This window comes from Lissotriton vulgaris, unplaced genomic scaffold, assembly GCF_964263255.1.
Source record: "Lissotriton vulgaris unplaced genomic scaffold, aLisVul1.2 SCAFFOLD_328, whole genome shotgun sequence".
Taxonomy (NCBI): domain Eukaryota; kingdom Metazoa; phylum Chordata; class Amphibia; order Caudata; family Salamandridae; genus Lissotriton; species Lissotriton vulgaris.
Genome location: NW_028243607.1, coordinates 2,051 through 268,660, shown reverse-complemented (window position 1 = coordinate 268,660; position 266,610 = coordinate 2,051). Strand labels below are relative to the sequence as shown.

Below are 266,610 nucleotides of genomic sequence, written 5' to 3'. Positions count from 1 at the left end.
TTGTAGAGAAGTGAGGGAAGGTTTCACATAATGATGTGGCTTCTGTTTCTAGGATAATGTTTCCCTTTGTAGGAAAATGAAGTTGATGACTCATCAAGGCTATGTCAGAATTTACTTCCCTTAGTAGGTAAAACAACTGTCTTATTTATTTTTTGGTCGGGCGGTAAGGTCATGATCGGTGAGCAGTAATTTCAAGGTCCCTAGAGGGGGGCGCCACCCAGAATGGATGGGAGCGCCCGGGAGGAGGCGGCCATTGGCCCCTTCCACGGGGAGGCGGCACCCACTAAGGATGGGTCGCCTAGGGGGAGACGGCCATAGGCCCCTCCCAGGGGGAAGCGGCTAGATGCCTCCTACGAATTTCCCGGGGGCCGGATATCCGCGACGGCGGATAGAGAGTGTGGGGATGGGGGTGGGAGTCCACGCTGTCCTTCCTACAGATACCTCACACGGGAACTCGGACGACCTTTAAAAATGGCGTAGAGTGAAAAGGGGGCCCCCACGACAAGGGAAGTTACAGTTGGCAATGAGGGTAAAGTCCTCTGCGCATGCGCCACTCACACCGTGAGGGTGGGATTTTGGTAGTAGGGATCTGACACCGGTTAAGACCTTGCCGTTGGCCCTTAATGCTACGATGTACAATTTTAATTTAGAATGTATGCATTTACAGGATGCTAGACTCGGCTAGGAAACCTTTGTATTAGAGATCTGTTAAGGTTAGCCAAAGAACATGTCTTCATCGAAATGTAATAAATGTAAAATTGTACATAATTCATGAAACTTTTATTTAATGTTTTAAATTTTGTTTCATATTTTAATAAATACGGCCGGGGGGGTAACTCCCCCCCCGCCTTCCAAAAGCTCAAACCTGTGTCTGTCTACTCCCATTGGGAATTGGTGTTGGGAGGGGGTGGCGGGCATCCCGGCCGTATGGGTTTGTGTGTGTGTGGGGGGGTTGTGTGTGTGTAGAGTTGTGTGTGTGGGGGTTGTGTGTTTGTGGGGGTTGTTTGTAGGGGGGGTTGTGTGTGTCGGAGGGTGTGTCAGGGGTTGTGTGGTGTGGGGTTGTGTGTGTGGGGTTGTGGTTGTGTGTGTGGGGTTGTGTGTGTGGAGTTGTGTAATTGTGTGGGGTTGTGGTTGTGTGTGTGTGTGGGGTTGTGGTTGTGTGTGCGTGGGGTGTGGGGTTGTGGTTGTGTGTGTGGGGGGGTTGTGGGTTGTGTGTGGGGGGTTGTGTGGTGTGTGGTTGTGTGTGTGGGGGGGCTGTGGTTGTGTGTGTGGGGGGTTGTGGTTGTGTGTGTGGGGGGTTGTGTGTGTGTGGGGTTGGGGGTGTGTGTGTGGGGTTGTGTGTGGGGTTGTTATGTGTTGGGTTCTGTGTGGGTGGGGGGTTGTGTGTGTGTGGGGGGGTTGTGTGTGTAGGGGTTGTATGTGGGGTTGTGTGTGGGGGGGGTTATGTGTGTGGGAGGTTTTGTGTGCGTGGGCTCGTGTATCTGTGGGGTTGTGGTTGTGTGTGTGGTGTCGTGGTTGTGTGTGTGTGGGGCTGTGTGTGTGTGTTTGTGTGGGGTTGCGTGTGTGTTTGGGGTTGTGTGGGGTGGTTGTGTGTGTGGGGGGCTGTGTGTGGGGTTGTGTGTGTGGGGTTGTGTGTGTGGGGGGATGTGGTTGTGTGTGTGTGGGGTTGTGGTTGTGTGTGTGGGGGGGTTGTGTCTGCGGGTTGTATGGTTGTGTGTGTGTGGGGTTGTGTGGGGTTGTGTGTGTGGGGGTTGTGTGTGTGTGGGGGTTGTGTGTGGGGGGTTGTGTGTGTGTGGATGTTTGTGTGACATTAATACTAAAAGCATCTCAAAATAAAGGAACACAAACCTAGAGTTTGTGGAAAGATAAAGCACATTGTAAGTCAAACTGGCGCAGAGGGCTATAAAAAAAAGTGCTAATTAAAAAAAAATAACGTTGCTCTACCTCTACTATATCATAAAGGCTTATTCTCCCGGTTTTAAAATGTTAGCGGAGGCGCAGCTATCTAATGAAGAATTTGTGTGGATCCAAAAGGCTAAAAATAACTGAGCTTGGGGTGGGGATCGATGCTAAAGAAATGACTGGTGATGAGAAGAGTCGAGCCATTGAAACAGCAAGTGTGGCAGGCTTAGGAATGTTCAAATTAATTCTTGAGTGGCCTGTAAGGACAGGCAGAGCCAGAGTGCGACAGCTGATCACGCACAGCTGAGTGGAATAGCAACAGAAGTCAAATGATGGTTGAAGACGGGGGCACGTGGAGGCAGAGCATCAGCTTCAAGCAGACCTCGCTCTGACCCAGAAGCAGACTGTACTATGCGAGACTGTGACTTGAAGACAATAAGTTGATTTAAAAACTGCTTCGACAATTGACATAACATGGGATATTTGCAAAGTGCTGTGCAGCGGAAGAGGTTATTTGTGAAGCCCAAACAACAATTAAGGCGTTTGCAAGAAAAGGAATAAAGTGAACTGGCCTAAGGTGGTAAGGGCAGTATTTTTACGTAGACGGTCACTGATGTGTTCTCACTTTCGCGGCCGCTTTGATGTTCACAGTGGCCGCGTGGCTCACTGAGAACATCAAAGCGGCCGCAAAACACAGGCGGACAAATGGTGCGCGCGCCTGGTGCACTGTAACCAACAATCAGCCTGGTTTGGGAGCACTTTAAAAGCCCCAATAAATATCTCGCAGAGCATCGCTTACGCGATAGCTCAGCGAGACCTAATTAGTACCAGCATGAGTATCAGCATCTATTCTGCCACTCTTTGCAACACCTAGAAAGTGCTTTTGGCATAGCAAGGGGTAAAAAAGTACAAATGCCAATTTAGTACAACACCCGGGCCCGCTATATGTTTGTAGAGGTCACAAAGAAAGATTAGCTTTGATTTTGCAAATTTCAGAGCACCTCTGCCTTGCCCAGCTAAGAGTCTCGACAAGCCGATGCTCAGAAAAGGAATGGTGAGCAGACGGTCTTTCACAAAATGGCTGCCAGGCCCGCACGAGGACGCCATTGACAATTTGGCGCTGTGTTTTTATAGTAAACTCTGCAGATTCAGCTGCTTATAAGTGGTTGGTTCCCATTCTGATGCTGAGTAATTAATTGAGGTGCAGGAGCATGAGACGATCTGCCCACATTTTATAGTTTGTGAATTTGCTGTCCTGAGCTTTGAAATGAAAATCTTTCGGCTGCTACTATACGTCTACGTGTGTGGGGGAAGGGTGGGCAGTACAGGCCGAGGCGTTGCAGATATAATCCTTCACTGTGCTTTTCGAAATTGGTCCTGTGACTGCATAGCCCCCAGTTCGTTATTTGACTGATAAATGGCCCTCTCCGTGTTCGCTCACCCCAGGGGACTGACAGGAGAATAATGGGCTCTGTGAGGGTAATACCTACACAGGCCCGGCTATTCAGTCCCACACCTCACTGTGTACAAGCCCGATAATAGCAGTCAGCATTGCAAGACAGAGATAAGTGAACTAGCGAGGGGGCAGAAAAAAACAGAGAGATGGAAGAGATGAGAATGAAAGGGCGAGAAGAAGAGAGTGGATGTTAGAGAGAGATGGAGAAAGGGGAACCAAGGTAGGAAGAAGGAAGCAAGGAAGGAAGGGTCAGAGGGAGGGGAGAGTGGATGGATGGATTAAGGAATTAAAAGAGAGGGTGAGGACTGATAGAGAGAGGGAGACACACACAGGGACTGACAGAAGCATGATGTGGAGTGAGAGAGTGGGCAGAAAGAAGAAAGACAAGGATTGAGAGAGATGGACGGACACAAAGTAAGGATGAGAGACAGATGGACACCTTAATCAGGATGAGGTTTATCAGTGATGAACAGATAAAAACATGGTGATTATTGACAAAGATAGACACACGTAAGATGGCTGAGGATTGAGAGAGAGGGTCAATAGGAGAATGGTGAGGACTGAGCAATATGGATAGAAAAAAGAATGGTGAGGAGCGGGAGATGGACAGGCAGACATAAACATGGTAAACATGGAGGGAGATGTGGACATGTATACACATGGTAAGCATGGAGGGAGAGGTGGTCATGAATACACATGGCAAGCATGGAGGGAGAGGATGTGGACAGACAAAAACATGGTAACCATGGAGGGAGAGGAGGACATACATACGTGTTGTAAACATGGAGGGAGAAGTGGACATGCATACGCATGGTAAGCTTGGAGGGAGAGGTGGACATACATACACATGGTAAGCATGGAGGGTGAGGTGGACATACATAAACATGGAAAGCATGGAGGAAGAGGTGGACACACATACACATGGTAAGCTTGGAGGGAGAGGTGGACATACATACACATGGTAAGCACAGAGGGAGTGGATGTGAATGTAAATAAACATGGTAAGCACGGAGGGAGAGGTGGGCTCACATAACTAGCATTGATATAGACAGACATAAACATAACACGCATGGAGGGAGAGGATGTAGACATACATAAACATGGTAGGTACACGCGGAGGGAGAGGATGTAGACATAAACATGGTAAGCCTGCAGGAATCTGGACAATCAATTTGTGCGAGGACTAAGAGAGACAGGGTGAGGCTGAACAGACAGAAGCGTGGTTAGAGAAAAGGAAGCATAGCAGCAAGTTAGCAGAGCTGGATAAAAAGAATTCTGCATGAGGGACAGAAGTGAGTAGGGTATGGAATGCAGGAGTTGGGGCGATGCAGTGGGGAAGAGGGACAGGAAGAGAGAAGACAAGGTTTGGAGATGGGAATAGAGAAATGCTAGAAGAGCACTGAAAAGGATAGAAATAACAAGCTCTCTGCATTGCGTGGCGGGGGGCGGAGAGCGGTATCCTTTGAAGTCTGATGCGGGGGGCAGGGGAGCGGATTCCTTTGAAGTCTGATGCCGAGGCTCAGATAAATGGTGTGCGATGTGCACGCGCCTGGCTCACATGCACTGTAGGCAATCCGCCTTTGGGTGCACTTTTGAAAGCCCTTACTTTAGATCTCGCAAAGCATCCCTAAAGAGATGGCTTAGGCGAGACCTAAAAATAAAGGCCCCAGAGCCCGCGGTTCCATGTCGGGCTCTGGGACTTGTGCAGCAGTTTTCTTTTTTAAATAGAAGCCGCCAGAGTCTGCTGCGGGGCCGAACGCGGGCTCTGAGTGGGGGCGTGTGGCAGGGTCCATTGTGCTGTGGTAGGCCCCAAAGACCCATGAGATGCGGGCGGGCTCTGGGGCTTTGTGAGGCATGGGTCTCGAGACCCCAGAGGTGTGCAGTATTGCCCACAGAGCCCGCCTACCAAATGCACTGCTCGGTGGGTTGGGGCGGTTGGAGGCATTCCTTGGACCCCAAGTGGGTCTGATGCAGGCGTCATGGCCGCCGTGAGAGTCCTCTCTGTGCTGGAAGGGTACGCCCCTCCGTTATATCATCTCGGGGACACCCCTAACATTACGGAGGGGTGGGCCCGGCCCTCGCAAACACGGGTAGGCAGTTCCCTGCAGGGATTCCTCCACTGTGTCTGTGCGGAGGGGTTTACAGCCCCAAGGGCCACCAATAAAAAAAAAGTATTAAAATGTATTTACAGCCACAGGATCATTTAGCTTTGTTATTAACAGGGGGTAACCCAATTGGAGTCAAAGGACCTGGGTATCAAGTATTATAGACAAAAAATGGTCCTAGACATTGAATCAACACATACAGTGTAAAAATATATCAAATATTCTTTTTACTTCTGATCACCATCCGATTGAATCCGTTATGGTTGATACAAGTCAAAACACAACAAATATATTAGCCCGAAATATTAATTGATGCAAGAAAAACACTCTTAGAGCAAACCACTGTGTCTCACCAAGGTCCGAGAGACTCTCTTATTTAATATATACTTAGAAAAATGACAAATATACTTCCACAACGTAAAAAATACAGTTATTTACACAAGGGGTTCACTGTCAAGTGACGTGCACAGAAAAGAGTGATAGCAAGTGCTCGTGTAGGTAGAGTGACCAAGAAGGTCTATTAGAGGATATAGGTTGATATATAGTAAGGTTTTTTTAAACTGAGACTAAGGTTTAGTCCTTAGTGTGAAACATGGGTGAGCCTGCCCTTGATGTTTAAGTCGCAAAAAATGCAACTCTTTCTTGCTGGCACGTGATTGAATAGTCCTCTGCGTTCTAATTAGCACAAGGGAAAAGGGGCGTTGGAAGAATACAGGTACAGGCTCAGGGGAGAATAAAGGTTGTCGACGTTTCGACCCAAAAGCAAACAGGGTGGCTGATTTCCTCAGGGACTGGTCTTCAGCAGGACGGGAAGAGGGTGGGGACTCAATATGGACGGAAACAAAGCAACCCCAAAGTCAGTGGGCACCCTTCACTGGTGTGCCACTTGTGCGACATCAATCAGCACCCAAAAGCTAAGGCATAACTCAAGCTGTTCCAATGTGCTTGTCAGCACCACAATATGTTCCACGTGAAAAATCCAAAGAATTGATTTAAGACGTAACTTAATTAGCCTCAAGAGACCACGAGTCGTCAGCCTGGCTCCGTCCGCACACGCTGCAACTGAAGCCATGACTCTCGAAAGAGGTCTACGGCGCCTGTAAGGTACATCATAAAGACAGTCCAGAACACCCTGCCTGCTGCAAATTGTGTGAGTAGGCGTGTACGCCAGGACAAACTCTTTTCTTACTATACAAACATCCAGCAGAGAACAGGCACAGACATGAAATGTCAAATCAATCCCCCCTCCAAATTGATGAATTAACCTACAGGAATGTCTATTCAGCACAGGGAGGGGGACAACAACGGCAGAGTGTTTACAACCCCAGACAATGTAATGCAGGACTTGTGTAAAAGCGGTGATGCGTATCTGAACCCTCTCCAGACCTCAAAAGGGAAGCGCATCTCAAACAACCAGCACTTAACCGCATCGATGCTGATGACGGAACCGCTCCGTCATCAGCCGCGGTGACGCTGTGCTGATGATGGAGCGGTTCCGTCATGGCCCGCCTGACGCGCCTGCGCGCCGCGGATCCCGCGCCTGCGCTGGGCGTTCTTCTGAGCGGGGGGGGCCATGATGGAACCGCTCCGTCATCAGCACAGCTCACCCGAGGCTGGTGACGGAGCGGTTCCGTCACCAGCGTGTGAGCGCCGCGCGGCCCCCCCGCCCCCTTAGCGCTGCGGCGGAATAGCCGCCGCAGCGAAGGGGTTAAGAAGTGTGTGGTCCCTGAGTCCCAAACAGCTCCTTTAAACCTCAAGAAAAAGAATCCGGTATTCCCAGATCCCAAACAGCCCCTTTAATCCCTGAGAAGAAGAAACCTGTACACCATTAGATCTCATTAAAAAACACTGTTACGCCGGGGAATGAGCCCGCTACCCCCTGATCTCTAAGGGGCCCGTTATTGAGACGGTGGGTGCAGAAGATCTGTTGCAGCCCCAAATCCCTAAAGTGAATCGCCACTCAAGAAAATATCTTAAGTAGAAGCGTGGGGTCACAGCGCTACAAGTAGAAGCAGTAGAAGGGCCCTTATTCAAACCCATTACACCTCAGGACCCTTGCAACACCCTGAAGACCTCTATAGTTTCAAATAAACTAGTGGGGCAGGTAGAGGTGCTCACCCTAGACCAACCCCCAAAGACGGCTATAACCATTCCTGACCGGATTAGGGACTCAATGTTTGAAAATGCTCAACCCTTAGGAGCCCATTATACCGGCAGCTGCGGGGCTCTCATTTAGCTGCCAGGGTTGGTAGACATCCTTGATAGAACCACAGAAGCAGTGCACGAGAGGCCTTCTAAAACGCACAGTGGTGATTTGCACACACCTGTTAGACATTCACACTACCACAGCACCGACAATTCCTTCACCGCTAGGACCCTTCATTATTTTGACCCCCATTTACACTCCCTGTGTCCTATGTCCCCTAGCAGCCCTCCAGGAGTATACGACCCAACCAGCCCCGCGTCCAGTGTAACCCCCACATCACCCCCAACCCCTCCAGGACTGTACGACCCAACCAGCCCTGCATCTAGTGTAATCCCCACATCACCCCCAACAATATACGTCGATAACAGTACGGTCGGGGTTGACTGTGCAAATCAGAGTTTGGAGGCCGTATTTAATGGGGATCCGTCCATGGACGCCCCAGGGTGTTCGCACTGGGACCCTGTTTCTATGAACCCCAAGGATCCTTCATTACAGAATGTTGTTCTGGCAGCCAGTGTGAGAGGGGGCCCTCGGTTGTTACAGGCTGTTATACAGCCAAGCAGGGTGTTCTTCCCTAACCAGCCGCAATATGATTCTGTAAACCCAAAAGAGGTACTAGGGGATCATGTGAAAGATATACGGCTGGCAGTCAGAAAGCTAAAACGTCAAGCGTCCGCCGCAACCTTAAAATTGGGGATGGATGGTAGCGTTCACTGGGTCAAGATGGAGGCCCAGCAGAAGATACTGCAATTGGTTGATCGTTGTAAAAGTGTGATCCTCCAAATGTGTCAAGCAGCGGTGTCAGACATATGGTGTATACCGGCGTGACTAGTCCCTAATAAAGAACCACCATGCTCCTGGTATTAATAATAGTACACACAAATCCAAATATAGCAGTAAGGTCCACACAGTACTCACAAAGTCCCTGTGCTTCTTACGCCTGCTCATGCGTAAAAAGTACACAGAACCCCTCAAACACAGACATACAGTTTCACAATCAGCACCTGAAACACATAAATCAGAACCAGGCACCCACCAATACACAAGTTCAGGAGAGAACAACCCGAGGGTAGGGCATTTGAAGGGTTCAGGGGGTAGAGCGGCGATACTCCAGCACCTGGAATACACAGAAGGGCCACGGGGTAGGTCTGTAGCAGACGCCTTCATGGGTACGTCACACACATGCACCAACCATACTGTTCTGATAGGCTGTGGTAGGATACCTAGAAAACCATGGGCCCCTAAAAACCAAAAGTGGGTTAATAGTGCTAAGCAGCGCAGGCTGTTAATAAGTAAACTAAAGAAAGCCCTAATATGCTCTAAACGTTGACTTACAAGACCCACAGAGCCCGTGCTACGCCAGAATGCTCAAAATGATACACCAGCAAACTCCCCAACAAGTGAAATTCCTCAAGATGAGGATTCAGACGCCTTGTTTTTAGAGTGTGTTAGAAGCTACAGTCGTACTGTAGAGAGATTTAATGCTATAGAACACTACGAGGAGTTTAGGTGTGTTAACCTTAACCAGATAAGGTCCTCCGATCATGGGGTTTTAGCTACACACCAGGCTGTGCAAATTCTCATAGAAAGGTTGTTACGCGATGTGGGTCCCAATGATTTTTTCCAACTACTCTTCCAGGGGCAGAGTTTTGACAGTCTTTTGTTCAGCAAACAAAGGTCCTGCGATGTGTTTGACGACAGGGAATTTTTAGAAAACCTCTTGAGGCTTTTACAGAGTAAGGCTGAACTAGTCACCTATGGCACTTTCAGAGCCATAGCCCTCCTTGTACGTGGTCGTGAGGGGGGTGTTTCCAGGCTTTTAAAGAGCGTACTATACAGCAAGATAATTGGTAAGAAACAACACGGCTACTCAACTTTAACAATGGAGCAGCCAACTCATGTCTGGCGGCCAGCATCGTGGGGTTGTTGTTGATGGGTCGCCTCACCCCGATGCTGTCATTGTGTCTAGAGCGGCTGAAGCCCATGAGGTTCTTGAAATACCTCCAGACCTCAAGGTCGGCTTTGGCAACATCGGTCTTTTTGAGAACTATTTCTCTGCTACGGTGAATGTTCTTTATCACTACGGTTCTTGGAAGTACTTTACAATCGGGGAACGTGTGGAAAACATGACCATATATGCCCTTCACCACGAAAATCACTTTTACGGTATCTTGAACCTTAAAAGATTTCTGGGAGTCAAGTACGTGTGCACACATTGCATTGTCATGAGTGTGGTCGGTATGTGGGAGCAGCTCACAAGTGCAAAGGCATGAAATGCCCAAGGTGTCAGATGGTTTTTAGGGCAGGAACCAATCACTGTTGCTACATGGTTAAAGGCAGACCACAGACCAAAACGGAAGACTACATATTGTTTGACATAGAGTGCACACAAGAGACGGGGGTACACCAGCCTAATTACATTTATGCACACCATCTAACTTTCCACAACAACTGGGATTTTGAAGGACGCTCATGCATGGCTGAATTCCTTAACACATTCATTAAAAAAAAATTTGAAGGGTATACCATGCTGGCCCATAACTCTAAAACATACGACTCCTTCTTTATTCTGCAAACTATGATTCGTGAAAAGATACACGTAGAACTCATCACCCAGGGTCCCAAACTGATATTGCTAACGGTGGTCCAGTTACAAATAAGGTTCATGGACACCCTGAATTTCCTGTCCATGAAATTGAGCAAGCTGCCAAATGCCTTTTTTTTTTTTTTTTTTTAAAACCTTTATTATACCTTCACATCTTTACACAGCATGTCGCCTACAACCCCGAAGGGCCGGCCGCTAAACGTGAGTATCACATCAGAACGACAGCCTTAAGTAAATGCAGTGCACTTGTTGAAGAAGTCAGTTCAATAAGGGTTGCCAGAAGAGTGAATGAAGGACAGTAGCAAATGTTCCATACAGAGTAATTGAGGTTCTCATTTTCTGTTTTTGAAACAAACTAAAAGAACAACCAAACATCGGGAAATCACAGTGCGATCATTGACAACGTATATTGCTAAATAGACACGGGAGTATACCTGGGATAAGACAAAAGCCTTTTTCATCCTGGAGTGATATTAGGGCGTAAAGAAAATAACGCCTCCCCCAACCCCTCCTGAAGGACCCCACCCCACAGCCAACCACCCTCACTCCAACCCATCATCATCATCCGAGTCCATTGGGTCATCTTCTGGCAGTGGGTCGCAGATATCGCCCCGGTAGGTGTTCCATGGGGACCAGACCTTGTTCCACTTGCCAGGACAGGCCCGACTCAGGTACACCGCCCTTTCTGTAACCATCGTCCTGTCCATGTTTGCGCACCACTGTGATGTTGTCGGGAGGTCCGCCACCCCCCAACGCTGCGCAATGTCCCGCTTCGCCACCATCATTCCCAGTGTCACCCAAAGGCGGCCGTACCGGGACAAATCTGTTGGTTCCCATACATTGAGGAGGCACCATCGTGGCTCCGGCAGCACCGAGACCTCTAGCACCTGGGATACAGTACGCAGGACCTGACGCCAATAGTTGTGTATGCGTGGTCAATCCCAGAATGTATGGAAGAAGGTGCCCTCCTCCCCGCAGCCTCGCAAACAAAAGGGGTTTGAGGTTCGGTGTATGCGGTGTAGCAGTGTTCTAGTGTAGTATGTTCTGTGGAGGACTTTGAGCTGAACTAGCCTCATCCTGGCCGATATGCCCGCTTCCTTGGGGGAAGCCAGTGCCTCATTCCACTCATGCTCATCAAGCGCGCCTACCTCTTGCTCCCATCTTTCCTTGAGGGGCATCAGCGGGTCTGGAGAGTTATTGAGAAGCTTCCGGTATGTTAGGGAGGTTGCCTTCTTTACCATGTAGTCTGTCAGGAGGCGATCCTCCAGCGGGGAGGACTCAGGAAGAGTCGATCCAGCCGGGATGGCCGAGAGCAGGGCGTGGCGGATCTGGACATATCGGTATGTCTCTTGCGGTCCTAGGTCATAAATTTCTTTCAAACGGGCGAAGGTGATAACATCCCCTCGCTCCCACATGTCCCCCACCGTGGAAATTCCAATGGAATCCCATCGGGAGAACCCCTTACTGAATTGAAGATTGCCCAGAGCACGCGCGTCCCAGAGCGGAGTGAGCTTAGTGAGCGTGACTTTCCATCCCAGTGCAGCGGTGGCTGCATGCCAAGTGGCTACGGTGAGCCTAGTGGGGCCTACAAGCGGTTTCAGCTTCCTCCGATCATAAAGTGGGGCTAGTATGTTATTGGCGCCCAGCTGTGCCCTGTCCGCCTGGAATGCCGGGTCGGATTGCGGTGCATGTAGCCATTGGTTAATGGGCCTGAGTTGTGCTGCCCAATAATATAGATGCAAGTTCGGGAGTGCAATGCCACCCTCGTACCAGCTTCTGCAGAGTTTGGCTTGGGCTATGCGTGCAGGGCGATTGCCCCATAGTAATCCGGAGACCACCGCTGCGACCTTCCTGAAGTATCCCGTTGTCACCGGGAATGGAGTGTTATCCAGGATGTACAGGAAACGGGGTTGGGACTTCATTTTAAACAAAGCAGCTCTCCCCAGCATCGTTAACGGCAACCCCGCCCAGAAGCCCGCGTCTTGTTTGAGACGATCCAGTGGTGGCAAGAGGTTTAGTCTCTTGTATTCGGAAGGGTCCCTTGTGATGTGAATGTCTAAATATTTAAAGGAGGAACCGGCCAGCCGTAGAGGGCAGTCCGGCCCAAGTGTTGGGGGGTCCCCTGCCAGCACATACAACTCCGACTTGTTCCAGTTGATGGTGTAGCCTGAAACCTCGCCGTGGTCGTTACAGAGATGCAAAAGAGCTGGTACGCCATGCTCGGGGTCCGTTAGATACACCAGCATGTCGTCCGCATAAAGAGATATGCGGTCCTCCCATCCCTCCCTCCATTGGATCCCCTTGAGTAGGGGGGTAGTTCTGATGCGAATAGCCAGGGGTTCTAGGGAGAGTGCAAAGAGCAAGGGGGAAAGAGGGCAGCCCTGCCGGGTGCCACGGCCAAGTGGAAACGTACGGGATATGTGGCCGTTCGCCACCACGTGTGCCACTGGCGCTGTGTAAAGTAACTTTATCCACGAGATGAAGTTTGGGCCGAATCCCATGTGTGAGAGGACTTCAAAGAGGTAGGCCCACTCCACCAAGTCAAAAGCCATCTTTGCGTCCAGAGCCAGTATAGCTGCACTTTCGCCAATTCAATCCGCCCTCGCCAGCACCCCGTGTACCCTTCTAAGGTTGAGTGCGGTGTTTCTGTGGGGCATGAACTCTGACTGGTCCGGGTGGATAAGGTCGGACAGGTGTGGCATTAGGCGGTTGGCTAGGAGTTTTGCTAAGATTTTACTTTCCGCATTTAGCAGAGAGATAGGGCGGTAGGATGAGCACTCTTCTGGAGGTTTCCCGGCTTAGGGATAGCCACAATTGTGGCCGTCCGCTGATCCAGCGGGAGCATCCCTTTTTCACGACATTCCACATACATTTTAAGTAAATGCGGGCAAAGAGCGTCAGTGCGTGCTTGGAACCACTCAATTGGAATGCCATTCGGCCCAAGTGCCTTGCCGGTTCGGAGGGCCCCAATGGCTAACCGAAGTTCATCGGTGGTAAACGGTGCCTCCAGATCGGCTACGGCTTCTGGCTGCAGCGAGGGGATGTCTATACTGCTTAATGCACATTGGGCCGCAATCATGGTCACTTCTCGTTCGGGGGTATACACTTTTTCAAAGTGGGACGCCAACGCCTCCACCACTCGGTCGGGGTCAGTTAGCATCGTGCCATCGCCATTCTTCACCTGCTGAATCCCCCTGGAGCTACCCCCTCTTCTGTCAAGCCAGGCCAGCATCTTCCCTGCCTTGTCCCCCACATCGTATACCCGGTTCTGTGTGTCGGTGATATGCCCCTGTGTCGTGAGGCGTGCATGGTCTGTATACAGTTGCTGGTGAAGTGTAAGGGTGTGTGCCGTATCGTCCGTGGGGTCGGCTTCATGGGCATTAGTGGCTTCGCACAGTCGGAGCTCGAGGGCAGAGTGTTCAGCTGTCTGTTCCTTCCTATGTGTCGCTATAGAGCCTATCGCCTGTCCCCGTAGCACTGTTTTATAGGCCTCCCAGAGAATCTCAGCAGAGGCCGCTGTTGGCTCATTTTCTATGAAGTAGTGTTCTGTGGTCTTTTGAAGGGCCTTCCTGATCTTCGGGACTTTAAGGTAGGAGGCATGAATGGGGTATATGCGGCGACGGGACCGTGTCCGTGAGGTAACGGTGAGAGTCAGTGGTGAGTGGTCGGAAATGCCTCGAGGGTGTATATCTACCTCTTCTACGCGCTGTAGCCCATCCCCTAAAGCCAAGAAGTAATCTATGCGAGATAGACTGTTGTGAACTGTGGAATGGAACGTGTACTGCCGGACCATCGGGTGAACGTGGCGCCAAACATCTACCAGCCCCTAGGAATCGCCGAAACCGGGAGGGACCCCCCGGTAGGGCGGTCGCCGGAAACCTGTCGAGCTGCGGGTCTGCAGCTGCGTTGAAGTCCCCACCTATGAGCATGTCTCCCTCCGGGAGGGACAGCAAGAAGTCTCCCAGGGCCGGAAGCATCACCGAGTGTAGGGAAGGTGGGATGTATTCTGAAACCACTGTTAATGGGCGACCGTCCCACTGCCCTGCCACCGCCGCAAAGCATCCCTGAGTATCGGTTCTAGTACTAAGGGTAATGAAGTGGGAGGATTTTTTGATCAGTATGCCCGTGCCCCGTGAACCAGTAGAAAATTCGGAGTGGACCAGCATTCTGTACCCCCTTCTGTCCAAGGGCTTGGTAGCTCCACCCACCAAGTGGGTCTCCTGCATGAGTATTAGGTCTGGTTTATAGCGTTTTACCTCGGACAAAACAAGGCCGCGTTTTACCTTATCACCCAGGCCTCGCACATTCCAAGCAAGAAGCCGGAGAGTGGAGCCGCTCGTCTGCGTCAATGTGTATGTAACAAGGACCCCCTGAATTAACGAATTCTATAATTCCTAGGTCAGGGAAATATGCACAATTGAAAAGTAACAACCTAGGCAATTTGACAATAAAAAGTCACATATAGATCAAAAAAGATATGGAAGTGAACTACAGCTGGCTAAAACACAAGTTTTTATTAAACAGTTAACACAATTAAAAAAGTCATTTATATGACATCAAATAGCAGTTAAAAAATCACATTATATAATTGACAATTACACATTATTAATTAACAAACAATTAAAAAATGGGGGTAGGTGGCATGAAAATTCGGTCTCTACGCGCGTTTCGGCGGCCAGCGCCTTCTTCCTGGAGCAGCCACACAATATCTATAAGGTGAAGATGCATATAGAACATAGAATTATATCAATTCCAAATCACAAGTTAAAAATAAGTTTCTAAACATTTTTTTAGGAAACAAAAGAAAATTTAAGTTTCTAGCAGCTGTAGATTAATAAAAAGCAACTTAGTGATTTTCATTTGTCTTGTCATTTCCTTGCGAAATTTAGTCTGTCTATTAAGGACGGAAAGATATTTTTAAAAAATAGCGAAAGAGTAAATGCCAATGATGAGCATTTGTATAAAGATATTTTCTCTATGAGGTTACATCCATCATAGAAACAGTATGTGATGGTCTTCATTAGAGTTTCAATAGGTGATCAGAAAGCCCGGTATGGAAATGGGTTTTAAGTAACATTAATCAGATTTGCACCATAAATACGTGATCTTTTTTAATTTAGTCAATGGTATTTCAATGTCTCATGGCGAAAAAATAGTTTAGTGCAAGTAGGTCTGATACTTACTAATGGGTAGTTTTTAGCAAGGAGTTGTTTAAAAATAAATTTTCCTTTTCTTGGTAGAATTCTTTCGGTGTCAGATAAATTTAAACTGAGGATAAAGAGGATAATATCATAAATGTTTGATAATTATAGATAGCTACCAAAAGAAAGCGTGTATTTTGGCGTTGTTTTTACCTGATTGTTTTGATGATAGGTAGTTAAGCCCGCCAACCGGAACCCATTTATGATGGATATTGGATAAAATTCGTTCCTGGGTATTTCTGGATTTCTAATTTTTGTCATAGTAGGGAGAAGAAAAATAATGAAATGTATAGTGTTTTATTTTTATTTATTTATTTTCTACAAGAAGAAGTTATGTCTCATTGGTCGATCAGAATTATTTACAGTGCATAGGTTAGTAGTATTATTCTTACCTCCTGGACTATATCTAGTTCTTTTAAGATTTTGTCAATAGATTTCCAAATGGATGGCTGGTCTATTGTTGATGCATTTTTCGTACAAATCTGATAACCTAGAGCAGTACATGAAGATTATAATTAGGGATCGAATATATATTGTTTACATAGCGGTGATTACGTCCCTTCTATTGTTATAAATTGTCTTACCTAAAAAGAAGGATGCTTGTCTTTTTCAGGTTTCAGGCGTAAGGAGGTTGTTAGTCCTTAGGCGTGTGGAGAGTAGGGTTAAAAGATCTCCCTGCCTACGAATTAGAAAATAAAAATAAAAAAGGGGGAGAGTATGACTAGAAGGAAGATAGTAAAATTTACTATTGCTTCTTTCAAGTAGTCTATTTTTAGGGCTTGTGGTGGAAGTCATACCTGAAGATGGTCGGCAGGGCTCCCTATGTCCGGTGGCGGGATGAAACGTCTCGTTGAACGGCAAGCGCGGGAAAAAGTGATGGTCAGTTACCTGTTTCCCTGCGCTAGTATATATATTGACGTTGATTACTCTAGATTACTCGCACCTGTAGTTTCTTCGCCTTTCGTTTATCTAGGGCGCGAAAGTGCGGAGTTTTATTTCAGAAGAAGCGGAGTTTTGTAAACTCTTATTCGATTGGGTGTACACACAGTCGGCACTCGTGATTGGTTGTTCTATTGTGTGTAGAGCACGGCAATGTTTACATTTTAGTGAAATCCTAATGTGCGCTCCCATTCTGGGCGTCAACAATAGAGGGTCCGACATAGCCCATTGTACAAGATGTATACAAGATTTGCTAGTTATGTATCTAATTTGGAAAATATAATACATTTATAGAAAATAAAAAACAAATACGGTTTAAACAACTAGAGGGCGAAACTGGATAATTTAGTGTGAAATCGACGTTTCAATAGTATTAGAAAGTGACGTTAGAGCGGAACTGTTTTGCTTTGGAGGTAGTAGGTTTATTCACTGAAAGAGATAATTGTGAATATTTTATTTTTACACAGAGATATTTATTGAAACCATGGTAGTTAAATTAAATTATTTCTTTCTTAGTATTTATGATTTATAGTTTTAAACTAGACTTTATTCAAGTGTGGGCTATTATTTGGGGAGGACTAAGGTCGTTAATCTATATTGGAGATTCCTATAGGAGTGGTGAATACAGGATTTCATGTTTAACTCATGTATCTAAGTTAGCAAAACACTGTCTTTTACTCATGTAGACATATATGTGTATTGCTATATTTGGGGTTTTCCTTAAAGGATTGCATGTTCCCATACAGGATTTCATGTTTAACTCCTGTATCTAAGTTAGCAAAACACTGTCTTTTACTCATGTAGACATATATGTGTATTGCTATATTTGGGGTTTTCATTAAAGGATTGCGTGTTCCCACGGGATTTCGCTGTTTAGGCCTTGTCTGAAGGTGTTAAAGACAAAAATCCAGAAGACTTCTCGTTTCTTTCGGATAGATGTGCCTCCCTTTGTGTCTGGAACATGGATTTTCTCTAAAATCCTCCATTTAAACTCATCAGCACTGTGTCCTTTATCTAGGAAATGTTTAACCATTGGGCATACAGTTTTTCTAGTCCTTATCGCCGAACGGTATTCGTTTAGGCGTGTTTGAATTGCTCTAGAGGTCTCACCTACGTATCCTTGGAGACATGGACATTGTATGAAGTAAATTACGTTGTTTGTTTTACAATTCCACATTTCCTTTGCTTTGGTTCTATGGCCATTGTACTCGAATTCTTCACCTGACAAGATGCTGCTACATGAGTTGCATGATGAACATGGAAAGGTTCCTTTAAGGGGGTGGTTGGTCAGGATTGAACGTTGACTTAGGGCATCCTTTTTAGAATTCTTCGCGAAGCGAGAGTGAACAATGAATTCTTTTAGATTTTTATTTCTTTTATGGGCAAAAATAGGTTTCATCAGTTTCTGGTCATTTGTGCAGTTACTATTTAGTATATGCCAATTCGAGTTTATGACATGCCTTATTTTTTCATTTATTGTTGAATGCCTTGTTATGCAGACTATTTGGTCGTTGGGTTTAGTGGTTTTTGTTTTAAGAAGGCAGTCTCTATCGTAATATCGGGCCCGTTTATATGATTCTCTTATTAATCGGTGGGGGTAGCCTCTCTCAATAAATTTAGTTCTCATCACTGCTGCTTGTTTATCAAAGTCTTTAATATTTGTACAGTTACGTCTAACACGTAAGAACTGTGAGAAGGGGATGCTATTTTTCTGAGTCCGTGGATGGAAACTCTGATAGTGAAGTAAGGTGTTTCTTGCCGTAGGCTTTATGTGAAGGTCTACTTCTAAAGTTCCTTCATTGTCTATAATTTCTATATCTAGAAATTCGACTTTCTTGTTGCTAACATGGGAGGTGAAATTTAAGTTAGGATTAGCTCCATTTATCCATTGGATGAATTCATGGAGAGTTTCTCTCCCATCGGTCCAGATAAAAAAGATGTCATCAATGTATCTGGACCAATGGGAGATAGACTCATAGAAAGGGGCAACTTCATTATGGATAAATTCTTTCTCAAATGCTGCCATGAAGATGTTGGCTATGGAAGGGGCTACTGAAGCCCCCATGCTTACACCCTTGATCTGACGATATAAGTGGTTGCCAAATTCAAAAACATTCTCTGTCAGTACAATTTCTAGACACTCAAGTAGGAATTCTTTAGGGCATGGTATTTGGTGAAGGTCAATGAACCAACTGGTGGTTTTTAGTGCGTCGGTCAGGGGAATATTACTGTATAAAGACTCAACGTCCATTGTGACTAATAATTCATTATTTGAATTGAAGGAAATTCCTTCAATTTTTTGTATTATATGTCCTGTGTCACGAATGTAAGATTCTATTTTAGGGACAAAAGGGCGTAGGTAGTTATCCACATATTTGGAAAGTGGCTCGGTCGGTGTCCCTATTGTAGAAACTATCGGTCTATATGGGGGATTATTTGCATCCTTATGGATCTTTGGCAGACCATAGATGCAGGCAATTTTTCCTTGGTGGTGATTCAGGTAGTCATATTCTTTGGCATTGATTAGGCCATTTTCTTGAGCAGTTTTGGTTAGGGACAGAATTCTCTTCGATATATTAATTGTGGAGTGAAATTTAAGAGGGACATAGAAGGTAGGGTCATTTAACATTTTGAGCATATTGACTTCATATTCTGAAGTATCAACAATCACTATCCCTCCACCTTTGTCACACCCTTTAATGGTGAGGTCTTTGTTGTTGGAAAGGGATATTAGGGCCTGATGTTCTTCTTTCTCTAAGTTGTAAATGGGTTTGGGGATGAATCTGAGAGCTTGATCTAGTTTTTTAGGAGCACTAGTTCGAAGGTGGCTACTTCTGGCCCTAATTGTTCAAGGCCTGGACAAAAGGTGGATGGAAGACAAAGTGGTTTAATGGGGGAAATGTCATCGTCTATGGCAGGGTTTGAAGCAAAGAATTTTTTTAGACGAATTTTTCGAAAAAAGGAAATAATGTCACAGTGTAGTTCAAACAAATTGACTGTAGAGTGTGGGACATAAGATAATCCTTTAGATAACAAGTTTGTGCTATGTTTATCTAGCTCTAGTTTGGCTAAGTTAAAAATTGGAATTATATGCCCTGCTTCCAGTATTGTCTGCTTCTGGTTTCTCGCACAAATTGCGGTTCTTCCTGTTGATGGTGGTGTTGTGGTTGGTAATTGCCTCTCGGTTGGCCCTGGAAATGAACTCTGGGGCGTCCCCGGCGTCCCCCGCGGTTCCCTAAAAAAGGCTGTCTACGATTGCCTCTATTGGGTGTTTGGTTATAGAGTAAATCGGAATCATAGTAACCTTCATTGCTTTCATTTTCAGAATCAGAGGTTTCTGAAAAGGTGTTTACTCGTTGGTTCTGTTGTTGGTGTTCGTTATTTTCGGTGGTATAGTGATTCTGTTGATAGAAGTCAGGTCTTAAGTAGGGGTATGTATTTTCAATGGTGGCATATCTCTTGTCTTTCAACAACTTATCATTTTTTCTTTTTTCTAGATAGCTCGTAAATGATTCTATGTCTTTGTTACATTCCTCGATTTTGGCGAGGAATGTAACAAAGACATAGAATCATTTACGAGCTATCTAGAAAAAAGAAAAAATGATAAGTTGTTGAAAGACAAGAGGTGGAGAAACACTTGGGGGACACACATACCTATTTACTTTTGGATCACAATCCAACCGACCAATTTGCCAAGATCATAAATAACATTGTCAATAAAGCTTTTGATGACGGAATCATAAATGAAAGAACTAAGAAATTTCTGATCACTGAACACCCAAGGAGTCCGGCAATACATATGTTGCCTAAAATACATAAAGATTTGATTCAACCTCCCTTTCGACCCATCGTATCTACTGTTGGGAGCATTCACCAACCTATCGGCCAACTGTTGGATAGACACTTGCAGGCAAATGTAATGAGGATGAGAACATTCGTGAAGGACACGACCCATTTTTTGGAAAGGTTAGGCACAGTACCACTAGTAGAGAACGAAGAAGTTATACTATGTAGCATGGACGTCAGGTCCCTGTATACTTCTATTCCTCACCAGGATGGAATTGAGGCGATAGAACAGACATTGCTCAACACAGAAATGGATTCAGACTTTAAAGTGTTCCTTATGGAGCTCCTTCATTTCACTCTTTTTCACAGCTATTTTGAATGGCAAGGCAAATATTATTTGCAGTTGACCGGGACGGCCATGGGAAACTCGGCGGCTCCGGTCTACGCAAATCTATATATGGAATACTTCGAGAATAAATACATCCTTAATAGAGAACCATGGAAATCCAACGCCAGAATAATACTGAGGTATATAGACGACATGTTCGTGATCTGGTCCGGTTCTGAACCGGAATTAAGGAATGCCATTACTGAACTCAACTCACGTGATGAACGCATCCAATTTACTTCTGAGATGAATGCCAATAAAATCACGTTTCTTGATGTAGAAATACGTAGAAATGGGCCACTATTTGAAACTGACATTTACAGAAAACAGACTGACCGCAACAATTTGTTGCATTACAACAGCTTTCACAACAACCCTCTGAAAACGCACTTGCCCTACTCGCAAATGTTGCGAGTGAAACGGATTGTTTCTTCCCCAGTTACATTAGACATCAGAATCCATGAAATGGAAGAAAGATTTAAAAAAAGAGGATATCCCCAGAAAATATTGGATGAAGCAAAAGAGAGATGTGCTCAAAAAGATAGGAATATTTTGTTGATTCAAACTCCAAAGAAAGAGAACACAACAACTGTGGTGGTTTCTAAATATTCTACCAAGAGCAAAGTCTTCAAAAACATCATTACAAAACATTGGGCGATATTAGCCCAAGAAGTTGATTTCAATAATATATTCAACGAAACGCCTCTTTTTGCATACCAGAGAGGCACAAATCTGGGGAACATGATTAAATCTTGTACCAAGAATTCAGAGGAAGCTTTCAAGGGCACTCTGCCTTGCCATAACTGCAGTCACTGTAACAACATCATCAGAGGGAATGTAATCACGCATCCTAGCAAAGGCCACAAGATCAAGCTACGTGTTTCAGCAACATGTGATTCGGCGAATGTTATATACCTATTGAAATGTCCCTGTGGACAAGGTTACGTGGGCAAAACTGAGAGAAAGATGAAAGTGAGGCTGAACGAACACAAATCAAACATTCGGAATAAACAGACTAAATCCACTGTTGCAACCCATTTTTGTGAAGCTTCACATAATGTAAGCCAACTCAGATTTACCATTCTTGAAATTGTTCGAAAGTGTGAAGGTGTTGATAACCACAACAATATGCTACGTAGAGAAAACTTCTGGATTTTTAAACTGGAAACACTGAAACCGACCGGAATGAATGAAAGAACTGAATTTAAATGTCACCTTTAATGAGAGCTACATATCTTGTTACCAGCATGGACTCTGCATGTTGTCTCATAATTGCCTGCTTTGCTTTTCTAAGAGACTGATCATGTAGCATTAACATTAATATGATTTCGTTTATTAATTTTCAGTACTATCACAGCTACCTTAATATTGTATGACTCGCCCCTAATTTCAGATTACTGTCGATTTATGTATTTTTCCGATATTTCTGGTTTCTTCCTTGTTTCAACACATTTCATACACTTTTCCATCATGGCACCGCTTTTTTCTTGTTGTCTACACTCCCGTTTTCTATTTTCATAACTCACATCGGAACTTGGTCCTTTGTTTATGTTTCGGTTTTAGTTTTTACGCACCCATTAAATGAGGGCTTTTCGAACGAGCTAACACACCCTCCGTGAAGCGGCTCACGGGCACGCTATTTAAACTTCACCGGTAAGCGGCTTGAACAATACTATCTTTCCCTACGTTTTAAATCCCTTTGCTTTGTAGTTTTCGGGCACTTTACGAATCTCAACACCACGTTTTCTTGATTATCGGCTCTGCTGGAAGTTCGACCATGTTTGGTGGAGGGTAATTGGTAACATTCTTCCTCGTTTAAAAAAAATTTCCCGCATGGACACTTCGGATTACTTGGAGCATTTATTTGCCTGTGCACAATTTATTTTCCGTTCTCACACGTGTATTTTGGTGAAGGTTTTCCGTTTTATTTCATCCTTCATATCTTATCAGACTATATATACTATCTGTTTGACTCTTGGTTTGACTACACTTGGCTTGCACTATATTAGTTTGGGAATTACTGTTGTCATATAATTATGATCATGACCTAGGTCCCTGATACATCCCCATATCTGTTTGTTTGTAGATCCCAGTCCCTGATGAAGGCTAGCTTCTAGCCGAAATGCATTGGACATTATAATTTTGAAATTCACAAGGCTGGATCTTTGAATATGAATGTGATGATACAACTTTCATGAAAAAGAAAAAATAAATACCCAGATTTCTTCAAAGGATATGAACTTTTTTTGATTAATGTACGTAGAATCTGTATAGCCCAATGAATGGGTTTCATGCTGTGACCAGGGGACGTTGCTCATGTTGAGGGCCACGCTATCAGGTTGTTTAAAGAGTATCCTGAAGGAGGATACACCCTGGGGCACGCTACAACGTTGAAACTACAGTAAGACATGGTGTGCGAGCGAGAATAAATCTTTCTTATATACTAAATAGTAACTGCACAAATGACCAGAAACTGATGAAACCTATTTTTGCCCATAAAAGAAATAAAAATCTAAAAGAATTCATTGTTCACTCTCGCTTCGCGAAGAATTCTAAAAAGGATGCCCTAAGTCAACGTTCAATCCTGACCAACCACCCCCTTAAAGGAACCTTTCCATGTTCATCATGCAACTCATGTAGCAGCATCTTGTCAGGTGAAGAATTCGAGTACAATGGCCATAGAACCAAAGCAAAGGAAATGTGGAATTGTAAAACAAACAACGTAATTTACTTCATACAATGTCCATGTCTCCAAGGATACGTAGGTGAGACCTCTAGAGCAATTCAAACACGCCTAAACGAACACCGTTCGGCGATAAGGACTAGAAAAACTGTATGCCCAATGGTTAAACATTTCCTAGATAAAGGACACAGTGCTGATGAGTTTAAATGGAGGATTTGAGAGAAAATCCATGTTCCAGACACAAAGGGAGGCACATCTATCCAAAAGAAACGAGAAGTCTTCTGGATTTTTGTCTTTAACACCTTCAGACAAGGCCTAAACAGCGAAATCCCGTGGGAACACGCAATCCTTTAAGGAAAACCCCAAATATAGCAATACACATATATGTCTACATGAGTAAAAGACAGTGTTTTGCTAACTTAGATACATGAGTTAAACATGAAATCCTGTATGGGAACACGCAATCCTTTAAGGAAAACCCCAAATATAGCAATACACATATATGTCTACATGAGTAAAAGACAGTGTTTTGCTAACTTAGATACATGAGTTAAACATGAAATCCTGTATTCACCACTCCTATAGGAATCTCCAATATAGATTAACGACCTTAGTCCTCCCCAAATAATAGCCCACACTTGAATAAAGTCTAGTTTAAAACTATAAATCATAAATACTAAGAAAGAAATAATTTAATTTAACTACCATGGTTTCAATAAATATCTCTGTGTAAAAATAAAATATTCACAATTATCTCTTTCAGTGAATAAACCTACTAACTCCAAAGTAAAACAGTTCCGCTCTAACGTCACTTTCTAATACTATTGAAACGTCGATTTCACACTAAATTATCCAGTTTCGCCCTCTAGTTGTTTAAACCGTATTTGTTTTTTATTTTCTATAAATGTATTATATTTTCCAAATTAGATACATAACTAGCAAATCTTGTATACATCTTGTACAATGGGCTATGTCGGACCCTCTATTGTTGACGCCCAGAATGGGAGCGCACATTAGGATTTCACTAAAATGTAAACATTGCCGTGCTCTACACACAATAGAACAACCAATCACGAGTGCCGACTGTGTGTACACCCAATCGAATACGAGTTTACAAAACTCCGCTTCTTCTGAAATAAAACTCCGCACTTTCGCGCCCTAGATAAACGAAAGGCGAAGAAACTACAGGTGCGAGTAATCTAGAGTAATCAACGTCAATATATATACTAGCGCAGGGAAACAGGTAACTGACCATCACTTTTTCCCGCGCTTGCCGTTCAACGAGACGTTTCATCCCGCCACCGGACATAGGGAGCCCTGCCGACCATCTTCAGGTATGACTTCCACCACAAGCCCTAAAAATAGACTACTTGAAAGAAGCAATAGTAAATTTTACTATCTTCCTTCTAGTCATACTCTCCCCCTTTTTTATTTTTATTTTCTAATTCGTAGGCAGGGAGATCTTTTAACCCTACTCTCCACACGCCTAAGGACTAACAACCTCCTTACGCCTGAAACCTGAAAAAGACAAGCATCCTTCTTTTTAGGTAAGACAATTTATAACAATAGAAGGGACGTAATCACCGCTATGTAAACAATATATATTCGATCCCTAATTATAATCTTCATGTACTGCTCTAGGTTATCAGATTTGTACGAAAAATGCATCAACAATAGACCAGCCATCCATTTGGAAATCTATTGACAAAATCTTAAAAGAACTAGATATAGTCCAGGAGGTAAGAATAATACTACTAACCTATGCACTGTAAATAATTCTGATCGACCAATGAGACATAACTTCTTCTTGTAGAAAATAAATAAATAAAAATAAAACACTATACATTCCATTATTTTTCTTCTCCCTACTATGACAAAAATTAGAAATCCAGAAATACCCAGGAACAAATTTTATCCAATATCCATCATAAATGGGTTCCGGTTGGCGGGCTTAACTACCTATCATCAAAACAATCAGGTAAAAACAACGCCAAAATACACGCTTTCTTTTGATAGCTATCTATAATTATCAAACATTTATGATATTATCCTCTTTATCCTCAGTTTAAATTTATCTGACACCGAAAGAATTCTACCAAGAAAAGGAAAATTTATTTTTAAACAACTCCTTGCTAAAAACTACCCATTAGTAAGTATCAGACCTACTTGCACTAAACTATTTTTTCGCCATGAGACATTGAAATACCATTGACTAAATTAAAAAAGATCACGTATTTATGGTGCAAATCTGATTAATGTTACTTAAAACCCATTTCCATACCGGGCTTTCTGATCACCTATTGAAACTCTAATGAAGACCATCACATACTGTTTCTATGATGGATGTAACCTCATAGAGAAAATATCTTTATACAAATGCTCATCATTGGCATTTACTCTTTCGCTATTTTTTAAAAATATCTTTCCGTCCTTAATAGACAGACTAAATTTCGCAAGGAAATGACAAGACAAATGAAAATCACTAAGTTGCTTTTTATTAATCTACAGCTGCTAGAAACTTAAATTTTCTTTTGTTTCCTAAAAAAATGTTTAGAAACTTATTTTTAACTTGTGATTTGGAATTGATATAATTCTATGTTCTATATGCATCTTCACCTTATAGATATTGTGTGGCTGCTCCAGGAAGAAGGCGCTGGCCGCCGAAACGCGCGTAGAGACCGAATTTTCATGCCACCTACCCCCATTTTTTAATTGTTTGTTAATTAATAATGTGTAATTGTCAATTATATAATGTGATTTTTTAACTGCTATTTGATGTCATATAAATGACTTTTTTAATTGTGTTAACTGTTTAATAAAAACTTGTGTTTTAGCCAGCTGTAGTTCACTTCCATATCTTTTTTGATCTATATGTGACTTTTTATTGTCAAATTGCCTAGGTTGTTACTTTTCAATTGCCGCTCGTCTGCGTCCCATCCACCCTCACAGCATTGAGTTGTTCACCCGCCATCAATATTCACCAGGCACACATGATGTCTATAAAGAATCAATCGCACTTGCAATAGTACATTAACAGTCAAAGCGCATTGTAAAGTTCGAGATCGACTTTGTGAATTTCCCATGAAGAAGAACCTACCCCCCCCCCATCCCTTCCCACCCTGCCTCCCTGCTAAACGGACCTGCAACTGCCCGCCACCCCAACTCAGCAGAGCGCTTATCCCATTCCAAAAACAGAGTACTTGCACGTCGGGGGAGAGTGTCCCCCAAAGCAGGCGGTCCCTCTGCCGCCCTCGGGATGTCCAGGCCAGCGTCCATGAACGACGAGAACAGCCATCCTTATGGGAGAGAGCCAGAGTCCAACCAGTCCATCACGTGCGAGTTTCATTCGCCACCAGCTGCCCCAGATCGGTCCTGTGATGGCGACCCGCTCGCACTTCCCCTAGCTGAAGACTGTGAGCCTGGTCGGCCGTCGTCCTCAGGCCTGTTGCGTCGACGGTTAGAAGTGCGGTCCACCGTGCGCCATCCTTCCAGCCAGTCTCTCGCTGTCTCCGGAGAGTAAAAAAAACAGACCTTCTTGTCGGCCACCACTCTCAGCCGGGCCGGGAACAACATGGAATAAGGCAATTCCTGTTCGCGAAGCGTTTTCTTCACCTCCAAGAAAGTTCTCCTCCTGCGGGTGACCTCCACTGTATAATCTGGGAAGAAGGATATACGAGAGTTCTGAATATGAATAGGTGGTGCCACCCTGGCCGCTTGGAGAATAGTGTCTCGATCTCTAAAATTGAAAAGTCTTGCCAGGATGGGACGCGGGGCAGCCCCCGGCGTGGGTGTCCCGCCGGGCACCCGATGAGCACGCTCCACTGTAAAGAAGTTGGAGAGCCCCTTCGGGGCCAGTTGGGTCTTTATTAGGTCTTCTACGTACAAGTCCATGGCCCCTTTCGTCTCCGATTCCGGGACCCCCAAAATGCGGACGTTGTTGCGTCTGGAGCGTCCCTCGTGATCTTGCTTTTCAGGAGTTTATTGTCTGCTTGCAGTTTTTCCATAGCCACCTGCAGATCAGAGACATCCTCTATGAGTGATTTAGCCACTACTTCCACTTGTTTCACTCTTTCACCCATCTTTTGGAGGTCGGCTCGTATGAGGGTCACCTCGGTAGCAGTCGAGCCACTGTTGCCTGGACTTGTTCCAGAGCACGTAGGACATCATCCAGGGTAGCCTTTTTTGCCCCTTCACTGTCCGCACCCTTGCCTATGGACCTGCGCTGTTCAGGCTGAGTGGATGCCTGGTTGTCGTAGGCGAATTTTCCGAGTTTCGCCTGGGCGGCGGTTTGCCGTGGCCCTTTCCCCGCCATTTTGGCTCTACGGCTGGACACTTTCTGTGGTGAGGTGAGCAGATCGTCCGCAGCCGATCGTGCCGAGGTGTCCATTCAAGAGGTTCAGTTCGGGAACAGGCCAGTGGTCGCTGTCGATGTTATAGTGTCTCCGGCAGCAGCGGACCCGATTCAGCTTCGGCAGGCCAGAGCAAAATGGCGGTTATTGCGCAGTAAGTTTCAGGTCACAGCCGCGGCCGGTTGCCGTTGTAGGGTACTGCTTCGCAGCGCCACTGGATAGGTAAAGCAGAAGATCAAATGGTCGAAGGGGATCCGCCGGTTCGGTGGTTCGCTGGTGTCGAGCTCTGTCGTCAGCGGGCACTTCCTGTCGATCGTGCCGAGGAGGGTCTACTTCCGCTCGGCCAAGGGCTCGACTCGACACCGCGGCTGCAGTCGTGTCACTAGGCCCCTCGCCCGTGAAGGACTAAGTTGATTTTTCGTCCTGTTTCCGGGGTCGGAGAGCTCCCAAATTTCTCCTGCGGTTGCCGTTCGGTCGCCGCACCCAGGACACCCCTTCTGGGACGATTAGTGAACGGATAGGCATGCGGATTTTTGCGGGAAGTCGCCTTGCTACGGGAGCCTCTCTAGGTTGCTGCCGCCATCATCGGCTGCTAGCCACGCCCCTTCTCCGCACTTTTTTAACACCTGGGCAAACCAGAATTATGTGGGGTCCATGCCGCCTCCGGACAGCTATGGGGTTGAATATAGGATGCCTGCCGAGAAAGAGACCTTTCTACAATAATACTCTGAAAAACGTGAAAATGAGTTTAATTTTCAGAGTTGAAAGCTTATTGTCAAGCAGATGTAATGATCCTACGACAAGCATGCAACCTCTTCAGAGATGTTGTGGTGGAGATGACTAAGAAAGTCAGGGTCTTGAAACCCAAGACCCCTCAAATGAAAAAGACAGTCTAATACCTCAACCCCTTTTAAAACATCACTTTGGCTTCCATGTGTATGTCCATCTACACATGTTTTTAAGACTCGAAAGTATCGCTCTAGTTCCGCCAGACCACTATAACGGTAAACAGAAACTTTATTCAACCCCCTCCATCCAATGGCTCATGTACGTCTCTGAAAAGGAAGACATACATATTCAGCACGCCATACTGGGGGCTGAATACCGTCTGGGCCCTTATTACCTGGATGGGTATGCAGTGATTAACGGGGTTACGACTGCTTCTGAATACAACGGTTGTTTTTACCACGGTTGTCCTCAGTGTTACAAACCCCACGAGCGTGACAGACTGTTGAGTACCAAATTAGAACACTTACACAGACATACTCTGATGAAGGCCCAATATGTTGAAAATGTGGCTTCACTATGAGAACCCTATGGAAGCATGAGTGGCTAGATATGTTAACATCCGATGCGGAACTCTGCTCTTTCATTAAGAGGCATGATTTACCCGAGCCTCTCGAGCCCCGCAACGCCTTATTCGGGGGTCGTACAAATGCCATACAGCTGTACAGGGCCGTGGGTGATGGTGAAAAAATACACTACTACGATTTCACTAGTATGTACCCATTTGTGAACAAAATGAAGGTCTACCCCTTAGGGCACTCCACCATCATATATAGAGACTTTAAACCCCTTTCCGAATACTTTGGGCTAGTCAAATGCGAAATCTATCCTCCAAGTCAGCTTTACTTTCCAGTGTTACCATATAGATTCAATAGTAAGCTGATATTCCCCCTCTGTCGAACATGTGCAGTGTTTAAAAAAGGGGCCATTTGTATACACACTAAACAACAAAGGTTGCTCACTGGGACCTGGTGTAGAAGCTTCCTTAGAGAAAGGGTACAGGCTCAGGAGAGTACACAAAGTGTGGCATTTTAAGAGGACCACGCCCCGTCTCTTTGCCCCTATATTAATTTGTTACTCCTAGACAAACAGGAGGACTTAGGGTATCCCAAATGGTGTAGTAGTCAAGATGCAAAGCAGAAATACAACAATGACTACTGCACGCATGTGGGTATCCATTTACTTCCCCATTTGATAGTGGTCAACACTGCCCATTGACAGTTAGCCAAACTCTGCCTCAACTCCTTATGGGAAAAATTCACACAGCGTACAAACCTGTCAAACACTACCTTAATAACAGATCCTGACTAACTGTTTAAGTACCTTTTTTCCCCTTGTTACGAGGTGTCCAGCTGCGAGTTTATCGATGACGAGACCGCTGCTGTGTGTTGGAAATACACAAAAGAGTACCCCACAACCTGTAACAACATGAGCATCTTTATAGCGTGCTTCACGACCGCTCACGCCCGTCTAGAATGTTACAGGGTTATGAATACACTCCAGGATCGCTGTTTGTATCATGATACCGACTCTGTGATTTTTCTGAGTAAACCGGGGGATGAAGACCCTCCTCTTGGGGATTATCTAGAAATCTAACCAGTGAACTCAATAAGTATGAACATATAATAGAATTCACCTCCTCCTAGCCTAAGACCTACTCGTACCAAACAAACAACAACAAAGTGTGCATGAAGGCCAAAGGTATAACCAAAAATGTCAGCAACACCCGAAAAATCAATTTGGACAGCCTGAAGGATCTGGTGCACCAATACTCTGCATCGGACCACCGTGAAAATGATAAAACCATAATTGTGAATCAGCCCTGCATAGTCACAGAATGCAGCTGCCCGACTACTTATGAACCTCCCCTCCAGAGTATCAGCCAAACCAGCAATCAAGGCCCTACACTGGCTCCCAGTGCGCCAAAGGGTCGAGTTTAAGGCCCTGTGTACTGCACATAAATTGCTGAATGGCGTCGGCCCTGCAATCCTCTGTGACCTGGTCACTCCTTACAAGGCACCCAGATCCCTTCGATCTGAGAATGAGCGTCTGGCCAACATCCCCAGATACAGGAAGACACGGACCGGCGGCCGACGCTTCTCCGTGAAGGCATCCGCCGGGTGGAACTCTCTTCCCCGCACCCTGGGCTGGAACCGAGTTATCTGATTTTCAGAAAAAAACTGAAAACGTTCTTATTTCCAAAATAAAGTCCCCTCCTCCCTCTTTCCTCCCCCCTCTGTTTCCCACAAACATTATAGCGCGGGGATGCCTCCGGGTCACCAGGCGCTCTACAAATCATTAAATAAATAAATAAATAAATAGTCAGATCCAAAAAAAGTGGGAAATTACAACCCAACCCTTACATAAAACCTTATGCGTTGTTCTCGACAAAAGGGTCCTGACTGCTGACTATAAAACACTGCAATACGGCTATTAGACACATTAGAGAGGGCGCCACCACACTATGGATACCAGATTACAACATCTGTTCTCCTGCGGTAAAAGCTACTTTATAAAGAAGCTCTTAGAAAATGCGGCCAGTGTTTTATCCCAAACACCTAAAAACATTGTGTGGCTTTATTCTTGCTGGCAAGATCTTTATACCGACCTCTCCCATAGTTTCCTGCATATCAGATTTATAGAAGGCATCCCTGATAATCTCAACGACGATGAGCTGCTGCCACCGAACCGTGTAACATGGTAATTGTTAATGACCTTATGCGTGAAGGTGGGAATCATCCCGAGCTAGAGGGAGCTTTTACTCAATATTCCCATCATCGCAATCTAAGCATCTGCTACATTGTGCAGAACTTGTTTTACAAGGGTAAGAGCAGTCACTCTATAGCTCTCAATGCCTCATACTTTTTTTTTTAAAAAACCCCTGTGACAAACAACACATTTCCATCATAGCTAAACAGATGTACCTGGGAAATACCCACTTCTTCATTGAGGCCTTTAACGATGCTACAGCAAAACCCCACGGCTACCTGCTGGTCAACTTAACAAATAATACTCTAGAAGACTACTGATTGAGGTCTGATATTTTCCCCCTGATCTCCCGGTCGCTTACACATATAAGACCAAGTCTTGAGCCTATAAAAAGCTGCGCTGAAGACTTTTAGAGATATTTACAGTCCTGCCCCTTATAATACGAGGTGTTGACCATGTCTGACCACCTACGCCGCAATTTAGCTCTCCTGAAAATGCTGGTTACAACTAGTCCCCAACACAGCAAGGCCATCCTCTGTGATGCTTCTAACGATATAGTGGCAGCCATTTCAGATATAGCCCCAAACTCCCTAAAAGGTAAGATACCTATATCAGGGAGTCAGTTACAGGTACTGAAAAAGAAGCAGCATCTTATCAAGAAGCTCAATAATGAAAGGTCCTCACTCATTACCAAGAAGAAATTGGTGAAACAGTCTGGGGTTTTATAGGCTCTTTGTTGGGCATACCTATACCCATAGTTACAAGCCTCCTCTCTGGACAGTGATGGAGCATGCCTCAAAGATGTATTTAGTTCCAAGACAGCAGTTGGAACAGTTGGGCCCTTCTACGGACAATGCATGGGATATACGGCGAAATGAGACTCTGTGTATGGATGCTGAAACTAAAGACATTTTGAACCGGACCGATCTAAACCCTTATGACGAAGCTAACCTTAACACCGATACCCCTAAAAACTTTTTAAGTTACTACAAGCAGTGGAATACCGAGAAAAATAAGCTAACTCTATATCCCCCAGACTCTGAACAGCCACCCACACCAACGCCTGCTCCTCTGGGCCAGGGACAGACTGATTTGCATATAGCCAGGTTCTGAGCTGGGATGGGGCAGTGAGATAAATAACGGTGATGGATCAAGCCCTGATCTTTGGACTGGGTAAGAGTGGTCTGTTTAACTCAGACACTCTGTTCATCACCACCCCCTTTTCTAAATCGTTTTTGGCCACTATAGGTGTGGCAGGGTATACTCAGACATGAGTCCCTTTCTCACTGCTCCATCAGGATTCAAGCAAGCCGGGCCGAAGAAGGCTGAAATGCCAGAAACCGGTCCCCGGTAGCTTGTCTCCTTTCTGGTGAAGAATTGGCTTGGTAGTTTAGTCTGCCCTGTTCCCATGATGCACTGGGCCAGGGACAGACTGATTTGCATATAGCCAGGTTCTGAGCTGGGATGGGGCAGTGAGATAAATAACGGTGATGGATCAAGCCCTGATCTTTGGACTGGGTAAGAGTGGTCTGTTTAACTCAGACACTCTGTTCATCACCACCCCCTTTTCTAAATCGTTTTTGGCCACTATAGGTGTGGCAGGGTATACTCAGACATGAGTCCCTTTCTCACTGCTCCATCAGGATTCAAGCAAGCCGGGCCGAAGAAGGCTGAAATGCCAGAAACCGGTCCCCGGTAGCTTGTCTCCTTTCTGGTGAAGAATTGGCTTGGTAGTTTAGTCTGCCCTGTTCCCATGATGCACTGGGCCAGGGACAGACTGATTTGCATATAGCCAGGTTCTGAGCTGGGATGGGGCAGTGAGATAAATAACGGTGATGGATCAAGCCCTGATCTTTGGACTGGGTAAGAGTGGTCTGTTTAACTCAGACACTCTGTTCATCACCACCCCCTTTTCTAAATCGTTTGCTCCTCTGCCCCAGCAGCCACCGCCGGCCCGGCCCCGCCGAATATTGAGGCTAAGATTCTGGCAAAAGCACTTGCTAACAGGCTCCGGCCTCACATTATGGGGCTTGTCCACCTGGATCAAGCCGGGTTTATGCCCGGCAGTGCAAGGGCACACGTATCGGTGGCGGCGATTCAGGGCAATGGGGTCCAGGCGGCACTCCTCCTCGGGTACATAGACAGAGCCTTTGATTCCTTGAGCTGGACTTATCTATTTGCGCTTCTGCCTCTGCTCAACCTGGGGCCTCACTTTTTATCCTATGTGAGACTTTTGTATACGGATCTGACGGCGTCGGTCAGGGTGGCAGGGGCCATATCATCAAAATTTCCCATTGCACATGGTAAGCGCCAGGGGTGCCCCCTTTCCCCATATTTGTTTGCCCTGGCAATGGAGCCGCTGGCGGCTTGGGTGCGGCTGGATGCGCAGCAGCATGGCTTTGTGTGGGAGCATGGCCTGGCTGACAAGATTGCCCTCTATGCCGACGATGTCCCGTTCTTTCTCACGCGGCTTGATAGGTCGGGACTGCGCCTATTGGAAATTATGCAGATATTCGGCGAGACCTCGGGACTCTACCTAAACCCTAGCAAATCGGTCATCGGGGTACTAGGTGATGGTACAACTGTCGGGGAGTGGGCCTCCACGCTGCAACTGGCGGTGGAGGGTATTAAATATTTAGGGGTGTTCATCTCCGCGAGTCCCGTGCTCTCCTGGAAGCACAATTTGATGCCGGTTTGGGATAGAGTCCGCCTGGAGATGAAGGCGTGGTCCCCTTACTGTAGATCGTCCATCTTTAAGATGCCGAATGCCCATCTTTAAGATGCCGAATGCCCCTTACTATAGATCGGCCATCTTTAAGATGGTAGCCCTCCCTCGATTGCTCTATCAGCTGCAAAATCACCCTTACCCGATCTCACCCCAGTGGTTCCGACAAGTCAATTCAGCATTGGGACAATTTTTGTGGGCCGGAGGAATGGTGTGGGTAGCGCTGCGCACCTGTTTCCTATCCACCTATGAGGGGGGTCTGGCAACCTCCGATATATTGTCGTATTATCAAGCCTCTCAACTGTTAGTTCTAAATGAATGGTGGTATGGAGATGGGGGGATCCAGCATATGCTCTGGAGAGACATCTTATGGGATCCGCTATGCTGCATACGGTCCTTTATGCGCCGTGGCTGTAAAGGGGACTGCCCCCGGCCACCCGGGTGGCTTTTCAAGTATGGAGACAGGCTCTATGCTGTATGGGATGGTGGTATAGGCTGACGCAGGAGACCCCACTGTGGCGCAACGGCCGTCTACCCGCACTGGCGTCACTTCAAGGCTTTGGGGACTGGGATGCCATTGGCATCTCAACTTTGGGAGAGGTGATGTCAGGGACAACGCTCAAATCCTTCCAGGATTTGCGAGGGAAGTATGATATGCCCCAGTCCCAGTTTTTTAGATACCTACAGTTCCGCCATGCCATCAGGCCGAGTCTTGAGGGCCTGGATTCCCTACCGGAGTTTAGCCCACTGGAGGCCAAAGTTTTCATGGGGGACCTAGGGGACAAAAAGATCTCCCGCATCTATCGCACACTGGTAATACATTGCTCGACGACACTACAGAAGCTTCGGGAGTCATGGGAGCGGGATATAGGGGCGCTTAAAGAAGAGGATTGGAGGAAGGCACTGGAGGCCGCAAGAGGCGCAGCAATAGCGATCAGATTGCGATTGATCCAATTTAAATATCTACATAGGGTGTATTTTACAAGGGAGAGATTGTGGCGGGCTGGCCTCATTGCGTCCCCAGACTGTCTCAGGTGTGGTAAGGAGAAGGGGACATTGATACATACGGTCTGGAGCTGTGGGACACTGGTTGGATTTTGGGCTGGGGTGTGGAACTGTATGGCCGAGGTGTTGGTGTGGGAACTTCCTCGCACACCACATTTAGGATTACTACACGTCCTGGAAGGGGTGGGGGGTAACATATATAAGAGGTATGTGCTGCTGTTGGGCCTTACCCTCGCCAAAAGAGATATAGCCAAGGCGTGGCAGGACCTTCGCCCTCCCTCAGTGTCAGTGTGGAAGAAGGGACTTGATCAGCCAATCTTTGTGGCCCTAGGGTGTCCACGGAAACATTACAAGATATGGAAGCGGTGGGCAGAGTATCGGGGCCTCTGGCTGGAGCCCCTGATGGACAGGAAATTGGATCAAGAGATGGGATAGGCGGGTCAGGAGGAAGGAGTACACATGATTTTGGTTGGTGATTGTGTTGAAGAAACCGGGAGGAGATGTCGTGCGATCGGGGTGGGTGGGATCCGGGCAGGGGGTTTTGGGGGGGGGGGCTGGGGAGGGAGAGGGGAGGGGGGATGTTTGGTCAGTTTGATGAAACCTTGAATTCCAAAAAATGCTGTATAGATTGCCAAATTTGTGATGCTTTATATTGATGTGCAGTTAACTTTGATGTGCGAGGTGCTGCCTTTATTGTGCGATCCATCAATAAGCTATGTTTTCAACAAAAAAAAGATAGTCAAACAAAATCTGTCTGGCGTGGTTGATCTGTATGACGCTGTTGAATTCCGAGAATACGACCATGTTCACATTCACCGGCATTGGATTACTAAATTGTACTTCCGCTTTTAGATTTCTGTTTTTGACCAGGTTGTAGGATGTAGAGTCTTCCATGTCGGGAATCAGGTCGAATGCGTACAGCGTGTATCCGGCTCCATAGCCTTCTCTTGACACAACTACTCCGCAGTCCCGTAGGTGCTTTCCAGTTATTGAAACGGGCCTCTGATATTCCCTGATAAAATTGGAAGTTATAAAACTGGGAGTGTAGGGTTTTGCAGGAATCACAGCACCCTCGTGGACCAGAGCTGCGTAGTTGATGTTGTAGTGCTTAAAATTGAATAGATTTGAGACGTAGACGCCGCTAAAAGCTGTTTTGTCCACAAAACCGATGATTATAAGCTTGGGTAGTTGTCCCAGGAATAAATTCTGTTGCTGAGTTAATCGAGTACCAGCTGGGTACTGAATACCTTCAAAACTACTCTTTCCACCGCGCCCTTTGCGTTTGATATTTGCAAAGCGCCGGCGTGAGCTAATCTGATGCTCGGGGACACATTCACTCTCTTTACAAACAGACTTGCTGACAGTATGTCCAGCTCGTACTGGTCCACATCCCGGGTGATGAGACAGAATGAGTCCTTGTTGCGTGTGAGCTTGATCTTAAGATCAATTCCATTGATGAGCAGTTTATTTTGGAAGAAGAGGTGTGAATGTATGCGGCCCAGGAGGTCAAAGTGGCGACTACCTGCTGCAAACCTTGCTCTTTTTACAAAACCCTGATTTGCACCGTCCCGAGCAGTGTCGTCAAACTGCAAGTATGTGTCCTTGTAGAAGAGCCCCGCTGAAAGCTGCGTGTCAGGGGCATCGCTACTGTAATTGAAAATGCTCTCCAGGTAGGCTCTGTAGGCGTACATGTTATCGCTCTGTGTTATGAGAAGGTCGCTCAGGGTAATGTCCACCTGGTTAAACATGGTTGCGAGGAGGTTAGCGACCGTCACAACCTTAGCGGTTGCTGCTATATCGGTGCCATCCGCTTTTACGATTTTACACACAAGATGCAGCATCTTGTTGTTGAGATCCAAATACATATCCGTGAACCCTGATACAAAAAACTCTATAGGGGCCAGAGGTGTCAATGCGGCTAAAGGTGATACCTCCATGAAGAAGCCGTTTCTTTTCAATGCTTGTCTGCGTGGGCTTTAGAGTAAACCAGTTTACCTCTGATTTGGGGCACTCGCCTGATGCACAATGTACGAAGGCCATGCTTCAGGTTACGACGCTTTAAAAATATTGACTTTAGAGGCTGTTCTCTTCTTCTTCGAAGCTCTCTTCCTTCTTGGCATTTTTCCCTTCTGAGCGTGCTTTGAAGAAATCCTCCATTTTTTATAGGGGGCAGGCGGTCCTCTGCGTCTCGACGCTTCCTTTTTAACACTTGCGCTTGGCTTGTACACCAAACCTGTGCCTTTTTGCGGTTGTTTGTTCATGCGCTCAGCAACTGCGGAAGTAACAGAGCCAATCACATCCTGGGCACTGTTCGTAGCTGCCGCCTTAACATGCGGTTTTGCAATTTCATAGCCTCTCATAACCGGTGACCCTTGAAAGTACGGAAAGCCTCCATATCTGGCCCGGTTTCGGTAATAGTTCCTGTACATAGACGTGTCGCCATATGTTTTCACAACCACCTTGATGCCTGCTTAATAGCCTCTGTTGCGTCTTGGCATTAAATGAAGCTTAACAATAACTTTCCCGTATTTAAAGGACACCGGCACAGACTGATCTTCGAAGATCATAAGTGAAATAGTGTCAAAATGGTTTTTAGAAACTGCAATTTAACAAACCTGACTAGGTTTGTTAAATTGAATGTTGACCATCGTATTATTTTTGTCCTGTACATGGACCCATCTTAACAGCGACGAGTAACTATCGCTGATACTCTGGGCCTCTACAATATCGCTATACACATAGAACGTGTAGAACCCCCTGTTAATATCAGGGCACGTGTGATCATGTTCGACCTGACTTTTCACATGCTGTACTATGCCTAAAACTCTTCTTAATTTACCGGAGCAGTTAAACGTCGTATTTTGACTCGGGGTTTTAAGAAGCACCTTCCTTCTGATGTTATCTAGCGACAGATGAATATTAGAGTATGTTTTGATGCTGGTTATAGATTTGTTGGTGGCGTTGACAACACTTGAAACGTTTGGGTAGTAGCCGTATGGGATGCCCGCATGTATGCTCACAGGGTCCTGCTCGCGCTTTATGTAAAACTTGGCATCACTCGGTGTAAATGTATTCCAGGTTCTAGGGTATTGGATTTTGGTTAGGGCTACCTCCCAATCTCCTTTCAGATCCACAGGCTTAACCAATTTCATGGTGTAATTAGAAATCTGGTTTTGGGGAACATGTCCTTAGAAGCGTTGGACAGTAGGGTAATATAAAAGGGCGTTGTCTCTATCGTATCAGCTGCTTTTAGACGCTCCCTAGCTCACAGACCCTTCAGCAAGCTGGCCAACACCCAACTGTTAAATTTCTCCAGTCAGCCCCACCATTTGACATATGACTGGCTATTAACCCCTCTACCTTTCCTTTTCAGAATCTTTTTAACCCGATACACCCTTTGCGGATCGTTGGGTACCCTTTGTAAGTCTTCCTTGTAAAAGTCCCCCGACAACGCTTCCCCATCGTAGTCCTTTAACCTGTAAATTTACAGCCTTCTTTAAGCTCCGCACTTTCTACTATAAATATTTAAACGCAACAAGTCTGTTGGCAGCCTTTCATAAAGACCCCTTTCATTTTTGAAATCCTTACGTGATCACCTTTTTTAAAAATAGGCTTCTTCATCTTTGTAGCGAAATTACGACTGTACACCGTTCTCCAAACAGTTAAGGAATTACTAGGAGTTACCTCTTCGGGTGCTGTTTTGATGATCCTGTGATAACTGGCATTATATACAGCTAAAAAAGCCTGTAGAACATCCACCTATCTGTAGGTGTTGTAGACCGTAAAATACCTCCACATCTTAGACTTTAAAGTTCTGTTAAACAGCTCTACAACTGCCGCTTTCACCTCCGTGTGTGTTACAAAATGTCGAACACTGGTATGCTTTAATAATTTCTGGAATAAACAACACAAATGCCAGTACTGGACTTTGACTTAAAAAATGTACTTTTTCCGACCAATATGAATTAAAACATAACGGTCCGTTTTTTTATATAACGTCACTAGTTTATTTATTTATTTATTTGTTTCACTAGTCACTTCTCTTTTTACTTTTTTGTTTCTAATTTTTGTAGACAGGAAGAAGTTTTTTTTGCTCACGGACTTAGGGGTAATGAATGAGTGGAAGGTGAGTGACGGTCATTCTTTTAGCAGGAAATGCACCCTTGAGTCCAAAATGGATGTGAGGACGCATTTTGTTTTGCTGAAATTATATATATTATATATATATAAAGTGAAGTGCTGAATGCCTGATTTGTATTGTGCGCAATAACATGTAATTTCATGCATTTTCCCCATTATATCACATGATTATGCAAAAGCAAATTACATGAATTTCATACACTACTAGTGTTTTTACATTTAAACGGTTGTCCCTGATCTCCCCTCGGCGCTCAAGGGTTCTCTGCCAGCGCTCATCTGGCCTGCAGTGTGGGCTAAAACGAAAGCTGTGAGACGACACGGCCACCAAAGGAGCCATTGATTAACATGGAAATAATAGCAGGCAATGACTATCCCGCAGTATCTGTTCTTTAATGAGAACTATTGCTTCTTTCCTATTAAAAGCATTCAGCCCCAGCTGAGAAATGCTTCTACTTCCCTTTCAAATTGAGAAAGTGCAGCTACTCAGCATCTTATAGTACCCGCCCATCTACATCACTGTTAGCAGCAGGTAAAGCCCTTATGTCGACTCCTGTTCCTTCAGCAGCAGGAAAAAGACTTACTGCTCCGCTCCTGTTCTCTTTGCAGCTGGTAAAGTCTTACTGCCCTACTCCTGTTCTCCATACAGCAGGAAAAGTCTTACTGTTCCACTTCGCTTCTCCCTGCGGCAGGTAATGTCTCCTGTTCTTTCTGCGGCATGTGAAAATGTTTCGCAATCAGCGTGGTTCATTCCTGAGTGGGGGTAATGCGGCTATTGATAGCGTTCGGGCGGGCAAAATCTTTTACAATTTGAAAGAGTTCTTTGCTTCTGTTTCCAGCCTGTTCAATTTTGGTAGACCGGAAGAAGTTTTTTGTTCACAGACTCTGGCGTAATGAGCTTTTAACGCTAGTTTATAAGTAATTTTATTTGTGGAGTTAAAATCTTAAAGTCTTACTGCTCCACTTATGTTCTCTCTGCAGCAGGTAAAGTCTTACTGCTCTGCTCCTCTTCTATCTGAGTCAGGTAAAGTCTTACTGCTCTGCTCCTGTTCTATCTGAGTCAGGTAAAGTCTTACTGCTCTGCTCCTGTTCTATCTGAGTCAGGTAAAGTCTTACTGCTCTGCTCCTGTTCTATCTGAGTCAGGTAAAGTCTCACTGCTCCTCTTTTGTGTACTCTGCAGCAGGGCAAAAGTCTTTGGAGGCCCTACACACTTGGGTCGGGGGAGCTCAACTAACCTTTTGTGTCCTAACTTGGCTTTACCAGTGCTTGCTTTGCTAATGTTGTCTTCATACTCTGGAGGCAAAAATAGATTTTTCACGCTTAAATATGTGACATTTTATACCTTTTTCGTCTTCTTCTTTCTTTGCTTTAATTTTTGCATCTTTTAGTCTTTCTTTCTTTTGTTTATTTGCCATATTCGATGTGTTTCTCCAAGTGTAGCTGGCATAGATGCACCTACTTCTCCCCCACCCTTTCTCTCCCTACTTCTCACCCTGTTTTGGTCTCACTTCCTCTCCCCCCTCTTCATTGCTGTTCTGCCTCCATTGTGATTGTGCAACAATGCATATAGTTCACGTCTCTGTCCCTCTGTCTGTTGTGTCCATGTTTGTTGTTTCTGTTGAGACCATATTGTTGCACACTGAACCTACAGGCCTTTGATCACCAGCTTTCTTCCTCCATCACACGATGCTGCCTCTTTTGATTATAACTATTGGGCTTTCTTTGTTTGTCCACGTTCGTCTGCAGCGCTGGGATGCCATAGGTTAGCTATTGCGCTATATAAATGTCTTTTTCATTGAATTTCATATTCGGATCCCCTCTGGATCCCCTCCGGATCCCTTCTGGATCCCTGCCTCCTCCATATTGTTGTCAACAGATAAGATTGAAGGGCAGTGGATACAATCTTCCATCTTTATCATTGGTATATAATAATTTGTTTTTGTTGTAATCTGTAGCTAGGGGCCAGATGTATGACCATAGTAATTTGCGAGTCGTAATTACTATGTATAGCAGTGTCAGAGACACTGATTGCGATGGGGTCGCAAAATGCGAGGCTCATGAATATTAATGAGGCTGTCACAGTTTGCTACCCCATTGGAAATGGCTGGCCCTCCCAGGGATGGTGGCCTGCTGGGCTCAGCAGACCTCCATGTCTGGGACTGCTTTTAAATAAGGATTGCGAAAAACAAGGACCCCCTGGACACTGATACCAGTGAATTCCTAGGGCAGGGACAACAGTGTGTGAGTAAACACCCTAGGCAATCAATAACAGTGGCAACACAAGTAACATCAATTGACAGTAAAAACTAAAGGTAAACAAGAAAAATTAAAATGGTCAAGATTTTAATGTAAACAATTAAAAATCATACAAATACATAACATTTTCATAAACATATAAAGTGGACACAGTAATAAAAAACATACATTTCATTCCTAATAATACATCTGAAAATAGAACTCATTTAATTAATAAAAATCACACTGTGGCGAGTGTAATTCGACGCGTGTTTCGGTGTAAGGACGCCTTCTTCAGGAGCCACCCAAACGTGTTGATATTGTTATCAGGAGAATCTCAAAAACCCTATATGTTAGGGAGACGATCAAATTATTGGATGCTCAGCAAATATCTGGGTCATCACGTCATAGACATTCCTTCCAAAAAATCTTCAATGGGCTACAGGACGCTATGTAGATAGAGAGCCCGCACAAGTGGAAGGTGAGAACAGATAAAATCTCGGAGCCAGCTTAAGTAGAAACAGGCTTGTAAGTGATAAAAACGGCCCGTGATAGCGGGGAAATTTCTTTTTCAAGTGAAACGCCTGATGATCGGCAACTGAAGGACTGATGCCTTTCAGAATTCAATTTGAAAGGTGAGAATAGTAAGGAAAGGTCCGGGTATATTTGATGAACAAGCCGTCAGTCGATCGGCCACTCGAAGATTCACAAATAGTAAAAGCAGGATGGTGCCCTAGGAAGCACGGCGGGATAGCGTCCGGCGGGATAGCGTCCGTGTCCGCCGTGCAGTCCGAATGACAAAAAAATGGTCGCTATCACGGGCCGTTTGGGTGGCTCCTGAAGAAGGCGTCCTTACGCCGAAACGCGCGTCGAATTACACTCGCCACAGTGTGATTTTTATTAATTAAATGAGTTCTATTTTCAGATGTATTATTAGGAATGAAATGTATGTTTTTTATTACTGTGTCCACTTTATATGTTTATGAAAATGTTATGTATTTGTATGATTTTTAATTGTTTACATTAAAATCTTGACCATTTTAATTTTTCTTGTTTACCTTTAGTTTTTACTGTCAATTGATGTTACTTGTTTTGCCACTGTTATTGATTGCCTAGGGTGTTTACTCACACACTGCTTTTAAATAATGCAGACTTTTTTTTATAAAATGCAGCCCGTTTTCCCTAAAGGAAAACGGGATGCATTTAATCAAAAATGAAGACCACTGCCTACCCTTAAAAAAATATTTTCACCTGCATTTGCAAAGGAGAAGGGTCTCCTGGGAACCCCTTCCCATTTGCGACTGAATTACCACCTACTTAAAGTAGGTGGTAAATTGCGAGTGTTTTGTGACCGCAATTGTGGTCTCACAACATTCATACATGGCTTGTGAGTAGCTATTAGGAAGTGAACGCCTCTTCCTAATAGCGAGTCACAAAATCTATTTTGCGAGTAGCTAATTGATTAGTGAGTCACAAAATAGGTTTTGTAAAAGGGCCCAAGGTTTTTAGCATCCGCAAAGAGGCCTAAAATGCATTTGCGCACACTAAAAACTGTCGTACATCTGGCTCTTGGTGAATAGTTGTGCAATATAAGTTAATACAAGTCTGTTCAAGTGTTATGACTTGCAAACGCATTATATCGCTTTTGTGTCCATTTCCATTCAATTCCATTGGCATCTAGGTGCTAGGTTCACGGTGGCCCACGCAAGGTGACCCTCGAATAAAAATCCAGCAGGATATAACAGTACTGTCCAGGATTGATGGTTATCGAGGACCGCATTACAAATGTACTGTTTGTCTGAACATGCAGGGCTGTGAACAATTATTACAGCTCAATGATAAAACACTAAGTTAAGTCTAAAAAGTCACAACAAGTGACTAGTAAATTGGAGTTCAAGCAACACAAATTGAGCAAGAAACCCTGAAAAGAAAAGCTGTGTTTCGCATGGTGTTGTCCAGAGGCAGCTGTAGGTAAGCAGTCCCGACAGCCCTCTCAGACTCCCCTGGCATCAGCGACAGCGCGAGGTGTCTGTGATCAGGGCCGGACTGGCCGTTGCGGGCACCGGGCAATCCCCCGGTGCGCCGCAAGGGTGGGGGCCGTTTTTGTTACAGGGCCGTTTTTGCAATCGGCCCTGATGAGCCGCATTTTCAAATCTACCAGACTCACTCAAGAGCAGTTTATGTTGAGTAAAAGCGAATAATTACAGGCGCAGAGCATTACCTGGAGGCTAAAGATGCCTCGGCGCTGCAATACCATGACGATACAAGGAACCTATTTAACATCCTTTCTCTTGTATGGAAACACTGGCTTTGGCCACATGAGAAAGGTATTTCACCAGGAATTAAAACTCAAAACCAAATCCATGCCTACAGAAATTAGGTTTGCATTCCTTAACTTTGAACTCTGAAGAAACACACATAATTATCAAAAGCATGATGGATAAACGTGCAGTATTTGGAGAAGTCAACAAAACAAGGCTAAAAACCACGCTTCTCCCTGCTTTAAATGAGTGGAGTCTGGCAACACAGAAAGAAAACACTGTTTAAAAGCACGCTTTAAATAAATGCTCAAATCTTAACCATGTGCCAAAGGTACCCTCTCTCTTTGTAAAACAGAGTTCCTCCCCCATCCATAGCCCACACCTATCTCCCTGCCATCCAAAACTTGCCCTTAGATGCTTCTCAGAGATTTCTATCGGTGGCTCTCTTGGTTAATGTGACCCCACCAAGAGGCACAGAGCCACCCATGGGGGTGAGACCAGGCCCAGGTGCCCAATAAATACAGGACGTAAAGTTCCTTCAGCAGATGCAGCATTTCAACCAGGCACTGGTGAAAGGGAAGGTGTGATCAGTGACCTGATCACACGGAAATGCATCGCCGGCAGTGGTTAACGATACTTGGGTAGGCAATGCCAGACTTTAACAATGGACGTATATCAAAAGACTTGGGGCCATATGTAGGTAAAACTGTTTTTGCGATTCTCCGATTGCGATTTTTAGGGAATCGTAATTAGAGAATCTCAAAACGAAATGTAGGTAGGATTTGCAAAATTTTTTGCGAATCCTACATATTCCTTATTTGCGAATCGCAAATTGAGATTCACAAATAAGGAATTCCTTCACATTCATTCCTACGGTCTAGGAGGCCCATAGGAATGAATGGGAAGACATTCTAAATTTGTGATTCTAAATTAGAGAATCGCATATTGAGAATGTAATTTCAAGGTTGCAAGGGTGTCAATAGGACAACCTGTTGCACCCCTGAAATATGCATGTGTGCACATGTGGCAGGCATGTATGTGCGGCACATTGCACTTTGAAAAATGCAAAAAAGTGAATTTTTCACACCAATCGCAAATTACCACCAACCTGAAGTTGTGGTCATTTGCTATTCCTTATGCCTAAATCGCACAACTTGGGTGCTTCCTACATTGCATTTAAGGAATCGCAAATTGGGATTCCTTAAATGCATTCGCTAAATAAGCAATCGCAAATTTAGAGATTCCTTATTTTGCTAATGGGTTTTTGTATGCTACATTGCACACTGCCTAAATTGCGTTCGCAAACGCTGAAATTCTGCGGATTTCAGCATTTGCAATCGCAATTTTGTTTCTTACATATGGCCCTTAATGAAGCGTCACAGGGATCCCAAGACGGAAGATTGGCGCTGGGCCCCGAGGTTCGAGACATGAGTCAGTAACAGTCGTAGTGTGACTTGAGAGTGAGCCATCGTAATGCCGTTCTTAATTTGTTTGTCGACAATAATTTTCGTAGTTTGCAAAACCTTATGTTTGACCCAGGAGCGGAGCTCAGGGCTAAAAGCAATGCTTGGGAAACAATGTGTGCCAAGCCTTGTGTAAGAAATAACATTTCCAGCGTGATTAAAATAGAAAGCAGATGAAACACACCGGATAAGATGGTGAAAAATGTTGACAAACTAATTAAACCTCCAAACTGAAATGCCAGCACTTTACAAATAACAAGTACAGCGCAAGCACTCTGCAGGTAAAAATCTTTAAAAATCGTTCCAGAAAAGCAGATGGAAACAGCATCTTGGCCTTGGAAATACTATGCTACAGCCAATAGAAGCGGAGCAATTGTCAAGCATAGGAACCAATGAAAAGCAAGAAAAGCAAGGGGGCGGGATGTAAACCCATTATAAGATTTATATTAAATACTCTAGATTTCACAAGCACAGCGCAAGAGCTATTCAGGCAAAACCTAAAAATGCAGCAATACAGGTATTTTACAGGCTTTGAAGCATAAACGTAAAATAGCAAATGCAGACAGAAATTGTCTAAAAAGTATTTTAAAGCTGCGAATTCTTAAACAATTATTATAATCAATATATTTCAAAATACAAAGGATATTACAGACAATCATTTTTAAGTGACAGCTCCTGACACGTACATGCCCTGAGAAAAAGAAAACATGTGGCAGTTCTCTGCCTGCTCTGTGGCTGTAACATGATCCTGGAAGTTCCAGCGCACACAGAGAGGGGCAGACACACCCACTTCACAAAGAGAGAGAAATGAAACTTAAGTTTAGTTCCTGCTTTTTGATGATGGCGGCAGCAACTCAGGCAGCATCTCAACTCGGAAGCCTCCAGGAAGAGGCCACTTGTTCCATCTGTTTGGAATATTTTTCTGACCCAGTGACTATTGATTGTGGACACAACTTCTGCCGCTCCTGCATCACTCAGATCTGGGAGGGAATAGATGAAAATGTCCCCTGTCCACAGTGCAGAGATATATCTCCCGGGAAACACCTCAGACCGAACAGACAACTGGGAAACATGGTGGAAATTGCGAAACAACTTTATCTGCCCCCCGTGAGGCCCCAGGAGGAGAATCTGTGTGAGAAACATGAGGAGAAATTGAAGCTGTTCTGTGCAGAGGATCAGAGGATGATATGTTTGGTGTGCCGGGAGTCCAAGGAGCATAAAACACACTCCGCAAGTCCTGTAGAGGAGGCTGCAGAGGAGCACAAGGTATGTCTGTGGCATTTAGGGATCACAAGGTCACACCATGAGCCCCACTGAAAAATCTGCAAAGGATTACAAGGTGCGGTTGTGGGTGTTCTGAAACTACAAGTGAAGATCACAGGGTATGTCTGGATAAAGTCAGGGATCAGAAAGTAACTTTGTGAGCCCACAAAGAAGCAGCTAGAGACCATGAGCTATGTGTGTAAGTATTTAGAGGTTACAAGTCACTCTGTGTACCCCACAGAGTTGACAGCAGAAGAGAACAAGGTATGTGTGTGTGAGGGTGTTCAAGATTCCCAAGTGAATACAGTGCTGGAGTTTCTAGGTGTTCTGTGATCAAAGACACCCTGTGAGTCCCATATTGATTGTATTGTATTTGTATTATAAATGCATTTGTATAGCGCTTACTACCCCTGACGAGGCGTCGAAGCGCTTTTTTGGCAAGTAACACGCTACTCCGGGACCCATTGAGGATTAGTGTTGAATTAGTATAGTGAAACATGCAAGTACATTTCAAGTGGTGGGTATGTTAGTCAGTTATTTGGATTCAGAAGGATAGCAGAAAGATAGAAGAGGAAAGAAGGTTTGTATTTATATAGCGCTTCTACCCCCTGATGGGGTGTTGAAGCGCTTTTTTTGGCGAGTAGCATGCTACTCCGGAAACCCATAAAGGATTAGAGGTGAATTAGTTATGTGAAATATGAAAGTAATTTGAGTGGTGGATATTAGTCAGTTATTTTGTGTGAGGATAGCGGTATGATAGAAGGGAAAGAAAGGTTTGCATTCATATAGCACCTGATACCTCGGATGGGGTGTTGGAGCGCTTTTCTGGCGAGTAGCAGGCTACTCCGGAACCCATAAAGAATTAGTGTTGAAATTTGTATAGTGAAATATGAAGTAATTTGAGTGGTGGATATGTTGTCAGTAATTTGGATTGAGAAGGGTGAGGGAGGGGTAAAAAGGAAAAAAGGTTTGCATTTATATAGCGCTTGTAACATTGATGAGGTGTTGAAACGCTTTGTTGGCAAGTAGCACGTTACTCTAGAACCCATAAAGGATTAGTGGTGAATTAGTATTGTGGAATATGGAATTAGAGAAGTGAACATGCTAGTCTGTTATTTTGATTGGAAATGATAGTGGAGGGATAGAAGAGTGAAGGGTTTCTTTTTTAGGTCTTAGCAGTAGGAGGAGGCTTTTGGATGAGTAAAAAGGGTTTTTGGAGGGGAAGAGTCAGAGGGAAGAGTTTAGAAAGGTTTGTTTTGGAGGATCGGTATAGTTAAAGACGTGTCAGATGTTGCAAGGAGGGGTAGAGTAAGAGAGAATCAAGAAAGGGTTATTTTGGGGAACATTGTAGTGGTATGGGGTAGAAGATATATTGAGAGAAGTAAAGGATGAGAAATAGGGTAGTGCATTGGAAATGCTTTTTTGGGAGAAAAGTAACAGACACAGATCCAAGTACATGGAGATACATAGATGCCCTATCGAAGCAAGTACATGTAGGCCAAAGAAGATTTTTTTTCTTTTGTTTTTGTTTTTATAACAACATAATTATTGTACATGTTTATACAAAGCAATACACAAAGATAGGCACATATCTATAAAGAAAATAAATGCTTACATACAAAGGGACAAATACATAGGGGAAACATCCGTTACAACGCAGATGTTTCCCCGCGGTGCTGTTACGACGCGTCCCTTACAACGCAAGTCATTACCACGACTTGCGCTGGAGGGCGCTAGAAGATTAAAAATAGTAAATTTACTATTCCAACACCTTCCCTAGTGTCCACGGGGACTGGTGTTAGAATAGTAAATTATACTATTTGAAATCCGCGCCCCCAGCGCAAGTCGTGGTAACGGCTTGCGTTGTAAGGGACGCGGTGTAACAGCACGCGTTGTGACGGTACGCGTTGTACCGTCATACATCCATACATAGGGTTATGTTATGTTATTAGGGGTACTTTTATAGCGCACGGCTACTCCGAGGAGTGTCCCGGCGCTAAAGACCGTCACCGACCCAGAGTGGAAAGCAGAAAGTGGGGGGAGCTGAGAACAAAATGAAGAGAATCACTGCGCGAACAGCAGAGTCTTCAGATCCTTCCTGAAAGCCAGTAGGTTGGTGTTGGATCTGAGAGACAGCGGGAGAGCGTTCCATAACCGGGGGGCGAGATGTTTAAAAGACCGCCCCCCCCCCCGCAGCGCGCACGTCGGATCACCGGGTTAACAGCCCTGGCCTGGGTAGCAGATCGCAGAGATCTAGATGGTAAATAGAAACTGATGCGTTTCCGAAGATAACAAGGGCCAGTACCGTGAAGGGCTTTAAAGGCAATGGTCAGGGCCTTAAAGGTGATTCACTTCCTGATGGGCAACCAGTGAAGGGCTCTAAGAAGATCACTGGCCCTGGCTCTCCTGGTGAGTCCGAAAATGGCCCGGGCAGCAGAGTTTTGCACGACCTGGAGGCGCGCAAGGAGGAAGTCCGGAAGACCTAGGTATAGTATGTTAGAATAATCTATGCTCTAAAGAAAGAAGAGGCAAAAACTTCCTCAGCATATTCAGGATCGCAAAACACTTGCCGGCCAGACCAGCCACCTGAGTTTTAAAGGAGAGGCTGTTGTCAATCTGGGTGCCCAGATTTTTAGCAACCCCTGAGTCGCTGGCGGGAGGGAACATGGCAGGAGGCCACCACTCCTTCCATCTGGGAACCGCGGGGCAGCCGAAGAAAAGTACTACGGACTTATCGGAGTTGCACTTGAGGCAATTATGACTAAACCAGTCAAACACTGCCCCAAGACAACCCCGGATGGATGTCCCGTCAAAATCGCAGCCCTTGTCGCACGTGAACAGAAGTTGTGTGTTGTCCGCGTACGACACGATCTGGGCTCCACAGTCCTCCGCCAATGCCGCCAGAGGGGTCATATAGATGTTAAAAAGCGAAGGGCTCAAAATTGAGCCCTGTGGTACTCCGACCTCCAAAGGCGGCATTGCGGCAGAGTAAGTGGGGGCCCAGACCGTTTGCTGGCGGTTCGAGAGGAAAGACCTAAACCACCGGAACACCGTCCCCCTTAGACCAATCTCCCAGAGTCTAGAAAGGAGACGGTCATGGGGGACGGTGTCGAAGGCCGCAGAGAGGTCAAGCATGACCAACATGGCCTTGCCTCCTCTATCCAAGATTTCTTTAATGGCCTCGGTGACCTCGAGCAGCGCTGTTTCCTTGCTAAGATTGGAGCGAAAACCGGACTGTGACTTATGGAGTATATCATTCGTTTCAAGAAAGTGGGACAGGGTGGCATGAACATGCTTCTCAACCACTTTTGCGAGCGCTGGCAGGAGGGAAATTGGTCTGTAATTGGCGTGAGAGTCCGGATTCTGATTAGGTTTCTTAAGCAGTGGCAGAATAAGAGCCTGTTTCCATGGTTGGGGAACCTCACCAGTACTAAGGGAGAGATTGAGTATTGGGTTGATGAGATGGTTGAGGCTGGGAGCCATTGACACAAGGAATTTAGCCGGACAGGGGTTTAAAGGGGAGCCAGATTTCAATTTGGAAAGGAGGTCCAGGGAAGCCTGTAAGGTCAACGAAGGAAAGTTCCAGAGGGCGGGGCCGACAAAGTTTGAACAAGGGAGAGGAGGTTGCCATTTAGAGAAGGTAGGCGAGTCCACCTTTCCAAAGGAGGCCTGGATAGTCTGAATCTTGCTGGCAAAAAAGTCCGCAAGTTCAGAGATCCAGGACTCTGAGTGCATGGTACTGGGAGTACACCATGGAGGGGAGATGAAGTCCTTAACTATCCTGAAGATTTCTTTACAGGAACTGGAGGCCTCTTCAATCCTACTAGCCAGATAGGACTTTTTGCCAGCTGTGATGTCGCGATGGTAGTCTCTGACCATGGCCCTATAGGTTTCCTTCGAGCTGGCGTCGTAGTGCTTACGCCACACCCTTTTGCTTTTTTACATTGCTGTCGCTTGTCGGCTAATGCCGGTGAAAACCAAGGGGCGGAACCCTTAACTGAGACTGTCCTGTGGGGGTGAGGGGGGCTAAGACAGCTAGCCGTTGAGTCGGCCAGAGCTGGAGGAGCTCAATGTCTGATTCCAAAGTGCCCGTTAGCGGGCATGGGTGGGTGTCTAGAGCCTGCATTAGCATAACAGGGGAGACCCGGTGGAATGCTCTGGAGGGGCGTGCTTCACGCCACTGTCCTCTGTGGATGCCCTTCTCAGTACAGGGGATCTCAAAATCCGCTAAGAAGTGGTCTGTCCACAGAACAGGAGCTAGAGAGGCCGGAACTACAGGGACAGTAGAAAATATCTGGACCAACGTGTGACCCTTACAATGGGTGGGAGACCGAAGGTGGGGAATGATCCCTAAGGAAGAGGTAATATCTTTGAGCTTAATGCTGTCAGGGTCAGTCACACTGTCCATGTGGATGTTGAAGTCGCCTAAAAGCAGACAGTGTTTGGACCTGAGGCATAGTGTGGAAATAGCCGAATAGAGCTCTTCAAAGAACATGCCCAGGGGGCCCGGAGGCCTATCACCCCATACATGACTGATGGGGTGAGAAGAAGAGACAAAAGGCAAGAACCTCACACCCCTGAATATTGTCCGATTTATTTTTTTTTGTTTTTGTTTTTATAACAACATAATTATTGTACATGTTTATACAAAGCAATACACAAAGATAGGCACATATCTATAGAGAAAATAAATGCTTACATACAGAGGGACAAATACGTAGGGTGGGTATTAATGAATGGGAAAATGGGCAGCATTCCTGTTCCTGGTCCCGACCAGTCTCGAACAGGCTCAAATAGGCACTTACCCTTGTCTTCTCCACCCTTAACAGGCTCAAACAGGCACTCACCCTTGTTCTCTCCACCCTTAGCTTCGATGCCCGGGCTGAGAAGCCCTAAGCCTTGGCCGTTTATAGCCCTAGTAGTCAGGTGACCCCCGTCAGCCAATGGGAACCCTAGCCCTAACACTATCCAATCACAACACTAGCCCTAAAATCTAGAACCAATAGGAGACAAGGACCTTACAGTTAATCTTAGCCCTAGTCCAAGCACCCACTGGCACAGGAAGCCCTAGACCCTACTTCCAATAGGAAGCCTAACCCTACTCTTAGTCCCACACCTAGTCCAGCAACCAATCACGCTAGAAACCCTAATCGCTACTTCCAATTAAAGGCCTAACCCTAGCGCTAGTCCCACCCTAGTCCCAACAACCAATAACACAGGAAGCCCTAGTCCCTACTTCCAATAGAAATCCTAACCCTAGCCCTAGTCCCAACCCTACATTGATTGAATCACAGACCCAAAAACCAATCAGAACCCTCTAATACCCAACCAATAAGGAACTAACCCTAATCCAATAGAAACATCAGATACAACCACCAATCAGTGTACACATGTACCTAACAATATCAGACTATATAAGGTCCCAGCTACCTCAGACAAGGTTTGCTGGCCAGGGAGTTGGAAGCTGTTCCTCTATTCAGAAATCTCCTAGGAAACAGACCGGCTCAATCCAAACTGTGGACTTCTGCAGGTAAGGCCCCAACAAACTTGTCCTCTAACAACACTAATCGTATAAAACTTTACTCCCTCTCCAAGCCAAAAAACGAAGTGCACAGTCCCTATGAAACAGAGTTTAAACAGCTTACAGCAGATTACTGCTGTCCCAGAAGGAAGGGGGGCTGGTTTCACTGACTTACTAACACAAAATGGTCACTGGGGGTGCACTGCTTAACATACAGGTCTTAGCACAGAGCAAAGGAGACATTTGGAGGGAAAAACTGATAGTCACGGGGAATGAGAGTGAAAAACTACAGAGTTTGGACTGCAAATCCCACAATTCAACAGGTTAAATGGAAGCAGTCACAGGCAGGAAAATCCACAAGTTTAAACACAAAAATATGGGATAAATTATGCAATCACTGGCAGGTTAAAACTACAATATTAAACTGTAACAACCACAGGCAAAGTCAGTTAAAGAAATGTAATAAGAAAAAAATAAGATGATGCAATCACAGGTAGGGAAAATTGTTTTAAAACATTTTTAGGAAAGAGACAGCACTAGTCTGCCTACTTACCACTTCCTGGACTCTGCTCACTGCAATCTGGGCCACAGGTAGGCTGCACTTCACAAGATGGAGGAGAATGATTTGGGGTGCACCCAGCAAAGCCTTAAGGGGCCTGGGCAGGTGTGAGAGGGGGGGCTCAGATTTGCTTGGAGCTGTGGAAAACCAATAGCAGTCCTAGGTCTGCTGGCCTGGGTGTGGGGCTGGAACTGGGGAGCTGCTCTATTCACAGATCTCCTGGGAGACAGACATGCTCAATCCACTCTTTGGTAAGGCCGCAACAAACTTGTACTCTAGCAACACTATTTGTATAAAACTTTACTCCCTCTCCTGGCCAAAAAAAGAAGTGCACAGTCCCTATTAAACACAGTTTAAACAGCTTACAGCAGATTATTACTGTCTCAGGGGGAAGGTGGGAGCTGGTTTCACTGACTTGTTAACACAAAATGGTCACTGGGGGTGCGCTGCTTAACATACAGATCTTAGCACAGAACAAAGAAGACATTTGGAGGGAAAAACTGATAGTCCCTGGGAATGAGAGTGAACAACTAGAGAGTTTGGACTGCAAATCCCACAATTCAACAGGTTAAATGGAAGCAATCACAGGGAGGACAAGCCACAAGTTTAAACTCAAAAACATAAGATAAACTATGCAATCACTGGCAGGTTAAAACTACAATATTAAACTGTAACAACCACAGGCAAAGACAGTTAAATACATTTAATAAGAGAAAAATAAGATGAGGCAATCACAGGTAGGGAAAATCGTTTTTAAACTTTTTTAGGAAAGAGACAGCACTAGTCTACCTCCTTACCACTTCCTGGACTCTGCTCACCTCAATCTGGGGCACAGGTAGGATGCAACTCACAAGATGGAGGATAATGATTTGGGGTGCACCCAGATAGTTGTCCAAGAGCACACGGTAGGTGAGTGTGTAGTCAGAGTTCACTAAGGACACACAAGTCCCACAAAGGAATGCACAGTATTTACGTAGGATTTTAGGGATCAAAGGTTGTTTGAGTCTCATAGAAGGGGCTGGATACAAGGTCAAGGTATGTCTTTGGTTGTACAAGGTTCACAAAGACACAGTGTGATCCCCACTGATGAACCTGCGAAGAGCACGTGATGTGTTTGGGTGTTTTGGAACCACAATGGAAGACCACTAGGTATGTCTGTGAAAATTCAGAGATCACAAAGTCACTTGGTGAGCCACACCAAGGGGCAACTGGAGAGCCCAAGGTATATGTGTAAGTGTTCAGAGGTCAAAAGTCACCCTTTGTATAGGGTGAACAGAAGGCTCTGTGTCACTGGTATACAATTTTTCCATTCCTAGACGTTGCCTTTTGATATCATTTTGATCCAGTGTGTTGAAGTAATAGAGTCCAGTAAAATGACCCAAGACCACATCTCCCAGGATGCACTGATATGTAATATCAAAAGCCCAAAATGGAAAAGCTTTGTCCCTATGGCATGGCTGGTCACCCTACCTGTGTATGCCATTGAGGAGGTTGCAGAAGAGAACAGGGTATGTCTGTGGTTGCTCAGGGAATCAAAAGGCTCCGGAAATTACCCAGAGGAGGCTGCTGAAGAGCTTTAGGTATGTGTGTGGATGTTTACGGATCATAATGTACCCCTAGGCCCCAACCAGAAGTCTGTACAATAAGTGTATGTGGGTACTCAGGATTCGCAAGTGAAGACAATGTAAATTCCACAGAGGAAGAACCGGCAGAGGAGCACACAGTATGTGTGTAGATGGTGGCCTGGACACCTAGCCAGTTGCAGTCTGATCCAGTGACACCTGCAGCTACCCAGGTTTCCCCCTGGGGATTCCTGACCGGGATATCCAACTTACTGTTCTTCCCATCAACAGATGCCTGCCCACCCCAGGACCTACCTAATGGAGGCTGCAGCGCAACTAAGCAGTGGATGTGTGTAGCGGGCAGGCTGCTACAAGCCTGTCAGGACCCTTCTGCACCTGGACCATGCCCAGGGCCACAATGCCTAGCCCTCCCTCCACCCAAAGATACACCATCACCGAGCTCTACACCCTCGACCATGATCACTGCAACAAACACTGCCACAACGCCGACCCACGCTCTACGGTAGGACTTTTCACCTGCACTCATTGCCACTTCAACTGCCACTAAACACACACCAGCCCACCCACCAGCCCCACCACAACACACCTCAGACACCACTATGAGATTCATCCACTCAGGAGCTCTCACAGACCCATAACCACACCACATCTTCAACCTCAGAAACCAAAGGATCGGCCAGGAACTCACCACCCTACTCAACACCTCTATCACCTCCGCAACATTTCCTGATGCCTGGAAAACGCAGAAGTCTGAACACTACTCAAAAAATCCTGCGCCGACCCCAACAAACTCAAAAACTACAGGTCAATCTCCCTGCGCCCATTCCCAGCGAAGGTATTGGAAAAGATCCTCAACAATCAACTCATGACACACCTGGAGCAGAACCAGCTACTCAATGCCTCCCAATCAGGCTTCCGCATTGATCACAGCACCAAAATCACCTTAATTGCAGACACTGATGACATCGAACCCTCCTTGACAGAGGAGAAACCGTATCTTTGAACCTCCTTGACCTCTCGGCAGCCTTCAACACCACATCGGCATACAAGAGGAATCACTCAGCTGGATCAACTCCTTCCTCACCAGGAGAACCCAGAGGATCCACCTCCCACCTCTCACCTCTGTACCCAAGGCAATCACCTGCAGTGTCCTCCAGGGCTCATCCCTCAGCCCCACGCTCTTCAATGCATTTATGACCCGGGAAATGGCCTTTACTATGTGGGCTGAGCAACACGTGTTGTTTTCCCACAAGGGGAACCATGCATGCCTTAACCACGCATGTGCTTAGTTAAGACTGTGCGCAGTGTATATTCTGGAATGGGTGGGCACAGGAAGAGGAAGGATCAGGAAAGGACTGGTAAGTGGGCCTGGGGCCGGGTTTTGGATGGGTGAGGGTAGTTTTTAAGGCTCAGGGAGGATCGGGTAGAGTTTAGGGGCTCAGAGGGGTCAGAGTAGTATGTAGGGGTCAGGAGGGAGCCAGGTCGTTTTAGGGCTCAGGAGGGTCAGGTCGTTTTTACGGATAAGGGGGGAGGGGTTGGGTAGTTTTTCGGGCTCAGGGGGATTTTAGTTCGTGTGTAGGGCTCACAGGGGGTTGGAGTAGTTTTTCGGTCTCCGAGAATCCAAATGGTTTTATGGCTCAGGGCGGTGGGCTGGGGCGGTGATTTTTACCACACATATCCCTTTACCAGTCATGCCTTTACCACAAACTTCCATGGTATAGACATGTGTGGTAAAGGAATGCGTTGTTCAGACACATTCTTTGTTCAGGCACAGTTGTAGAGGCATGTGTGGTTTAGCCATGTGTGCCCCTGTCATACAACCATATGATCCCACTGGGCAACATCATCAGATCCCATGTTCTCAACATAATTTCCTATGCAGACAACACCCAACTCATCCTCTCACTCACAGACGACTCCACCACCACCTGAACCCACTTACACAGATGCTTAACAAATGTCGCTGACTGGATGAAGGACAACTGCCTGCAGCTGAACACAGACAAGATGGAAGTACTGATATTTGGCAACAGCAGCAACACATGGAACCACTCCTGGTGGCCCTCAGACATAGCACTCGCAACCACTCCCGCCGACCACACTAGAAACCTCTGAATCATCATTGCCAACAAGCTCACCATGAAATCACAGATCAACACCGATTCCTCCACCTGCTTCCTCACTCTGTGCATGCTACGTAAGATCTTCAAATGGCTACCCCTACACACGAGACACACTGTGATAGCAGCCCTCATTACCAGATGACAGGACTATGGCAATGCCCTCGATGTAGGAATCGCCGCACACTATCTACAGAGACTTCAAACCATACCGAACGGCTCAGCCAGACTCATCCTCGCCATTCCCCGAGTGACCCACATCCCACTGTGTAAAGCATTTGTGAACACATACAGTAATCCATTGACAACACTACAGATGGACACCACACCAGATTTTATATCAAAATAAGTATTCTTTATATAGACTTTACACAAGACCACAAACGACAAAAATCCACAATACTATACTTAAGATGGTAGTTTTAGCTTAGTTCAGTTCTTAAGATGCAACACTTTGCGTCAATGTACCTTACGATGCGTTGCGCTTCCACAACAAGCAATGTTGCAGCGATGGAAATGCGGCAAAGTTCCAGTGCAAAGAAATAAAGACGTGAAGATCTTCCATATGTGGCACGCTTGCCCGATGATGCGAGAAGTCTCGGTTCGATGCTTCAACTGCAGCGGTGACACCCTTGTTCAGCGATGCAACGGCAACAGCCTCGGCTGCGGCACTCTTCTCCGACGTTGCGAGAGGCTTCCGCACAATGCGACAACTACAGCGGCGACATCCAAGATGCAATGGCAGCAGCTCAGACGGCTGCGCGCTTCTCCGGGGGATGCGAGGAGCTTTTCTTGATGTGGTGCAATACGACACCTACAGCTCCGACATTCACGATACGACGGCAGCAGCAGCAATGGCGACACACTTCCTCTTCGTTGCAAGACGCTTCTCTCGATGCGGTGCAATACGACAGCTACAGCGCCGACATTATAGATGCAATGGCGACATGCTTCTTCTTTGTTGAGTCGCGCTTATAGCTCCTTGCGAAACGCAGTCCCTCAGAAGGCCCAAAACAGCAGCAGGCACCTCCAAAACAAACACTGGGGAGCTGGTGGTTGAAGTCTGTTGTCCCTGAGACTTCAGCAGAAGGCAAGCTCTGTTCCAAGCCCTTGTAGACCCTTCACATGTTGAAAATAAAGTACACAAAGTTCTTTCTCTTTTCTTTGGCAGTCAGGCAACTACTGCAGGCCAACCCCCTAAGCAGCACTTCAGCTTAGGGATAGTCTCTCCTCAGTTTCTTCAGGTTTCTATCCTCTCCTCTCCTTAGCAAAGGTTTCTTCTTGTAGCCCAAAAGTAAATTCTTGGGATCAGGTTCCCAATACTTATACCCTGAAATCTTTTGTCCTCTGAGGGCAGAGGGGCCTTTGCCCTGTCCAAACCAGTTCTGGAGCACTCTGTTTACATGACTCCTTCTTTCCTTTCACAGTGCATGGCAGAAACATCAGATTCACCACAGGGGGTGGGGTCAGCACTTTGGGGGGCAGTCACAGTCCTATTCAGTTCCCAGGTGCAACTCCTCCCTCCCATCTAGATGCAGATCTCGCTATTCACCACTGAGCGGACTCACCCTGTCTCCTGGAATACCCCAGCCCTGTCGCTCAAACTCCAGACAAGGAATACAAAACCTAGCAGAGGCAAGCTTGGAAGGTTAGACAAGAAAATACCTACTTTCTAAAAGTGGTATTTTCAAACACAGAATGTTAAAAGCAACTTTATTAAAATATGTATTTTATCATTATGAGTTCAGGCATACTAAACTTGAATTTCCACCATGTTCCCTGAGTCAGTTAGGATTATGAGATGTAATAATCTAGCTGCCCATTCTGGCCTATGGAGAACAGGTAGCCTTGCAATAGTGAAAAACGAAAAAGGCTGTAATTCAATATTCGGACATGCCACAAACACCAGGGCATGTCCTACCTTATACTTGCAATGCACCCTGCCCTCGGGCCTACCATAGGGTGACTGATATGAAGAAAAGGGAAGGTTTAGGGAGTGGCAAGTGGGTGCACTTGCCCAGTCAGCATGGCAGTACCAGACTGCCCGCAGGCTCTGCAATGGCAGACATGAGACACATTTTACAAGGCTGCTTCTGTGGGTGGCACAACCAGTGTTGCAAGCCCACTAGCAGCATTTGGAATTACAAGCCCTGGGCACACTCAGTGCACTGTACTAGGTCTGACAAGTAAACCAAATCAGCCAATCATGGAGTCACTAATCCATACATCAATTTACAATAGGAAGAGCATATGCACTGATCAGCAGTGGTCAAATGCCCAGAGTCATAAAACAGCCAACAACAGGTCAGAACAAATAGATGAGGAAGGCAAAAAGTTCAGGGACAACCCTGCAAAAAGGTCCAAGTCCAACAAAAACCAAGGAGCTGCCTACTTTAATCAGCGCCTGAACTTTAACCAACCATCGAGATGACTACTCTCCACCTCCATTCAATTGCCCGTACTCCCCGCATCTACTGAAGCAGAAATGGAGGATGCTCCTTCTTCCACATCGCAGGCTAGCAGCAAAGACCTGGACCAGCCTCCCCACGCACTTTCGGACCATTACCTCACTTCTGGAATTCCGAATGGCCCTCAAGACCTGAATGTTCAAATAACCTTCCGGGGCCTGCGGGTTCCTGGATACCCTATCGGGTGATTAACTGCATTTTATAAAACCTGATTGATTGATTGAGTTACCAAAAGTGAATTCACTTGTTAGGTCTTTAAAGGGTACAGTATATGTTTTGGGGTGTTAAGAAATCAAAATGTCCCCTGCAGATCCAATAGAGAAGGGTGCACAAGACCACATAGTATATATGTAGGTACTCAGTATTCACAAGTGAAGACATTCTGCAATTTCCACAGAAGAATACAAGGTATAGATATGTCAGCTTTGAGGGATCACAGGTTATGCACTATGATCGTCATAGAAAAGGTTGCAGAGCACACAAGATATGTCAATGGGTATTCACGGATCGCAATGAACCCTGTGGATCCTGCCCAAAATCACAAGGTAAGTTTGTGGGTGTGTATGGATGGTAAGTGAATACTCTGTGAGACCTTTATAAGAAACTGCAAAAGAGCATGAAGTGTGTCTGTCAGAGCACCAATATTATAGATTGTATACCTTGAGGTACACAGGACAGAAGAAATGTGCTTGGATGTTTTTGGATCTCATGTGGTACTCAAAGGGTTCAGTGTGAAGTACATGGTGTAGCACATGGAGTTACACAGTCCTCGGTGTCAGAAGATGATGCAGCAATGCATGGTGTAGAACACAGGCTCCCAAGGGAATCTGTGAAGATGACTCCCCTGCAGTGTAGGGTTCATCAGACACAAAGGGAAGTGCAGGGTTGAGGCGCAGCAGCCTTACATCTTCATGGGCACAGAGTGAAGATCTCCTGTAGCTTTGCATGAAATATGCAGCTTTGTGGACCCCTCACAGGATGAATAAACGTTGGGCATGGTTGTGATTACGGGCGCCTGGCCATGGTAAGCTCAGAGTCTCCGACTATATTACCTGAAATGGCTGAACACTGAACTTGGACTCTGGGTGATCAGGACAAGTCCTTTCATCATAGGCAGTCAGCCTCCTGGGTCCTTCAGCAGCAATAGAGTTACTACCCTGGTCCTAGGGGGTCTAGCACTGACCTGTAGGAGGGCGAAAGCTTCTTGTCTCTGATCTTCAGCTTCCTCTTCAGTGATGTGCGGAGCTCCTTAAAGTTAAAAGGGACAGTTTATATCCTATCCAATGATAGTTAGCCTCAATCCAACTGTCCAGTGAGATTCGTAGTTAGCCCAGACATGTGAACTTGCGAGTGAACAACAAACTATCGCTATTTCCTTCAGGATAAATATTCAAGCTAAACAGTTGTTTGTGGCCTTAAAAACATCCTAATGAAGGGTGGGGGTCATTGTTTAATTTGTAAAAGAAAGAGTGTTGGTGCCCAAAGCTCTGCTCAAAAGCCTGCGGACGGTGCAATCAAATGTCAGCATGCCGACTACCAATGCTGGTAGATCCACTTCACGCATCTTCCATCCACTATCCACTATCAGACACTCCCTGCACTTTTATCTTGTTTGTGCAGGTTCCTGCCTTCTCACTTTGCAAAGGTTTTTCTATCTGTCCCTTCTTTGCTGTTTCTGCTTTGTGGGCTGTTCATTTCTTGTGACACGTCTGATGGGGATGGTGAAGGGGTGTGGAGGACCAGTGTCACACCACAGACGGTTAACTAACCTTGAAGCCGGATACAGCGGTAGTGATGACTGAAGCTAAGTGACCTTTTCCTCGTTTCTGGCACCACCTGCGAGTATATATCTATAACACTCCACAGACTATCACAGCAGGGGAAAGGGAAAAAAAGGGATAAATGAATCAATAAAGTTGTTGCAGCAAGATCACTCATCAGCGTGCACCATGGAGTTGTGGGGCCCGATTCACAGAATAAACTTAAGACTAAATCCTAAACTTACTACTGTTTTGGAATTCACAGATTGCACTTACTACTTTTGGTATTCACAGAATGAACTTACTACTTTTGGCATTCACAGAATGCACTTACTACTTTTGGTATTCACAGAATGAACTTACTCATTTCGGTATTCACAGAAGTTAGGACTCCTAACTTCAGGACTCCTAAATGCATTCTGTGAATACCGAAAGTCCTAAAATTACGATTTTTCTCAATTTAGTAGTAGTAAAGTTAGGACTACAAACTTTAGGACGCCTAAATGCCTTCTGTGAATACCGAGACTTTCGGTATTCACAGAAGGCATTTATTCAATTCAATTCAATTCAATGAATTTATATAGCGCGCTACATACTCAGAGGGTCTCAAGGCGCTTGAGGAAGGGTGAGGAATTACTTGTCGACTATCCAGGTTTTAAGTTGCTTTCTGAATGCTAGGTGGTTCTGAGTGAGGCGAAGGTGAATGGGAAGTGAGTTCCAGGTTTTAGCCGCTAGGTAGGAGAAGGATCTTCCTTCCATGGTGGTTTTGTTGATGCGAGGTACAGAAGCAAGGGCTTGATTGGAAGAGCGTAGCTGGCGGGGGGGGGGGGGGTGTGTGTAGAAGGAGAGTCGTGTGTTGAGGCATTCGGGCCCAAGTTCGTAAAGTGCTCTGTGTGCGTGGGTTAGGAGGCGGAATGTTATCCTCTTATTGACGGGGAGCCAGTGGAGGTCTTTTAGGTGACCAGAAATGTGGTCTTTACGCGGGATGTCTAGTATGAGTCTGGCTGATGCGTTCTGGATGCGTTGGAGTCTTTTCTGAAGTTTTGCAGTGGTACTGGCGTATAGGGTGTTTCCGTAGTCCAGGCGGCTTGTAACCAGTGCGTGGGTGACGGTTTTTCTAGTTTCGGTGGGGATACAGCGAAATGTTTTTTTGAACATGCGGAGAATGTTGAAGCAAGACGATGAAACGGCGTTGACTTGTCTGGTCATCGAGAGTGAGGAGTCCAGAATGACGCCCAAGTTCCGTGCGTGGTCCGTCGGGGTGGGTGCTTTTCCAAGGGCCTCTGGCCACCAAGAGTCGTCCCAGGCGGAGGGGGAGGTACCTAAGATAAGGACTTCTGTTTTGTCTGAATTCAGTTTCAGACGGCTGTGCTTCATCCACTCGGCTACTTCTTTCATTCCTTCATGTAGATTGGTTTTGGCGATGTTAGGGTCTTTGGTGAATGAGAGGATCAGTTGAGTGTCATCAGCGTAGGAGATGATGTTGAGGTTGTGTTGGCGAGCGATGGCCGCGAGGGGGCTCATGTATACGTTGAAGTAAAGTCCTAACTTTACTACTACTAAATTGAGAAAAATCCTAATTTTAAGACTTTCGGTATTCACAGAAGGCATTTAGGAGTCCTTAAGTTAGGAGTCCTAACATCTGTGAATACCGAAATGAGTAAGTTCATTCTGTGAATACCAAAAGTAGTAAGTGCATTCTGTGAATGCCAAAAGTAGTAAGTTCATTCTGTGAATACCAAAAGTAGTAAGTGCAATCTGTGAATACCAAAACAGTAGTAAATTTAGGATTGAGTCTTAAGTTCATTCTGTGAATCGGGCCCGTAGTCTTCACTTCTGCAGATAAGACACAACACAACATACATGAGTGGAACCCTCACCCTCCCTCATGCATATATACAGATTATAACCTATATGCCAAACTTACAAGTAAATGCTGCCACAAGCGCTCCAAGGAAAAATGGCACAAAAGGCTAAAATAAAGAAACAATAAAGTCTTTTCTTCACCAAGAGTCAGAGATCAAGCATGAAGTGGTGGCCCAACCCTCCTCGTTAAGAAAAAATAAAGGAACCAAGGGTTAATGTACTTATCTCCAAGTAGAAATTCTGCAGTGGTATATGTCTTTCTCGAAGTGTATCCACACGACCAATGGCTCAGCAATGCCCGTTGTTAAGAATGCGTTCCGAACTGGTACTGAGCCTGACCAGAAACACTCCGTAGCCTCTCAACGGCTCACAAATTGTTCGGCAGTCATAGTCCTCTGGGAGCAGCTTCAATCAATCACGCTCCAGCGCGGGCAAGCTTCTGCCCTCTAGAGCAGGGGTACTCATAGTACGGCCCGCGGGCCGGTGCCGACCCGGGAAGCCTTCCCTGGCGGCCCGCGGACCTTGCAGACATTGTACCAGAGTTTTTTTAGTTGTTTTTAAGATCTGTTGTACGGTCCACAAAGGACTTCATGGTTTGGGTCCCTCCTATCTGGCAGACAAGTTTGTGCCGTATGTTCCTTCTCGTGCTCTACGGTCCAGTGACCAAATGCTTCTCACCATTCCTAGGATCAAGCGGGTAAGGCAAGGGGGTAAGGCTCTGTCTGTGAGGGGACCGAGGATTTGGAACGGTCTCCGTCTCCAGCTTAGGCAGCTTGAAAATCATCTGGCCTTCAGAAAAAAGCTGAAGACGTTCTTGTTCCAGGTCTAACCACACAGTTTAAGAACTAGATTGGAGCCATGGAATTCGATCTCCTGCAGGTTCAGCAGTCAGATAGCGCGGAGATACTCCCTCGGGAGTTTATTCAAGCGCTCTACAAACCCGCAAATTAAATTAAATTATATGTCTGCAACTAGAGCGTGACTCAGACTCGGCCGCCCTGTGGGGGCCGGGCGATTCCCGCCATAGTCAGAGTGGGACTACAGGGGCGCTGAGAGGTGAACAAAGCCTCATTAACATGCCAATGGTCTTTTAAAGACCTTTGAAGTGCTCGGACGCGGCTGTGTTGTTGCACCTGGAAGCTGTCACAGCCCGAGCAAACACAGGCAGGGTGAGGAGGGAGAGCGAGGGAGGGAGAGCTAGCGAGGGAGAGTGAGGGAGAGCAAGTGAGGGAGAGCGAGGGAGGGAGGGAGAGCAAGCGAGGGAGGGAGAGCAAGCGAGGGAGCGAGGGAGAGTGAGGGACGGAGAGCAAGCGAGGGAGAGCAAGGGAGGGAGGGAGAACAAAGGAGGGAGGGAGAGCGAGGGAGGGAGAGCAAGCGAGGGAGAGCGAGGGAGGGAGCGTGAGGGAGAGTGAGGGAGGGAGAGCAAGCGAGGGAAAGCAGGAGAGCAAGTGAGGGAGGGAGAGCAAGCGAGGGAGCGAGTGAGAGCAAGGGAGGGAGGGAGAAAGAGGGAGGGAGGGAGAGCGAGGGAGGGAGGGAGAGCAAGCAAGGGAGAGCGAGGGAGGGATTGCGAGGGAGGGAGAGCAAGCGAGGGAGAGTGAGGGAGGGAGAGCAAGCGAGGGATGGAGGAAGAACGAGGGAGGGAGGGAGAGCATGGGAGGGAGTGCAAGCGAGGGAGAGCGAGGGAGGGAGAGAGGGAGGGAGAGCAAGCGAGGGAGGGAGGGAGAGCAAGCGAGAGAGAGCAAGCGAGGGAGAGCGAGCAAGAGAGCGAGGGAGAGTGAGGGAGGGAGAACGAGGGTGGGAGGGAGAGTGAGGGAGGGAGAACGAGGGTGGGAGTGAGAGTGAGGGAGGGAGCGAGGGAGGGAGGGAGAGCGAGGGAGAGCAAGCGAGGGAGGGAGAGCAAGCGAGGGAGCGAGCGAGAGAGAGCAAGCGATGGAGAGCAAGGGAGGGAGCGAGAACGAGGGATGGAGGGAGAGCAAGCGAGGGAGAGCGAGGGAGGGAGAGCAATGGAGGGAGAGCAAGCGAGGGAGGGAGGGAGAGCGAGGGAGAGCAAGCGAGGGAGGGAGAGCAAGCGAGGGAGCAAGGGAGAGTGAGGGAGGGAGAGCCAGTGAGGGAGAGCGAGTGTGGGAGGGAGAACGAGGGAGGGAGAGCGAGGGAGGGAGGGAGAGCAAGCGAGAGAGAGCAAGGGAGGAAGAGCAAATGAGGGAGCGAGGGAGGGAGGGAGAGCAAGGGAGAACAAGCGAGGGAGAGCAAGCGAGGGAGCGAGGGAGAGCGAGGGAGGGAGAGCAATGGAAGGAGAGCAAGCGAGAGGGAGAGCAAGCTAGGGAGAGCGAGGGAGGGAGAGCAATGGAGGGAGAGCAAGAGAGAGAGGGAGGGAGGGAGGGAGATCGAGGGAGAGAAAGCGAGGGAGGGAGAGCAAGTGGGGGAGCGAGGGAGAGTGAGGGAGGGAGAGCAAGTGAGGGAGAGCGAGTGTGGGAGGGAGAACGAGGGAGGGAGAGCGAGGGAGGGAGGGAGAGCAAGCGGAGAGAGCAAGGGAGGGAGAGCGAGGGAGGGAGAGCAAGGGAGGGAGGGAGATCGAGGGAGAGCAAGCGAGGGAGGGAGAGCAAGTGAGGGAGCAAGGGAGAGTGAGGGAGGGAGAGCAAGCGAGGGAGAGCGAGTGTGGGAGGGAGAACAAGGGAGGGAGGAAGAGCGAGGGAGGGAGGGAGAGCAAGCGAGAGAGAGCAAGGGAGGGAGAGCAAGCGAGGGAGGGAGGTAGAGCAAGGGAGAACAAGCGAGGGAGAGCAAGCGAGGGAGCGAGGGAGAGCGAGGGAGGGAGAGCAATGGAGGGAGAGCAAGCGAGAGGGAGAGCTAGCGAGGGAGAGCGAGGGAGGGAGAGCAATGGAGGGAGAGCAAGCGAGAGAGAGAGGGAGGGAGGGAGATCAAGAGAGAGCAAGTGAGGGAGCGAGGGAGAGTGAGGGAGGGAGGGAGAGCAAGCGAGGGAGAGCGAGTGTGGGAGGGAGAACGAGGGAGGAAGGGAGAGCGAGGGAGGGAGAGCAAGCGAGGGAGAGCGAGTGTGGGAGGGAGAACGAGGGAGGAAGGGAGAGCGAGGGAGGGAGAGCAAGCGAGAGAAAGCAAGGGAGGGAGAGCGAGAGAGGGAGAGCAAGCGAGGGAGGGAGGGAGAGCGAGGGAGAACAAGTGAGGGAGGGAGAGCAAGCAAGGGAGTGAGGGAGAGTGAGGGAGGGAGAGCAAGCGAGGGAGAGCGAGGGAGGGAGAGCAAGCGAGAGAGAGCGAGAGAGGGAGAGCAAGGGAGGGAGGGAGAGCGAGGGAGAGCAAGTGAGGGAGAGCAAGCGAGGGAGAGTTAGGGAGGGAGAGCAAGCAAGGGAGAGTGAGTGAGGGAGGGAGAACAAGGGAGGGAGGGAAAGCGAGGAAGGGAGGGAGAGCAAGCGAGGGAGGAAGAGCAAGCAAGGGAGCGAGGGAGGGAGGGAGAGCGAGGGAGAGCAAGCGAGGGAGAGCAAGCTAGGGAGGGAGAGCAAGCGAGGGAGAGCAAGCGAGGGAGGGAGCAAGCGAGGGAGGGAGCAAGCGAGGGAGCGAGGGAATGTGAGGGAGGGAGAGCAAGCAAGGGAGAGTGAGGGAGGGAGGGAGAATGAGGGAGGGAGCGAGAGCGAAGGAGGCAGGGGGAGCAAGCGAGGGAGGGAGTGACAGCGAGGGAAAGCAAGCGAGGGAGAGCAAGTGAGGGAGGGAGAGCGAGCGAGGGACAGTGAGGGAGGGTGAGCAAGTGAGGGAGAGTGAGGGAGCGAGAATGAGGGAGGGAGGAAGAGCGAGGGAGGGAAGGAGAGCAAGCGAGGGAGAGCGAGGGAGGGAGAGCAAGGGAGGGAGAGCAAGCGAGTGAGTGAGGGAGGGAGGGAGAGCGAGGGAGAGCAAGCGAGGGAGGGAGAGCAAGTGAGGGAGCGAGGGAGAGTGAGGGAGGGAGAGCAAGTGAGGGAGAGCGAGAGAGGGAGGGAGAGCGAGGGAGGGAGGGAGAGCAATCGAGGTAGAGCGAGGGAGGGAGAGCAAGCGAGGGAGCAAGGGAGGGAGGGAGAGCGAGGGAGAGCAAGCGAGGGAGCGTTAGGGAGGGAGAGCAAGCAAGGGAGAGCGAGGGAGGAAGAGTGACGGGGAGCAAGCGAGGGAGGGAGAGCAAGCAAGGGAGAGCGAGCGAGGGAGGGAGAGCAAGCGGGGGAGCGAGGGAGAGTGAGGGAGGGAGAGCAAGTGAGGGAGAGCGATGGAGGGAGGGAGAACGAGGGAGGGAGGGAGAGCGAGGGAGGGAGAGCAAGCGAGGGAGAGCAAGCGAGGGAGAGCAAGCAAGGGAGGGAGAGCAAGTGAGGAAGCGAGGGACAGTGAGGGAGGGAGAGCAAGAGAGGGAGAGCGAGGGAGGGAAGGAGAACGAGGGAGGGAGGGCAAGCGAGGGAGAGCGAGGGAGGGAGACCGATGGAGGGAGAGCAAGCGAGGGAGGGAGGGAGAGCAAGCGAGGGAGAGCAAGTGAGGGAGGGAGAGCAAGCGAGGGAGAGCAAGTGAGGGAGGGAGAGCAAGCGAGGGCGAGCAAGTGAGTAAGGGAGAACGAGGGAGGGAGAGAGAGTGAGGCAGGAGAGCAAGCGAGGGAGAGCGAGGGAGGGAGGGAGAATGAGGGAGGGAGGGAGGGAGAGCGAGGGAGGGAGAGCAAGGGAGGGAGAGCAAGGGAGGAAGAGCAAGTGAGGGAGGGAGAGCAAGAGAGGGAGAGCAAGTGAGGGAGGGAGAACAAGTGAGGGAGGAAGAACGAGGGAGGGAGGGAGAGCGAGGGAGTGAGGGAGAGTGAGGGAGGAGAGCAAGCGAGGGAGAGCGAGGGAGGGAGGGAGAACAAGGGAGGTAGGGAGAGCGAGGGAGGGAGGGAGGGAGGGAGAGCAAGGGAGGGAGAGCAAGGGAGGGGGAGCAAGGAAGAGAGGGAGAGAGAGGGAGAGCAAGTGAGGGAGAGCAAGCGAGGGAGGGAGAGCAAGCAAGGGAGTGAGGGAGGGAGAGCAAGCGAGGGAGAGCGAGGGAAGGAGAACAAGGGAGGGAGAGAGAGCGAGGGATAGCAAGCGAGGGAGAGCGAGGGAGGGAGAGCGAGGGAGGGAGAGCAAGGGAGGGAGAGCGAGGGAGTAGAGAGCAAGCGAGGGAGGGCAAGCGAGGGAGGGAGAGCAAGCGAGGGAGGGAGAGCAAGCAAGGGAGTGAGGGAGAGTGAGGGAGGGAGAGCAAGCAAGGGAGAGCGAGGGAGGGAGGGAGAACGAGGGAAGGAGAACAAGGGAGGGAGAGAGAGCGAGGGATAGCAAGCGAGGGAGAGCGAGGGAGGGAGGGAGAGCAAGGGAGGGAGAGCGAGGGAGTAGAGAGCAAGCGAGGGAGGGCAAGCGAGGGAGGGAGAGCAAGCGAGGGAGGGAGAGCAAGCAAGGGAGTGAGGGAGAGTGAGGGAGGGAGAGCAAGCGAGGGAGAGCGAGGGAGGGAGGGAGAACGAGGGAGGGAGAGCGAGGGAGGGAGGGAGAGCAAGGGAGGGAGAGCGAGGGAGGGAGAGCGAGGGAGTGAGGGAGAGTGAGAGAGGAGAGTAAGCGAGGGAGAGCAAGGGAGGGAGGGAGAACAAGGGAGGGAGGGAGAGCGAAGGAGGGAGGGAGGGAGAGCAAGGGAGGGAGAGCAAGGGAGGGAGAGTAAGGGAGGGAGGGAGAGAGAGGGAAAGCAAGTGAGGGAGAGCAAGCGAGGGAGGGAGAGCAAGCAAGGGAGCGAGGGAGAGTGAGGGAGGGAGAGCAAGCGAGGGAGAGCGAGGGAAGGAGAACAAGGGAGGGAGAGAGAGCGAGGGATAGCAAGCGAGGGAGAGCGAGGGAGGGAGAGCGAGGGAGGGAGAGCAAGGGAGGGAGAGCGAGGGAGTAGAGAGCAAGCAAGGGAGGGCAAGCGAGGGAGGGAGAGCAAGCGAGGGAGGGAGAGCAAGCAAGGGAGTGAGGGAGAGTGAGGGAGGGAGAGCAAGCGAGGGAGAGCGAGGGAGGGAGGGAGAACAAGGGAGGGAGAGCGAGGGAGGGAGGGAGAGCAAGGGAGGGAGAGCGAGGGAGGGAGAGCGAGGGAGTGAGGGAGGGAGGGAGAGCGAAGGAGAACAAGTGAGAGAGAGAGAGCAAGCGAGGAAGAACGAGCGAGGGAGGGAGAGAAAGCGAGGGAGAGCGAACGAGGGAGAGCGAGGGAGGGAGAGGGAGGGAGGGAGAAGGAGCGCGAGGGAGGGAGAGCGAGGGAGGGAGGAGAGCAAGCAAGGGAGTGAGGGAGAGCGAAAGAGAGGTAGCGAGGGAGGGAGAGGGAGGCAGAGCGAGGGAGAGCAAGGGAGGGAGAGCAAGGGAGGGAGGGAGAGGGAGCGTTAGGAGGGAGAGTGAGGGAGGGAGAGCGAGGGAGTGAGATCGAGAGCGAGGGAGGGAGAGCGAGGGAGGGAGAGATAGGGAGAGAGAGCGAGGGAGGGAGAGCAAGTGAGGGAGAGAGACAGAAGGAGAGAGAGGGAGACCTCAGAGAGAGGGAGACCTCAGAGTGAGGGGGAGGGAACGAGAGAGAGGGAGACCTCAGAGTGAGGGAGACAGAGGGAGGGAGACATCAGAGTGAGGGAGAGAGAAGGAGAGAGAGGGAGACCTCAGAGAGAGGGAGAGCTCAGAGTGAGGGGTAGGGAAGGAGAGAGAGGGAGACCTCAGAGTGAGGGAGACCTCATAGTGAGGGAGACCTCAAAGTGAGGGAGAGGGTAGGAGAGAGAAGGAGGCAGAGGGAATGAGGCAGAGGGAAGGAGAGAGAGGGAGAAGGAAACAGAGAGAGAGGGAGACAGAGAGAGCAAGTGAGACAGTCAGGGTGAGTGAGACAGAGGAAGAGCGGGAGTGAGAGAGTCAGAGTGAGTGAGACAGAGGGAGACAGAGACAGAGAGAGGGAGGGAGAGAGAGGGAGGGAGAGGGAGAGAGAGAGAGAGAGAGAGAAAGAGAGAGTGAGAGAGAGAGAGAGAGAAAGAGAGAGAGAGAGATGTGTGTATGCTGGGTCTGGTGGCTCAGTGGAAGAAGGCGTCCGCTGCAGGGACCTGTGATCAACCTCATGGTCACCGTTTTTTTTTGCTCTAGCCCCGCCCCCTTCCCCACTGACCCCGCCCCCACCGGTGCGGCCCTCGAGCCTGACCAGTTTAAGAGAAAACTTAAATGGTACATACCAGCAAGAGCGCTACGCTCACGCTCTGCCAGGAACATGGTGGTCCCCTCATTTAAAAAGGCCACTGGGGGGGAGGAGTTTTTACAGGACCACTGCAAGGATCTGGAACGGTTTGCCACTGACTCAAAACAGCTCCTTCCCTACTCAGCTTCAGAAAAGCCTTAAAAACCTGGCTTTTCAAACAGGATGGATAAAGCACCGTACCCTCTCACTTAACCCGTAGTGGTTACTTCTGTTGCCCTAGATCAGACTTCTATAGCGCGAAGACGGCCCTCGGGCTTGAGTTGCGCTTTATAAATTATATTTACATTACATTAAGGGGAAATCCCAGAGAGGTATCTGTGGTGCAAATGAGGGTGCCGTACATTTCGACTGCATATATCTATGCCATACCAGTTTGGCCCGCGCAATAACCTAGCCAGCTCTTTGGTTGGGTTACCCGCTGATACCAGCTAATGGAGTACATTCTCATTTCCAAGATCACTAAATACGAAATAAAATTTTTCCATCTTGTCCTTTGACAGTCATTGCATAGGCAGCTGTGCCATAGCTAAGCACAGTTCAAAATGTAGAGTATCTAGGACCCCCTCCTTCATAGGACGATACAATGTTTTGAGGAATACACGCTTACGCGATGGCCCCCAGACCAGCTCCGATTCCAGCCCATTCAGTTCACTAAAGAAGGCCTTGGAAGGTAGAACCAGAAGCCTCAAGAAAAAGTATAGGACTCACAGTAAGATAAACATTTGGCTATAGCTGCTTGGCCAATATCTGACAAAGGTAGCTTCCTCCATTGTATTCTGAGCTGAAGTCAAGGCCCTGCCATGGTTGCCGAGACAGCACTAATAAAAAACAACGGATGAGTTAAGAACTATCCTGGATAAGGGGGTATCCACAGCACTCATCCTTCTGGATCTGTTGGCAGCCTTTGATATGGTTGACCACGTCACTCTTGTCAACCGTCTCCAAAAATTGGGCATTGTCGACAAAGCCTTGGCTCTACTTCAATCATTTCTGAATAACAGAATCATTTAGTCATGTTAGAGAACTTTTCATCTGATTCCTTCTCACTCTCTTGTGGGGTCCCACATGGATCTTTGTTAGGTCCTCTGCTTTTTAATTTTTATGTTTCAGAACTGGCCCCTCTGATCAGATCTTTTGGTTTTTCTCCTACTTATTATGGAGACAACACCCAAATTGTGGTGGCAGCCTCGAATAATATTGAAGTAACTAACTCTCAGTTTCACAACTGTATGAGATCAGTGGGAAACAACCTTTACAACACAACTTCTACAATGCAATACCATTACAACGAAACTTTTACAACGCAACATCCATTACAACCCATGCCATTACAACGCAACCATTACAATGCATGACACTACAACGCATACCATTACAACGCATGTCATTACAACGCAGTCATTACAACGCAGTCATTACAATGCAGTCATTACAACGCATACCATTACAATGCATAGTGCCCTTACACTATCCAACACTTGCCCTACTGTTGCACCCCCTGGAGTTAGAATAGTAATTTTTACCCCTACACTATCCAGCACTTACCCCACTGTTGCACCCCCTGGAATTAGAATAGTAATTTTTACCCCTACACTATCCAACACTTACCCTACTGTTTCACCCCCCTGGAGTTAGAATAGTACATTTTACCCCTACACTATCCAATACTTACCATACATGCGATGTAATGGTATGCGTTGTAATGGTATGCGTTGTAAAGGTAGTATGAGTTGTAATGAAATGTGTTGTAAAGGTAGTTTTGTGAATTGCGTTGTAATGGCATGCGTTGTAATGGAATGCGTTGTAATGGATGTTGCATTGTAAAAGTTTCGTTGTAATGGCATGCATTGTAAAAGTATGTGCTGTAACGACATACATCCACATCAGTTAGTGGCTGGATGGGATAGCATTGTCTCAAGCTAAATGCAGAGAAAACCGAGGTGATACTCTTTGGTAATAACCCTTCTTTTTGGAGCCTGGCATGCTTGCTATCAGAGATGGGAACTCTCCCCACTCCTGTACAAAAAGCAAGAAATTTGTGAATAATAATAGACAACAAACTAAGCTTTAATAAATACATTAGCTCGGTTGTTTCGGCCAGTTTCAACACTCTGAGGGTTATCAGAAAGATTCTTCCTTTTACCCCTTTGACCACCAGAAAAACTGTTGTTTCTTTAATAATCCTATCGAAATTGGACTACTGTAATGGTCTTTTTGCCAAACTTCAAAAACAACATATGAAGAAATTTCAGAGTGTACAGAATGGGGGAGCCAGGCTTGTTTTTGGCATGGCTACGTTCCACCCAGTTTCATCGGCCATCAAGAAACACCATTGGCTGACGGTAATTAACCGCTTCAAATTTAAGGTATTATGCCTTATCTACAAAGCCTTGCACGATGTAGGTCCCTGTTATTAAAAAAAATCTCTTATGGTATGTACCAAATAGAGTACTTCAATCCAAAAATACCTTGACAGTGCCCTGTCCCAGGGTTAAGAGATTAAAATGGGGAGGGAGTTGTTTTACCACTAAAGCCCCGGTCCTGTGGAACGGTTTACCTATAAACATCAAGACAGCTACAACATTGCTGTGTTTCAGGAAGCTAATAAAAACCTGGGCCCTTATTTATGAGGCCTTGCGTAAGTTTTGCGCTGCCGGTGCGTCACTTTTTGTGACGCACCAGCGGCGTAAAATATGCGCCTTGTTGCGCCATATTTAAAAAGTGACGCATCTAGGTAGATGCGTCACTTTTTAAACCTCTGCGCCACATTATACCTGCGTCAGGTATAATGTATGCAGAGGGGGCGTTCCCCCGCAAAAAGCCTCGTAATAGTGACGCAGTAAAATCTATGAGATTTCACTGCGTCACTTTTAGGACGCCGTTGCGTCAAAATCTTGCGCCTGCCTCACAGCAGGCGTAAGACTGACGCAAGCCCTTTCATATGGGGCTTTCCCCATGTAAAAGGACGCATTGCTGGAGTTGCGTCACTCTTGTGACACACTCCAGCAATGCGTCACTTTTGCGCTTACAGATACGTCAGAAATACTGACGTATCTGTAAGTCCTTGCGACATGATGCGTCATACATTAAATATGACGCATCAGTGGTGTCGCAAGGAGTGCGCAGTGAAAAGTGACGCATAGCTGTTTTCACGCAGCGATGCGTCACTTTTCATAAATGAGGCCCCTGGCTTTTTAACCTTTGGGCGCCTAGTAATCTCTAAGCACCCAGGCCCTTATTTATGAGGCCTTGCGTCAGTTTTGCGCTGCCGGTGCGTCACTTTTTGTGACGCACCAGCGGCGTAAAATATGCGCCTTGTTGCGCCATATTTAAAAAGTGACGCATCTAGGTAGATGCGTCACTTTTTAAACCCCTGCGCCACATTATACCTGCGTCAGGTATAATGTATGCAGAGGGGGCGTTCCCCCGGAAAAAGCCTCGTAATAGTGACGCAGTGAAATCTATGAGATTTCACTGTGTCACTTTTAGGATGCTGTTGCGTCAAAATCTTGCGCCTGCCTCACAGCAGGCGTAAGACTGACGCAAGCCCTTTCAAATGGGGCTTTCCCCATGTAAAAGGACGCATTGCTGGAGTTGCGTCACTTTTGTGACACACTCCAGCAATGCGTCACTTTTGCGCTTAAAGATACGTCAGAAATACTGACGTATCTGTAAGTCCTTGCGACATGATGCGTCATACATTAAATATGACGCATCAGTGGTGTCGCAAGGAGTGCGCAGCGAAAAGTGACGCATCGCTGTTTTCACGCAGCGATGCGTCACTTTTCATAAATGAGGCCCCTAGTACCCTTACCTGACTGCCATTCAACCAGCGCCAAGACACCCATGAGTATTTGAGCGCTTTAGAAACCTTTTTTTAACACAAAAGATGTTTGTCAGAGTGGTATACATTGATCCTTAAATAGCGAAAAGTGTTAAGTGCCAGGGAAGGCAGTCTCACCCCAATGCAGCCCTCTTGGTGAGAATCAAACCCAGGAGAGGATAACTGCAAGACTTACCCCATTTAACCCGGGTCTCCAAAGGTGACCAGCAGGTCATACAAGGCAGATATTGTATATAAATGAGCACATCATCTGTGTAGAGAGACCATGTGTCAATTTGTGTGAATTTGTTTACCCCAAGTGGGGCCCCCGATCCGCAGAGGTGCAGTTAGCAGCCCCATAGCCAATGCAAAGATGATGGGTGAAAGGGAGCAACCCTGTCTAGTATCCCTCATGATGGGGATGGAGCATGAAATGTAGTGTCCCGTGGGTACCCTAGCTAGCAGGGCAGCTTACAGTAACTTGACCCACTTGAGAAATTCAGTCCCGTGCTGAAGGCCTCCAGTACACAGAACAAGTAAGACTAGTCCATCATGTCGAAGGATTTCTCAAAATCTAGGACAACCGTCACTGTTATATATTGCACCCATGACATTACCCGGCCGTCGGATATTATGCGAGTGTATCAGAAAGTCTAAGACAGGAAGCAGTCTGTTGCCTAAAACTTTTCTCAGGATCCAGGAATAGAGAGGAGGTGATAGGAACCCACTAGGACCAGCTCCCTGCCTTGTTTTCGGAGTACCACTATAAGGGCTTCTTGGAGGGAGGCAGGTGGACAACTCCGGCAGTGTGCCTCATGATACTTTTTCAGCAATCTGGGGGTCAGCGTAGCATGATCCAGTGCATAAAGTTCTACAGGAAACCCGCCCACGCCCGGGATCTTGCCCCATGCCATCTGACAGATGGCAATTGGAGCTCTTCCAGCTGTATGGGTTGCTCTAATTCTAGCAATTGTAGGGGGATAACTGAGGAAAAGTAAATCCCTGCAGGAAGGCCTCAAGCGCCGACAATAATGGCTCAATAGGCGGGGTGTACGACGATTCATAATATATGGCAAACACTTCATTTATGTCCGCTTGTGTGTCCACCAATGTGGCCCCCGGTTTGGAATGGGGATTATGGCTAGTGCATGTGCCTCACCATTTGCTCCCCCGCCCCATCAGACTTTAAAGGCTTCCGCTCCCCTGCCCCCTGCATCATACTTGAATGGAATGCACTCTCCGCTATCCTGATCTTTTAGCCCTACACTCACCATGCATTAGCTAGAGCTCACCAGTGGGCCTTTTGCCCCTCACTAAAAGCTCCTCTCCTCACGTCTCTTTCTCGCTCTCGCACCCACGCTCTTTCTGTTACTCCTTGCTCTCTTTGTCTCCATTCCTCCCCTGTAGTTCTCTCTCATTCTCGCACTGTCCCTCACTCTCCCCGTAACATCTCTCTTGCTAACCTACTTTCCCTTTCAATGCTGAATATTGAAAAATATAAGCAGTCGCCAGGTGTTTTTAACTCAATTTATTTCCCTTTCTACGTGCGCACCACTCGTGTGTTATTTTTTTTCTACTCCTACCCCTCTCTCTATGTCTCTTTCTCGCTCTCGCACCCACCCTCTTTCTGTTACACCTTGCTCTCCCTCCAACTCCACCCTCCAACTCCACCCTCCAACTCCGCCCTCCAACTCCACACTCCAACTCCACCCTCCATTTCCACCCTCCAACTCCACCCTCCAACTCCAACTTCACCCTCCAACTCCACCCTCCAACTCCAACTCCAACTCCACCCTCCAACTCAACTCTCCAACTCCACCCTTCAACTCAACCCTCCAACTCCAACTCCATCTTCCAACTCCAACCCTCCAACTCCACCCTTCAACTCCAACTCCACCCTCCAACTCCAACTCCACCCTCCAACTCAACTCTCCAACTCCACCCTTCAACTAAACCCTCCAACTCCAACTCCACCCTCCATCTCCAACCCTCCAACTCCATCCTTCAACTCCAACTCCACCCTTCAACTCCAACTCCACCCTCCAACTCCACCCTCCAACTCCAACTCCAACTCCACCCTCCAACTCCACCCTCCAACTTCACCCTTCAACTTCACCCTCCAACTTCACCCTCCAACTTCACCTCCACCCTCCAACTCCACCCTCCAACTCCAACTCCACCCTTCAACTCCAACTCTACCCTCCAACTCCACCTTCCATCACTCAGGAACACCATCACATCACTCAGGGACACCACCACATCACTCAGGGGCACCACCACATTACTCAGGGGCACCACTAAGGGGCACTACCACATTACTCAGGGGCACCACCACATTACTCAGGGGCACCACCACATTACTCAGGGATACCACCACATCACTCGGGAACACCACCACATCACTCGGGGACACCACCACATCACTCGGGGACACCAGCATTTCACTCATGGACAGCACCACATCACTCGGGGACACCACCACATCACTCTGGGAACACCACCACATCACTCGGGGACCCCACCACATCACTCAGGGACACCACCACATCACTCTAATACACTACCATGTCACTCGGGGACACCACCACATCACTCTGGGACACCACCACATCACTCTGGGACACCACCATATCACTCTGGGAACACCACCACATCACTCTGGGAACACCACCATGTCACTCGGGGACACCACCACATCCCTCGGGGACACCACCACATCACTCTGGGAGCACCACCACATCACTCGGGGACACCACCACATCACTCGGGGACACCACCACATCACTCGGAGACACCACCACATCACTCGGAGACACCACCACATCACTCGGTGACACCACCACATCACTCTGGGACACCACCACATCACTTCAATACACCACCACATCTCTCTAATACACCACCACATCACTCATCCCAACCACATCATCACTCAGCACCACAACAGCACTGTCCTTGTTTGCTACCAACAAGCATTGCCGTAGCCAATAGGACTTGCATTAGGAAAGTGTAAGCTATTGGCTTTGTGAATAACAATGCTATTAATTTAAATATTTTCAAAGCCAACACATATTAAAAAAATGTGTGATTTACAATACCAATAGCTCACAGTTTCCTAATGCGAGACCTATTGCATTGCAAACTCATTTTAAACAAGGTCACTCAATCGCTGAGTTTGTTCTCTATATTGTTGATGAAGATTCGCCAGTTGTGGGCATGAAGCGATAGCAGTTACAGCCTCAAGTTCGCAACATATATCTGTGTCTTGAGGTCCATAACAGAATGTGCCCATGCCGATCTTGCATCTCAAGAAGAGTTAATGTTGTGCCCCCTCATAACCACATTCATGGCGTCCCACTCATGTCCTCTGTTGGTTGCTGTACCATCCATCATTGGTCTTTAAAATATTGTGAGAGGTGCCTCCCTATAACCTCCCTGTAGGATACATCCCTCAATGCCTCCGTCTTTAGCCTCCACATCAGAACGGCAGGCATAGTCACCCCTCACTTGAAGGTCACCTTGAGTGGATTATGGTTGGAATATACTTGGAGGCCTGTACTAGGGGCCAATTCTCAGGGGTGCAAAAATATAATCTAGCCTAGTATGCAGGAGGCAAAATAGGAGTATCCCAATATCAACTGGGTGTCCTAAACGCCGGACATTATGAATATGAAGCGTAACCAGGGGCCAGACTGGTCATAGAGAGCCCCGAGCGTTCTCCCGGTGTGCCGGGAGTGCGGGGCTGGTTTTGGAGCAGTGCTGCAGTATCGGCCCCCTGTAACAAGAGCAGCCGCAGCAGTCCTAAAGCAGAAGAAGTGCTGCTTCTCGCTAGTAGCCCCCCCCCAACCAGAGCATCGCAGTCCAATGTTGAAAGTGTTTTGATGCGTGTATCCCCTGGGTACCAGGGAGTGGGGGGTGCTGATCTATCTAAAAGGGATTCCTAAACACAATTGAAATCCCCACACCATAACACTGGGGCTTGTGGGTTGTGCATTAAGGATGGAGACACCATGTCGAAGGAGTCACCTTGATGTGTGTTAAGTGTATAGATTGAAAACAAGAGGGGACGGCCATCCAGAAGTCCCTCTAGTTGTACATATCTACAGTCAGAATCAATCAGTGTCCTATGCTTCACAAATTAGGGACCCTAAATGCCACCTAAATCAAGGACCCTGGAGCGTAGACAAAGTACATAGTACCATAAGTGTGACCTCACCAGCGTTTGGAAAGGTAAAGATGTCTTCAAGGGAATTTATTTTGAAAGTATTTGATAATTCAAAGTAATTTAAAAAGGATAAATTAATATTCCTTATCAGCAATCAATTGAGCAAAGTGATATTCTGATTCAATACACAGCCTCTATTAGGTCAAGACATATAAACAACATATAAACAACAGACACAAGGTGTATTAGAAAAATATAGTTTTATCAAAGAGTCATTTGGATAAGTCGTTTCATATACAGATGAGTGAGAATACAAAAATACTTAGGCCTGTGGGTACACACATAAATAAATTAATAAGTGACTACACAGAACCTAAGAACACCTATCCCAAATCAAACTGAATAAAACAAGACAGGGATAAGATGAAAGGTCGACGTTTCAGTTTCCTAAAAAATAATTGCAGAAACCATCTTCAGGACTGATGTCAATTGGAATCTGTATAGAAAGATTGCAATCTCAATTCCTAACGCTGCCGGTCTAGGGTAGTTGCAGGACGGCCACAGTGTCGTACCAAGTTAGGGGCTGCTCCTATTTAACGTATCGTATAACTCCTCAGTGTTAGAAGTAGATTTTCAAAATTGTGCCGCAACCTGATGTACTGTAGTTCAATAATGAAAAAAATTTAAATTTAACTTCAGGTCGGAAGATATAATCTTCTGAAAACGTGGATTTATTTGTCAAGATGTTCAGCTACATCTAGTCGTGCCGCAAGATGGGAGTTATTTCGGGGCAGACTTCAATGGACACAGATGAATACTCTAATGGAACGAGTAGTGGTGAAGTGCAACGCAGCATACAACCAAGTTGAAGGCGAAGAGCGTTTGGCAACCTTATTAAGTTCTATGGTAGCAAGACGCATTCCCTGCAATATGTACATGTCAGCACTTGAGATATGCATAAATCCCATGTCGCCTAGCAGGTGTAGCCATCCCCCTAATGTTCCAGATTAACACAGTGAATATTGTAGACATTGGCAATAGAAAGGGTCTCAAAATTACCCAATACCATAGGATACATAGGGCCAGATGTAGCAAAATCAGAAATACCGACTCTTAATTACCGAATTTTACCGATTCGGTAATTAAGAGTAGGTATTTCTAATGTAGGTACCAATTTGGTAAATTTTACCGAATCGGTAAAAATCGGTATTTACCGATTCGGTAAATACCGATTCGGTATTTGCTATTGAATCCTATGGGCCTTGAAGCCCATAGGATTCAATATCAAATACTGATTTGGTATTTACCGAATCGGTAAATAACGAATTTTGCAAGGGTGCAGGGGGTGTCACTTTGACACCCTCTGGCACCCCTGTTTTAGGCTTGTGTGCCACATGGCACAGGTGTACATGCACAGATGTGCATGTACACCTGAATCAGTATTTTTACATGCAATTGTATTGCATGGTAAAATACCGATTTTCAAAGCCCTGTGTCAATGTTAAAATTGGTTCCTACATACCAAACATGCATTTTCGGTAATTTTACCGACCGGTATATTTACCGATTCGGTAAAATATACAGAATCAGTAATTTTACCGATTCTGTAATTTTACCGAATCGGTAAAATTACCGATTCGGTAAAATTACCGAAAATGCATGTTTTTTATCCCCCTACATCTCCATGGCCATTAGCGGTCTGTAACGGCCGAATTCGGCCATTACCGGCCGGTAAATGGCCAAAATCTCCCACCTACATCTGGCCCATAATGTCTTATATAAAACATTCACCCCACACTGCCACTCCCCCTGCCATTCAACTAGATAGTAAGAAACTCATAAAAACTGTAACATTACAAAACAAAACATCCATGCCCAGGCTTAGATACCTATAGTTATTGTACCAAAAAGACCCAAGTACAAAGAGCATACATGATGGAAATAAAAGTCCATTCAGAAACGTACCAAAGGTGGGGTCGAACTAAATGAAATCATACAAGTCAAAAAAGTATTTGCAGAAAGACTTCTGAGCCTGACCAAAGTGATCTAGATAGCATGCCCTGCCACTCACAGGCGTAATCGGTTCCGGCATCATACGTTACCGGACACACAAGTGTGTCCCAAGTGGGAGAGAAGGATGAGGAAGGGTCCTGACCGACCACGGACCGGCTCTCAAGGGTTTGGGATCTCCCTTCTGGAGAGCCCAATGGAGTAATCATAGATCCCACTTCTGAGGCAACTGATCTAGGAGCTCCAATCTTCGAGTAGGTGTTGGTAGCTAAGGGGTGAGAGTGATTGGAACTATGAGTTGAGACCTCAACAACGACTCACGCCCTCTCCTGGGCATCGTGTACATCTGTTGGGTGAGATTGGGTTCTCTGTAGGCGGCGTTTCAGGTTTCACTCGGACCAACTGATCTAACGGTTCAACAACAACAGATACTCTACTACCATATACCCACCTGGGCCCATAAACTCCTCACAATTGAATAAAACTGCTGGTGTCAAGTTTGTAAATTTTCATAAAGGTTTAGGATTAGTCTAAAATACCTCTATTAACCTTTAACTAACCCTTCACGGATCAAAAAGTTCTTTCCTCTGGCCGATGGACTATTAGTTGAACTAATTGATGGTGATAATTAACACAATTCTAACTTTTCTATATTTGGAGTAAATAACCACAGACTCAGGAAAGTTTTAAATCTTTATCTAACTCAATTCATGTAAACCACTTCCAAAATACAGTACAGTCACCATCATTCATTGAAGAGAAAATTCAATTTGTTAGACACCAAGCATAAACTTTGGACTCATACAATGATCAATTCAGAAAGGGAGAGGACAGAGTGAAAAGTACATCTGCAAAGATTAACGAGAAATTATAATTACCAATGATGGTGTGAAAGACCAACCCCCTGGCCAAAGGGCTGGTAAGGGTCCCCCGGGATAGGTCAGGCGACAAAGACTTCAGGACAGGATTCAGGACAGGATAGTTGACCTCTCTAGAAAACCGAAGATTGCGCCGCACCCCTCTCTGACACTCTCTTCCTCCTTAAGATTCTTTTGATCTAACCCAATTAAATTAGGATAGAAAGTTCTGCTTCAGGCACTGCATTCGATTCTTCATCAGCATCTCACAGCATTTCTCCCAGCATCAGCATCTCCCACAGCATCTACGCCACGCAAAGCATCTAATTCTCATCATCTCTTGTGCTAACTAACCAACTAAAGATACCTTAATTATACCTTTCGTTCTGCATTTTCCACCCACTAAATACAAACTATGATTGGTCAGGCAAGGGGGAAGCTCCATCACACCATGCTTACATGACAATAAATTCTATTCAACTATTGTTCTCAACCCCATCCCCTTAATTTGTATTCATAATTTTCAGTTCTCATATGCATTCCTGTTTCTTTGCAACATTTTATTAACATTCTAAATGCAAGTCTTCATCATTGAACTCTTCACGGTCCGTTCTCAGGGAGTAACACTTTTATTCTGGCTCTCATTCAAAGTTTCAGTCATCGTTCCAGGCTCCTTTTCAGTGGGCATGCGCAGTCTTTCCCTTACTCAGCTCACTTCAGTTATACAATAGAGCGACCCAAATTCGCACTAGTGTTAAAGTCAGAAAGACAAATATTAATTTCACAAATGAAGTGGTTGTACTGTATACCACCCACCTCTACTCTATTCCCCTTTACTTATTAATACTTTTTCCACATTAGCGTCAGTAGGATAACTTGTTTTCATTTCAGCTAAGCAGATGCCATGCACGTGAGTCTTCAAGACTCCATTTTAGTGCCTTCTGCTCATGCGCAAGAATTTTCCCCCAAGCATTACTCGTCATCCTACAAAGATGTAGTTGTTGCATGCGCAGTAAAGATTTCCTGTTAAAAGCATTTTAGTCCTTCGCTCATGTTATCCATGTAAGTAAACACATAAGCAAGCTTCAATAACCCACTTGTGGCGAGCATTAGTTTTACACAAAACAATTGTAATAACTTGTTAATGAGTTAAAGGAGCGGATTGCTTTCAAGCAAGTCTCTTTTCTACGAGTTCTTGCTCTATCAATCCCTCTCTGATAGCAGTTTGAGCCATCACAAAATTACCCATCCCTAACCAGATGCCAAGTGTCAGCATTTCTCATTCCCATTTTCCTCTTCTTCTTTCTTATTTTCATCCTTGTTTTCTAAATCTTTCATCTTTTTGTATATCCTCCCTTTCATTTCCTCCATCTGTACTTCCTCGTATTCCCTCTTTCTTTTCTTTCCTTTCCCATCCACTTTGTATTTTCTTCCCTTTCCTTTGCTTCTACAACATTTACACCAAATCATTATTGTTAAAACTATTATTATTATACCAACTTATAGAAGAATTATTTGACCTAAAATACTTTTCCCTAAATCAGAAAACCAAGTCCCTTTTGAAGAAATTTCTTTGTTATTCTCTTCCATACATTGTCAACCTCCAGTGGTTTCAAGTCTTCATAACGTTTTGTGATATTGTTAATATACCCTCTGATTTCCTTACTTTTATCAGGAATGTAAGTGCAACAATGTTGAACTTTTAGCATTCTACAGACCTCTTTTGCTAATAAAATATCAAGCACATGTCGATTTTGTAAAATCATAGACCTAATTGCAACCATTTGTTTTTATAATCAAGAAATCCCCAGCAGTATCAGTCGAGAGACAATCAACTACTGTCGACAATTTACAAATTCTATGTGAATTCTGAATGACTCCCACTGAATGTATTAATGCACCAAATATATCACCTACTATTTCAGAAAAACTAGCTCTCTTTTCCGTGTTAGTCCATTAGTGTTTTCATTGTTTCCAGTGATTCTTTTTACATGAAACATTTTTGGAAATACTATCCCAAAGTAGCAGCTTCCGTACCACCGTGCAGGCAACTTATAATAAGCATTATTCCCACACAAGTAGTAAACCCCAGGAAATACTGGATCAGTTCCCCCTTTTAGTCCCCTACCTCCCAAAATTAGGAAGTCATCTTCACATTCACTGGAACCAATAAATACATTATTATAATCTGTCTTTAACCTATGGAGGCAGGTTTTCCCTATCTTCACAAAGTCTAGGGACATTGCAGCATGAGCCTTGCCAGTTGTGTAAATTCCCTCTTTCCCAGCCCATGGTGGTACATAAGCTTTGTGTTCAGCAGCTTTCTTTTTTAAATCCAGCCTTCTTCCCTGAACTAAATTAAAAAACGCTTTCTCTTCTTCACTTAATATACATGTTAGATTATTCTCACGTGCCTTTACTATATCTATTGATTTCATTGTTAAGAAAAATTCACCCATGAACTGTGCATCTTGGCTACTAAGTACTGGATTCATATTCTTTCGGATAGGACATTTTGGAAATACTACATCTAAGTTTTAATATTAATACTGAAGTTTTCCGGTTTTATAAAACAGATTTGCTAAAACACTACATGATATACCATATGTTAAAGGTAAATGGCGGTATGTAACTGCCGCTGACACTGATGTTGGTAATTTCATACATACATAACAAGCACTAATCTCCATTGTATCTACATATTGAAACAATAATTTTGTACAAACATTTAAAGACGTATCATTATCTAATACTGTGTGATGTAAATCTGTCTCATCTGCTGCTTCTAATTCTACTTCATCTCTCTTCATAGTAGCTGCTTTCTCATTAGTAACTATATCATTCTGCTTATTTGTTATCATATAATAAGGCACCACCACTGTTAAAAATAGCCATACTGAGATCACTAACAAAATACTACATATGCAAGCTCTAGAACATCTTTGTTTTAAACCTCGTTCCGGTTGCTCAGTGATTTCATTTTTCGCCATTTTATTCTAAGAAGATATTTTTTCTTTCTTTACTTGGAAATTCAAAATCTTGTTTTTAAGGTGGCCTCAATTTTCTTTCATCAATCTGTGTAGCATCTACTTCTTCTGAGTTCTCACTGGTCTAAAGTTTCAAATTCTTCTAATATTACATAGGTTCCCTCAGGGGCCTTGTATTTGTTGTTCAAAATTCTCAGTCTTGAGCTTCTTCGTGTGTTTCTCACAATTGACTGTTTAGATACCGACTGAGTTTGACTAGTAACTTCATGCACTTGCTCTGGTCTTTCTCTTGTTTTTCTCAGATAGTATCTCAATCTTTTCACTCTACCTGGTCCGGTCCTCGGATGCTTGATTCCGTTCTGGGAAGGACATGGCTTTTGTAGTTCGGACTGGACTGTTCCCATGGGGCACAGGGTCAGAGCTGATTTGCATATCGCCATTGTCTAACCCAGGGTGGTGTGGAGTGCAAAAAAACGATGGATTTGGGCCCAGATCTTTGGACTGGGTTGAATGTGTGACATTGATCCACATTCGGTCCATCACCTGTTTTGTTTGCAATTGCCACCATAAGTGCGCTGGGGATGCTCAGACGTGGGTCCCAGGCACTCCACACCACTTGGAGTCAAGCTAGCCGGGCTGATGAGAGGTGTTACCTCGAAACCGGTCCGGTCCTCGGATGCTTGATTCCGTTCTGGGAAGGACATGGCTTTTGTAGTTCGGACTGGACTGTTCCCATGGGGCACAGGGTCAGAGCTGATTTGCATATCGCCATTGACTAGCCCAGGGTGGTGTGGAGTGCAAAAAAACGATGGATTTGGGCCCAGATCTTTGGACTGGGTTGAATGTGTGACATTGATCCACATTCGGTCCATCACCTGTTTTGTTTGCAATTGCCGCCATAAGTGCGCTGGGGATGCTCAGACGTGGGTCCCAGGCACTCCACACCACTTGGAGTCAAGCTAGCCGGGCTGATGAGAGGTGTTACCTCGAAACAGGTCCGGTCCTCGGATGCTTGATTCCGTTCTGGGAAGGACATGGCTTTTGTAGTTCGGACTGGACTGTTCCCATGGGGCACAGGGTCAGAGCTGATTTGCATATCGCCATTGTCTAACCCAGGGTGGTGTGGAGTGCAAAAAAACGATGGATTTGGGCCCAGATCTTTGGACTGGGTTGAATGTGTGACATTGATCCACATTCGGTCCATCACCTGTTTTGTTTGCAATTGCCGCCATAACTGCGCTGGGGATGCTCAGACTTGGGTCCCAGGCACTCCACACCACTTGGAGTCAAGCTAGCCGGGCTGATGAGAGGTGTTACCTCGAAACCGGTCCGGTCCTCGGATGCTTGATTCCGTTCTAGGAAGGACATGGCTTTTGTAGTTCGGACTGGACTGTTCCCATGGGGCACAGGATCAGAGCTGATTTGCATATCGCCATTGTCTAACCCAGGGTGGTGTGGAGTGCAAAAAAACGATGGATTTGGGCCCAGATCTTTGGACTGGGTTGAATGTGTGACATTGATCCACATTCGGTCCATCACCTGTTTTGTTTGCAATTGCCGCCATAAGTGCGCTGGGGATGCTCAGACGTGGGTCCCAGGCACTCCACACCACTTGGAGTCAAGCTAGCCGGGCTGATGAGAGGTGTTACCTCGAAACCGGTCCAGTCCTCGGATGCTTGATTCCGTTCTGGGAAGGACATGGCTTTTGTAGTTCGGACTGGACGGTTCCCATGGGGCACAGGGTCAGAGCTGATTTGCATATCGCCATTGTCTAACCCAGGGTGGTGTGGAGTGCAAAAAAACGATGGATTTGGGCCCAGATCCTTGGACTGGGTTGAATGTGTGACATTGATCCACATTCGGTCCATCACCTGTTTTGTTTGCAATTGCCGCCATAAGTGCGCTGGGGATGCTCAGACGTGGGTCCCAGGCACTCCACACCACTTGGAGTCAAGCTAGCCGGGCTGATGAGAGGTGTTACCTCGAAACCGGTCCGGTCCTCGGATGCTTGATTCCGTTCTGGGAAGGACATGGCTTTTGTAGTTCGGACTGGACTGTTCCCATAGGGCACAGGGTCAGAGCTGATTTGCATATCGCCATTGTCTAACCCAGGGTGGTGTGGAGTGCAAAAAAACGATGGATTTGGGCCCAGATCTTTGGACTGGGTTGAATGTGTGACATTGATCCACAACCTGTTTTGTTTGCACTCTACCTGGCCAGTTATCACCCTTTCTGACCCTTTTAACCTGAACTGCACTTTCACCCTCTCCGTATTTTTCTAAAGTTCTTTTATTTTCACTATGTCTAGCCACAATCTGTTCCTCTTCTGAATCACTCTCTACTTGTTCCTCTTCAGATTAAGTATGGGCGAATTTTGCGAATCAGCGGTACGGTAATTTGTGCGAAATCGCAAAATAATCAGCGAATTTGCGGATTTTCCCGCGAAATCGTGGATTTTTTTGCGATTTGCACCATACTTAACTGGAGTACTTTCTACTGGCTAATCAGTAAGTGTTACCTCGTTGGGTAAATGTATCGTGCTTTTCCTACACTACAGCTGCGTAAAGGCCCAGAAGAGTGGCAAGTCACCACGTGTGTCTGTGACTTTGCCACCGCGCCCATAGGCGCCGAGGTCCCTCGAGTGAGCTGTCCATCACAGTGGGGGAAAGGGCCGGAAGAGGTTGCATAGCCTAGTGTGTGTGGGGCCGGGCTTCTGTGCGAGTTCACATGCCTGTTGTTTATAAAGGGTCAGAGTCCGATCAGAGCAGCAGATTAGGAGAAAGCAGTAAGTGCTACCTCGTTGGGTAAATCTATCCTGCTTTTCCTACACTACAGCTGCGTAAAGGCCCAGAAGAGTGGCAAGTCACCACGTGTGTCTGTGACTTTGCCATCTCGCCCATAGGCGCCGAGGTCCCTCGAGTGAGCTGTCCATCACAGTGGGGGAAAGGGCGGGAAGAGGTTGCATAGCCTACTGTGTGTGGGGCCGGGCTACTGTGCGAGTTCACATGCCAAGGGTCAGAGTCCGATCAGAGCAGCAGATTAGGAGAAAGCAGTAAGTGCTATCTCGTTGGGTAAATCTATCCTGCTTTTCCTACACTACAGCTGCGTAAAGGCCCAGAAAAATGGCAAGTCACCACGTGTGTCTGTGACTTTGCCACCGCGCCCATAGGCACCGAGGTCCCTCGAGTGAGCTGTCCATCACAGTAGGCGAAAGGGCGGGAAGAGGTTGCATAGCCTAGTGTGTGTGGTGCTGGGATTCTGTGCGAGTTCACATGCCTCTTTTTTATAAAGGGTCAGAGTCCGATCAGAGCAGCAGATTATGAGAAAGCAGTAAGTGCTACCTCATTGGGTAAATCTATCCTGCTTTTCCTACACTACAGCTAGGTAAAGGCTCAGAAGAGTGGCAAGTCACCATGTGTGTCTGTGACTTTCTCACCGTGCCCAGACGCGCAGAGGTCCCTCGAGTGAGCTGTCCATCACAGTGGGGGAATGGGCGGGGAGAGGTTGCATAGCCTAGAGTGTGTGGGCTCGGGCTTCTGTGCGAGTTCCCATGTCTCTTGTTTATAAAGTGTCAGAGTCCGATCAGAGCAGCACATTAGGAGAAAGCTGTAAGTGCTACCTCGTTGGGTAAATCTATCCTGCTTTTCCTACACTACAGCTGCATAAAGGCCCAGAAGAGTGGCAAGTCACCACGTGTGTCTGTGACTTTGCCACCGTGCCCATAGGTGCCGAGGTCCCTCGAGTGATCTGTCCATCACAGTGGGGGAAAGGGCGGGAAGAGGTTGCATAGCCTAGTGTGTGTGGGACCGGGCTTCTGTGCGAGTTCACATGCCTCTCGTTTAAAAAGTGTCAGAGACCAAATGAGGAGAAAGCAGTAAGTGCTGGTCTCTGGAAGTACAGGGGGATTGTGCTCGAGAAACTCGTAGAAGCCTATACCCCCATCACGGATTACAGCTAATTGTAGACAGTAGATCTGGGGACAAAGCACACCTGCCTAGCATCGACCGTGCTCACTAGATTCTTGGGCTGATTATAATGCGTTACTGAATTTGAGCTTCAACTCGGGCACCTGCTTTATTTATTTGTAAATGCTTCCTGCTGAGGTTTAATTTTAGTGACAGGAGCCTCGTTGCCTAATTGTAACTATTCTCTGACCCTGCTTCGAGGATCAGAGCAGGGTCAGAGAATAGTTGCAAGTAGGCAACGAGGCGCCGCTCAGGAAGCACTTACAGGGTTACAGCAGGTGCCCAAGTTGAAGTTAATTTCTTTGTAACCATTTTGTAAATGGTTACAAAGAAATTAGCTTCAACTTGGGCACCTGCTTTAACCCTGTAAGTGCTTCCTGAGCAAAATTTGTCCCGTTCGCGGATTCGTGGATTTTGCCGCAATTTCGCGCGGATCGCGAAATTGCGCAAAATCCACAAGCGGAACGAATTTTACGCCCAGGGTTAGTTCAGATCTTATTCCATCCGCCTGAACCTGTTCTTCTTCCTCTATCTGGTCCTGTTCCGGTCTTATTTCAAATTGTTCTTCTCCTTCCGCCCGAACTTGTTCTTCTTCTCCTAACTGGTCCTGTTCAGGTCTTACTACAATTTGTTATTCTGCTGCCTGAACGTGTTCTTCTTTTCCTGTCTGTCCCTGCTCAGGTCTTTGAATAGATTTGTTCACCTCTGCCTGAGTGTATTCTTCTTTCCCTGTATGGTCCTGCTCAGGGTTTCGAGTAACTTTATTCCCTTCTTCCTGAGCGTGTTCTTCTACATCTATCTGATCCTCACTATTTTCCTGTCTCTCTGATCTGGTTCTTCTTATTGTTTGAATACAAACTTCAGGTATGTCAATCACTGGTATCCATTCCCCCTGACTTGCCCTTGATGCTGAGGCATGGTACATGCAATGGTGAAGGGTATAGCAAGGTGATCAGTCCAGCTGAGGACCGAAAGGTGGTAGGTTCAGTTGAGGGATATAGGTGTCTAACAGAGGATATTAGGAGATGCTAATAGAATGAGGCCTGGTGTGTTGTCTGTATGTTGAGTTAGTGATGCATTGTTTTATTTCCAGTGGGTTGAGAAGTGTGTAGAAGGCTTCCTTCATGTATTTTGTGTTGGTGTTGAGGGGGAGGTTGAAATCTCAAAGAAATTTGAGGTGGCTGCGTTTGATGGAGGCAGGGGTGATGATGTCGGAGTTTGAAAGAATTAGGTATGGTAGAGTTGCTAAGAGCAAGGGTCAGAGGGTCCTGTGTATGACCACAAGCCTCCCCAGTCCATTCTTGAGCGTGTGATCTATGTGTTGGAAGTGTCTAATGTCAGGGATGATGTCATCCAGGATGTGCATGAAGGAGGGCATGAACCATGCTGAAGGGGGAAACTAATGGGTATCACTGCACAATATGCATTAATGAGCATCAATTAGGACATTCAAAGATAATGTACTTTTTTCATGCCTAGGGTCCCAAAAAACGTTTTATTTTTATTACTGGAATATGGTCGCCATACACGGTCACTGCACTTATAAAAACTTGTTAGCTTGGATATTTTCACTTGGTTATGTGCTGCTCTCGGTTATTTGATAATGTCTCTAGGAACAGAGTTTGCTCTTCAAAGTAATGCCAAATCTAAACGTTTCCATGCAGTTAGATGTAAAGTGTGCACAGTGTCTTTATCAAGTGCCAGTAATAAAGTTTGTAGGGATTCTGGTGCGAGGTCCTACTAGGCAAGAACAGGTCCAAAGAAGGTATACAGTTGTTTGTGTATTTGTCTGTGATACATAGGGCTGGTGCTTAGAATCCTGATAAGTGTGATTGGTACTTACAATCTGGATATGTGTGGCTGGTACTTACAACATTAATGTATGACTGGTACGTACAATCAAGGCACAGGTGACAGGTACTATAGTGACTCTTTATTGTAAGTAAGACAGCACTCTACAGATCTACACTTATTTCTTGCAATCCCATCTCTGCAGGTAAAACTTCAAGAGTGGCTGCGTCTTCTGAAGAAAGAGGAGGAATATATTCTGGAGTCTAAAGTCAAGGAAGAGGAACAATATAAAACCATGAGGGTGAGTGGCTGCAGTGAGTGTCTCTGTGTGTCTACATATGTCTGTGCCCATGTCTGTGTGTGGCCCCTTAAAGTTCACACACAGAGACTGATGAGTCACCCTACAGACTGGGTCATGATCCTCACCAAATAAATATACTGATAGGAGTCACCGTGTTTGCATATTAGGGCTGAAATCGGCCAAGGACTCATCCAAAAAATATATAAAAACAAGAATTACTCTTCTGATATTAAGGTAGTACTTACATAGTTACGTGTTGTGTGTTAGAGTATGTGTGCACATGTGTGATATATCTGGCTGGTAACATGTACCAGTGTGTGTGCACGTGTGTGCATGTTCACGCTTAGGTGTACATGTCCTAGAGTTGTTTGTGGGAGTTCATGCATGTCTGTACATCTTTATGTTTGTATTTTTATGTGGGCATGGATAAATGTTTGTGTGTGTCTGCATATGCATGTATGGATTTTGAGCCATAGATTATGCAAGTACATGTGCTCATTTGTGTGTATGTGTGTTTGAGGGTTGTGTATGCATTAGTCTGGATTTATTGGCTGTGAGTTTGTACATGCATATATGAATGCCTGTCCATGAGTTTGCTTATCTCATGATCTGGTGATATTTGTGAATGTGCAAATATATGTGCATCAGTATGAGTGTGTGTGCGCCTGTGAACTTGTGTGTGCATAGATCTGGAGTCAGTGAGATTATACATGCACCTTTGTCTGAGTATGTGTAGATATGGGTGTGCCTATGTGAGAGTGTGCATTTGTGGGTTTGTGTATACACTGTCAGGAGAAATGTATATGTGAATGTACACATGTGTCTATAGATATGTATGTGAGTGCAATGTGTGCATCTCTATGAGCCTGTGCCTCTGTGATTTTGTTCATGCATGGGTCTGTAGTTTACATCTGTGAGATTTTATGGTTTAGTTCTTTTAATTAAACATTGCAGGAAGCAAGTTTGTGTTAAACGGGCTATGCAAAGCCCACCATAGAGAATGAAAAATGCATTGTTATTACAAAAATCAACAAATAACTGGTGGAATCCCTCCTACCACCCCAAGAAAAGAGAGAAAAGAAAGAGGAGGACACCCAAAGAGAACCACCCTCACACTCCCTCTGTCCATTCCTTCGGAGCGGTGTCGCAACAAGAGGAGTGTCATTCATGAAGCCATGAGGCCAGGTCAGCCTAAGTGGAGGAGTCTGGTGCAGTCAGGCGCAGGAGGCATAAGTATCTCGGGCAAGACAATTCCCAAAATTCCAGTGTAAGCAGGGCAAGGAATGGCTGCCAGAGACCGCTAAAGGAGGAGCCCTTCCCAGCTAAGGTAAGAGATTTTTTCCAAACCCAGTATGTGCCACAATCGCTCATGCCACCCAGTATGTGCAGGAATGTGAGGTGTCCTCCAATGAACCAATATGTTCTGAATGGCTGTGCCCAGTGCTATGGCAATCTGTTTCCCTCGCCTAGATTTCAGGGGGTAGGTAAGCGGATTAGATACCCCTAATAGGACATATGCGGGGAGTCTAGAAAGTTCAGTATCAAGGTATTAAGTCGACATTGTCAAGTATTTGCGTCCAGTAAGTCTGGAGGTGTTCGCAATCCTAGAGAAGGTGAACCAGTGTACCCCTCTTCAACAGCCAGGATTCAGTTTCGCTTTAGCCTGGTTTAACCTCTCTGGGGTGTAGTACCAGTAATAGACAAGCTTAGTGAATGTCTCAGTGAGGCCTACATATGTTGCTCTGTGGCGTGCTCTATAACAGGCACCTTCCCATTCCTCAGGACTAGATCCCTCTCCCAACGTGCACGACCCACATGGTAAGTGTGGGTATATCAAGACAAGAGCATCTTGTACAGGTTGGAGATCAGCTTCTTGTCCGAAATCCTTGTGATGAGCCACCGTTCATAGGGAGTGAGAAGCTGAGACGCCTGTGTGCGATTGCCAAGGTACATAGCCCAATGTCGCACTTGTAAGTAGTGCATGCGTTCAGATTCTGGGAGGCCATGAGCAGCTCTGAGCTGCAAGAGGGGATAATTTCCCCTTTAGCAAAAAGAGGCCTAAAGCTTGGCATCCGGACTCTCTCCACAACGAAAAGGACTGCAAACCTATCCCGAGGCTAAAATCTGGGTTATTAAACAGTGATGTTAGTGGAGAAGGGAAAGACTTTAGGTTGTGGTGTATGTTGGTCCGATCCCAAACCACGAGGGTTATGCGTGTCACCTGTGAAGCGTATAAGTTGGGGGGGCGGTGGGGCTTTGGAAGAAAGGGAATTTTTATGAGGGTTGTGCCTGCGAATGCACAGTCTTGGAAGAGCCAGTGTTTCTCGGATTCAGCACAGCTCCATTCGACCAAGTGTTGAACCTGTGCAGTGTTATAGTAGAGCGTGAGGTTCGGGAGCCCAAGACCTCCTTTGTCGGGGGGGGAGAAATCTGACTAACCTTTTCATTCTCGGTTTGCGCCCTTGCCAGATAAATTGAGAGAGTTCCGATTGCACCTTGTGTAGCCAACCGGGTGGGGGTGGTATGGGGAGCGTCTGATAAAGGTACCCAATTTTGGGAACAATAGTTATTTTAATAGCCGCAACGCGGCCCAGTCTCGAAAACTGATAGTGTTTCCATCTCCACAGCTCAGTGCATATGTGAGTGTGGAGGCGAGAGTAGTTAGCCATCCTCATGGCCTGTAGAGTCTGGGCCAATTGGATACCCAAGTAAGGGACAACATTGTCCGACCATTGCAGGGGGTGTCAGGCTTGAAGTTTTTCCTCCTCCTGGGGTGACAGTGAGAGATTCAACGTGATAGATTTTGTCAGGTTCACCCTAAACCCAGAGTGTTCGCAAAAGGGTCCAGTTACTCTAGAAATGTCCCTAATGCTATCCCTGGGTTCGCTAGGGTGACTAGCACATCATCTGCATAGAGACTTATTGTGTGGATGTCCCCTCCAAAGCTGATGCCAGTGATCTGGGGATGATCCCTGGCTCTCTGTGCAATGGGCTCCATGTAGAGGGTGAAAAGCAAGGGCAACAAGGGGAACACTTGCCTCGTGCCTCTACTGATGGGAAATGGCGTGGATGTGTGCCCATTAATCCGGACAATAGCTGTGGGAAATCAGTAGCAGTTAAAAATGTGTCTCTATCCTTTCCCCCAGGCTGACACGAGTCAATACCTGTTCAAGATAGGGCAGGCGGACCCGATCGAAGGCCTTCTCTGCATCTATGGTGAGGAGCATATAGTCCCAAGGGATGCGGGAGGCCTTCTCTAAGAGGTGTGTGACACGTTTGGTGTTGTCGCTCGTTTGCCGCTGAGGAATGAATCCAGCCTGATCGGGGTCCACAAGCCCCGGCATATAGGGGGCAAGCTGGCTGCCCAAAATCCCAGTATAGAGCTTCAGAGCTACGTTCAGAAGCGAAATAGGTCGGTATGACCCGCATTCTGTCTTGTCTTTCCCCGGCTTAGGGATAACTGCTATCACCGCTTCCCACATGGAGGTGGGTGATTGCCCTTGGAGCTTCGAAAGAGTTAAAGAGCCAGGTGAGCAGGGGAGTAGGTGTTGAGCAGAACTGCTTATAGAAGGCCGCTGTGTAGCCATCTGGGCCGGATGATTTGCCCAGCTTCAAGCGAGCAATGGCTGCTATGACTTCCTCTGGTCTGATCTCCCTCTCTATATGGGCTGCCTGTTCTGGCATCAGGGTGGGAAGTTGAGCCTGTACTAGGTATGCATCTATATCCGCCCTACAAGCGCTGTTCATCATTAGGTTGAGCATAAAAATTGTGAAAAACCTCTGCGATAGCAGCGTCGCCTAAGTAGGATAGGCCTGCGCAGTCCCTAATCTCCTGCACCCCTTCACATTGTCGCACCTGCCTGAGCCTATTTGCGAGTAGTTGCCCACATTTGTCCCCGTTAGTATAATAAGAATGCCACAAGCGCATCGCAGCATATTCCGCCTTGTCACGGTCGAGCAGTACAAAAGGGGGTGGTGATGGACAGAGCATCTGAATCAATCAAACACTCACACCCAGTCAAAAGATCTGGGTTTAATCCATCACCGTTCTTAAGCCCACTCTGCCACCCCAGTTCAGACATGGCTATATGCAAATCAGTCTGACCCTGTGCCTCATGGGAACAGTCCAGCCCGAACTGCCAAGCCATGTCTTCCCTGGACCGGAAACAAGCTTCCGAGGACCGGTTTCTGGCATTCCAGCCGTCTTCAGCCCGGCTTGCTTGAATCCAGTGGCAAAGTGAGCAAGGGACTCATGTCTGAGCATACCCTGCCACACTTATGGTGGCCAAAAGCGGTACAAAAGGGGGTGGTGATGGACGGAGCATCTGAATCAATCAAACACTCACACCCAGTCAAAAGATCTGGGTTTAATCCATCACCGTTCTTTAGCCCACACTGCCACCCCAGTTCAGACATGGCTATATGCAAATCAGTCTGACCCTGTGCCTCATGGGAACAGTCCAGCCTGAACTGCCAAGCCATGTCTTCCCTGGACCGGAAACAAGCTTCCGAGGACCGGTTTCTGGCATTCCAGCCGTCTTCAGCCCGGCTTGCTTGAATCCAGTGGCAAAGTGAGCAAGGGACTCATGTCTGAGCATACCCTGCCACACTTATGGTGGCCAAAAGCGGTACAAAAGGGGGTGGTGATGGACGGAGCATCTGAATCAATCAAACACTCACACCCAGTCAAAAGATCTGGGTTTAATCCATCACCATTCTTTAGCCCACACTGCCACCCCAGTTCAGACATGGCTATATGCAAATCAGTCTGACCCTGTGCCTCATGGGAACAGTCCAGCCCGAACTGCCAAGCCATGTCTTCCCTGGACCGGAAACAAGCTTCGAGGACCGGTTTCTGGCATTCCAGCCGTCTTCAGCCCGGCTTGCTTGAATCCAGTGGCAAAGTGAGCAAGGGACTCACGTCTGAGCATACCCTGCCACACTTATGGTGGCCAAAAGTGGTACAAAAGGGGGTGGTGATGGACGGAGCATCTGAATCAATCAAACACTCACACCCAGTCAAAAGATCTGGGTTTAATCCATTACCGTTCTTTAGCCCACTCTGCCACCCCAGTTCAGACATGGCTTTATGCAAATCAGTCTGACCCTGTGCCTCATGGGAACGGTCCAGCCCGAACTGCCAAGCCATGTCTTCCGTGGACCGGAAACAAGCTTCCGAGCACCAGTTTCTGGCATTCCAGCCGTCTTCAGCCCGGCTTGCTTGAATCCAGTGGCAAAGTGAGCAAGGGACTCACGTCTGAGCATACCCTGCCACACTTATGGTGGCCAAAAGTGGTACAAAAGGGGGTGGTGATGGACAGAGCATCTGAATCAATCAAACACTCACACCCAGTCAAAGTCACGGTCGAGGGCGGCCAATTGCGCCCGAGCTGCTTTCAACTGTCTCCATATGTGGGGGGGCCCCAGTGCGCTTGTGCATCTGCTCTAATTCTCTTACCCTCTGTGTCAGTTCTCCTCTCTTCGCTGTGCGTTCCGCGTTGTCTGCGAAAGAGATGGCAATGACTTCTCCCCGGATTACTGTTTAAAAGGCCTCCCATCAGATGGAGAGAGCTGTGTTGGGGCTGTCGTTGTGTAATAGATAGTCCTCTAGCGCATGCTATATCTGGGCAACTGTGTCCAGTCGGTGTAGCAGGGTATCTCGGAAGCGCCAATGCCTGGTCGGGCGTCAGATCTGGGGAAGAGCCAGTGTGACTACCACTGGGGCGTGATTAGACAGAGCCGCCACCAGTTTATCGGTGGAGGGCGTGAAATCCCGGAGAGCATTCAAACCCAAAAAGTAATTGTAGCAGAGAGAGCCTGCCGACTGAAGGGGGGACTCCTGTTGTGGACTAGTGGGTCACTGACATGACTGCCCCTCCCTCTTTTCCTTCACATCAGAACGAATGGAAACCGGACACCGAGTCAAGCTGGACAGAAAACGCTGACGAAAACCAGGAGGGCTCCTTTAATTGGGCGTATGTTGAGGATGAGGACACACCCCTAAATGACGTGTACTCGGCGGGATTGGTTAAAACACAGGAAATACAGAGACCGGCGTGTGACGACACCGGGAGAGCGCGTTTGTCGAGTCCCAGGAGAGTCAGAAGGAGAAGCATTGCAGGATACCCATGTGTACATACCTGTATCAATACATGTTTCACGGTGCCCCAATCACACCCGGTTTTCCCAGGGGAACTGTATATAACTGGTCCTCCTTTCTTTCCACGCATGTCCTACGGTGGAGTAACCGAGGAGGAAGAGTGGGCAACCGAGGACCCCAAGAAAGAAAGCAGAAGATCCCAAAGAAATACAAGAGGAGTCAACCCAGCTATACTGGCCAGAGAAAGACTCTCACAAAGGAAAAATAAAACTTTCATAAAAATAAAACCCTACGTACCAAGGTCTGGTCTCCATGCCCTTACTTCACCCCCTTCACCCCTGCATCAGTAATCTAAACTGGTATATGTTTTGTGTGCGTTAGAGTAATATGAGAATTTGAGTGTTCTAGGGTGGTGTTGTCTCCACAGGTCTGTAAGTCCGAAATCATGTAGTCTGGCGAGTCCAGAGGGTGAAAGGGCGCCAACCTGGCTTGTGCGCTGTGCTGTGCTGATCTATCTAAATCATTATCTATCTAAATCATTATCGAAAACCAAGCTGAGCTCTCCCCCTGTCAATATGTGACGTTCCTGACTTGCCATAGCTGCAGCAAGAGCCTCGTGTAAGAATCGTTCCTGAACCTCATTAGGAGCGTAGATGGACCCCACTGTGAACGAGAGGCTTCCAATGGTGAATTGGAAGGTGAGAAGCCTGCCTTTTATCTCAACCCCTTTCTGCACTGTCATCCTGTGGAAGGACCTGGGAACTAAGATAGCTACCACTGCTTTCTTGGTGGGTTTGGAAGAAAAGAATTGTGTCGGGTAGGCGCAAGACCTTAGTCGGTGACAGTCCTTGAGAAGCAAGCGTGTCTTTGAAGGAGGCAAATATCCGCCCGTACTCTCCAGGTTGAAAAAGGAGTGTCCTGCGTTTGATGGGGTTGTTGAGCCCTCTTACATTAAGAGTGAGAACCTTAACTGAAGATGGTGGCATTTAGTATCTCAAAGGGAGAGTAGCGCCACTTATCAGCATCAGAGGAGCGAGAATCCAGGTGGAGCCTGTACTGGCTGTCCTTCAACGCCAGCGCAGGATCATGGAAGCAAAGGCCCCTCAAGGACCAGGTACCCCTAAAGGAAGGAGAACAGAAGAAAGGAATAAGTAAAGAGGAGAAGAATGGAGCAGAAACCCACAAAAAATTAAATAGGAAAAACAAGGCACAGAGAGTGCCAAAACAAGTCTCCAGTTCGATCATTAGTCAGTCATCCAAGGATGAACAGAAAAGAAGTCTACTGGGTTGTTGTTTGACTGATGGAAGTCCAAGCCCCCTCACCCCCAACCCGCCAAGCATCAGTATAAGGATACACCATGGTAGCCAGACTCAATCACGTAGTTGATGTCTTGTCCAAGGCTTCTGGCAGAGCTTCAAGGGCGGCCTGTTGCTCCTTCTTGACCACCAGTTGGTCTGGTCTCTGGACACAACGTCGCCTTTGCTGTTGCCTCCATTTCGGTCGACTATCGTTGGACCCATGGTCTGAGTGTTCCCCCTCACCTGTGTCCTCCGGGATAGTGATTCCCAGCACTTTGCTTGCTTCCGATAGAGATCGAAGGTGATACAGCTTGCCTTCATCACGGAATACCAGGCGAAACGGGTGCCCCCAGGAATAGGGGGCCTCTGTCATAGGCCAGAAGGTTTTACGTTTCTGGAGTGTAATGGCCGCAAGTTCTTGATAGAGGACGGGCGATTCATTGCGGAAGGGGATCGGGTGGAGCGATCTAGCTTTGTGTAAAATTTCTTCCTTGGTGTGGAAATCCTGCACGCATACTAAAATGTCCGCCGGGGTGCCGTCGCTGCCCTTGGAGCGCCCACTCGATGTGCTCGGTCCAGTTTAAGGTCAGAGTCCAGTCGGTTGCCCAGGATGTGGTTGAAGAGTTCGCGCACATATTTAAAGATGTTGCCGGCTTCTTGGTTTGCACTCACTCACCAGATTCTGATTTGTGGCAACAGCGGTTTTCAAGGTCCTCCAAGTGGGATTGAACATCTACTTGCTGCTCATGTATGCAGATTACTTCATGTTGCATGGCGGCCAGTTTAGTGTCCCGGCCGTCGCCCCTGTCCTCCAGGGATGCCACCCTCTTCCCTAAGTCGTCCACATCCTTAGGAATATCCTTAATCTCTGCTGTGAGATCACGTTTCACGGTCTGGAGATCGTACCGTAGAGCAGCGAACAAGGATTCCAGAAAAGCCCGCTTCACAGGAGTGTCCGTGGAGGTGGCCATCTGTGTAGCTCTGTCCCGCCTTCCGACATCTGCTGGTCCGCTGCTCTGCGCATGGGCAAAGAGATCTTTGAGAAATGTCTCTCTTGTGGCTGATTTGTCCATCCTGCTCCGGATTGAGGTCATGCTAAGGTCTTCCTATGTAGTCGGCACAAGCCGCTACTGACCAGGCTGCGCGGCAGGTCACTGCAGTGTGATATCCCTCAGAAGCGGGGCTGCAGAGTCTCCTCATATGCGGTCCAGCTCAACCCCACTCCCCATGCGTGTTGCTGCAGGATGGCAGGCGACAGCCTGGAGGACAGTCAACAGTGCTCCGGGACTTCCCCGCCCACCAAACGAGGGCGCTTCAAGGCACGGTCCAGCAAGTACCAATGGGGAGATGGGGGAATAGGTCCAGCCGCCTGTCCCTGCACACAGTCCTTCCCGGCTTGGAAACAGAGTTGCACAGAGGGGGAGCCAGGACAAGCACCCGCAGCTGCGCGGCGGCAGCCACCGGGTGTAGGGTTCCTACAGGGAGACAGCTCCAGCCTCCGTGCCGGGGGCGGCGGCAAGGGGACGACGTCAGCACCCGGCCACTGGCTGCCCCATGCAGAGTATTGGAGGGGGCCTGGCCTAATAAGTCCAAAAAGCGTGGTGGGCAGTGTCTTTCTCTGTGGGTGCGGGATAGGGACAGCCGCTGGCAGGCGGTGCGCAGGCTAGTTTGCCGCGAGGCCCAGTGTGGCCTAGGCGCTCCCAGGAAGGTTCCAGGAAAGCAAAGCCACAGCGGGGGCCGGGAGCTAAAGGCGACTCACCGCAGCCCCTCCCGGGGATCAGCTCCACCAAACCGAGGGCAGAGGTGCCCCCCGATATCGCACTCTACGCTCCGCTGGATCCCCGGCCCTGATGCTTATCGGCTGTGAGCTCCAGGTCCGTGCAGGAGGGCTGTCGCTCTGTACAAAATGGCGTCCGTTGCTTCATCGCTAATCACTGCTGCCTCCTCTCTCTGCTCAGAACAGCGAGCAGGGCCCCCGGCCTGCTCAACAAGCCCACCAAGGCAGCAACACTTCGCAATGCGGGACCAAGACTTCAGCCCCGTGATCACGGCCGCGCTGCTGTCCACCGCTCTCACCACCTCGCCGCTCTGGCCCGGCCCGGCACCAGAGGCTTGTGCACAGCTACAGGGGCCTTCGTGGTTTCACCCGGTGAGTCGTCTAGTGTGCCAGGGTGTCAAAATCTGCAGTTCCACCGCCTCTTGTATAATTCGGGCCTGGGCTGGTGCTATAAAAACAGCGGGCGGAGGAGAGAAGGTGAAACACGTCTCAACTCTCCACCATCTTGGCCACGCCCCTAATCTGTAAGATTTTAAATGCATCTGCATGTGAGTTTGTGCACGAATGGGTGTGTCTGTGACTCTGTGAGCCTGTGTATGCATGGAGTTAAGATTTCCCTCTGTGAGTTTGTACAAGCATGTGTACGTCAGTGTGCACATTAATGTGTGCATCTGTATGATTGTGCACCTCTGTGGGTGTGTGTATGCATGTATCTGGGGTTATCTATCCATCCAATAGACTGCATAAGCCTGGTGTAAGACACTTCTTAAACCAAGGTTTTGGAAGTGTAATCATGGTATTGCATATACAACATTGAACCACAGAGTATCTGACAGAATTAATCTGGGTAATAAATCGTGCATGGAAGCTCCAAAATGTTGTTGATTAATTTTAACCCACAAATATTTAATTTGTTTGAAACCAAATACCCGCTTATCTTAACACGTTTCGGGAGATGTACATTCCCTTCTTCAGGACATATGCATTTCTAATTCTAGACATGGAATGGCCACAGCTCAGCTTCAGCCACTGACCTTGGACATTCTCTGTTCTGCTCAAATTTCATTGCAAGGTTTTCCTGCAACAGTCTCATTAATTGGCAACAGCTGTCCTTTTCATATTTTATTCCCTTCATTAAACATCTCTTGCATGGATGGGCTATAGCTGATTGGAATGACCCAGGTGAACTAAGTGAACTAGAGCACTTGGCTCTGCCACAAACTGTAAGAAAGGGCAGGCCAGTAACGTGGAAGCCCCATCAGCTATGGTGCATATTTATCACCACTGTGACACTGCCACTGGTGGCAATATTTAGGTGTTTAACAGGGGTGTCTGTAGTGATAAACTTAACAAGGGTTTAATTGTCATAAACATTTCTTGATATGCGAAACTCTACCACAGTGTTTGTGAAGTGTTTCTCCTAAAGTACACTCTTTATTCTGTAGTGGTTGACACCTCACTTGTTGTTATGCAGCCCGATAGTATTCTCACCTAAGAGTCAGTTCTTTGCTGTGAAACACTGTGCCCCAGCTCATAGCCCACAACCAGGCGCTAATGATCTTGTTGGTTGAGGTTTGTTGCCTCTGGTGTCCTGGGTCTTTCCTAACTGAGCCAAGGACATCCCTTTCTAGACTTCACTCCCAGGATAGCAACTACAAGGTCGAGCAATCAATGGCTTCTGACGGAAGTAGAGGGTGGGGCAAGCGCTCAGAAATCAACAGTCAATCAACAAACACAACAATGTTCAATAAGGGGGGCGTGGTGTGACAAAATGGCTGACCACACATATTAGGACCTAGTTTCACTGGCTTTAACCACATTTCTGCAACATCCTGGGTCATTGGGGATTTTAAATGTGGGTTCTACCCTCCTGTGCGTTTGTAGGTCGAGGACTGCGTTGCACTGCGTAGCAGTGTGGGCGGAGCTCTGATATTTAATGTTTCTTAGTTAGGGGGCTTGAACCCGCCCCTCTTCTCCATTGGCTGGCCTCGTAAATGCTGGCCAGCCATTGGAGGAGAGGGGCGTCACTCCCTTTAAGCCCCGTCTTTTCCTGATTCGGGGGCATGTTTTTTAGGTTCTTTCTATCTGTGACGTCTTCAGTCACTCAAACCTAAAAAAACACGCCCCCAGTCTGAAAGGACGGGGCTTGGGCGGGGCCCGGCCTGTTTCTGGCTCTATTCTTCGGGCCTGTCCGCCTCTAGCCCCAGCGGGGCTGCCAAACAGTATCTACCCTTCACTTGTGTTCATAAAGCCGAGTCCTAAAACAGTTTTACCTGCTTGAACCCAGGACTGGCTTCGGGCGGGCCTTGTATCGGGGGCCACTTGCATCTGTACCCCAGTATTTTACTTTTGAGCACCCGAACAGCGACGCTCCCACTGCCCCCATCGCAGGCTGCTGATTGGACTTTCCTTGAGCCCAGAAGCCCCCATTGGAGGGGTGGTGGAGTGAAGTCTCACTGTAAGAAATCTCAGCAGTCGGGTGACCCCCCCCTCCCTTTTCTCCTCCCCGTTCAGACCTGCTTTGTAACATCTCACTCTGAGGCTGAGCACACAAGTACCGTCGACTATATAATCCATGTGTCAGTGTTAGGAGGGGTGTGTGGGGGTCCGGAGGTCAGCGCACTGCCTTTTGGGAGTTGTCGTTTTCATGAACATTGTAAGTATCCGATTTAAAATGTCATCATTCGCGCTGCCGCCGGCTATATGCGTCACGCATGGCTGAAGGTGTCACGCATGGCACGGCCCTCCCCGCCACAATGCCTGATTGCAGTGAACCTCCTTGAACCCCAGATGTTCACCCCTGGGGCACCTGGAGCATGGGATGTGGGTTTTGTGCAAGGGGCACCTCTTGTGTGTTCTGTGTTCGCGGGTCTTTAGGTGTCGTGTCCTGGCTGCTCATGCGCCTCGCCCCTTCTAGACGCACTTTGTGCTGCCTTGGTGCACAGCGTCATCCCTGCAAAGGGTCTGGCAGATTGTAGTATGTTCAAGGTGTTGCACGGCGCAGAGAGGGCGTGTGCTTGGAGACGGCTGCTAGGAGTATGGGTATAGGCGCTACAAGGAAAACACGTATATTTACAGAATTGCATGTAAATAATAAAATACACAATGGCCCTAATTATACCGGCTTTGGAAGGGCGAGAGGAGAATCCGCCCCACAGAAAAACTGATGTGTGTGCCCATTCCCCGGAGAGGGGTGGGGGGTGGAAGCAGGCATCTGCGGGCACCGAGAGGCCCAGGACACAATACACAGGGTTGTTACAGGAGTCACCTTGTGTGAGTGTGACACAGCTCCCCTTGTGGGTCGCACGACGCTTCCCTGCTGTGTTGACTTTAGTTCTAGAAGCCTCTGTACTTGGCATGGCCTGTTGGCACTGTGAGCTGGCACTGCACCTGGGGCGTGCCTCGGATTGCACTTATGTCTGCAGAGTGATTCTCTTAGGCACTGCACATGTGTGTGAGCTGGGCGAGTGTGCGTTCTGAGGATGGGTGTGAGCTGGGTGAGTGTGCGTGGTCAGGATGGGTGTGAGCTGGGTGAGTGTACATGGTCAGGATGGGTGTGAGCTGGGTTAGTGTGTGTGGTCAGGATGGGTGTGAGCTGGGTGAGTGTTCGTGGTCAGGATGGGTGTGAACTGGGTGAGTGTGCGTGGTCAGGATGGGTGTGAGCTGGGCGAGTGTGTGTGTTGAGGATGGGTGTGAGCTGGGTGAGTGTGCGTGGTCTGGATGGGTGTGAGCTGGGCGAGTGTGCGTGCTGAGGATGGGTGTGAGCTGGGTGAGTGTGCGTGGTCAGGATGGGTGTGAGCTGGGTGAGTGTGCGTGCTGAGGATGGACGTGAGCTGGGTGAATTCTACTTAATGGGTACAGTGCTCTCCACAACGCACCCGCTTCTTCTAGCAAGGCCAGGAGGGACTTCCCTCACCAGCCGTTGCACATGCACTCAGGCCTTGTTTCTCTATGAGGCTTTGCAGAGGAGGAGATATCACGGTCAGGCATGGTGGTCAGGAAAACCTTTGTAGGCCCTCCTTTGCTCTGCTCAGTCTCGGAGACACTCTGGGCATTCACTGTGGCCAAATACACCAGCTCTAGCTCAAGGGCAGCGTTGGGCCCCACGCTGTTACTTCCGCCGGCAGAGGATTCAATGTTTTGCCCCCCGGGCACCGATCACAAACTTCGCTCCCTGCTGTCAGGGATATGCTCGCTGATCAACCGACCTCTTCAGGGAAGCTCCGCCGTCACCACTACCAGCCGCTCCTGGGCCGCAACAGCCCCTCGAAAACCAGCCCTCACATTCGGCACAGGTCTCTGCAGTCCACAGGCAGCGTGCCTCTCCCCCAGCCGGCGCTCTTCTTCAGGCCGCCATCTTGCTCGCACACCGCCTTGGCTGCCACAGTCTCGCCACAGTCTCGCCACCACCACTCGGCAGGATATGCAGTCGGCAGCTTTAGCCTCTCTCGCCTGTGATGTCAATACCGGACCTGTGTCGGGGTGTTCACAGGTCCCTGCCTTCAATGATGTAAGCTGATAATTTGCGAGCCGGCGCTGAGCTCCCGGCTCCCGTTTCCACCATCATCGGCTCCCTGGCCACGCTCTCGGGTGACTGCCCACTTCAATGAATAATCACAACTCTTATTTCTATTTCTTTATTTATTTTTGCCTTAAACTTTGTTTTGATTGGGCAGTTATTTTAACTCATGGACCTGTAAGGGAAACAAATTTTAAATCAGTGTGAAACTCATTTGCAACACTCCATGGAATATTACTGCTTATGACTAAAAACAATCAAGACAAAAACAGTGGCTGAAAAGACTAACACACTACGAGTAAATTGTTACCCGAAACTAACTTTAAAAACAAACATCTAAATCTAACATTTGTAGTAGCTAACAGAATACTGCTATGGAACACAACTATATATTCACAATCCAGTTTTTTACAGTAACTTCATTTGGGTGGTTAAAAAACCTACTTTTTCAGGACAAACATAGAAAAATAGAGGTGTTCTGTGTGTGTGGCTCTGTCTGTGCGTGTGGCTCTGTGTGTGTGTGGGTGTGTGGCTCTGTCTGTGTGTGGCTCTGGCTGTGTGTGTGTGTGTGGCTCTGTGTGTGGCTCTCTGTGTGTGTGTGGCTCTGTGTGTGTGTGTGTGGCTCTGTGTGTGTGTGGCTCTGTGTGTGTGTGTGTGTGGCTCTGTGTGTGTGTGGCTCTGTGTGTGGCTCTGTGTGTGTGTGGCTCTGTGTGTGTGTGGCTCTGTGTGTGTGTGGCTCTTTCTGTGTGTGTGTGGCTCTTTCTGTGTGTGGCTCTGTCTGTGTGTGGCTCTGTCTGTGTGTGACTCTGTCTGTGTGTGTGTGTGTATGGCTCTGTGTGTGGCTCTGTCTGTGTGTGGCTCTCTCTGTGTGTGGCTCTGTCTGTGTGTGGCTCTGTCTGTGTGTGTGGCTCTGTCTGTGTGTGGCTCTGTCTGTGTGTGGCTCTGTCTGTGTGTGGCTTTGTCTGTGTGTGGCTTTGTCTGTGTGTGGCTTTGTCTGTGTGTGGCTCTGTCTGTGTGTGACTCTGTCTGTGTGTGACTCTGTCTGTGTGTGTGTGTGTGTGGCTCTGTCTGTGGCTCTGTCTGTGTGTGACTCTGTGTGTGTGTGTGGTTCTGTCTGTGTGTGGTTCTGTCTGTGTGTGGCTCTGTCTGTGTGTGTCTCTGTCTGTGTGTGGCTCTGTCTGTGTGTGTGTTTGTGTGTGTGTTTGTGTGTGGCTCTGTCTGTGTGTGGCTCTGTCTGTGTGTGGCTCTGTCTTTGTGTGGCTCTGTCTGTGTGTGGCTCTGTATGTGTGTGGCTCTGTCTGTGTGTGTGTGGCTCTGTCTGTGTGTGGCTCTGTGTGTGTGGCTCTGTGTGTGTGTGTGGCTCTGTGTGTGTGTGTGGCTCTGTGTGTGTGTGTGTGTGGCTCTGTGTGGATAGCTTTTTTTGTAGGTGGGTCTATGTGTGTGTGGCTCTGTCTGTGTGTGGCTCTGTGTGTGAGTGTCTCTGTGTGTGTGTGGCTCTGTGTGGATAGCTTTTTTTGTAGGTGTCTCTATGTGTGGGTGGCTCTGTCTGTGTGTGGGTGGCTCTGTCTGTGTGTGGGTGGCTCTGTGTAGGTGGCTCTGTGTGTGTCGGTGGCTCTATGAGAATGACTGTGTGGGGTGGGTCTGTATGTGTGAGTGTGTGGGGCTCTGTGTGGGTGTAAATGCAATAGGTCATGAATTTGCAAGCAATTATGCTATTGGCATTGTAAATGACAATGCCATTTATTTAATGATTAAGCTATTGGCAATGTAAATGACAATGCCATTTATTTATGATTAAAAAAAAAATGTCAGGAGCAATGCCAATAGCTCTACCTTTAATAATGCAGAGACCATTGCATTGTAAATGCTTGTTATATACTGTGCTGCCTGGAGGCTGTGACGGGGCATCCCTCTAAAGTCTGTGGCGGGGACTGGAGCTGCCGACTGGAGGAGGAGGCCCTAGCGCAAGATGGTGGGGGCAAGCGAGGCACTTGCCTAGGCCTGGTACACAGGCTGCAGTGCCGATCTGTGCGCTGGAGAGTGTGGCAGAGAGTGGTGCGCGGGTGCCCCCAGCTGTGGGGGCAAGGGAGGGGATGCTGTGCAGCGATCCCCAAGGCTTTTGCTTTTCCTGGGGACCTGGAGTGCTGTGTGGACCCAAACTGGGGAGGAGATCGCGGGCACAGCAGCCTTGGTGAGTGGTCTGAGGAGGCCTGTCCGAGGGCCCCAGAAAATCGTTAAGCAAAGGAGCATGGCTGATGGCTGCCCTCATCAGAGAGGTGAACGTACTTGCAGGTGAGAGGACCGGCTCTGGATGAGGGCCCCCGCTGCTGATAACTTCTGGGACAGACTGTGGCCTTTGAATCACACCTTGTGGATGGCTTCAGAGATGTTGGAACTCCTGAGATGGCTTGCCTGGCTTGCTGGATGGGGTTGGCCTTGTGTGCGTGACCCCTGATGTTAACTGAAGGCTGTTAATTGTGGATGGACTACGGTTGTGCCCCAGGATTACCTTACTCATTTGCCTACGCTGCCCAGACTGCTGACCCTGCCTCATGACTGATATTCACGGACTACTGTCCAGGGCACTGCTCCTACATCACTGCTGAAGAGATAGGGGGGGCGGTCATGGGTAAGCCAGGGTCAGTTCAGCAGCCTAACATTGATCAAGTAAGTTTGGGAGGCTTGGAGTATGAGTTTCAAAACACAAGAAAGCGTAGTTTGTAGAATCAACCTTGTCCGACCTCGTAGATCAGGGGGATCTGTGTGGTCAAATCGTGATGCCATCACGGGCCTGGTATGGTGCATGCTTGATCATAGGGCTCTCTTTGCCAAGCCGGTGCTGCAATGCCTGACATGTCTGTTGGCTCTCTGTAGGAGATATTTTGATCTGTTAACGCTGTAAGGTGAATGCACGTGAGAGGATAGGAATAAAGTGGCGGTGTGGGTTACATAAAAGAGTCTAAGGGAATCCAGAAAACTTTTAATCCTGTTGGAATCCCTTGGCACAGTAAAAACCTGCGATGCTATCTAGGGGTTATGTACCCTAATAGCTAGTATGTGGAAAGAAACGTAATGGGGTAGACACATTTCATGCCTCATTTGCAGAAGGGTCAATCTGCATTTCTTCAGGACCGAGTCATTACCTACCCTATGTAGTGATCTACAGGGGCCAGTATAGTATATCCTGTACCCTCTAAAAGTAAAGGATAGTGCACCTGTTTTGATGGAGTTGGGACGATTCCACCCAGGGTTCTGGAAAGAAGTAGGTGAGGCAAGGGACTATGGCTCAGCTACGGAAAAAGGGGTCCTTGCGGGAGCAGTTCTCTTGAGCGACCCTCCTCTGCCAGCCTGTAGGCTAGGAATTAACAGGTGGTGGGAGCTGGGGGCCCACTCACACCACAGGTACACAGTTACTGGCTGCCTTTGAAAAATTGTGGCTTGTTTTGGAACACAAAATAGATTGTCACACTAGAGGTCAACTTCCTCTGCACAAGCCCCCACAAGGTGAGCGAGCGGACTATGGCCACAGAACAATCTGTGCAGGCACTACAAATGACTGTTAATGAGATACAATCCAGGGTGACTTCCTCTTTGGACCTTTCCCACTGATTTGATATCAGGGTGTAGGATGCAGAGGGTAGATTCTACTGCAACAACCTCAGAATTGTGGGGTTTCCCAAAAAGGCAGAGGGTTGGTCAGTGGAGCAATTCCTGGATATCAGAAATGAAGTGAAATCAGTGGGTTTGTCTCCGGTCTTTGTCTTAGAACACACATATTGCACAGAGTCCATGCTTCCCCCAAGGTTAGGGATTTGATCCTCCAGCATGTGTGCAAGGTTGGCAATTTAAAGTATTAAGGCCAGATCATAAGAATATTTCCAGATTATACGTAGCATATGCAGAAACACCGAAAATCATTCAATGCAGCGAAACAAAGGCTTTGTTCTATGGGACTCAAATATATGTTGCTGTGTCCTGCAAAGTTATGTGTAGTCTACAATGGGATGACATACTTTTTCATGGAGCCCTCAGAAATCTGGACAAGGGATGACTCTGATACCTTCTCGACTGACAGTGTTGGTGCCTTGCCCGTGAATGGGGGACTGTCTGGTCAAGGGGACCCTGTGGGTGTCTCTATATATAGCATCAGCAGTCTGATTGGTGATACAGGACAATGGCACTTTGAAATTTAGAAAAAACAGGCTACGCTGTACTCCGCGAAGTGCAAAAAAAAACCTCTGCCGCACTACGCGGAGCTCCACAAGAGGCTGAGTTCAATAAATACCGTTTGCAGTGATTTTCAGCGCCAGGGGTTTGTCCGCACTGTGCAATCATCGGGAACGGCACCATGCATGGCGCAAGTGGGCGCTGCTTCCTTTCTGCCACTCGAGTATATTTTTTACTTGAGCTTTCTCAATGCGAACGGACGGTTTTTCAATGCGAGCGGACACAAGCATACACGACCACTCGCAATGAGAAATCTGACCGCCCGTACTCAGAAATGTTGCCAAGTGTTAATTTTCCACACTCGAGCTTGCCGCCAACTAGGCGCTGATGAGCGCGAGCGAGGAAAAAAACAACGCACCGCGTTATTGGAACTCCTCGTAACGCTTAGTGTGGAAAACTCTGCACACTCCACGAGCGGAGCGGAGCGGTGTTCACAGCCCACACTAAGAAATGAGCGGTGGTGACTCAGAGTCTAATGATTCTGCCTTGGAGGAGCCCTTTGAAATTCCAGGGGGAACTGATGGAACACTAGCCCTCCCACGGAACTGCACTTGAGGCTATCTGTCCTCAAGTGCAGTATCTGGTTGAGAAGAGGTATGAATAGGGGCGTTTACATGACATTCGTGCATTTCGTTGGATTATTCTTCACTGTGCTAAACTGTTATTTGGCAGGGGATTTGATAATGCTATCCAGTCCTGGCTAATAATGTGGCTACGGAGCTGTGCAAAGGTATTTACGGGCGAGTGTGCAGCCTTGACTATTTTAAGATTACAGGCGCCCTCCCCTTCCGTGACAGCTCATGAAGCCTGAAAGTCTCTTATAATAGTATACCAAATAGGTTATCAAAGCTACCAAATGGGTATGTTTTTTCGGCGTGCTTAATTTTTAGCGTGATCTGTGGCTGAACAAATTTAGGCATACATCCATATCCATACTAATATTATAAAGAGAGAGCCCAAACCTTTGAGGCGGGTAATCTCAGGAACCACAGCACCAATCACAACACCCAATACAGCGTTGGAAAGGGCAGTTGCAGCAGAAGGACATAGGCTATGCAGACGACCACCATATACATTTAAAAGGTAAAACAACCGTGCCAGCAAAGTAGTCCCTTGTGGGCGTGCCTGCGTTGTGCTGGTGGCATGTGCTGGGGGCATGACAAACGCTGGGGGCGTGTGGTACATTCCGCCCTTCATGCATTGTCTCATATCGTGTGCTGTGGGCGTGTGCTGGGGGCGTAGGCGTGTGCGGGGGAGGGATTACAGAAAAAAAAGCGAGCGTTGAGCTCAATATTTCATTATGTTTTCTTCCCAGGTTCTGTACATTCCAGCTCCGGGTGTCCACCCTGCTCCCTTTAAATACCCCTGCACCCCATAATCATAACCCACCCTTACTCCTTAAAATACCTTAATACCCTTAAACAGTAACCCATCTTAACCCTATAAATATACCCTGTACCCCAAAACCCAAACCTATCCCTAAACCCTAAAAATACCCCTGTACCCCAAAACCTAGCCCTGAACCCTATAAATACCCCTGTACCTCAAACCCAAACCTACCCTGAACCCTAAAAATACCCCTGTACCCCAAAACCTAGCCCTGAACCCTAAAAATACCCCTGTACCCCAAAACCCAAACCTACCCCTGAACCCTAAAATACCCCTGTACCCCAAAACCCAAACCTAGCCCTGAACCCTTAAAATACCCATGTACCCCAAAACCCAAACCTACCCCTGAACTATAAAAATACCCCTGTACCCCAAAACCCAAACCTAGCCCCGAACCATAAAAATAACCCTGTACCCCAAAACCCAAACCTACCCCTGAACTCTAAAATACCGCTGTACCCCAAAACCCAAACCTAGCCCTGAACCCTAAAAATACCCCTGTACCCCCAAACCTAGCCCTGAACCCTTAAAATACCCCTGTACCCCAAAACCCAAACCTACCCCTGAACCCTAAAAATACCCATATGCCCCAAACCCAAACCTAGCCCTGAACCCTAAAAATACCCCTGTACCCCAAAACCCATACCTATCCCTATACCCTAAAACTACCCCTGTACCCCATAACCCGAAACTATATCTGAACCCTTAAAATACAAAAAACACCCCAAAACATATACCTCAGTACCCCAAAACATATACTCCTATACCTATACTTACCTTATTCAAACATGAAAAAGCATGCTTTTACCATTCATGCATTTACAACGAATTTCGTTGTAAATGTATGCGTGGTAAAAGCATTTAAAATGTAATGGCATGCGTTATAATGGCATTGCGGAGTCATGGTACTTTCGTAATGAAAGTATGCGGAGTGATGGTAAGCGGAAAGAAAGTTGCGGAATAATGGGTGTTTACCCTCCCCCGGTAAGTACATTGGTGGCACGGCGGCCCACATCTCCAGCAACATACTCATATTTTTTCACCACCGATTTGAAAAATGCACAGGTCTCTCTCATTGATGGCCAGCACCGACATACACTTTTAGACACACCTCCCAACACAAGTTCTAGAATTGCGAACTTTAGAGCTGGGGAGCTACGTTCGAATCTCGGCATCAGCTCAACATTCTGTGATTCCAGGCAAATCGCTTTGTCTCCCAGTGCCTACCACAAATGAATGTGTTCTTCTGTAATGTAAATTGTGCTCATGCCATGTTGTCTAATTCAGGCTATATAATATTGCAAGGAAAAATAAAGTAGGGAAACTCGAGTTCACACACTACTGAACGCGCACTCTTAAATGCATCAGCAGTGCACTGTGAATCGGAGCGTTTCACAGGCCTGTCACAGATAAGAAATGCTATCAAAACGAAATCCTACAAAACAATATACTACTGGCCGGCAGCAATTCATACCCGGACTACGTCGGGACGGGCTGCTAGTTTTCTATATAATGTTGTACATGGCAGAAAACATTTTGAACCATGCTTCACAACTCCCTAAATAGGACAGGGGTAGCAAGAGGAACAGATCATGATTGTGCACAACATAAGGCCAAAGCCCACACACCCAGCAGTCAGTAGTGTTGGTAGCACTGTGCGTCTGATGAAGCATTTCTACAAATACATTTTTCGCATAGGTCTGGCGATGTCGTTCTTTGTGGGGTGCTAAGGTGAACATAAAATGCTCAGGCGGTGCAACAGTAGAGGGTAAAAAGGTTTGCAAAGGGTATTTATGCTCTAGATATACGAATAAGCCCATAAAAATAGCTATTATAACAGTTATAACCAACACAAAGGCTACCTTAACCTTCGTGGTCCATGTTGAAAACATTGGTTCATAAAATGGCATGTATCGGGGTGCAATGGGAATTTCTTCTTCAAGTACAATACGACCAAAAGGGTACATTCTTAGCTAAAAGTCCAAACCTAAACTCGGGCCTAGCAGTCCGTTCTGCCAGAGGGTTCTTCTCCCTGTGTCCGTCAGAGTCTCACAGGCAGACTCCTATCGTTCATCACAAGAAAACCAAAGAGTTGTGGTCAGAATGATCCTGTTGTACAACCTGGCCATTTGTAGAAGTTGGTCTTTCTTTCTGAACTGAGCACAGTGATCAAAGTTCCAGCTCTCAACGAGTTCAGTCCAGTGTCTCGCTCAGTACCTCAGACCTGCAAACTAGCAAACCCTATCTATTCAATCGAGTCTTTCCTTATCTCCTATTGGTGGGGTCTGAGGCACCGTGATGTTTTCTCGGCTGCAGGTTGTATCGCACATGACCCGGAACTTCCTGATCAGAAAACAGCACAGTAGGTATCTCTTTCTCATTAGAACTTTCTCTTGCCGGGGTACTTAAAACAGGATTCAGAGCAATTGCAGAATCAGCAGAAACCGGTTCACCCGATCTCGTCACTCCCTCCTCTTGCCTTTGTTCTGTCTCGCAGGCGTCGGAGAAGGGTACGAATGCAGCAGCTCTATCGGTCTCCTGGGTCAGAATTCCCCCTGGGCGTCGCTGATCATGTGGAAGTGGAAGCGGCAGCTTTTTCAGATGGGAGACTTGTATCCAATGCTTTCTCCCATCCACTTTGACAGCCGTCCGGGTTGCGAGCAGAATTTGCCGTGGCTCGGACCACCTTGGAGCCAAGTTGGTGTCTCGTTCAAACTTCTTCACCAAAACCCACTGGCCGGGTTGTAGTCGATGTCCGGGGCCCTCTGGCAGAGGCTGCAGTACAGATGCTACCTGCTGATGAATAGAACGGAGATCTTTAGTCAGGGCATACAGATAATCGATCAACATAGGATATTCTATATCGGAAAAGGATCGTGGTCTGTGCACCCCCCATGTATTAGCGGGCCGGCCGAAAGTAATCTCATAAGGAGAGAGACTAGAGCGAGAATGAGGGGTGACCCGTAATGACATGAGGGCCAAGGGCAAGGTGTCGGGCCATTTCAACCTCGTGCTTTCCTGGATCTTGGCCATTTTAAGCTTTAGAATCCCGTTATATTTTTCCACGAGCCCTGCCGATTGTAGATGTCGGGCCGCATGGAACTTTTGTTTGATTTGTAAGCCATCACAAATGTGCTTAACAAGGGCCCCATGGAAGTGCCCCCCATTGTCCGACCAAATCAAGCAGGGCAAACCATAGCGTGGTATAAACTCTTTGAGGAGGACCTTTGCTGTGGCCAGGGCAGTATTCTCCTTTGTGGGGTAGGCCTCAACCCATTTGCTAAAAGCACAAACTACTACCAAAACGTACTTCAAATTGTTGACGCGCTCCATGTGGATATAATCCATCTGGAGCACTTCAAAGGGTAACGTTGGAGGTGCAAAATTCCCACTCAGGACATTTTCTACCTTCCCCGGATTGTGTTGCAAGCAGACCATGCAGTATTGGACTAACCGGACAGCCGTCCTTTGTATGCTAGGGTTATTCCATACTGGGTCTAGGAGTCCACAAATACCTTTGGCTCCTACGTGGGCAGGACCGTGGGCCATAGTTACAACGGCCTGCACTAATGCATTAGGTAACAACCATCTCTGTTTTTCTGTCAGATCAACCCAACAATTATTCTCGTCCAATCTCCCTACTTCTGTTTCCCACTTCTCTAATTCGGCAGGGGTGGCTTCCTTCTCTAATTCTCTCACACTTTCCATGGTGTTATCAAACAATTCGGATTCCTCCACCCTTCTTGCGGAAGACATCACAAACATAGCTGACATTGGGAATTGAGCTGTCTGTTTGGCCACCTGATCTGCAAAAGCATTCCCTTCCCCCACTTCAACCACTATTGCCTTGTGTGCACTGCATTTGATTATGGCTAATTTATTGGGCAGAGTGAGGGCATCTAACAACCGTAATACCAGGGGGCCATTCTGTATTTTCTGACCATGGGAAGTAAGGAAACCCCACTCCCTCCACAGCCGCCCAAAGCTATGGGCCACGCCGAAGGCGTATTGGCTGTCTGTGTAGATGTTAACCTCGAGTCCTTCACTTAGTTCACAGGCTCGTAGTAAGGCCACTAATTCAGCAGCTTGAGCTGACCGGTGGGGTAATCGGAATGTTTCGACTACCGTCTTCAAAGTCGTAATTGCCAATGGCAGCTGCTGTTGTGCCATCTGCTAATTTAAAACAGGACCCATCCACATATAACTCCCCTGAGGGTCAGATAGAGGAATGTCAGTAAGGTCAATCCTTCCCTTTGTTTCTTCTTCGGTGCGGTAAATGCAATCATGTGTATCATTGGTAGTTTCACTCGTAGGGAGTGGTAACAATGTGGCCGGATTTAGTGTTGCACATCGTGTGATCGTGATGTGTGGTGCAAACAATGTCAATTCCTACCCAGTGAGGCGTGCACTTGTGAGATGCTGTGTTTTTGTTTTATTTAGCAATGTGTCCACAGCATGCGACACCATCACTGTCAGATTGGAATTTAGAGTCCTTCCGACTACCGGATGGCCACCGCAACAGCTGCTGTGGCCCTCAGACAGCTAGGAAGTGCTCTGGCGACATTATCCAAAGTGGCTGACAAATAAGCGCAAGGTCTTTGCTTACCACCAAATTCCTGCGTTAACACTGAGAGTGAGCAACCGTCGACCTCATGCACGTATAGTACAAAAGGTTTACGGTAGTCAGGGGTGCCCAAGACAGGAGCAGAACATAAAGCAGTTTTTAAAGAGTCAAAAGAGTGCTGACATTTATCCGTCCAGGGGAGGGGTTCATGCACGTCCTTAGTAGTCAGAGGCAACAAAGTTGCGAGTAGTGAAAAGTTAGGTATCCATTGGCGACAGTAAGAAGTGATGCCAAGAAAAGCACAAACTTCGCGCTGCATGCAAGGAACAGACATATTAGAGATGGTAGTAATACGTTCAGGGGTTAGTCGCCTACCCTCCTTCGACAGTAGATGACCTAGGTAGGTTACCTCCTGTCGACAGTATTGGAATTTAGACAAGGACACCTTATTCCCTTTTGCTGCCAAATGGTGTAATAATTTAACAGTGGCAGCCTTGCAGCCTTCTTCTGTGTCCGAAGCAATTAACAGATCATCCACATATTGCAACAGTACATTGCCTTCTGGCAAGGCCAGGTCGTCCAACAGAGCCTTAAGGGCTTGGCAATAGATGCTCGTGTAGTGTTCTAATCTAGGACCCTGATCGATACTGTGACCTTATGCCCCTATTCGGCTATAAATCCATTTATTCCCTATATTGGCATAACCGTTCAAGTGCAATATTCAGAAACTCATCTCTGGCCTCACACGAACAGAGCCACATTCCAGAATAGCTTTCTCTGCCACTTCCTTTGCAACCAATTAGTACAATGACAGAGCAGAAGTTACTATCTGAGATTCCTAGATTAACACTCCGAGTTCTTCAACAAGATAAAAACTCAGCAAACCTGGAAATCCCCGCTTGCTGTGTTTTGATTAGTAATAGAACTCTAATGAGCACTGATAAACGATCACTTCCTAGTGACATCTTTATTGACGTCTTATGTCCAAAAACTTACGTCAAACAAGGCACCTTTCAGGTATAAATATTACCAACGTTGCCTTAAGCAAACGCTGAAGCTATCAATGCCATAGCTGCTGTGTTGCTGTCTGCCGTTGTTTCGCTGAAGCTGATGCTGCCAGCTATCTCACTGCTGCTGAAGAAGCTGTCATGCTGATGATACCATAGCTGCTATCGCTACTGCTATCGCTGCTAACTAGCGAACGATGGTGTGGTGAACTTAGGAGCTGAACAGACGTCCCCCTGCAAAGAGCCCAGCAGATGCAAGCTGCCCGCGGACGCTGCTCCTCCTCCTCCTCCTCGACGCGCTGAAGAAGAGACGCTGTCTTTCTCCTGCAGAGAAATCCAGCTCCGGCGTTTCTGGTCTACCCTTGCGGGTGACTGGGATATCGAGCCCTGAGGGAGATACCAGACCTCCATCATTCTATTCCAGAGGTATGGTGTTGACTAAACCCCTGAGAGAGAATTCTTGAAGCAAACCTTGGCAAAACCAACTTAACTTAAAGCTACTTACTTACTCCCCTCCCAAGTATTAGGCTTAGGTCAGGTACTCTGGAGTAGGCGTAGTTAGAAGCACCAGTTGAGTATTTTAGCCTAATGTATATATGAATGTATATATGTTTTATTCATTTTAAACCATTGTATGGCTAAGAAACCATATCAATGCTTTTACAGTATTATTTCGCAATGCTCATCTTACTGTACGTACTTTTTATAATAACAAGTCTTGCAATTGTGGCAATTCATTTCTCTTGTACGAGAAGAAAGACTGTTCAATAAATGTTACCCTTTATTGACAACGCCCATCTCTCTATTCTCTACATATTGTGAAAGTAAACTGCACAACAACTGACTGAGTAAAATAACTGTCTATTGTTCACACGACTCTAGAGATTGACTCTTGATCTGAGGAGCAAAGTTGTCATGTTGCACGGTTGTTGGAAAACTGAATCCCTTCTTGGCTGTGCCAGGGAAGCTGATCACTTCCTATTCAGTCAAGAAAGTTTCCAGTGACCTCTGAGCTAGTTGGTAACAAACCCAATTAAGTTTAGCATAGTCAGTGGAGGCCTGGAAGATCCGCACTTCTACGTCGATACTACTGTTTATGTTATTCCAATGCGCAGGGCCTATTGGGAAAATAGGAACTACGCTACACTCGGACTTTCAGTATAGCCTTGAGGTGCGCAACAGAAGCGGAAGCTTCGGCCAGATAACGAGAATCCGAAGATCTGTCTGCTATCGTGATAGATAGGGATACTGAAGAAAGCATTCTTCAGGTCGATGACCGAAAAATAATGGGCAGTTGGTGGAATCATCGTCAGGATAGTGGTGATGTCCGTTACCACAGGATACTGTGGCACAACAATTTTATTAACAGCTCTCAGATCAATCACAAAACGGTAAGCATCACCATGTCCCTGTGTACCGGAGTCAGAATTCTTTTTTAAAATCGGGAGGATCGGGCTATTACAAATATTAGCAGCAGTTTCTTCCACCACCCCTTTGTCAATGAGATCCTGAATAATGGACAGCAGAGCCCGTTCACCAGCTGGTGCAATTTTATACTGCGGGATGCGTGGTAATTTCGCGCCAGTTTTCAACGTAACATGAACCGGGGGAATATCCAACTTACCCACATCCGCATCCCCTGTTGCCCATAAGGCAGCAGGGATGCCATCAAACTCAGGAGGAAGAGGTTCGTTTTTAGCAAAACATTGTTTCATGCAGTCAGCGTGGGGTTGTATCGTTAAATAAACCCCATCAGCGGAGCAATGTATTTTGGCATTCAATCTTTTCAGCATATCCAAGCCCAGCAAATTCTCCCCACAATGCGAAGTTAGCAGAAAAGGTGATTCAACAGTGGCGGGACCGATGGTAAAGGGGAGGGGTTTGGAGATGGGGCTGACAACTGGGACTCCCAAGAATCCCACGGAAACATTATTTTGCCCGGACAGAGCTGCCCCTGGAACCAATGATCGAGCAACTGAACTATTCATTGCTCCTGTGTCAATTAGGAAATTCTCAGAAGTCCCCATCAATTCCCCTTTTACATAAGGTCCCTGTTGATTGACCGGGATCGACACTTGGCCCCTACTCTGTCCCTGGCTGTCCTATGCGTGGACATATGCATCCTGATCCTCAATTGCGTAATCATCATGATAATATTGCCTGCCTTGGTGACTGTTGAAATGATTTCGTTCAGACTTGCCTGATCCTTCCTCTCTGCGCATATCACTCCGATCGGGGCCGCCTCGTCCTCGCCCCCGTCCTCGAACTGCGCCGTTCTGGGCAAGCAACAACGGACACTGCGCTTTCCAATGCCCTTCCTCTTTACAATATGAATATTGGTTTATCCCTACCGTCGGAGCTCCGCCTGTGCCTCGGCCTGTGCCCTCCCCCCTGGACACGAGCCCTCTGGCTGCGCTCCCCCCTCCTTGTCCTCGGACAACTTGCTGAAGCAGCACCCAAGTTTTGAGATCTTTGGCCTTTTTCTCTACTTTATCCTTGCTTTCATTCTCTCTATGTTCATAGTATTGAGCCATACTCAAGATCACGGAGGGGGTGGAGGTAGTCCAGGTACTTTCTGCAGCTTGTAACCGCGCAGAAATTTCCGGAGCCAAGTTCGTTACAAATCTATTCACAAACAACCTAATTCCACCCTCCGGGGCCAGATCCTGCCCACTAAAGTCAATAAAGACTCCTTCGAATCTGGTGAAGAAGTCGGATACACTTTCATCCTTTTTCTGTCTACAAGCTGTCAGTTTATCCCAGTCAACTTTTCGCGGAGGTATCAAGGTATGCGTATATGCTATTATTTTTGCCGGTAAGGAAGTTATTTCATTTCTAGGCTTATCACCAGGTTTACGCGCTAGGTCCCAACCTCTCAATTCTTCCCAGGTGCCCCCTAGTTCAGCATGATCAGCATCATACACCTGCCGCCATATATCAACCGGAACTAGTAACCCAAAAAATTATTCTATATCAGCCAGGGTCATTACGGCGGAGGCCGCAGCCTCGATCAGTTCTTTGTAGTAGGCGGTGGGATTTTTACGAGGATCAGGTAGTTGCGATTTCAGAGCTAGAACTTCACTCCTTTTCCACGGAGTGTACACCCATTGCTCCTGGAACCGGGCCTCCACTCGAGGCCGTATGATTTGTTGGGCATTATCGCGCGCTTCGGGAATTTCGGGATGATAAATAGGGTGTACTTCTCGCATGGGATGTTGGGACGTCCAATTGGGACTCTTTAAAAACATCCTGCCGCTTGGTGGCCAAGATGGCGGTGTGAGCGGACGTGCCTTGCTGAGCTCCCGCCGCCGGTCACTGAATTTAGCACCAACTTAGCACCTGCCCGGCCGTGAGCAGCCCCAGGGGGCCCCTGGCACCAGCGCCACAACAGCGGCGACCTTCTGGCCCGGTTCTGAGACCGGAGGCAGCCTGACCCTTGCGGTATTCGGCCGCGGAGACAGCGGCGGTTGGGGCCTAGCGCACTCCACGAGTCAGGAGCGCGAACGAGAGCGAGGCCGAGGAGGGAGGAGCCACAGAGCCGCCTGAGATCGCCCGAGGCGGGCATCAGCAGAGGCGGCGGGTCCGGCCCGCGCGGAGACGTGGAAGCTTCTGCGGACCTGCCGCCCCCATCGGTGATCGGAGCGGACACTGCCCGGGCTGCCGCCGGCTCCCGTCACCGGACCTGGCGGAGCCGCCTGGAGGACCCGCGCAAGCCCCTGGACCCGACCCACAGCACGGTGGAGAAGAGGTACCGGGGGGGCGAGACAGTGACACCGGCCCCCCCCCCCCCCCTCTCGCAAAACGCCCGCGTCCCGACCCGCCTGGCCGGGAAAGAGTCAGCGCGAGAGGCGCGGTCCCCAGCAACAACCCGCCATCTTAGGCGTCCATGCACTGGGGCCGCGGTGGAGCGCGACATCGGCCTGGCCCGCGCCCTGCGGCCGCTTGCACCGTGCGTTGCACTTGGGACCAGCCACCTTCCTGCCCACTTTCTCGCACTGCTGCCCAGCGCGACGGCCCTCGCGCTGGCGCGGGATCCGCCCGGGGGCTGCGTCTGGGGGGCACAACAAGAGTGGAGCCATCGCGCCGCACACAGCGCCTGCCTGCACGAGGGGAGCTTGACAAATAGCCCAGACCTGCCCTCTCACTCCCGCTGTAGGCCCGGGCGGCGAATCCAGCACTAGCTCGGATACCGGCCTGAGGACACTCCTGAGCACCACGGCGAGAGGAGGACCCCACCCCCCGGCGTAGCTCCCACCTGCGTGGAGAACCCTTAGCGGAGCCCTCACACCTGGGCCCTCACTGCGAGAGCCGCATTGCGACGCCGGCACCCGGCTGGGCACATAACCAACACTCAGGGCGCGCCACCTCTCCGCTACCCACGTGCCGGACGCCAAGAGACACAGCGGCATCAGCGGCCTGGGCCAACGGTGCTAGTAGCGGCCTCTTGCTGGGCAGGGGACACCGTAGGGGCCATGTCCAACGCTAGGACAAGGAAAGACCGCTCCATCGCTGAGCTCTTCACCCCCGGCGCCGTGGGGAAGAAGGCGGATGTCGCAACGACCAGCCACCGCGCGGGCTCCGAGAAGAAGAGCCAGGCCTCGCCAGCCCAGGGACAGACAGACCCGGAGGGCCCAGTCACGCGCTCCTTCCTGGAGTCGCTCTTCATGGGGCTGCGCGGAGACATCCAGGAGCTGAAGAAAGAACTCCAGGACGAGATAAAGGAGGTGCGCCGGGACGCCGACGCCATTGGTGAGAGAGTAGCGGAGCTAGAGACGAAGAGCGATGCACGGGATATAGAAATTGAGGCGCTGAGACAGGAACTGGTGCGCATACACGACCAGCAAGTGGACCTCCAGACGCACGCCGAGGATTTGGAGAACCGCTCCAGGCGGCATAACATCAGGATCCGGGGTGTGAAGCACTCCCCAGACACGGAAGACCTCTTTCAATTTACTCAGGGCCTGTTCAAACATATCCTAGGCCGGCCGACAGACTCTCCCTTGGGCCTGGACAGAGTGCACAGGACGGGCCCACCTAGAGCGGCAACGGCCCACCCAGCGGACATCCTCGTATGCGTACAGGACTTTCGGACCAAAGAGGAGATCCTCAACAAGGCGCGCCAGATGGCGCCGGTGTCCTATGGCGCACACTCCCCTGCTCTTTATCAAGATCTTGCAGCGCTGACCCTGGAGAAGAGGCGCATCTTCCGACCTGTCACAGCAGAGCTGCGGAAACGCCACATCTCCTACAGCTGGGGACACCCCTTTAGACTTGTGTTCAAGATGGGCAATAACCTTCACCAGATCCGCTCCCTCAGGGAGGCGTGCAACCTCCTGAACATTGAGGAACCGACTGAGGCTAAGCACCCGGTGGCGGGGGGCACCCCCAGCGAGGAAGCGCCGGGACGATGGCGGCAGCAGCGGCAACGACATAGACCGCGGCGTCCCGCCACCAAAGAGATAGCTGAAGGCCAACGAGCAGCAGTGGAGACCGTCGCACAAGGCCTTGTGAATCAAGAAAACGACTGACCCCTGGCCAGGGACTCACAGACCTACGGGGTTACGGCTCAGCCGGGACTGCTCACTCCGGCGGCGGGGGCGAAGCCTCGCTAGCCCGCACTAGTTCTTCGCCATCCCTTCGATGGCCGACCTGGACGGAGACGTGCACTGTCCGCCGTCACCGTCGCCATCGCCTACACTCCAAGTGTTTCCTTTACCACAGGTCCAGCGGACATTCACCTGGATCTGGGACTATGATGGTTCAGACTTCTTTCTGGTTGAGTTGGCATGGGCAGAGGGTGGGGGTGGGGGGGGAATTGCATCGGTGCTTGCACCCTTCTCAAGGTTCGAACATCGCGTCAACGGGGGTTGGGGGGAGGGGGGAGTTGCACCAGTTGGGGTCGGGGGGGAGTTTGGGGAAGAAAGGGAGGGTTGGGGGGGCTCTCCTTGTCCAAGGGATTCTACCACCACTAACGGAGTCGGTAGGACTTCCGGCACAGTGTCTTCCATGGTCCATCAGCTCGCGCCCGCCACCTCCAGGTGGGACCTAGCATCTCCCCTACTAACTCGGACATGACACGACACATGACAGTGCTCTCGCTTAATGTGAGGGGGCTCAACAGTCCGAACAAGCGCAAAGCAATACTGTCCTTCCTCGAGCGTTCCAAGGCGGACATCTGCCTCCTCCAAGAAACACACCTTGTCCGTAGCGACCAGCACAGACTCAAATCGCGCGCCTTTCCATGGCAGTTCTTCTCCTCATCCCTGAAGAAAGCAGCTGGGGTAGCGATTCTGGTAGCTAAGTCATTCGAGGGGAGGGTCCTCCAGAAGGAGGCTGAAATTAAAGGGCGGCTTCTACTTTACAGCTTCCAGATTGCAGGCCATACTCTACTCGTGGGCTCGGTCTATGCCCCGAATGAGGGGCAGGAAAGGTTTTTACACACAGCGTTGGAGGCCTCCACATCCACCACACACACGCACTTACTACTGGGTGGAGACCTCAACATTGTATTTCATAACACAGCAGACCGATCAGGCCAGAGATCCGGGCAAGTAGGGGCACTCACAGCTGCAGGACACGCACACATAGCGGACTTGGGCCTCATAGACTTATGGCGACATACCCATCCCCAGACGACGGCCTACACATATTATTCGGCGGCGCGCAAGACTTATGCGAGGCTGGACTATTTTTTATGCTCCTCTCAACTGGCGCTGCAGGTCAAAGAGGTGGAGATAATGCCAGCCGCGCTATCGGATCACTCCCCGGTGGTGGCGACATTTCGAGTGGGGACCACCCCAGCTCCGCAACGACACTGGCGGCTGCGTGATGGCCTTTTGCAGCTGCCCGATACCCAAACGCGGCTCACGACCGCGATTGACCACTTTTTGGAACACAACGCCAATGACAACACCACCAAAGCCACTCAATGGGCGGCCCTCAAGGCGGTCCTACGCGGTGAACTTATCTCCATTGCCACCGCCAACAACAGAGAAAGGGCTCTAAAGCGTGCCGAGCTTACCCAACGGGTGGCGGAACTGGAACAAATGCACCAGCGCACAGGAGCGGCAAGGGCATGGCGCCAACTATGCGCCGAGCGGAAAATGTTGGCCGCGCTAGACCAGGACGTAGCGGAATACGCCGCTATGCGCCTAAAGCACGCCTATTACACCGGAGGCGATCGCTGCGGGAAGCTTCTGGCGAGCAGACTGCGGGCGCAAACCCAACGACAGCAGGTGCGCTCCCTCCTATCTGCTAGTGGCGGCCAGATCACGGAGGACGCGGCAATCGCAGCGGCCTTCGGCAACTTTTACGCGGCGCTATATGATGCGGACCACTTGGACCCTGCTGCCGGGCCGACTTATTTGCGGGGCGCGGAGCTCCCCACCCTTACCCAAGCCCAAACGGACTTTCTGGAACGGCCTGGAGGAAGTCATCTCTGCAATTGCCCGCTTCAAAGTGGGGAAATCCCCGGGCCCCGACGGCTTTACTGCAGCCTTCTATAAGACCTTTTGTCAGCAGCTTGCCCCCCTCTTGCGCGACCTGTTTAACACCTTCGACACGCCTGGTGCCATACACCCAGACCTGCTAGAGGCGTCAATCTCTGTAATTCCCAAACCGGGCCGCGACCCGACAGCTTGTGGCTCGTACAGGCCCATCTCGCTGCTGAATGTAGACTTGAAACTCTACACCGGAATACTGGCAGGCCGCATTGCACCATACATGCAGCAGTTGATAGACCCAGACCAGGCAGGCTTTATCCCCCAACGGCAGACCAGCGACAACACCAGGCGAGTGCTGCACCTCATTGAGGCCGGGTCGCGCACTAAACCGGGCTGCATGCTCCTCACCATCGATGCGGAGAAAGCATTCGATAGGGTGCATTGGCCCTACCTCGACCAGGTTCTTCGCCACTTCGGGTTTGGGGAGAAACTCCGCCACCGCATCTTCAATTGCTACCGCCGGCCCAACGCCACCGTGAGGGTGAACAGCCATACTTCCCCGAGATTCGATATTGGCAGAGGCACGCGCCAGGGCTGCCCACTATCGCCGCTCCTATTCGCACTGTACATGGAACCGATGGCTCAGAGGGTGCGACAACATACGCTCATCTCCGGCATTAAATTTGGTGCTGACACGCACAAAATCAGCCTGTACGCTGATGACATTTTGCTGTCACTCACCGACCCGATGCAATCCCTGCGTGCTCTCTTTGTGGAGCTTCATACCTTTACCCTGGCCTCGGGTTTTAAGATCAATGAAGCTAAGTCTGAAGCCCTGAACATCTCCCTGCGCCCGGACGTAGTGGCCGAGATTAAGTCCGAATTCAAAATACTGTGGTCAGATGCAGCCGTCCCGTACCTGGGCGTCCGTCTGGCTCCTACTGTGCGGGGTACTGCGCGAATCAACTATGAGGCACTCACAGTCAAACTCTGGGAGCAGCTCCGGTGATGGAAGCCGCTTACACTTTCGTGGCTAGGCAGAATTGCCGCAGTCAAAATGACACTGCTACCGCAGATCTTATATCTGTTCCAGACGCTCCCCTTGAATCCCCCGGCCGGCTGGCTTCAACAGGCCCAATCGGAACTGTCGCGATTCATTTGGAACGGCCGCCGACCGCGGTTTAAGCATACCCTCGCCACGTTGCCCCCAACGAACGGGGGGGTCGGTGTACCCGACCTCACCCTGTACTTCCAGGCGGCGCAACTACGCACCTTCGTGGAGTGGTTTCAACTGGAGTCCGGCAAACACTGGCTCTTCCAGGACCAGGCGGTGGCAGGGCGCACTCTTCAGGGCGTGCCTTTCCTGCCTCGCCAACATCGGCCCCCTAATCTGTACGCCTCTGAAATTACAAGCACCGCCCTGAGAGTGTGGGATAGAGTGGCCGTGGCCAGGGGACTGACCACCTTTCCCTCGCCTATGACCCCCATTTTCGAAAATCCTGACTTCACACCAGGCTTGGATGTCGGAGCGTTTACGACCTGGCGGTCGACGCCCTGTAGGGCGGCAGGCCATTTGTTCGACCTCAATGGGATCCTCCCGTTCCACCAGGTCAAGGCGGACTACGGTGTGGCCGAATCGGAACGCCTACAGTACCTGCAGGTGCGGCACTGGGTGCTCCACCCCTCGATCCAGCCCGGTGCCCAACGACACCTCACGCCTTATGAAAGGTGGCTGCTGACACGCACTTATAGATAAAAAATTGATTTCGGACCTCTATCAGCAGTTGCTCCTCACTCAGGCACACACATACAACGCGGGACAGGTCAGGTGGGAGAGGGACCTGGGGCGGCTGCTCACAAGGAAAGAATGGGAGGGGGTGTACCATAGAGCCAGACATTCAGCACACCACACCGGGCTCACCGAGACACTAACTAAAGTAGCCACGTACTGGTACCACACCCCTGAGAGATTACACCAATGGGATGCTCGAGTTAGCGATAGGTGCTGGAGGGGGTGCGGGGAGCTAGGAACACTGGAACACTTGCTATGGAGCTGCGAGGCGCTTCGCCCCTACTGGGACCCTATCCTGGACCTCATAGATGCACATCTAGATACACAGCTGCCGCGCTTCCCTGCATACATTATACTAGGCCTCCCGAACGCCCTCATGTATCCTCTGAAGTCCTGGAGGGGGCGGCTGATCGCACTGGCTCTGGGGGCTGCGGTCCAGAACATTGTGGCCCACTGGAGAGCGGCCCAGGCTCCACAACAGCTGGGGTGGCTCCACCGGCTCTGGGCGATCCTGGGAATGGAGAAACTGTCACTGGCAGCGGCAGGGAGGGGGACGGAATTTGCGGAGCTCTGGCGACCATTCCTCGCCCTACTTACGGGGGAATTCCGTGAGGTGAGCTGCCCACGCTACCTGCGCCTGCTGCGCCTTGCGGAAACACCTCTCCCAGAACCCAAGACACGCTCACACAAGCGCACAGGCCAGGCGAGCGCAGCACCACCAGACCATTAATGGAAGACAGTAACCAACCGATTATTCCCGGACATGGACAAGGAGAGGGGAGGGTAAGGGTGGGAAAGGTAGGGGGGTTGTTAACGGTTTTATGGTTCTTTCATGTTGCACTAGTACTACATAGCTTGCACCTTTGTAGCACCTCTTAAGACGCGGCCGGCCCGGTTGGGTTGTAGGCGGCTTGCTGTGTTAACGAACAGTGTGGCCAGCTGGCCATGTCATGGGTATCAGTGGGATCTCCGCTTTTGGCTTCCCCGAAGAGGGGCCGGCCCACATAACACATCGAGGTGCATATTTTTTTGCCTGTGCTCAATAAAAGATTTAATACATAAAAACATCCTGCCTCGATACTTAACCAATGTGTCTACGTTCTTGTATACTTCCTGCAGACCCACATTAAATGTATGAGTCCAATCTCGGATGTTATAAAGTACCTGAGGAGCTCTGCCATCCCGGCAGCTTACCTCCCAAGCCCCTATGAGAAAATTAGACATTTGGTACAGTGCGTGTTGCTGCATTACCGGCTCTAAATCTTTAAGAGTACTCCATATATCCGCTAATGTATATATATTGTTCCGCATCCATTGGACGGCCTGATCTGCCAATGCTTCTTTTTCGCCATATTCCACAGATCCTCTAGTGAACAGCCGCCTACTGCCTAAACCTCCCGTTTCCCCTTTTGGTGTCTGCCATGAATCTCCGGGCGTTGTGTCGGCCGACTGGGAAGTCCATACAGGACTCGGGACAATTAACAGTACATGGGGTGATTCCAGGGCATGCCTGGAGTCAGGGACGAGGGTGGCCAGGTCTCTCACTGAGGTAGATGGGGCACTGATATTCCCCTGAAGGGTGAGAGACCCACGCTCCTCCGGTGCGGAGGCTTGGGGCGTGGCCACCACTTGAAGGGGTACCGCAGGATATATGTGTTGTGGACCATACGGTGAGGGAGGTTTTTTATCTAACAGATCCTCTATCTCATCTTCGGTCTCATTTCGTGTTACATAACTCTTATCTACCTGCAACCTGAACTGTCTATTCGCGTACTCAATATTTTTCTCTGTCTTATTTTTGTCATGTGCAATGGCTTTCTGAGTAACAGTTTGCCCTTGCTGTATTTTTAGAAGTTTCTCGGACCGAATGCGTCTCCTCTTTGCCTCTTTCTGCCATTTGTTAACGGTGTCAAACATAGCCTGTCTACTGCGCTTAGCAAAGAGACGCTCTTGTAAATACTGAATCTTTTTCTTGTCAAAAGACCCAGTTTTCGGCCACTGCAGTTCTACATTGTCCTTGGTGTATTTATGCCATAAGGTATTGAAAAGAAGGGGACCTATCCCGTGCTTGCAATACATATCATGACTGGGTGTTCCTTCCGGAGGGGCTGGCTGGCTTTCGTCCAACCTCGTGCCCCCTTGGTGAACACAGCCAAAGCATAACTTACTAAAGCACGCCATTGCCCCTTTCTACCTACTTTGAGCTGAAAAAGAATCAAGAGTTATTGTTCATATAAAAAATCAATGATCATTAATCATAACACTCTCATACACATGGCCATGTTTCATTCAAAGTCACTCTTTCATCGAAAAACAAATCTTCAATTCGACATCAACAAACAGAATCACAGATATTTGCCAACAAGAGGTGGAGCCCGTCAACTCCCACCTATGGAGAACCCTTTCCAAATTTTCAAAAGCTGCAAAACGTCTTCTTATAACAGTCTTGTCCTTAGACTGCCTAGAGATAGCTACACAGGTTTCTAAACCACAGACCGACCTACGGGCCATCCGACAGCATTCATGGTCCACCTCCCGGAATATTCTGGCCTAGCCCGCTTTTTCAAGCGCCGCTCCAGATCTATCCGAGTGCTACCCAATCTCAACTGCCGGCGTTCCCGAGAGCAGTCCGGCCGAGTGAAAACCGCAATTCCCACAAAGGCGTCTAGTCTCTATCTCTAGTTATCCTTCACAAACCAAACCAGAGACATCTGCATGTGCACTTTCAATGTTGCCCCGTCAGACCCCCTATCTCCAGAGTTTCTCCGTGACCACAGGTCACCAAATGCCAAGTTCCAAGTCCAAAATTGCAAAAAAAACGTTATCCAACACAAAACGAGACAAGACACTCACCTGGTGCACGCAGGTCAGATTGTACGTTCTTCACTGCTAACTCCTGCTAATGCCAACGTGGCTGGTTCTCGGGTTACACCTGAAGGATTCCGGCGTGGGGCCACTAGCAGCTGGGGTTCTCGCGATCGGGAGAGCAGAGCAGACCCCGAATTCTTTTTGGTCTATTCTTCAACCCCCCCGATCAAGATCACCCCATTCAATGTCTCGCTTCTCTTCTGATTACAGAGGGACGACCCCAACGCGGACTCCCGGCGGAGCCGCCAACTGAAGTACCGGAAAATATTTACCACCACCCAATTAGAGTTATACTTACAACCAATCCCATGCCCATTACCAATAATCAGTCGGTTGGCAGTGTAGAAGGTCCAATCGTTTATTATAACAAACACAACTCTGCCAGAGGAGCTCCTTGCGACCTAACCCCAAGAGGTCCACCAAGAAGACTGCTGGCACATTGTCAGAACAACACATATATACTGTTACATTCTCTAAACCGTTACCTAAGATGGAAAAATACAAGTTGGTACAGGTTGGTGCAGAGGAAAAGACCATATATGGGAGACAAAGCGCCCTTGGTTTAGCTCATCCTAGATTAGCAAGGTCGTACGGGTGACTCCCTTCTGCTAACTCCGAGAGAGTCCTCCCCGCACCCCTCCCAGAATGTGCCTATCGGGCCTCCTCCTGCTACCTATAACCTTGACAGGCCTAACGAGCAGAGACAGCAGTTTTGCAACAGTTGGGCTATTTCTCAGGGGAACGATTTCGGTGAAAGAATTGAATGAGGTCTGCTAATGTAGGGCTTCGAGCGAGGCCACAAAATGGCGTCGGTCAAGTCAAGCAAATGTAAAACGTGCAATGTAGTGTTTGTTAGAACCCTAAATTACTGCGATTCAGGTGTATGCTAGTGTTTGCGTACTTGAGGTGAGTAATCTAGATACATCATGCTAATTATTAATAATCGATTATATGCATTACACTACCGGAAATCAATTCCGGTTCCTCAATAGTACACTCGCAGGTCCTGCAATATGACCTGAATATGAGCTGGGTCTCTGCACTTGGGTGTCATCAGTGTTCCTGAGGGACAGACAGAAGAGCAGGCCCAGCCTAAATAATTCCTGTCCTAACAACAGAAACCTCTGTCCCACCCGTCATGATTACCATCTACTAAATGGCAGTGTGATGTGAAGGAAAAACTAATCAGTAGTGCTTTGCTGACAAGGACTTAAACTTAATTTTCAGGAGTTCTGTCACGTCCTCACTCACTTTATTGTCTGGATCATCAAACCACAGGAATGCAGCCAATAGACTTCCATTGTCTTGGGAAGCTGTTTCCACCCTCCATCTTGTACCACAGGGATACAAACTGGATGCCACTGGCCCCAATACTCAGACTCTCACCATAAGCAGATTCCTATTACCACACATGTGCTACATGCACTAGATATGCACACAGAAGGTTAGAGCAAGGGTCTGAGGCTCACACCAAAGCAGTAGAGTAGACTGCACTCTCATTGGTCTCAGGAAAAAGGTATGGTCTTAATTAATTATTCAGAGAACTTGGTACACTGCCACCACCACTTTAGGTGGCTAACTCACGACATGGGTAGTGTCAACTCAGTTGTGAGGGTATTGTTAAACGGCCACACAAAAGGTCAGTAGGCCAGTTTCTCATGCAGTCAGTGTTAGACCTGGCGCCATTGGCGTGAGTCTCCCTTCCATTTTTTCACTGATTGCCTCCTCTGTTTTTGATATGTTTTGCTGGTGTAGATGCTTTGGGCACTGTGTGACTGCTATTCATCGCCACAGTGCAAGTGCTCCCTATGTTAAATTGATGTACCAAATTAGTGACTCCTTTATTGGCTTATTTGATATATGTGTCAGACCATAGTCTAGTGCACCCTGTGTGGTAAATATTTGATTTACCGTCCTAATTTCTATGCAGGTAAGTACTTAATCAATAATAACTCAATCGGAAAGAAAGAGGCAGAGTCCGTGGTGTTAGAGTTCTTAGGGGTTTTATTCCTTAAAAAGGAATGGTTCTAGAACTGGATATCATGTTCCTGCAACCACAAGGGTTCAGGAAGGGATAGAGCAATATTTTATTGACAATACATAGCTTATATACTTAAGTTGCATTATAGAAACCAATACAGTAGGCGTAACAGCTGAGAGAAACAAGATAACAGCATCCACGTGGTAGTGATACGTAATTAGAAGGCGTGAACTAGACGTGAACATAGAGGTGTGTACTAGAAACGTCATAGATAGGTGTCACAAGTGGGTGGCACAAAAGCAGAATCTTGTAATGTCAGCAGAAATCTGAGGCTTGGATGCGCGCGCAGCTGCATGACGTGTGATTGACGTACAACTGGAGGGTGCAGGGGACTTGACATTTACACTGATGGAAAGAGACAGAAGTCTGGCATGTCAGATCAACTCGTACCTCTATCATATCTGATATCTGATGTTTGGGAACCATATTATCTAGAGAGAAAGGTCTCTGGGGCAGAAGCTATTCTATACTGACTGTGAGTGCGTGTATAAGCGCCTAAGTGTCTGCATGAGAATGCGAGGGGCATGGGCCTACCATGGTAACAGAGGCTATGAATTACTTGCACGGAGACAGTGAGGCCGGGCCCTTTGCTCTGCAGCTGGGGGAATGTTTACTTAAACTAGTAGGCAGGAATGCATTTACGAGGAGCGGAACAGATAATTCGAAGGTTGAATACAGTCTTGGCAGGCAGCAGGCTGAGCTAAGCGCCATGAGCCGCACAGGGAGTAAGGCAGAGGTCACGGGTACAGAGACAGCCTGGGCTGAAGTTTTCGGAGTCAGAAAGCAGAAAAAAGGCTCGATGGCAGAATTCAGGGCCTACTTTGCCAGAGCTGAAAAACGTGTAAAGTACACTACAAAAAGACGTTGGCATAGCATACTTGGAAACGGAATATTCAACCCATTCAGGGTGGGTCTGAAAGAGGACATGTTAACGTTGGACGCAAATGTATTTGCGTCTTCATAGCTGGCACAGGAGGGAAGTTACATGCACTTTAAGCTGGTACATGGAGACGGTGGGGTACACGGTAGGGAACATTACTTGACCATAAAATTTATATTTCCTCATTCCCTCCTTGTTCCCTACGGACCCTTCATGATATATCGATCCTCATGAATCGATCAGTCTGTTCTTGTAACATCATTTGCTCATCTTTCTTTCTTTCACGTTTTGAGAGAAAACTGGAATGTTCAATGCACGATGTGGCACACAGTCCACAAATCGCTGGCCCACACTGTAGGCACAGGCAGCAACTGAATACTATGACAAGGGCAATGCCTAGGAAGGATAGGATCTTCCATCCCCAAGCGGTCAACGTTGTCCAGAACCAACCGGACCAAGTCCAGGTGCCTGGATTCTGATGTATCTGACTTGCAATTTTATGAAGACGTGTAATAGCTTGATATACCGTTGGCGCGTTTTCTGGGATGAAAACACAGCAACTTGACCCGATGACCTTACAAGCTCCGCCTCTATCTGCCAAGATGACGTCAATAACAAGACGATTCTGAAGAACAACAACCCGCATGGCGGACTGCTCCTCTGTTAAGTTACCTAGGGCGGAGGCAGTTTCATTCACTACTGCTTCAAGTGTTCTAGTTAATCTGCGTATTAGTTTACTATTTTGGACGGGGCCTGTGAAGAAAAAGAATCCTTTATTGAAATCTGTGTACTGCTCCCATGCCGTTTCAGTGTAGTCGACAATCGGGAGATCTCTTCGGAGTCTATTCTTTACTAGATTCGTATTTCTGTGATAATCAGGAGGAGCTAGAAAAACAGGGGGCAGAAGGAATGCAATGTAACAGGTACCATCCCAATCTGGAGGCAAGCGTACGTATGCGGTATGACCACAAACAAAGTAGGAATGACGGGTAGCTCTAAAGGAAGATTTACCTTGATCACTGAATTCGACCACAGTAGTACATTTACTATGACCTAAGTGTACTGAACCTTTCTTACTGACACATAAATCACCAGTGACTGGTAATACTGACATAGCAGGGAGAACTGGTGCAGCTTCGGATTCGACAGTAAGAATCATAAGGTTAATTGTATAATTACCTAATCCATATACTTCATTTTCTAGATCAGTTCCTATTCTAATGGGAAGTCCCTTCTTGTCAGGGTAACAGGCATTAAGCAGAACTAAGTTCAAGTTTCCCCAAACCCAGCTCCCTTTGAAAACAGCGACATCAGGATCTAAGGAATTAATTATTCTAAACCATGCACCACAGGAGCCATTGTGAGTGAACGGGTACGGAAAGAGGGGCAGAACTCCCTTGTATTTCTGGTAGGGAGGGAGTCGGCCACATATCCAGCAGTTTGTAGCATTGTTAGTCTGATGGGAGTGATGTAACATACTAATGAATGTGTTGTTGCGCAGCGCGAGTCTGTAAGAAAGTTCGTGGGGAGGTAATTCACTAAAGGAATGTTCAGCAGTGGCATTGTAAGCAGATTGTTCACGCTTGAAAATAGGGTAGTATATAGGAAGCAATATACTCGCAACAATAATCAGAAGACTTAGAAAAAACATAATCAATAATGTCACTATACAGTGACTGCGGAGTGATTTGCAATATGTACGTTTCTTGAGTTGTCTCTCTCTCTCTCTATCTCGATCTAGGGGATACATGTCAGAAACTATTTAACCGATTCACCTAGGGGAGGACTTAAACAATTAAACTGTCTGACTTGCTAGATCGGAGTTTCATGCGGTACTCTTCTTGGGGAGTTTTCTCTTGTTTCGGAACTTTAAAGTCACTAGGTTCGATACAGTCTTTGGAAGGGGTGGATGAGTCTTTTTCTGGCATCAGTTCGTTACACTTTTTTATATGGCTTGTATGGATCCACCCCTTTCTGCCTTCAACTTTGATGGCGGTCCGCGTTGTAAGAAGGACGGTCTTCGGCTCTTTCCAGCGGGGCTCCAGCGGACTTTTCCTGTCGAAGTTCCTAATTAGGACCAGGTCGCCAGGACGGACATCATGCGGCTTTACATCAGTGTTGTCAGGGAAGGCGGCGGCAACCTGTGAACGACATGATTGGAGTGCAGACATCAAGGAGGCAAGGTAATCTGTCAGCATATTACAATCAACATCGGTAATTTTCTTAGGTATGGGCGTCCCCCACATATTCGGTGGTCTGCCAAAGACCACTTCATACGGGGATAGTCCTGATCTCGAGTGGGCGACCATCCTCATATAGAACAATGCAACTGGCAGGGCGACTATCCAGTCGACCCCTTTCTCTTTACAAACTTTAGCAAGGCGGGTCTTTAGTGTCTGGTTATGCCTCTCTACAAGGCCAGCGGCTTCGGGATGTCGGACACAATGGAATCTCCACTGATATCCTAGCAGCAGGGAAACTTGTTTCATGAGTTCGGATGAGAATGGCTGTCCGTTATCTGAGTACACGACACGAGGCAAGCCCTATCGTGGGAAGAATTCTCGAACCAGCTGCCTGGCAGTGGTCGGAGCAGTGTAATCTGAGACTGGATATGCTTCGGTCCAACGGGAAAGTGCACAAACAATTACGAGGACGTATTTGAATCCTCGACAACGGTCCATCTGGATATAATCCATCTGGAGTACTTCAAAAGGGTGATCAGGAGGATGAAATCCACCTTGCTCTACCGGGACGCTTTTACCTGGATTGAACTGACAACAGATCATGCAAGTACGCACTTTCTGTTTTGCTGCTGCTCGTAAGTGTTTGTTATACCAGAGATTCTGTAAACTGTCTAACATCGCTTTCTCTCCTAGATGTGCTGGACTATGTGCTGTATTGATTATGACTTGAACCATAGAGTCGGGGAGAAACCATGTAGATTTTCCCTTCGTCATCCAACCTTGATCTGTCTGGATCCCTCCTAGTTCGGTCCATTTCTTTATTTCATCTGCAGTAGCATGTGTCTGAATATCGATTACATCTAGGGCGGGATCCCTGACTGTCATACAATGTGTCGGTACTATTGTCTTTGTCACGTCAGTTGTCTGAGTGTGAGTCAATGCTGTATGTTTTGCTGTCTGGTCTGCCAGGTCGTTACCCTGGGAAACAGAATCTGTAACTTTAGTATGTGCTTTACACTTCATGACGGATATGCCTGAAGGCAGATGTATTGCTTCTAACAGTGCTTGAATGAGGGGACCGTGTTGGATCTTGGCACCATGAGAGGTCAAGAAACCTCGTTCTTGCCATAACATTCCGAAGTCGTGTACAACTCCGAACGCATAACGGGAATCAGTGTATATATTAACATTTCTGTTCTTGGCTAGTATACAGGCTCGGGTCAGAGCGATGAGCTCTGCCGCTTGAGCGGACAGTGTGTCAATACGATGTGTTTCTTTAACTTCAGTTTCAGTGGTCACTGCATACGCGGCCACTAATTCTCCTGTACTTGTTCTCATGCATGAACCATCCACGTAAAGTGTCAGGTCTGGGTTTGTCAATGGAACATCGGTTAAGTCTCGTCGGGGCTTTGTTACTGTATTAATGATCTCTATACAATCATGCGGAGCTGGATCTGTCATAATTGAAGGTAACAATGTTGCGGGGTTCAGAATGCTGCAGCGTCTGATTTCTATGTGTGGCTGGAATAGTGTTAATTCATAACCTGTCAGTCGTGCTATAGTCAAGTGTTGAGTCTGAGTTCTGTTTAAAAGAACCTCTACAGAATGTGGAACTTGAACTGTTAATGAATGTCCTAAAACAATTGAGTCGCTCTGTCTGATTGCTAATGCCGTTGCTGCTACTGACTTTAAGCACGCAGGGAGTGCCTGGGCTACTGAATCCAATGTACTTGAAAAATAAGCGCAAGGCTTATGTGAACCTGCTTGGTCTTGAGTGAGGACAGACAACGCTGTACCATCACGTTCTGTAACAAAAAGTGTAAAAGGTTTGCTGTAACATGGTGTCGCTAAAACTGGTGCTTGGCATAAAGCTTTCTTTAATTCTTCAAAGGCTTGTGTGTGTCCCTGAGTCCAAGGAAGGGCAGTCGAAGTCGCTGCCTCCTGTGTTGTCAACTGAATGAGTGGTTTAGCTAGAAATGCATACTGAGGAATCCATTGTCTGCAGTACGAGGTGAGGCCTATAAAGGCCCGCACTTCCTTTTGTGTCTGGGGTTGCGGCATATTTACAATTAACTGAATGCGATCAGGAGTGAGCTGTCTCCCCACTTTGGACAGCAAGTGACCCAAGTACACAACTTGCTGAACACAGAATTGTAGCTTTGAAGGAGACACCTTGTGTCCCATGTCGGCCAGGAAATGTAAAACTGTCAGTGATGCTTGTTCACATTCGGGTTCACTTCGTGCGGTGATCAGCAGATCATCGACGTATTGCAGTAAGGCGGTGTTAACTGGCATTTGAATACAATCTAGTTGTCTTTTCAGGGCTTGACTATAGATGCTGGGGCTTTCTGTGAATCCTTGAGGTGCGCGTGAAAATTTGAAACTTCGTCCATTTAAACTGAATCCGAAAAGGTATTGGCTCTCTGGGTCAATAGGTACACTGAAGAAGGCGTTCTTGAGATCAATTACAGTAAAGAACGTTGCTTCTGAATCAATAGCAGTCAATAGGGAAGAGATATCGGGGACCACAGGGTACTGTGGTACAATGCATTTATTCAGTTCTCGTAAATCAATCACCAGCCGATATACTGGCGGTGCATTGGGATCAGTACGTTTAAGAATCGGAATGATTGGGGAATTACAGATATTAGAGTCGGTCTCTACGACCACTCCTTGGGCAATGAGCTCTTCAATGATTTCCAGTAAAGCCACTACAGCATCGGGTGGTAACTTGTATTGTCTGATTCGTGGTAAAACAACACCTGATTTCAGTGTAACAGGGTATGGTGTAATGTGCATGCAGCCTACATCGGTTGGGCCTTGTGCCCACAGGTGATCCGGTACATTTTTCAATCTCACATCAAACTCTCGTAATACATAGTGACCCTTGAAATCTCGCAAGAAAAGTCTAACTCCTTCCGGAGAACAACATATCACAGCTCCTAGAGCCTTCAATGTTTTGATACCTAACAGATTTTCTGGACATGATTTCGTAAGTAACAAGTCTGTAACACGTGATAATGGACCCACAGCCAGGGGGACTGGTTCTGATACCTCATTTACAATAGGCTGTCCTGAAAAACCAAGGGAAACATTCTGTGAGCCTGAGAGGGGTGCCCCTGGGACTTCGTCATGGCTGATTGTTGTGCGGCTTGCCCCTGTGTCAATTAAAAACTTTCTGTCTTTTCCCAATACTTGACTGTGTACATAAGGACCCTCTTGATCTACAGGAATCTCAATAAGAGGCAAGCCAAACTCCCTCTCTAGGCTGTTTCATGTGTATCGTGGATAATCGGGGTAAGCAGATTGGGCATACTGGTACATCTGTTGTGAAACTTGCTGAGTCGCGGCAATGGGCTGTGGCTGTGGTACCGCTACCGTCTGTGCTGTATGTGATGAAGCATGCGTGGGCTGTGTATTCTGCATAGGCTGTATATTCTGTGAAGTCTGTTGCTGGACCTGGTCTTGTCTAGGTGGACGCGGCCTTTCTTTAGTTTTACCTGTTGATATGTTATGTTTCAGAACTGGACATTCATGTACGTAGTGACCTGGCTGCTTGCAATAGTTGCATGTCCCTTTAACGGGAGCTGCGGCGTGACCTGTCTGGGTCGTACCCTTTCTCTGGCTGTCGGCTGGAACTGATTGGGCCACTAACATTTTCATTTTCGTGTCTTTCATACGTTTCTGTTCATGATCCTGTTCTTCTCTAATTCTGTTCTGATGATATTGTAACATTTGTAACATCTGTGATGGCGTATTTGCTTGCCATGTACTCTCAACCTTGTATACACGGTTTTTAACTGCTAACAGGGAATTCTCCACTAATTTGGATACAAAAAGATGCGGGTACGACTCGCTACTTGGTTTAAGACCACTATTAATAATGAAACATTTCTCGAATCTTGAATAAAAGTCACTAGTATCTTCATCTTGCTTCTGTTTACAGGCCGAAATTGCGTCCCAATCTTCCTTTCTAGTTGTCAGTAATCTTGGCAGAATCTGTACTATCAAACCTGGTAATGCTTTAGTTTTCTCCCCAAGGCCTAGCCCTGGGGTACGTTTTTCCTCCTCGTCTTCTATTTCTGCCCATACAATCTTTTTGTCTCCCACCTCCCATTCTTTTTCCTTGAGTTTCTCGTAGATGCCCGTGGGCAGCAGTACCTTTAACATTTTCATGATATCTTCATATGTGTAATCCCCCATCAGTAACATGTCTTTAAGTTCTCTGTGAAAACCTGCAGGGTCTTTATCATGACAGGGTACTAGTTTCTTCATTTCTAACAGTTCTAACTTGGTCAGAGGCGTGTGTACATACACACGTTTCAAGTTATTATCGGTACCCATAACTGGATGTACTTCTCGTAAGGGGTTCTGACTTTCAATGCCATGCAGACGCTCCATATGATACATTTTTCTTTCTGGGGGCGGAGCGGGAACAAATTCGGCACTTAAGAAAGTGTTGTATCTATGTCGTTGTTCTAGAATTATTTGTATTAACTTGGTACTTAGGCCTTTCCATCTATCCATGAGTAGTGCTTCTAATGTATCGTGTAAGGGACCTGGATCAGAATGTTGGTTTCTGTGTAACGTGAGGAGGTGCTGAATCATGTATACACCTGCTAATTTCTGCTCGTCTGGGGAAAGGTTCAGAAATGTCTGCGCTACTGTGTCATCATTGTATATGTTCGGATTGTCAGCCCATAATACTGCTGACCGGGCTAGTTCTTGTTCATCCATAGAATTGAGTACATGGTACCCCATTCGTTCTCAAAGCCTTTTATCAGTCTCTTGGAACTGATGTTCCGGAGAATTCGGTTTTGTTATGCCAGAGAGAAAAACTCTCTTGCTTTCGGGACGAATGCCTTTCCTAAGGTAAGTTCCCTTACCTACATACGCTATCGTGTCTGTAGTCTTTTCTTGTTCTTCAGGTTCTTCCTCCTCCTCGGAGGAAGCTTTTTCTTTCTCTTTTTCGTGTATTTCTATCACTGCTTTTCTTATTCTCTTGTACATACTGGCTATGCAACCCCCTTTATCATGTTTTCCTTCGGATATATTTTGACCCCACTTGTTGAGTCCATCTAATTCCTCCTGTTCTGTCTCAGGCCTGTCTCGTTCTCTTATTAAGCAATTTATAAAAAAACGTAGTATATATGCTTGAGTGTCAACTTTCTGATGCGCCATGGCCTCCTTAATACTGTCAGGGTCTTCCCCAGTCTGGACAAAATGATATATTCTATCTAGGTGCTCTTTCATTCCTGAGAAAAACAGTAGGTAATCTGTAGCATGTCGTAAGCGTAGTGATGCTAAAAACATCCTATCATCTTTGCCGGGCACTGGATCGTATCTGCAAACTTGAAGCGGTTCTTTGAGTATATCGAGACGGGGTGATTGAAGCGAAAAATGCTTCTGCATATCCCTAAGGTGTAATCTATGTGTTGGTGGCGGGGTCCGATGACCCCCGGTCGCACCTCCTGAGGCGGAAGCTTGGACATTATCTCTCTGTGGAGTCTGTATCTGTACTTGAACTTGTCTTTTAGTAGGATCAGGTAGAAGCGGTTTCGGTATATCAATTTTAGGTGCGGGAAGTGGTGGAGGAACGATGGGCTGTCGAACGGGGAAACCTGATTGCGGTAATGGCGGGTTATGGTCTGGAGGCGGGTTGCCACCCCCGTCACCGTCAGTAGGCGGGACGCGGACCGGCAGATTGGTGTAAGCGGGTGCTACATCCTCTAGATAGGAATTCAGGAATATGTCTTTAGTAGTCCTGTGATTTACTTTAGTTGGAACCAATGGTGGCGGCAGATTTTTTGGTATTTCTGAAGTGGCCTCAGGCGAACCCTCGGCTACGAGATACATGCCATTTACGAGATTGTTTCGTGCGCGGTCTATTTGCTCTGATTTTACTCGGATCCCTTCAGTAACTAATTCGTTTTCTTGGGCTTTATCTGATTCTTTAAGTCTGTCTTCTCTACGGAGTGCTTTTTCAGCACGCTTATGTGATTCCTTACGCCAAAATTCTATGGCGTCCTTCTGAGATTGTCTGGCTTTCTTTTTCCACAGTGCTTCTTCTACCTTCATGATGCACTCGGCATCCCATGTTCCGGTGACAGGCCATCTATGTCTTTCGTCTAGATGCTTAGTATAATCGGCCCATAAATCTAGATACAATATGGCATCTAAGCCATGCTTGTGGTACATAAAATTTCCAGGAGTGTCCCTAGGGGGGATAGGAATTTCTTCCTCTAGTATCCCTTTCCTAGTTCCTATCTGCTTTAACTTGTTGAAAAACGGCATCTTGTTTACTTAATACTGAATGCTCAATCCTTGCTACTTAATACTGAATACAGCTAGTTACACAAGAACACAATAATGCACATTAAAAACAGTCACACTCATACCACGACATTAATCACATGAAAGACATTTGAGACATTTATGACTACCCCCTATACCGGATGTACTGCTAAACAGCACAGATACACTGCTAAGAACAGTGCAAGAACTTGAAATAACTGATATACTGCTAAACGGTACTCACCGGGAAGCACGGAAACAGAAGGCCTCGGAAAACTCGACTGGACCGGACTGGACTCGACTCGACTCGACACGTGGATACTTCGGAAACTGGTGGGCCTCTTGACACCTCGGACCTTGCTTCTTTCGGCTAGGCTCTGGTCGGGATCCTCCGCACTCCTCACCGCCTCGTCTGGGTGCTGATCGCAGTCTTCGTCACCTCCGTGGGCCAGAGGGAGATACAGGAAATCCTGCCAGTACGCGTAGTTTCCGTCTAACTGATGGCAGGGGACAGAGCTTGCAACGCACCAACCGGCGCGTGGGGTGGGGGAGGGGTCCCTGTTCGGGCGCCAAAATAATGTGGTAAATATTTGATTTACCGTCCTAATTTCTATGCAGGTAAGTACTTAATCAATAATAACTCAATCGGAAAGAAAGAGGCAGAGTCCGTGGTGTTAGAGTTCTTAGGGGTTTTATTCCTTAAAAAGGAATGGTTCTAGAACTGGATATCATGTTCCTGCAACCACAAGGGTTCAGGAAGGGATAGAGCAATATTTTATTGACAATACATAGCTTATATACTTAAGTTGCATTATAGAAACCAATACAGTAGGCGTAACAGCTGAGAGAAACAAGATAACAGCATCCACGTGGTAGTGATATGTAATTAGAAGGCGTGAACTAGGCGTGAACATAGAGGTGTGTACTAGAAACGTCATAGATAGGTGTCACAAATGGGTGGCACAAAAGCAGAATCTTGTAATGTCAGCAGAAATCTGAGGCTTGGATGCGCGCGCAGCTGCATGACGTGTGATTGACGTACAACTGGAGGGTGCAGGGGACTTGACATTTACACTGATGGAAAGAGACAGAAGTCTGGCATGTCAGATCAACTCGTACCTCTATCATATCTGATATCTGATGTTTGGGAACCATATTATCTAGAGAGAAAGGTCTCTGGGGCAGAAGCTATTCTATACTGACTGTGAGTGCGTGTATAAGCGCCTAAGTGTCTGCATGAGAATGCGAGGGGCATGGGCCTACCATGGTAACAGAGGCTATGAATTACTTGCACGGAGACAGTGAGGCCGGGCCCTTTGCTCTGCAGCTGGGGGAATGTTTACTTAAACTAGTAGGCAGGAATGCATTTTCGAGGAGCGGAACAGATAATTCGAAGGTTGAATACAGTCTTGGCAGGCAGCAGGCTGAGCTAAGCGCCATGAGCCGCACAGGGAGTAAGGCAGAGGTCACGGGTACAGAGACAGCCTGGGCTGAAGTTTTCGGAGTCAGAAAGCAGAAAAAAGGCTCGATGGCAGAATTCAGGGTCTACTTTGCCAGAGCTGAAAAACGTGTAAAGTACACTACAAAAAGACGTTGGCATAGCATACTTGGAAACGGAATATTCAACCCATTCAGGGTGGGTCTGAAAGAGGACATGTTAACGTTGGACGCAAATGTATTTGCGTCTTCATAGCTGACACAGGAGGGAAGTTACATGCACTTTAAGCTGGTACATGGAGACGGTGGGGTACACGGTAGGGAACATTACTTGACCATAAAATTTATATTTCCTCACCTGGGTGCCCAGGGCCTTTAAATCAAATGCTACCAGTGGGCTTGCAGCACTGGTTGTGCCACCCAGTGGAGCAGCGCGGAAAGTGTGTCTCATGCCCGCCATCGCGGAGCCTGCATGCATTCTGGTACTGCCATGTCGACTTGGCAAGTGCACACACTTGCCAGTCCCTAAACCTTCCCTTTTCTACATATCAGACACCCCAAAGGTAGGCCCTAGGGCAGGGTACATTGTATGTAAAACGTAGGTCATGCCCTGGTGTGTGTGGCATGACCTGATAGTGAATTACAGCCTATTTAGTTTTTCACTATTGCAAGGCTACCTGTTCCAGTAGGCAACAATGGGCAGTTTCAATATAAAATCTTATAGTCCTAACTGACCCAGGGAACACGGTACGAATTCGAGCTTAGTATGCCTGAACTCAGAATGATAAAATACATATTTTAGTGAAGTTGGCTTTAACATTCTGTGTTTGAAAATACCACTTTTAGAAAGTCGGTATATTCTTGCCTAACCATCCAGCCTGCCTCTGCTAGCTTGTATATTGTGTGTCTGGTTTTGTGAGTGACAGGGGCTGAAGGACTCCAGGAGACCGGGTGAGCCAGCACTAGGCTGAATCATCCTATCTGCATTGGGAGTGGTGGGAGTAGCACCTGGGCCTGAATAGGGCTGTGCCTGCCTTCCACAATGCTGGCTCCACCTCCTGTGGTGCGTCTGATGACCCTGGCATACCCTGACAAAGGAAGAAATTGTGCACTGGCAGAATGCACCCAGAACTGTTATGGACTTGGTACAGGACCCTCTGCCTTCAGAGGACAAAGGATTTATGAGTATAAATATGGGGCCCAAGACTTTAGATCACTTCCGGGAAATCAAGACAAACCTTTGCCAAGGAAGCTGCAGGAGTTTGGACTGCCCCTCTGCCAGTGTGCTGTTTGCTGGGTTGGTCTGCAGTGGTTTCTTTTTTGCCAAGGAAAGGAGAAGGAACTTTAAAGGAACTTTCATCATCTTGCAGAATATTTCTCCAAGGGCTTGAATTTGAGCTTGCCTCTTGTCAGCAGTCTCGGGGATACAAAAGACTTCACCCCTGATGTTTGCCTGTATCTGGAACTTGCTGTTCTAGCTGCTACAGAAGGAATTTGCAACACCGATGCTGGCAAGCGACGCCGTAATCTGCATCGAAGCAGTGAGCGCTGCTCCAACTTGTAAAGTAGACCCGAAGCCGGCCGCTGTGCCACATCGACGCCAGCGAGCGACATGGTAACATGCATCGAAGCCGGAAGCGATGCTCCGACTTGCAACATAGGCCAGACTCCTGCTGTTGTGCTGCATGGACCCCGAAGCCAACATCATCGCGGAGCCGATTCTCGACATGGGTGGTCAACAATTCATCAACATCGTGACATTGTACGGAAGCGTGGTTTCAGCACCATTCAGAAGACTTCTCAAGACCTGGCTCTTCGATCAGTAGCAACCCCCTTCCCCCAGCGCCTTGAGACCCTCACGGGTATGTAGCGCGCTTTGGAAATGCAGTGATTGATTGATTGATTGTGACGTCACTTCCTCTCCGGTAAGGAACAGACGCATGCCCTGCTTTGTGCAAGCATCGGGGACTCAACGCATCGCCTTCCCCAAAGCAAGGAACCGACACTGCACAGTGCCAACGACGCCGCATTTCCCCAACTCTGTTAGCTGTCTTTGTTTTCACTTTTCCAAGGTACTGTTCTGTGTGGGTCTGTTTTGACTCTGGGCCCGACTCTGCGCACCTCGCAGTCATCGCCGTAATTTGGGACTTCTTTGACCTCAATGTCGTGATAACTCCAGTTGGGGTTATCTGTTGCTCAAGACTGCTTTTAAGTGAAGAACCTATTTTTGAATTACTTCTACCATCTTGATGTATTACCGTTTACAGTATTGTAGATTTTTGTTTTTTGTGGTCTTGTGTTAAGTCTATATAAAGAATACGTATTTTTATAAAACCGGTGTGGTGTCCATGTGTAGTGTTTTCACTGTATTACTGTATGTGTTCACAAACGCTTAACACAGTGCCTCTGAGATAAGCCTGTCTGCTCGTGCCAAGCTACCAAGGGGGTCTTGTAATCCCCTTTCCCTGTCTAGAAGCAAGGGTCCCTATTTGGTCAAAGGTACATACTTCTGCCAACTAGAGACCCCCAGTTCTAACAGTCAGGTACTCAGAGTGGGCGTACACGCCCGTTTACCATTCTGAAGACATTCCTGTCCCATCTTATCCTATCATAAAGTTTACGGATTACCTTTTGTGCGCTTATCCTGGTGCAGGTCTTTCATTTCTCACTTACGCTCTGGGATGCAGAGAGTAGATGTTTCACATTGTCAATGGATCCACAAAACCAGGATCCCTGTCTTGATGAAGATCGCTATAGAGGTCCATAGAGGGTAGAAACGCAGTTACCACTGTCCTGGTGCCATGGTGCATGAAGAGGAGCGGTGCAAGCGTTACTGGAATTTGGTATAAATACCCTGGGTGATTGCTTCAATGAGAGCGCGTGTGGGATCAGGTGTGTCACTGGTGTGATAGCCCCACTATGTAACTGCACCTTCATTATTTTAGGGCTAGACGTGGACTGAAGGCGCTACTGGGCGAGGATGTCTTAGAGTCCCCAGAGTTGTTGGCGTTGTCTTATGTATTGCAAACGACCACCCCCTTCATATAGTAGAGACGAACAGCAAAGGGATCTGGGGATCAACATCACAGACAAACAATGGCGCTACTGCTGCTCCGTCATAAGGACTGCTCACTAAACACTAGGCATAGACTCATCCACTTCAGATATATCAACAGAGCGTACCATACACCGGGCCCACGTGCTCGTTGTGGATTACGGGAGAATGCTAGCTGTAGGCGCTGAGTGAAAAGAGAGGCTGGCATCCTGGCAGTGCCCAGCAATTCAACCTTTGTGGCAGGAAGTGTTTCAAGAACTGGAGGCCATTAAATCAGAAACACTGAAGAGGACGCCCTTCCTGGTGCTGCCAGGGTCTGATAAAGATGAGGGTAAAGAGGTGCGCCGACTAGTAGCCATAGGGTTGTGGCTTGCAAGGCATAGGGTGGCGATGTGATAAGAGTGCTGCCCGCCATGCCCACGATCCGGGAATGGCATAGTGAGATGGTGTTTTGCAACGGGCTCTCTACCAAGAACTCCTCTCTGTGGTCAGCCGCCCGAGGCACATATGGGGGTCTTAACAAATCTACATATTATGGCAGAGCACAGACGAACATGCTAAGAATGTGTCTGGAGGTGGGGTAGGGGATAGCCCAAACCCAAGGGATGGCTCAATAGGTGATCTTGTCTTGGATTAAAGGGTTTAAGATACAAGCTTGCCCCTCACATGTATATGAAATGTTACATGGAATGCCAGAAGTGTTGATGAAAAAGAAACCCTCATAGTGATGCACATGCCGTGGGCACTGAAGGGTCTTGGGCATGGTACTGCATATGTGTTCTGCAATGGTATGCAGCGACAAAATATCAATAATCTGAACATTGTCATGGTTTTGTCTGGCGTTCTGCATGTGAAGACTATTTGTGTAACAAAAGCCCCTGCAATGCAGACTGTTACTTGCTAGATGCTTCCTGAAAATCTAAAATAAAGTTGAAAAAAGAAACACATTGTGTTGATAATATGGCGGAGAATGATGGTCATCATTGTCAGTTGCAGTTTACCATCTTGCAGGGCATTAGTGACCCAGTCATGCTCCGGGATGCAGATTATCAACAGGTCACTAAAACTAGGAACCCTGTCCTGATGAAGACCCCTATAGGTCCACAGCGAGTAGAAACAACAAGGAGAAGGACTATCAATTTAAAATTTACTATGAAATAATTCCAAACAGTTAAGCATATATTTGATAATCTCAAAAGGACTTACTTTTATTTTGGGCAGGCTAAGGGTTCTTGTGTTATATAGAAATCACAATATGTAAAATAACCACGGTCGGGTCTGGGGGCTAAGTGGACTAGTGCGTCCACTGCAAAGGCCTGTGTTCAACCTCATGGTCACAGATTCAAATCCCGGTGGGTCCACTCAGCCTTTCATCCATCTGAGGTCGATAAAATTAGTACCATTGAGTTGGGTAACAATAAACATCTGTTATTGAGTGCCAAGATACCTATGGGTGAAAATGCGCTTTACAAATACATGTTATGTTATGGTTGTGTTGAGGTATATGTTTCTCAATTTAATAACATTCACATACTAGTCCAGGTTAGTAGGCAACATATATAGCAACAATATTATAAACTTTGCAAAATAGGCTGCGTAATGGATTTGTCATGGTGCACGCCTTTAAATATTTCTAAAACATTTATGCAATTGTATTGTTGCCTCAGAGACCCTGACTGAAATTTATTTAACCCCTTGCGTGCTCGTGACGGAACCATTCCATCACAAGCCTCGGGTGGGCTGTGCTGGTGACGGAACGGTTCCGTCACGGCCCGCTCGCCACGCCTGCGTGGCGCGAATTCCACGCCTGCGCTTAGCGTTCTATTAGGCGGGCGGGGACGTGACGGAACCGTTCCGTCACAAGCACACACCACCCGAGGGTCGTGACGGAGCGGTTCCGCCACGAGCACGGAAGCGCCCCGCGCCCCCCCTCCCCCTTAGCACTGCGGCGGAATAGCCGCCGCAGCTAAGGGGTTAAGGCTCTTTTATTGGCACTAGTGTTCAACTCTCTTACATGTCTCCTATTTATCATTTCGGAGCACATGAAGCATGCCTCATCTCTCCTCATTTATGAAAGAGGCAGCCCTGGCTCTTCTTTCCCTTCGCCAGCACCTAGAGGTTTTTGCAATATGTTTCAAGTACATATTTACAAAATAGTTGAAAACAAAATAGTTGCGTACACTACACCCTGGCCAGCAACAATATTCATACTACTCGGCCACCCACAATAGTCTCTCCAGGATAGACTACTTTCTCGTATTGGGCAACGGGCATCTTTCTGTGGCCGAGACAAGTATACAGCCGAGGGGCATCTCGGACCACTCTCCGCTCACTCTGACCATCACTACCACAGACACTAAACGACAGCGGTTGTTCCCGATCTTCCCTGGTTATCTTAAAGTCCCACAGATAAGTAAAGACCTGAAGAAAGCCACCCGGCTTTACTTTGAGGAGAATCGGTCCTCTGTAGACTCCCCCTCCACGTTATGGGAAGCATATAAGGCCGTGTTTAGGGGCCAAGCCATTGCCATTGTTGCGAACCACAAAAAAGCACACAGGAGGGAGGCATTAGACTTAGAATTGGGCCTCGAGAGGGCCAACACCGCCCATATGGCAAATCCTTCGGACGATACACTCCACGACCTGCAGGTCCACCAACGTCGCCTCACCGACCACTTAAGGAGGGTCACAGTGGCGGATATTGCTGCGACACAACATAGGGTCTACGACATCGGGGACAAAGCTAGCAAACTCTTGGCGTGGCTAGACAAGAAGCAGGGGGGAGGGAGAAATATCCTACAGCTCACTGACTCATGTGGCGTCGTCCACACCCGCCCTGGCGAGATAGTGGAGGTCCTAGCTGATTATTTTAGTGAGGTATACACCCCTACGACAGTGGTGGCGGAGGATGAGGCTCGTGTTGCCCTCGACCATGTACCCCTGCCGAAATTGACGGACGAGGCGTCGAAGGACATCGACGTGCCCTTGACAGTGGACGAGATTCAACCAGCCATTGGCTCCCTTCATTCGGGTAAGGCCTTGGGCCCCAATGGAATACCCATCGAGTGGTTTAAAACCATGTCAGAATCCTTGGGTACACCCCTTATTCAAATGTACGAGGAATGTAGGTTGAAGGGGATGTTGCCGCCAGACCAACGGATGGCGACTATTGTGGCCATCCAGAAACCGGGTAAACCCCCCAGTGAATGCTCGTCATATAGACCCATCTCCCTTCTGAACCCAGAGGCCAAAATTATAGCTAAAGTGTTGGCGAATAGACTCTTGCCGTGCTTAACTCAATTGATTCACCCAGACCAATCCGGCTTCATGCCACATCGAAGTACGGCCCTAAACCTCCGCAGGGTGCATGGGGTTGTAGCGAGACTCTCGCTACTGCGAGAGCCAGCTGCGATCCTCTCACTAGACGCCAAGATGGCGTTCGACATGGTGGAGTGGAACTATCTTTTTGCAGTGCTCGCACGTATGGGCTTTGGTCCGGCGTTTATCTCCTGGATACGTATGCTCTACAAAGACCCCGTAGCCAGAGTGGTGGCTAATGGCCATATTTCTAGAACCATTCATCTAGGTCGTGGCACGCGACAGGGATGTCCGCTTTCGCCCCTCCTTTTTGCTCTGGTTCTGGAACCATTGGCGGTTACTATTCGCACCACGCAGCTCCTGAGGGGGATCCAATGGACTCCACAATGGGAGGATAGAGTGTCCCTATACGCGGACGACATGTTGATATACCTCACTGACCTAGAGGACGGCCTTCCTAACCTCTTGGCTCTTTGTAATGCACATGGGCGAGTCTCCACCATCAACTGGGCGAAATCGACAGTTTTCGAGCTCCAGGAGCCGCTCCCGCCACTCCCGGACTCCTGTCCTCTAGAGATAGCGCCCACTTCTTTTAAATATTTGGGGATCCATATTACCCAAGACGAGGCAGAGTTCGCACGGCTTAATTTGCAGCCTCCCTTGCTCCGACTCCGTAATGATGTGCAACATTGGAAAGAACTCCCATTGACACTATTGGGAAGGGCAGCGCTCTTTAAAATGGTGGCCCTGCCGCGCTTCTTGTATATTCTTGAAAACGCTCCACGTTTGATACCGGATAGCTTCCTCCAAAAGATAACAGCACAGATCACGGGCCTGCTCTGGGGGAACCGGCCAGCCCGGATCTTGCACATATAGTTGAATAGGAGTTGGTACGATGGGGGCATCGCGTTGCCCAACATACGGCTGTACTACTGGGCGGCCCAGCTTAAGATCCTTAATCAGTGGATACACGCCCCGCAAGAGGATCCAGCGTTCAAAGCAGATATGGCACAACTGGGTACGAACAGTTTGTTGGCCCCACTGTACCACCGCGGTATCGCGGCGAAACTCATTGGGCCCACGAATCACACGGTTCGTCTATGGTACAAGGCGCAAGCAAAACTGAAATGGGATGGGACCATTACAAAACTTACACCTCTATGGGACACGAAAGCATTGGGACATCTACGACGTACCAAGGGCTTCACCCAGTGGGATAACATCGGGATTTCAACTGTGGGGGACCTATGGACGAGGGAGGGGGTGATTCCTTTTGCAACTCTACAGGAGCAGTATGAGCTGGGGGATAATGAGCTGTACAGATATATACAGGTTAGACACGCCCTACAAGCGGCAATTCCACCAGACACATCCCCACCAGAATCCTCTCCACTGGAGGATCGCCTGCTCACAGACTTCCTACAGGAAGGGGCGACCTTGATGACCTACTGCAAATTGATTATTAACATGCCTGACCCACTAGAGAAGCTGAAAGACAGATGGATTACGAATGTCAGAGATCTAGATGAAACCGACTGGAACGCAACCATGGCGTCCCCTCGTGAGGCAGGCATATCTTCCAAATTCCGCCTGGTACAGTTAAAGATTCTGCATAGGATTTACTACACTCGCACGACACTACATAGACTGCACAGGGCGGATCATCCCTATTGTCTCAGGGGCTGCGGGGCAGAGGGCACATTTATACACACGTTATGGGATTGCCCGTTGATTGTTAGCTATTGGCAACGGGTTCTACGTACCATAGCCCAGGCACTAAACACCTCACTCACCTTGGACCCGCGGATGTGCCTGCTGAATGTCTGGGGGCCTACTGACCTTACCTTTTATGCAAGAGCGTGGACCACAATAGGGCTGGTCACGGCCAAACGTGACATAGCACAGAAATGGGGGTCGGCTGATCTCCCCACACTGGCTCAATGGATCCGAAACATGGACATGCTCATGCTGACTGAAAGAGCAGTATACAAATTACGGGATAATCTGCGTAAATGGAACGGGGTTTGGCAGCCTTGGAACTCCTATAGGGGGGACATATGTGAGCCACTGGATGAGGAAGATCTTGAGGGTTCTGAGAGTGAAGAAGAGCACTGATTGGGTCTGGGGTTGGCTGGAGGGCAACGCATATGGGAGTGGGATGGTTTTGTGCTGGGAGTTTGCTGGGGGGGATGGGGTGGGGCTTGGGGTATGGAAATGTCGGATTGGTCCCTTTTATGACGACTATGATGCTAGATGCTATCGACGCTACCTCAATGACATGCCGATTTACGTGTGCAGTTTTTCTAGTTTATGTTCACTGTTATTTAAAAAACATAAAATGCAAATTGTAATTTTTACGATACACTTATACTCCCTGTTCATCAGATCACCTTGAATAATGACTTCGTCACACAACCAATGGGAACTATCACAATACATTCCGTTTCACATTTACCTTGTGTTATTAATAGGCCATACGACTGTAAGCTTTTATGTGACTGATGATGATGATGATACTATTTGTATTTTGCAACAAAATTTTTTTAAAAAAAAAAAATAGTCCTCAGTCCCATGTGGGCTTCAGGGAGCTGTACCATTACAGTTTCACACAACACAGGAACACTCTCCTTATTAGCACTGGTGGCCAGTGGTGGCTCCTCCGCTAGGACGGAGGATCACCGCCTCACTGCTGTGCAGCAGTAAAAGAAAGGAAAAATAAAATTATAACTCCTCAATGTTATTATCATTTTATTTGTTCCTTCTGCAGCAGCTTGTAGGGGGCGGGGCTGCTCTACTTGCAGAGCATGGCAGGGGGGAATGGTGTGCACACTGCAGTGCGCATGGCGCTTTGACCGGCCTGTGACTGGCCCATGGGAGCCTGGCTGCTTCCTGTTTGCAGGGACGGGAGGAGAGATGACGTGGAACGAATGTGACAGGAGATAAGTGATTTTGTTTCCTTTTTTTGAACCCCCCCCACCCGGCCCGCCATGCCAGATCGATGCCAGCTGCCATTGCTGGTGACACAATACAAGAACACAACACTACCAGAAATGGTGTCACATCACAGGAGCACAGCTTTCTACCTGTATACTTTTGACACAGCACAAACGCACAACCCTCTCCTGTATACTAGTGACACTGCACAGGAGCACTGCCCTCTACCTGTATACTAGTGACACTGCACAGGAGCACTGCCCTTTACCTGTATACTAGTGACACTGCATGGAGGCATCATTTATTTATAATTTTAAACATTAAATTACCACATCAGTGATTCACCATCACTCTGAATGAGAGCCATAGTAGGATACGTCCTCAGTGTCTCCTTCTGGGTGAACACATTCATTGTCCTGGCTGGACAGGGGCAGCTTGCATCACCCACCAAATCTTGTGTCTTTCATCTTAAGAGCTGAAAATTCCTGGTCCCACTTCTTTTACATTCTCCCCTGCCTGTCACATCAACTCACACTTTACTTCAGCCAGTCTCTCCCCTCAGCCTGTCTCTGGGTCTTTGACTGTCTCTGCCTGCGATGGCTTCTCTTCCTTGCACTCACTCCATGGATCGAGCGTCTCTGCAGCTTCACAAATTCTGACCTGTCTACAGTTCGTGGGGTGTCTGAGGGCAGGGGGAGAGCAGGAGTGTGAGAAGGACGGAACACGGTAGAAGGGTAGGTAGTAAGATATTGTATCTCAGAAATTAGGAAAAGCACAATTTTGTTCTGATTTGTGAAGTACATTATCAACTGCTCCACTCTCCCGCTGAACTCCTGCTCTAAGGATGGCTTGTAAGAAGCGTTTTAATATCAAACCAGCTTTTCTTTGCTTCTGACAGGAGAAGTTAATAACTGAGAAGAAGAAATTTGAATCTGAGTTTAAAAGGTTGCAGCAACTCCTGAAAGAAAATGAGCAAACACTACACAGGAGACTGGAGGAGATGGAGAAGAGAATCACCATGGAAGAAAATGCAAATATCAATAAATTGTCCAATCAAATCACCTCTCTCAAGGCCCTGATAACGGAGATAGAAAAGAAGTGTGAGGAACCAGCGTGGGAACTCCTGAAGGTGAGATACTGTTTGTTAAATACAACAAAAGAAGTAAGAGAAATATTCATATTTTGTGTGCATTATTAAATGTATGGATGGAACCCACATCATGTCCTGGCAGGGTCAATGCACAGTGACCCCATGCACTCTGACAGCTGCACACAATATACAGACATGGATTATTTACATTGTCTTAATTGATACTGAGAGCCCAATTCAATATACAAGCAGTGGAATGTGCAGCGGCCTCTTGCAGTGTTCTATACAAGTTAATAATCCATCTGTATACAAAATATTTATGTATTTTATCTATTAGGGATAATGCAACACACCAAGCAATTCCAGTGACAGTAATTAATATATGAAGACCAAGGAGCAAAATGTGTGAAAAGTTGGATAAAAATGGAAAGCTTAATGAGAGACAACACCTGAGAGAATTGGAAAGAAACCAAAGTCCTCACTTTTCTTAGAAATTTGTAAACATTTCTATTCTTTCGCCTGACACAAGGGGCCAATTATTTCGGCTTGCACCAATCTCTTGTTAGGTGAAAAGTGAACTATATAACTGAGCATTTAGTAATGGGAAACACACTAGGGTTTGTATGGCTGCATAAGAGATTGCTGCATAAAGAACAAAGTGGTCACAAAAGTGGGCAAGGCACTGAAATGTTATCTAAATTTGCATAAAGTTATTATTTTCACCACATGAGCCCACAAAAGTAATAAAACAGGAAAATTCTGCTGGAATATCGAAGACTTTAGTTTGAAGGGTAGCTACGGTTTTATATTACTTTTAACCCCTCTGAGGGTGACACAGAGTATCCCTCTAAGCGTGATAGTGAGCATTCAGACCATCCCTTGAAGGATGACAGAGAGCTTCCCTCTGAGCTGGACAATGATGATTCCTTTGAGGGTGACACAACACGCCCACCTGAGGGTGATAGACAGCTTCCCTCTGAAGGTGACAGAGATTTCTCCAAGGGCAACAGAGAGCATCCCTCCGAGGGTGACAGAGAGCATCCATCCAAGAGTGATAGAGAGCATTCCTCTGAGGATGGCAAATAACATCCCTCCAAGAGTGACAGAGAGCATCCAGGACTTCCCTCCGAGGGTGCCAGAGCATCCATCAGAGAGTGACACAGAGCATCCTTCCAAGAGTGGCAGAGTGCATCCCTCCCAGGGTGGCAGAGAACATCCATCCGAAAGTGACAGGGAGCATCCCTCCAAGAGTAACACAGAGCATTCCTCTGAGGCTAACATAGAGCATTGCTCTGAAGTTGACAGAGAGCATCCCTCCGAGGGTGGCAGAGAGACTCCCTTCGAAGGTGACAGAGGGCAGCCCTCTGAGGGTGACAGGGATTTTCCCTCCAAGGGTGACAGAAATCAACCCTCTGAGTGGTGACAGAGAGAATCCCTCCAAGGGAGACAGGAAGCATCCATTTGAGGGTGATAGGGAGTATCCCTCTGAAGGCAGCACTGAGAATCCCTCTAAGGGTGATAGAGAGCGTTTCTCCGAGGGTAACAGGGAGTATCCCTCCAAGGGTGACAGAGAGCATTCCTCTGATGGTGAGAGGGTACTTCCTTCTGAGGGGTGACAGAGAGGGTTACATGACAACCACGCTTTCCTTTCCCACCTGAGCAGAACAACAAATGTGTCTGAAACACACATTCCATTTTCAACACAAGTCGTTACAAGGACTTGGCTTACGGGGGCACTGGACTTTGGAATAGTACAATTTACTGTTTCAACTCTAATCCTCGCAACACTAAAGAAAGCGTTGGGCTATTTTTTTAGTTTTATATAGCGCAAACTAGACCTAAAAGGTACCAGGGTGCTTTACGTGAGCACTAGGTGTTTTTAAAATACCCCTCCCACACTATGAATCCCATAGTATCATGCTACATCATAGGGGTCTTCCCGTCCCTCTACAGAGCGGGCGTGCTTCGACCTACGACTTCGCAGGAGCACTTAATATTGTGTGGATAGACTAGAAGTGTAATAAGTGAGAGTGATTTGAGTGGTAGGGAAAGGTGTGAATAAAAAGTTAAAAATTCCCTGGCTAGTAGAAAAAATTTACTTTATTCATACCTCTAGCTGGGAACGTTAAAAAGGGGAAGAAGAGAGTAAGTGTGAGCAAGTTATACTCTCTGTTAGACTGGGCACCTTGGCGTGAGTCTCCCTTCCACTTTTTGCTGATGTGCCTCATGTGTTTTGCTGGTGTTAGCTGCTCAGGGCACTGTGCCACTGCCAATCAGTGCCACAGTGCAAGTGCTCCCTATGAAAGGTGTATACATTGATTGGTTTCCATGATTGGCTTATTTGGTTTACTGTCAGTCCCCAGTAAAGTGCACCAGGAGTGCCAGGGCTTGTAAATACAAATGCTGCTGGTGGGCTTAAGCGCCGCGACCTTCTGGCCCCAGCCATAGCTCGCAAAGTAAAGACGGACCCCGGCCCTACTTGTACTTTCCTGATCAGGTCCTGCTGAAACGCCCCGCTGCTGTTAAGTGAACAGCTGCGGTGCGTACTGTGGCTGGGCACGTCCCGTACCTGTGGACCACACCGCCGCCCGCGCCGCATTCAGCCGCTCCCCCTCCAGGGTCAAAGCGTACGCTGCTTGTGAGCCTGCCCCCACAACTCATCTCTAACCCGAGCACACCGAGATTGCTGAGCCTTGAGACGTAGCTCGAATCGCCCCGGGGAGGCACCGAGACGTGGGACGCCTGACGTCCGCATCCGTCTGCCTCGAACTTTCAAGTCTCTACGGTACTGTGCCCCGTGTCGTCCTGTACGTTGCGCCCCGGACTGAAGTGTCCGTGAGGCGCACATCCTCGTTGAAACCCTTGTTCGCCCTGCAGTACGAGTCTCACAGGAGTGCTACAACCCGTACCCCTTCTGTGCATCGACCGTGCCGAACGCGTCTAACGCGAGGCGCGTGAGGTTTAGCGAGGCCTTTCCTTTGTTTGTCGTACGGAGCATACAGGAGCGCTACGAAGTGCCCAGGCTTTAACGAACAGTGCAACAAAGATCTAAACAGTGCTGTGAGAATTGTGGCATCATTTCTAAAGTAACTGGAACCATTCTTGAATCGTTAAGCCTGTATTCTAAAGTCTGCTTGAAGTTGAAATATAAAGAGTATATTTTTACATAAAAACAACCTTGTGTCTCTGTGTGGTGGGTTGATAGATTACTGGGTAAATTACTGCAAATGCTTAACCATATATGCTCTGGGGATTAGCCTTGTCTGCTCGCACCACGCTGCCTAGAGGGTGAGCAGGGGTTATTTCTAGGAGTAGTCCCTTGCCCTGACTGGAGGAGAGGGTCCCTGCTTGTCACAAGTGTATACCTGTGCCAACCAGAGACCCCCAATTCTAACACTCTCTACTTGGTCGACGTGCTTCGTAAGCAGTCCCCTACTGCTTTACTCATCAGGACCTATTGTGATCCCTACTGCACTCTGAGATAATAGGTTATATACATTTTATATGCCTATCATTTCACAACAAGCTGACCATAAAAATAGGCTGGTCAACTGAAAAGAAAATTATGGAGGCTAAATGACCTCCTCAAAAAAGTACCTGTGGAGAGAAAAAAGAGACAACCACAAAACTAGATGAGAGCCTATTGGTTGTTAATGTGACACATCATCATAGCGTGGATTTAAAAAAAAAAACTAATATCATGTTGATCTCATTTTTATCGTCCTGTGGTGAAAAAGTACATATTTTGTGATATATTTTTCATGATGTAGTTTTCAAATAGTTGGGCTTAATTATTCAATCATATCAGGCTAATATGCCAATCACCCACAATATTAATGGAGGGTATTTTTTTGTCAGTAGACATCACCTTACATGCACACTTTTGTCTGTGGCCGACACATATTCATACACACAACGAGGAAAATTGTAGGTTTTTACAACGAAAACAAAACAACTGGTCTATGAGGAATACATACACTTGCTTTTGTTTGCCGTGCCACTTGAGCCAGCGCCGGGGTGGGGGAGGGTTCTTTGGTGCTTTCAGTCACTGTAAAAAAATTTGAATCTAGTTGGCTATGCTCGAGGAATATAAAGAACAAAAGGGAGGTTGGAGTCCAAGCTTCCTCTTAGGGTATCTTAGCCGGGCGATTTAACCTCATCAGCGCGGCGGCGCAGATTCCTGCGCTGTGCTGAACGTTCTAATGAGTCAACGGGCTCATGATGGAACGGTTCCGTCATGAGCACCGGCCAACCGACGCTCATGACATAACCGTTCTGTCAATAGCATAGAGCCGGACTTACGTATACAGTGATACTCCCTCATCCGTCAAAGACCTCCGTGCTGCTCCGTGGTCTGAAGCATCTGCGGTTAGCACTTCCTATTTATATGTTGCCTGATTGGATAATTGTCTGCCTAATTGATTGCACCTGCTGGTTGTTCTGTTGTGCATGCTGTCAGCGTCACATGTCGGAATGACGCTCGAAATCATAGAAATGGAAAAAATGGAAAAACCATTCCGCCTCCAAACGAGTGATATTATCATGTTCTCATGTTCAATCGAAAGGTTACTAATGACAAATATTATATTCGTTCATGTGTGGGAGCATCACAAGAGTTATGTACTTATTGGGAGGCAGAACGAGGTCGTATTTCAGTAAAACTCATAAACAATTTAAAGACTAGAAAGAAAACAAAAATGTCCGCTTCTCATGGTACATTCGATTTATAGCTAAGAAAACTACTTCCTGTGTACTCTTCGAGAGGAGTTTCTGCGATAGTTTTTGGTTATCAAGCAATACCTTAAGTTTTATCATGGTATTCCATAGTGGGTGACATATTTGATGGTACCACGTGCCACATTATTATTACGAGTTGGCTCTTGTTACCTTTTATTAAAGTTGTTGTGTAGTTGCGCTTCGTGCATTTCTTTGCATGTGGGCGGATGTTCATAATACTAGTGTCCTGGCATTATGTAATTTTTCTATGTCTCATACATCGCCTTCTACATAGAATTCGAAGGTGGCACTTCAGACTGGTGGTGTTCATGAAGGCTATTGTACATTATTAATGTTTTAGGGGGTTTCACTTTATGCAGGTGATTTTTATCGTGAAAGTTAATATTCAGATATATACCTCTAATATCCCGGCATATTGCAGAATATTACAGATTATACTTCAGTGATTCAGAAGGGGGAGGTTTTCAGAGGCACCCGGAAGAACGTGAAGTGAAAGCAAGCCAATGGGGTGGGCACCTAAGAGTAAGAAAGTGAAGGGGGGTGGGGGGTGGGGGCTGGACACAAGTGCAGCCTCTATGGTTAACCCTGAATGAAGCTGGAGAATGTATTGATACAAATGTCTCAGAACCAAACTATCCACCTAGGGCTCAGATTCTACTAGCAGAACTACTAATCCAGCTGAGGGTTATCGTGAAAGAAGAAATTGCCCCTCTGAATAATCGTAATCACAATCTGACAGCCATGGAGGCTACCAGGCACACACATCCTCCCATTAATAGGGCGCAACTTATAACGAGGGGAACGATTACAGCAGCCAGGCAGGCCCTACAAGCCGGGTACCATCTCTCAGAGGCTTGAGGCCCAGCGGGGGCAAGAAAATGCTATGTGCTCAGCGAACAGGAAAACTGTTGTAGTCCCCACTATGCGGATGACGCACCAAGGCAACAATATCGTCTTAGGGCCCAGTGGTAATATAGAAGGGGTTGAGGCAGGAGAACCCCTAGTGGGTAGGACTAAAGCTATGACCCTTCCGATTATTGATCTCCCCCAGCCGCAGCTCCTTATGTGGTCATCTTGGCTGGGGTTCCAGAGCTCAAGGAAGCCCAGAGGGAATCACATTTGGACCTTTGGAATAAAAATGTGTTCTGGTTGGCGAGACATTGGCAGTTCCCCTGTGAAAAGGCTGGGGAAATACAAACAGTTTGGAGAGTTGCTTGGGTGGGAAGCAGGAATAAAACTACCTAAGGGGATTGTGTGATTATTAATTTTAAAAACACCCTGACTGTAAGCACCCTATTAAATTACAAATCCACTTTCTCAGAACCAGTGCTTAATTTGTAAAAGAAAAGGTGCCGGTGCTCAAAACTCAGCTTAGATGCCCGAGGCTAGTGCTGTTAAATGTCGGCGGGCCGCATTCCCCATATTGGAAAGTTGCTGATACCTAATTTAAAATTACTGTTTGGAGCCATCCAGACACATACTAAGTGACTATGTAGCACAAATGTGCCTACTTCTTAAAAAAGATGTTGAGTGCATGTGCAAGAGATGATGCGCAATCCCAACCTCTGTGCTGCCTGCCCCTATGGAAAGTGTTTACGGCCACCACTGTGGTGTCACATAAACAAAGCTCATGTTTACTCTGAGAGGAGACTGGGAGAACCTCTGGCCCTACACACTGACTCTACAGTACTATGACGTAGTAGGAGTCTCTTCTCATCTGGACCAAAGTCCCCTTCCTTGCTGCACAGAACTTCAGATGTCCATTTAATGAGACTGACTTTCATCCAGTGTTGCTTTTACAGCCAACTACACTGAGCATGCAGAGATTTGCAGGCCTGTGCCAATAAAAGGAATATAAGAACTACTACTCCCTGCATGCTTAGTGCTGTTGGCTGGCAAATTAAGGAATGACTAGCTGGCACCCCCCCAACATGCAGCTAGGCCTCACTTGGTGCTATTATAAAATCAGGACTACGAGTTCCAGAATGCAGTGGGAAAAATTAACAGCATTGACTGGATGAGTTACCCACACCTGGGCTTGTAACAAGTGCGAGCTCTGCATCTGTCAACTGGGAAACCCACCCATATCCCTTGAAGTTAATCCTACCCTGGGTTATCGAAAACCCACGAGCTGGTTCAGGCTGTATATGTAGCCTGATACTCGTTTTTAAGCACTGTGAGTGCAAGTGTACAATGCAGCTGCCCATGTGTTAGACCATTTTCGGATGGCATCTCCTTACTAAACTCAACACGCTGTCCGCACTTTACAGAATTAATGATGTAATGTATTAGCTGATATTTTCTCATATCTAATAATGCAGATGTCCCGCTCTCCCATTGGACAGTCAGTGAAGCCATTCCATCATGACGTGCAGGCTGGGGCTGTAGCCTGGCTCCAATCCATAAAGACACACTGTCTGCAGCTCCAAAGTAGTGGGCACTACAGAGCAATGCAGACCATGCCGAGTTGCAAACAAATCAAGCTGCACCCGTTGCTTCTCCCACGTGCGCCAACTGCCAAATACACTGTGGGCCCCTCCTCCAGCCCCTGCTCTATAAAGCAAAAGCATTCCAGGCCACCAGGGGGTGGGGTGGGAGTTGGCGTAGGGGTAGGGGAGGTATTCACATGTTTACTCCAAGTCAACCCAGCCTCTCTTGTCTCTTGTGCTGTGCGCACCGGATGTATGACGTTACAACGCATGCTTTTACCACGCATGCTGTTACAACGCAAGTATTACAACGAAAACCTTTACAACGTATTACACTTGGGTGTGCTGGATAGTGAATAGTTTAATTTACTATTCCAACTCCAGTCCCCGTGGACACTAGGGAAGGTGTTGGATAGGAAATTAAAACTATTCCTTATCCTAGAGCGCCCCCCAGTGTAATGCATTCTAATGGTTTTCGTTGTAATACATGCGTTGTAACAGCACTGCGTGGTAAAAGTTGCGTTGTAAAGGTTGCATACCGTGCGCACCCTGCCCCAGGCCAGAGGACTTAACAGGCCTCAGGAAAGTGAAACAAAATTCAGCGCCCACCATCCTGATAAGACAAAGTGACTGCCTTGTGCCTCTGGGGCGAGTAAGTATTGCCGAGGTCACACATGGGCAGCTGCATTGTACACTTGGTTTCACACGCTTAAAAAACACAAGTTTCAGGTTACATACAGCATGAACCAGCTCGTGGGTTTTTCTTTTGTTCACTGTTCTTCAGCGAATTTCCTAACAGCACCGGCCCCATGTAGACCCGGCCCTAAGAAAGAAGTGCCGGTGCTTAGCACCGGAAAGCACCAGCACAAATTAAGCACTGCCCAGAACCCTACTCAGAAGTGAAAGCCCTTGGACTGGACTTTTTCTATTTTTATTGTTATAACTCAGGTAGGGCTGACACTATTATAAACCCTGGCAGATGGACTTCAGTACATCATGATCCTGGCCATAGGCATCCCTCCCCCAGACCACTGTTTTATAATTTACCTATAAAAAATCGATACAGGGCTCTGGAAAAAAGTGGACAGACTAACGAAGGCTATGGGAGTAGGTCAGGGAATGAGTTTCCTCAGGCCGCAAGGAGGACCAGAGGACCTCCTAAGGGGGTATCTATGTCAGGGTTGAAACTAAAGGATTGGGTAATATTGACACCACACCTGAACACGGGAATCGGCAGGGCTACGAGAATTTCCCAGACCTATACTACCCGCAAATTCTGTCTCCAATAATAACAATAAATATAAGGTCAATAAATTCAAGAAATCTCTTGCTGGCCCTAACCCTACCCTATCTGAACGATTATATTCATCTGACGCTCATTCCCTTGTCATCCTTAAGGAATCTTCTTATCTAGGGAAAAAGCTTACGGTCCTATCGTGGAACGTGGCAGGTCTTATAAGCAAACTTCCTTGCCCCGATTGGGGGCTTTTTGTTGACCAGTTTGACATTTGCATGTTCCAAGAAATTTGGGCAAGGGAACACATGACGAGGGTGGGTTTTGCTTCATTTAGCATTGCAGCTACTATGCGAGACAGGGGCAGGCTGTCCTGGGGACTAGCCATTTGGGTTGGCTCTCATTTGCGTTGCACAGTCAATCAGCTGAATTCCTCCTTCAACGATATTCAAGGTATAACTCTTGTTTTTTCTCCAAAGCTGAAGTGTGCCCTTATTAATGTTTACTCCTGGACTGTAAGATTGACGAAAGAGTCGCCAACCTTTGATATTCTGAACTCTTTTATCTCCCTTGTCCCTTCTGATGTGAGGCTGATTGTTGGGGGTGATTTTAACTGTCAATTTGAGCCCCTCCCTCCCACCCCTGATTCTATCTCAATGAGGAGGATTCCCAATGGCCTATTCCTGATCCTCGAATCCCTTCAAACAAGGCCTGGTTACCCTTGGTACTTCAAATCAATGCATTAACACTGACTCTTTCCCTGTGAGCTTGTAACGGCTGTACGATCTTGGATGTACCGGGGAACCCAACATTTAGCAGCATTGTGCATGCTTCTCATCTGGATTATATCCTGGTTGAGACTAGTTTATGGCAAAGGGTTATTGACTTCGCCATCTTTCCCCGCTACGACAGTGATCACAATGCCCTGGCCCTGGAAAAGAAGATGCCAGATCTGGGTACAGTTTCGACTAGCAGCCCTAACTTTGATAATAGAATAATCCTCTCCAACAATAAGAGAAGAGTAAAATGGTGGGTAATTAAGCACTCTCCGGATAAATTGAGTTCTATCTATGCAGCTGTCGTACCGGCTCTGGTGGAAAATTTGTGACAATGCCACTGATGTGGGCACTTCAACCCACACCAACAAAGTTGCACAATTACATGCAGCTCTGGTGGCTAAACTGGTTGACATATTTAGCGCGCATAAGCACTCTAAGAGGAAAAAACGGCCCACCCACACTTGGGGGCAGATGTATCAAGAAACCATTTTGCACTTCTCTAATAGCGATTGTTAAGGAATCGCTATTTGAGAAGTGCAAAATGGTATGTATGTAGAATTTTGCTATTTTTTAGCGATTCCTTAAAATTCCTTAATTGCGATTAGCAAATTGCTAATCGCAATTAAGGAATAATTTTCCCATTCATTTCTATGGGCCAGGAGGCCCATAGGAATGATTGTGCAGTAATTCTCAAATTGCGAATTCGCAATTTGCTAATCGCAATTTGAGAATTATTTCAAGGGTGCAGGGGTGTCTCAAAGACACCCTGCTGCACCCCTCAAATCTACATGTGTGTGCATGTGGCACACATACATGCCCTATGGGCATGTATGAGTGTCACATGCCACCCTTACAAATGCCAATTAGGGCTTTTTTGTTAAAAATCGCAATTTACCACCAACTACAAGTTGATGGTAAAATGCGATTTTTTTACACAAATTTGCACACCAAAAATGTGTCATACATATCATTTAAGGAATCGCAAAATTTGCGATTCCTTAAATGCTATGCAAAAGAAGGAATCGCAAATAATTGCGATTAAATAAATTGCGATTATTTCATACATGTGAAATATCGCAAAACGGCCGTTTGCGAGTCGCAAAGGCCGAAAATCTGCGATTTTCAGCCTTTGCGAGTCGCAAAAGCCTTGATACATCTGGCCCTTGGTTTAATGATGACTGCCGCAAGGCGAAACTGGCCCTCCTGGTAGCTATCAAAGCCAAAGACACATCTTTGGTAAATAGTAGGAGGGTGCTGTACAAAAAGATTATTTCCCGAGCAAAGCAGGCCTGGGAACTGAATAAATGGAAAGACATAAAGGATGCTCTGTCGAGGAAAGACATGAAAGAGTTTTTGGCTATAGTTAGAACTAATAATAGGGAAGGTAACACAGCCCTTGAGCCAAATATAGCAGCAGATAAGTGGGTTGATCACTTCCAGGCATTATACACTTCTGAGCCGGCATCTGTTACCCACAATGTCACATATTCTACTTCCCCTAAGACAGAGCAGGTAGACGTGGATGTGACAGATACAGCCACCAATATCTCATCAAAGAGCATCCATGAAGCAGCTGTGGAGATTACCCTTTCAGAAGTTGCACTTGCAATAAAGAAACTCCCCGCAGGTAAAGCACCAGGACTAGATAAACTACCGGGTGACCTTCATAGGGTGGAACCAACAATATGGGTCCCCTATTTATGGGCATTATTTAATGCCATAATGGAAGGTATGCCGATCCCTAAACCCTGGGCGGGGGCAGAAATCATTCCAGTTTTTAAGAAGGGGTCTTTCCTTCTCCCTGCAAACTACAGATCAATAAGTTTGATTGATGCCATGCAAAAATTGTTTGCACGAGTACTCCTAGATGGCCTCCAGGGCTGGATGATAGTGCTTACCAGGCTGGCTTCAGAACGAACATCTCCACACTTGACCAAATATATAGATTACAACTTATATTTTGGAAAACTGTGAAAATGGAGGGTGGCAGCCTCTACTTAATTTTCGTGTACCTGAGGTCGGCCTTCGACCTGGTGCCCAGGGATAAACTAGGAGGGCACTGAAAGACATGGGGATCCCATATTATCTTTTAAGCATGTTTGAGAGGCTGCATGAAGCCAATTTTGCGCAAGTTAGATGTGGGAAAGAGGGCGAGCTAACTCCACAATTTCCGTTGAGAAGGGGACGAGGCAGGGGTGTGTGCTTGCTTCTACCTCTTTCTCAATGATTTGATTGCACACCTTAATGAGGTTATGGACAATGATGCCCCCAAACTGGCAAACTCTAAGGTCCCAGCACTTTTGTTCGCGGACGATACCGTTTTAATGTCCAAGTCAACGATGGGAATACAGAGGGTCCTGGACAGTTTTGTAACGCACTGTAATAACAAGGGGCTGGAAATAAACACCACAAAAACCAAATGTATGGTCTTTAATCCGGCCAAGACAGCATGCCCTAATCCCAGCCTAAATGGCATGGTTCTGGAAAGGGTCTCTGTATTTGACTACCTAGGTGTAACCATGACCGAGGATATGGAGTGGGGACCACAAATTGACAAAGCCAAACTCAAATTAGCCCAGACAACGGGAGGACTTGCAAAATTACTGAGAGATTCTTCCTTTAAACCTCCTGGCCCTGCCCTAGAGATTTATAGGGTGCAGGCCAGGGCCTCTTCAATGTATGGGCCGAACTGTGGGGTCACTCTTCTTGTAGCCAATTGAGCAAAGTTGAGAATAGCTATTTAAGACAGACTCTGGATCTCCCCTCTAGCACCCCTTTAATTCCCTGAGACTCAATTTGGGTATTAGACCAATAGGAGATGAGGTTGCATTAAGACCCCCAACCTTCTGGCGAAGACTATGGGTGTTGGAAGCATACCGGTTAGAGACAAAAGAGCTTTTGGGCTTCCGGGGTTTAGAGAAAAAGATCCCTTGGTACCTGAAGGAAGAGTGCAGCAGGATAGGTAACCCGAGTCTCTGGAGCGACCCCGAGGAAGTATGCTTGGCAACCTCGCGTGTGGAACTGGTGAAAACCTACTGATTACATTAATTGGCAGTTATATGTGGGAACACAGGTACGAGCCATCTCACAGCAGATTTTCTTTAACACAAAGTTGAATACAATTTTGAGCCTTTCCTGGAAGATATCTTGTCTCCTCTAGCTAGGAAATTATATCTACAGTTTAGATTCGGCACCCTTCCCCTCCGCACCTTTACTGGTAGTTGGTCTAGCACTGCCTTGCGACCATGCCCCATCTGTAGACCCCAAGAGGAGACAGAGCTTCATATTTTATTTTTTTGTCCAGGATACAAACTTGCTAGGCAATGTTGTCTCAAACAGTTATGTAGGAATCTGGGTTTTGTGCATTGTCAGGAGGCATAAAGAGTGTTAAAATCTGATAACTCTAAGCCCATTGTATTTGGAGTCTCTCGATTCCTAAGCTCAATGTGGCGTAGGCGCTGGATTCTTTCAAAAAATACTACCCCTGATGAAAATGTAGACATTGCTTCCCTCCTCTCGCCTCAGACTGTTACTGATTTTAATACTTACTAACTATGTGATATATGTTGTGAGAATATATTTAATTATTTTTTATATAAAATGTTAGCAGTAATGATCAATTAGATTGTAGTCTAGAATATCAATGTTAGACAGGATAACGCTCCACATAATCATCTGGTATTGGGTGGTCTCTTTTTATAATAATCTTTTATCTTTTAATCTTTTTATTATTAGGTGTTATTTATTGTATTGTACATATTTTCAAGGCCTATGGACTGAACTAAAGATAATAACAAGCAATTGCTCCAGTCAAGGCGGCAGCAATGTAATGTTTCATTTTTAATCTTGCTTTATTAATTGAAATGTATGAATGGTATTATGTATCTTTTATGGTTTTTCTAAACCGAAATAAAGATTACTGAATCGAAATCGATATTTAAGAGAAATAGCTGCCCAATGTCTTCTAACTATGGCTAGCTAAAAGTGTTTCACTTTTTAAAACTACTGACATATTTTAACTTCTCTTTTGCAACTGATTTCACTGTGTTTGTTTCTCTGTTTTGCAGGATGTCAGAAGCACCCTCGAGAGGTAAGGATGATCTGTTATTTTCCTCTCAGTGTGTAAGGAGCACATCTGGCTACTACGGTGTGTAAACATCATCACTGAGCGCACACAATGTGTTAGGACACTTTCAGATCCTCATGAAATCACTTTACCTCCTCATAAAACTCAAGCCCACAAACAACAACCACGAGTCCCTGAAAACTGCCTGAAGTCCTTAGAATGCTCCAGAGAGTCTCCAGGAAACCTTCATTTTTCAGAAATACATTTGAGTCATTTGAGCCTTGAAACTCCTGCTGCGTAATTGAGCTCCTGACCTCACAAAACATATTCATATCTTTCAAACCTACCTGAAGCCCTAAAAAAGGTGCCCTCATCACACAGAACATGCAAGCACACCCTGGGAGAGCCCCCCAGGATTCACAGCTCAGAATTGGACCAAACCTGGTTCAGGATGAACCTCTCTTCAAAGCATCCCTCAGAGCTTCCCAACATCTTTGGAGTTTCAGTAAAGGCGTATCCAGGCCTCGCTCTTTAGTAATTCCACCGCGCAGAAAGACCATTCCTGTCACAGAGAGCTGAGGGGGGGGGGGTGATCAACCCCCAGGGACCGAGTCAGCAGGTAATGTGCTGCTCAGCGACCCCTGCGTGGACAGGCCCCAGGAAGCAGAGGGTCGTCTAATGATGACAGCTCACAAATATCGAAAGATATCAAATGAACAGCAAAGCAGGGCTTTAAGGCTCCCCCAGGCCTTAAAACGACCACCCCCCATCTCCTGGAAGCCGCAGTGACAAAAGCAAGACCTGCCTACAGGAGACACCCTCCCGCACTCCCGCCATTCTCGAATTTGCCGCTATTATTGCCGGAGTCCCGCGACGTCCGATGCCCGGGTATTTAAACTGACCTCCATTCGGCCCCTGCCTGCCTGGAGTGAGGGGACGGGCAGATGTGTGTTCCCAGGGACAGACCCGCCGGGTCCTCGCCTCCATGTGATGGAAACTGACGCCCCGCGACCCTTTCATCATCTCTTCTCCTTATCCGCACCATCAGCACAGACCGGATGTCAACCTTCTGAGCTCAATTGAGACTAACCACAGGTCTCTGTTGAAAAGCGCTAAGTGTCCCTGTTAGCAACAGGATGAGCAGAAACCGACGGCCGGTGTGAAAATAGCATTGTCGAGGGATTCATCTTTCAAAGTACTCTCAAGGCAGGTGCACCGAGCACTGGGCAACCCCCTCCCACCTACCCCAGCTGTACTTGCATCTCACGCGCCCTCCCACAATTCCTTCTTTCCCAACAATTATACACACCACACCTTTGTGGTGTTAGAAAAATGGCTGCAGTTTATTCACATCATGAGTTGGTACACACTTGTATTTGTTCCTCAACGTGTTCATTTCTGGCTTATCTTGGAATTCTATGTAAGGCATTTCATTACAGGTTATACAGCAGGCACAGCTCCAGGAATTTGTATTTGGGTGGGCCAAGGGTGCATTTGGTTGGGCCACTGAGGGCTCGATTTGTCGCATACATGTCTGGGCAGGCCAGCGTCAGGGCCCTCCTTTATCTCTTCTTAGTCTTACAAGGCCCAGTAAAACGCACTCTTTTCCAAATCTCTTTCTAAATGTTATCACTCTCAAAAAATGTGTTTTCCATGTAATGTTCCTTTGATGGGAAGGGGAGGTTTCTGAGGTAGGAGTATCAGGCAAGTGACACATCTCAGGCTCCTTCTGTGTGAGCCTTCAGGGAGAATCCCTCTTCATTACTACCTCCACCTGACCCCGGACTCTGCAACGCACTCACTCCCTTACAGGCTTGATTATACCCACTCCTCTCCAGTGCACCTTATCTCACAGCTGACCTTGGGCCCCAGCCCCATATCAGGCACCATCTGGCTCCACTTTCATTTTTCTCGGTAAAAACATTAGTAAAATCACCTTCAAACTTAAAACATTGAATATAGCAGTAAATATAATTAGCACACACTTTAAAGTATGTTCCACAGTAGCCCTTATGACCTGACTGCTAATTAAATAAACATAAACAGAAAGGCTATGAGAGGGCTGGCTTCAACACTGATGCGAAAGTCTTTTTTGGCGCCACACCAATAACCTCTTTCTCCGTAAATACCTTTACTACCACTTTTTAACAGTGCCCCTCATCCCTCCATGGCCCCCCTCATGACCTTCTCCTCGGATTCCCTCTCATGCTACCCTCCACCAGTGCCTCTCATCTCTCTGTAGCCCCTCCCCGTCATGACCTCCTCCTCAGACTTCCTCACTACCACCCTCCACCAGTGCCTCTCATCTATCCCTAACTCCCCATCCACCCCATGACCTCCTCTTCGGATTCCCTCACTGCCACCCCCCAGTCTCTCTGTAGCCCCTCCCCCTATTGACCTCCTCTTCTGAGTCCCTCACTGCCACCCTTCAACAGTGCCCCTTATCTTTACGTAGCCCCTCTCTCATATGCATTTCATTTGTTGTATAGCGCTACTCATATCAGTGTAGGGTGTCACAGTACTTTACATCACGCACACATTATACAGAGACAATGAATCATACAAGTATGTAAATCAGTCTACAGGGAATGTCGCATAAGCCAATGAGGATTACAAGGTGTATGAATCACGTCATCCATACTGCTGGGTGGGATATTTTAAGAGGGTTTGGTCTGGGGAAACACAGCCTTAGGATTTAAAGAGTATTCCATGGGGGTCAGCTTTACTGATAAAAATGAATATCTGCCCAAACATACTCATTTTAGCAACATTAGAATAATGAAGACTGAGGAAGTTCTAACTATATCACAAAACAAAAAAAGTGAAGTTCCTACTATACCATTCATGTTTGTATGCAGCTCTTTGGTGACAGTTCATTGGTCACTGTCCTATGTTAGGATTGTAACTTCTGAACTGCAAGTAGCACAAGGATCTCCGTGACAAAGGAAGTAACCCAGTGAGCTTCCACATAAAATACAGTTCATCTGCATTTAAAAACTACTAACAGACAAATGATTGCTTTCCAGCAGGATCATTAATCACCAACGTTATCTGGGCATTTTGTATTGTGGTATTGTTGTCCTGCATCAGCCATGATAATGATAAAAACTGTTCAAATGAAGCACACACGAAGTATGTGTCCTGCTGGGCCTGTGCAGATTTAAAAAAGAAAAACAAATAGTCACACATTCTCTTACCTACTCCATAAAACAAACTTTGTGTCACAGCCTGATGTGATAAGAAGCTGCAGGGGTCAGGAAAGGCGAATAGGAATAAACAAACTTATTTTCTATTGCACTTCATAGAAAAAGAAATATCCACGCAGCAGAACAGTAGGTAAAGGTGACCGTTGTCAAAGAAAGGATTTGTCACCTTTCGCCATGTGGAGGTGAAGGGGTGAAAAAATGAACTAAGCCTCGTTAACATGTAAATGGTCTTATAAAGACCTGTGAAGTACTCAGGTGCGGCTGCAATAATCTCAAAAACTGTCTGTGTGTGTGTGAGCCTGGGAAGCTGTCTCAGCCCGTGCGCACACACACACAGACAGCCCTTTGATCCCAATGCCGTTGAGCGCCTTCCTTCAAGCCTCACTGCGAGGGCCAAGGCTCCTGTTTGGGTGGGCCTGGCCCAACTGGGCCTGTTATACAGTGTATTATATCTTATGCTTCATTATATATTAGTAACTATAACATGCCTAACCCTTGTATGCACCAACCTTATGGCCATGCTGTCTCTTCAAGGCTGTCATACCTCTCTTCCAATTGCTGTGACAGCTCAACTACTGTCACCTTGTACAGCGGGTCGTGGCTTCAAGGCTTCATATTGCTACGGAATGTGTGGCGTGAGTGGCCCTGTATCAATGCGTGGGGTGCAAGTGCCATGTCCGCCCAGCTCTGACCATTTCTTATTTTCTTGTCTGTCCCCGAGTATCCCTGCCATGAGCAATCCCAAGGACCTTGTCCAGGCACTTGTCTCAAGAGTCCCTTCCGTAAGGCACCCGTAAGGCAATTCCCCTGTAATGTAAATGTAAATTGATACTTGTATAGTGCACTACTCACCCGCAAGGGTCTCAAGGCGCTTGTACGAATACCGCTGTGGAACCCGTCCTGGCTTTCCCTGTGAGGCGTCCACTCTTGGGCACCCCCAGGGTGGAGGCCAGGCATCCTTAGCGTGGTGGGGGCCGTTGTGGAGATTAGGCAAGCTATTGCCCAGAGTTGCAGAGTGGGACTCTATGATTAGAATAGGCAACGCGGCGAGAATTATCAGGTCCGTGGAATTTTGAGCCCAAGACCCGCCGAGGCGGGGAACTGAACCCTTGTCCCGGGCTAGACCTCTGCATCAGGGTCTGCCGCTCTAACCATTGAGCCACACTTCTCCACTGTAACGTCCTTCTGTGAAGATATTTATTGGTCAACCGCGTGACTCCCTGCCCACTCGTCTCATTGCAGCAGCGGGGCCCGCCCGCACTGATGTTGATGGGTGGGATCAATTTCTTTCAGCGACAAAGCTGGGAACTGCTTGTCCCGGTCGTTCTTTTGGCCATGTTTGTGGCCACACTCCTCTTTTTTGATTGGGTCCTTTGAACCCAAAGTCCCCATGTCATTCGCTGACCCTTTCTTTAGCGCTTACTCAAGCCCTGCTGCTGCCGTGCCCTTTGTCAGCTACCCATGGGGGAGGGTTAGACCCCTCTCTCTAGGGTAGGCTGCACCTCCCGGTCAGCAGTAAAAGGTCACCCTCCCCATGAGTGCGTCTGCGTGCCTGTGCATGTGTTAGTAGGCTGTGGGGGGTCAAGGTCTGTGCAAGGCAGCAGCACTGGGCAAAAGGTCATCATCCCTATGAGAGTGCGCGTATTTTAATAGGCTAGGGAGGGGGAGGTTCAAGGCCTGTGCAAAGCAGGTGCACTGAGCATTGAACCAAAGGTCACCATCCCCATGAGCACATGTGTGTGTGTGTTGGGCTCTGTGTGTGTTGGGCTCTGTGTGTGTGTGGCTCTGTCTGTGTGTGTGTGGCACTTTCTGTGTGTGGCTCTGTCTGTGTGTGTGGCTCTGTCTTTGTGTGTGTGGCTCTGTCTGTGTGTGTGGCTCTGTCTGTGTGTGTGTGTGGCTCTGTCTGTGTATGTGTGGCTCTGTCTGGTTGTGTGTGGCTCTGTGTGTGTGTGTGTGGCTCTGTGTGTGTGTGTGGCTCTGTGTGTGTGTGGCGCTGTGTGTGTGTGTGTGTGTGGCTCTGTGTGTGTGGCTGTGGCTTTGTGTGTGTGGCTCTGTGTGTGGCACTGTGTGTGTGGGTGGGTGCGTGTGGCTCTGTGTGTGTGTGGGTGCGTGTGGCTCTGTGTGTGTCTGTGTGGGTCTCACATTTGGGAGAGATTAAGCTATTGGCATTGTAAATGACAATGCCATTTATTTATATGTTTTAAAAACAAAAATAATGTCATGAGCAATGCCAATAGCTCTAACTTTAACAAAGACGAGACCATTGCATTGTAAATGCTTGTTGAACCAGGCTGTTGGTGTCTGAATTCGGACAGACTTGAAGTATTCAGCGTTTGGAGGTGTGGTCACCAGTTGAAATGTTTGACATCCCATAAATCACCCTGGGGCACACACCCTTTTATTCCTTTAAACGTGCACTTCAGACATTTCACATAATCTTGGCACCGCTTCCAAAAGTGCTTTGGAAAAGCTCTTGCATAGTTTGTAAACGTCAGTGTGCTTATAAAAAGGGCACAGGGAATTCCAGCTTTATTTCTCCTGAGGGGTTTTAGTGGAAGGATATAGTCGATAATTCTCGCAAGTTGTATGCTTCTTTCAGGGCATTTCTGGTAACAGAACGCGCCTGCTCTTAGATGCTTATTAACTAAGGAATAAATTGCCCAGCTCCGCCAGTCCTCTCTGGCAGCACCCTCTTGCCTCTGTGTGATTACAGAATCTCTGCTGAATGAATGAATGAATGAATGAATGAATGAATCAATGAATCAATGAATGAATCAATGAATGAAGGGAATCTTTTATCGCGCATCTTAGCCCAAGGGCATCAAGGCGCCGGGGCAGGTCAAAATGAGATATAATCAACCTAAGTAGACTATTACCGATAGACTTCAGAAAAGAGCCAAGCTTTTAAGGCCTTGCGGAAGAGAGCAAGCGACGGTTGCCCTAGGAGTTCGGGGGGGAGAGAGTTCCAAAACCTATGTATAACCGAGGAAAATGCTCTGCCTCCCCATTTCACTCTTACGAACCTTGTCACTTCAAGAAGATTTTTGTTGGAGGAGCGAAGGGATCGACTAGATGAGTAGGGGTGAACCAAAGACCTGATCCCCTCAGGACCTGTATCGTAAAGGGCCCCATGGGCAAGACAGAGAATCTTAAACGTGATCCTGGACTGTTTAGGAAGCCAATGTAGGCTTCTCCGGGCTGATGAGGCCGAGGCAAGTCTTGGGAAATTAAGAACCATCTACGCCGCCGCATTCTGGACCATTTGCAGATGATGGATAAGGCTCTTGTTAATGCCCACATAAAGAGCGTTGCAATAGTCCAGCCTTGAGGAAACTAATGCCACGGTGGCCTGTTTCCGGGCCTCGGGGGAAAGATAATGGGCCATCCTTCTGAGAATCCTGATAATACCACAGCAGGTGGAGACAGTCCTGCTGACCTGACGGTCAAAGGAAAGCGAAGTGTCCATTAGCACCCCTAAGTTCTTAGAAAACTGACGGGGAGGCGAACAGTCCCCAAGTGAGGACGGCCACCAGTCATTTGACCAAATTTCCTGGCAGCCTCCAAAAATCAGCACCTTTGTTTTCTCCCCGTTTAGTTTCAGGAAGTTCTGTATCATCCATCGAGACACAGCCTCCATGCAGTTCCTGAAGTTCCGGGCAGATTCCTTCACGGGCTGTGTGAGAGAGACCATAATTTGGGTGTCATCAGCATAAGACAGCACCTCCAGCCCAAAGGATCTAACTACCCTGGCAAGTGGGGTCACATATATGTTAAACAAGGTAGGGCTCAATGAAGAGCCCTGGGAGACCCCACAATGCACAGGCTTCAGGGCCGATAGAAACTGGCCCAACTTCACTTCTGTTCCCTTTCGTTAAGAAAGGAAGCCAGGAGGGGAGGAGCCAAGCTCGACAACGAGATGGTCGCACGTTAGCTCGGCTCCGCCGTCCTGCCTGCCTAAATTCTAATATCCTGTCGCTTATCCTGCCCAAAACGGACAACAACTTACATGCAGAGCTTTGCAGTCACTTACCGTCCATCCTGGTGGGTCCGGTGCTCGGTGGATCCACAGCGGCGTCCTCCCGGAAAGTGCGGCCTCCCCGGGGTTGAGACCGGGGCCTCGCCCTCAGCTAGTTGCCGGCGAGACGGTGTCGGCGGCGGCCTCGGGTGGAGGTCTGGTGCCGGCCGGAAGATGCCGATGTGCGAAGAGCCCGGAGGCAAATGAACGTGCCTGGGACACCCGTCCGGTGCTCCAGAGGTGGTGTGCGGCAAGTTGTGGGTTGGGGACGCCGGGTTTGGTGGCTCCCCCCATTGTTGCCGTCCGGCCGCACCGGGTTCCTTCGCTTGGTGGCGAAGAGGGATTTTGGCGGAGCGGTGTCGCCGGCGGGCCCCCCTCTTTTGTGGTCACCATTTCAGCGATGTGGGTGCTGCTTATGCGCTTGAGGGAGGTCCCGCCGGGGCTCTGCTGTTGGGCTCACCCCTGGAGACGATTCCGAAGAGACGGCGTAATTGTCGCAAAATGGCGGCTGCTGCCATGTCCTGTGCAGGGTCCCGGGATGCCGATTTCTTGCCCTTGTATTCCGTTTGGGCCTGTACTGGTGAGCTTGAGCCCACGATTGGCGACGTCCTGCCAGCTTTGAAGACCTGGAGGTCGACCATGGTCCGGGACTCCTGTGTGCAGGGTGATGTAATGGCCGCCATTGCTCCCGGTTCAGCTTTTGAAGACGCGGATGGGCCCGGCGAGATCGTTGATTGTTCCCCGCCTTCAGGTCGGGGTAGCGTTGATCCGATGCATGAGCGGGTGGAACCGCTGGTGTTCATTGACACTGGTATGCACGGCTGCTGTGAACATTTTCTGCATTGCCCTCGGAAGAGGGGGTTCTATTGGCTGCTTCCATTGATAATCCAGCAACTTTTCCAAGGCCTTTTCTCATCGCCACGTCCTATTCCCACTGGATCTACGCACATTGAGACGTTGGCTAAGAAGGGACTAGGATGAACCCGGTTCTTACTTCGGAGGACTACTAATCGGTGAATGGAGCTATGGACTGCCTTACATTGTGATACTTTGTTGATTCCTTCGTATTTACGTATTATTGAACACTTGCTTGTTTCGTTTTGGGCCACGCTCATGGCGTGTATGGGCGGGGGCGGGGGCCGTACCACTTGCTAAATGGTTCCTCTCCCCAGGCTTTTCTTTTTTCTCTCCTCCTTTTTCCGTTTCTCTATATTCTCTACTTCTATATTTCGGGTTCATAATTAGGGCGACAGGCACGCTGCTGGGGGGGGTAGGCCGTAGCCTTCTGCAGGGGTGCAGGATGGGACGGGTGGAGTGGGGTCTATTTGGTCGTTCTTTGTTTCTATGGCTCTTTTGTGTCCTTTACTTGGGTCTCCACGACTGTGCGTAACCCCGCGGGGTGAGTTACTGTGAGGGGAGGAATAGGTATTTTATGCAATATGGTACCCATGGCATTGTTTCTCCTGAATTAATCGATCTGGCCCCTATTATTGCTCGCCACTACCACTTAGGGGCGGGTACAGTAACGTGGAGTTTTCCCTACTTCTTTTTCTTTTTAGTGTTTTTTTTTTCTTATTTCTTGGGTTGGGATGTATAGTGATTGCAACTGATCTGTTTCTCTGATGGTTTTTTCATTACTGCGGAATCGCTGTTCAGTTTGTTTCTGGGTACATGTGGTCGGGCGTGGATACTACCATTGAGGAACTATAAATGAACCTACGTCTTGCATGCTATGGACCTTTCTGATTATTGCTTTTTGGCTGTACTGTAATGACACAGTTGAATTATTCCCCGCCACGTACACCAGGTTGCTACCTATACAACTGATCCTTTATTCTTTCATATATAAAATTAACCTCCTTTAATCCTATGTCAAGTGGTTCTAATTAGTTAACAACACTGCCTTATAGCGTCAAGTAATATCATCCAACCACTCTGTGCCTTTAATTGATGATGGTGCCTTCCAGTTTTGTTCCGTGGCCGGCCTCCGGGTTGTAGGCCCGTATTTGTACGCATCCAATTCTTCAAATAAAGGTTTTCAAAAATTAAAAAAAAAAACATAAAAAAGAAAGGAAGCCAGAAGGCTCAGTGCAGGAACTCCAACCCCTATCTCCCTAAGACGGGCAACCAAAATAGATGGAGAAAGGGTATCAAAGGCCGCCGTCAGGTCTAGCAGGACCAGGAGAGTGGTGTGGCCCTTATTGACCTGGGAGCGAATGTTATTAACAACTACAGTAAGGGCGGATTTGGGGTTGTGAGATTTCCTAAAGCCCTGCTGGGAGACATCCAGGATGGCAGAATCCCTAAGGAAAGAACTCAGATGCTGATTAAGATGGAATTCCAAATCAACAAAAAGAGAGGTAGGGAGAATGCGGAAACACTCTAAGTCCCCGGTTATACTTATGTCAACAAGAAAAGAGTGTCCAAAAACAAATATTTTTAACAGAAAGGAGCAAAACATTTTTTGAACGAATACACAACCCCACTCAGGTATGTATAGAAAGCCCTCTCACACCAACCTGGTTGGTGACATGCTTCATCATCAGGCCCCACTGGAGAGGCCGACTGCCTCCCCAGTGTGCTTCAATGCCAGATTTACTGCGGAGCAGGTTTTTTGTGAATAGACGTGAAGTGAGTGATTTAAATGATAGTGATGTTTAAAAATGTCTGAAGTGTATCAAAAAAAGGGTTTAATGTTTGATCACTTGGACATATTAAAATAAAGTGTAGGAAAATAGGCCAAATAAATAGTTTAGTTATTTCCAATATCTTAATAGTCAGTCAACATGTTTCTGCCTTGAAACGGTGTGAATTTACCAGGCATTCATCAGGACATATGTGAACTAAACCCCGGCGGTGTGGACACGCTAAGGCCCACCCTGGCCTAGGGACGTGAAAGTAAAAACAGTGCATGTGGAGGGAGAGAAAGCCCCCTATGGTACTCCCAGTTTGGGAGACCTCAAAGTTAGTGTTTATGCACCTGTGGAGAAAAAGGGACAGAGACATACATATAAGAGACAGAACAAACAACTAAAAATGACTTTATGCTCATAAGTATATCTACAGTGCCCCAGTTGTTATGAGAAGACAGTGGATGGCGATATAGCAATATTGTTAGCACCATACTAAGTCCAGGTGGATGTTCAACAACGCCAAGGGGTGTAGTGGACTACTGATGGTATATGCAGTGAAGATCACATGCTGTATAGCCTCTACACAAATATTGGCGCGTGTGGAATGAAGGATCAATGGACCAAAGTGGCCAGTGACCCCGCCTGAAGACAGCAAAGAAATCAGGAATAAAATATCTCACTTGAATGGTGAGTAGAATGTACACCATGGATCTCGGGAGGGGGGTGGTGGCGTAATTGGCACACCCTTGGGAAAGAAAGAGACATATTCCAACAGTTTAAGCACGATGTACTTAGCTTAGTGAAGTTGATCCGTGTAGAGCGGTGGTGGCGGGTGCAAGACGTACGCCCTCGACGCCAGGCACCCACTGGAAACCTGCTTCTGCCTTCAAAAACCGGATCCTAAAGATGGGTGCAGTCTCCGGTAAAGCTGTTTAAGAGTGCGGTTGTTTACGCGCCTTCCTTCCGGGGTGGGCGTGGTCGGGTTGCAGGCATGGGCGTGGTAATACACGTCGGCCAATAGGAGTGCAAGCGGCTCAGACGCATCACACGAGACTTGACCTGGGTGGTCATGCGGCGTGACACAGGCCAATCAAAATGTAAGCTCACGAGCAGTGCTAGTATGGGCAGCTAGACCGTGAAGCGTCAAGCTAGAAGCGGCGCAAGTGCGCGCATGACTCGATTGTTACTGATTCAAAGGATAAGAGGAAACTTTATTGATACGTCGCTAAGTAACAAAGTACAGGCGTATTGTTAAAGAGCGACTAGGGAGATCAGGCTACTACAACCAACAGGTGGCCTCACCCACCTCAAACAGGAGGAGGCCCCCAGCCATTCCCTTTCTAACAACCACATTTCCCACTCATGGGTTGGAACCCAGCCTTTATGCAACCACCCCACTTCCAGAACCAATACCAACCGCCTTTTTTAGAAAGGGGCCGGAGAGGAAGAGGGAAGAGGAGAGGGACCAACCAAGTCTCTTGGGAAGCAGACGACCCTGTGGGCAACCACACATGCAGCAAAGCGTCACTACCAGGGACGAGTGCACAGTAAGCCTCATCACTAACTTATCAAACAAAGCTCTGACCCCTATGGAAACCAAGGAGCTGGAAAAAGGCCTTGGATTTGACCTACAGCATGTCCTGACAAATTCAGACTACACTGTGAATTAGCAGGTTTCTTCCGGAAACTAAAACTGAAATCCTTCTTTGAAGGAAAGGATGATCTCAATGAGGAAATACTCAAAGGAGACACCGGCCTAAGGCTTAAATCCACCTTTATGCCACCACCTCACACTGTTCCAGCGGCTATCACAGTGCTCGAACAGGCTTTCTTCCAGGATTTGGAAACATGCCAAGAACCCACTTCGTTTATCAATTTCAGCACTGCTGAGTATCAAGCCCTTCAAGACCTCCAGAACAACTCGGACATCACAATCAAACCAGCAGACAAGGGTGGGGGTATTGTGATACAAAATACCACAGACTATGAGAGAGTCTGCCAAGATCTGCTCAATGAGAAGAAAAATTACACCCCCTTAACAAAAGATCCCACAGCATAACTGCAAGCCCGGATTTACAATCTAGTAAAAAGAGCGGAAGAAAATGGGCATTTATCCAAAAATGAAGCAGATTTCCTGAGTGCCAGTGACAACATTATTCCATACTTCTACACACTGCCTAAAACACATAAAAACAGACTACCACCACCAGGACGACCAATCGTCTCAGGCATTGGCTCCTTGCTCGAACCGCTCTCACGTTTCTGTGACCACTTTCTAAAACCAATCGTCCAGAACACTCCCACCTATTTAAAGGACACCAAGAGTCTTCTACACCTCCTACAGGAAGTGACCTTTGAGGAGAACACAGTGACACTGGTCACTTTAGACATAGAGAGTCTGTACACCAGCATCCCCCAGGACGATACCATTAAAGTCCTGGGATCTGCCCTTGATTCAATCACATGGGACCACCAGACACCAAAGTCCTTTATCCTCGATTGTGCAACTATAGCCCTTAAAGAAAATTTCTTCTCTTACAAAGGGCAACTTTTCTTAAAAAGCATAGGGACTTCAATGGGCAGCACCTTCGCCCCTAGCGTGGTGGGACTGTACGTCTCCGACTTTGAGGCCAAGTATATCCTACCACCGAATGGGCTTTCCTCCTCCTCTATCAACCTGTGGAGGAGATACATTGATGATGTGCTCTTGGTCTGGAAGGGTAGTGATCATCTTCTAGAAGACTTCCTCAAATGGATCAATACCCTGGATCTCAATTTGAAATTCACCCACACCGTGAGCAAGTCTGTGGTTGTTTTCCTCGACGTGACCATCTCCATCTCAGGCACATTCCTGACAACGAAAACCCATTATAAACCGACGGCCAAAAATAACCTACTAGAATTCACTAGCTTCCATCCACGCCCCCTTAAAGGGAATTTACCGTACGGACGGTATCTAAGAATCAGACGAAACTGCAGCGATGTAAAAGACTTCAAGGAACAATCAGCTGGCCTTACTAAAAAGCTACAAGCAAGAGGATATCCCACAACAACTCTGGATAAGTGGTACAAACGGACACGCAGCCAAACTCGTGAAGTACTCTTGGAAGACAAGCCCAGTCTATCTCAAGAGGTCCCCCTAACTTGTGTCACCACTTATAGCAGTCTCTCGAACCTAATAAAAAAGTCAATCAATAAAAACTGGAGAATCATCTCCAGTATCAACAAAACATGGGAGAAACCCCTTTTCTCCTTCAAGAAAGGACGAAGTCTGAAGGACGCCCTTGTCAACATGCGTCCTAAAGAAACTACGCCACCAGGGCTATGCTCTATCACAGACACCTGGGGCATGCCAAAAATTGTAGGACACTTTCCATGCTCTGATTGCAGTGTTTGCCATCTGACGATCGCATCCAAACAACTATCCCTTGAACAAGGAAAAGTATGGACCCAAAGAGTCCATACCAACTGCAATTCGACAAACGTCATCTACCTAATCACTTGCCCCTGTGGATTGCGCTATATGGGAATGACCACCCGGAAGGTCAAGCAAAGAATATGTGAGCATAGGAGTAACATCAGGTGTCGAAAAACAGCCACCAAAATGAGCAGTCATTTCCTATAGCCAAACCATACCACCAATGATCTACGGTGGACTATAGTGGAACAGATAAATGGGGGCAATAACATCTCCCACAGACTTTTTGAAAAAGAACAAAGATGGGTGTACCGGTTAGGGACCCATGTCAGAGGCCTAAATGATAACATCCCCTGGAGCTCAGTTCTCAGATAATGAACCCTGAATTGTTTCTATCCTGAACCTCTAGTATGAGCATCCCTATAATGCAGCCAACTTCTTCCTGCATTCTTTTCCTCCTCTCTCTTACCTACAAGAAGCACATGACATATAAATAAATAGGCGTGCTAGCACGCACTTCTAATCCCACCATGACTTGTGTCGGACAATTTACTTTAATGCCATAATGTACCCTCACCTTTTATTAAGAAGCATAATAGTGTCAACGGAGACAGCTACCATTTGTAGCCCACGCAATAAAGCCATATTCAGAATACAACTCATATGCCAATATTAATTATATCCGCTAATCAGGGTAGATATGCACAGAGTCTCACACTAGGCTTCATATCAACAACCTAGTCGCTCTTTAACAATACGCCTGTACTTTGTTACTTAGCGACATATCAATAAAGTTTCCCCTTATCCTTTAAATCAGTAATATTCGAGTCATGTGCGCACTCGCGCCGCTTCTAGCTAGACGCTTCACGGTCTAGCTGTCCATACTAGCACTGCTCGTGAGCGTAAATTTTGATTGGCCTGTTTCACGCTTTATGACACCCCCGGTCGAGTCTCGTGTGATGCGTCCGAGCCGCTTGCACTCCTATTGGCCGACGCGTATCACCACGCCCATGCCTGCACCCGGACCACGCCCACCCCGGAAGGAAGGCGTGTAAATAACTGCACTCTTAAACAGCTTTACCGGAGACTGCACTCATCTTCGGGATCCGGTTTTCGAGGGCAGAAGCAGGTTTCCAGTGGGTGTCTGGCGTCGAGGGCGTAAGTCTTGCACCCGCCACCACCGCTCTACACGGATCGACTTCACTAAGCTAAGTACAGCGTGCTTAAACTGTTGGAATATGTCTTTTTCTTTCCCAAGGGTGTGCCAATTACGCCACCACCCTCCTCCCGAGATCCATGGTGTACATTCTACTCACCATTCAAGTGAGATATTTTATTCCTGATTTCTGTGCTGTCTTCATGCGGGGTCACTGGCCACTTTGGTCCATTGATCCTTCATTCCACACGTGCCAATATTTGTGTAGGGGCTATACAGCATGTGATCTTCACTGCATATACCATCAGTAGTCCACTACACCCCTTGGCGTTGTTGAACATCCACCTGGACTTAGTATGGTGCTAACAATATCGCTATATCGCCATCCACTCTCCTGTCACAACAACTGGAGCACTGTAAATATACTTGTGAGCATAGAATCAATTTTAATTGTTTGTTCTGTCTCTTATATGTATGTCTCTGTCCGTTTTTCTCCACAGGTGCATAAACAATAACTTTGAGATCTCCCAAACTGGGAGTACCATAGGAGGCTTGCTCTCCCTCCACATGCACTGTTTTACACTGTTTTTACTTTCACGTCCCTAGGTCAGGGTGGGCCTTAGCGTGTCCACACCGCCGGGGTTTAGTTCACATATGTCCTGATGAATGCCTGGTAAATTCACACCGTTTCAAGGCAGAAACAGGTTGACTGACTATTAAGATATTGGAAATAACCAAACAATTTATTTGGCCTATTTGCCTACACTTTATTTTAATATGTCCAAGTGATCAAACATTAAACCCTTGTTTTGCTACACTTCAGACATTTTTAAACATCATTATCACTTTAAATCACTCACTTCACGTCTATTCACAAAAAACCTGCTCCGCAGTAAATCTGGCGTTGAAGCACACTGGGGAGGCACTCGGCCTCTCCAGTGGGGCCCGATGATGAAGCATGTCACCAACCAGGTTGGTGAGTGAGGGTTTTCTATACATACCTGAGTGGGGTTGTGTATTCGTTCCAAATTTTTTTTGCTCCTTTCTGTTAAAACATATTTGTTTTTGGACACTCTTTTCTTGTTAACATAAGTATAAGATGGAATTCCAACATCTTTGCAGGAGCAGGAAGAAGTGAGATGGGGCGAACGTTTTTCAAAACCCCAGGATCCAAAGTGGGCTTCTTCAGAAGGGGTTTAACAACCGCCATCTTCCATAGCGAGGGAAAGACTCCCTCCATGATTACACAATTCATGACCTTCATGAGAGGGAGAATAACCACTTCCCGACAAGCCTTCAAGACTTTGAGCGGGCATGGATCTAAAGGAGAGCCCGATTTGATGTTGTCCAAGAGCTGGCTCATCAGCTCAGGAGTAAGAAGGGGGAAGGATGGGAGACTCCGAGGAGATCCACCAGACACACTCCCGTCTGAAGGAGGAAAGGGAATGGAGGGAAGTCCCAAACGAAGATTCAAGGTTTTAAGTGTGCCATGGATATCCACGATCTTAGAATGGAAGAAGACCGAGATGCTGTCACACAACTCCTGGGATTCCACTATAGGGTCAGCTATTGAGGGAGAAGATAGGTAATCTATGATTTAAAAAAGTTCTCTAGGAGAATTGAGGGAAGCAGTGATCTTAGTACAATAGGCCCTCTTTTCCTCCATAATGGCTAGCTTGTATTCTTTTAAACAAAGTTTGTGTTGTTCCCTCTCCAAGGGAGCCAACACAGTCCGCCAGAGCCTCTCCTGTTTGCGATACCCTTGTCTCAGCAGCCTAAGTCTGTCAGAGAACCAGGGAGCCAAGGGACTCTTTCTCGAAGAGCAATGCCGTTTAGGGGGCCATGATGTCCAGAGCCCCTGAAATGGTACTCACGAGTTCGAGGGCAGCAGAATTAACATCCTGCAATTCAACAGGCATCAGATTATTCAAATAGGGAGCGAGAACCTCATTATTGATGGAATTAAAGTTCCTTCTGAGTTCCCACTTCCTAGCTTCTGAGGACGACGGGGCTGCGTCCTGATAGGATAGTTCTAACGGGACGGCCGAGTGGTCGGACCAAGCTAGCGGGACCGGAAGTCCCACCTTCAACCTAAGGTCATTGATAAATACTGCGTCAAGTGTGTGACCAGCCAGATGGGTGGGGCCAGTCACCAGCTGCGTCAAACCACAGGAATCCAGAGTTTCCAGAAGTGTCAGGGTGTCTCTTGATCCCCTATTTTCCAGATGGAAATTAAAGTCACCAAGGAGAGTAATATTAGGCCTCTCAATAAATGGCTCTAGCAGCTTGATCAAGTCCTGGCTAAAAGCAGATCTAGGGCCCGGCTGCCTATAGAACAAAAGGCCAGAAAAAGAGACGCAGGTAGTGGAATTGATAGAAAAATACATGGCCTGAAAGGAATCAGAGGGGGTGGAAAGAAATTCCGACATGTAAGAGAGTCCTTGTATAAGATTCCTATTCCTCCTCCTCGACGGCCTATTCTATCCATCCTGGCCAGGGCGTAGCCCGTGGGGATAGCATCTACCAAATCAGGTCCCGAGGCATCAGATGCTGATTTGAAATATCCTCGGAGCTACCTTAAGTGATCTGATGGCAGAATGTTACTTATCTGGTGAGTAGTCCGTGTTGGTACACAATTGTTTTCTGAATGGACTGCGCCACGCGCTGCGTTTAATTGCACAGCGTTCCTGTCCATGCTGAGGTCTGCCCCAGACCTATGTATGCATAGCACCAGTGTGGGGGTTAAACACATTTTGTCACAATCTTCCTCATTTAAGAGTTGACTTGGGGCTGTTTATGCGATTCTGTATGGTTATTTTTGCCCCTGGGCCCCCTATAAAATAACAAGCATTTGCAATGCAGTAGGTCTAGCATTTACGCAAGTTTGCGCTATTGACATTGCAAATAAAAATGCAGTTTATATTTGTTTTTGTTTTAAAACATAAATAAAAGGCATTGTCATTTACAATGCCAATAGCTTTAACTCGTGTAACTGCGAGACCTATTGCATTGCAAATGCTTGTTAATGGTGTGTGCACACCACCGGATTATCAAACGAGGTCAGGTCAGAACTGGACGCGAGCGATATACACATGTGAGGGCGTTTATCATATCTGCATCTCGCCCATACCCTGGCACGCTCGGCAAGGACCGAGCAAGAAATCCTCTGACATCAAGGAACGCTTGAGTGTTACGGTGCGGGTTTGGATACTCCATTAGCTACACCTTGAGAACAACTTGTCAAGGTAAGCATACACCGCAACCCAGCATACACCCCTTTCTTATGTTTATGCGGCCTTAGAGCCCGGTAAAGCTCCGCGCACAGGTTCACACACCCGATGTGGACATATCAAACAATAACACTTAACAAAAAATCCTGTTTTCTTTTAAAGTAGGTTACCTGATGCAGTCATTACCTTCTTGTCAGCTCAAGCGCTTTTAGAACTCTGGCAAAAGTTTCATGCATATGCCCACACATCAGATGTGGATATTTAAAAGTACATAACCCAAGAAACCCCCCCTTTTTTTGCATTGTAGGTCATTCAGACTAGCTCCTAATAGCATTCAATTGCTTTTCTATGTAGGGCACTCATCCCTGCACGTCTTTTTGATGATGGACACGTTCTGTTCATTTCTAATACCGGTAAGCCTCTGATATTTTAATCAATCAATCAATCAATCAATCAATCAATCAAATTACTTGTAAAGCATGCTACTTACCTGTGAGGGTCTCAAGGCACTGAGGGGAGGGGGGTGCTGCTACTGTTCGAAGAGCCAGGTCTTGAGGAGTCTTCTGAAGGTGAGTAGGTCTTGGGTCTGCCGTATGTGGGTGGGGAGGGTGTTCCAGGTCTTGGCAGCGAGGTAGGAAAAGGATCTGCCGCCGGAGGTCATTCCTTGGATGCAGGGGACAGCGGCGAGGATGAGGCTGGCGGGCAGAGCTGGCGGAACTGGCGGGTGGGGGTCTGTAAGCTGAGTCTGTTGTTCAGGTAGGCTGGTCCGGAATTGTGGAGTGCTTTGTGTGCTTGGGTGAGGGGCTTGAAGGTGATCCTCTTGTCGATAGGGAGCCAGTGTAGGTCTCTCAGGTGGGGGGGTGTTGTGGCTGCAGCGGGGGACGTTGATGATCAGTCGGGCAGAGGCGTTTTGGATGCGTTGTAGTTGTCGTAGGTGTTTGGCTGGGATTCCTGCATAGAGTGCGTTGCCGTAGTCCATTCTGCTGCTGACGAGGGCCTGTGTCACCGTTCTTCTTGCTTCGGTCGGGATCCACTTGTAGATCCTGCGAAGCTTGCGGAGGGTGTTATAGCAGGAGGAGACAGCGTTGACCTGCTCAGACATGGAGAGGGATGAGTCGGGTAGGTTGCGTGCATGATCAGTGGGTGTTGGTGCTGTTCCCAGTGTTGTCGGCCACCAGGAGTTGTCCCAGGCTGAGGGGGTGGGTCCGAGGATGAGGACCTCCGTCTTGTCCGAGTTCAGCTTCAGACGGCTGCTCCTCATCCAGTCTGCGACGGCCTTCATTCCCTCGTGGAGGTTGGTTTTGGTGGTGTGTGGGTCCTTGGTGGGGAGAGGATGAGCTGGGTGTCGTCGGCGTAGGAGATGATATTGAGGTCGTGACGGCGGGCTATTTGTGCGAGGGGGGCCATGTAGACGTTGAACAGCGTCGGGCTGAGGGATGAGCCCTGGGGGACGCCGCAGATAATCATGGTGGCTTCGGATCGGAAGGGTGAGAGGCGGACGCTCTGGGTTCTGCCGGAGAGGAAGGACGTGGTCCAGTCAAGGGCCTTCTCTTGGATTCCGGCTTCTAGGAGGGGTGTCTTTAGAGTGCGATGGCAGACCGTGTCAAAGGCAGCTGACAGGTCCAGGAGGATGAGGACTGATGTTTCGCCATTGTCTAGTTGGTGCCTGATGTCGTCTGTGGCGGCGATGAGGGCTGTCTCAGTGCTGTGGTTATGTCTGAATTCGGACAGAGACGGGTTCAAAATGTTGTTGTCTTCCAGGTGGCGGACCAATTGTATGTTGACGATTTTCTCGATGACCTTTGCCGGAAACGGGAGCAGGGAGATGGGCCGGAAGTTCTCGAGGTCCTTGCGGTCCGCTTTGGGCTTCTCGTGCTTCCAGTTTTCCGGGAATGTCGCTGTTTCGAAGGAGATGTTGATGACCTACCGTAGTTGGGGTGCGATGGCTGCGTCTGCTTTGTTGAATACGTGGTGTGGGCATGGGTCTGACGGAGATCCTGAGTGGATGGAGTTCATGACCTTGCATGTCTCGTCGTCGTTGACGTTGGACCAGTAGGTCAGGCAGTTGGCGCTGGTGGTGTTCACTGGGGAGGTGGAGTCTGGCTTAGTCGGGGCAGTCGTGGTGTTAAAGCTGTCATGGATGTCAGCGATCTTGCGATGGAAGAAGATGGCTAGTGAGTCTCACAGTTCTTGTGAGTTCGGGATGTCGTTGGAGTTGGCGCTGGGGTTGGAGAGCTCCTTTACGATGCTGAAGTGATCTTTGCTGTCATGTGCGTTGTTATCCAAGCGGTCTTTGAAGGAGGAACTCTTGGCTAATCTGATGAGGTGGTGATGTCTGCGGGTGGCGTCCTTGTGGGCTGCTTGGTTGTCCGGTGTGCGTTCGTGGAGCCATATCTTCCCCAGTTTCCGGCATGCACGTTTGGAGGTCAAGAGCTCGTCGGTGAACCAGGTATCTCACTTGCTGGCTTGGCTGTTGGAGGGTTTCTTGAGCGGGGCGAGGGTTTTGGCGCAGTCGTCGATCCACTGTCTGTGGCTGCGGCATCAAGTTTGGTGGGGTCGGTGGCTGGGTTCTGGGCGAGTGTGGTGATCAGCTGGTCTTCGATGACTTTGCTCCAGCAGCGGCGAGGCAGCTGTTGGGTGCGGTGGTGCGTGGTTGGTTTCTTGAAGGTGAAATGGATGCAGCAGTGGTCGGTTCAGTGGAGTTCGGTGGTGTGGTCGAAGGCAATGTGTGGGCCTGTGGAGAAGACGGGGTCCAGCGTGGGGCCGGCGGCATAGGTGGGTACGGTGACGAGTTATCTGAGGCCAAGGTTGGCGAGGTTGTCAATCAGGGTGGCGGAGTTGGTGTTGTTGTTGTTCTCGAGGTGGAAGTTCAGATCCCCGAGGAGGAAGTAGTCCATGGAGGCGAGTGCGTGGGTGCTAGGGAGGACGGCGATGGAGTTGCTGAATGGAGCCCGGGGTCCGGTGGGTCTGTAGATGAGTGTTCCTCTGAGGGTGGTGTTGGGGTCGGTGTGGATCCGGAAGTGCAGTTGTTCGGCGGTGTTGAGGGTGTCATCTGTGTGGGTGGCAACCTTTAGGGTGGACGATGGCTATTCCTCCTCCGATTCCGTTGGTGCGATCCCTGCGGATGATCTTTTAGCCGTCCGGGATGGCTATGGCGATGTCAGGCGCAGAGGAGTCGTTCCACCAGGTCTCGGTCAGGAAGGCCATGTCTGGGGCGGAGGTGTCGAGCAGATCCCAGAGCTCGACAGCACGTTTGCCTGCAGAGTGGGTGTTGAGGAATATGCAGCAGAGGTGGTTGGGTCCAGTCCTTGGAGGTTTGGTGGTTCTGTCGCAGGTGAAGCTGCAGGTGCGGCAGGAGAATGGCCCGTGGGTCAGTTTCGGGGCTGCCTGGAAGCAGGTGTGGTTTCGGCCGGTGTTGAGTGTGTGGAGGGTGCTTGCGTCGTAGTGGATTCTTGTGTCGGCGTTTGCGGGGTCCAGGGGTTCAGATGCTGGGCGCGGTCCAGGCCCGTCCAGGCGCGGACGGGCGCAGATGTGCTTGCCTTAGGTGCGCCTTTGGCGTCCGGCATATATGGGGAGGTGGGAGGCGGGAGCAGCGAGCGGGCCGGGGGCAGGGCAGCAGGGGGCACAGCGGCAGGGAATCAGTGGTACAGAAGCAAAATGGGGAACAAGGGGGTGAAGAATGAGTGGCACAGAGGAGAAAACGAGGCACAAAGAGGGCGAAACAGTAGTACAGAAGGCAAAATGGGGCACAAGTGGTACAGAAGGCAAAATGGGGCACAAGAGGGGGGAAACAAATGGCACACAGGAGAAAACGAGGCACAAAGAGGGGGAAACAGTGGTACAGAAGGCAAAAAGGACGGAGGACACCAACCAGCGGCAGTGGCAGCGGCACCAGGGGCACACATTCGGAGCTGAGTGGAGGGGGAGCAACCTACCAGGAGGTTCAGGGGTCGCTCCCCCTCCACACAAAAGGCCTAGATTCCTATGGATGTAGTTATCATCAAGTATACTTTCTTTGTTCATAGGTCTCCTAAATAGACCTACAAGCCTAGCTTTGTCAATCATCCTCTTCAAGATCATTTACCCTTTTGACCGATGTAAGGTAACAGCATATTAATACCCCAAGGAGATATACACTAGGTGTGGGGAGTTATTAATATTTATATGGAAAAAATATTCTTCCCTTTTCTCCTCTCCCCGCATCTAAATAGTATTCATGTGGACGGGATTTCAACCATCACATATGCATGGACTTTGGCACTTAAAAAAAAATTCTCTTTCACATGTTCTGTCTAGGATTCTCTTGGAAAATATCTATGGGCTATAATTGGGCTCTATACATATATCTTTTTCACATTCCCTTCTACTATTCATAATTGGGCTGTGGAAACTATACCGCAATTTTTCTTATTGTTCTATCTATGGCACACCATGTTTTTATTCTTTAGTTAAGCATGTTTTCATAATAGGACCATTCATTGGCAACCCGGATGTTTTTCTTTACATGTTTTTAGGATTCATTTTGAACACAGATTGTCCGTCCCCTCAAGTAGTTCCTCAACCAGTATAGGGCTTTACCTGCGACTCTGATCTCGTCTAGCCTTTGTATTAAGATTGTATGAGAAATGGTGTCAAAAGCAGTCGAAAAATCCAATAGGACCAGAATTGCTGCCTGTACTTTATCTAGTGAAAGTCTTATATTGTCTACTACTTCTAAAAGAGCGAATTCAGTGCTATGTCCTGCCCGAAAACCTGACTGGTAGGGGTCAAACCGTTGCCTGCTTTCTAAATATGTGGTACGGTATTTGTTTAGCAATGATTCCATAGTTTTCCCAAAGTATAGAAGCAAGGAGATTGGTAGGAAATTGCCTAGTTTGTTTGGGTCTGCCGTTGGCTTTTTAAGTATTGATTTGACCCTTGCTGATATCCATTTTGTTGGAAAAATATCTATATTTAAAGACATATTTTAGAAGGTCTGTGAGGCATTTAAGGAGGACCAGGGATAAGATGGACAAAATATAGGGTGGAACTAGGTCTTCTGGTGATCCTGATCGTATCTTATTTAACACAGTTTTAACCTCCTCCTGGGTTAGCTTGGTGAACTCATATAGTTGTGCTGAGCGGGTGATTTTTACTTAAAAGCGAGCTGAAGAATGAAACACAAACACTTTTGAACAAGCAAGAAGCAAGGTACGTAGTAAATGTGTAAATGTATTGGCATTTATATAGCGCACTACTTACCCGTAGGGTCCCAAGGCGCTTCGACCGCTGCGAAACCCTTCCTGGCTTCCCTGAGAGATGGTCCCTTAATGGGTATCTCCAGGGTGAGACCAGGCATCCCCGGCGGTCTGGTGGGGCCGTTAGTGAAGATGAGGCAAGCTAATGCCCAGAGTTGCCGAGTGTGATCGCTGATCAGAGTGGGCACCGAGGCGAGAGAATTATCGAGTCCGCTGACCCTGGTCCAGAAATCTGCCGCGCCGGAAATCGAACCCTGGTCCCGGGCCGTCCTCTGCTCTCGGGTCTGCCGCCTCTAACCAGTGAGCCACACTACTTCACAGTTGAGCTGGAATGCCAGTGTCTCCCTGAATGTTTCCCTGAGTAGGCATGCACCTAAAGTTATAAGCTGGTTAGTTTGAGAAGGCAGCTGGTATAAGAGGTAAGGCAAAGGTAAGACAAAGGGGCACAGTGAATATGCAAGACAGCAATGAGGTTTGATCACTTGGGTGGAACGATATAAAAGCAAACAAAACAACAGAAAAAGAGATTAGGCAAAATAGCATTAGAAGCAACAAGAATCAACTTGAGTTTACTCCTGGCAGAAGGGGCTAATATTATAAAAACAACGTCGGCCATCTCCCCGATTGCTCTTGAGGGATATTCTCCAAAACAACACTGTGGTGTTGCTACGCAGCCCACCATTGTGGATTACTTTAAATACTCTGTGAAAACTAATAAAGAACCTGGTATGCAATAAAAATGACTAAACCAACTGTAATGGCAGAGACAAGCTATATAAAGACTGACGCAACATCAACCAATCGCCTAATATCTCTAGGGAAAGAAACTGGAAATAAGCCCTTAACAGATTGCCCAAGTCTTAGAAAATTACCTGAAGAAAACAGTGTAACCCCTACTATTCCTCCTGCCACTTAACAACGGAAAGTCAACCAAGCTCTGTATCTAGTGTGGATAGGCATTTGAAAGGGCTGTGGCAGGTACCAGCATTATTGTTGTCCTCATTTTACATAAGGAAATTTGGTGGTGGCATGGTTAGGCAGCTCTGCCGGTTGACATAAGATCCCCTATTGTTTCTAGGGCCATAACTAGCGCTGGGACGCTCACGGGCAGCCATGCGCTTTACAAATCAGTAAAATAAATAATTAAATAATAACTGCCTTCGCTGTACTTGCTAATGGTGAAGACCATGGAACCAATTCACAACTCCTTCCTTAACATCTGTTGACGAACGTTAGGATGTTTTCTCTGTGGGCCCTTGTATCCCAACTTCTTTCCTAAATATTAAGTTTGTTGAAGTTTTTAATCATTGGACCAGTTTTTTTTAATGTTTTATTCCTGTCCCCTTAATGTGTTTATCCTTCCACTACAAATACTCCCTGCATGTCCCATTACTCCCCAAATTTTACTTTTTCACACAAAGAAAGATTCCCTTCTAGGTCTCTAACTCTCTGAACTGATGAAGCCATTTTAAGCTATCAGGAGGAATCGGTTTGACCAACTTTCGGCATATGCCTTCTTCTTAATAGTACTAACAACAAAGATTTATGCATTTTTGATCGCTTCACCACTTTATCGCCTCCCACTTTAACTCCAAATATTACCATTGCAAGGCTTCCCTTAATGTTATTGTCCATAACTTTGTTAATCTTCTTACCTACTCCTTACTAGAAGATCTCCAGAAAGGGAGAACTGCCAGAACATCTGCATATCATCTGCCTTTTTTTTTTCCCACTTTTCAGCCTTTTTCTCTCCTCTTGTCTCCCCATCTTGGATAATATATTCGGTGTCCAATAACCCCTGTGCACTGTGAAAAGATTATTTCTCCTGAGGGAGGCAGAGTTTATTGTAGACCAAAAAGTAGACGTAGATACTTGCCATAACTCTTCCGTCTGTAAATGAATGAATGAATGAATGAAAACAAAAATTGTTCAGTTTAGAAAAATGTACAATATAACACATTTATACACATTTCATATGTATTACCATTATGAAACATTTAAAAAAAACACTATTAAAATAAGAGTTAGTCCCGCAATAAGAACACTCAATTCATCTAATTAAAACGTGTAAAAACCTACACATAAAGTGCATGTACTGGTGACACTATCCGCCTACTATTTCCTCATCCCTACAGTACCCCGTTTATTCTGTTCGTTACTAACTTGTTACACTCTATGAAGAGATCTAACCATTCGTAATGTGTAGTATACAGAGCGTCCTAGTCAGTTTAATATTGACACCTAGCGTTACTGAGGGAAGCTACCACGAGCAAAGCTTTAAAGTACAAAGTGGCTATTAAAAAAATCCTTGCAAGGTTTGCCAATGCTAAGCCCTAATTATTTCACAGTATTCCAATTACTCGTGTATTGAGAGAACCGCTCCACTCGTTTAAGATTTACCTACCCTTCTAGGTAATTTATTTATCTGCCCTAGGTGTTTTTTCATGAATTAATAACATAATAACCATAAGAGCCCTTTACTGTGCACTATTAACCAGTCTCCTCTCTGCAAACTTTAAAAATCTTCCAGTAAATTTGCAAGCTTCTCACTGCAAGCCGGCTATTACTGCTTGGCGGCATGTTCCTCAAGCTTGAAGATTAAAGTCCTGCCTTAATGGACTTCTGCGTTCAGCTGATAAAGCTGGGCAGCTACAAACTATATGGATATTATCTTCTCTCTTGTAGTTGCAGGCAATGGTATCTCAAATCATACCTTAAAGAAATGGGGTTAGGCAGGCTCGTGTAGCACATTTGCAGTTAATGTCAAATATGCAAACCCTTTTTATCATGACAATTTTTTTAAGATCAGTATTTAAATAAAGAAACTCAAGACATGATTGATGTTCAGAGGGACTTCTGCATCTTTGCACAAATGATCTAAAAGAATTTGTAACAGTTTCTATTTTTTGTACGTGTATTTTTTATAGAACCATTTTAATAGAATTGTACCGAGGTCAAAGACAATCTATGATTTTCCACATCTGGATGTCATCCTGCTAACACATGTTTCTGATGATGGTTTTTAACTGTGGTATCTTTTATGGGTGCGATTACTGTTTATTTATTTATTATTTATTTATTTTATTTTTAACATTTATAGAGCGCGACGAATACCCTAAGGCGTCTCGTAATTAAAGATTATTATTATTATTGTAGTTGCAGAGGCGGCATAAAATTTCACTACTTTTTCCAAGCTGGTGCGTCGCTGCAAAATTGAAAATCGCCACGTCCGAGTTTCATAAGCTTCAGCTTAACACTTAGACCATCCAGGTCCCCTAGATAATTCTGATGGTGTAGCTTGCCATATGTTGCAATTCAGTCCATGCAAGGGATCTTTTCGCCAACGCTGTCAAATTATGATGATTTTTTTTGTACTGCACCAATTGATAATTCTGTTAAATGCATCCTGAGAGAGGGGCAAGGCCCATAGGTGTTCTCCCTTCAACGTAGATAAAGCCAGATTGAAATATTCATGGGCCTGCGTATGTTTACGATCACTTATTGCCACCCAAACAACTGTCATAAGTTTGCAATTATTAACATTTTTAAGATTGTGGCAGAATTTCAAATATGCCCCAAGCTGTTTAAGGACTGTCTTCTAAGCCCAAGCTCTAACCGGATGTGTGCTGGCGATGCCTGGTGAGGAGGATTGACAGGCGACGGAAAGTTCCTGTCACAAGCTTATCTATGATGTTATCAGCCTTCCCACTCCAAGTCGTTTGTCAAAGATGGAACATGCTGAGCTGACATAACTTGTAATAATGGCTTGAGGGACAGCCCTTTTAAGCTATTCCAGAGGGAAGCAAATGCTACAGTTAAAGAATTGTTCCTTCTTTGTAGTGCAGCGCACTGGCTCTTAAATGAGCCCCTCTCATCTAGTATAACACCCAAATATTTATACTCTAGAACCAACTCCAACACAAACACTTCTATGCGGAGTATTGGGCAAGTTGCTATACCCCTTGACTGCAACATTGTTTTTGTCTTGTTTAAGTTGACCTTTAACCCGTGGGATGAAGCTTACAAAGAGGTTTCACTAATTAACTGCTGCAGCCCCACCTTTCTGTAGCTCAGCAGAACAATTTCGTTGGTGCACAACAAGGCCATTTTATCGAGATCAAGCATCACCTGAATCCCTAGATATCAGCCATTTATAAAAGCCCGCCTGCAAGAATTTTGGTGAATGGAAACCTTACAGAGAAGATATCAATAGAAAGAGCAGACCCTACAATTATGAGTAACTTCCGCCCCATCTCCCTCCTTCCCTACCTTAGCAAAGTCCTTGAGTCCCATGTGACTAATACCTTGAGTACCTTTATCGAGGACTCTCATTTCCTTGATCCCCAACAGGTTGGCTTTAGACCCAATCACTCCACGGAATCTGTTATACTTTCAGTCATGGAGGAACTGCGGAGAGGAGCGGACTCTAACATCAGCCAGGTTCTGGTGCTCCTGGATCTGTCGGCCGCCTTTGACACGGTCGACCATGACATTCTGGTCGGCCGTGTCGAGGAGGCCGGCATCCGGGGCTCTGCCCTGGCCTGGGTCCGCTCCTTCTTGAGCAACAGCCATCAGGCGGTTCGGCTCTCTCAGTTTTCCGCGGACGAGTTTGAGCTAACTTGCAGCGTCCCGCAGGGCTCCTCCTTATCTCCCCTTCTTTTTAATTTATACCTTACCCCCCTTATCCGTTCTTTACGAGGCAGCTGTGTCATCGCGTTTAATTACGCGGATGACATTCAGCTGGTCTTCGATATTAACTCTACGGACCAGTCTATCGACAATTTTCAAACTACTCTTTGTCACATCAGCGACTGGATGGGGGTGAATCATTTGAAACTTAACCCCGACAAGACAGAACTTCTGCTTGTCGGGGGTACAATGAACCCCTGGACCTCCACCTTTTGGCCCATAAGGTTGGGCACCCCCCCTAATTCTGTCAGCTCAGTGAAGAGCCTTGGGATCATCATTAGTAATGACCTCACGATGAAACCCCAGATTAGCGCGGTGGTGTCCTCCAGCTTTTTCCAGTTGAGAAAAATCCATAAGATTGCCCGCTTCCTGACCACCAAAGCCCTTACCCTGGCCCTATTGGCGCTAGTCATCTCCAGGATAGACTATGCCAACTCTCTCTATGTTGGCATACCGGCATACCAACTAAAGAGGCTACAACTGGTCCAGAACCAGGCAGCACGGCTCATTCATCACCAACCCAAACACCAACACGTACGCCCCCTTTTAAAATCTCTTTACTGGCTCCCTGTCGCTGAGCGGTGTAAATTCAAACTGGGCTGCGTCATTTTTAAGTCCCTTGCTGGTACAGGCCCCTTGTTCATCTCTACACTTCTGCACCCATATGTTCCTTCTCACAACCTCCACTCCGCCCACCTGGCCCTACTCCAGATCCAGACCTTCAAACGTAAAAAACAGGGAGGACTAAGGTTTTTATTCCTTGCCCCGTCCTTTTGGAACGCCCTTCCCCTAGGCTTAAGACTGGCCTCCCCCCTTACCCACTTCAGGTCTCTCCTAAAAACCCACTTGTTCCACAAAGCTTACAACTAATCTTCTCAGCCCCATGGACTGTCTATTTTTTCTTTCTTTGTTTCAGTGCCAAGAAAGCGTTAGGTGTTAGCCGCGGTTTATAAATTCTTTTTACATTACAGAGGGTCTTGCCAGGGTTGCCCACTGTCAGAAGATAAACGTTAGAATGGGGTCCTAGGGCTATTTTAATGCCCACTGTCACCTCTACTTTTTAATCTGTATATCGAACCTTTGGAAAACAAAATGAGATCAAATATAAATATCTCCCCATTCAAATTTAGAGACTGGGAAAAAAGTGGGACTCTATACGGGTGATTTGACGATATATACCTCTGACGCAGAGAGCTCTCTACCAGAGATTATGAAAAAAATAAAGGAATTTGATAGATTGTCAGGCTATTCTGTAAATAGTGAAAAAACAGAAAGGAGTGGAATACACAATGTTGCAGCCCTTTAGTAAAATAGAAACTAGGCAGACACCAACATTGACCTAATTCCACGCATATTAGATCTGGATTTTAGGTTAAATTTTAACAACACAGTGATCAACTTATCATTTGGCATTGATTCATATGTAAGCCATGAGGTATTTCTGTCATCCCCCAAACAGTCACCCAAATCAGACCGGATCACTAGCAATACGGACCAAAAAGCTCAAGACAAGAAAGCTCAAGAAATCTCAAGCCCTCTTGAATTCAAAGGTAGAACTGAAAGAACCTTTCAGCCCAAGACCGATAACAGGAAGAATTCAGCTTGACCCGAATCCGACCCTGGCTCTTGAGATAATAGCCATTGAGTGTGTATCTACTGCACAAGGTCGAAGTGAGGTAGAGAATGCAAACATTATGAATAACTGACTTAAGTCAGCTGATCTCTTCCTTCTAGCTAAATATGATAACAACTTCTCTGCAGAGGCAAGCTCCCCAGTACACCCAACACAGGCTCAAACAGGAATATGGGGCAGAATGTTTAACACCATTGTTAGACCTGGCACCATTGGTGTGGGTCTCCTTTCCTTTTTTGCTGTTGCCTCATGGGTTTTTGCTGGTGTTAGATGCTTTGGGCACTGTGCCACTGCTGTCCAGTGCCACAATGCAAGTGCTCCCTACTATAAATTAATGTGTTAATCAGGGGTTCCATAATTGGTTGATTTGGTTTACCTGTCAGACACTAGTACAGTGCACCAGGAGTGCCCAGGGCTTGTAAACCAAATGCTGCTGGTGGGCTTGCAGCACTGGTTGTGCCACCCACAGACGTAGCTTTGTAAAATGTGTCTAAGGCCTGCCACTGCAGAGCCTGTGTGCAGTCTGGTACTGTCATGCTGACTGGGCAAGTGCACCCACTTGCCAGTCCCTAAACCTTCCCTTATCTTCATATCAGACACCCCTATGGTAGGCCCAATGGCAGGATGCATTGTAAGTATAAGGTAGGACATGCCCTGGTGTGTGTGGCATGTCCTAATAGTGAATTACAGCCATTTTCGTTTTTCACTATTGCAAGGATGCCTGTTCTCCATAGGCCAGAATGGGCAGTTAGATTATTAAATTTTTATCATCCTAACTGACTCAGAGAACATGGTAGAAATTTGAGTTTAGTATGCCTGAGCTCAAAACGATAAAATACATATTTTAGTGAAGTTGGTTTTAACATTCTGTGTTTGAAAATACCACTTTTAGAAAGTATGTATTTTCTTGCCTAACCTTTCAAGCCTGCCTCTGCTAGGTTATGTATTCCTTGTCTGGAGTTCTTGAGTGACAGGGATTCCAGGAGACAGAATGAGTCAGCCCAGTGGTGAACAGAGAGATCTGCATCTAGATGGGTGGGAGGAGTAGCACCTGGGACCTGAGTAGGCCTGTGCCTGCCTTCCACAAAGCTGGCTCCACCTCCTGGGGTGCGGCTGATGTCTCTGCCCTGCACAGTGAAAGAAGAGAAGGAATCGTGTCAACAAAGTGCTCCAAGGCTGTACTTTCCCTCCACTATGCTGGCTCCGCCTCCTGTGGGGCGTCTGATGTTTCTGTCCTGCACTGTGAAAGGACAGAAGGAGTCATGTAAACAGAGTCCTCCAGAACTGGTTTGGACTGGGCAAAGGCCCCTCTGCCCTTAGAGGACAACGGATTTTAGGGTATAAATATTGGGGCCCTGATCCCAAGAAATTAGATCACATTTGGACAAACAAGAAGAAACCTTTGCTGAGGAGTGGAACCAGAAGAAACTGAGGAGAGACTATCCCTAAGCTGAAGTGCTGCTTGGGGGTTTGGCCTGCAGTGGTTGCCTGACTGCCAAAGAAAGGAGAAAGAACTTTGTGTGCTTTACTTTCAACTTTTGAAGGATCTCCAAGGGCTTGGAAAAGAGCTTGCCTCCGGCTGAAGTCTCAGGGACACCAGACTTCAATCCCCAGCTCCCAGAGTTCTTTGGAAGTGCCTGCTGCTGTTTTGGGCCTTCTGAGGGATTGCCGCATCTTGAATGTCGGCGCTGTAGTTGACGCATTTTGCGGAAGCCTCTTGCAAGGTCGGAGAAGTGTGTCGCAGCCAAAGCTGTTACTGTCGCATCGCGGAACAAGGGTGTCACCGCTTCAGCTGACACATCGAATCGAGACTTCTCGCATCATCGGAGAAGCTTGCCGCACCTGGAAGATCTTCACGTCTTTATTTCTTTGCACCTGAACTTTGCCGCATTTCCATTGCTGCAACATTGCTTGTTGCGGAAGTGCGACGCATCGTAAGGTACATTGACGCAAAGTGTCCCATCCTAAGAACTGAACTGAACTAAGCTAAAACAACCATTTTTTATTACAGTATTGTGGATTTTTGTCGTGTATGGTCTTGTGTTAAATCTATATAAAGAATACTTATTTTTGATAAACCTTGTGTGGTGTCCAACTGTAGTGTTGTCACTGGGTTACTGTATGTGGTCACAAATGTTTTACACACTGTCTCTGAGATAAGCCTGTCTGCTCGTGCCAAGCTGCCAAGGGGATGAGCAGGGGTTATTTTAGGAGTGTACCCCCTTACCCTGACTAGAGGCAAGGGTCCGTATTTGTCACAAGTACCTACCTGTGCCAACTAGAGACCCCCAAATCTCATGGATACTATAACTACTGCCCTCAATTATCCTTCAGATAAACTGAACATACAGGTAAAGTTGCTTAATATTTTTCCCATTTACGTAGCTGGGATAGATTCTAATTTGCTTAATTTGACAAACATAGTCATAAAGGTTCACCCAGACAGAGACAGCCAAATGATTTTCTGCACCAGCGCTGATCTCATAAATAAAATCTCAAATCTCCTGAGCATAGTTAGATCTCCAGTAGACGAAGTTACTCATGTCCGTGCAGCAAATAAAGAATTAGCAACCATAACAGATCATAGACAATGTCAGTGTCATGATGTCAAAGAATGAACAGTACAAACACTAAGACAAGTCAGGTTTGAAGAATATGATATGACTATAGGAAATGAGGGAGCACATCATAATGTTTCTCAAGCGTATAAAGACCAACAGCAAATAAAAATGCATCTATCATGCATACAGAAAGTGATAAAACCCTCACAGTAAGACAAATAAGTCTGTGCAGTATACAGGGCTCTCTGGTGCAAATAAAAGAGAATGAAGCCATACAAACATTCGTAGAGTTATTCTGTTGCTTAGAATGAATGTACTCCCTTTAAGAATCATAACAGGAGCCTGGGAGGGCATTGCTAGACAGGAAAGACTTTGTCACCTATGTAACTCCTGTATACAAGACATAAATCTTGTTCTATTTGTTTGCCCAACATTGCAACTAATACGTCGCAGATACCTAAGGAATTATTTTCAAAAGTATATTACCACAGCAGAAGCGGCACGGAACTGTCTGCTGGCACCCCCATCTGAACTTGTGTGTTTTACATTTTTTAGCTTTTCTAAACAGTTTTTAAATATATATCAGAACAGTATTGACTAATTTAATGTTAATGTGTTAGGTGGTGTTTTGTATAGCGCTCGGCTACTCCGGAGAGTGTCCCGGCGCTTTATGACCTACAACAGAAGCAAAGGGGCAGGCAAAAAAGGAACAGGGCCTACTGAATAAATAGCCAGGATTTCAGGTCCTTTCTAAAAGCCAACAGATTGGAATTCTTGCGAAGAGCAATTGGCAGGGTATTCCAGAGCTGAGGCGCCAGGCGCTTGAAAGACCGGCCCCCAGTCCGTGCTCTTCTTATAGCTGGGACCACAGCAAGAGACTGCGACGCTGACCTCAGAGATCTTACAGGAAAATAGAGAGCCAGCCGTTTTTGAATATATTTGGCCTGAGAGGCATGGAAGGCCTTATGGGCCAGAGTAAGTGCCTTAAAAACTATCAGTTTGTGGATAGGCAACCAATGTAGAGACTACAAGAGGTCAGATGCTTTGGTTCGGCTATGTAAGACAAAAATGGCCCGAGCAGCCGAAATTTGGACCACTTGCAGCCGTTGCAGAAGGTACTCCGGCAGGCCCAAATACAGGACGTTGGCATAGTCAAGCCGCGACCCAATGAGGGCCTGCACCGTGATCTTCCTATGCGCCAACGGGAGCAGAGGAAGAAACTTACGGAGCATCTTCAGAAGGCCAAAGCATATTCCTGCTAAGCCGAGAATCTGGGGCTTCAGTGTCAAGCCGTTATCGACTTTCACTCCAAGGTTCTTGGCTATCGTGGTTGCGGCCGATGGAGGGAACATATCTACAGGCCACCAATCCTGCCAGCTCGGATCAGACCGACAGCCGAAGAAGAGCACCTCAGACTTATCTGAGTTGCACGTGAGGCTGTTTTGCTGGAACCATTTAAAAACAGCCCCAAGGCACCCTTGGATGCTCTCTCTGTCAAACTCCGACCCCTTCCCACAAGTGAAGAGGAGCTGGGTGTCGTCGGCATATGACACGATCTGGGCCCCATATGACTCCGCCAGTGTTGCCAGAGGGGTCATAAAGATGTTAAAAAGAGTAGGGCTCAAAACAGAGCCCTGAGGTACTCCGACTTCTAATGGCGGCACTAGAGCGGAGAAATGGGAGGCCCAGACCGTTTGTCAGCGGCCCGCCAAAAAAGATCTAAACCAGTTGAACACCGTCGCCCTCTGACCAGCCTCACTGAGTCTGGTGAGGAGACCCTCATGGGGGACGGTGTCAAAGGCCGCCGGCAGGTCGAGCATCACCAGCATGGCCTTGCCTCCTCCATTTAATACCTCCTTGATTGCCTCCGTAACTTCCAATAGCGCCGTCTCGGTGCTCAAGTTGGTACGGGAGCCGGATTGCGTGGAATGTAATAGGTTGTGGGTTTCAAGGAAATTGGAGAGGGATATGTGGACATGTTTCTCCACAATTTTGGCCAAGGCAGGCAGAAGGGAAATGGGCCTGTAGTTGGCAAAGACCTCAGGATCCAGGCTTGGCTTTTTAAGTAATGGAATAACCATCGCCTGCTTCCAGACAGAGGGGACCACTCCAGTACTTAGAGAAAGGTTCAGCAAGGGATTGACTATGTATGTTTCTGGGCACGTGCACTTTTGAAAACCTACTTGCTGCTAGCTAATGAGTACTGTATGCTGATTATCTTTGTAGGTATTTGAGCACTGGCACTTTTCTCAACTTTCATGGTGCTAGCTTACGAGTACTGTATTCTGATTTCCTATGTATGTATATGAGCACTTGCATTTTTTCAACCTTTTTTACCGCTAGCTATCGAGTACCGTATCCTGAAGAGGCACCAGCACTTTTCCAAACCTTCTTGCTGCTACCTAACGAGTACTGTATGCTGATTTTCTAAGTGTGTATTTGAGCTCTTGCACTTTTTCAATCGTTTTTTGCTGCTAGCTATTGAGTATCGTAAGCTGATTTTTTGGGGGGAGAAGTTTTAAAATATTTTTTGTATTATTATAATGCTGTTGGCTATTTTGTACTGTACTATGAATGGATAAACTCCCGCTTTCGACTACATGGTTATGCTGCTGGTTATCCTGTACTGTATCACGAATTCAGAGATCCCTGCATTTTATTATATGGTTTTAATTTTGAAAGTTTTTATGGTAGTTTTAGAATATAATCTTTGTAAAATTCCCCTAAGTATCCATCGATGGTAATTTGATTTATTACAGGTCAATCCTCTTGGCACCTGAAAATTTATTGAATGGTTCCCATGTACGTGTTTTTACTTGTTCCTATATGATATGCTATGACGAATTTAGTACTTTTCTCTTTCTCTTTTGATGGAGTGTGATGATGTGGGTTTTTAGATGGATCCTTTTCTTTTATGTGGAACTCCTCGGAGTCCGAAATCATAATAAACAGTAAACTGGAACATTATCAGCCCAAGATGGTGAAGATAACCAAGTAATAAACAACACAAATGTATCTTCCCCTTCAAAAATCTATTGGGCTAACTAAATGAACAACGAAAAGCTCATAATAGAATAAATAAAAAAAATAGCTAAGACAGGTGTCGCCGATAGACCGAAGGAAAGCTACTCAATCTTTAAACCAACCGTAACATCTATTTGACAAGTGAAATTAGAGGAGAAAAAGTTGATTGCAGCACTAAGCAGTCAAGATATGCCAATTCCTTCAGAAGACGTGCTAGACAAGTCAACCAAAGATCAGGTCGCAGGAGCTTCAACTAGCCAACCTCCCTCCCTAGAAAATAACCAAGGGCAACCTAAAGTTAGCAGAAATAATTATAAACTCTGACACATCAATATCCTGCTACCTGTCTAATTATTTCAAGTGATTTTAATATGCATAAGCTATCCAGACGTGCTTCCCGAGGAAGGGCCTTCGGTGTAAATATCACTGAAAATACAACTTTTTGAAAAAAATATTATTGTCTACGGGTGCTCGTGGAAGACAATTGGACTGGAATCTAGAGAATTCTAAAGTGATTTTGGTATTTTAATGACCTCTACTGGGCGTTTACTATGAAGACAGTTAAATAGAGGCAGTTGTACAGAAAAAAAAATCCATACAAAGATAAGTATTTACTAAAGTATATGCAAGAGTTCTCAAATGCTCGACCTAAAAATTAGATTTGGAAGGCAAAAAGGGCCGATCATGAAGACATATGGACAAAGCTGTATTACACCTGTGAAACGAATAATTTGATAGCCTTCTGGGTAACAATTAATGACTTAGAATATGGCAGCTGTAGAGCAAACTGTGCCAACATCTCCGCATTTGGATGGGATTCCTTCATCTCCAAATTGTATGGGGCTTCTCCAGTAACTTATGTAGGAAATAACATCCAACAGAATATGTCAGTCCCCCCAGTTACCATAAGCTGTTGGTATAAGTGGAACCAAAATCCTTATGAAGAACATCTATTACTAATTGAGTCTATACAAGAGGAAATGATAACCAAACTCGCTTTTGGGACCTTATAAGTATTTAGTTATGCAGCACAATATCCTTGGTGTAACATCAACTGTTGCATGGCTAAACACTATAAGGTGCCTTCGCTTGTTTTACTGTGTTGTCAGTACTCTGCCTGAGAAAGGTAAAGGGTCAGAATCTTTCTGGCCCATAGCCCTAACAGATACATTCACTTCCAGCACTGATGAAATGTTAAAGTCCTGTTTGAGGGCTCCATGTTCGCACAGGTGAAGAATCTCTTCTGGCACTCACTCACAGCTGATCTGGTAGAATAGAAGAGACACTGACATTTAGAAATTTTGTTCGACCTTGAGCATTTTTAATTGTTTGGAAGTGAGGCAGATGAAACAAAATGAAACTATTATACAACACATTTTTATCAAGAACTAGCAGCCCGTCCCGACGTTGTCCGGGTATGAATTGCTGCCGGCCAGTAGTATATTGTTTTGTAGGATTTCGTTTTGATAGCATTTCTTATCTGTGACAGGCCTGTGAAACGCTCCGATTCACAGAGCCCTGCTGATGCACTTAAGAGTGCGTGTTCAGTAGTGTGTGAACTCGAGTTTCCCTACTTTATTTTTCCTTGCAATATTATATAGCGCGAACTCGACAACATGGCATGAGCACAATTTACATTACAGAAGAACACATTCATTTGTGGTAGGCACTGGGAGACAAAGCGATTTGCCTGGAATCACAGGAGGTTGAGCTGATGCCGAGATTCGAACGTAGCTCCCCAGCTCTAAAGTTCACAATTCTAGAACTTGTGGCGGGAGGTGTGTCTAAAAGTGAATGTCGGTGCTGGCCATTAATGAGAGAGACCTGTGCATTTTTCAAATCGGTGGTGAAAAAATATGAGTATGTTGCTGGAGATGTGGGCCGCCGTGCCACCAATGTACTTACCGGGGGAGGGTAAACACCCATTATTCCGCAACTTTCTTTCCGCATACCATCACTCTGCATACTTTCATTACGAAAGTACCATGACTCCGCAATGCCATTATAACGCATGGCATTACATTTTATATGCTTTTACAACGCATACATTTACAACAAAATTCCTTGTAAATGCATGAATGGTAAAAGCATGTTTTTTTTAAATCTTTGGATAAGGTAAGTATGGGTATCGGGGTATATGTTTTGGGGTACTGAGGTATATGTTTTGGGGTGTTTGGGTATTTTAAGGGTTCAGATATAGTTTTGGGTTATGGGGTACAGGGGTAGTTTTAGGGTTTAGGGATAGGTATGGGGTTTGGGGTACAGGGGTATTTGTAGGGTTCAGGGCTAGGTTTGGATTTTGGGGTATAGGGGTATTTTTAGGGTTCAGGGGTAGGTTTGGGTTTTGGGGTACAGGGGTATTTTTAGCCTTCATGGCTAGGTTTGGGTTTTGGGGTACAGATGTATTTTAGGGTTCAGGGGTAGGTTTGGGTTTTGGGGTACAGGGGTATTTTCAGGGTTCAGGGGTAGGTTTGGGTTTTGGGGTATAGGGGTATTTTAATTTTAGGGTTCAGGGGTAGGTATGGGTTTTGGGGTACAGGGGTATTTTTAGTTTTCAGGGCTAGGTTTGGGTTTTGGTGTTCAGGGGTAGGTTTGGGTTTTGGGGTACAGGGGTATTTTAAGGGTTTAGGGCTAGGTTTGGGTTTTGGGGTACAGGGGTAGTTTTAGGGTTTAGGGATAGGTATGGGGTTTGGGGTACAGGGGTATTTTTAGGGTTATGGGCTAGGTTTGGATTTTGGAGTATAGGGGTATTTTTAGGGTTCAGGGGTAGGTTTGGGTTTTTGGGTACAGGGGTATTTTTAGGGTTCAGAGCTAGGTTTGGGTTTTGGGATACATGATGTATTTTAGGGTTCAGGGGTAGGTTTGGGGTACAGGGTTATTTTTATGGTTCAGGGCTAGGTTTGGGTTTTGGGGTACAGGGGTATTTTCAGGGTTCAGGGGTAGGTTTGGGTTTTGGGGTACAGGGGTATTTTAATTTTAGGGTTCAGGGGTAGCTTTGGGTTTTGGGGTACAGGGGTATTTTTAGGGTTCAGGGCTAGGTTTGGGTTTTGGGGTACAGGGGTATTTTTAGGGTTCAGGGGTAGGTTTGGGTTTTGAGGTACAGGGGTATTTATAGGGTTTAGGGACAGGTTTGGGTTTTGGAGTACAGGGTATATTTATAGGGTTAAGATGGGTAAGTTTTTAAGAGTGTTGGGGTATTTTAAGGAGTAAGGGTGGGTTATGATTATGGGGTGCAGGGGTATTTAAAGGGAGCAGGGTGGACACCTGGAGCTGGAATGTACAGAACCTGGGAAGAAAAAACAATGAAATATTGGGCACAACGCTCGCTTTTTTTTTCTGTAATCCCGCCCCCACACACGCCCACGCCCCCAGCACACGCCCACAGCACACGATATGAGACATGGCATGAAGGGCGGAACGTACCACACGCCCCCAGCGTTTGTCACGCCCCCAGCACACGCCCACAGCACAACGCAGACACGCCCACAAGGGACTACTTTGCTTAAACGGTTCTTTTACCTTTTAAATGTATATGGTGGGCGTCTGCATAGCCTATGTCCTTCTGCTGCAACTGCCCTTTCCAACGCTGTATTGAGTGTTGTGATTGGTGCTGTGGTTCCTGAGATTACCCGCCTCAAAGGTTTGGGCTCTCTCTTTATAGTATTATTAGTATGGATATAGATAGAGTATAGATAGAGACAGAAATAAAATAATGAAGATTTTTTTAAAATAAGTGTAAAAGCATTGAGGGCTTGAATTGGAGGATGGCTTTATACAATCAAGCACCAAATATGAACTCTGCACCTCATAGTCCACCCTCCAGAACAAACCTTTATTGGTGTCTTTACATGGGCAAAGCATTTCTATGTGCTGATTGGTCTGTGAAGGGATAGTGGAATTTCAGCCACCATAGTGAAGCTGGCACTGTTGTGATCTGCTGTGAACTCACTCTCACACCGGCTAACTCTCACGGTACCACCACGCGTCTCACGATATCCACTCACTTCACGAGGTGACCTGGTGAAGAGGCGATACCACATCAGGTGAGCTGGAACCCTCTGCTCAGAGGGCCTTTCCAGACCATGCGTGGTGACGCTGAGCAGCTGATTTCCAGTAGGGTGTCTGTGGCACCAGATGAGCTGGAAACCTCTGCACAGAGTGGGTTTCTAGACCTTGTCTATTGCACGGCTCCTGTTCTGTGCAGAAAACCTGCTGTCCACATTCTGTGTGTGATGGCAGGCCCTGCATTGCATCTCCCGTGTGTGTGTGTAGAGGCAGTGTGCATCTTGTCTTCCTGTTTCATACATGTTGTGTGTGAGATAGCCTTGCACTGTTTCTGCACTTGTCCTGTGTGCGAGGGAAGCTTGCACCCCTGCTACTTGTGTTGTGCCCGTTTAGCGAGCCGTTCTTAGCCAGATTGGGAAAACCTTCCCACAGTGTGTGTCTTTCTGAAGTGTTCTAACCTTTTCTCTATAGAAAAGCCAGCACGATTGTCTTTGCCAATGTGTGTTTACTCTGTCACCGACGCGCACCTGTCCATTTATAGCGCTTTAGAGGGTCTTCTCAGAGTGGTCGCCGACCCCAGACACAAACTGGTCTGACTGGACAGGATGCGTCCTGAGAAACCGGGTGCGCATGGTGAGAAGCAGCAGCAGCCATTGGCTGTGTGTCCTGCTGCCATGGCAACCGTCTCCAGGTGACAGCAAACAGAGGGAGGAGGACGGATTCTCTGCAGGCTCCAGAGCTCCTGGTACCTGGTGGGGGATGGAGGAGGCGGGGGGTCCTCGCCCCGCTGATGCTTGACGCCTAGCGGCTCGGTGGATGCAAGGGGGACAGGTCCAGTGACAACTGGTGCTGGCGCCGGCCCCCGGCCCAGGGGCAACGACCCATTGCCGACTGGGGGACGCCAGCATACTGGTGCACGCGGGCGGCACGGGGTAAGGTTCAGCGCATGCCCTGTCCATCCACTCGCAGCGCCTAGACGCCCGCGCTCCGGCGCTACATACTGAAAAGTACAGCATCCCGCAACAACCAGCTGCCATTCTTGGCACTTCGACGAGTTAGGTCTGCAGGTTTCATTGTTTAACGTATCGTATGTTTACGAGACTCCTGTAGAAAAGTTAGCGTTCTCTTGCTGAGGTCCTGGAAAGTCTATTTTTGGGGGAAATATCCCAGGGCGCGCGAGTGCATTTACTCGAATGTCTGTTGACTGCAAGTTGTGGTTAAACACCTGTGCCTGATGCATGCTGTGCACAAGGCTTTACGTCGCCAGTGGAGATGTCATGGGGCAATTAATTTAACCTGCCCCGCTGCCAGAAATGTTGTTTGTTGTCTTGTGTGTCCAAGAAAGACTTCTGTGTGCTGTGGGCAGTGACTATTTTTATTGGAACCACAGAAACAGCGCATGGATGGTGGGTGCACTCATTGCGGTGCCCTAAAGAGCTGCGTGTCAGCATGAAGAGATGTCCTTATATATACATATCTCCGCTCCGCCGCTCTGCCACTCACCACCTGTCCGCCGCCGCTCCTCCCCGCGCCATGTCCGCCTCGCTGCTGACCTCCGCTCCTCCCCTGCACGCCATGTCCGCCGCTCCTGGGACGCTGCTCCTGACGTGACGACGCACGTCGCGGCCGGCGCTACTTTGGGGGAACTACTTTTTGTAAAAACTTAACTTTTTATATAACGTTTATTTTAAAAAAATGTAAAGCCTATGACCATCTACACACCCTGCCGATTTCAACGGTGTATCGGGTGTGTAGATTGGCGCTGGGGTTCCCGAGTTTACCTGGCTCAAAGGTGCAAGTTCTCTCTTTATAATAGTAGTATAGATGTCTTCAATATCACACGGTGCGATAAACCAATAAAAACAAACTATTCTTATGGAAATTCCACTAGAACAGTCTCACAATTACTTTATTGTATCTGGTTGTTGTGTTTGCGTTTTTTGTTAACATGGGCTCAGCCCCCCACCCCAAATAAATGCAACAAAAAAACAAAATACACAATAATCTCGACAAGTTACAAACATTATAAAGAAAAAAACATTGGGCACAATAAGACAAGTTCAAAGACAATCGTTCTCCAATTCCGCACCAACAATTTGGAACACCCTCGCCATCTGTGCGTGGTATTCTTTGCTTCATCAAAAAAAAAATACTCAAGGCCTATTTATTCACAAGATACCTCATTTAAGAACTTTCAAAAAAAGTTACTACATCTCAAGGAACCAAGAGCTCACAAGACAGACATACACATTACAAATGTACAGATTTGATGCTTTCCAAGGTGTAGTATGTCAGTAGCAGCTGTCTTACTAGTGTTTCTACATAAGATCCACTATGTCTACCTCCTTTCCACAGCAGCACTCCCAGCTGTTCTGCACACTGGTAGATTTTATGGTGATGTAGTTGTAAACTGACCATGTATGTATACGCAGTTAACCATACATGTAAAGCATTCTAATACCAACTGGTGAAACTATGCTGTAGAAAAACAACGTAAACAAATAAGACCCTAATAACCAGGAAAAGGTCATAATTGTAACCCAACTGGGATTTTGGTCTCAGAATGTTGCGTATCCACAATTCCACATTCCACTCACTGGGTCAGGCTGAAACTCTGAGCAGTGAGCCAACTGAAACACCCACACAGTAAACTGCAACACAATACAAAAGACATACAGGCATTTGAAGTTCTACAACATGTTTTCAGGAGTCAGCAACCAATTGAAAACACATTTATGCAAATATGCAAAGAAAACTTCCAATCCCGTATCTGACCTTCAGTAGCACAAACAGGAAGGAGAAGCAAGCGCAAGACAGGACTTGTAGTGTTTAATAAAGAAAAGTCTAAAAGGAACAGGGGAGGGGTGGGGGACTGAAGGAACGGAAAAGCCTGGTCACCCATCGGAAGAAACAAAGAATTTGACATCAGTATGTAAGCTAGGGCTTCCTTTAAGCGGGACTGTCGCAAAAGTGTCTGTCCACAGAGCAAGCAAACAGCCATTCCGAGGAAGGGAAACTCAAGAAATACAGTTAATCGGGAGAATTTCAGAAGGAAATGTAAATAAGAGAAGCACAGGCTTTAGAGTAGACCAGTTATTAAATTGTTGATCAAGCTAGAATATACTGTATGCACATGAGACTCCCAACCTTGCAGAATCGAGACGTAAATAAATCACATCATTTAAAATACGCACAGTTCAATTAAGGGAGAGGTTGAGGGAAGGTCACGAGGAAGTCGCCAAATGGTTCTAGCGCTGTGACACCGGAGACTCACTTACCCGAACAGAGGTCCGAGTTGACTGAGGGGGTTTCATACTTTACGGTATTTTACATCCTTTGACACGAGGCGAAGCTTATAGGGTTCTACGCTGCATTTACCCTATGTGAGGGTTAACCGCACTATGCTGTCCGCTCTACGTGTTCACCACACTTCAGCCTAACTGCAGGCTTTGTCAATGCTCGCTTCTCGCATCTGCTGGAGTCTTGCGAAGCGGTGCTCCGGAACTGTTTTCCCTCGACACAAATTAAATGCTTTTATTGCACTGAGTAAGGCAGTTAATGCTGCTTTCCGGAAGCCCGCTGATAGCATCTTGTTAAAAGGCTACAAGCTAAACGGGCTGCAATGTTACATAAAGAGGAATCACTAACGTTTAGGGCTCTGGATGGTGAAAATGGCTGTGCTAAAGTTATTATGCCGTACATATTCATATTTTATATTGAAGCGGCTGTCTCAAGCCAAACAAAACAAGGAGGCACTGCTCGCTCCCGCAGGCAAAACGCAGTGGGATGCGAGGAATGCAGCTGCCCTCTTCTTGCTAAAGGCCATGGGAGTGACACGCCACGAGACGGCGAAAACAAGCAGCAGCTGTTTTCAAGCACACTTGTGCTTATGGCACCATCCGCCTTGCGGGAGCGAGCAGCAGCCAATTAGCAGGTGCACCGCTGCTCGCTCCTGCAAGGTGGATGCCGCCACAAGCACAAGTGTGTGCTTGAAAATGAGCAGAGCTATGGCTAAAGGCCCTCCTAAGCAGCACATGCGTGCTGCATAGGCGAGACCTAAAAAACGATTATAGGTCAGATCAAATCAAATGGTGCACCCAGCCCCAACAGAATTCCTAATGCCACCTTTAAAGCCAAAACAGATCTGTGGGCAAGAATGTTAACTCTGTTGTTTAAAGATCTGGGGGTATATTATCAAGCCCCAGCGATAATTATTGCTGAGCGCGCTTAGCACGCTTTTAATTATCTCCGGCTATTGCTGGAATATATGGCCAAGCTAGCGCTGTATTATCAACGCTTAGCGCTATGGCAATAAATATTCCAGCAATAGCGGGGTTTTCCATGGAACATCAATGGTTTTCCAGCGATGTTCCATGGAAAACAGCGATAAGATTGATGATAGGCCCTGTGGCCTTAGCCCCACAATCCACCTCCCATGTTAGGTATGCCTTAGTCAGGAATTTAACAGACGTTAAATTCCTGAGTTAAGGCAGAGTTAGCGTGATTTAAATTATTGCTAGGCCTCGTTGGTAATATTGCAAAGCTGCCTACACGATATTTTCCCATGTTGCTTTTACAGCCACGCCTGCTTTGCATCTCATTATCGATGCGAGGCCTGTGAAAAACAGGAGCTAAGTCAAGGAAACACACGCTAGCGTGTCCTTGTAAATAATGGGATGTAATTATCGCCGCTTTGCGCCCGAAAAACGGACGCTAAAGCGGCGATAATTGTATCGCCTGCCCTTGGTAATATACCCTGTAGTAACTTTCAAATTGGTTCTAGAATCCTGGCAAGGGAGTGTTATACAGCCTATTTATAAGAGTTGGTCTGCAGAATAACCTGGCCAATTACTAGCTAATAGCTCTAACCGCTGTGGAGGCGAGCATTTTTGCTGCATGTCTACTCAAGAATTTGGAAGAGTGGACCACAACAACAAATATAATACTGATTTTTCAAAACGGATTTTTGAAGAGGACAGTCAACAATTACAAATTTGCTGTCCCTTACACTGCTAGCAGTGAGGGCAATACACAAAAAAACAAAAGTTATATATTTTCTTTGTAGACTGGAAAGCTGCTTTTGACTCACTTTCTCTGGGCAAAGTTAGCAGCATGGGGTGTACTGTAAAAATTATTAGATATAACCATACTGTTGTATCCAAATTCATGGGTCCTGGTGAAATTAGGGGATGGCAGCCGTACTACTCGCCGTTTTGAAACCTCTAGCAGATTCAAACAAGACTGCGTACTAGCACCATGTCTTTTCAATCTTTTTATGGCCGATTTACCTCTACATCTGCAGAACGTTAATGCTCATTCCCTAAACTCCTCAGGTTACAACATAAAATACTTGCAGGGTGCAATGACACCATATTGCAGCAGCGGTGCGTCCATTGGGGCGTAGGGGTGTAGCCCCACCAGCCACCATGGACCCGCATCGCGGCCGCCAGCCAATCTTCTAAATAAAATACGTATGATACATTGTAGCAACAGATCCGCGGCCGGGCGGGATGGCCTGCTGCAGCTTGAGTGACAGTCCACACTCAGGCTGCAGCAGACCGTCCCACTGGGGAACTTACAGTGCGCATGCTTGGGAAAGTTGACAACTTTCCCAAGCATGCGCACTGTAAGTTCCTCAGCGGGACCCAGGGGTGCTTGTTTGCTCCAACAGCCCGGGTTGCCAAAGGGCGACAGGGCGAGCAGCAAATGTGCCTCTCTAGCCAATCCTGGCGCTGCTCCAGCCCCAGGATTGGCTGAGGACGGAGGGCGGGGTTTCCGCTCCAGTGAAGGCGTTCCAGAACTTAGAAGATGCAGGCGGCGCTGATCGGCGGTCAGGTAAGTTTCCCCTTCTTTATTATTCTAATTCCCCAGTCCCCCCTCCGCAATTGTCTTTCTTATGTTGGATATCATTATAAATGAGATTTCTTGTGGCGTTAATAATGGGAACAGCCACCTTTCACACGGAGCCACCGGCGTAGCTGGGGGGGAGGGGGCACTGTTTTGGGCGGCACTGTTTTGGAGGCGGCACTTGTGGCCCTTTGCGGCGGGTTTTATAATTTATTTGGGGACATTCACTGTCTGACACTTTGTCAGTCAGTGTTCCCAGCCCCCTAATAAATTATAAATGCGGCGGCAAACTCACCTTCTTTCAACTGCTGCCTGCAGCGTACGCACGTTGCACGCATGATTGGGAGCAAAACCCAAAACCCAAAACAGCGGCTGGCATAAGAGTGACGCCACTTTCAAAGCCCAATATCTATGGGATACTTATTAGGGCGGTGCAGCAAAAAGCCGGGTGGCATTTCAAGATTAGCTGCAGTGCAATACCACGGGGCAGTACATATCGCGGGTGAGACGGCCTCTCAGGCTCACCCGACCCTCACCAGCACAGTGACAGGCTAACTTAGACCATGGGCAGCCTGTAGCGGAGGGAGCTGCTCGATGCTGGCTTTCAGCTGCTGCTTATCTAGTTAATCCTCCCAGCGGCGCGGATCTAGTCGTGAATCAATGCCGGTGTGATTTGAGCTGGGCGGGCCCAGATCATAGAGGTGAGCGTTGGCATTTTTTCCCCGTTATTATACTTGCTTCACATAAGCCCAGATCAAAACTTGTAATTAATCAAGCCCAATCAAGCCCACTGTCGGGCCTTCCCACAGGCTTTCTTCAATTGAGAAAGAGAACAACATGACGATTCATATTATTATCCGAACAGCAGCCCCCACACACAGATCTTTTTTTAAATGCTGGCATCCAATGCACCCCAGACAGTTATTGTTATGCACTAGTGGTGTACAAGTTCCAGACGGAAACGGGTAGTTTAGTTCTTTTTACCGAGCTGCCCTGGGCTATCCCAGCCTCTAATCTTAAATGATGTTGGCAGGATGTTTTTCCCCTGCGTCGCAATTACCTAAATGCTGATTCCGCCCTACCCCCCAAACATCATTTCGGTCCCAGGCAGCTGGTCTGACTCAGAGCAGATCGTTATCTCCGAGGCCAGTCCACTCTGCAGGAAAAGAGTGAGAAGCTGCAGTGGACAGTATAAGTGGCAAAATGTGATGGATTCAGGCACTCTTAAGACTGTGTTGTATTTTTAACTATAGTAATGGAAAACTTGCAGACACGCAAATCATAGTCCCTGCTTTGATTTACTCACGAGGAAGTGCCACTCGAAGTGTCACACAATGAAAACACATAAATATCACACATAAGCAATTATAAATATTGGCAGCTATGTAAAGTTGTATGTAAGAATCGTGTCTAGGCCCTTTGCAAAATGTTACAATGAGCACAGAAGGCTGGTATTTTTCTCAGAGGTGGGAGACAGATGCAGGAGGGTAAGGGTTAGGGTTGTGAGGGTAGTTTCATTAACAAGCTGACCCATGCTATAAAATGTGCTTTTTAGGCTAGCGTGTGGTCATGAACAGATCATTCTGAGCAGTAGCAGTGCCTGCCAGGCTGTAGTTACACAGTGTGTCTCTGGTTTGTACCCTTATATTTCTGGTGCCGTGCAGCAGTTCTAAGATGTTCTGAGAGTTTCTCATTGCTCAAATGGGTAGGATCTCTGATATTTAATATGTGCCTCTCATCATGATTGCTTGATTTTTGCCCCCAAGATAGTGTCACTCATGGATGTTGGAATGTCACTCATAATTACATTGGAATTATGAAAATGTCACACATTGCAATCTGAAACCATGGCAGCTATGGTGGTGTGGTTTGCTGCGCGAGTCAGGCAGTCTCTCCTGGGCAATGTCAACCTCCCGCACAAATACACTGGCTAATGCTGGGACGAGCCACAGGTCCCAGAGTCATGCTGAGCTCAGCTGCCGTCCGCGGTGCGCATCGAGCGGGTGGCATTTCAAAGGTTTCTGAACTGCGCGACATCCTGGGACTCGGGAGCCAGCCTCTAACTATTCGACCCTGTCCCGGTGCCCGGTGGGGATCTTGAGGAATGGATTGATTCGGGATTCCCACCACCGACGCACCACAGTCATACAAATCCATGTTAGCAAAGATGTGTTGTCTTATAGTGAACGTTAAGTCGTCAGTTTGTTCTTCACGCTACAATATTTGATTTAAGAATTGCACTGCATATGTGGCGGTGCAGGTGCTGGAGAGAGCCGCAATTAAATGTCACAAATGTAAGTGTTAGTATGGTGGCAGTCTGTGTGTTCTCCTTTGTACTGCCGTTCACCGTTGTATTCAACTGTGTAGCCTTGGACTGTGTCATGTATGTGCATGTAACTTGCATGATCGAGGTAACTATTAACGGCGATACTACGTGTCTCTCGGTCCTTTTTCCCCAGCCCCCTGCCCCCCTCCCCAGGGGCGGCAATCTGAGGGATAGCCCCGGGCGCCACAAGCTCTAGCTACGCCCCTGGTGGGAAGGCAAGAGGGTGCCTGAATCTTTAGACAGATAGAGAATAGAAAGAGGTCCTGGGCACAAGATTAAGACCAATATGCTGTTTCCCATGCGGACGTCCAGAGCCTGTCTCTGATATTCCTATGCCCTCGTGAGACCTCATCCCGCTGTTCAGAGGTGGTCTGACCCAGTTGCACAGACACCAAATTGCAGGATTTTACCTTCCACTCTGATGAAGTGCTGGGATACCGTTTTTGGGGGGGGTTCAGTGTTGAAAATTCCAAACACCTGCAACTGTGGGTTTGAATGTTCTCTCTTTAATTTGTTTTTATTAATGACTTGTTCTCGGTCTTCCTTCTGACTTGACTCGCCACGCTGCTAAAATGTGGTGTTTCGTTCTCTGTTTTGATTCATAATTGTCAGTTTTATTGCTTCAGCTTTACCGTCATCTTATGTGGGCAGTTGCTTTTAATCGGCACTTCGCAGTCCCGTGGTGACGGAAAGACACTTACAGAGAAAAGGGAAGGTGTCCTGAAAACCATTCCCAGGGGATAGTGGTGACCCCGTTTCAGCACTTTCCCTGTAGCGTCGAATCACTGGTAGGAGGTACGGATATCGTTCTGTAGCTGAAGCTGAGCCCTTGTTTGTTGCGTCACAGGTGATGTCCAACAGGGTACAGTTGGTAGCCCAGGCATTTTCTATTTAAGCTGTGCAGTCTAACAGCCTTTGTGGTGTTCACTCAGGAGAGTTTGTTGTTTTGCAAACTCGACCCAAAGGTTTTGGTGGGTATTACCTGTGCACCCACCCTGGCTACATTATACTAGCTCAGAGGTTTGTAAGCACCACAAGGCGAAGCGATTTGCCCCGAATCACAGGATCTATTAGAGCCGGCGCTGAGACTCGAACAGCACTTAGTGCTTTCTTGACTTTTTTCATAGACCTCCAGTTAGCCATGTGTGCTACATGTATACATATTTTCACTGTATGGAGCTATAGTCTGTACATAAATATGTATACATGTAGCACACGACACAATGTGAAACGGAGACTCAAGAAAAAGCACTAAGTTGTTCGAGTCTTAGCCTCGCTCTCTGTTGATTAAGATAATTTAAAGGCTTACTGACAAAATGTGTTTGAGCTGGCAGCATCTTTATTTCACATTTTTCTTAACAGTTTGGAAGGAATGTAGATGTCACTGGAATTCAATAGTAATCTCTCGAAGCTCGAACAATGTTTCTTCAGTGCCTGGACTGTGTGTATGTGACAGGACTGCACCATCTTCTGCGCATGATAAAAGAGCTCTGCATATGGCGTGCAAACTGCATAAATATTGAAGGCTGCAGTCTGGGAAAGCTAGGAGATTTCATTGTATAAAAGCCTGTGAAGGTGTTTGGCATTTGTCCAAACCGGTGAACCCTTGATTGTCACAACCCAATACTCTGTAAATTGCTGGTTTTATTGTTGGGAAGTCAAATTGTGAGCTGGATGTGTTCCTCCCTGGTGATTGCAGCCTGCTGGAGTGTGTAGAGTGAAAATAAAGGGAAAGGCGAAAGCTGGTCTGAAGTGACATTCACATTTGGAGTAATTAAGTTGCTTTTTGTGATCTTTTAAGCCTTTTAATTGCTAATTGGTGATCTGACAGTCAAAGTGTTTATTTACAGCTGCCAAGACTTCAGATTGCTTACTTGTGACCGTTCCAGAGTTTTGGTGTACTTATGTCCACTTGTACAAGTGGCTCACTCCAGAAACTGTTGAATGTTTTTAATGCAGTAAGGTATGGGGCAGTTCTGATGTACCAAGTCAGACCCAGACCAGTCCCCACAGTTGCTCCGGATTAAGGGACATTGTCATGTCATCTCAGGCACGATGTAAAGACTCCCAGTGAGCTGAGGACTCTTTTGGCTCCAAAACCAACTAGCTGGAGACCCTTGTGGTTGTTTAAAGATTTAAGATCAGCCTGTAACTCAGCCTTGAGCTGGGTGGGTGACCTCGATTACAAAGTGGCTGTGCCAGATGTCCCATTATGACCCCTTTTGCCCGTCTCCCCTTCAGGCGCACAGGGCATAAAACTGGGGGGTGCTCAACCCTGCCAAAAAACTGAGAGGTGACCCTAAGAGCACAGCTGCCATCCGATCAGGAGTGGGATGCTTTGGTGCGGTGGTCTGGTTTTCTGTGTGCGTTGGCTCAAGTTTTTTCCCATGTAATTGATTAGGTGTCTTGGTAAGTTGCTTTTATGTGAATGTCTGACTTATGACTGCGCATTCATTTCAGTGTGCACTTGCTTCAGTTTACTTTTTGAGTCACTGTCTAGTTTACTGGAAGTATTGCTTTCATTTTTCTTTCATTAAACTGTTTGACTAGCTTGGTGCTTTTATGTTGGTGCCTGCATGCTGAGGTGTACTCTTCTTCAGTTTAAATGTATGTGACTGGCCTGTTGACTAGCACCCTGCTTTCAAAGTGAAGGTTCACAGGTTCACACTTGCTTTAGTTTACTTTTGTATGGTTGACTGCATGCACTGTTTTGCTGGATGCATTGCTTTAAGTTACTAATTGATGCATTGCTTTCAGTTTGCTTTCAAGTAATTACCTCTCATTTTTCCCGCTTTGTGAAGGCTGTTTCCCAACTGCTGTGCAACTTCTTCTACTCTTAGAGCTGAGATTTTCATGAAAGTCTTATAGTCTGAATTCAGCACCTGAGCGTAATAGGACGAAATGTATGAAGCTCTGTGGTTATATTGAATAAGCTGCTACCTATGTTATGCCATCGATTAATGTAATAACTGCACTTTCCCAATTGCTTTATTAACCTTCCTGCTTTCTCAAATTTGCTTGAAAATGCACGATTTTTCTTCTTTTTTTTCAAAATTTTCTTGGGGGGGTAATCCCCACAAACCCCCCTTTTGGGGTTCAGGCTCGCTCGCTGCGCTCGCTCGCTATGGTGCTGTATGCACATCACTATGCGCCCCACCACTTTGAAATGTCACCCACCGCCCCTGCCATATTGCTTAGTCATACTGCTATAGGTTTACACCTACTGATAGATTCATTTAACAATTATATTTTTGCTACTAGCCTACAAATGAATATTACAAGAAAAAGTATGATGACAGGCTTATTTATACTTGGTATGGGAGTATGGAAAACTAATGGGTCAGTGATTGAATCAGTAGAACCTAGGAATCACATTTGATGATAGAGTATCTTTTAATATGATTTTACTAATTTGAAGGCCAAAGCCATAGCACTTTCATTTACTTCTAGAACACTTTGAGACAAGATTTTATGTCCTAGCCATGAGCACTTAGTTAAAGAATGAAGGCAAAGATGATCCCCTCTCTAGCCTGTGGGTCAGTAATGTTCCGAGGTAAGGACTCCAAAATTCTTGACAATTTACAAATGAAAGTTATTAAGTCAATTTTTAAGAATCTGGAAAATACTGGACATGCTAATGTCCGACTGGAGTTCGGTCTGACCAGCCAAACTCTAGTGAGACGATCAACTTTTTGAAAATGCTTATATTTGTTATTTTTATCTGGCCCCGGCACTCTTACAAATCTGTGTTGGCAAGAGCTTATAAAATATGACTATACAAGTGTTTGTAGATCTTATCTAACAGAGAGCTTACTTACCTTTAACCTCCAGCCTTTTGGTCATTTGGATAGAAATAAAACTGTTTTCAAATATTTTTTTTTTTTGTTGTAAAATTTTTATTTTGCATTTGAACAAAAAGGGCAAGAAAACACAATATACCGCACCGGGGCGTCACACATGGTCCCACACAGTGGGAAATAAGGCAAATTAAGACGGAGGCAGTGCTACAATGCCAAGAGAAAGATCAGGCAATGAGTCTGTACATTCGTAGAAAAGGAAAAGCCGTATAAATTGCCCCTCAGGAGCTGAGTCTTTACGAAATCAAATAGTCCCTTCAAGCAGGTCTACTAATAGTCCAAGAAACAGAAAAATGCACCGTCCGCTGAAGTAGGTGCCCCGGGTGCAGCACTGAAAAGAAAGAAAAATACAACTCCCCTTTCCCCCCCCCCCCCTCTTCCACCCGTGACGGCGACACACACACACCACATTCATTCAGCAGGCACACTAAAGTTGAAAGAGATGTAAGGTTCTCAATGATGCTGGGCAAACCGCTGAAGGCAGGCCAGTAGATAGAAAGGTTACCAAGGGGCCCCATACGTGCTTAAAGTTTTTGTAATTACCGAGGAAGATGTCCTCCATCCTTTCCAGGCTCAGAAGCCTCCAGAGCCTCGCGTGCCAAAGGGAGATCGCCGGTGCCTCCTTCCGTTTCCAAGCCGCCGCCAGCGTAAGCTTGGCTGCTCCCAAGCACAGCCATAGGATCTTCTTATCCGCGCGCGTCTGGTGCTCAAGACCGGGGTCCCGTAGGCCCAGGAGCACAAAGGCCAGAGAATTCTCAATAGGGTACCGCAGAATATCCTTGATATGGGAAAGAATTTCATCCCAGAATGGTCTGATGATTGGGCAGTCCCACCAAATGTGGCGGAAGTCCCCCAGAAGGCCACAGCCCCTCCAGCACCTATCTGAGGTAGCCGGGTAGATACGATGGAGCCGGGCCGGAACCATATACCACTGCATGAGAGTCTTTAAATGCGCCTCCCTTAAGTGGATCAAGTGATTGAATTGGGTCAGATCCCTCCACAGCGCCGACCATTCACCATCGGTGATATCCCTCCCCACCATCTCCTCCCACTGCTCCATATAGCGCGGCCTAGGTGACAATTCAGATTGAAGCAGCAGTTGATATAGGAAGGAGATGGTTCCCTTCATGGTGGACGTCCTTAGCAAAAAAGCCTCGAATTTTGAAGGGGGCCTCGTGGCTGCCTCCCGCACTACCGGTGACGTGGCCCAGTGTAGTAATTGGACATGCCTGTATCTATCAGTTTGCGGCACCTGGTAATCCCGCATGCAATTAGCAAAGGTCAAAGGATCAGAGCCGTGAAACAGGTGGAGCAGCGCCCTGCACCCACCCTCTCTCCACGCGTCAAAGGGCCCCTCGTCAAGCGCCGGCGGGAAGGCCGGGTTGAAATGCAATGAAGTGAACAGAGAAGGGAAGGTCGTCCACCTCTCATCGCCAACCAAAGTGTCCCACACCTTCAGTGTAGTACCCGTGGGAGTACTGAGGTACGCATTCACGGGCGATCTCTCTTCGGCTTCCAGGCTAAATCCCAGATGGACCGACCCGCCACGCTTCGGTCCATATGCAGCCAATGTTTCTCAGAGAGCTGCTGCGACCATTCCACCATGACCCTCAGTTGGGCAGCTTTATAATAGAGGTGCAGGTCCGGAAGACCAACCCCGCCCTCTGATCGCAGCCGGCGCAGGACTGCGAATGACAGACGCACCCGGCCCCCTTGCCAGACAAATTTCAAGACCATCGTTTTGAGTTGCCAAAAGAAAGTGTTATCCAGCGGAATAGGCAAGGCCTGGAACAGATACAAGTATTTGGGGAGAAGGACCATTTTAATCGCGTGCACCCTACCTAACCAGGACAGGAATTTAGGCTTCCATCTCTCCAATTCCGCCCGCGTCTTTGCCAGCAGGGGCGGGAAGTTGGCCGCGAATAACTTACCCACCGTAGGAGTCAGGTGAACTCCCAGATAGAGAATCGAGCCCGAGGCCCAAGCCAATGGCGTCAACGCCCGCACCCGAGCAACATCGGCCTGCGACAAGGTCAAATTCAAAATGTAAGACTTGACATAATTTACCTTAAAGCCAGCCACCCCCTCAAATTCAAGCAAAATATCCCTAACACAAGGTAGAGAACCAGCAGGATCAGCCACCGAAAGCAGGACATCGTCCGCGAAGAGGGAAATTTTGTGTTGCTCTCCCGTAAATGGTATGCCCTTCACACCTTCGTGTTCCCTCACCGCCATCGCCAGGGGTTCAATGCTGAGCGCGAATAACAAGGGGGAGAGGGGACACCCCTGTCTGGTGCCCCGCGATTGTGGGAAAAAGGCCGACAGGTGGCCATTCACTGCCACCCTCGAACGTGGGCTGCAGAAGTTCGCCTGCACCATAGTAATGAATCTATCAGAGAAGCCGAATGCTCGCAATGTATTAAACAGAAATCCCCAATCCACTCGATCGAAGGCCTTCTCCGCGTCCAGACCCACCAACACTGCCGGGATGCGGAACCTGTCTGCTTTTTCGATAAGGTGAACTACTCTACGGGTATTGTCGTGAGTCTGGCGGCCTTTAATAAAGCCAGACTGGTCCGGGTGTATGATCGCCGGTAGCAGATCCTGGAGACGGCCGTCCAGAATCGCCGAATAAAGCTTCGCGTCTATGTTAAGCAAGGCTATGGGACGAAACGAAGCACAATGCTCCGGATCCTTCCCTGGTTTCGGCAAGACCGTAATCACCGCCTCCGCCAGTGTCCCCTCGTTCATTCCCGACGTCGCCATAGCATTAAAGAGGGTAACCAGAAAGTCACACAACTCAGTAGCATATGTCTTGTAGAAGACCGCTGTGTACCCATCCGGACCCGGGGCCTTGTGTAATTTCAAATTTTTGATGGCGGAAAGAACCTCCTCCCTCGAGATCGGTGCCTCTAACAAGTCGTTCCACTCCCTAGAGACCCGTGGTAACGGCCAATGTTGTAGAAACTCCCGCTGTGACTCAGCATCCAGGGCGTCGCCCGTGTACAGTTCGGCGTAAAAGCGTCCAAAAATGTCCGCCTTCGCCCCGTCGCGATGGTGTAACACTCCCGCGGTATCTCTGATCCCCCCCTATGTATTCCCTCTCCCTCCTATCCCGCAGTTGTCGCGCTAAGTGTCTGCCAATCTTGTTGCCGCAAGAGTATGATTGACGCCCCAATCGCAGGAGAGTAAGCTCGGCCCTATTGGCATAGTGTGCCTTCAATTTGCCCCGTACTGCCGTCAACGGTCGAAGGGTCACTCTCAAGGGGTTAAGTTTGTGAGCCCGCTCGAGCTCGACCACCTCAGCCTCCAAGGCCTCACGTTCCTTCCTCCGCAATGCGTTAATCTGCGAGTTGAGTCCCAGGCATGTGCCCCTGATCGTAGGTTTAAAGGCGTCCCACGTGGTCGCCAGTGAGGTGTCCGACGGAGGATTGAGGTCAAAGAATTCTCAAATAGCAAGGCGCAATGCCTGATTAGATACATCGTCCCTGAACCCCGACGCTGGAAAATACCACTTCCGACACGAAGCGTCAGGCGGCGACCATCGAAGATTAAGCACCAAGAGACTGTGGTCCGACACCGAGATCGGAAGAATAGCGGCATCCAACACGTTCCCGCGTAGGGACTGACTAAGGAAGATGTAATCTAAACAGGAATAGGAGTGATGCACGTGTGAGAAGAATGTATAGTCCTTCGTGGTAGGGTGGAAAAAACGCCAGCCATCAACTAGTCCCAGCTCCCCCACCCCTTGCTGTGTGGAACCAGAAAACACCCCTGTACCCGCCCTGTGTCCCCCTGAGCTGTCCAGATCCCTGTCCCACACCAAGTTGAAGTCCCCCAACAGGAACAAGTGCCCTTCTGCAAAGTCTCCCACCTTCACCAGTAGATCCTGCAGATACTTATTCTGACCAGCATTGGGTAAATACACCACCACGAAGGTGCACAATCGACCTTGTATAAGTCCTTTGACCATTAGCCAACGGCCCTCCTTATCGTGACGGACCTCCACAGGCTGAAAGTGCAGCGCAGCTCTGAAGAGGAGTGCCACTCCCCTGTGTTTCGTAGCAGCGGAAGACCTATAAATAATGGGATAGGCCCTATGGCGGAGCCGCATCTCATCTTTCCGCGCTAAGTGGGTTTCTTGCAGCCCAACAACATCAAGGTGGTGGTCCACTACATACTTCAAAACCTTCTGCCGCTTCTGTGGCGAATTCATGCCCTTAACATTCCACGTCCCTATGCTAATCGGCATAACAAAGATGAATCCAGTAAACTGCTCTCAGCACGCCAAGTGTCCCCCTCCCCACAACTAGGCCAGCCCACACACAAGAAATGACCAGCATTCGCCAATCCACCATCGCAATGACAACCACAACGCTATTGTACTCGCACACCCGCAGCCACACTTCGAACATCCCCCCCTTCCAACCGTCACGGGTCCCCCCCCAACACCCCGAACTCCCCAACTCCCATCCCCGCCCCAATCGAAATACAACCATAAACAAGAGCAGAAACAAAAATATAAATACAAAAACAGTACTCATCATGTCCAGAAGGCCGAAGTCCGTAAGAGGCCTTCCTTCCAGGAAGCAGGCCGGAGGGACTAGTACACTATCCCCCATGGCCACAGTTGAGGGTGTCTCCTCCAAGAGTACTGTCAAACCCCCCAACCAGAAGGCCCGAACCCCTCCGGCGCCGATCCATCAAGATAAGGAGGTCACGCCGCTCCGGAGCTTTGCTGCGTGTCAGCTAGTGTGGCCGATGCCACCGACGCCACAGCGTTGCCCCGCTCCTGCAGGCTGGTAGAGAGGTCCGGCCGCCGTCGATCAGGTGAAGCACCCACCCTATGCCAGGAAGATGAACGGTGGCGCCTCCGAGACGGAGAAGCAGTTGCGGCCTGTGAGGGCGGCACATCCTCCAGGCCCAGAAGTTCCTTTGCTGCTTGAAGGGTGCGGATTTGCGCGAGACGATTCTGCCACCGAAAGATGATCCGAAACGGATGTCCCCAGGAATAAGCGATGCCCCGTTCTCTCAGGAATGCAGTCACCGGGCGGAACTCCCTTCGTTTCTGCAGGGTGGAGGCCGCCAGATCCTGGTACAGTTGGGGGCGGTGGTCACGGAATGGCAGCGATGCGATTGTTCTGGCCTTGCGGAGGATCCGCTCTTTAACCTGGAAATCATGAACGCACACAAGGATATCGGGGAGGGGGCCCCCTCCGCGCCTGGGCAGCCCCACTCTATGCACTCTGTCCATCTGGATTTCCTTAGTATCCTCCTCATCCAATATTTGGAGGAATAACTCCTGGACATAGCCACGCAGGTCCCCTGCCTCACCATCCCATGGCACCGCCCGTATACGAATGTTATTCCTGCGGGAACGGTTTTCCAAATCCTCCGTGTGCGTCTGTAAGTCCAGGTTCTGCTCGGTGAGGCGAATGATATCCTGCTGCAGCAAGTGCACGTCGTTGGCCACACTTAGATTATGGTCTTCCAGGGTCGACACCCTCTCGCCCAAGCCGTCTACATCTCTCCGCACCTCCCTCAGATCGGAGGCCAATTGCGCTCGGTGCTCGGAGATATCCTCCTTAATGGAGGCAAAAAGTTCAGTCATAAAGGCTTTTGTCGCCGGCGCTTCATCATCCGACTGCTTCGACGACCCACTAGCTCCAGGGGACGCCGGCTGCTGGGAGGATTTCAGGGCGTTATCCTTTCCTGGGCCCCTTTTGCGTTGCGCATTAGACATGGTGGCCCACAGAGTCCCGACCAAGCGCCACGTGGCCAAACAAGATGGCGGGCTTTGTCGCTCGGCCCAGGCTAGAGCGGGTGCCTATGAAATCGAATGCCAGGCCTCACCCTATAGCCCGCAGTCCCCCTGAAACTGCCGATATGTCGGGCTCCACATGTCCAGCAGTACGAGCCGTGGGCTTCACAGGTGCACAGGCGAGCATAAGTCCAATGGCGGCCACGCACAAGTGCTGTCGTTGTCCCCCAAACCTCTTCCGATCCACACGTGGCCCAGGCCTTGCCGGGATCTGCTGGTCCGGTGCCGCTCACCGCCTCCGGGCTCGGGCAGGGAAATCGCTACTGCCCAGGACCACCGCCCCTGGCGTTCAGAAGTCTCGTGCCACCCCTCGGCGACCAGTGTGGGGCTCTTCCCGCCGAGCCCCGCAATTCTGCAGCACCTCACAGGCCAGGTGGCTCCAATCCACGTCCGCAGCTAGACCTTCCGCCCCGGTGATACCACGCGTCCCTCCACCTTACGCTAGCTCCGGGGTCTCCAGGCGGGTCCTCAGGGGCTCCGCCCTCCTTCCACACCGGACGCTGAGATCAAGAAAGGCCGGGGCTGCACAGGCCGCAGAGGTCGATCGATCTCGAGGGCGATCTCGGGGCTTCACCGCTCCAGCGACAGCATCAAAGCAGACCGCCTCGTCAGGTAGACTTCCCCACCACTTTTGAAGCGGGACCGCTCCTTCAGGACCGTGCTATTAGAAGCTTTGCCGGATCAGCGCCGGAGCGGCTCGGAAAGGCGCCCTACTCCGCCGCCATCTTGGCCACGCCCCCTCAAATATTTATTAAATCGATCGACGAATTTCTTACCCTTACTATTGGTTACGGAGGCCATTGCAGTTAAAAGGCATGCCTGGTCGGTCATCAATTTATTTAGTAAAATCGAGCTCCACCCATACTTACTCTCTTACTTACAGCCATTTACACAAGATACATTTCTTAGGCTAAGATTTGGTTGATACCCAACAAAGGACGAAACTCCATCATGGTTACAAAATTGGTCAGTGTACAGTTGTAGATTATGTGGTCTTCCCAATGAAACACTACTACCTATTGTATATAATTGCCCCTGACTGCGACAGGAGTGGCAATCATTGTTGAAATATGTCTTTAACGAACATGAGGTGAGAATGTGTTGTCAAGCTATTATACTTTGCCTCTCTGAGAAAACAATCCAACTATCCAGTCAATTCATTAAGTTCATTCTTATAGTTGTTGAAATGTTAAATTCGGACTCAAAATTCTCATCGATAGATATGGAAAGTAGTAATGACTTTTTTGCACAGTTATCTATCCATTTATTGATCGATATGCTTACAAAAAATGTAATTAACTAAGTTGGAGTGGAGCTTCGAGATGTAAGTCCAGTAGTAGTTAGTGCAGTTTGCCTGAGTCACAAAATAAATAATCATTTATCTTGAACTTGTGTCCACCAACTTCTTTTACCGATGCTCAATCATGATTCCTTTGTGTCAAATTCCTGACTTGTATGTCCGCATTAATGAGGTAAACATTAAATATACTTAGCTGTCTCTTGTCTGTTTTATCTCGTGCAGATCGTCAAGAGCTCTCTCCAGGAAGCGCAAGGCTCCCATCGCAGAGAACGCTCTCCAGGAAGCGCAAGGTTCACAGAGGAGGAAGATTTCCTGGATGCAGAGGTAAGATCGGTCGGCGGGAGAAACATGGGTGATGTGTTCACTGGAACTCCGATTGGCAAGCAAATGGTGCGGTCCAAGAGAGTGGGATTTAAACTGTCCTAAAATCAAAGATGACTGCCACTAATACCAACAGCATAGAACTCGTCAACATTGTCAAAGAATTCTCCAGCCCCTCACCTGCAGTAAATAACATTTCCCCCTATGTGACAACCTTGCAAACTTCTACCACAACAAGATTGACAACATCTACAGAAACAGCCAAGCTCAATGTTACCAACTTCCAGCAGCACATTGACCCTGCTACCACCACAGACATCCAACCAACTGAATGGAGCCATCTCGCCCCACAGGACACCGCCTCCATCATGAACTCTGTTTTCTCAGGGGCCCCAACCGACCCATGACCTCACCACATCTTCAAACTAGGCTAAGTCAGAAGCAGCTGTGTACTCACCACCTTATTCAACACCTCAATTGCCATGGCCACCTTCCCTGAGGATTGGAAAGACGGAGAAGTCAACGCTCTACTAAAGAAACCATCGGCAGACTCCAACAAGCTCAACAACTACTGACTGATCTCCTTCCTCTCCTGCCAAAGTATTAGAAAAAGCCATCAACCAACAACTCTCCTCAAATCTGGAATGAAACCTCCTACTTGACTCCTCCCAATCCATATTCTGCAGCAACCATAGCACCGAGACAGCCCTCATTGCGGCTACCGACGACATCCGAGCCATACTTGACATAGGAGAAACTGTGGCTCTGATCCTCCTAAATCTCTTAGCAGCCTTCAACGCGGTCTCTCACCACACTCATCACAAAGTTGCACAACATAGGCATCAAAGGAGCGGCTCTCAGGTGGATCGCCTCTTTCCTCACTGGAAGAACACCAAAAGTCTGCCTCCCTCCCATCACCTCTGAGCTCAAAGAAATCATCTGTGGAATACCACAATAATTTTCGCTTAGCACTACCCTCTTGTACACTTATATGACATAGCTGGCCAGCATTCTCAAAACCCACGGACTCAACATCATATCCTAAGCCAATGACGCACGACTCATCCTCTCCCTCTCCCAAGACACCAACAAGACCAACTTCCTCAACTGCATGACAGATGTTGCTAACTGGATGAAGGCACACTGACTGAATCTCAACACGGACAACGCAGGGTTACTGATCTTCAGAAACAAAAGCTCTCCATGAGCCTTATCTTGGTGGCCCTTAGTACCTGAACTTCCTCCCACCCCCACAAACTACACTAAGGACCTAGGCATCATTCTGGGCAACAAGCTAACGATGATGACTCATGTCAACTCTGTCTCCTCCTGCTTCTTCATCCTCAGCAGCTACCCCAAAGCTTAAGACTCACCATCACCCAGGCTCTCATCTACAGCTGGACTATGGTAATGCTCTCTGCAGGGATCACAGCTCACCTCTTCTGACAAGCACATACCATACAGAACATCACAGCCAGACTCATCCTGGATCTCCCTAGATGAACCCACATCAACCCCTGCCTCGCCTCAGGGAACTCCACTGGCATCCGGTACAGAAAAGATGCCAATTTAAGATCCTGACCCATGCCTACAAGGACCTGCACAACTGTGGGCCTGCCTACTTTAACCACTGCCTGAACTTCCATCAGCCAATCGAGACACCTCGCCTCTGCTTCCCTTTCTCTATCCCTCACCTGACTTAGCAGATGTGAAGGTCGCTCCTTCTCCTACCTATCAGAGAAGACATGGAGTGAGCAACCCTTATGTTTCCGGACCTCCCCATCTCTCCCAGAGCACCTAAAGTCCCTGGAGATCTGACTATTCGGCTGATAAATTGGACCCTGCCAGCACCTGGGTACCCTCAAGAGTGACAAGAAGTGCTCCACAGATCTACTGATTGATTAATTGATTGATTGCCACTATCACATTTCTAGAAATCAACCACTTATTAGAAGATGAGCAGTTTGGATTGCGACCAGGGCATAGAACAGAAACTGCCCTGCTGACAGTCATGGATGAACTGAGAATGTGAGCAGACAAAGGCCACACGGTCCTACTGGTTTTACTGGATCTGTCTGCCGCTTTCGATATGGTCAACCATGATATTCGCCTGGATATACTCTCCACAGTTGGAGTGAGAGGCACGGTGGCAAAGTGGCTGCAATCCTATATGTCTAATAGACAGAAGGCTGTGGCCCTCCCAGGCTCCCAAAGTGAATAAAGGAACATTAAACATGCCGTCCCACAGGGATCGCAATCAGTCCCATACTGTACAGGAGCCCACTAATCTCAATCATCAAGTCACACATAATTAATCTTGTCAGCTATGCCGATGATACGCAATGTATCCCTGGATGGAGATCAATCACTACTACTCGATATCTTTCATGAATGCATGCAAAGAGCTGCAGCATGAATTAAAGAAAGCACATTACAGTTTAATAGTGACAAGACAGAGATTCTATGCTGCCCAGCGACAACAATTCTATTCTCCATTCCGTCTAAGTTATGGCCCATATGATCAGACAAGCCTCCGGTACCCTCAGAGACAGTTCAAAATCTGGGCGTAATCATTGATAAAAAACTCAGCCTAGAAACTGAAGTGAATAAAACGTCTGGAATCTGTTTCTCCCTCATCAGTGCTTTACTCAAGATACTCCCCAATGCCCCCAATGTTGTCCAGAGCTTTAGTGGATAGAAGTGTAATCCTGAGATGGTTGGATTATTGTAACACCCTGCTTCTGGAAGTTCCGATCTTCCTCGGGCCAGCCCCCTTATAAGATAGTATTAACTGGCATGCCTACAAAAGAAATCTACGTCAGCTAATTTGCAAGCAGGTCCAGGTTTAACAAAACTAGATTTGGAGGAAGAGCATTCATGACCGAGGCAACTCGGCTCTGGGAAGAACTCCTAATAATCCTGAGACAGGCAGGGGAGATATTACACTACAGGAAGAGACTTACAACATGGCACTACCCAAAGGAGTAGAACACGCAGAGACCGGCAGGGGAGGTAATACACTTCAGGAAGAGACTTAAAACATGGCCCCACCCAAAAGAGTAGAACACACAGAGACAGCCAGGGGAGATATTACACTTCAGGAAGAGAGACTTAAAACATGGCCCTACCCAAAAGAGTAGAACATGCAGAGACAGGCAGGGAAGATATTTACACTTCCGAAAGAGAGACTTAAAACATGGCTCTACCCAAAAGAGTAGAACACACAAAGACAGGCAGGGGAGTTAATCCACTTCAGAAAGAGAGACTTAAAACATTGTTGTACCAAAAAGAGTAGAACACGCAGAGCCAGGCAGGGGAGTTAGTACACTTCAGAAAGAGAGACTTAAAACATGGCTCTACCCAAAAGAGTAGAACACATAGAGACAGGCAGAGGAGTTAGTACACTTCAGAAAGAGAGACTTAAAACATGGCTCTACCCAAAAGAGTAGAACACACAAAGACAGGCAGGGGAGTTAATCCACTTCAGAAAGAGAGACTTAAAACATTGCTGTACCAAAAAGAGTAGAACACGCAGAGCCAGGCAGGGGAGTTAGTACACTTCAGAAAGAGAGACTTAAAACATGGCTCTACCCAAAAGAGTAGAACACATAGAAACAGGCAGAGGAGTTAGTACACTTCAGAAAGAGAGACTTAAAACATGGCTCTACCCAAAAGAGTAGAACACACAAAGACAGGCAGGGGAGTTAATCCACTTCAGAAAGAGAGACTTAAAACATTGCTGTACCAAAAAGAGTAGAACACGCAGAGCCAGGCAGAGGAGTTAGTACACTTCAGAAAGAGAGACTTAAAACATGGCTCTACCCAAAAGAGTAGAACACATAGAGACAGGCAGAGGAGTTAGTACACTTCAGAAAGAGAGACTTATAACATGGCTCTACCCAAAAGAGTAGAACACGCAGAGCCAGGCAGGGGAGTTAGTACACTTCAGAAAGAGAGACTTAAAACATGGCTCTACCCAAAAGAGTAGAACACGCAGAGCCAGGCAGGGGAGTTAGTACACTTCAGAAAGAGAGACTTAAAACATGGCTCTACCCAAAAGAGTAGAACAGATAGAGAGACAGGCAGAGGAGTTACTACACTTAAGAAAGAGAGACTTAAAACATGGCTCTACCCAAAAGAGTAGAACACATAGAGACAGGCAGAGGAGTTATTACACTTAAGAAAGAGAGACTTAAAACATGGCTCTACCCAAAAGAGTAGAACACATAGAGACAGGCAGAGGAGTTATTACACTTAAGAAAGAGAGACTTAAAACATGGCTCTACCCAAAAGAGTAGAACACATAGAGACAGGCAGAGGAGTTATTACACTTCAGAGAGAGAGACTTAAAATATGACTCTACACAAAAGAGTAGAAAACCTGAGACAGGCAGGGGAATTATTACACTTCAGGAAGAGAATTAAAACATGGCCCTTCGGAAAAGAGGAGAACACGCCTAAAAGTGCAGAAACAGCCTAAACAAATCCACTGTCCATGCTGGCTTAATCACGGACACACCATTTCTTTCTGGACTATGTGTCCGTAGTTGCATAATACAGCGCTAGAATACACATGGGATGAAAGCTTGCTTTATAAATGACCAAAATAAATCAACATAAATGGTTGTTTCCAGAGCCTTCTTGTTTGCTCCAGAGCCTTCTGGATTGTTCCAGATACATAGAAACGTGCTTTTAAAGTCTATTTATAAGAGGTTGGTTGACAACCTTGTTCCTTACAGTAACAGTCTTAAATCATATTTTGTTTTTACAGTTCTATTACATTTGAACACTTCTGACACCCCCTGCCCTAAAGCTTTAGGAACCATCTTTTTACATGTCCACTAACATACCCAAAAAGATCAAGCCCCTGAGATGTTCAGTGAAACACCCGACTCTGTAAACTGTGTGGCCACAACAGAAATTTGGTGGGAGTACAGGTCTGTTGTCTTTGACCTTGCCTGGATTCAGAGTCGCCATTTCAACTGAACCTCTCTGTTCAAAGAAATTAATGCTTTGTTTTAGAAAGTCACACTTAGCAGGGTTTAGCCCGAGGTCACTTGAAGGCACTGTAGGACATCTCAGAAGCAATTCAATTCAAAAACCTTTATTTCGGTAAATATTTACCATAAAAGTCAATCATATAAAACAATACATTCAAGTGATTTGTACAATAAAATGTAAAATACATAAAAACAGTACTAGAGAGGAATCCTCATATAGTAAAAACAGATCCGTACTCAGTCTATGTTTTGAGGCATTTCCTTCTAATGGACCAAAGGGCGCCCAGGTACTTGGCCATAGTGAACACAATATGGTCTGACAGGTCAGTTTTTAAGACTCTGTAAGCGGGCAGACACTTCTTAAAACCCAGATTTCTGCATAGAGGGAGAATCCAGTGCCTACGGATCCCATGATAAACTGGACAGAAAAAAAGGATGTGGAGCTCACTTTCATCCGAGTTTCTACAAGCAGGACATGTACTGCTAGGATCAAGGTTCCATTTGGTTGTAAAAGTTTTGATGGGGAGAGAGCCATGTCTCCACTGGAGATATAATTTTCTCAGTACAGTGGGATAAATTTTGTCTAGAGTAGGTTCCATGTTGTAGTTCACCTTATGAGAGAAAAAGGACGCTGTCAGGGACCCGGGGTGTTGGTGGTTGAGAATCAGGGAAAGTTTGGATTCTCGGTATGACCTGGCTAGATCCTTTTTAGAGAGGGTGTGGCACACGTTCTGAGGGTCAGACCACATATTTGAGAGGCCAACAGCCTCCAGTTCAAGCTTGATAGAGTAGAGCCATTTGATTTTTCCGGCACCAGGAGTGGCAAGGATCTCCCGGAGTCCTTCCCTGTAACTGGCCAATTCTGGGGTTGTCCATATTCTACGCCAGAAGGCCAGTGGGCGTAGAGCCAGGTCCTCATCGAGCGGGCATAAGCCAAGGTCCATCCTCAGAGGGACAAGGGGGGTGCTCGGTGGTAGCCCTACAAGGTTACGAATGAATTTATTTTCCACCTTCAACAGTTTAGATGTATTTTCGTGGCCCCAGAGTTCTGATCCATAGATGACAGCCCCCTTGGCCTGGGATTTATAGATCTGTAATGGGGGGCCGATCGGCCTGACCGCGGATTTGTTGTTTGACACGAGCTTCATTATGCCTCCCGCCTGCTGGGTCAACTTCAGTGCAGCTTTTTCCAAGTGAGAGCTCCAGGTAAATTTATCATTCAAAACAATTCCCAGGTATTCGAAGGTATTTACCCTTTCCAGCTTGGTGTGTGAGATGCTTGGACGGAAGTGGAATTTCTGTGGAGGGTTGAGGACCATGAATTTAGTCTTGGTGGCGTTGATTTCTAATCCATGGGCCTCACAAAAGTCCACAAAGCCATCAAAGGTGCACTGGATACCTTTTGCCGACTTAGATAGAAGCAGTGTGTCGTCGGCGAACATGATGGCTGATACCCTCTCGGCGGCCAGTTTCGGGGCGTCAGAGTTAGTTACGCCCGCTAAGTGGGAGATTACCCCGTTGACATAGAGGCAAAACAGGGTTGGTGCAAGCACACAACCCTGCCTTACCCCCCTGCCAACGGGGAACTTCTCAGACAATTCTCCCATCCTGCCGCATCTAACCTGGGCGTAATTACTAGTGTGGAGGCGTATTATCATCTTCAAGAGACCTTCAGGGACCCCCAGATTATCAAGGACCTCCCACAGCTTATTCCTCGGAACCAGGTCGAACGCTGCCCTCAGGTCCACAAATACGGTGTAGAGGCTGCCACCCTCCAGTTGTACTGTTTTCCAGTGTATCATGGCGAGACGAAAGACCTGGTCCGCTGTGGAGACCTTCTCCCTAAAGCCTGCTTGAAGAGGGCTCAGGATGTTATAGTCCCTAATCCACTCGTGTAGGCGGTTTAGCAAGAGCTTGGAAAAGAGTTTCTGAGAAACATCGATTAGGCTTATAGGCCTGTAGTTTGCAGGAAGGAGGGGAGACCCCTTTTTGAAAATTGGCACAATTTCTGCCCCTGGCCAGGTGGAAGGGATTGGCAAACCTTTCAAAATAGAATTAAATAGTACCCCTAGATAGGGAGCCCAGACATTAGGTTCATGCTTGTAAAGATCGCCTGGGAGCCTATCTAGGCCCGGCGCCTTACCAGCAGACAGGGAGGAAATTGCCTAGGTGATTTCTTCTAAGGTGAAGTCCTCGATGTCAGTTAGCCTATTTTTGATGTTGGGGGACTCTCCACCATGTTCACTGCTTCCATTATCACTGCTATGTGGAAGGTATAAGTTTTTAAAGTGTTCCTCCCAAACAGATGGTGCTATACAGGCCTCGACTGCTGCAAGTGGTTCAGCCGAGCCGTGCCTGACAATTTGCCAAAAGGTCCGTGAATCTTGGCAAGCGAGGGCGGCTGTTATTTTTGTCCAATTCTCCTCGTCCCATTCTATTTTTGCAGTGTGGAGGGCAGATTTATGGGCTACTCGTCTCTCCCTGATTGTGATTGGGATATCTCGGGCTTTCAGTGATTCCAACAGAAGGGTTTTAGCTTCCCTGCAAGAGGCGTTAAACCAGGTCACTCTTCTCTTTTTGGGCTTACGAAGCCTGGCAACTGGGTTCAGTATTTCTGCAAGATTGGTGCATAGCTCCGAGTGGATGTTAGCGAGGGCAGCCAGTTGTGCCTGAGAGTCCAGGCTACCCGTGGTGTTAGTCTCTGATTCGCTAGCTCAGAAGCAATAATGGGTGTTAGAATGTAATAAAAAAAAATAAAGCATCCAAAATCAAAAGTTCTCTTCTTGCCAAAAATATGGGGTTGCTTTAGTCCCCAAGGGGGCAGAAAGACTTTTGGGGTCTTATTGGAAGTGGAGGCCAGGCCTGATGTGTGGGTATGTGGGCAGGCCATCCCTACACCTTGTAGCAATACAGAAACTCTCTGTTGTCTGGGGCATATTGGAGTGAAAGACCTCTCATCTACCCCCTGGGTTGGGCAAAAAAACTGTTGCAGTTCATTTGAGGGGTCGTGTTGTCCCAATTCCTAGGCCGACCGATCCCACACATTTCTCCACAAAAACAATCCTGGTGTCTAGTGGGCTTTCTGCCCCCACCCAGGGTAAAACGAATCCCTCAACATTGAAAGGAAAACCCTCCAACATGCCACCCTGGGAACAGAAGCACCTTTTGGCCTGTGTGTGGGGGGCATTATCCTCTGACAGTCTCCCCCTCCAAATTTAATCCCTGGTGGTCCAGTGAACTTTCTGCCCATTGCCAGGGGCAGATTGGAGGAAAATACCTCCTATCTGCCATGGACAAGTGAGTAGGACTAGGCCAATGCCATGGCAACCCTCACCCACTTTCCCAAGAGGTAAGAACCTCAAACCTGCCCACAGGGAGAATAGGGGGCTACAAGACTTTTGGGCATGGGGAGGAGGAGCACCAGCCGATCACCAGGGGTGGCTGCCCCCCCCCCCCTAAAAAATATTTCCTGGGTGTTTAGTGGGTGGATTCTGGCTTGGTGATTGCCCTCCTATGTCTATCCCCAGGCAGGGATCCACTAGGGAAAGGCATCTTTGGAAAAGGGAGATTCTCCCCTTTACAATGATACCTCTCCTGTCTATTGTAGTGCTCAGGGCTGAGATTTCCCCCTGAGCACCAAAGCACCAAAGCAGTGAAAGTGAAATGAGACAATCTCTGAAGTGACGTCAGCGCACTGATAGCCCCGATCATCATTTCAAAGAAAAAAACTAATTGGACTCAGGAGCTGGGGAAGCTTTTCCCAAGCTCCTGTGGCTATTTTAAATGAAAGGTAATCACTCTGATGCGAGCACAAGTGGGAACTCTTGCCTCATGTGCTAGGATGGCCTGGAGCCATCCTCAGCACATGAGCACTGGCTCCGTAGAACAGCCTGGAGCCGTCCTCCACACCGAAGGAGTTATAGTGCAAATTTTTGGAGCATGTTGAGGACCACAATGCTCCATTTTATGATATCAAGGTAAATTGGTAACCTATGAGAGAACAGTGGTTTCTGGCATGCATTACATTTAATTGGAGATGATGTGGTCCCTGTGTATCAGGAGTGGATTTGAAAAAGTTAAAGTGGTGGAATGTTTTGACATACAGATCACGTTTACGGGGTTAGTGGTCTTTAAAACTGGCGAGGCGTAATCTTTAGCTCGATTTCCAGGCCTGACTTCTAATTGGCTTTAAGGGGGCCTCACTCAGTCCCATTCTAACTCACTCACTCTGTCTCGTTTCCATTCTAACTCGCTCACTTAGTCTCACTCATTCTTAGTTAGTCTAACTAATTCTCACTCAATTTCTTTTTAATTTATTTATTTAGTGTTTTAGAGAACGCAAACGTAACCCGTTAGGGTATCTGAGCGCTTTACCGGGATATCACATTGTATACAAGTAGGAAACAGTCAAAGAAAAAATAAATAAAAAAGCATAAGTAGGGGTAAAGGAAGTGAAACATTTGGGGAATAACAGAGTGCATACAATGTTCAGATCAGAATGCAGAGCAATTACATTTGTGGGAATACCAGATGTATAGCAGCCAGTAATTCCAAACTCTATAGGCAATAAAAATAAGCAAAGCCACTGTGCGGAGTGTGCAATGTATGATTTATGGGCGAAAATTGCCCATTAGGAAAGTTTTTGCTTCTTTTATAAATATTGACAGAGAGAGAATTCTTCTTATGAAAGACGGCAGTGAGTTCCAAATTCTTGGTACAGCCCCATAGAAAGCACAATTGTATGTTTTTTCCTTTCAGAAGCAAGGTGGTTGGAGCACTAAGTCTCTGGCAGACCAGGACTTCTGGCTCCTCCAGAAACAATGATTTTCTGGGCGAGATATGCAGGGGAATTCGTATGTAGCGCTTTGTGGGTGGTACATGCCACTTTGAGTTGAATCTGGCTTCAAGTTCAGTGACTTCAGATGCAGTGAGATGTGGTTGAATATGTTTGAGCCTGTTAAGAGTCAGGCGGTGGCGTTGAGGCAAGCTTTTAGGGGGGCTGTGGAGATCTTGGGCAGGCCTGAAGGGCTGAGCTTCCATATTAAATTCTGGAGACAACTAATGCCTGGACTGCCATTTTTTAGGTTCGAGTCATCAAGGAAAGGTAGCTCAGGTGAACCTGGCAGTTTTAGCCAATCGAGTTGATCTGTTCTCGCATATTCAGGTTGCTCTCTAGGATTATTCCGAGAGATTTGGCAGATTCCACTATGGTCGATGTGCAGTTTAGTGCTGTGACCGACTTGGTCCATTCCCGGATATCAGTGTTACTTTTAGGGTGGGAGATTAGAAGGAACGCATTTAGTTTGAGCTGGTTGCAGGCATGCCATTGAACAGCCAGCTTTAGGACCTCATTCAAAGAGTAGATCTCCTGTAGAGATGAGATTTTGATGTAGATCTTGGTATCATAGGCATACATGAGGAAGGAGATGTTGGCGGTACAGCTAACGGTTCAAGGTAGAGATTGAAAAGGGTTGGGGAAAGAGTTGATCCTTGGGAGACTCTGATCGTTATTGGAGAAGGAGCAGATAGATTACTGTTGACTAAGAATCTCTGGGTGCAGTTCCGGAGGAAGGATCTAAACCATTCGAGAGTGGTTCCCCTTACTCCCAATCCTGAATTTGAGGCGTTCAAGTAGTTTCTCATGGTTGACTGTGAGGAATGCCAAGAATAGATCCAGTAGAATTAGGAGACATGTTTTACCTTGGTCAAGGGCTTGAAGCATCATCCAGATATGAAGAATATTAGTTTCTGTGCTGGGCCCAGGCCTGAACCCGGATTGGAATTTGTCTTGCAGATTAAAGTTAGTGATATGTTGGCTCAGTTGAAGTTGCACACATTTCTCCAGAGCTTTCGCTAGAAGTAGGATATTGAATATTGGTCTGAAATTGTCTGGAGTAGCAGGATTCAGGGTGTTTTTTTTAAGATGGGGACGACTTGACCGACTTTTAGAGTCAGGTAAGGACCCTTTTAGTAAGTAAGCATTGATTATTATAGTCCAAATGGGAATGATAAATTGGGAGGTTGCAGCCACGCAGCTAGAGGGTAGTGGGTCATTAAAGTGGTTATTCGGATTTAAAGAGGAATAGAATTTTCGAGATGGAATGGTTGTCATATAACTTGAAGTTGGACCAGTGCGCCTGGTTCTTAGGTGTTGTCTGGGGAGAAGAGAGGAGAGATGGGACCCGGAAGGAGGAAGTCAGATGTTGGTGGGGGAATTAAGTTCTTTTCCAAGGGAGTCAATTTTGGTTGTAAAGAAGGAGAACTCCTCACAGGTTATTAGGTATTTTGAGGTTTCTTTGGAAGTTTTAGCCAGTTTGTTAGATTGGTGTTTGACCATTTCAAAGAGCTTACGAGGTCTGTTCTTAGCGTTTTCCAGTTCCGATCTAAAGAACTCTTTTTTAGATTTGAGGATGTTCCTCTTGTAAGCATTTCTTATCTGTCTGAGAAGTTTTAGTTGGGAGGCTGAGAGGTGCCGTCTCCAGGTTCTTTCTGTTAGCCCAAGGGTTCTCCTTTCATTGTTGAGGGATCTGTTGAACCAAGGTTTTTTCTCTATGGCTCTGGATCTTTTTAGCTTTAGCGGGCAAGATCATCAATTATCTCAAACATAGTCGTGTTGTAGTGTTCTGTAAGGTCGTTGACCTTTGAGAGATTTGAGAGATTTGGGGGGCTAATCATTCTCGCAACCTGCAGCCAGCTTTTCGAGATCTCGGTTCTTTGTGTCCCTGAGCCAGAGCTTAGGTTACACAGGATGCGCTGGCCTTGTCTTGTGGGTGCCAGGCAATAGAAAAATAATAGCTTTGTGGTCAGACGAGCCGCATGGATTTATTGTGTTAAGCCTGACATCCATTGCCTTAGCAATGACCCAATCCCGTGTGGCGCCTTATGTGTGAGTTAGTAATGTGCAGGCTTGAGTAAGTGATTGGTCGGCAAGGAAGCCTTTGAGGGCGTTAACCTGAGGGCCATTGAGGTCATTTCAATGCAGATTAAAGTCTCAGAGGAAAATGTCATTGGAGTGGGGGACACCTTAGCTGTAATGATTTATGTGAGGTGGTCGATGAAGGTGTCATTCTTGTCTGGGGGTGGTAGAAGATGTGCAGTTTGCACAACTGGGTAGCGGCGTTGCATATGGAGAGCGCAAGATACTCGCAGGAGTCAGTGGGGTCGGAGTGAAATTCAGTGACGATGATGTCTGAGCGTTAGTGCAAGCAATGCCTCCCCCTTTTGTTAATCACCTATCAAGCCTTACAATGCTATAATTTGAAGGGACCAATAAATCTAGGTAAGGTGACGAAGATCCATTGAGCCATGATTCGGAAATGATTGCTATGTCAGATTTTTGGCTCAGGATGAGAGCGGCGATGTCGGAGGCATGCTTTGCTGCTGATCAGCAGTTAATTAGGAGGCCAGAGAGAGGCGGGTCAGTGCATGTCTTATGAGTTAGGAAGGATAGGGTACTTGCTCTAAGTTGTTGCTGTTTACTCCTATGTTACGGTGAGTTGATGGTCTATTAGAGTTGATTGCAACCGTGTGAATTAAGCATTCATCTTTCTTGTTTGGAGGACTGGGGGCATCAGGAGAGGACATATAGGATAAGTGGAGGGCTTGAGTTTCGTCCTCCAAGAGGTAGTTGAGATGCTTTCGAAGCCGAAGGTGCCTGGAAGCCAGCGGCAAGGATTGAAGGAAGGGCTTGGTTAATGGGGGAAGAACTGAGTTCTGGGAGAGCTTGATACTCGAGATAGATTGTTCCGTGAGGTTAAGGATACTTTTCAGTTCAAGAACAGAGTTTTGTATGCTCTGAGCTATGTTGACTGCTCTGAGGTTCAGAGTTTCAAGGTCCATAAGTGAAGGTTGAACTTGGGTATGTTTTAAGGTTTTAGCAGCGGTCCTGGAGAGGTTAGGAGGGTATGCGATGGTGTAGGAGTGCCCCTTGTTGCATCCAGTTGTACTCCCGGTGAAAAAGGGGGGAAAAGGGAGGGTAGGCACTCCTTCCAGGGCAAGTAGTGGTGTGGGCACCTCGACCGTGGGCTCTGATACTTGCGTGCTTCACTCGCCCTCGCTTCCCAGACTTTTGCTTGGTTTGTCTTCCTACTACATGCCGGAGGATTGTTCCCGGTCTTAGCAGTCTCCCATATTCATGAAGATTCATTCCTCCAAAGTTGATGTCCATCCGCGCACGCCGCAAACCTCAACCCCCTGGGACTGCTCACCCACCACAATTGACTTATCCTCCTCAGGCAACGCCTTGGATTACTCATGCCTGGCGTTGATTCATCTCATCCGTCTCAGAGCCAGCTTGGATCCTCCTGACTTGGTTCATCCCTCTCAACTGGACTCTCCTACTCCGCCCCAGCACTCACCTTATTTACAACATAACCCGGTCCTGATGATGACCTAAAATTGTACAGATCGAAATGTCGTCGACCCTTCTGCAAAATTGTGGGTGTTACTGTGGTCTCCTCAAGCAGTTGAATAATGATTTGTAAAACTAACTGCTTACTGTATTCGTGACCTCCAATCCATCTGAAATTTTTGCGCCGCTTACGCTGTTTTTTCACCTTACCTTGTGTCACTGCGTTGTTCACCTTCAAGAGCACAAATGCGCATACCTACTATTGGGTTACCTATGCATACACTGTGATGTAGTGCTGATATAGCTACTTGTATCCCGCAACAACATTTACCACTTGTTTACAATTCCTTTCTGGTCTCTGGTTTTAATGCATTTGTTGTCCAAATGATTACTGGTTGAGACATTGTTAATTGTTCATTACCTAGGCAACAGACAGTGGATTGTAGGCATGGTGCACAGGGATGTGTGCCATGTTGCCTCTTCACTTTTCTCTGCACCTAAACACGCAGACTGCAATGGCATTATGTGAGTGTAGTGGTACAGGACCTCTAAGGGTGGAACAATAGGTACTGCAGACCTTAGAGGCCTTCTCTGGTTATAGTGCCCTTGGTACCCATGGTTCCCTTTACCAGGGACTTATCTGTGGCCAGAGATATCCCTATTGTGGATACAAAGGTACAGCTTTTGAGAAGAACACAGGCCCTGAGAACCTGGTGGCAGGGACCCAGGGCACCTCAAGTCAAAGGGCATCATGTGTCAGGCATAAAGTGGAGGTAACGATGAAAAAAGGGGCACTTCCTAACACTTGGCTCTTTTCAACAGAGACAATTGCCACCAAAAGCATCTTTTTGCAGGTTAGTGTGTCAACCAAATGGTTTGCATTTGTACTGGAAAAGGCAAATCTGTCAGTGGTTAAAGCCATACACAAAGTGTGCATCAAACTCGTGTTCAGAATGCTGGAGACACAATAAAGAAATTTAAGGCAGCGTGGAGCAATCAAGAGCATTTTAGTCTTGAAGGTCAAACGAAAGTAAGAGAATACTCAGGAATATATTGTCGACATGCCAACCTTAATAACATTAAGGAGGGTTGATTCACAGGAAAGGGAAAATCCATACCAAAAAAGCCTAGACAATTATGAAAAAAACTTTTTTAGTTCTCAGTTTTGTAGAGTTATTCAAATATTACGTTTGTCATTACAGAATGAAAAAAATACTTAGAATTACAGAATCAATATAAGCCATTTCATCAAAGATTTGTGGCATCACACTACATAAAGAAATAGAAATAAAATGCTACTTGTATAGTGAGTGATCCAGCGCTCCAATTGAAAAACTGTCTCACAAACGCTACCTAACACCTCAATACTCACCTTTATTCATTAAACACTCATACAGGCCCATAACACCAACGAGACAATTTTTGAGCAACTGAATCAGGTGATTTGATTAGAAAACCTATTCACAAAATATTTTATACAACTGCAGTTTTAAACATATTATTGCCTAAAAATCAAATCACTCAAGGCGATAGATCAACTGATGGAAACTAGACCATGAATAAACAAGACCAGCTTGTCTTTTTCAAATCTAATTTATTAACTTTATTTTTCATAAGGAAAAGCATTTAAGTTTTAGAATCGTTATTTTATTCTCAAATAAGAAAGCAGCATTTTATTAGGAAATGAATTAACGGACTGACATTATTTAAGCAAATTCAGTAACATGAATTATTAGCAAAATAACAGTTTCCATTCCCTAAATCTATTTCCCTGTCTATTTCTCACTTCACCTGAAAAAGAAAATATCATTTAAAGTCTGCTGTCCTTACGTGCGCCAAAAGTCCAACAGCACGTCACGTCATTCAGGAATTGGGAAGCAAGAGTTTTTGCCCTGCCCATGATGTCAGGTTTTATACCTTTCTTTCTATCTAAACTTTCTACATTTTACATTCTTTTAATGAAATCCAGGCTTCTCATTGGCTGACCCATGTCAGTCCACTGTTAGGTCATCTCCGAATTTTGACCAAGTCCAGGCTTCACATAAGCCCTATTGTCTATTCATTTCCACGTTTCTCCGTTTCCTCAGGAATGATACTTTTCACTCGAGTTCAGAACATTACTTCCTAATCTTGGCAGACACTTTCTACCTGTCCTTGAGCCTTCTCTCCGTGAGCACATTCTATTCAAGCAAAGAACTGTTCTTTAAATTAATGATGTTTGTGCGGTAAAAATCTCCACCACTACCCATATGCAAGGCTCCACACTAGACAAGGTTTCACGTCTGCATCTCTGTCAGCCATTTTTCGAATCATCTTTTAGGCCTCACTTCGGAAACTATTATTAAACAAACACAAGACATCAATTAATTAAAGAATTGAGACCCATTCTGTTACCCTCCCCCTTTACTAATTAACCCTGTTAATTGTGTTACCTAGCAGAAGCACAAATATGCAGCTTTATATTTACTCTCCCTCCAGGAACTGCACGAACACCATGAGCTTTTGTCACAAAAGACATAACATAAGCACACATAATAAGCACAGGCCATTAGTTAAACTGCCGCATTTAATACTGACAAAGACAATAGACAAGGTTAGTTTATTATTTTTCTTTTGCGTTTGCAACATAAAGCACATTAGTTTATCCCACGTGTACTGTTGATTGCATTTTTAAACTGAGTTGATTAATCATTATGGGAGATTAACTTCACAAGTTTGAACAAAATTTTGTTCTTCACCTTGCTCCATCAACTCCCTCATCTGGTGATTTCAAAATCACCAAACAATACCCAAAAATGTATACATTTTTAACCCTTGATAATGTTTTGGACTTTCTTAATATTAGTATTTCTAAACTTTAGATTCATCTGTTTTTCTGCATTTTTCTTATTGAGTTCTCCGAAACTCTTCTAATTCTATTTCTTTTTCTTTTTCTTTTCCCAGTTTGTAAATTCTTTTCTTTTCTATTAAGTGTTTTCTTCTCTTGTGTATCATGCAACAAATTTTTAACAAAAGTGTCATTATAGCGATGACTATTAAAGGGAAAACTATTTTGCCTATAATTGAACTACCAATTTCTTGAAACCAGTGTTTAATTGTTGCAAATCTTTTACCCAAACGTTCTGAAAAACTTTCATCTTCTAAAGGTTCAACCTCTTTATATAACTCTGTAATATTCTTTATATACATTTCTATATTCTGACTCTTATCAGGTATGTATGTACAACAATGTTGAACATGTAAAATTCCACAAACTCCACCCTCTTTAGCTAGCAGAATGTCTAATGCAAGACGATCCTGCATTACCATGGTTCTTATGGCAACAAGTTCTGTATTTACTAATTGAAATCCACTTGCAGTGTCTGTTGACAATCTATCCACAATTGTGGACATTTTTCTAATTTTGTTTGCATTCAGGGTTATTCCTACCATAGGTATTAATGCACCAAATATATCACCCATTATTTCTGTGAAGCTTTCTCTCCTAAATCTTTTCAGGTGATTGCCAATTTCAAATGAACCCTTTACATTTCTATCCACATGAAAATGTTTGGGAAAAACTAAACCTATATAGCACGTAATAAGCTTTATTCCCACAAATAAAATAAATTCCAGGAAAAATTGGATCTTTGTCTCCTTTAAATCCCCAACCCCCTGTAATACGATAAGTGTCTTCACATTGACTCGCACCAACAAAATAATTATCAAATAAAGTATTATCTCTTCTTATACAAAATTTTCCACTAACAGGTTTATCTATATGAATTGCAACATTTTCATTTCTACCATTAAGCTTTTCATCTTCCATTTGCCAAAATTTTGACTTAGTCTGTTTCGACATTTCATTTCGCTTGTAAATTGCCCTTCTCTCTTCCACCATATTTAAAAATGACTTCTCTTCTGTTCTCAATTTACATGTTAAATTATTTCTAAAAGCATACTCATAAGTAAGTTCACTAGTTGTTAAGAAAAATTCCCTCATTTGTTTAGCATGTTTCACTTTATTCAAGCTATCTACAACTTTTAGATCTGCAAAAATTTCATAAAAATCAGAGTAGTAATATTCCAAACGTCCAGTTTTATAGAACAAACTAGCTATTACTCTACATGTTATACCATAAGTATGAGGAAGGATATTATATGTGACTCCCTCAGAAGCTTTGCTGTGGTTGCTCTGAGAGGACGCTGGGCTGAGAGGCTTTGTTTGTTCTTCGCCTACTTCTCGCGGAACCCGCTGCGCGGGTCCTGCTTCGCTGGGTTGCCAGCTCACCTACCTGGACTCCTGTGTGATTGCTCCTGGGGTTTGTCGAGGGTAAGGCAGGGCTGCGAGCGGAGTGCTAGCGCTGGCCAGGGACTACCTGTCCCAGAAGCGCCGCCGGCCGGATCAATAGCACCTGGGCTGCTCTCCCCGCCTGCCCCTCCCCTCCTGTTTAGAAAACGGAGCGCTCTAATCAACGTTGGGATGCTTTGCTGTGGTTGCTCTGAGAGGACGCTGGGCTGCGAGGCTTTGTTTGTTCTTCGCCTACTTCTCGCGGAACACGCTGCGCTGGTCCCGCTTCGCTGGGTTGCCAGCTCACCTACCTGGACTCCTGTGTGATTGCTCCTGGGGCTTGTCGAGGGTAAGGCAGGGCTGCGAGCGGAGTGTTAGCGCCGGCCAGGGACTACCTGTCCCAGAAGCGCCGCCGGCCGGATCAACTGCACCTGGGCTGCTCTCCCCGCCTGCCCCCCCTCCTGTTTAAAAAACGGAGCACTCTAATCAACGTTGGGACGCTTTGCTGTGGTTGCTCTGAGAGGACGCTGGGCTGCGAGGCTTTGTTTGTTCTTCGCCTACTTCTGCGGAACCCGCTGCGCGGGTCCCGCTTCGCTGGGTTGCCAGCTCACCTACCTGCTCTCCCCGCCTGCCCCTCCCCTTTACCCATAGTCCTACAAATTGCTGTGAGTAGCCCCGCTGCGCGGGAGCGAGCGGGAGAAGCCCGGGACAAGGGCGGGACAGTCTGCGACAGTCCGCGACTGGCAGAGACTGGACTGGGCCAGGAACGCTGCCTAAAATACTTGTGAGTTAACACCGCTATTAGCGGAAATCCTGTGACAATCATCAAGTACTGAAGGACATAAGGGGAGGTTTCATACACTTATGATAGCAGCGGCTCCTGAAATATAGGCTTGTTGCATATTTTGGGTCGTCACTGTCTGTGTCTATAGTTGTTGCTGGTATGTCTAAACAAAAACAAGCCATAGCCCCTGCAAACACAATGGATAATTACTTATTCCAAGTGGTCACTAAGATAAATAACGATAGAAGGTCCTCCTTGGGACTGAGTCCAACTTCTAGCACTAATCCAATCGACCTACCCCGAGCTAATTTAATTGAATTAGAAAATACCAGTGAAACAGTGGCACTCTCAGAGAACAGTACTGAGTGCCCCGCTGATAATGTGTCCCCATCTTCCTCATTGAGTAAAACAGATGAGGTTGTTCAAGCTGGCGTAGATCCGGACCTAGAAATAGTGGAGGACAACACCTTAATCCCTGTACCTGTCCCTGCGCCCAGGGTGACTAAAGGGCCCACCCAGGCACGGCGGACTACGCTCTAGCAAGAATAGACCTGCAACTCCACCTCGGAAAAATAGCATAGAGGACACTGGGGGTGAGGACGAAGGCACCATGTTATGGGATGAAGCCAATATTAAGAAACTATTGGGAATGTTTGATCAAAAATGAGGGGAATAATTAAGCCGCTCTTATCCAAGATTGACCATCTTACTGAAAAGGTTAACAAGCTTGAGGGCCTCTTGTTCAATACAAATGAATGCATGGGGGAACTGCCAAACAAGGTAGTAGATAAAATAGAGCAAATAAATCGTAGGGAAGATGGAAATAGAGGAAATGGGGATACTCTGGTCCTATATAGAAATCAAATGAGGGAGGTAGAGCTGGTCGTTGGATTCATGCTCCACAGGAATAGTTACATAAACAAAGTGAATCCAACAGGGGAGGGGGACAAGAGTGATCAAAAGTGATTGAAGCACTCAGAGTTTTGAAAAATACCCCTCACACACCAAAAGGCCCCTTGGTGTCATGCTTCATCATCGGGGTCTTCGCACCCCTCTATCGGGATGCGGCGTGCTGCGACCTACGACTACGCGGGAGCACTTGCAGTGTTGACTATGTGTGGTGTCCAGTGTGTGGGGTATGTAAAGAGTGAGTGGGGGGTGTGTAGTGAGAAAAATTATTAAAAAGTACCTGGCACTAGAGTGTGGAAGAAAAATTTATTCTGGACTCTGGCTGGTACTGTTAAAAGAAGTGCAGATTGAGGTCTAAGTTGTATAATGAACAAGACCTCTGGTGTGCGTTGTTGTCGACATGTTTCGGAGACGAGCTCCTTCCTCAGGACGGGGGCACAACCTCCCCTCCCTACTCACGTCTTGTTAAAAAATGTGTATTTACAGAAAAGTGAAATATTAAATTTAATATTAGGCTAAGTGTGCCTACAGCGGTCTGCTACAAGCACAATGACCTGTAGAAAGACAAAAATCACAACTAATGGTTACCCATGTAGCGGGTAGTTCAAACAGGTGCAGGAACCATACCATATGCTTATTTTATAAGCTTTGTAAAAACGGACTCACAACACATACAACATTAAACACATATAGTACTAGGGTGTACTGTAAGAGGTATTCCTACTTGTGAAGCTTTCTTGTAGGCTTCATGAGCATAGTCAGGACGCCGGGGTGTTGCTTCAATGGCTATCTGTGGTGGATAATAATGTAGCTGTAATCGTTCAGTCTATCACACTTACGTTTGTGGACGATTATCTTAGGTCGTATGTTCTGTATCATACTCACAAGCACAGGACTCCTTGGTCACCGTCTTACCCCGCACGCTGCTCCGCTGATGTGGAGTTAGGATGTGGTTCTGAGTATTTATACCTTTTCATCCTGATTGGTGCATGTAAGGGTGTGTTAATTAGGGGTGTTACCTGCCACTGATTGTATGACCATGTATGGAGCATCCGCTTCCTGACCATACAGGGCTCATGTGTATGTTTCGGCCTGCGCCGGCCTGAGGTTAGTGTCTGCATCAGAGATCCAGTATAGACGGCGCATGTGCAGTTGTGTTACTGCATGTGTACATGCCTGAAGGTAGTGAGTGTTTCACGCGCATGCGTGGTGTCCATGATTCACTCCTTGTTTTTAATCAGAACTGTTGGTCCTTTATGATGATAATTGACTCCAGGGTACATCATCATTAAGTCCGTTCAGATGGGTCCCCAATCTGAACACCCAACGTTGTTCCTTCTGGAAGAGGCCGGTCTCTGAGGGTAGTTGTTCTATGACCGTCCATTTCAAATCATTGACACAGTGTTGTTGGGTCAGAAAATGCGTTGCCATTTTGGTAGTGCTCTTTTTGCACCTCACATTGCTTTTATGTTCATTTAGACGTGTTTTTATGGCTCTCGTGGTCATTCCCACATACTCCAGGTTGCATGGGCATTTGATCATGTAAATGACGTTTTTCGAGTTGCAATTTGAGAATCTCCTTTGTTCCCATGTTGTGCCATTCCGAAAAGTAAGTCTCGTACTTTTTTCAGTCAGGTGGCAGCTGCTGCAATTGCCGAAAGGGAAATGGCCCTGGATGCCAATTGTAGGTTGAAGGGCTGCTGTAGTTGGTTTTGGTCTTGTGTGTACCAATATGTCTCTAAGGTTACTTCCCCTGCGATGTGCGAACATGGGTTTCTCAAAGGTCAATTTGCCACAAGTTAGTATTCGCCAAGGTTTGTTTACAATCTTAGATACATCATTTGACAAGGTGTTAAATGTTGTCACACAGATTGGCCGTTTATTCTCTGTAGGTTCTTTTGTTCTCTCCTCGAGTAAGGCCTCTCTGTTATTGTTTTTTGCCCTTTTCATCGCTTTGTTGATGATTTTTTCGGGGTATTCTCGTTGTTTGAGTTTCTTTTTCAGATCGTCTGCTTGTTGTCTGAATTCGGAAATGTCTGTGCAGTTGCGCCTAAGGCGTAAAAACTGTCCATATGGCAGATTTTCTCGGAGATGTCTCGGGTGAAAGCTGTCGAATCTCAACAGGCAATTCCGGGAAGTAGGTTTGAAGTGAGTGGTGGTCTTCAGCACTCCTGACTCCGCATAAATGTTCAAATCCAGGAAGACCAATGTCTCGTTGGAAACTGTGCTTGTGAATTTTAGAAAAGTGTTTTGGTTATTTAGCCATTCCAGAAAGCTCGCTGCTGACTGTGGATCACCTTCCCAGATGACTAGAATGTCATCTATGTACCTCCTCCAGCATTTTATGTTGGCCCTGTATGGATTTTGATCATGGAGGATCTTGTTGGTCTCGAGATGGTGCACATAGAGACCGGCTAGGCTCGGAGCAAAGGTGCTTCCCATGCTAGTCCCATGGCATTGTTGGTACAGCGTTGTTTTGTATTGGAAAAAGTTTCTTTGTAAGGCCAGTGAAATGCATTCCATAACCAACCCTCGTGGTGTTTGGTATCTCCAAGGTGATCCACAGTCAGCAGCGAGCTTTCTGGAATGGCTAAATAACCAAAACACTTTTCTAAAATTCACAAGCACAGTTTCCAACGAGACATTGGTCTTCCTGGATTTGAACATTTATGCGGAGTCAGGAGTGCTGAAGACCACCACTCACTTCAAACCTACTTCCCGGAATTGCCTGTTGAGATTCGACAGCTTTCACCCGAGACATCTCCGAGAAAATCTGCCATATGGACAGTTTTTACGCCTTAGGCGCAACTGCACAGACATTTCCGAATTCAGACAACAAGCAGACGATCTGAAAAAGAAACTCAAACAACGAGAATACCCCGAAAAAATCATCAACAAAGCGATGAAAAGGGCAAAAAACAATAACAGAGAGGCCTTACTCGAGGAGAGAACAAAAGAACCTACAGAGAATAAACGGCCAATCTGTGTGACAACATTTAACACCTTGTCAAATGATGTATCTAAGATTGTAAACAAACATTGGCGAATACTAACTTGTGGCAAATTGACCTTTGAGAAACCCATGTTCGCACATCGCAGGGGACGTAACCTTAGAGACATATTGGTACACACAAGACCAAAACCAACTACAGCAGCCCTTCAACCTACAATTGGCATCCAGGGCCATTTCCCTTGCGGCAATTGCAGCAGCTGCCACCTGACTGAAAAAAGTACGAGACTTACTTTTCGGAATGGCACAACATGGGAACAAAGGAGATTCTCAAATTGCAACTCGAAAAACGTCATTTACATGATCAAATGCCCATGCAACCTGGAGTATGTGGGAATGACCACGAGAGCCATAAAAACACGTCTAAATGAACATAAAAGCAATGTGAGGTGCAAAAAGAGCACTACCAAAATGGCAACGCATTTTCTGACCCAACAACACTGTGTCAATGATTTGAAATGGACGGTCATAGAACAACTACCCTCAGAGACCGGCCTCTTCCAGAAGGAACAACGTTGGGTGTTCAGATTGGGGACCCATCTGAACGGACTTAATGATGATGTACCCTGGAGTCAATTATCATCATAAAGGACCAACAGTTCTGATTAAAAACAAGGAGTGAATCATGGACACCACGCATGCGCGTGAAACACTCACTACCTTCAGGCATGTACACATGCAGTAACACAACTGCACATGCGCCGTCTATACTGGATCTCTGATGCAGACACTAACCTCAGGCCGGCGCAGGCCGAAACATACACATGAGCCCTGTATGGTCAGGAAGCGGATGCTCCATACATGGTCATACAATCAGTGGCAGGTAACACCCCTAATTAACACACCCTTACATGCACCAATCAGGATGAAAAGGTATAAATACTCAGAACCACATCCTAACTCCACATCAGCGGAGCAGCGTGCGGGGTAAGACGGTGACCAAGGAGTCCTGTGCTTGTGAGTATGATACAGAACATACGACCTAAGATAATCGTCCACAAACGTAAGTGTGATAGACTGAACGATTACAGCTACATTATTATCCACCACAGATAGCCATTGAAGCAACACCCCGGCGTCCTGACTATGCTCATGAAGCCTACAAGAAAGCTTCACAAGTAGGAATACCTCTTACAGTACACCCTAGTACTATATGTGTTTAATGTTGTATGTGTTGTGAGTCCGTTTTTACAAAGCTTATAAAATAAGCATATGGTATGGTTCCTGGTGACTGCACCTGTTTGAACTACCCGCTACATGGGTAACCATTAGTTGTGATTTTTGTCTTTCTACAGGTCATTGTGCTTGTAGCAGACCGCTGTAGGCACACTTAGCCTAATATTAAATTTAATATTTCACTTTTCTGTAAATACACATTTTTTAACAAGACGTGAGTAGGGAGGGGAGGTTGTGCCCCCGTCCTGAGGAAGGAGCTTGTCTCCGAAACATGTCGACAACAACGCACACCAGAGGTCTTGTTCATTATACAACTTAGACCTCAATCTGCACTTCTTTTAACAGTACCAGCCAGAGTCCAGAATAAATTTTTCTTCCACACTCTAGTGCCAGGTACTTTTTAATAATTTTTCTCACTACACACCCCCCACTCACTCTTTACATACCCCACACACTGGACACCACACATAGTCAACACTGCAAGTGCTCCCGCGTAGTCGTAGGTCGCAGCACGCCGCATCCCGATAGAGGGGTGCGAAGACCCCGATGATGAAGCATGACACCAAGGGGCCTTTTGGTGTGTGAGGGGTATTTTTCAAAACTCTGAGTGCTTCAATCACTTTTGATCACTCTTGTCCCCCTCCCCTGTTGGATTCACTTTGTTTATGTAACTATTCCTGTGGAGCATGAATCCAACGACCAGCTCTACCTCCCTCATTTGATTTCTATATAGTCTAGGCAGCGTGCAGCTGCGGGAGTACAACCCCTGACTCTCTTCACAACACATAAACACATAAACTAGGTAAACTGTAAGCCACAGCGGTCAACTGAATATGGAGGACGAACATGGCCTTACCTTTGGCGAGGAGGAAATCGATAGAATCCTGGCAGATCCAAATCCCTTTGAGGGACTCAGTAACCCAGAAACTGGACCGAGTATTAACGACTGGAATGAATTGGTAAAACTAAGACGTAACCAGATCAAAGCAGCCCTACATGGTCTGTTAATGACGGGGTATCTGAGGAACAAAATGGGCCCCCCTGGTTTGATTGTAAAAACCGAACCTTTCATCTTCCAGACAGACATGCAGTTCAAGAAGGAGTGGTCATTGATCTCATGGCACTGCACCAGGGACTGGTTGGTCCTAATTATTAAAACGGCAACCAGAATTACTCAAGAGCTGAAGATCGAAATTGATAAGATTGAAGTCAAACTAAAAACATATATATCAACCGAGGATTTAAAAGCCAGATTAGACGAGCTTAATCAACAAATGACGGAATTTGAATTTAGCCTGAAACAAAGCAAACTCAACAAATTGAGTAAAGATAAAGATAAATGCACCCCAGAAGGAGCATACCCTTACACTAGGGCTGACTATGTAGCCACGAACAGAAGCAATGATACTGATAGTGATGGGTCAGACACCAGCTCCAACAGCTCAAATTCCAGTGGGGGAAAAGGAAACCGTCAGAATAGAGGTGGTTGGAGGCAGAGAAGGCAACAGTTCCCAAGACAACGAGGGTGGAGAGGATACCAACCCCAATATCCACAGTACATGGGACAAGCACCTTTCCAACCATTTCAGTTTAACCACCCACCGAATGTCCAAGGATACCCACAATGGAATCCAGACTTCAATGGGGGTTTCTTCGGTCCACAGCCTTTTTTAGGGTCCCGCCCTGGGAACCGTGGAAAGAACCGGAAAGGCAACAATGTAACTTGGGAAGACAAAGGCCAAGAGAACCCACGACAGACCAGGAGCATGACGGGCTCCCTACCCAATCAAGCTTCAACCAGCAACCAGAGAGGGACCTAGTGGTCAATCTGACTTCAAAGCCACTAACGACAACAGAACGACAGGTACTTAACAAAGGTTTGGGTTTCGTACCAACGCAGAGACCGGACATCTTCAAGATAAACGTGGAGATACAAGAGTTTATACGGAAGTTAAAACTACAGGCTTTCTTCCACGACAAACCACCACAAGCCCCAACAACAGATACAGGTCTTAAACCTAAATCAACCTTCACACCTCCGGACTCAACACTTCCCCTCGAAGTATTAACGTTTGAGAAAGCCATTATGACAGAGGTTAACCAACTGAATAAGTCCACCACACGGACTTTTCACAATACGACCAAGGAGGAACAAATTGCCTTGAAAACCATGTCCGAGGACCAAAGCCTGGTGATCAAACCGGCAGACAAAGGGGGAGCGATTGTGCTACAAACAACGGAGGATTATGACAATGAATGCCTGAGACTCCTATCAGACAGACGCAATTACATGGTCCTACATGAAGACCCGACTGAAAACCTCAGGACACGGATCGGAGGTATGATTGAGGAAGGCCTAACACACGATTGGCTAAGTAAGAAGGAAGGAGAATTCCTCGAGCAGAAAAAGCCACGCATCCCATACTTTTATTGTATTCCAAAAATACACAAGAACCTAACAAAACCCCCAGGCAGACCGATAGTATCGGGTATTGGCTCTATACTAGAACCACTATCAAAATTCGCGGATGCCTTTTTACGCCCTCTAGTACAAGCCACAAATACTTACCTGAAGGTCACAAAGGCGGTCCTACAACTGTTACAAGAGACAACCTTTGATCCACAAACACAACTTCTGATGTCCCTCGATGTGGAAAGCCTATATACCAGCCTTCCTCATGACGAAACATTGATTATCATAGAGGAAGTCCTTTTCTCGACACCTTGGAGATACCAAACACCACGAGGGTTGGTTATGGAATGCATTTCACTGGCCTTACAAAGAAACTTTTTCCAATACAAAACAACGCTGTACCAACAATGCCATGGGACTAGCATGGGAAGCACCTTTGCTCCGAGCCTAGCCGGTCTCTATGTGCACCATCTCGAGACCAACAAGATCCTCCATGATCAAAATCCATACAGGGCCAACATAAAATGCTGGAGGAGGTACATAGATGACATTCTAGTCATCTGGGAAGGTGATCCACAGTCAGCAGCGAGCTTTCTGGAATGGCTAAATAACCAAAACACTTTTCTAAAATTCACAAGCACAGTTTCCAACGAGACATTGGTCTTCCTGGATTTGAACATTTATGCGGAGTCAGGAGTGCTGAAGACCACCACTCACTTCAAACCTACTTCCCGGAATTGCCTGTTGAGATTCGACAGCTTTCACCCGAGACATCTCCGAGAAAATCTGCCATATGGACAGTTTTTACGCCTTAGGCGCAACTGCACAGACATTTCCGAATTCAGACAACAAGCAGACGATCTGAAAAAGAAACTCAAACAACGAGAATACCCCGAAAAAATCATCAACAAAGCGATGAAAAGGGCAAAAAACAATAACAGAGAGGCCTTACTCGAGGAGAGAACAAAAGAACCTACAGAGAATAAACGGCCAATCTGTGTGACAACATTTAACACCTTGTCAAATGATGTATCTAAGATTGTAAACAAACATTGGCGAATACTAACTTGTGGCAAATTGACCTTTGAGAAACCCATGTTCGCACATCGCAGGGGACGTAACCTTAGAGACATATTGGTACACACAAGACCAAAACCAACTACAGCAGCCCTTCAACCTACAATTGGCATCCAGGGCCATTTCCCTTGTGGCAATTGCAGCAGCTGCCACCTGACTGAAAAAAGTACGAGACTTACTTTTCGGAATGGCACAACATGGGAACAAAGGAGATTCTCAAATTGCAACTCGAAAAACGTCATTTACATGATCAAATGCCCATGCAACCTGGAGTATGTGGGAATGACCACGAGAGCCATAAAAACACGTCTAAATGAACATAAAAGCAATGTGAGGTGCAAAAAGAGCACTACCAAAATGGCAACGCATTTTCTGACCCAACAACACTGTGTCAATGATTTGAAATGGACGGTCATAGAACAACTACCCTCAGAGACCGGCCTCTTCCAGAAGGAACAACGTTGGGTGTTCAGATTGGGGACCCATCTGAACGGACTTAATGATGATGTACCCTGGAGTCAATTATCATCATAAAGGACCAACAGTTCTGATTAAAAACAAGGAGTGAATCATGGACACCACGCATGCGCGTGAAACACTCACTACCTTCAGGCATGTACACATGCAGTAACACAACTGCACATGCGCCGTCTATACTGGATCTCTGATGCAGACACTAACCTCAGGCCGGTGCAGGCCGAAACATACACATGAGCCCTGTATGGTCAGGAAGCGGATGCTCCATACATGGTCATACAATCAGTGGCAGGTAACACCCCTAATTAACACACCCTTACATGCACCAATCAGGATGAAAAGGTATAAATACTCAGAACCACATCCTAACTCCACATCAGCGGAGCAGCGTGCGGGGTAAGACGGTGACCAAGGAGTCCTGTGCTTGTGAGTATGATACAGAACATACGACCTAAGATAATCGTCCACAAACGTAAGTGTGATAGACTGAACGATTACAGCTACATTATTATCCACCACAGATAGCCATTGAAGCAACACCCCGGCGTCCTGACTGTGCTCATGAAGCCTACAAGAAAGCTTCACAAGTAGGAATACCTCTTACAGTACACCCTAGTACTATATGTGTTTAATGTTGTATGTGTTGTGAGTCCGTTTTTACAAAGCTTATAAAATAAGCATATGGTATGGTTCCTGGTGACTGCACCTGTTTGAACTACCCGCTACATGGGTAACCATTAGTTGTGATTTTTGTCTTTCTACAGGTCATTGTGCTTGTAGCAGACCGCTGTAGGCACACTTAGCCTAATATTAAATTTAATATTTCACTTTTCTGTAAATACACATTTTTTAACAAGACGTGAGTAGGGAGGGGAGGTTGTGCCCCCGTCCTGAGGAAGGAGCTTGTCTCCGAAACATGTCGACAACAACGCACACCAGAGGTCTTGTTCATTATACAACTTAGACCTCAATCTGCACTTCTTTTAACAGTACCAGCCAGAGTCCAGAATAAATTTTTCTTCCACACTCTAGTGCCAGGTACTTTTTAATAATTTTTCTCACTACACACCCCCCACTCACTCTTTACATACCCCACACACTGGACACCACACATAGTCAACACTGCAAGTGCTCCCGCGTAGTCGTAGGTCGCAGCACGCCGCATCCCGATAGAGGGGTGCGAAGACCCCGATGATGAAGCATGACACCAAGGGGCCTTTTGGTGTGTGAGGGGTATTTTTCAAAACTCTGAGTGCTTCAATCACTTTTGATCACTCTTGTCCCCCTCCCCTGTTGGATACTCTGGTCCTGACACAACCACCGATCCCTACCTCAAACTTAGTAATAAATGGCAATCACCCTGCAGATCCATTGATCAGCACTGAGGCCAATGAAGATCCTCTTGTGGAAACAGGACCAATGGAACTAATTGTTGAAGCATCCCCACTGATCATGGTCCTAGCTAATGTACCAACCTTGAAGCACGGCCAGATAGAGTCTCCCCAATCACTCTTAAAGCTCTATACTGGCTGACTAATAACATGCATATCTCCGACTGGGGTAAACAAATACTGTCAGAGGAATTACTAACCGCAAGAAAAGTAAAATGGATAGGTAATAGCCCTAAGAGATTTGCAGGCGACTGTGTTGTACTGAATTTTAGAGGACCGGAAGTGTTGCCTGAAATCTTACCCAATCTTCTGCCCCCACAACGTAGAACAGCGGAAATCATCCCTCTTACACTTGACTTCTTCAATAGTAGGAGAGGTTTTATTGCTAGACCCAGTGACCTGAGGACCAAATGGACCACAGTGACACATAGAAGGGGTGGGGGTGGGGGTGGGGTTGGAGGCGCCAGAAGATGTGACTGGGGCATAAACCTAGAAAACAGATTCACCGCCTTTTCAAACTTAAACGAGTGCGATTGACTCACACATCAGCATGTTATGATAGGACATTCCAACCCAGTGAAAACAGATAACGGTAACATTAAAAAGGAGGGTCCTTTAGCTCTGGTACAGTCAGGCAATTGTAAGCTAACATCTAATAGCAGGAAAAGTGTGGGGAGATTAGTTAATCTGGAAGGGCATAGTAATTCAGTCCGGGGTAACGGCAGTGACCCAATACTTGAATTCCACCTATATGAAGTATGGGTTGGCCCTTTAAGATCGCCATCCATAAATATCTCACCACAGATTACAACCGTAAGCGATCGCCTAAGACCTGTCCAAACAGGGCCCTCAGGAGATAATCCATCACTGTCCTTCATTTCCTGGAATCTTGCGGGGATAGTGAGTAAAGTAACATCACCTGAATGGTGTGCCTTCATTGACCTGCATGATATTATATTATTCCAAGAAACTTGGTCACTATGCCCTGTCCATCGGGTGGGGTACCTTAATTTCTTTATCCCTGCAGTGGCAAATGGTAAAGGTAGACCTTCAGGAGGCACGCTGATTTGGATCCGCCAATCATTGAACTGCATGATTAAACAAAAAATGCTTCCATCCGGGGATATTCTATCAGTCATTATTAAATGGAACAATGGTGAAGACCTAGCCCTTTTTAATATATATGCTAGGAGGGTTAAAGGGGGAAAGACCTCAGAAGCAATAAAGGTCCTTGAACAGGAGCTAGAATCCTTGCCCATAGAACAGTTTGTTATCATTGGGGGGGATTTAAATACTACTTTTGAACCCCTGGGCCAGGAGGATACATTTCTTGCCGAGGAAGAGGACAGTAAATGGGGTATCCCCCAGCTTGAGACTACTGCAGTCAAAAAATGGAGTACGGTGGCTATTCAAGTGAAGAGCCTCTGTTTAGCTAGAGGGCTTAGAGACGCAAATGGTCGCACATTCTCTGATCGTGCTGGAAACAACACGTTTGATAATGGGCGGGCATCCAGTAGAATCGATTATTTCCTGATAGATATCAGGGCTTGGAGCAAACTGGTAGACATGTCCGTAGTGAAAAGAATGGAAAGCGATCATAATCCGCTGTGCATGGATTTCAAGCCCTACTTAGTGGAAAGGGGGGGTAGCCCAGAGGATGAGAGGGTGACCCTGGACCTAGTAAGTTCAAATAATCAGCGCCATTTAAAGTGGGGGAAGCTAGTAGAGGATGAGGGGAAGCTAGACGAACTCAAGAAAGTAGTAGGTGAGGCAGTAAACCGTTTAAATTCACTCTCACGTAATACCAACTTTAGAGATATTGTGATGGAGACCCACAATAAACTCTTTCTTAGATTACAAACACTCTTTTTAAAACCAGCAAGTAGTAACAAGGGTAAAAAACATCAAAGCTGCCAGGGGTGGTATGATAAAAGCTGTAGACAGGCACGTCATAAACTTAGTAGAGCACTCCAATTGGCGAATGCTGTTGCTGTAAGAGAAGCCAGGGACATCTATAGATGTACACAAAAGCAGGCAAAGAAGCTGTGGGACGAGGAATTATGGTGCGAGCTTAAAATTGCATGTGCGGCTAAAGATTCTAAATTATTTTGGTCAAAGGTAAAGTGGGGTAGGGGAGGGTTGGCTGCCCCTCCTCAAAACCATGTTGCCGTTGACGATTGGATAGAATTTTTTAAACCACAATATGCTCGTAACCAGTCGCTAGCTAGTGATGCCCTGCCACCAACTGTTTATTTTAAGCACAATGTATTTAATGAAGATGATGTAAGTCTTGCCCTTGACTGCGTAACAGGGGGAAGAGCGCCTGGCATGGATGGGTAAACAGACATAATATCGATTCCAAAATATCGTTTGGACAAAATATCGAGTAAAAAATATAGACTAGCCAAAATATCGACCAGACATAATATAGACTACAAAAATATCGAGTAATATCGATATTAATAGCTAAAATATCAAATCAAAAATATAGACTAGACATAATATCGACTAGATAGAATATAGAAAAAAAAAATCGAAAATAAGGTAGTTATTAATAATTTTTAATAATTGTGTAATATAAATCTGTAGCGGGTTGTGGGTTTATAGGGGAATAGGGTGGGAAGTAATTTAATTATAATTAATTAATTATGTAAATTATTAATAATTGTTAATTAATTATTAATTGGTAAATAATTACAATATAATTGGTAAAAAATAATAAATAATTAATAATTAATTTTTTGTAAATTATTTTCTGTAGCGGGTTGTGGGTTTATAGGGGAATAGGGTGGGAAGTAATTTTATTATAATTAATTATTTATGTAAATTAATAATAATTGTTAATTCATTATTAATAGGTAATTAATTAAAATATAATTGGTAATTATTTATAAATATTTAATTGATAAATAATTATTATTTAGTAAATTATTTTCTGTAGCAGGTTGTGGGTTTATAGGGGGATAGGGTGGGAAGTAATTTAATAATAATTAATTAATTATGTAAATTAATAATAATTTTTAAATAATTATTCATTGGTAATTAAGTATAAATAATTATTTAATTATGTAAATTAATTAAAATTGTTAATTGTTAATTAATTAATAGTCATTTTAACCCCTACGCTATCCAGCACTTTCCCTACTGTTGCACCCACTGGAGTGGGGATAGTAATTTTTACCCCTACGCTATCCAACGTTTTCCCTAATGTTGCACCCACTGGAGTGGGAATAGTAATTTTAACCCTTACGCTATCCAATGTTTTCCCTACTGTTGCACCCACTGGAGTGGGAATAGTAATTTTAACCTGTACGCTATCCAACGCTTTCCCTACTGTTGCACCCAGTGGAGTGGGAATAGTAATTTTTACCCCTACGCTATCCAACGCTTTCCCTACTGTTGCACCCACTGGAGTGGGAATAGTAATTTTTACCCCTACGCTATCCAACGCTTTCCCTACTGTTGCACCCACTGGAGTTGGAATAGTAATTTTTACCCCTACGCTATCCAACGCTTTCCCTACTGTTGCACCCACTGGAGTGGGAATAGTAATTTTAATCCCTCCGCTATCCAATGTTTTCCCTATTGTTGCACTCTTTGGAGTGGGAATAGTAATTTTTACCTCTACGCTATCCAGCGCTTTCCCTACTGTTACACTCACTGGAGTGGGAATAGTAATTTTAACCCCTCCGCTATCCAATGTTTTCCCTACTGTTGCACTCTTTGGAGTGGGAATAGTAATTTTTACCTCTACGCTATCCAGCGCTTTCCCTACTGTTACACTCACTGGAGTGGGAATAGTAATTTTTACCCCTAAGCTATCCAACGCTTTCCCTACTGTTGCACCCGCTGGAGTGGGAATAGTAATTTTTACCCCTAAGCTATCCAACGCTTTCCCTACTGTTGCACCCACTGGAGTGGGAATAGTAATTTTTACCCCTACGCTATCCAACGATTTCCCTTCTGTTGAACCCACTGGAGTGGGAATAGTAATTTTTACCCCTACGCTATCCAACGTTTTCCCTACTGTTGCACCCACTGGAGTGGGAATAGTAATTTTTACCCCTACGCTATCCAGCATTTTTCTACTGTTGAATACACTATAGTTGTTACAATAAATTTTAACCAATTTGCTATGCTAGGGTAAAAATATTATATATGTTTAGTTAATAATATGTATTTATATATATATATATATTTATTATTTTTTTTATTGTAATCTACAATAATTATTTATTAATATTACATTTTTTAATCATTTAAACTAAGTTTATATTAAATATATTTATTTTTATATTAGTTTTAACTTAATTTAAAGACATATAAAAAAACGATATTTTGACAGTCTATATTATTTACAGTCGATATTTTAGAGTCGATATTTTTGTACTTACCTGTATAAAGATAGAAACTCGATATTTTGTCCCTCGATATTTTCTCATCGATATTTTTGCAAGTCGATATTAATGGGCTCGATATTATTTCAGTGATCCGCATGGATGGTATACCGGCAGATGTTTACCTAAGTGATAGGAATGCATGGTGTAAATATTTTTCTTGGCTTGCTAATGCACTGGCAATGGGTGGTGAAGTTCCCCTGTCCTGGAAAGGAGCGGAAATTATTCCTGTGTTTAAAAAAGGGGATAAATCCCTTCCCTGTAACTATAGACCTATCAGTCTCATAGACTCTGCTCAGAAACTGATGGGCCGTATGGTTCAGAATAAGCTTCAAGTATGGATTGATGAAAATAATATCTTGTCTCCATACCAAGCAGGGTTCCGTCCCCTGACAAGCTCTATAGACCAGGTCTTTTACTTTATTGTTTTGTACTGGAGGAATGTCACCCTAAAAAATGGTCCTCTGTACGCTGTCTTTGTGGACCTAAAGTCAGCTTTTGACTTGGTCCCCAGGGACAAGCTCTGGAAAGTCCTAGCTGATGCAGGGATAAGCCAGGAACTTCTCACTCTCATTGTACGATTGCACGAAAACAACTATGCCAAAATTAGATGGGGGTCGCATGGTGACGTAACCGAGCCCTTCCCGGTAGAACGCGGGGTGAGACAAGGTTGCGTCCTAGCGCCTACATTGTTTTCGATATACATAAATGGCATAGTAGATTTTCTGAAAATGCCTCCCTCTGATGCCCCAATAATAGCTGGCTCGCGTGTTCCCGTCCTTATATTTGCGGACAACACGCTTATATTATCACGCACACCAAGTGGTCTCCAAAAGGCGGTAAATGCATTTGGGGAGTTCTGTGACTTGCGAGGTTTAGAATTAAACACTAGCAAGACAAAGTTTATGTGCATGAACTGCCGGACATCATTCAAGGGGACAATTACCTACAAAGGCATTCCCCTTGAGCAAGTAGATACTTTTACCTACCTTGGAATAACACTCCAGGGGAACATGAAATGGAAGACACACATAGATACTGCAGTACTAAAGTTTAGTCAAATAGTAGGAGCATTATTATCAAAACATAGAGCTTCTCTAACTAAACCGGTAAATTGTGTGCTTGAGATCTATCAAATGAAAGCTATTAGTGCCAGTTTATATGGTTCAGAGCTATGGGGATTTAGTAGCCTAGCAAACCTGACCACAGTGTAGTATCGGGTTCCCAAGGCCTACATGCTCCGAAGATAACCCACTTACATTCAAGAACTGTTGGCACGGAAACTGTAAAATTCAAAGAACAAGTTTATTAAGACCCCATGGGGTGGTGGTACATTCCTACAGCACCCTTCGGTAATGCAAGAAGTATCACACCGAACATCGGTGTGGCTCGTTCTTTTATACAGTTTACAGGTAATAAAAGATAGGCGGCACAAAGTTACAAAGTGTTATGTACATATAAGGTCATCTTTTGGAACACATCCAGCTCATTGGAGGGTTACAACCCCGCTGGTCAGTTTGGCGGCACATTCCTGAGGAACGACTGGTCAGTGGGGACTGCGCATGTACGGATTGACCAGTACTAAAATAGCCTGTTGCTGGGCAAACTCAAGTGGTCAGTGGCACGGACAACGAACTAAAGGGCACGCTAGCCACGAGGCAGCTTATGGTCTAAGATGGCCGCCGTAACCTACAAAATGGCGTTCTCATGTATAGCCAATTTAAGCGGGGAAAACGTGTAGCACAGCTAAGCGCTAACTCGGCCATTGTCAAATTACGACAGACGACCCTTTTAGCATTTAGCTGAAGCTACCTCATAGTGAACATAGTCAGGGTGTTCATCTTCAATATCTATCAACATTATTTGAGTTACTTCTTTATGAAGCATCATTTTGTCATGGGCAAGAGCTCGTCTCGATGGTACACAAGCTGATAAACACATAGAGCATAAAGCTGGGCCACATTGGATACATAAGCATACAAAGAACAGTATTCCAACAATGATACATAGGATCGTTAGCAGTTTCCAACCCCAAGTGGTGAGCATTGACCAGAACCATCCTGAAAGTGTCCAAGTTCCATTGTCCGGGTGTATTTCAGCTGCTATTTTATGGAGTTTTGAAATGGCATCATAAACAGATGGAGAATTATCAGGTACGTATACACAGCAGCTACTTCCGATAATTCTACATGCCCCCCCCACGGTCAGCTAGGACAACATCTAAGACCATCCTATTTTGGAGCGTGACGATCCTAGAAATCTGAAGCTCTTCCGTAATATTTCCAAGTCCAATAGCAGTATCGTTGGCTACAGCCTCAACAACACGGGTCAGTCGCCGTATTTTCCGACTGTTCAGGGCAGCCCCCACAAAGGAAAACAGTCCCAAATTGAAGTCTACATATTGCTGTAAGGCAGTATCGGTCTGGTCAATGTCATCTAAAGCAACGGAACGTTTAACACGATTCAGTACAAAGTCGTGATACAAAATATAATCATTATGATACATTGGTGGGGCAATGAATACAGGGGGTAGTACAAAGGATACATAGCACGTGCCTAACCATCCCAACGGAAGTTGATGATAACCTTTCGTTCCACAAATGAAATACGTATTTCGAGACGCTACAAACGATATGCCATTCGGGCTATCAAAAGTAAGTGTGGTGTTGCATTCACTTTTCCCCACCGGAATCGAACCTTTATTTCTTATACACAAATCAGCTTTAGTAGCAATAACATTAATGATGTGCGAGCTGGATACATTGATGTTTCGCTGATTGCTGTACACACGCAGGGCAGATATATTATCGGGCCGGTACTCCTCCCACTCAAATCGGGTACCTTCAGCCCGTGGAAACCCATCCTTGTCGTGGTAACATATTTTATTCAGACGAAAAAGCACCCCCCCTTTCGTTGGCCATCTCAGAGTAAAGAGGAGAGTGTACCAGGCATTACAGGATCCATTATGCGAAAACGGGAGTGGGATGAGTGGTGTACCCCCTTTCTTCTGATGCCCAGGCAACATCCCACACACCCAACAATTGGACGTATTTGTCATGTTATGCGTATGATGTAGGATCTAAATAAAGCTATTGTTCAAATAAGTCTGTCGGTGCCGTTCTTCATGATAGGGCAAAGTGAAGTGAAAATGTTCAGATGGAGCCGGGGTAGTCGGCAGCAAATGTTCACGTGCAGGTACCACAAGTTCAACTACCCAAGCTATCACCGCTATTACCACAATGGTCAAGACAAAAAGGATGGCACCAAGTATTCGTTTATCTCGTGCTGCAGACGACGCCATAGTTCAAAAAGTTCTCAAATAGTTCACAAAGTTCACAAAGTCTCAATGCACGTATGCATATACCTAAAAAAAGAAAAATACGGTGCTGAGCTCCGAGGTAGCCGTTGGTTTCTTTTCCGGGCCAAGACGGGTATCGCTACACTTGGCAGAACTGATCCCCCCCCCTTGGAATTCCCGGTTTCCGTTTCACAAACCCCAGAGCGGTAACCAACCAGTCTCGAAAAACCAAAAATCTTCTTTATCGTGGCCGTAGATTGTAACGCTCTCGTCCAGAAACAGTATGGTCCGGGAAGGCTCCCTCAACTTCGGCCGATGTCACAGCTGGGCTCTTTTCTTTATCCAGAATCTCCTTGTAGTCAGTCAGCACAGCAGGATTCACCAGATCAGGAGAGACACGCCGTCAGTGAGTTGAGTGCACCCACCGCTTCCTATTGGTCACTCGTACTGCTGTCCGGGTCGCCAGAAGGTCCTGCTCAGGGCCCCGCCACCTCGGTTCCAAGCTGCTCGCTCTCTCAAATGACCGGATCATGACATGGTCGCCAGGGCGAAGATCATGGCCCTCTCCAGTACAGTTGTCAGGGAGCGCTTCTCGAACCTGTTGATGAATAGAAAGCAAATCATTTGTTAATCGTGCCAAATAATCATTCATCATTATACAAGGCACATCATGTATCAATCGCGGCTTAGGCACTCCCCAAATGTTCATCGGCCTTCCGAACACCACTTCATATGGTGTGAGGCCAGTTCGGGAGTGGGGTACTGATCTAAGAGAGAGTAATGCTAGCGGTAAGGCATCCGGCCACTTCAATGACGTGGATGCCACAATCTTAGCCAGTTTGAGTTTCAACGTAGCATTGTACCGCTCAACCAGACCTGCCGACTGAGGGTGGAACACAGCATGAAACTTCTGCTGAATCCCTAACCCCTTCAGTACATACTCCACAATTTTCCCAACAAAATGAGGCCCATTATCGCTCCACAGAAATTTGCAAACTCCAAAGCGAGGAAAAAACTCCTTGAGCAACACCTTCGCTGTTGTCAGAGCTGTATTGTCTTTCGTGGGGAAAGCCTCTACCCATTTGCTAAAAGCACATACCACCACTAAGACATACTTCAGATTGTTGCAACGCTCAAGCTGGATGTAATCCATTTGGAGTACCTCGAATGGTGCGGAAGGTGGAACGAACCCTCCTTTTGGAGTATGGGTCCCCTTTCCAGGATTGTGTTGCAAACATACCAGGCAGGTCTGCACTACTCTCTTGGCAGTATTAGCAATCTCGGGATGTTCCCAAACTCGTGTTAGCAGTCGAGTGATTGCGAGAGCTCCCACATGTGCCAACCCATGTGTCATCTGAACCATCGCTTGCAAGTAAGCTGCAGGCAATTTCCATTTCTCCATGTGCTTGCTTCTCCAGCAACCTTCATCATCTAGTACCCCATCTGTTGCCCATGCCGCGAGTTCTAATTCAGTAGCTGATTTCTGAATATCTAAGATTTCTGCTCTAGCATCGCTCCATCGCTCAGCCTGTGATTGTGCCACGTACATGGGGGAGTCAGTTCGAGACATAGCCGTTTGTCTCCCTATGCTGTCCGCAAAGGCATTTCCTTGACCCACTTTATCAGTGATCTTTTTATGGGCACTACATTTTATTATCGCTACTTTCTTTGGGCAAAGCAACGCATTTAGGAGATCACGCACTAGTTCTCCGTGCATAATGTGAACTCCATGAGAAGTCAAAAACCCACGCTCTTTACAGAGTAGCCCGAAGTCATGCGCTACTCCGAAGGCGTACCGGCTGTCTGTGTAGATGTTCACACATAGGCCAGCACTCAATTCGCAGGCTCGTGTTAACGCTATCAGCTCTGCTGCCTGAGCCGATTTCTGTGGTATTCTAGCTGTTTCTACCACTGTCTTAAGTGTCGTGATCGCGTATGCTGCGGAAGTCGTACCATCTGGCAGCCTCAAACACGATCCATCAACCCACAGTTCCCCATCCACATCTGGAAGTGGCATATCCTGTAAGTCGACACGACCCTTTGTCTGTTCCTCAGTCAGGAAAACACAATCATGATGTTTTTCTTCCTGACCCTCCTCGACCGGATAGGGCAATAAAGTGGCAGGGTTCAGGGTAGCGCATCTTTTCAGTGTGATATGTGGCGCCAAAAGTGTAAGCTCATATCCTGTCAAACGTGCACTCGTGAGATATTGGGTCTTTGTTTGATTTAACAGGGCATCTACTGCATGGGGGACTAGCACCAACAATTTGTGCGATAACACTATTCCCTCACTCTGCCGTATAGCTACTGCTGTTGCTGCCACTGCTCGAAAACACCCAGGTAACCCTCGTGCTACAGGATCAAGAATGGCTGAGAAGTACGCGCATGGCCTCTGCTTATCCCCGTGTGTCTGCACTAACACGGACAACGCGCACCCATCTTTCTCGTGCACGTACAATGTGAAAATTTTCGTGTAATCTGGTGTGCCTAATACAGGGGCGGAACAAAGGGCCTGTCTCAATTGTTCAAAAGCATTCTGACATTCATCTGTCCATTCAAGGGGCATTGGTGTAGATTTGGACAGTAATGCTAACAAAGGTTTTATGATGTGCGAAAACCCCATGATCCACTGTCTACAAAAGGACGTTAAACCTATGAAAGCACGTACATCTCTCTGCGTGCGGGGGACTGGTGTGTCTAAAATCGCCTGAATTCGATCTGATGTTAATGCGCGCCCCTCCTTAGACAAAAGATGACCGAGGTAGGTCACCTTGGGTCTACAGTATTGAAGCTTTTTCTTAGAAACCTTGTGATTATTCTGTGCCAGAAAAGAAAGCAACGCAATCGTACTCTCCTCACATTGTGCATAAGAGTCAGCAGCGAGCAAAAGGTCATCCACATACTGGATAAGGACAACCCCAGATTGTAACTCAAAGGAATCAAGCTGTCTTTTCAGAGCCTGGCTGTAGATACTCGGGCTCTCAGTGTAACCTTGGGGAACACGACAAAATCTATATGATTTATTATTTAACGTAAAGCCAAACAAATATCTGCTATCAGGATGGACGGGGATGGAAAAGAATGCATTTTTTAAATCAATTACACTAAAGGTCGTGGCCGTTGGTGGCACCAATGTAAGCAAGGTCGTAATGTCGGACACCACCGGATATTGGGGAATGACAATTTTGTTAATCTCTCTCAAGTCAATAATAAACCGATAGACTTTGTCGTCAGTATCTCTCTTAAGAATCGGAAGAATAGGGCTGTTACAAACATTGTAAGGAACCTCCTCCACCACTCCCGCAATTATCAAATCTTGAACAATATGCGTCAGGGCAATTTCACCTTCCCTCGAAATCTTATACTGTGGTACCCGTGGCAGAGAGGCCCCCTCCTTAACAGTGATATGAATAGGTGGAATACGCATCTCTCCCACATCCGTGTCTGAGGTCGCCCATAACGTGTGCGGGTGAGAGGCCAATGCTTCAGTATTCTTAATTGTGAAAAATCTGTTCGGATCTGGGTAATTGTCATTTAGAATAAACCGCACCCCTTCGGGAGCACAGCGTATTGTTGCTCGAAAATATTTAAGCAAATCAATACCCAAAATATTATCTGGGGTATAAGGTGATAACAAAAATTGGCCAAAACTGAAAAGTTTATCGAGACAAAGTGCAAGAGGCTTCGATAATGGGCTAGGAGTGGGTGTGCCATCAAACCCTACACATGTTATCATATCGCCAGACAGGGGAGCCCTCGGAACCAAGTTTTTAGACAAAGCGCTACGAGTAGCTCCTGTGTCGACTAGAAATTGATCAGTAGAACCCAGGATGCCCGCTGATACATATGGACCACTCTGATCTACTGGCACTTCAACTGATTCCGTACCCCATCCTACGCAATCCTATGCATGTACATAATCCTGATGTTCCACATTCTCGCCTTCCGATATCTGATACTGATTCCGTCTATCAAACGTATTACGTTCATCCTGGCCACGGCCCCTCTCTTCAAACCTGCCACGATCACCTCCACTACCTCTTGCTCCTGAATAACCTCCTCTCGACCTTCCACCTCCTCGACCACGCTGACTACGCTGTTCACGCAGTACCGGACAATCATCAGCCCAATGCCCAAACTCCTTACAGTAAGCACATTGATCCTCCGCTATATCTGTACGCCCGTACGATGTATTGCCCATACCTCGTCTACCTCTATCATTCCCTCTAGATTGCGTTCCACGAACCTGTGCCAACATCACTTTTGTTTTCAACTCCTTCGCTTTCTTGTCAATACTTTCTTTAGCCTCCAATTCCTGTCGCTCATAATACTGAGCCATAGTTAACAAGGACGCAGGGGTCACCATGGCCCAGGAACTTTCACTCGATTTCAATCGTTTTGCAATCTCCGGTAGGAGATTAGCTACATACTTATCGACAAACAAATGCCTACCCGTATCCTCTGTTAAAGATTGGCCACTGTAATCATGAAACGCCTCTTCGAAGCGTGTAAAGAAATCTGAAACCGTTTCATCTGGCTTTTGCTTGCACGAAGCTAACATAGTCCAATCGATCTTTTTAGAAGGTACGAGCGTTTTTAATTTAATCAAAATAGCCGCCGGGAGGTCCAAAATCAACTGGCAAGGCTTACATGCCGGTTCCCTGTCTAAATCAGCTGCCGTTATTTCTTTCCAAGTTCCCCCAAGTATCGTTTCATCATTATTCTTACGAATCTGTCTCCACATATCAGGTGGAAGAATTAGCCCAAAAAACAGATCTATGTCAACAAGAGTCATCACACAAGATGAAATAGCCCCTTCCTCCCCTTCATAGAATGCCGCTGGATTTTTACGAAGATCAGGTAAAGAATTTTTCAACGCCATAACATCTGCTCTGTTCCAAGGCGTATACACCCAGTTATATACAAAATATCCCTTTGCATCCTTTGACAATTTATCTTCATCTGTACCTTCCCCTTTTGGTGGAACATACAAGGGTGCGGCTTCACGCATAGGCATAACATGCAATGCAGAATTCTTATCTGAACCCCAGAGAGAACAGTCCTTAGACTGCACATTAGACTCCGGCCTGGACTCCTTATTCTTTTTCCGCTCGTCCCGCAATCTGGTAGTCTCATCTCGCAGCTGGATCAGTTGCTTGTAAAAGGCATCAACATCTGCAAGATCAAATAAACCTTTATCCAGATTCTCACGATGAACTGACACAGCTTTAGATTCTAACGTATCTGAAAGTTGACGATATGCGGTAACAACTTCATCTGCCAAATTAGCCAGAAAATACAGTAATTCATGATCCGTCCATCTACCCCTTTCCGTAACAACTTCAGACTGAGAAACATAGTTCGTATTCACTTTACGAGCCCAACTACGTAAATGTGCGGATCGCTCCGCAGAAAACCTGAGAGCAGATACACCCTTCTTTTCCGACTTATCCTGTCCATCATCCTCCGAATCTGCAGCTGGAGCCGTAGGCGAAACGTACGGAGGCGGTGACCGATCTAGCAATGAAAAATCATCAATTTCATTATTAAGGACAGGATAAAGCGGTCGACGAATAGGGTATTGACCAGTCGTTTGCAATTTACGTTCCCGTTCCTCCCTCTCTTTCTTCTCCTGAGCCTCTTTTTCCTCAAGCTGTAAAGCCTTATCCCGAGCAGCCTTGCGCTGCTCTTTGTCCGCCAAGGCAACTTCACGTTTCATTCGTTCACGCACCGCTTTCTCCCACATTCGCACACAATCAAACATATTTTGTCTAGACCTGCGTTGAAACAAACATTGCTCCACAAACTGCACTTTTCGTAAATCGAACGACCCATGTAGAGGCCATTGCAATTCAGGATCGGACTTTGTATACTTATGCCATAATTTACTGTACATTATAGGGGGAAGGCCAAATTTTATGTACATATCACGGTTTGGTGTTCCTTCTGGGGGAGCCGGCTGTGCTTCCGCTAACCTAATTCAATTCAATTCAATTCAATTCAAATGATCTTTATTCGGATTAATACATCCATAAAAGTACATACAGAATGAGAATACATTAGAAACATTAAAAACAACTCATACACATAAGACAATAATCGAATTAGGTTTTAGGTTAAGCAGCAAGATGACTTAAAGTGCATAATATAATTTGTAAAGTGCATAGTGCCTAATACTAAAGAGTATTAATTCATCAATATCCACAGTTGCCCAATATAGAAATATCTCATAAAATCATTCAATATTATTGCTATTTAGTAACTGAAAACCTAATTGTGGTACCATTTCCAAGACAGCACATCCCTCGGAGTGTGCTTAAAACAGGCATGTTCAAAAAGTATCACGAAAGCGTGACACCGTATAAAATGGCACTTACAGTACTCCACACAAATGCGCCGTTCAAAGGAAAGAAACAAAATTAGAGAAACATCTCTACATGCCTGCCTATGTGAAGTGCACTGCACATATAAATTCGAAGATCACAAAATCACAAACGTTAGCTAACTCAAATCAAAGTCATAGGTCATAGAACTTCGGCAAGCGTCCGAGGACTACCTTACCGATCACAAATCATAGAACTTCAGTAAGCGTCCGCAGACTACCTTACCGACCACAAATCTTACCCAAAGTCTCAAAGGTCCAGATTCCAACTGCCAAGGTCTTTTAATCGAATCAGCCAAACGGCACTTTATCCAGCAACACAGACGATCGAGTACTCAGTCGGAGACCGGCGCCACCTGGAAGGTCAGATCAGAAGGAAAGGAAGAAACACCGCGGGTGCCAAGACTCGGGTCACTCGGTGGCAGCGTACACGTCCATGGCGAGTTTCCAAACCTTCGTCACGACCTCTCCTTCGGGCATCCGAGTCGCCGATGAGTCCCTTCGTGGTCGCCAATTTGTAGTATTGGGTTCCCAAGGCCTACATGCTCCGAAGATAACCCACTTACATTCAAGAACTGTTGGCACGGAAACTGTAAAATTCAAAGAACAAGTTTATTAAGACCCCATGGGGTGGTGGTACATTCCTACAGCACCCTTCGGTAATGCAAGAAGTATCACACCGAACATCGGTGTGGCTCGTTCTTTTATACAGTTTACAGGTAATAAAAGACAGGCGGCACAAAGTTACAAAGTGTTATGTACATATAAGGTCATCTTTTGGAACACAGCCAGCTCATTGGAGGGTTACAACCCCGCTGGTCAGTTTGGCGGCACATTCCTGAGGAACGACTGGTCAGTGGGGACTGCGCATGTACGGATTGACCAGTACTAAAAATAGCCTGTTGCTGGGCAAACTCAAGTGGTCAGTGGCACGGACAACGGACTAAAGGGCACGCTAGCCACGAGGCAGCTTATGGTCTAAGATGGCCGCCGTAACCTACAAAATGGCGTTCTCATGTATAGCCAATTTAAGCGGGAAAACGTGTAGCACAGCTAAGCGCTAACTCGGCCATTGTCAAATTACGACAACAGCAGAAAATAAGTTCCTTAGGGGTCTGGTAGGGGTGCCGCAAAGCACGCCTATTGTTCCTTTAAAACTGGACTTCGGGAGGAAAAACATTGCGGACCTAGCAAGGTTGCGTCCGTTGTTATATTGGAGACGGCTAATGGTGACCCCGGAGTTAGCCCATCATGCCACAGCATTGACAGATGTTGATTCGTTTGACCAGTTTCATAAAATAGCCTGGTTGAAAGAACTACGAGGGTTATTGACAGTGCTAAAACTAGACCACCTGTGGGGTAATCCAGATGTGTCTTGTTTCCCCTCAAAGACCGAGATAAAGCAGATGTATTGGGAGATGGTGAATTTTAGAACTTTCGCCAATGGTACTAACTGTTCGATGTCGAGGCGCTTCCTGGACTTAAAAATGTCTCCTCTGTGTGAATCATACTGGGACCTGATTGAGAAGCCCCACAACAGGAAACTGTATTTTCAATTTAGAGTTGGATCTCTCCCAGTAAACGTGTTTAAAAAGAAATGGTCTATATCATGGGATGAACATTGTTACCACTGTAAAGACAAAGCTGAGCATGTCTCCCATATATTGTTTTGTTGCCCTCTATATGCAAATCCACTGCATAAATGGATAAGACCTGTTTGCCTCAATATAGGGACGCGTAACCAAGCGGCGGCACTGAGAATTCTGGAGACTGACTGCTCTCCGTTGTTCGCAATTGCTGTTGCAAAATTCTTGGGCTGGGCTTGGGCGTTCCGAACACGCACTTTAATAGGAAAAACGCCGTGATGTATTGATGTTTATATCTTAAAAGGTTTTTACTTGTGAGTAAATGTTAATGTCGATCTTAACATTGTTTAAAAGCTTATGTATTCGACTTATAAATGTTTAATTCTTGTTTTAACCTTGTGTATGTAGAGTAGTATTTATTGTATAGTGTTAGGGTGGAAATGCTTTTATGACTGATGTCGAATAAAGCTTTGAAATTTGAATTTGGACTCCCTCAGACACAGAAATTGGCAATTTCACACAGATGTAACAATCTTTTGCATCCATCACCTTAACATATTCAGATAAGAGCCTTGAAAAGGTGTTACTAGAAAAATCTCCAATAGATCTATCTTGATGAATCTCTGGTTTATGTACAATAATTTTATTAGGGTCATCAATTTTGTCATGATTGACCACAACTTTACTAGTCATGTTAGCTTTATACATCTCCTTATCTATTCCAAAAGGAAAAATGACAGCTAGAATTAACCAAACTAAAATTATCAAAATTGCACATATTAAAGACAATTTGCAACATCTTTTGAAAATTGAGCATTTTGAATTATTATAAGAAGGCATCTTTACTAAAAATAAAAATAAAAATAAAATTGAAAAATTACTAAATATACTCCCCTCTTTTTTTTCCCAACAAATAATTTTGTTTTCTAACAGCTTTTCTTCGACCTTATGTCATACATCAAATGTGTTTTTCAACTAACACAATTTCTTCGACCTTGTGTCACCTAACACAATTTTTCAACCTTGTGTCACCTAAAGAATAAAATCAATCATTATCACTTTCATCATCTATATTAACTTGACTACTATTTACTTCTACTACTGGTGGGATGATGATGTAAGTCCACTCAGGCGATTTGTACTTTTGATTTGACTTTATTATTCTTTTTGGCCTGTTGC

General features: G+C 46.9%; 1 protein-coding gene across 1 annotated transcript; it reads left to right on the top strand.

Moving 5' to 3' along the window:
- The first annotated feature begins 45,779 nt into the window (after positions 1–45,779).
- On the top strand, positions 45,780–221,076 carry LOC147668282 (E3 ubiquitin-protein ligase TRIM39-like). Its single transcript, XM_086948633.1, has 5 exons — positions 45,780–46,208; positions 89,077–89,172; positions 149,197–149,427; positions 162,635–162,657; positions 220,814–221,076. The coding sequence occupies exons 1-5, from the start codon at positions 45,780–45,782 to the stop codon at positions 220,917–220,919; spliced, it is 885 nt and encodes a 294-aa protein (XP_086804759.1). The 3' UTR covers positions 220,920–221,076.
- The last annotated feature ends 45,534 nt before the right edge of the window (positions 221,077–266,610 follow it).

Bases quoted from the DNA above. Each gene is read 5' to 3' on its own strand.
- LOC147668282 (XM_086948633.1), top strand. From the start codon at position 45,780: ATGATGGCGGCAGCAACTCAGGCAGCATCTCAACTCGGAAGCCTCCAG. The intron at 46,209-89,076 runs GTATGTCTGTGG...CCATCTCTGCAG, and splicing joins AGGCTGCAGAGGAGCACAAG to GTAAAACTTCAAGAGTGGCT. The intron at 149,428-162,634 runs GTGAGATACTGT...TCTGTTTTGCAG, and splicing joins CAGCGTGGGAACTCCTGAAG to GATGTCAGAAGCACCCTCGA.